General features: G+C 43.0%; 1 protein-coding gene and 1 long non-coding RNA gene across 14 annotated transcripts; one reads left to right on the forward strand and one right to left on the reverse strand.

The window, feature by feature from the left end:
- Nucleotides 1-16,355: 16,355 nt before the first annotated feature.
- ANKRD7 (ankyrin repeat domain 7) lies at nt 16,356-217,191 on the reverse strand. Of its 13 annotated transcripts, none has more exons than XM_030549080.1 (40): nt 216,334-217,191; nt 207,729-207,843; nt 207,316-207,489; nt 194,153-194,259; nt 186,207-186,344; nt 178,600-178,748; nt 164,534-164,584; nt 161,324-161,357; nt 161,160-161,232; nt 152,379-152,439; nt 152,051-152,250; nt 149,578-149,704; nt 147,822-147,883; nt 146,479-146,581; nt 142,319-142,347; nt 142,132-142,219; nt 141,995-142,039; nt 135,410-135,667; nt 128,275-128,354; nt 123,072-124,130; nt 121,939-122,189; nt 118,304-118,462; nt 108,728-108,761; nt 108,332-108,473; nt 105,913-106,129; nt 100,294-100,477; nt 96,319-96,465; nt 93,715-94,668; nt 90,800-90,952; nt 86,185-86,360; nt 85,856-85,949; nt 82,544-82,621; nt 77,018-77,152; nt 67,474-67,586; nt 66,872-67,013; nt 62,939-63,229; nt 61,668-61,903; nt 50,052-50,298; nt 18,525-18,570; nt 16,356-17,774 (listed from the first exon to the last, which is right to left on the reverse strand). In XM_030549080.1, the coding sequence occupies exons 1-40, from the start codon at nt 216,528-216,530 to the stop codon at nt 17,626-17,628; spliced, it is 7,098 nt and encodes a 2,365-aa protein (XP_030404940.1). In that variant the 5' UTR covers nt 216,531-217,191; the 3' UTR covers nt 16,356-17,625. The 13 variants fall into 13 exon arrangements, with proteins under 13 accessions (XP_030404940.1, XP_030404943.1, XP_030404941.1 ...); XM_030549083.1 differs by having other exon boundaries at nt 123,135-124,130; nt 152,051-152,253; XM_030549081.1 differs by having other exon boundaries at nt 105,913-106,126; nt 118,304-118,459; nt 152,051-152,253.
- Nucleotides 217,192-247,038: 29,847 nt separating this feature from the next.
- Nucleotides 247,039-253,026, forward strand: LOC115647431. Its single transcript, XR_003999318.1, has 4 exons — nt 247,039-247,049; nt 248,187-248,193; nt 252,684-252,777; nt 253,014-253,026. It is a non-coding gene; the product is annotated as an uncharacterized LOC115647431 (long non-coding RNA).
- Nucleotides 253,027-271,643: the final 18,617 nt, after the last annotated feature.

Consider the following 271,643-nt stretch of genomic DNA (forward strand, 5'->3'; position numbering starts at 1 on the left):
GCAAGGGAGCTGGGGAGCTCCAGCTTGGTAAAACCCCAGGCTGCAGACCTTGTTGAAGGCCTACAGAGGTACTGAGGCTGCAGAGATACAGCCTGTGAATAGGCAAAGGCAGCAGGTCCTAACTCCTTGCCAATGATGAGTGGCCATTATGGACTGCAGTCTGCCCCAGTGAGTGGGGGCTAGATGATGACTGGTAGTAGCCACTGAGGCAAGGTGGGTTTAGAGGGTTGGGGGTTGCCCGGGGAGGGGAGACACAGAGTGTTGGGGTACTGCGATGGAACTGGGGTCCAGGAGGGTCATGGGACATGAGGCAGCCGAGCCACCAGCCCCAGCAGAGGGTGTGCCGAAGCTGGAAAAGAGCTAATTCCCAAGATGACTAGCAGGAAGCGCTGCGCCGGTGAATCTCGACTTTGCTACAGGCATGTTGTGTCTTCATGCCTTGGACTTGAAAGGATAGACACATTTAGCTCCTGGCCTTCCTCATGACAAGCCGTACAAGCCAGCTCTTCAAATCCATCCACTGGTCAGGCCCCAGGCAAAAGAAACTTTAGAAGTCCCTAACGTGCCCATCACCATTATTGGGTTTTGAGTTAGAACACTAAGTCTAGTTTCACTTCCAGATCTTCTCCAGTGCGAAGGAGGCTGGTTCTGTCATCTGAACCTTTATCTCAGGGCATGTGTGGTACTCGGGAATTCAGTACCTTTTCTAGCCAAAAACTGGCTGGTGCTATCAGTGCAGGTTCTTCAGTGCCGAGTCTGTTTCATTGCTCTGGAAGTTTCCAGTTAAGTGCCTTTGTGTCAGTGCTAAGCTTTCCTCAGATCTTGGTTCTCCATCAGACCTAAAGTTTAGGAATGTCTGTGTTCCCTTCTCTGTGTTTGGAGTTGTGGTGGGCGTAGGGGAAATGTTGACCTATGTTAGGGACAGGTAAAGGACTTGATGTAATAAGGTCATCCTGGCATCCTTACAAGGGCAGGGTTACAGTTGTGTGGTTGTTTTGTGTGAGAAGTATTCCCTTAACTCTGCATTTCCTCATGCTCTAACCTTTGTTTTCATAGTGTCTAATGCTCTTTGAAGAGAGTGATGCTGAGACTGTAACTGAGCTTCCACAGGTTGGATTTTGCCTTATGCATTTCAAAATCTCTTGTTCCAGAAGGGTCAGAGGAGCAGAATACAATATTGTGCAGCAGCAACCTTTACACGGTTCCTTGTAAATGAATACATAATTATGGACAAAATATATACATCTGGAAAAGGCAGTTAATGTACCCATATTCATTGATGATATATCTGCCTAGATAACATATTGACAAGTAAGAACCTACTCTGGTGCTCTGTGCCTGTTCCAGAGAGCTGTGTCTAGAATTACAGAATAGGTTCTTCTTTGCTCACAGTGATGGCTGGAGAGCGTGCAGAGCACACCAGCAAAGTGGACACACTGAACTGCTTCAGCAGTAATAGACACACTTTTGTTATGCTGCTTAACCTTGAGTGGAACAATTTTTTTAGTCCCTCTGGAGCTATAGAATGCTACTTCTTAAAGGGAGTGATCCCAAAGCATCCACCCTTGATTTTTCACTTGTGCACAGGAACAAGATGAACTTTTGGAGGCAATGGATTGAATAGTTTTGTTATCCCTATGGCAACAGTAAACAGCAGCAGTCCCTAATGCTATGGCTGGTGCTAATGCTGACTCTCAATACCTCTGTTCCAGCAGCCAGTGTCTGGAAACTTCAGCTCCCTCTGCCAACAGGTAATAAAAAAGCAATGGCATTGTGTTTTTAAGCAAATATAACTTTTTACAACAGGCTATATATATATATATGTGTGTGTGTGTGTGTGTGTGTGTGACAACTAGAGAGGCTAAAGAGAAGAAGGGGATGGTCAGCTGGGAATTGGTCCTAGGTGTAAATATAGGCCAGATTCATATTCTTTGTGCAAAGCAGTGTAGAAGCAGTCATAGTTGTAAAGCCCTGTAATGAATTACAAGTGGCTGCCTGCAAATCTCAAGAGTCAGGATTGAGTTATCTGACTACTATCTCTACAGCAGCCCTACCTGAATGAGCTTTAACTGGTCCCTCAAGCAACAGTTCTGCCAATGAATAACAATGAAACAGCATGCTCGTTCTTTGGACAAAATTCAGTACATCTTGAATAAAGCAAAAAGCTGGATGGCCTTTTTTAAAATGTTTGCCCCTGGTTAAAAACTAATGGACATGATCAGATACAGTTTGTGAAAAGAAATTTTTCTGGTATGTTATTTGTATAGCTATGCCCATGAAAGTGCAACTTATTTTTGAAAAAGGAATTTGCCATGATGCAGTTTAAAAATCTAGAAGTTCATCCTAAAAGAATTCTTAGCAAGCTGCCTTTGTGACGCATTTTAGCAAAGAAATTAAGAGGTGTTTCTGACACTAACTATATAACAGCCAGTGTATAGATAAATCAGTAAAAAATTATACAACTCATTAGCACAAAATCCTAACAGCTTCTATGCCAAGTCACACAAGGGACTTTCACAATACCATGAACAGTTACCTAACATCAGAACAAAGGTTACAAAGTGGAAGATAAGTATATGGGCCCACACGATCCTCTCCTCTGGTAAAACCAGAAGGAGATGGCTTATTGGGATGAAATCTCTGTGAGCAGCCATTTACAGAGATCCCATGAGGCAGGTGGGGTTGCTTCCCTACCAGAATAGGCCATGGGACCTGGCCCAAAACTGAGAGTACTCAAAGTTCTATTGGAGGCCATCTGTGGAGAAGCTCAGTGCTCCCACAACAGCTCTGGCCCCCGCCAGCTGATACCACACCTGCTGTTAGTTACATTACCAGGGATGCCTGCTGCCTGAGGTTGTCCCTGGATCGCTGAGTGGGAGGTTCCATAACCTGAATTATTTTCTCTGGGGAAATCTCTGCAGAGCCAAAGGAGGCATAAGGTACATGCCCCTTACCACACCTCTCCCCTGCCCATTCACTCTCCAAGTCTTCCTGAGGGCTGATGCTAGGCCCCAGGAAAGGCCTCCCTGAGGGAGGGTGGAACAGTGTGGTATGGGGTAAATTCATACATGGATGGTCTCCTCTGTGCATGGATTTCAAAAGGGGAGGTATCATAACCTAGTCCCAGATTTGGACCTTAGCATCCAAAATATGGGGGTTAGCATGAAACCCTCCAAGCTTAGTTACCAGCTTGGACCTGGTAAAGCTGCCACCACCCAAAAAATTAGAGTGTTTTGGGGCACTCTGGTCCCCCCAAAACCTTCCCTGGGGATCCCAAGACCCAAATACCTTGAGTCTGACAACAAAGGGAAATAAACCTTTTCCCTTCCCCCCCCCCAAGTGTTCCTGGAGAGAGACACAGAAGCAAGCTCCGTGAATCTAAACAGAGGGACTCCACCCTCCCCGTTCCCAGTCCTGGAAAACAGAATTACTTCCCTCTTCACCCAGAGGGAATGCAAAGTCAGGCTAGTAAATCTAACACACACAGATTTCCCCCTGACTTCTTCCTCCCACCAATTCCCTGGTGAGCTGCAGGCTCAATTCCCTGGGGTTCCCCACTAAAGAAAAACTCCAACAGGTCTTAAAAGAAAGCTTTATATAAAAAGGAAAGAAAAATACATAAAAATGGTCTCTCTGTATTAAGGTGACAAATACAGGGTCAATTGCTTAAAAGAAATATGAATAAACAGTCTTATTAAAAAAGAATACAATTCAAAGCACTCCAGCAACTATACCTATGTAAATACAAAAGAAAATATAGAAATCACTATCTGATCTTTGTACTCACAACTTGGAAACAGAAGATTAGAAAGCAGGAAATAGAAATCACTCTTCATAGCCGAGAGAGCATACAGGCAGACAGACAACCCCAGAACAAAGGACTCACACACAAACTTCCCTCCACCCAGAGTTGAAAAAAATCCTGTTTCCTGATTGGTCCTCTGGTCAGGTGTTTCAGATACTTCTTTCCAGGTGAAAGAGACATTAACCCTCAGCTATCTATTTATGACAGCAGGCTAGGCAAAGAATGAGAAATTTCTTACTTGATAACTTTCTTTTAGCAGTTTCTCTTCTTGTTCATCTCTAATAGGTTAACCCCCCGCCCTTACCCCTCTAGAATTCTGAGGCAGTCCAGTGTTGTTTCTGGAGGCTCCAGGACTTAGCCGCACCCTTCCATACAGGCCACTGGAGGAGTTCTTCAACAACTGTAGAAATACTTCAGCAACTGATTATTAGCATTAAGCCAACATAAGAATGGCCATACTGGGTCAGACCAAAGGTCTGACTAGCCCAGTATCCTGTCTACCGACAGTGGCCAATGCCAGGTGCCCCAGGGGGAGTGAACCCAACAGGCAATGAGTTACAATGTGATACAATGTGTTAAATTAACCTTAAGACAATTATAAATACCGAATTTTCCCTCTAGTCATTTACCAGAATACCAGGGTGGGCTGAATGAGGAGAGAAGCTGCTAATGGAAAGAAAATTATCAGGTAAGAAATTTGGCATTCTCTTGCACAGCATCTCTCCTCATTCATCATTAGTGGGAAGCAGCAAGCAGTGAATCCAAGAAATGTGTGTGTGTGGGGGGGAGGAGAGAATGTTTTAATTAATTATTATTATAGTTGAATAATAGGCAAGAATGGAAGTTTCCCTCCATAAAGAGCCAAAGCTCTGTAATCTAAGGAATTATTTGAGAACCAACCCAGTAGCAGTTTCCTGTGGAGGATTAGAAACTGACTTTGAAAATCTTCCTCAGATGAGGCTCATACACTTTCCCTCCAGTGCCTCTAAAGACTTCAGTGATGCCTAGCATGTCAGCTGTGCAGGATTTTTGTGTTTTGCCTGGAGCAACTTTGATACCTTATATGACCTTGACATTTTGGATAGCATGAGATGAACAGGACACAACTGGTGCATGTACTCCATTTATGCCATAACCTTCCCAGGTTTAGAACAAAACAACAGGAGAAATGTTTCCCAGGAATTGTGGAAAGAGAAACTTATCTTGATCAGAAAGGTTTCTGGAGCTATAAGAGTAACCTTTTCCTCATGACAACAACAGTGTGGCTCTTGTACAGATAGGGGAACTAATTTCAAAAGTTGCATTTCAGAGGTAAGGGCAACTAGAAAGACCAGATACAAGCTTGTGTTATCTTGTTATTCTGAATAATCTTGGCACCTGTTACTCAGATGGAGAATCGAATGTGCCTGACTATGGAACATCGCTATGGCCAGTTCTTCAAGTGCTTATTCATGTTAATTCCAATCAGATGTGTATGCAGGCATGTGCACAGTAGCTGGAAGACTTTTCCACTAGCAGCATCCATGAGGTCAACCTGGGCACCCCCTGGAGTCATGCCTTCATGGTGCCCAATAAAGGGCCCTGCCAACCTGCCACCCCCTCAGTTCCTTCTTACTGCCAGTGACAGTAGCTGGAACTTCCCCTTGCTCTTGCTTCGGCAAGTGGCTTAGCAGTACTTTCACTTTTTGCTGCAGATAGTTCTAGTTGGTTAGGATAGCGCAGTTAGTTCATGTATAAGTTTCAGTTATGGGGGGGTTCCCTCCCCCTATTTTTATGCCCCCCCCAGTTATTTGTCATTGGAGCATGCTGCAATTCCTGGGCTTCAAGACTTGCCAGGACTGTGCGAAGCACATGCCTAAAAGTGACCCCCCCGACCTCCTGTTTATAGTGTCAGGGGAAGGGAAAAAGACTGCTGCAAGATCTGTCGGGAATTCCGACTGAGAACTCTTAAAGAGAGGGAGCAGCAGCTTAAAATGCTCCTCATGGAGGCATCTCTCTAACCTCAGTCGGACCCAGCTGCCAGGGATCCCACACCCAGTACATCTTCTTTGGCGTGGCGCACTCCAGTGCTTTTTTCGAGAGATCCGGCGTCAAAGAAAGACACTGCCAAGGAGACTCTGTACCATCATGGAGCCTCTCGGGGGCACTTCAGCCTTCGGCACTGGTCCCAATCACCAGCGCAGAAGAAGAAAAGGATGGAAAGAGGCCGATCCCCCTTAGGAAGATTAAGGGACCAGCCATCTGTGGCAACTCAGTCAGGTCATGGCTCTGAGGCTCAGAGTGGGGCTATGTCGACTCCTGCCAAAGTGAGGCAGTCGAGTCTGGGGCCATCATGCTTGCCAAACCCCTCGGAGGCTTTTGAGGTGGTGCAGGGCCTGCTGAGACTCATGTGCCGTTCTCGCCCGCAAGGCAGGAGGATGTGCCAGAACTGCAGGCTCCATCCTGGCACCCCGTTCAATCAAAGGGAAAGCCGGTGATGATATCATGCTGATCCGTCACCTCGGCACGCCCCACTGCCAGCACCTCCATCCATGGAGCGCAGTCGGTCCCCAGGCTCCCAATGCTCTATGTCAAGAGGTGCAGCACCACCCTGGTCCTCCTGTTCTGAAACATCAGAGTCAAAGTCAGACTTGTACCGCTCTGACTATAGCAGGAGCAGAAGGTCCAGCTCAAGGCACCATAGGAGGTCTCACTTGATGCATTTCAATTCTCTCCCTCAGGACAGAATGCAGAGATAAAAGTTTGAGACACCTTTAATGACTGCTTGAAACAACTAGTCCTGGCACATACCAGGGGAGAGACAATTCTTGATTGACTCAGGATTTGGTCCGAGAAGCAAATGTAGATGAACCACTTAGTAATAATGATCATAATGTAATTAAATTTAACATCCTTGTGGTGGGTCAGGGTTTTGATTCCAAAGAAACCCACCACAGTAGCATTTACCTTCAAAAAGAGGACCTACACAAAAAGTTAAAAGGAACAGTCACAAAAGTGAAATGACTGCAGGTTGCATGGAAACTTTTAAAAAACACCATAATAAAAGCTCAAATTAAATGTATATCCCAAATTAAAAACATTGTAAGAGGACCAAACAATGCCACCATGGCTTAACAGTGTAAAAGAGGTAGTTAGAGGCAAAAAGGCATCCTTTAAAAATTGGAAGTGAAATCCTACTGAAGAAAATAGAAAAGCGCATAAACTCTGGCAGGTCAAGTATAAGAGTATAATTAGGCAGGCCAAAAAGAGAATTTGAACAGCAACAAGCAAAAGATGCAAAAACTAACAGCAAAAAAACCAGCAAAACCCGCAACCAACCAAAAAACTTTTAAGTACGTCAGACGCAGGAAGCCTGATTTTTTATCAGTAGGGCCACTGGATGAGCAAAGTGCTAAAGAAGCACTCACAGAAGACAAGGCTATTGCAGAGAAGCTAAATGAATTCTTTGCATCCATCTTCACATCCTCTGCAGAGCGAGAGCTTCCCATACCTGTGCCAATCCTTTTAGGTGACAAATTTGAGGAACTGTCCCAGATTGAGGTGTCATTAGAGGAGGTTTTGGAAAAAATTGATAACGTAAACATTAATAAATCACCAGGACCAGATAGTATTCATCCAAGAGTTTGTAAGGAACTCAGATAAGAAAGTGCAGAACTACTATCTGAGGTATGTAACTTATTGCTGAAATCAGCCTCGGTACCAGATGACTGGAGGATAGCTAATGTGATGCTGAGTTAAAAAAAAAGATTCCAAAGGGGAACCTGGCAATTACAGCCCAATAAGCCTAACTTTAGTGCCAGCCAAGTTGATTGAATTATCAGAATACAGAGCTAAAGACAATTTATTAGGGAAGACTCAACATGGTTTTGTACAGGGAAATCATGTTTCATCAGTCTGTTAGAATTCTTTGAAGGGATCAACAAACACGTGGATATAGTGTGCTTGGACTTTCAGGTCCACTCATGGATCAGTAACTGGTTAAAAGATAAGAAATAAAGTGTAGGAATAGCCAGTCAGTTTTTCACACTTGAGAGAGGTAGCTAGTAGGGTCCCTCAAGAATCTGTACTGGGACAAGGGCTATACAAAGATTGAAACTAAAAACTTCAGTGGTGTGGTGTTCACTGGGGCAATGTTGTTGGCTCATTTCCTCAAACTACCCAGGCAAGCATTATTTGGCTGCATAGACACCTGCTCATATTTTTTTCTTTATTGGGGCATGTGCACAGTAATCCTTCTGGACTACATATGCAAAGAAACGAACACACATTCTTAAATATCATTCTCAATTTGGGTCCCCCTGTTGCCGGCAGATAACTGCCTGAGGCCAAGCAACAGTGGGGGGGGTCCGTCGCCTGGTGTGCCGCGCCAATAAACACACCAGGGTGGAGAAGCAAACCAAGTTTATTTGAGATCTCAAAGCGGAGCAGGGAGATTGACTCAGATCAAGCACACCTAAAACAAGCAGTCTTTTCCTTTATATCCATGAGAACTTTTTTCACTGACTAGCAATTCCCCATTTCCCCTCCCTCTTTCTCCTTCCTCCCCCTGTAGCAATTACGTAAGCCCAGGTGCATTAAGTAATCTTGGCCGCAGCAGCTCGTTAGTAAGTTTTCTTTCTGCAAGTTATTTTGTCCTTCTGTTAAAGGTGCACAGGCCTCATTATTTCTGCTTTAGACCAGTTAGAACTGTTGCAACTGATAACGGCTGTTACACCTGGCCTTTTAGGTTGATTAAAGTTCAAACATGGAGGGACTCTTGTCTGCTGAGGCCTAAAACCAGGAAGGCTCCATACTCTTGTGGCCTTCCATCTTCCCGAGTTACGTAGGGTTATGCTTAGTGACACCAACACCCCAAAGATTTAATGGGTATCATGCCCTACCTGGGCTAAAACTTGTCCGAGTGAGACCATTTTGACCCCCATCATAGCAATAGTTTGATCTCTAGAGCTGTGCAAAAATAAAACAAAACACCAAAAACTTTGAAAAAGTGGCTATTTTGGGGGCTTATATTTTTGCACCCCCTTGTACAAATAACCCCAATTTTGGTCTCTACCATAGGTTGATGTAGCCTCTCAATTCAATGGTGCACTGTCCCAACCCACCCACCAAAATGCCACAGGAGCACCATTTCAGATTTTGATGCGGGGTGCCCAGCAGGGGCCCAGGGAGGGCACATGGCCACTGGAAGCTTGTGGAGCTTTTGAAATGGCAGAGAACTTTATTATGCCAGAAATAATTTAGACAATCTTCTCCCCCATTTCTCTACTTGAGTTGCATGCAGGGCCGGCTCCAGGCACCAGTGCACCAAGTAGGTCCTTGGGGTGGCCAATGGGAAGGGGCAGCACGTCCTGCTCTTTGGGGGCAGTTTGGTGGGGCCGTGGCAGGTACCTCGGTCCCTCTCAGAGGGAAGGACCAGCCACCGAATTGTTGCCGAATAATGAAGCAGCGGTGGTAGAGCTGCCGCCTAAGTGCTGATCGCGGATTTTTTTTTTTGCCACTTGGGGTGGCAAAAATGCTGGAGCGGCCCTGATTGCATGGATCTAAGATATACTGGGAAACAAGGAGGAGAAGTTAGCTATGCAATCCTTCTGCCATGCGATGTAGGCAGCAGCAAGGGCTGGGTTCCATATCTAAGGGTTCCTCTTAACAATACAAACTAGAACTGGCTTGAGCCTGGTAACCTGGGAAAGCTGGACACTGCCCCAGGCCGCGGCTAAGAGGCAATAGGTCACCATGCGCAAGGCCTGTGTATAACAAAAGAAAACGTTTATTAAGGGCAGAAAACACAGCATTACTTTCAGAAAATACTGCAGCAATGGCTGAAGGGACTTGCATATTTGAACGTGACCAGCTCAGTCACAGGGTCGGGGCCCTCGCGTTCACTGCAGCTCTCTGTGGGGCTAGCTTGGTTCCAAGAGCCAGAGAAAAGGCCTCAAACCCGCAGCAGCCCCATCGCTTCAAAGGGTTCAGTTTGAACTGTCAATCACTCTATTTTTCTTCCTGATTGGTTAAGTCTGTTCCAATTTTGCTGGGCTTTAGCCGCTGAGTGACACGTTGCTGGGCAGGATAGTATGAGGGCGGGCTCTGCCTCCCATTGGCCGTGCGTTACGCCATGTTGCCGGGCAACCTGTCACTTTTTCTATGGTGCTGGGTTTGGCTGCGGAGGTTGAGCTTGGAGCTTTATGATTGGCTAGAGAAATGTGATTTGTTTTTCGATTGGGTGCCGTGCTGCCAGCCTTGATTTTTGATTGGCCGGAGAGAGCTGTTGCTAGGCAGAGTAACTAGTGCCGGGACTTTGCACAGCTAAGGCGGGAGCGCAAGAGAATCGGGGTGAGGTACGTTTGTGTCCTCCCCCGTGGTGGCGGTGGGTGCAGCTACACCCATGGGCCCCGGTCAGCCACCACTGACCCGGGCCCTGCGTCCTCTGAGGCCCCAGACTGAGCGTGTGGTGGGTGCCCAGACAGCAAGTGTGAAAAATGAGGACGGGGGTGGGGGGTTATAGGCGCCTATGTAAGAAAAAGCCCCAAATATGGGGACTGTCCCTAAAAAATCGGGACATCAGGTCACCCTGTGCGTGGCTTAGAGGGTCGAGCTTTAAAGAGAAGGTGTGAGGCAACCTTGGCTACAGTGGGCAGTGGTGTCAGTCGAGTCCCACCAAGCCGCAGAGAGCTCGCAGCATGAGGGTGGGTGGAGTGGGCGAGCCGAGGGTGCATTTGGATTGGGCAATGCGCTGCTGGAGCCGGGTGTGTGTGCACCAGCAGAGCTAGAGGATGCGGAGTATGTTGGGGTGCACTGGCAAAGCTGGCATGTGCCAAGCGTCCCTCACTTGAAACTCCTGTCAGCTCTATCACCCATCCCCATTTAGCCCTCTCCCTGTAACTCCCTGCCTGTTGCTACACCCTAAGCCCCTATTCCCCCAGTCCTCTACCTCATAATACCCCTCTCCGCAGGAAGCAGTCATATCTAATTTTCCCCCCAAAGACTTGGATTACATCCCCCTAAATAAAATTGCCACCCGTGACCCACAAATAGGGTGACCATGTGTCTGGTTTTTGTCTGGAACACCTGGTCGAAAAGGGACCCTGGCGACTGGTCAGCACCTCTGACTGGATTGCTAAAAGGCCGGTTGGCGGTGCTGCAGCGCTAAGGCAGGCTAGTCCCTACCTGTCTTGGCAGGCACCGCACTACACCCCAGAGGCAGCCAGCAGATCTGGCTCCTGGGAGGAGGGGGGGGCATGGACTCCATGCACTCTCCCCACCCCGAGCACCAGTTCCACACTCCTGGCCAATGAGAGCTGGGGAGGGGGCAGTGCCTGGGGGCAAAAGCAATGTGTGGAGCTGTCATGGTATAATTCCTCACTCTGAACCTTAGCATCCAAAAGATGGGGTACCAGCATGAATTCCTCTAAGCTCAATTACCAGCTTAGTACTTGTAGCACTGCCACCAACCAGGAATTCCAGTGCCTGGTACACTCTGGTCCCCCCAAAACCTTGCCTGGGGACCCCCAAGACCCAGTCCCTCTGGATCTTAACATAAGGAAAGTAAACCCTTTCCCTCACTGTTGCCTCTCCCAGACTTCCCCTCCCTGGGTTACCCTGGAAGATCACTGTGATTCAAACTCCTTGAATCTTAAAACAGAGAGAAAAATCCACCTTCCCCCCTCCTTCTCTCTCCCCCTCCCAGACTCTCCCTGACAGAGAAAGTGATCCTAACACAGAGAAAAAATTAACCTCTCTCTCCCCCTTCCCTCCTTTCTTCCCACCAATTTCCTGGTGAATCCACACCCAGTCCCCTGGGGTCTTACCAGAATAAAAAAACAATCAGGTTCTTAAACAAGAAAAGCTTTTAATTAAAGAAAGAAAAAACAGTAAAAATTATCTTTGTAAATTTAAGATGGAATATATTACAGGGTCTTTCCGCTATAGACACTGGGAATACCCTCCCAGCCTAAGCATACAAGTACAAAGTAAAATCCTTTCAGCAAAATACAAATTTGAACTCCTTCCAGCCAAATACACATTTGAACTCCTCCCAGCCAAATACACATTTGTAAATAATGAAAACAAACATAAGCCTAACTTTTGCCTTATCACCTAGTACTTACTATTTTGAATCTATAAGAACCTGTATCAGGGAGATTGGAGAGAAACCTGGTTGCATGTCTGGTCACTCTCAGAACCTAGAGAGAACAACCACCAAAATCTAACAGCACACACCAAAACTTCCCTCCCTCAAGATTTGAAAGTATCCTGTCCCCTGATTGGTCCTCTGGTCAGGTGACAGCGAGGCTCACTGATCTTGTTGACCCTTTACAGGCAAAAAAGATATGAAGTACTTCTATTAACTCTTACTTATCTGTTTATGACAGGAGCCTTGTGCCCCCCACCCCCACTCTGTCTAGGACCCAGACCTGCTGTCTGCTTCCAAGGCACATGCAGCACAGTGCCAGGACAGGCAGGCAGCCTGCCTTAACCTCCCTGCTGCACTACTTGACTGGGAGCTGCCCAAAGTAAGCCCATGCCCCAACCCCAAGCCACAACCTGCTGCCCCAGCCCTGAGCCCTGACTCCCCCAAGTCCCTCAAAGTGAGTAAGGGTGGGAGAGAGTGAGCCCCCTTCTTTAATTCTTTATTAATCGAATCCCTTATCAGCTGCTCCATTATCTTGGCTGGGGTTGATGTCAGGCTGATACGGGCCATTTACCTTTTTAAAAAATTGGTACAGCGTTAGCTTTCTCCAGTCTTCTGGAACTTTCTCAGTGCTCCACAACTTATTGAAAAATCAACTGTAACAGTCCAGAGAGCTCCTCAGACAGCTCTTTTAAAACTCTTGGATGTAAGTTACGTGGACCTGCTGATTTCAAAATGAAATAGAAAGAGTGTTCACACCAGCTGATGAGATATCATCTGTTCTTTCCCCAAATATAGAACAGAAATATTTATTGAACACTTCTGTCTTTTCTGCATTATTATTGATAATTCTCCTATTTCCATCTAGTAATGAACAATACCATTTTTAGGATTCCTTTTCTTCATAATATATTTTTAAAATCTCCTTAGTTTCCTTAATTCTGCTGGCCATAGATTTCTCCTTATATCCCTTGGCTTCCCTACTACTATTCCTCACTTTTGCTTCATAGTAATTACGATCAACTTCCCCTTTCTTCCATTTATTATTATTATTTTTTTTACTTTTTATAGCTGCCTTCATTTCCCCTCTTAGCAAAGTCAGTTTTTTAACCAGTGTGGCCTTCTTTGATTGTGGCTTCTGGGGCCACAAAGATTTAAGATGTTCTTAAATCATTCTTAATTATCGTTCATATTTTATCTGATTAAATTCTTCCTTACATCTGATTTAGTTCAGAACTGTTTTCAGCTTTATGAAGTGGGCCCTATTAAAGCACCAAGTATATATATACTGGTATGGATTTTATTCTGCTTGTACATTATAAATGTGATCAAGTTTCATTTAAGCTATCATTATCTTTTAAAGTTCTGTGATCAGTTCATTTTTATCTGGACACCTCCATGAGGCACACCAAATTTCAAAGCAGTCAGGAGTCACCATTCAGATTTAGTGGGAGCCATGCATGACCTTTGGTGAAACTCAACAGATTGAGACCAATGGATCACAGCAATGATTTGATCTCTAAATCTGGACAAAAAAACAAAAACCAAACACTTGGAAACTTTAAAAAAGGACTTCTTTTTCAGGGCTTATACCTCCACCACCTTAGTTGAAATCACCCCAACTTTGGGTAACTAACCCTACCTGTCACCTTCCTGAAGCATACGAAATTTCAAAAGGACACAGTGACTAAGAATGTTGATTTTAGAGCATCTAGGAAGGTCAAGCTTTAAACATAAGCTGTAATGCAACTTTACTGTAAGTGGTGCTGTTGCACCACTATAATGCTTGAAGGGGAATATTTTATTAACATTAATAGACACTATTGATCCTGGCCTGGCCACCACTCAACTGAGGTGAGGTGCTGGTACAAATACCTTGTGTATGGGACTAGCTTGCTAGATGGCTTCAGGAGCCTGGAAGGATGCCTGTCTTCTCCCCAGTTTATGTAGCACAATGGATGTACTGCAGGAGTCATTTAGTACCACTCCAGGCTTTATTCAATAAATCAAGAGTAATTCTGAACATGGGAAGAGATATCTCACTTATCTCTCTATAATCCCATGGTGGTGCAGCCGTATGGGGAATCGAGTCCTCATGTGGCCCTTGATCTGGTCATAGTCTGCCTGAAGTGCTACTTTCGTTTAGTGTGGGGCCTACCTGTAGAGAGAGGCCCCTTCTCCATCCTTAAGCCTGGAGCCTGTTTTCTCGTAGGGCATGGTTTTGTGGGCTGAGAGCTAGATAGGCACAATTTCCATTACGCTGCAGCCTGACACAGATACGAGTAGGTTGGTTTCCATACTATGATGTTTTCTCTTTACATAAGAGCAAAATATGAATGGATTTCCATTTGCATTTAATTCTGTTTGAAGAATGATGGTCAGTGTGGAACAGGAAGAGTTTTGGGTCACAGTAGATATTAAAGGATCCTGTGTATTGTGCTATTCAGCCCCTTGCCACAGAACTGGACTTCAGAATCTTAGCTTTCATTTAAAAAGCAAAACACCTTGTAGCCCTTGTGGTTGCAAAGAAAACTTCAGAACCCTTAATCAGGTGTAAATGGATGCAGTGTCATCTGCCAGTGTCTGAAGAGAGGCTGATTAATAGCTTGGAGAAGGGTCACTTCCCCCATTCATCTGAATCAGAGCCACATGGACTGCAATTCTGTAACTGGTAATTTGGCAGTTTCCTTAAGATGTCACAAAGTTAACTATTTCTGTTCTAGCATCACCTGCTGCTGCAGTCAGACACCCCGGGGCGGCTCTAGCTTTTTTGCTGCCCCAAGTACGGCAGGCAGGCTGCCTTCGACGGCTTGTCTGCGAGAGGTCCCTGGTCCCGCGGATTCGGCAGCTTGCCTGGGGGAGGTCCGCCGGTCCTGCGGCTTCCATGTACCCATCGCTGAATCCGCGGGACTGGCGGACCTCCCACAGGTAAGCTGCCGAAGGCAGCCTGACTGCCGCCCTTGCAGGGACCGCCCCCTCGCGGCTTGCCACCCCAGTCACACGCTTGGAGCACTAGTGCCTGGAGCCACCGGTGCAGACACCTGACATTTTGTTTTGTTACCCTGTACCTTGTCTGTACCTACCTCTCGCTCTGCCCCTTTCCATATCACAGGGAATTAATTGGATTACAGTGCATGCTCTTTGCAATATTCCTTGGACCTAGGCAGCAGGAGGTTGGGGAGTGAGAACTGGAGTATAGCCAGAGAGAGGGAGGGACAGAAGCAGAGACTAGCTAGCGCAGCAGCTGAGGTCTGAGGTTCTGGTGAGATAAATGCTTAAGGAGACTACAGTACAAGCGTCTCTCTTTGGTAGCACATATTGGGAGAAGAAGGTTGTGAGCTGTGTTGCCAAGGGAGCTGAAGCCCAACCACCAAAAGAGCATACCAGAACAAATGCTCTAGTCTAAACTAATCATGGTTGAAAAGTATAATGAAGTTTTATGCCAATGATTATTTTCTACTAGAAGCCACAGTGGTTTATGTTTTCATGATGGTGGAGATCATAACAATTGATGTTGATACATAATAAATTAACATTATAGTGGAATTTAGGAGTTGCTGCTGTGGAATTTTGTCCCATTGTGTCCTGGAATACAAATGGCTCTGATTAGCTGAAGGGTTTGCTGACTGATTGCTAACAGATTACCAATTTAGGATACTCAATTTCATATTAGGGGCATTTAGGAAAGACCCACAGCCAAAAATGATTTTGATTTTTGAGTTGTAGATTGAGTTCCTAGTGCTTTCCCCTAAAGATGTGGTGGTGGTGTGTGTGTAGGGGGGGGAATGTAATTTCAATGAGAGCTGCTGGGAGTGCTGAACACTTTGGAAAAAATTAGGTCACTATTTAGGAGTCTAACTTTAGGGGCATCCATTCTTGAGTCTTGGCTGGGGTATCTAGAGGTGACAGATAATGAGCTGGATCCTCAGCTGCTGTAAATCAGCATAGTTCCATTAAAGCCAATAGGACTATCCTGAACAAAACCAGCAAAGGATCTGCTGCAATACCTCCCCTAAACTGTATATGTATGAGGTTTTAAAAAGCAATGTGCTCAGGTGAGTGGAAGTTTTGTATAGGATGTTGAACTCAATAGGGGTCATTCTCCCTGGCCCACTGAGCTGCTGTTCTTTCAATCAGAAGGAAGGAGAAGACCAGAGAGAAAGGAGTATGTGGATAAGCATGTACATGGGTGTGTAGGAAAAAGAGAGGGGACTGACATTTTGTGGGGAGAAAGGAGACACAAAAGTATTAAGAGATGAGATCAGTTGTGAGGGTGGAGCAGAAGACAGGAAAGGGAGTAAAGGGATGGTAGGAGAAGGAAGGAAAGAAAGGAGAGACACTAGAAACAACACAGAAAATGATACACAAATATAGTCCGGAAGAGAAGCAATGTAAAACAGAAGTGAGACACGTTATATTAAAAAATTTATTGAACAGCTGAAATCTAGTATTTTACAAGTAAAGACAATACACCAACTGTACAAAACTGTTTTATTCCTTTAAAACTGTTAAGAGACATGGTGGCACAGGTCTTTCCCACCCTGGCTAGTTAGCTTAGCTCTTGGAGTAGTAGGTACAGGATATGTTTTTCATGTCCTGCTCATCTCAATATAATCACTGTTCATGTTTTCTCCAGTGGAGATTTCTTCCTCTGTTTCACCATCTTGAACCACAACATTAGTGACTTTTAAAGATATTTAATGGCAGAAATATGGGTCTTCAGTAACAACAGATGAATCACTGGAATAAGTAAAACTGTCTTGATCATTGAAACAGACTCGCTTTAAATCCAGTTTACTAGATTTATAATCAAGGGGTCTTCTAGCTTTTAGTAATAATGCAAAACTTAGCTTTTCCATGCACCAACTTTGGAAAATATCAAGAAAATTGGAGGTAGGCGCACAATATATATATATGTTTCACTCTATTTCATCTACAGAAGAGTTGTACTTACAATATAGCAGTGATCTACTAACAACTTAGAATGCCCCAAGTTGCTGTATTATTTAATTAAAAATTCAGTGCATTGTATTGGTAAGTTCTCCTACCATATAAAACACACACTACAAATCTCTTGGCACTATTACAGATATGTAGTATTTTTTAAACTCAAACACAATGGAATAAAAGCAAAAACAAATCAGGCAAGTGCCTAATTCTGCAAACCTAATATAGGTAAATCTTACAGTGAATCAACAGGAGTTTTCCCTGTGTCAGGACTACAGAACTGGACACAAAATAGATGCATGAGATCTGAACATGCTAATGGCTACTTAAAACAACATTTAAAAACATAAAATACATGTAAAAGAGAAAACACACAAAACAGAATTCAGGAAATGCTTTGGTTAAAATACATCAGAGAAAATGAATGGGACGAGACTCAGAAGAGCTGCTGTTAACAATTAACATTCAGGCAGTTCTGTCAAACTCAAGAACATTTCTCTGTATTTCCTTTGCTAGTTACAAATGAAAACAACGTATGGCTTATATATTTAATTTAAAAGGAGACTATATAACTATGTGGTGTTTCTCCAGAGACAAGTGCAATGTGCCTGATATTTATAAAATACAATTTATATATGAAATATAAAGGTAATTAAGATTTTTCACATCTGAACCCATTTAATGGGAAACCATTAAAATGTTATGTAAACAAAATCATTTCCACAAACTTGCTTTAATGTTTTGTTCAAATCATATAATTTTTCTTTAAAATATCTTGATACTGCCGTGTTGCCCTGGAAACCGGATCCTGATCCACATTTAGATTTTTTGAAGATCCATCAGTAGATCCTACAGGAGAGACTCTTACAGATCCAGTTTCAAGTTCAGCTGTGGCTAGAAAGAACAAGAAAAACAAATGACCATATATGTTCTGTGTTCTGTTGTGTGATAGTTTTATAATAGGCTTTGTCGTAAACCCACTGAATTTTTTCCATTGACAGCAGTGGGCATTGTATCAGGTCCAGAGACAGCAGATACACATTTTTAAATTAATACAAAGAAAACATTATGAAAATGATATAAAAGGGACATTCACAAAGGAAGAAACCATATTTTTTAATTATATAAGCAATACATTAGCCTTTTTGCTAATCAGTAAATAACCATTAGTATTTCAAGGGCTATTGAAAATAATAGGTCAAATCCACAGATGATGTAAGCACACTAAATTCCAGTGAAGACAACGGCATGACATTTGTTTATTCTAGTGATAAATTTGAATGAATATCAATTATATACAATAATACTGATTAAAATAAGTGTGAGAGAAGTGTTTTTTTGTGAAAAATCTTAAAAGAGGATTTATTGTATTTGTGTTAATCCTATGTGTGTGTTATTTGGGAATTTCTGCAAAATTGACTTCAGATTAAGACTTTTTTGCTGGGGGAAATTACATAATCTGTACAGCACTTTGGTAAGTGGGCAGTGCTTGCAAAAAGAACTTTACTAAATTTGAAAATCAGTAGAAACAGCAATGGTGTGTAACATAACAGCTTAATACTATTTTTGAATTATAACAAAACCATAAATACTGGGTAACATTCAGTTTTTGAGAAAAAATGTTAACATACTCTGACAAATTACCTTGATCAAGTTCTTTAGTGATACTTTTTTCTAGTTCCGCCTGCATCTGAAATTAAATATTAACAATATTTTACATATAAGCAGTTTAGGGTAGTTACTGTCACAAAATATTGCTATATATTTTAAAAAAATTACAGAGTGTAACTAAAAGAGAAACAAAAATCCTGAACAGAGATTTACTTTTGTTTTGGAGAAAATCTTGATTAGCTGAGTCTTCGTATTCTGATGGTTGAATAATATCAGCAGCATCGTAAAACAGTCTATACCTTCATAGACATCATAGAAATGTAGGGCTGGAAGGGACCTCAAGAGGTCATCAGGTCCAGGCTCCTGCACTGAGGCAGGACCAAATAAGCCAGACCATCCCAACTGACTAGACGGTTGCTAATTATCCTCTTCTGTTCCTATGAAGTATTTTTACAAACTATAATTAACTACTCTATAGCTCAGAGGAGTGTAGGACTTGTGGCTTTTACTCTCCTTCATGCACATGCTGCTTAATAAACCATCCTTACTAGTTGTTGGCTTATTAATGTATTTAACTAATGATAAATGATTCATAATTTAGTAGTTAAAAACATACAAACACAATCAATTAGTAATGGAGGGCTAAATTCTATCTTCAGATATGTGAATAAAATCAAAATTAAATTTAAGGGTGGATATATGCATCTAATTCCGACGTGGGCAAACGTCTGGCTGGGGAGCCTAGTCCCCGGCCCCTCCCCTGTGACACCTCACCTCCCCCCCGCAGCCTCATCTCGCTACGTGGGCTGCACTCTGGCCTGCTGCTCCCACTGGGCAGCATGGGGAGCGCAGCTGGCTCTGGCTGGGTATTGCGGCTGTGAGCTCCTGCTGCTGGTAAGGGAGCGGGGGGATTGGGTAAGGGAGCGAAGGGTCCTGGGGGGCAATCAGGGAGGAGGGGTCTGTTGGATGGGGCGGAGGTGCGGGAGGTGGTCAGGGGATAGGGAACAGGGAGGATTGGGAGTGGGAGTCCCGGGGAGCCTGTCGGGGCAGGGATGTGGACAGGGGTTGGGAGGGCAATCGGGACAGGGAGCAGGGGGCTGGATAAGGGGGTAGGATCCCGGGGGGGCAGTTTGAGGAAGGGGGGGTCCCGGGAGAGGGTGGTGAGGTGAGGAGGAGCAGAGGGTGGTTGGCTAGGTGTGGGAGTCCCGGGGGGGCTGTCAGGGGCGGCGTGTGTGTGGATAGGGGTTGGGGTGGTCAGGGGACAAGGAGCAGGGGGGTTGGAGGTTCTGAGGGAGGCAGTCAGCGAGCGGGAAGTGGGAGGGGTTAGATGGGGGCAGGGGCCATGCTGTTTGGGGAGGCACAACTTTCCCTACACGGCCCTCCATACAGCTGCGCAACCCTGATGTGGCCCTCAGGCCAAAAAGTTTGCCCATCCCGAACTAATTCTAAGTTTGGCCTGTTAAAAATATAAGACCCAGTCCGCAACCCAATGAAGCTACTGTTGCAAGAATAAGTTATGCAAGACTGAGTCCTTAAATTGTATATAAAAATAAAATATCAGTATTTAATTTAGCTGCTATAAAAATGTACAATATTAGTTTACTGCAAGGCCCTCAGATCACACTGAGAACCTTCTCGCTATCTTTGTGGAAAGATGGAATGCTCATCTCTTTTTGTCATCCTTCTCCTAAGGATGGTGAACGATGGTTATGGGATTGGAGAACAAGCTCTGCACCTTTGTATAAAGTGGCTTAAATTGACTAAGGGGAATGAAAAAGTGTGTTCCTCTCTCAAGAGAATTAGTTACTGTCACTTTTACAGTTTTGATTGCAAGCTCTTCCTAAGCATTTTGTTTATTCATACCCATGGTACTGTGCATTGATATTTATAACTTGTATTTCAGTAGTGTCCACAATAGACTTTCCATTAAGATAGTCAATGACCTGAAGAATTTAAAATCTAAAAAGACAAGACACAACAAGAGAGATTTACCCATTCAATATTCTGAGAAACAAATGGAAGAATGTAAATACCGGTTAATATCTTTTTTTTCCCCTTTACAAGGTTAATTTACTCACCAGTTCAGCATTTTGGGAAGAAGAAACTCCTTCAGTAAAGGAGTAAGACAGACACAATTCAGGAAAGAGTAAGAAGAGAAAGAACCCTCCAGAGAGCACAGAGTTTGACTGGTACTGAGTGGTAAGGCACTCTAAAGAGTGGAATATGCAGATAAGCTTTGGTCAGGTCTGCTGGAGAGATTGTAAAAAATAATGGAAGCTAGAAACCCATCCTGAATTTAATTCTTCTCTGTTGACCTGTTCAGCTCTTGAGGTCTAAGATGGCTTGGACTCTTCCTGATCTTTCCCTTACTATGAAGAGTATGGAATAGAACCCTGAAACCATTTGGTCTTGAGAGAGAGGCTCTACTACCCATAGCTCTGGGAGATGAGAGATCTACTTCAGGATGGTTTGCTGTGTCTTAAGGCTAGAGAACAGATAAAGATGTAGAAGAGCCTGGAACACCAGAGATTATCAGTGTTGTATTCTAATGTTGACTGGAATCATGTGCCTAAGTGCCTTCCAGGAGTATTTCTGGGTGGAATCAGGTATAGTTGCAGCCATACCGACTGTTTGGATCGGAAACAAGGGCTGAACATGTTCCCTGATCAGGACTTGCCTGTGAGTTACTGGTTTAGTGTTTACCCTGGAATAAGAAAAGTCCCTTATCTGGTTGCCTGTGTTGTGGGTAGCAATGAAAGGAGCTTTTGTACAAGGACTGTAGTCCTTTTATCTTTTCTGGTGTAGAGAATAAATACTTTCACTTCCACCTTATCCCAGTGTCTAACTAAACAGGATTCCCAACAAAGAAGTTGAGGCACAGGGGGATTTGCTTTGAATAGTTTTGCACAGCCTTTTGCTGCCAGCTTCCTGGAGTCCATCGATCCATCTGCTACAAATGTAGTTGCTACCGATAGTTTCCTCAGTGTTGACTTGAACTTGTCATGGGCTTCTGGTGGTCAAGGCTTTTCAACTCACTGCACCAGGACATCATGGCTCTAGTGAAGAATATGCTTGCCAATGAGTGTCTATGGGTTTATCTACACAGCAATTAAAAACCTGCCAGGTGGGAGGGTCTCAGAGCTTGGACTGCAGCCTGAGCCTGAAGGTCTATACTGTAATTAAACAGCCCCTCAGCCTAAGCCTTGTGAGCCTGAGTCAACTGGCACAGGCCAGCCTTGGGTGTCTAACTGCAGTATAGACAAACTCTATGGATCACTGAAGAAGTTTCAAAGTTCTATCTAAGGGTAGCTTCCTTCTTATCTGCAATGTCTTTTGGGAAGAAATAATTGTTGGTAAGATTAGCACAAATTTTTACTTGGGGAATTTCTATTAATCAGCTTAAGGGAGAATAAAGATCTTTGGCTTTTAAGATCCTATGAAACTCCAGGGCTTGTTGACAGCTTTTTTTCTGTCTTTGGTTGGGAGTTCTTATCCTTTCCCAGGAAAGAGGAGTGGAGGACGAAAAAGGAGTCAGAAAACTATTAACACCAAGAAAAATGAAAAACTAAACTATAAAAAATACAAACTTAAATGATTAAAGTACTGAACTCTAGACTGACAGGCAAAAAGAAAATGAAAGGGTCATCATATACAATATATACAGTACCGTAGCATGACACTAGTCCATACACAGTAAATGCATGACTGAAGGAATTTTCCAGGATTCAGTGGATTAGATAACTATATCGCAGTCCTCGTGAGAAACTCCAAGAGTGGATTTTACAAAAGAAAGACTAAGTTGGAAAACAATTTTTTACTTAAAAGACAAAAAATGATATCCACCAAGCCCTGCTGTTTAAAGACAGCCATGACTCAAATATAATAAATATGATTCTGTACATTCCATTCTTCAGTACTGATCAATGGTATCATATTAGATGTTGTCAGTGTTACATACAAATATATAAAACACAGCAGTACTGTCTTGCTAATTTAAATAATTATGCTATTCGCTTTTGTAAAGTGTAGCAAAAGTATAAACTGAGTTTTTAAATTAGCAATATTATGACAATCTAGACAAAATTTGTTCTTAATTGAAATTAAAATTTCAATAATACAAACAGAAAAACGTGCCCAGTTCAAAGAACTACATAATATTAAGCAATACTGGCTACACACCTTGCCATGTATCTGGTTGCAGAGAAGAGAAGGAAGAAACAGACTTTTGATCAAGGAGCTGAAGAAGTAAGAACAAAAGCCAATAAGTTTATAGGTCTTGGAAGTCAGAAATGAAAAATGACCCGTAAATACATGAAGAAAATAAAATTACTTAGAATTTTTGAATACTATACTACAGGAGAGTGCAGATGGAAAAAGACTGGAAACAGAATTGAAATTTAGAGATAAAATAAGGAGATTCCCCCTATTTTCACAGATAAAAAGATGTGCTTTATAACTATATTGACTCATGCTTAGTTTGGTTGGCAATAGAGACCACTACTGTTTTCCAGGGTAAACTGTTAAAGTTTATTTTTATTAACTATGTTTTAAAATATTAATCTATTAGTTTTATGCATAGCCCTTTGTTTAATGTTTACTAAGGCCTCAGTCCTGCAAGGAACTCCACATGGGCAGATCTCCCATAAAGTAATCAGAGCTCCCCGAAAGATTGGGGCCTATTGGCTAGAACCTATCCTAGTGAACAGTGTGCAGGTATAGCACACCATACACAAATCTCCCTCTGCTCCTGCACAGTGCATACTCCTCACTTCCTCCTGGCTACAGAGAAGCTCTGCTGTTGGGGATCCAGAGAGTTAGGAGGAGTTGAGAAGGGCTAGCAAGTTTAAACCTACCTCCCCCTCTAAAACTGTAGGTTATCGAAGTCACTACAGATGCAGTTTGCAGTGGATTTCCCAAATACTTATAGTTGCTGTTTCTTAAGAATAATGTTGTATTTTTAATATGAAAACTGTGTTATTTATCTGTAGTTTAGTATTTAAGGCCGACCAATGTGGGTCGTTAATGTGTACGTATTTTTTTTGTTTCCTTTTCAAAAGGGGTTTATATGCAGCATTTACATTTTGAGGTTACTGATGAATATTGTATTTATTCTGGGTCAGAGTTAAGGTGGTTGTGATGTGATTAAATATGCTTTTTAAAATATTTGATATGAATAATGAGTTTATGTTTTTTATATGCCCAGCATCAGATTTATGAGGTTCTTAACTAATAATTTCTTTGGTTTTAAGTGCTTTGGTTTTTAGATGATGTGCCAGATAACTACCTTGTTATCCTTTCTTTTGTGTAGGTAAATGAAAAGACCATTTACATTTTTTTTATTTAGTAGGATGGACAAGATCACCAAATTATTAAATCAAAGGAGTGGCTAGCACTGAACAAACTAATAATGGCTTCTGCAGAATAATGTCTCATTCAATTGCATCTGGCAGTATATTTCCATTCTGTATGTTGTTAAGACAGTCACGGATGCATGCACAGCATAGCCTACCTTTACTGAAAGTCGGTAAAAGGTGCCAAAAAGTTGACACACTAAGTGTCAATTTCAAGGCTGAAACCTAGGTATCTTCATTAAAGAATCAATGCCTAACACATTAGGAGACTCTTCTTCCCTGCCAAGTCACTGAATGTCTTTGTTATGCGTTAGTTGCTCCATCTTAAAAATGTGTTTAATAATACTATGCATGTACATAAAACACTTGTTCATCCATACATCTGAAAGCCTTTTACACATAGCTGAGTGAACATTATCATTAAGGCTATGTTTTAGTCATGGGTATTTTTAGTAAAGTCATGGACAGGTCATGGGCAGTAAACAAAAATTCACGGCCCGTGACCTGTCCATGACTTTTACTATATACCCCTGACTAAAACTTGGGGGGGCAGGTGACCCTGGGGGTGACGCAGGTGCGTGCTGCAGGTATGCAGGGGGGCGCAGTCTGGGGGACAGGGGTTGGCAGGGCTGGGGCAGGTTCCTTACCTGGCTCCTGGGAAGCGGCAACCTCCAGCTCCACATGCTGCCTCCACTCCGCCCCAAGCCCTGGTTATGCAGCTCCCATTGGCTGGGAACCGTGGGCGGAGGCAGTACGTGGAATTAGGAGCTGAGGGAGGGGAGTTCCTGTCGCCCTTCTGGGGAGCCTCCACCAGGTAAGCACCGCCCTGCACCCCAACCTCTAGCCCTGAGCCTCCCTACACCCAAACTCCTGCTTCTGCTGGGGGCGAGACTGCCCCAGCAGCAGCCAGTGCAACTGGCCCAGGGGCTGCCCAAGCTGCTCAAGGCAGCTCTCGGTCCAGCCACATGGGCTGCTGCAGAAGTCACGGATGTCATGGAAAGTCACAGAGCCTGTGACTTCCGTGACCTCCATGACAAACATGGAGCCTTAATCATCATCTCCAATTTACAGGTGACCTAAGCAAGCACTGTTGAAACAATGTGTATGAGAGGCATGCAACAATGTGTACTGTTTCTTTAAATCTGTGAAGGAACCTTGGAAAGTCAGAATTTGGGGGGGATTGTAGGAAGAAGCTCAATAACAAAGAAGACAAACACAGGGTCGCTGGATGATTAGTCCAATTTTCCTTATTTAGTGTTAGAAGAAACCAACTATTTTACCACATCCCAAAGTCTCTTTCCACTTTTGAAAAATCACCCAAGGATGTTGACAAAAAATATTTTCTATTGCCACTCACTGCTGCCTCAAATCAGCTCTGCTGATAGAGAATTCATATCTGATTTTCAAATAGCAACAATTTTTAAAACATTTTATCATTCTTGTTGTTGAATGCTATTTCTTGCATAAACCAATGTCAAAATCTACTTAAGTTTCATTTTTTGTGAGGTAATGTAGAAAAATACAAAGAAAAACACTTTTCGAAAGTTTCAGAAAGGTATTGTTAAGACATTTTAAAGTTCTCGAGATTAAAACAATTAAAACAGTCAGACAATGTTCTAGCTGAAAATGGAACTTAATCTTAAAAATCTCTAAGCATGGAAAATTCTCTTCTTTGCATTAGAAAAGGGATAAAAATCAATTAGAATGGGACTGTGGTTGTAATCTCTAAACTATTAAGAGGCTATCACTTCAAAATAATAATGAACACTTGTGGAGCTTAGACTGGAATTCTGCTTGGCTACAGAAACACAGGATCTCTACCACTTGAGCTAAGGAAAATATCAGTTTACTGCCATCTAGAGAAATATCATTATGTTTTAAGCTGTAATCAGAAAAAAAATGCAACATGCTTTACTCCATGGGACAGTGCCCAGGTCTGTTCCCTCTTTAGTCTACATGAAAGAACTCACACTGATAGTAGTAAAAGGATGATTGGGCCCATAATGCTTCACATGGGCGGGCAGGTGAACCTCTGCTTTGGAGAGGCTAGTCTGCTGGTGGCGCCCCCTTCCACCTGAGGCCCCGTCCCCTCTGCATGCTGTAGCTCCAACCTCCCCCCACAACAGGAGGAGCCCTCTTGAGGCCCCTCCCCACGACTGGAGGAGCCCTGTGGCCTGTCCACCCCAGCCATGCCAGGCCACTCACCCCCTGAGTGCCAGTCAAGCCCCAGCCATGCTGGACCAAGCCCCCACACTCCTGGACAGGCCGAACACTGGGCTGAGCCACCCCCCGGATGGGATGGGCCCTGGTTCCCCGCCCCAAGTCGGGATGCCAGGCCAAGAGGCCAGCTACGACCCCACTGAGCGCTGGGCCGGCCCCAGCCACACCAGCCGGGCTGAGCTGCTCTCCCTGCCCACCATGCCCAACCAAGTGAGCTGCCTCACTCCTCCACCAGACCCTCCCCCCGCTGGCTCACCCTGTTCCCTCCTCACTCTCCCACCCCTGAGGAGGAGGGACATGGTAAGTAGCAGCATGCAGGCAGTGGCAGAAGGTGGGGGCCTCAGGAAAGGCGAAGAGACAGGGCCACCGTAGCCCAGGTGTCCAGCAGCAGGTTGGTGGCAGCTACGCCAGGGAAGGCTTAGAAATCCCTGGTCTATTATACCTGCTCCCCATGATGCTCCACAATAAAAATTGTTAAGAACTTTGCCTTATCTCCAAACATAGGTAGTATATGACTTTTCACAGAGATTTATCCACTGGGAAAGTTTGAAGAGATAATAAGTGGTTTTTGATGTAGAGGGAGAAAAATGTTTTTGTTCTCTGTTAATCTGTAAATCAAGATTTCTGAATTACTTCAGACTGACTGTTGAAAATGCAAAACAAAACGGCTTCAAATAAGGCAGAGAATCTGAGAACTTGTGTCTCGTTTATTGTACACCACCCATTCTTTGTAGTGAATAAGGCAGGAGTCAGGCAGAAGAGAAGGTTACTCACCTTGTGCAGTAACTGAAGTTATTTGAGATCTATGTCCCTGTGGGTGCTCCACTTCAGGTGTCAGTGCATCACAGCTGTTGATTGGAGATTTTTGGTAGCAGTGTCTGGGCGGGGTCCGCATACACAGTAGCAGTCTCACGGTGCTGCAGGTGCCTGACCCCTTCAGTTCCTTCTCTACTGTGGAGTGTTTAGCTTGTACTCCAAAATAGAGCGGGGAGGATGGCTAGTGGAACACCCACAGAGACACACATATCGAAGAACTTCAGTTACTATACAAGGTGAGTAAACTTCTCTTTGAGTGCTGTCCCTGTGGATGCTCCACTTCAGGTAAATGTAGAACAGTGCCCTAATGAGGATGGAAAGGGCTTTGGAGTTGAGTTCGTTGCTGAAGCTAGTACTGTGAGACCTAGTCTTGTGTCTGAACTTGAACTGAGAGTAACTGTGTAGTGGTTCGTGAATGTGCCTTCAGAGGCCCAGGTGGCTGCCCTGCAGATGTCTAGAATGGGCACATTGTGTAGGAATGCTATGGAGGTAGATAAAGCTCTTGTTGAGTGGGTTCTGATGCCTGGTGGGCCTTGAGTGTTGTGTAGTGAATAGCACATATGGATACAGCTGGATATCCATTTAGATATTCTTTGCATAGATATGGCAGAGCCCTTCAATCGTTCTCCTATTGACATAAAAAGTCAAGGTGATTTTCGGAAGGGCTTCATTCTGTCCAGATAAAATGCTAAGGCATGGTGCACATCCAGTGTGTGCAGGACCACTTCTTGAGTGTTAATGTGTGGATTTGGATGAAATGTAAGTAAGTGAATTGGTTGACTGAGGTGGAACAAGGAAGACATTTTGGGCATAAACTTAGGATGTGTTCTTTATCCCTGAAGAATATTGTGTATGGGGGTGAGCCACGAGAGCCCCTATCTCGCTGACTCTTCGCACTGATGTAATGGCAACTGGAATGCCACTTTCATAGATAGTAATGAGCATATGGCTAAAGGTCTGAATGGGGTCCGGTTAGACTTCTGAGCACCAGATTTAAGTCTCAGGCTGGTGTGGGTGCTAGGATGTTCGGGTACATGTTCTGTATGCCCATTAAAAATTGCTTTGTAATCAGGTGAGCGAATATCAAAGTCCCATTTACCTGTTGATGGAAGGCTATGATGGCGGCGAGATGAACTCTAAGCGAGCTTGTAGCAAGCTCACCTAAACATCAGACGCATAATGAGTGGTCATGAGAAACTGGTATTGTGTCCTTACATGAAGTACATCTTTAAAAGCCTGGGGAGCCAGGCATATTTACGGCATCCATTTTTTTGGAAAAAAAAAAAAGGAGGATGAGAAAACAAACTTTTTTTTAAAATGGCTATCTAACTAAGGTTAGCTAATGCTAACTATAACTATACTAATTAAAGTAACAAAGGTAATAACTAGGCTAACAATCTAATTTTACTGAAGGTTTTTAGTGACACTGCTAACGACTCTGTCTCAAGCTGAGGATGGGGGCTGAGAAGGAACTGAAGGGGTCAGGGTGTGCGCATGCTAGATGAGGCAGCAGCGGTGCCACGAGACTGCTATGGCACATGCACACCCCGACCAGACACTGCTACTGAAGATCTCCGATCAGTGGCACCGGGACACACCAACACCTGCAGTGGAGCACCCATAGAAACAGCACTCGAAGAAAACCTAATAGTATGGGGGCCTAATTCCAGCCTAGTTTTGCCACCGACTTCAATGGAAGCAAGATCAAGTTCTATAGTATTATACAAACAGTAACAAACATATGCAGCCTTTTCTTTTGTATTTCCGACTTGAATCCTTTACTCTGAAACTTTAATCTCTTAACATCATTTTTTGTATGGAATAGATCTCTTGTACTTATACTTCTTCAGAAATGGGTGCAGAAGAAGCTGTCTTCTAATATGATGATGATGAAATACTGTGCTATGAATAGATACCCTCAGTCTGCACAGCTATGTGAAATACATATTTTATTCAACTGTTCTCCAGTAATGACTGAACTTATTGCTGAGAGTTCTGTTTATTTTTCTGAAGCATGTTTGAAAGAAGAAATTAAGAGGTATAACCCTTTGGAAACAAATCAACTATTCAGTGATCTGGGAAGATTAATGTTGACATTAAAGTGGGTCAGAGTTGTTCCCTAACCAGTGAACAGATGAAAAGAATATGGTTAAAAGTTCTGCAGCTTAATGAAAACACTAATGTAAAAAAAGACTGACAGACATTGAAAGTATAAGCTCCTGAGATCAGACTCCTGTTTTGTTAGAATACATGGCAGCTGGAAATCCAACAAAGAGGATCTACCTTAAAGGAGCTGAGTAAAATGGGAAAAGCTGGGAGGCAGCATCACTACAGAGAAGGATCAGCATATCAAAATGGAAGAACTGGATGACCTGGAGGACTAGAATAATAGAAATGGGATGAGATTTAGTAGTACAAAACTGCATGGTCGTGCACTTAGGGACAAATAACAAGAACTTCTCCTATAAACTAGGGATTCATTAGCTGGAAGTGACAAAGGAGGAGAAAGACTAGGGTCTATTAGTGAATCACTGGATGCCTGTGACCCACCAATGTAATGTGCTATAAAAAAGGCAAATGTGATTCTAGGATATATTGGGGAAAATATTTCCAATAGACACAGGGATGTATTAATATCATTGTACAAGGCACTGGTAAGACCTCATCTAGAATAATATGTACAATTCTGGTCGCCTATGTTCAAGAAAGATTAATTTAAATTGGAATAGGTGCAGAGAAGGGCTACTGAGATGATCAGGGAATGGACAGCCTATTTTATAAGAAGAGAGTAAAAAAGCATGGCTTGTTTAGCCTAACAAAAAAAAAAGGCTGAGAGGGAATCTGACTGCTCTCTATAAGTATATCAGAGGAGCAAACACCAGGGAGACAGAAGAGCTATTTAAGCTAAAGGACCATGTTGGCAAAAGAACAAATGGGTATAACTGAAATGAATAAATCTGGGCTAGAAATTAGAGGAAGGTTTCTAACAGTCAGAAGAGGAGTGAGGTTCTAGAACAGCCTTCTTATGTGTTCATATGGGAAGAGGGGAATGGTAAATTACCCATGAATCTAATAGTAGTTCTACTTCATCTAGGAAAGGAAATCATCTCTATTAGAATAAAAAGATAATCCTGCCCTGAAAGGTAAATTTACGATTTTACTATGGATATGTAGTATATAAAAGTGTGTGTGAACTATCTACAAATATTTGTAGGATGTAATCAATAAACAAGGCTAGAGAGCAACTCTTTAGGATGGTAAAAGGGAATTTAATTTGGAGTTATAGGATGAAATTAGGAGAGGGAAATTTAGGCTGAATAACTGGAAGACTTTCCTGACAGTAAGACTCTTTCTGATACTCACCTCAAAGCTTTTTCCTAATATGATTATTGAATTTTTTTTTCAAAAACATTTGAGATATTTCAAAAGTAAACCACATAAAAGCACTTGCAAATATATAGTGAAGAACAATCCTGCATTGCCAACTAGATACAAAAAGTGATCTAAGAGTAGGCATTTATCTTTTATTTTAAAGAAAAAATCCAAAATTAAGAATGAGAACATTTAGAAAACGTTTGAAATTATTAACTCAACAGAGGAATTAGTTACATTCATGCAACTCTAAGAGATGCCTGGAAAATACCAAACTGTTTTTAAAACTTAAAGGAAAGAATTGTTCAGATAATTTTGCTGTAATTAATGTGGTGTAAGGGCTCCAATCAAAGATGCTGGAACATGATTGCCACACAGTTATAGAACTGGTCTACTGTACTACTAATTAAACGTTAGACCTGGATTTAGCACCTGAAAATGAAAGGGACTGAATGTGACAGATTCTTTGGTTCTTTAAACAAATAGATGGTGTGGCTGAAGTAGAATGAAGAGAGATATTCAGGTATGTAAAGTGCCTATCACAAAAGTAACCAAGGGTATGTCTACACTACGGGATTATTCCGATTTTACATAAACCGGTTTTGTAAAACAGACTGAATAAAGTTGAGTGCACGCGACCACACTAAGCACATTAATTTGGTGGTGTGCGTCCATGTACTGAGGCTAGTGTCGATTTCTGGAGCGTTGCACTGTGGGTGGCTATCCCGTAGCTATCCCATAGTTCCCACAGTCTCCCCTGCCCACTGGAATTCTGGGTTGAGATCCCAATGCATGATGGTGCAAAAATAGTGTCGCAGGTGATTCTGGGTAAAGCGACGGCAGACAATCATTTCACGCCCTTTTTTGCTGGATTGCCCTGGCAGATGCCATAGCATGGCAGCCATGGAGCCCGTTTTGCCTTTTGTCACTGTCACCGTATGTATACTGGATGCCGCTGACAGAGGCGGTACTGCAGTGCTACACAGCAGCATTCATTTGCCTTTGCAAGATAACAGAGACAGTTATCAGTTGCTCTGTACCGTTTGCCATGCCGTTGTAAATTGGCGATGAGATGATGGTTATCAGGCGTTCTGTACCGTCTGCTGCTGTCATGGGTGGTCCTGGCTGGGGTCGGCTGGGGGCGCAAAGACAAAAATGGGAATGACTCCCTGGGTCATTTCCTTCTTTATGTTGTATCTAAAAATAGAGTCAGTCATGCCTAGAATATGGGGCAAGTGTGCTAGAGAACCAGTGTACCAAAGAGCACAGCCACTCCGTGTCAGATCCCACAGAAATGATGAGCTGCAAGCCATTCTAGGGGGTGCCCCTGCAACAATCCCATCTGTTGCTTCCCTGCTCCCCCAACCCTCCTGGGCTACCGTTGCAGTGCCCCCCCCCCATTTGTCTGATGAAGTAATAAAGAATGCAAGAATAAGAAACACTGACTTGTTAATGAGATAAAATGAGGGGGAGGCAGCCTCCAGCTGCTATGATAGTCCAGGCAGTACAGAATCTTTTCTTTAGACATGAAAGGGGGGGGGGGGGCTGATGGAGCTCAGCCCCAAGTTGCTATGATGAAGACGGTTACTAGCCGTTCTGTACCATCTACTGGGAATGACCGGGAGGGATTCCTATTCTTACCCAGGCGCCCCTGGCCAACCGCACCTGAGGCCAGCCAGGAGCACTCACGGGCTGATGATGACAGTGGATAGCAGTCATATTGTACCATTTGCCACCGGGGAGGGGAGGGGAGGGGAGAGGGTGCTGCTGTTCAGTGCCGCAGCATTGCGTCTACCAGCAGCATGCAGTAGACATAGGGTGACATATAAAAAAAGTCAAGAAACAATTTTTCCCCCCTTTTCTTTCCCGGGGGGGGGGGCGCGGTAAATTGACGAGCTATGCCCTGAACCACCTCGGACAATGTGTTTGACCCTACAGGCATTTGGAGCTCAGCCAATAATGCAAATGCTTTTCGGAGACTGCGGAGACTGTGGGATAGCTGGAGTCCTCAGTACCCCCTCCGTCCCTCCATGAGCATCCATTTGATTCTTTGGCTTTCCGTTACGCTTATCACGCAGCACTATGCTGAGTCCCTGCTGTGGCCTCTGTCTGGAAATTTTTTCAAATGCTTTGGCATTTCGTCTTCTGGAACAGAGCTCTGATAGAACAGATTTGCCTCCCCATACAGTGATCAGATCCAGTATCTCCATGCTGGAGCTCTTTTTGGATTTGGGACTGCATTGCCACCCGTGATGATCAGAGCTCCACGCTGGGCAAACAGGAAATGAAATTTAAAAGTTTGCGGGGCTTTTCCTGTCTACCTGGCCAGTGCATCCGAGTTCAGATTGCTGTCCAGAGAGGTCACAATGGTGCACTGTGGGATACCGCCCGGAGGCCAATACCGTCGATTTGCAGCCACACTAACCCTAATCCAATATGGTAATACCGATTTCAGCACTACTCCTCTTGTCGGGGAGGAGTACAGAAGCCGGTTTAAAGAGCCCTTTATATTGATATAAAGGGCCTCGTTGTGTGGACGGGTGCAGCGTTAAATCAGTTTAATGCTGCTAAAACCGGTTTAAACGCGTAGTGTAGACCAGGCCCAAGTGCCATGCAATAATTAAGCAGCACTGAGAATGCTCAAAAAAGGCTACAATCTGACATTTTTAGGAAGGCTGGCAATCGATGAATCTTATTGAAGAGGATTACCCATTAGAAAATGCTTTGGGAAGAAATCTCATGAACAGTTAAAATGCTGTGAATCTTCAAGACCTTTGCCATTTTGTGAAACACATACTGAAAGGACGTTAATCCTCAAAGAAGTTTGTATAAGGGATCTTCAAAACATGTTCCTTCTTGCCAAAAACTTTCCACCTAAAATCAGAGAGTATGCGATGACAAAAGCGTTAGTGCTGTATTATCATTTGTTCAGATAGGTCTGGAACATCATTCTTAATAGATAAAATTAATGGTACAAAGAAAGCCAATGACTGATATGTTTCTAGGCAAATATTTTATATTTCAGAATGCATGAACAAAAATACTCCAAAATACAGGTTAAGTCGATGAATCTGCCAGAAGTGATCATCTGCCAGAGTCAAAATTGGAGCTTGAAAGGAATAAATTTAAGTCCAGTGCAGAGGCTTAGATTGCTTTGTATTTAATCTCTGAGGGTTGGACAGCTTTCTGTGAAATAAAGGAGGCTTAATTACATTGGTACCAATGAGGTCCCTGAAAGGATCAACAGGGTTCCATGAGGGCATACCTCAGTGCTGTAATTGGCATCATGGCTAGTGCTAGCACCTTTTTCTGTGCCGATGCTGGCTTACTTAGTGCCATTCCCTTGGAAAAGAACTGAAGTGCCCTGCCCTTGATGGAATAATTTGTGTTTTCTGTGAGGCAGTGCCTCTATGCTTGCAGCCATGTCTAATCTCTCCTCGGCCCTTCCTTTCAGTGTCATCCTGGAGTTGGGACACTGGTGCTGGCTCTGATGAAGTCACTGTTGGTGCTGGAGGAGCTTGTGCTAAGGCCAGTGCCAAGTCTATTGATGATGATACAGAATTGGCAGTGGTGCCAAAATGTACTGGGCAATCGGCATCATTGTCACTGGTGTCTGTTTCAACAGTTTTATTCTCAGCAACAAGATCAATGTGAGAAGAGGGAGTTTATTTAAGACAGAGTTTGCCCTCCCTTTTTTGAAAACAAGTTCTTGAAGATGGAGAATCTGAAACAGGATGTTTTCCTAGAGGCCAAATCCACCAAGTAGCGGCATTTGTCTGGACAGATGGAGATGTCTGTGAGGTAAACTGTGGTAGCAGTAAAAAGACGAGGAGTACTTGTGGCACCTTAAAGACTAACAAATTTATTTGGGCATAAGCTTTTGTGGGCTAAAACCCACTTCATCGGATGCATGCAGTGGAAAATACAGTAGGAAGATACATATATACACAGAGAACATGAAAACATAGGTGGTGCCATACCAACCCTAACGAGACTAATCAATTAAGGTGGGCTATTATCAGCAGGAGAAAAAAACTGCTACCACTCTAAAACTTGTGGTAGCAGTCTCACCTTGGATCAAGTAAGCCTTGACAAAGCCTTTGGGCCCGCAGGATCACAGAAACGAGGAATATAATCTGACAGCCATATAGACAGCATTCTTTTGGTAACAACAACTCCCAGCGCAAACTGAGTACCCCCTCAAGAAGTGGTCTTCTCCCAGAAACTCAAGAAAACTGGTGTGCTGGTCCTTTACAGAAACTTTATTACCACATGGCACATACTGTTTAATGGTAGATATTTTATCTGGATCTGATATGAGATTAGTCATCTTTAAATCAGGAAACTGATTAGAACTAACCAATTTAAAACAGTATTAACACTACTTAAGGTTTTAAAAACTAAGGTTTTGAAACTACAGCTAATCTACAAACTGACCTGATATAATTAACCATACTGCAGTACAACTGAAGCAAGCAATCATTTTGAAAACTACTGACTATAGTGGAAGCAGCCCTGGGTCCCGAGTATATAGTAAGAAACAGATCAGTGAATTGCTATTCTTGTATTCTTGATGATTTTGGGGCTTGTAGCCCAAGAATGGAGATCTGTCAAGACAATTCTTGGCAGAGAAATTATTATATCTGTTGAGCTTATTAACTTCCTACTGTTAACAGTGTTCTCAGATCTCAGTACCCACTAAAAGGGAAAATAATAGAAACTTATTATTGATTTGTCACATGGCCTCATTTCAGGCAGTAATGAGTTAGTTAATTTCTATAATTCATTTCATTCAATTCTTTTAAAATAAGTTATGACCAAAGCATTTAAATACACTATTATAAAAACCCTTAAGGTACGGAGAGATTAAAGTAAACCAGCAGTGAGAAGCTCACCAATTCTGGTGGCTGTTGTCAAAGATCTCCTCATCTGCTGCTTTGAGACTGTATTATCTGGTGGTGATGTGATGCACCAGGAGGTAGGACAAGGAATTAATGTCCTCATGTGGGTCAAAGCAAGAAAGAAAGTAGGTATATTCTGAGCACACATTCACATGTATGCACTGTCCATAGCGGTGCAGAGGTATATCCCTGGTGCTCCCCTTTTCTGTAACTTATATATACGCACACTACAAAATCTAGTAAGACATAAAAAAATCACTAACCTAAAAGTTGCCTGTGTCTTCTTTTCCTGCTTACATTTCTTTATTCTGATTTTCTCTACTTCCATTTCCACTTTCTTTCCCTTCTCTCTCTCTCTTTTTCTGCTTCTTTAAAAAAACACAACTCTTATCCCTTGTTTAAACTGCAACAGCATTCTTTCTTTTATCTCGATAGAACTGATTCCTCTCTTCCCTTTGTTCTTCCTGTTATTTTCTCTGTTCCATTTTCTCCCCGCTGCTCTTCTGTCCCTCCACTCTATTTCTATCCCAACTCCTATTCTTCCTTGTTCAGCTGCTTCCTCCCCTTTGCCCTTCAACTTTTGTGTCTTCTACTTCTAATCTTTGCCTTCCTAAATCCTGTTTACATCCCCTTTCTTACTTCCTTCTTTCTGGATCTTGCCTATCCCCTGCTGCTTGCCTTTTTTGCTGTGGGTTAGTTCTTCAATAGTCAACATGTCCCCTATTCTGCCCTAAATATATGCTGGTAATTATCAAGAGAACATTGTCTTCTTTAGATTTGCCACTGCTATTCATTAATTCATATTGGTTTGTCCTGACGCCATTTTCTCAGGTTCAAGTAAGCAGACACATTTTTAACAGGATGTTGATTAAATGGATTCTGCTGTAGAACTAAAATGAAAAACTTGTCACTGAAGTGAAAAAAAATATTTCTCAGCTCCTACCAATGGTAGAGTGAATGGGGCAGGGGGGGCGAAGAAAGTAAGACTGAGCTGAAAGAAAAGTCTTATTCACAGAAGGGAACTGAGAGGTATTTGTGAAGAATCACGTACTCAAGTGATCTGAATATAGTTTGGTGGTTCCTGAGCCTCATAGTAGGAGGTCAATGCATTCTTCATAAGAGTGAAGATCATGCATTGAACATGTGATTCCTGTTAGGGTAAATGCTGAGCAGTTCAAGAAATTTGTGAACCCATTTAATGAAGAAAAGACAGTTAACTTTTCCATAACTGGTGTTCTTCAAGATGTGTTGCTCATGTCCATTCCATATTAGGTGTGTGTGCTTACCACATGCTTACCACCAGTGCCAGAAGTTTTTCCCTCAGCAGTATCCATAGGGGACTGGCTTTGGTGGCCTCTGGGGTGGCACCCGCATGGCACGGTATAAGGAGCACCGCCGGCTCCCTGCACACTCAGTTCTTTCTTGCTGGAAATCTGACAGTGGGGAAAGATGGCGAGATGTGGAATGGACACGAGGAACGCATCTTGAAGAACACCAGTTAGAGAAAAGGTAATTGTCTTTCTTCCTCAAGTGCTTGCTCACGTCCATTCCATATTAGGTGACTCTAAAGCAGTACCCCTGGAGGTGGGTAAGAGTTCATGGACATGTCGATTGCAACATAGCTCTGCCAAATCCAGCATCATCTCTAGCCTGCTAAGTGATGGCATAAGAAGCTGTGAACATGTGGACAGAGGACCATGTTGCAGCTCTACAGATGCCCTGGATAGGAAGGCCACCAAAGATGCCTGTGCTCTCGTCAAGTGGGCTCTGACAATCGGCAGTGGCGGAACCCCCACCAGGTCATAACAGGTCCTTATGGACGAGGTAATCCAACTGGAAATCCTTTGGGAGGACATGGGAAGGCCTTTCATTCTATCCACTGTAGTGATGAAGAGCAGAGCTGATTTATGGAAAGGCTTGGTACATTCTAAATAAAAAGCCAACGCCCTTCAGACATCCAGCATGTGAAGACACCTCTCTTCACTGGTCTTGTGTAGTTTGGGACAGAACACCAGAGGGAAGATGTCCTGGTTCATATGGATACCACCTGCGTCAGGAAGGCCTGGTGGGGCTGCAGCTGAGCCTTGTCTTCTGAAGTCAAGGCTTTAATTTCAGAGACCCATCTCACCGACATCACTAGGAATGCGACCTTCCACAACAGGTTGGAAAAGGAGCAAGAGCCCAGCGGCTCAAAGGGCATGCTAGTGAGCCTAGAGAGGACCAAGTTAAGATCCCACTGTGGGACAGGAGCCCACATCTGTGGGAAGAGCTTCTCGAACCCTCTCAAAAATCAGACCATCATGACATGAGAAAACTGTCTGTCTTTGGATCAGTGGGTGAAAAGCAAAGAGGCCCTGAGAACTGTAATGGAAGAGTGTGCCAGGCCCTGGTTCCTCAAATGGAGCAGGTAGTCCAGGACAGTCTGTATGAAAGAATACGAGGGAGAGATGCTACATTTGGATGCCCAGTGGGAAAACTTCCTCCACTTGGCCAGGTAAGTCAGTCTGGTTGAGGGCTTCCTACTCCCCAGAAGGACCTGTTGGACTATTTCCGAACAGGTCTGTTCCTCTGGGTTCTGCCACAGTATCCATGCCAAGAAGTGGAGGGACTTGAGGTTGGGATATAGGAGCCGACCATGGTCCTGTGACAGCAGGTCCAGGCAGTTGGGCAGGGGCCAGGGTGGGGCTGCTGACAAGTTCATGAGCATGCTGAACCAATGCTGGTGAGGCCACGCTGGGATGATCATGACAACCTGCACTTTGTCTCTCTTGATCTTTGCCAGGATCCTGCTGATGAGTGGAATCGGAGGGAATGCATACAGCAGGCTCCCTGATCACAACAGGAGGAAGGCATTGGAGAGGGAGCTCTTGCTCAGACCTTGCCGAGAACAAAACCGGGGGCATTTTCTGTTCTGTCTGGTAGTGAACAGGTCCACTTGGGGAATTCCTCACCTTTGGAAGATCATGCAGGCTATCTCTGGATGGAGCGACCCCTCGTGGTGAGAGAAGTCCCTGCTGAGCGGGTCCACCAGCATATTCTTGACACCGTGAACATGACAAGCTTCTAGGTGGATTTCGTGGCTGATGTAGAAGTCCCATAGATGGGGTGCCTTTTGACAGAGAGCCGATGAGCATGCTCCCCCTTGCCTGTTGATGTAGAACATCGAGGCCGTGTTGTCCGTCAGGACTTGTACCACCTTGCCCGACAGGTGGGGCAGGAAGACTGCCAGCCGGACTGCTTGGAGCTCTTTGACATGCAACCTTGCCTCCTTCGGGATTAGATCCCCTGTGTCTGGAGGTAGGCGAGGTGCGCACCCCGAGCCCGACTGGGCAGAGGGTGAAGATGGGTGGCTCAGATGGTGCTTGTAGCCCTTGGCACGTTTGTGGGGCTGGTCCTGCCGAGGTTGGCTTCCCTGGCCCAGAGGCTGCTGTGGTTTGAACCACTTATGCGCCAGGGTTGGGAATAAAGACCCAGGGTTTTCAGGGTGGCGTGGGAGTCCTTGGGCAAGTCCTTCATTGACTGCTGAGACTTAGAGGGCAACCCAGAGAGGAGCAGCAAGGAGGCTTGCTGCATTGAGATAGTGGAAGCCATGGTGCAGGCATCAGCAGTATCTGACGTTACTGAGGATTGCTTGGAACTCTTTCTTGGAAGCCTCGGGAAGCGACCCTTCGAACTTGGCCATGGCTTGCCACATATTAAAGTCATATCATCCCAGGAGGGCTTGGTAGTTGGTCACTCTCAACTGAAGGCTGGAAGATGAATAAATCTTATGCCCAAAGAGATCTAGTTCTCTAGGTCTTTATTTCTGGGGGTGGCCCTGGGCTCTCTTTGCTTCTCTTTGCCTCTCTTTGTGGTTAATTGCCTCTACCACAAGGGAACTGGGGACTGAGTAGGAGTATAAGTACTCATGCCCCTTGGTTGGCACAAAGTACTTGCATTCAGTCTTCTTAGAGATAGGGGCCAGGGAAGAGCGGGTTTACCACAGGGAGCTAGTGATTTTGGAAACCCCTTCATGAAAGGGTAGGGCCACCTTGGCAGGAATTGAGGAGCTGAGGACATCAAACAGGAAGTCCGAGGGTTCTTCCAGTTCCTCTGCCTGAAGCCCCAGGATGGATGTGACCATTTTCAAAAGTTTGTGGTGCACTTTGGTGTCATCTTGAGGAACTGGATGAGGGGGCCCCGTGATGTCCTCATTGTCGCCAGATGAGGCTAACACCAGTGCCGCAGGGACCTCTACTTCCACTGGTGGTCCAGTAGCTTGCTCCCCTGGGTCCTCCTGGATCTGTGGGGTCTTACCCCCCAAAGTTTCAAACACTGGAGGGGGATGGTATAATGAGGCCGCTGGCCTCTCCAAGGCTCCCAACACCAGGGAGGGCTGGGTGAACCCCCAAGGGTTACACAGGTACAATGGCACTGGCCACTGCATCTGGTGCCATGGTACAGGTTTCGGTGCTGATGATGTAGGCACCACTGCAGGTACCGGGGCTTGACCCATGGTCAGGGAACCTCGCTTCATGCCGGAGGTTTAAAGGGAGCGGTCAGTACCAGGCGACCAGGATTGGGTGAGCAGTGGCTGTTGTCTGACTGGTGCCAGTCACTGTATCCCGAAGGCAACCTGTCCGAACGAGACAGGTGTCTTGGTCGGGATCTCGGGGACTGATAGTGTTCGGTGGATCTGCATCGGAGACCCAGCGACCCACACCTCACGCTACTCGACCTGTACTGGGATGTCGAACAGGACCGGGAGCTGGGAGGCTCTTCCTGAGTAAGATGACCTACTGCTAGGAGATGGGCAATGATGGCCCAGTGAATAGCAATCTCTGATTGCCGGTCAGTCCCGTGATTGATACCGGGCCCTTGGAGATAGTCGGGGCCAGTCTGGGAGTTCTTGCTGGGTGGCGCGTGTCTCAGAGGGTCTGCGTCAATCTACCGGCAAGATACGCCTTGAGTCCCTTGATTGGTGCCCCCTGTGTGAAGACCAAAGAGGGCTCTGCTGAGCCTGCCTCTCTAGTCTTGAGGTGTGATGGCTTCTGGTGGGCAAGCGATGGCAGGATGTGCCGCTGAGGTGGGGACACCTGCATAGGTCCCAGCACGGGTTTTCCCTGAGACCGGGGTACCTCTGGAGCTGGTGTGGGCAGCACCGAGAGCATCAGGATCTCCTGAGCTGCTTGAAGGACGTCAGGCGTTGAAGGGAAGGGAACAGCCCTCCTGTGTACAATGCTATAAAATCCCTCCTGGCCAGAGGCACCAAAATCCTTTTACCTGTAAAGGGTTAAGAAGCTCAGGTAACTTGGCTGACACCTGACCCAAAGGACCAATAAGGGGACAAGATACTTTCAAATCTTGGTGGGGGGAAGGCTTTTGTTTGTGTGCTCTTTGTTTTGGGGTTGTTCGCTCTTGGGACTAAGAGGGACAGGACATCAATCCTTGCTCTCCAAATCTTTCTGAACAAGTCTCTCATATTTCGAACTTGTAAGTAACAGCCACGCAAGGCGTGTTAGTTTTATCTTTGTTTTCTCAACTTGTAAATGTTCCTTTTTGCTAAGAGGATTTACCTCTGTTTGCTGTAACTTTGAACCTAAGGCTAGAGGGGGTTCCTCTGGGCTCTATGAGTCTGATTACCCTCTAAAGTTATTTTCCATCCTAATTTTACAGAGATGATTTTTACCTTTCTTTCTTTAATTAAAAGCCTTCTTTTTAAGAACCTGATTGATTTTTCCCTGTTTTAAGATCCAAGGGCATTGGATCTGGACTCACCAGGAATTGGTGGGGGAAAGGAGGGGGGATGGTTAAATTCTCCTTGTGTTAAGATCCAAGGGGTTGGATTGGTGTTCACCAGGAACTTGGTGAAGAAGTCTCTGAAGACTATCCAGGGAAGGGAGCTAGTATTTGGGAGTGGTGGCAGCAAAACCAGATCTAAGCTGGTAATTCAGTTTAGGAGTTCACATGCAGGTCCTCATATCTGTACTCTAAAGTCCAGAGTGGGGAAGGAACCTTGACTGGCCTGCACCGCTATCTGGAGTTGCAGGCGAAGTATGGGATGGGCTGTATTGCTTGACTTGAGCTGGGCCTCGATTGAGCTGCCCAGCAAGGGTCATGGCTCACCCTCAGCTCTCTCCTTTCCCTTACGGGAGGTAGGAGATCATAGAATAGCAGGGTTGGAAAGGACCTCACGAGGTCATCTAGTCCAACCCCCTGCTCAAAGCAGGACCAATCCCTAACAATTCCCCTTCCAGTCTTTTTCGGCTTCTTGACTAGAGCCATGGACCGGGATCGGTGCCGGCTCGTAGACGGTGCCAGTGGAGCACTGTGCACAGAGTCCGCAGTGCTTGGTGCAGAGTCAGACTGCTGCTCCAGTGTCAGAGTAAGTGCCGACTCCATTAGGAGTGTTTTCAGACAGATATTGCGCTCCTTCTTCATCCTAGGTTTAAAGGACTTGCAGATACGGCACTTGTCACTTATGTGATCCTCGCCTAAGCACCTTAGGCAGCTGGTATGTGGATTGCTGGTGGGCATAGGTCCTTTGCAGCAATCACAGGGCTTAAAGCCTGGGAACAAGGGTATGCCCCATCCCCCAGCTGTCTCCTGTTTGGGACTAACGAAGAGTTTGAGTACTACTAAGAGTAACTAAGGGTAACTAAGAAACTACTAACTATATACAACTATATTACAGTTTTTCAAAGTTTGCAAGAAGTTCACATGAAACAACGCTAGCTGAAGCAGCAGATATTCCAGCACCGTCACTGGCGTCAAGAAGGAACTGAGGGTGGGGGCAGCTGGCAGTGCCCCTTATACAGTGCCACATGGGGCGCCAGAGCCAGTCCCTTACGGATACCACTGAGGGAAAAACTTCTGGCACTGCTGCATGTGGCGAGCGCACACACCTAATAAGGAATGGTCATGAGCAAGCACTTAACGAAGAAAGAGTAGTTACTTTCCTTACTGTAACTGTGGTTTTTTGTGATGTGCTGTTTGCACAAATTCCACCTTGAACATGCATGTGCCCCATGTGCACAATATCAGATGATATTTAAATATCAATATCCATTGGGGCTGTGCCTGAGTCCTGGGAGCTCTCAAAACGACTGTAGCCAAGGATATAAGGGATGGGACAGCCTCAGTTTTGTCCCTGATAAAGAATCCCATGTGACAGGACTTTGAATGAGCAAGGACAGAGGGCAGGTTCTGGAATCTGTGTGGACAATACATCTTGAAGAATCTCACTTATTGACTGTGAAGTTAAATAACCTTTCTTTTTTGAGTGACTGTCCACAAAGATTTCACTGTTGGTGCTAAGTAGGGTTGTTGATTAATTGCAGTTAACTCATGCGATTAACTCAAAAAAATTAATCGCGATTAATCAGAGTTTTTATCACAGTGTTACACTATAGAATGTCACTTGAAATTTATTAAATATTTGTGGATGTTTTTCTACATTTTCAAATATATTGTTTTCAATTACTAACAGAATACAAACTGTACAGTGCTCATTTTATATTATCATTTTTGAGGACAAATATTTGCACTGTAAAAATGATATATAAAATAAATAGTATTTTTCAGTTCAGCTCATACCAGTACTGTAGTGCAATCTCTATCGTCAGGACAACTTAAAAATGCAGATTTTTTTGCTTCATAACTGCACTCAAAAACAAAACAATGTAAAACTTTAGAGCCTGAGTTGACTTGTAGCCTCTGAAGTTTTATATTGTTTTATTTCTGAATGCAGGTTTTTTTGGTACGTAATTCTGTATGTGTAAGTTCAACTTTCATGATAAAGAGATTACACTACAAACTTGTATTAGGTGATTGAAAAATACTACTTCTTTTGATTTTTACAGTGCAAATATTTGTAATCAAAAATAAAGTGAGCGCTGTACACTTTGTACTCTGTGTTGTAACTGAAATCAATATATTTGAAAAGGTAGAAAGCATCCAAAATATTTAAATAAATGGTATTCTATTATTAACCGTGCAATTAATCACATGATTAATCGTGATTAGTTTTTTTTAATCGCTTGACAGTCCTAGTGATAAGCAAGCAGTATCCTGTGCCCAGATGTATGTAAAGGAATCCTATTTAAGTACTGATTGAAGAATCATCTGACCAAAACTTGCATCTGATCTAGAGGCCTGAGTGGTAAAAGCATGGACTGAACTCCATATAGCTCCACTACATATCTCAGTCAACGAGACCGTTAAAAGAGGCAGTGTAGGCCCAGTGGACTCAAATCACATGAGACCAGATGTGTCTGGGGTAATCGCATTCTTTAATAATACACACCAAGTATATATATTGTTCAAAATCCATTTAGACAATCTCTGCAAGGATATTTGTTGTCCCCTCATCTGTTCTACAAAAGCACCAAACAGTCTCAGTGAAGCTCTAATCAATCAATCAATCTAGTCCTGACCAGATAAAAAAGACTGCTCTAACTACATCCAGTGTGTAAAAGTTTGCTTCAGCAGGTGAAGAATGAGGTTTGGGGAAAAAGACTGGCAGATAAAGAGACTCATTAATGTGGAAGTCTAAGACTACCTTAGGCAGGAACTTGAGATGAGGCCTAAGAGTGACTTTGTCCATGTGAATGATGGTATAAAGAGGGTCTGCTATAAAGGCCTGAATCACCCATTGTGACGAAGTGGGACTGTTCTTAATGTTTCCTCTGAATACTGTGTGGGTGCCTCAGTTTCCCCTATGCATTTCTTAAGTCTCCAGAGTGCATAAATGGCTGACACTCTGTCTCCTGGCAACAAATGGCCGGGGCCCTTCCGCCCTGCAAGGAGATCACTAAAGGTGAACAAAGATCAGGTGACCTCCTGGCCCGGGAAAGAGACAAAGGCCAGAAAGGAGGGGCTGGAGGGGGTTTCAGTTTGGAGCTGGCTGGGGACGGGAAGTGAGGGCAGACAGAGTTGTCTGCTCCAGAATGGACCCGGCTAAGGGGTCCCGTTCTCTGTACCTACAAGCTCTGTTTTAGACAGTGTTCCTGTAATCTAATAAACTTCAGTTTTGCTGGCTGGCTAAGAGTCATGTCTGACTGCGAAGTGGGGGTGCATGCAGGATGCTTTGGCTTCCCCCAGGACCCCGCCTGGGCGGACTTGCTGTGGGAAGCGCACGGAGGGGCATATGCTGAATGCTCCAAGGTCAGACCCAGGAAGGTGAAGCCATGTGAGCTTCTTGCCCTGAAAACTGTCTGCTCCAAGGGAAAGGAGGCTCCCCAAAGTCCTGACCAGCTTTGTGGGGAGCAGTTCCAGAGCATCGCCCGGGGACTCCATGGCACCCATATCCTTCTGGAAGGGGCATGGGCACCGGGAAGACCACATCTTCACTGAGATGTGATGGAAGGAGCAAGTAATCATGGGCTTGAAGGAGAAATCCATTAAAACCAGACACTGCAATCAGATCGCAAGGGACAGGGACTGGTGGAAAAGCTTGGATCAGTCCTTTCAGAAATTTTTCAACAGTGGAGTGACAAAATATCATGTATCATATATTGGGGGACAATTTGTTGAGATTGCAGCCAACTGGACTCCAATTAAGTGCAGGGATAGTCCTGACTGCTTTAACAAGACCAAATAATCTATTATTGGAACTGTTGTCTATAGAGGTGAGCAGTGATTTTGTTCAGCCCAAACAAACAATTGTTTTCATTTAGACTAGTAAATTTTCCTTGCTAGAGGCTTTATGTTTCTGATGCAAGATGAGTAGGATTTCTGCAAAAACAGCTCCTCTTTGTAGGTGTCAGTCAACCAGACTCCAAACTGCCAGGTGAACGGACTATGGGTCTGGATGGAGGACCTGGGTATTGTTCTGAGACAATAGGTTGGGTAAAACCAGTTAGGTGATTGGCTTCTGAACAGACAGTTCAATCAGGTCCAAATAAAACTACTGCCTGGATTAAGTTGGGTTATCATAGTAATAGTTTTATCTCAGCTTCTTAGCATGCTGGGGATCATGTGTATCGGTGGAAAAGCATACATCACCTCTGGTGTCCAAAGAATGAGGAAGGTATCTGTGAGGATCCCAGACTCCTGCCTTCTCTGGAGCAAGGTCTTGGGCAGTTGTTGTGGCATATAGCAAATAGGTCTACTGTCAGAGACCCTCATCTGTGCAAGATAACCTAGAGAGTCAACACTTGAGGGACCACTCACAAATCTCCAAGAGTTCTCTGCTGAGGGAGACTACCAGCATGTTCTGATGCCCCAGAAGATGAACAGTTAGTTGGATGACATGATGCTGAATGCTCCAAATCCATATAAGTATGAATTCCTGGCACAGAGGGGATGACCTGGCTTCTCCTTGCCTGTTGATGTAACACTTTGCAAAGGTGTTGTTGGTAAGCACTTGAAAGGCCCTGAAAGAGAGGCAGAAAGGGCCTTGCATGCCAAACAAATTGCTCTGAGTTCTAGCATAGCAACGTGGAGGGAGGATTCAGGAGTTGACCATTTCTGTTGAATCTGCAGTTGGTTTAGGTGTGCTCCCTACCCTTATGTGGAGGTGTCCATGACTAATCTTTGATGGAAGGGATGTGGAAAATGGAACTTTCCAACATACTTATTTTGGTTGTGCCCACCAATCGAATGATCACAGGACTTCTGTGAGGCCCCCCTTCTTGTCCATGCTGCATTGAGCAGATACATTGATTTCAACCACACATCAAAAGTGAAGCGTGGCAAAATCTTTAGACAAGTTCTCACTTGTGTTATGAACTGCACCTGGAACTGCTATATTATGTCTGATCTCTGTTGAGGTTGGCATGTCTTTGCTAACCTGGAATCTAAACATTGCCCCCATGAATTCAATGCATTGTACTGGAGTTAGTGTGGATTTGTTTTTGTTCACCATTGAGTACCAGAGGGTTGAAGGGATCTAGAGTTTTTTAAATGGTGTAGGTGACTTGTTGAGAGGACTGATTAACGTGGAAGTCAGATGAAGCCGAAGGGTGATTAAGGTATTTTTTGTGATACTCCCAGCACAATATGAAAGGAGCTGTGAACCAGTCCATGGGATCCAAAGAGGGGATAACACAGGCTATGGTGACCATCCTGAATTTGAAACACTGAACAAAAGGACTGAGATGTTGAAGATCTAAGTGTGGTCTCCATGTCCCCTTCTTCTTTGGGATCAAGAAGTAGTGGGAGTAGAGCCCTTGTCCTCTGAATCCTTAAGGAACTTCCTCCACTATTCCCAGTGTTAAATTTCTTGTCTTAGAAGTGTCTTGTGATAGAGATCTCTGAGGAGGGATGGGAAGGGTGGGGAGGAGATTGTAACAGCTTGAAACTGGATGGGATACACCTTGTTCACCATCTTGAGGACCGACTGGTTTGAAGTAATCCCAGATCAACCTTCTCTGAAATAAAACAGGTGGTTGCCAACATGAATAGAAGGGAGTCGATACACAGGTGGTCCAGCTGGGCTCTTGACATTGCTTTCAGAGATGTTTTGTGACCAACTGTCCCTGTTGCAGGATGCCAAAGAAGAGCACAAGGAATGTCATTGGTGAAAACATTGCCTCTTCCTTGATGGCTATGAAGTGCGCTGTTGAGACTAGCATTGCTGCTGTATTTATACAAGGATCACTGACAACACTGTTGTTTACCTCTGGGAGCTGGAACACATAAGCCCCAGTGACTGGAGGGTTGTCCTCTGTATCTTTAAGAAAGTGCAATGCCCCATCAGTGTAACTGTTCAACAGTTAATTACCTGGGAAGGGTAGATCCTGTATGGTCACTTAGACTTCATGAGGGATACCAGCTGTCTATAGCCAGGATGACCTTCTCATTGACACAGCCATAGCTGTGGTTCTAGCTGCCATATCTGATGCATCAAGCACTGCTTACAGCAATGTTCTAGCAGTGAGCTGTCCATCTGTCATGGTTGACCTTAACCTTCCTGGTATTCACGGGGGAGCTTCTATGTTAAGGTGGAGAGCCTATCCTGTAACAGGGCATCATACTTAGAAAGAAGTGCTTGATAACTGGCAACTCCTAGTTGATGATTTGCTGAGAAGTATATTTTTTTGCCTGAAAAGATCTAATTTCTTTGTCTCTTTCTGGGAATGGATTTGGACTGTTTAGATTTCTCATGAACAGCCTGGACAATCACGGTACTGAGGGTGGGATTCTACAAAGTATTTGTGCCCATTAGCTGGCACCAGGTATCTCCAGTTTATGCACTTGGAAGTTGTGGGGGGAATGGATGCAGGGTGTCCCAGATGACCTGTGTTAGTTCCAAAAGCCCTAAATTAATAGGTAAAGTCATTTTGCCTAAAGATGATGGGTGGAAAAGGGGTAATAGCTTATGTTACTTTTCTTGGATTATCTCTAATAGGATATCTAATGTTTCTGCTAGTCTCAACAGTTCCTGAAAATCTTTTAACCACACTGAAGAGGATGTAGGAGGAGGGTTGGTCATTTCATCAGCTGGTGAGGAGGACATAGCTAGAGGTTGTGAGTGGTCAGAGGAGAGACCATCTCCACTGAGGTCTTGCTTTCCTTTCAACAACTGATGATGTCTGAGAGTGGGTACTAGGACTGACTCAATCTGCTGTGCAGGCAAGGGTGGTCTTGGTCTGAGGACCACTGAGGAAGCTGGTTTCCTGACATAAGGGTTGATACTGCATGGAGACCAATAAAGCCAGTGTTGGTAGGAGTGTTGAGAGGGAGGATGACACATGGGATGGGAGAGTACCAACTTAGAAGTTCCCTTATCAATTCAGAATACTTGTGGGGGCCTCTCAGGGGGTTTCTTCCTCGATTGTATGTCTGTGTTCCACTGGGTTATCTAAAGGAGGTATGGGTCACATTCAGATGAGGAAGGTCTGCTGTATTCCTTAGAGGAACTCAACTTTTCAGCCTCTTCCATCCATGGAGCACACTGGCCTGATCTGTGGATGGTACTGAGAGATCACCAGAGGACCCTGTTTGGTTTATCACCTCTCTTGGCCTGTCCAATATCAGAGATTCCAAAATTGGTCCCACAGCTAACTCAGCCAGCTCTGAGAAATGCATCAATTTCAAAGAGGCCTGTATTGGTACCAATGCATTTGTCAATGCCGTAGAAGCTGCTGGCGCCATCGTTACGGTACTGATGTATGCATCACCAGTTTTCTTGGTGCTGCTGCCATTGGTATGGACCTATCTGGTGCCAGAGAGGTATCTGCAGCCTGAGTGGTATCAGAAGCGACAAAATGCTTACTGTGTGAAGTGACTGGCTTTGATGTACTTGGGTGAGGCTCTGCCTGAAGGGAATAGAGTGTCAGAGCCTCAGATGAGGACTTGAGTTTTCTGACTGAGTAGGAAGATTTGTATGTTCCTTGGTGCAAGGAGCAGAGCTCCTTATGGTCACTCTCCTAGGTCAATGCCAGAGGAATGGGTATTCTGAGTGTTCTGTGAGCTTTGGATGACATCAATACTTGCTGGAGTGTGTGTGACTGACTGGATGAAGTAGGTCTCTCAGGTCACTTGCTAGGATCTGAAGATGCATGCCTAGACGTCTCCAGGTGATGCAGCTTCAGGGTACTCAGAGATATTTGTGTACCAAGTATCCCTCAGCTACGTCTCCTTCTCTTACACCTAAGAGGCATCCTGAATGTCCATCACTGATGGACACTGCTGTCTCACAGGACGAGCAAATCTTGAATCCTGGAGACTTGTCTTCAGCCATTCTGAGCCTGTGTATGTGGGGTGAGGGGAGAAGTGTCTAGCTCTTACACAGAGAGGTTGGGGAGGTGGGGGTGTTTGCAAGAAATCTGATATTAAGTAAATATGTTTTTTTCCCCAATAGCGTTAACTAAGCTTATGTAAGCTACCAACTAAATATCAAGACAACAATAGCTCCAAATACTCTCTGTAGATGAAGGGAAGTGGACACCATGGGGTTCAATTTTGTAGCCACAAGCAGTAAGAAGGAATTGAGAGGTGATTGAGGCTGCCCTGCCACTTTTATCCTCAGCTATGGTGGTTGCAAGGGCTCCCAGGCTGCAGGCACGGCCCCAATAGACACTACTATTGAAAAACAATCCAATCTTGCATGTATGGAATGCATACACATTCAAAGTAGAATTTGCGTTTACCTTTTAATTATTATTTACTATTCATATTGCAGTGGAAGAGGAAATCAGGCAATAATACAGTACATATATGGTATCATTTATCTTGCTATATTATACTACTCTTCAACCTGAGACAGCCCAAAGAGACTAAGATAAGGAGTTATTAAAAAGTAAATATTTACTGTGCATGGCATAAATTCCTCACCATGGGATGTATACTAAATACAGACAACCCCATTGTACAGCATTCTTTTTTAACGAGTCCCAATATACATGTGCCAAGTCAGTTTCCAAAGAGTGGATTCCTATGAAGCATGTATATGGCATAAACATTAGGAAGGTAACAGAGGAAAGCAAAAATACCGTTAATTAATACTTGTTCTTCAAAATTTTTGTACATCTCTTTTTAATTAAAGCTAGCAAGTTTGACAACATCATGAGCTTTCTATCTGCACCCTTTCATAATACAAATGATCTTTCTATGTAAATACATAATGTGCACCTGTGTTAGGAGTTTCCTGCAACCTAGGACAAATATTCTTAAGATTATTTTCTTCTTCTTGTTAGATGTTAATTGCCAGATACTCTATCTTGTATGCATGCTTATTTGCAAACAGGCCCATATGGCCCACTGTATGCAAGTACTACAGTCTCTCTTTTCCCTCTAAAATTATATATTTATTTCTTTTCATGATAAATGACTGTGGTTTTTACACTATTAGGTTACAAGCATTGGGATATATATTTTGCATTTAAAATAAATGCTCATTAATAAAACTAAGTCAGATTATGGTTTTAACCTAAATTATATAAAAATAATTTAGAATGATATCAACAATTGCTCACCTTAGCCAGATAAGCTTCCACTCTGTTTTTTGAAGATAATGCATTTCCAGTTGGGTTTATAAAACTTCCTCCAAGACCAAGACTTCTATGTAGTGTTAAATTATTGCCAAGATTGCCAAGCTGAGTTGTATCCAGGACTGGACTTGCAGAAAGACTTCCATTTACAATGCTGTTAGCAATTAAAGATTTGCTCCTGTGGCGCTCCTGAAGGAGTTTAGCATTGGCCTCTGCTATCTTTTCATTAGCTCTGTGAAAAATACAGATATAGTTTTTTACTCACACTTTTACAACTAAACGTTATCCAAATTTCAAGCTATTTTTATTATTTCTATAACTGTAAATGATTAAGAATATTAGAAATGAAGAACTGCTCAATTCCCTCTATCAGAAGGGTAGCCATGTTAGTCTGTATCCACAAAAACAATGAGGAGTCTGGTGGCACCTTAAAGACTAACAGATTTATTTGGGCATAAGATTTAGTGGGTAAAAAACCACTTCTTCAGATGCATGGAGTCCCACGAAAGTTTATGCCCAAATCAATCTGTTAGTCTTTAAGGTGGCACTGGATCCTTGCTGTTTTTGTCAATTCCCTCTGGAATTTTCTAAGAAACAAATCCTGAAAGATTCTGAATGCCTCTTGGGAATGAAGGGGAGTTAGAGATGCTCAGCACTTCTCAAAATTTGACCTCAAGACAATTTATCTTAGATAGTTATAAGTCCCAATTACCATAATCTTTAATGTATTTATATTATCTCACAACACCCTGTGAGAAAGGAAAGTAATATTATCTCCATATTACATAAGGGGGAACTGAGGCCCAGAGAGAGTAAGCAACTTGATCAAGATTACAGAGGAAATCTTTGGCAGAGCTGGGAACTGAACCCAGGTCTCCCAAATCCTAGGCTAGTACCCTAATAATTAGACTGTCCTTCCTCTCAGTGTAGTTCCAATCCTGAGAAATACTGTTATAATGGGAGCTGAACTGATCCTAAACGCACCACCAGATTAGGCCTTTCTTCTATGGATTGAGGCTGATACGGTAAGAAAAAAAGAGATTACTCATCCTGGGCAGTAACTGCAGTTCTTTGAGATGTGTTCTCCTGTGGGTGCTTCAGTTCAGATGTGCTTACACCCCACGCATCTTTAATCTGAGATTTTCATGAGCAGTGTGCATTTGGCCCATGTGTTCGCTGCTGATATCCTCATGCCTTGCAGTGAGGCTATATTAGGCTGCATGGGCAAACTTCCCTCAGTTCCTTCTTCACTGCTCCATCTCAGAAGGAAACTCTGAAGCAAAGGGGAAGGAGGACGGGTAGTGGAGCACTCAAAGAGGGAAACACTTGGAAGAACTACAGCTAATGCACAGGGTGAGTAACTTCTCTTTCTTCTTCAAGTAATGTCCCTGTGGGTGCCCCACTTCAGGTAAATCCCAAGCAGTATCCCCATAAGGAGAAGGAAGCTTCAGAATTGAGTCAAGCACAGAGGAAAGAACTGCATTGCCAATTGCTACATCAGCTCTAGAGGCACTGACTAAGGCATAGTGCCGGGAGAAGGTATGTACCAAAGACCATGCAGCAGCTCTGCAGATCTCAGATACTGGGAAATTTTTAGGTAAAGCTATAGATATAGATTATGACTCTGTTGAGAACCTTTAGATCTGTCCACAAGCAAAATGTGCAATCTAGGAGATTTATAAAACGATTTAATCCTGTCTAGGTAGAAGGATAACACCCTCTTGACATCTTCAGTATGGAAGGCAGTCTCTAGATTGGAATTATGTGGTTTGGGAAAGAACACTGGCAGGTAAATGACCTGACTCACATGAAACTCAGAAGACAGTTTAGGAAGTCACACCTGGTGTGTGGTCATAAGGTAACTTTGTCCTTGCAGAATACTATGAAAGGAGGGTCTACCATGAAGGCCCCATCTCTCTGACTCTGCGGGCTGAGGTAATAGCCACTAAGAAGGCTGTTTTCGTGGACAAATTCAGTAAGAAGCATGTCACCCTCGGTTCAAAAGGAGATTTCATGAGACTTTTAAGAGACAAATTAAGGTCCCAAACTGTGGTGGGGATTTTCACCGATGGAAAGGGATTACCCAGACTTTTCATGAACTTTATGGCTGTAGGGTGAACAAACAGTGAGAACCCCCCAGTAATGGTATGGAAAGCTGTTAAGGCAGCCAATTGAACCTTGAGAGAACTAAATGGTAGTCTCATTTGGTTTAGTTGTAGCAGGTATATCAGAACAAGAGGAAACAAGGCAGATTTGCGGACAGGATTCTGGAATTCACACCAGTGACTAAATCTTCTCCACTTTTTGAAGGTATTTCTGGTAGAATCTTTCCTATTTTATCTATCGTACTTCTGCAACGCAGACCAACTCTAATCCCACAAACCATCAAGGAGCCATACCTTCAGGTGGAGAATGCTCAGATTACAATGCAGCAGTTGACTGGCACCCTGGGAGAGGAGTGATTAGAAAATTTATCACTGAACAAAGGGCTTGGCAAAACAGGTTGGAAATCAGGCCTGGCTTGATCGTGTTGGGGCTATTAGGATAACTCTGCTCTTATCCTGTCTGATTTTGTTCACCACTTTGAGAATGAGGCGCGTTGGGGAAACACATAAAACAGTTTCTTTGTCCAAGTGAGGAGAAAGGTGTCCCCCAAACTGTGAACTAAGCCCCTCCTTGAATAGAATATATAGCATTTTTTGTTCATAGTTGTGGCAAAGAGATCCACTTCTGGAAATCCTGGAGTCTGAAATATGCTAACAAAAACCTGGGAATCCAACCCCCATTTGTAGTCTTGGGCAAAACACTTGCTGAGAGTGTCAGCTGTGACATTCATTACTGAAATTCTATGCAATGTTTTATACAGCAGTTCCATAACCTTATTGCTTCAGCGCAGAGGGAAGGGGATCTCGCTCTTTCTTGACGATTGATATATAACATACAGGCCACATTGCCTATCATAACTTTGACAGACCTGGGTCTGATGAGAGGCAGAAAATGAAGGGAGGCATTTCTGACCACTCTGAGCTCCAACAGGTTGATGGGGGGTAGATTCTTAGGGTGACCATCTGCACTGTAACATTAGTGCACTGAGGTGCGCCCTTCTCCATCCTAACAGAGATGCATCTGGGGTTATGGTTACCACTGGTGTCAGTTGGAGGAAGGGGATCTGTACCCCTACATTGTGATGAACATTCCACCATTCTAGGGAGCATCTGACTTGTTGAGGAACTGACACCTGTTTGTCTAGGCTGTGTCTGTTTGGTAAGTAAACTGGTGTGAGCCCCCACTGGAAACAGCAAAGGCACGGTCTTGCATGTTCTGTCACAAAAGTGCATGTGACCTAGAAGTTGAAGACGGTTTCTGACAGAAGTCTAGGGTTTCCTTTGAATATTTCTGACAAGGTTTGATAATGTTGTGGATCTCTCCAATTGAAGGAAGGCTCTGGATGCCAAGGAATATAGGGATACACCTATAAATTGTATGTTCTGAACAGGAGTCAGTGTGGATTGTCCCACTTTCAATTGAAGACCCAAGTCCAAGGACAAAAAGTGTTCTGTTTGGCAGACAACATTTCTTGGTATGACCAAACCTTGAGAAACCAATCGTCAAGGCATGGGAATACTGTGATCGCCTGACGACATAGGTAGGCAGCCACCACTGACAGAACCTTTAACAACACTCTTGGAACTGATCAGCGCTCTTGAGAACTGATGCCAATAAGCTGCCCAGGATTCCCAATATTGAGGACCATAAGGGGGAGGTGAGTGGTATCCAGGGTTTCCCCCATCAGGAGTTATGAGGTCCCAGGACATCTTGTCTCTTTGAGAAAGGGGGTTTATATATGGGTATGTAGGAGAACCCTAAACAGAGATTGAGGATACTGAAGAGAAGTGTCCATCATCATTCTCTTCCTCCTCTAATGGGGGAGCTCAGACCAAAAGGGAAGTGACTGTACTGGGGATATATAAAGATTCAGAGATTGGGAGGTTCTTGGTACCTAAAGATACTCGGTACTTGCCAGCAATAGGGACTTTGGTTCAGCAGTCACTGATAAGTTCTTCGGATACCTAATGTCTTGCAGCACTGAGTGGAGCTGTGTCACTGAATGTTGTTGCAGTGCCAGCAAACTGGAAAGCTTGTCCCTGCAGAATGGTGATGATGGTTTTGAGTGATTCACAGGCAGTGCTGATGCAGGCGGAGACTTAGTATTACATGATATTGAAAAGCTTGACATAGGTACCAGGAAAGGAATTAAGTCTGATGATACCTATATTCTTCTGTTTTCTCTGATCATCTCCAATAGATGGTACTGGAGCCTTCTCAGAGCCAGGTCTACTCTTCAAGCTGCTGGATTTTCCTGACTCGTACTGGAGGAGCCCTTCACCTTTATGGTATCAAACCTTGAGGATGAAGTCTCTGAGGCAGCTGACCTGGTTGAAGAGCAAGGCTTTTTGAGATGGATCTCTTCAGAGGGGAATTAGAGCTTCTTCTTCGAGTGATTGCTCATATGCATTCCAGTTAGGTGTGTGCGTGCCGCGTGCACGTTCGTCAGAGAAACTTTTACCCTAGCAACACTCGGCGGGTCGGGTGGGCGCCCCCTGGAGTGGCGCCGCTATGGCGCCGGATATATCCCCCAGCCGACCCGGCCACCCTTCAGTTCCTTCTTACCGCCCGTGTCGGTCGTTGGAACAGTGGAGTGCGGCTTAGCTGACCTCCACCTTCCCTAGCTACTGGTAGTCTCTTCTAGTTGTTATATCCATAGTGTAGTTAACTGTTATTGTATATATACAGTTCGTTAGATTTAGTTATAGTTCATAGTATAGTTGTTAGTTAGTAAGTGTTGCGGGGTTCAGGGAGTAGCCCCTTCCCCGCACCCGGTGCCGGAGCTCATGCCTGGCTCACTGGGTTTCAAGCAGTGCTCGGCCTGTCATAGGCCGATACCAACAGGAGATCCTCACGACTCCTGTTTGAAGTGCCTAGGGGAATCGCACTTATTGGCTAAGTGCCCAATTTGCAAGGCTTTTAAGTCGAGAACTAAAAAGGAGTGGGACATCAGGTTAAAGCAGTTCCTCAGGGAAGCGGCCCTGACACTGTCGCCCTCGGCACCGAGCATGAGCCAGTCGGTGAGCAGAGGCACCCCTACGGCACCGGGGGTCGCCGGTACACCTAAGGACTCCCAGCATCAGCCACCACCGGCACCGAAGTCGACTCCGCGCTGCTCCCTCTCCTCGAGGTCGAAGACGGCGAAAGGTCAGACGGCAACACCTGCGTTGCAGCCAGAGACTGCGCCGAGGTCTGACCGCCCGGCACCAATACCTGCCCGAAACCGGTACCGTCGATTCCAGCCCCACAAGGGCCATTGAGTCCGGCACCTGACAGCTCCCTGGCACCTGCCGTGATAGAGCTCACTTTGCTGTCTACCCCGGAGACTTTCTCCGTGGCGAGAGACTTGATCGCCATCACCGAGGCGGCACCGCCCCTACCCCCAGCACCGCTGGTGCGGGTATTACAGTCCATGGGCAAGCCGACCCTGACTAGACCGCCGTCTGTCAACGTAGCGGACCGGCACCGCTCAAGATCACGATCCCACAGGCGCTCTGGGTCGAGACGTCGCTCCCACTCTCGACGTCGCTCTCAGTCCCGGCACCGTCCCTCGCCATGGCACCGGTCGGACTCTCGGCACCAGTCGGACTCTCGCTCCCCAACCCGCTACTCGTGGTTACGCTCCAGTTCCCCGGCACCGCCCCAGGCACCGTATCTCCTGGAGCAGGTCAAGGCGTTAGAGACTCGAGATCCCGGTTCGACCTCCCGGCACCCGGTCCGGTCGCAGGTACCGGTCTCCACTCTCGGTACTGCCTGTGTACCGGCACGCTACCCCACGATCGAGGGATGCGAAATCCGTTGGGACTTCGGCTCCAGGCTTTTCTGCTCCACCATGGCCGTCCAGATACATGTCCGTATCCTCCCAGGTGGACAGTTATTATGACCGGGACCAGGATACGGAGGTACCTACGGGAGTTTTCCAGGACTCTCGGCCGCAGGACATAGGACCTCAGCAGTGGTCCTTCTGGACATCCTGGGCGTACCACCAAGCCCAGGGTGCTCCCCTAGTCCAGACTCGCTCTGCTGCCTCAGAGCATCGGGCACCAGAGGCCACGATTTCCCGCCCCCCCGCGGCTGAGTCGGAGGAGCACGCGACACATCCTCCGGACTCCCCAGGGCAGCTGGAGCAGGAACCGTCCCAGGAGCAGGAGGCCGTCCAGGACCCTCTCATTCCCAGGGTATCCTCCTCCTCCTCACCGGATGAGGCTGTGGCAGGGACCTCATCATCAGGGCCCCCGCCGATAGACCTCAGGGCCCATCAGGACCTCCTTCGCAGGGTGGCCCTCAATATCAACCTCCCAGTGAAGGTTGTCCCGGAAGTCGAAGACCCCGTAGTGAGCATCCTCACCGCTGATGCTTCCACCTGGGTCACACTGACATTCATTAAAACTATCCAGGCCACTGCCGACACCGGAGGGAGTTGAGAGAAAGTACATGGTACCCTCTCCGGGGTATGAGTACTTGTACGTTCATCCTCCTCCCTCCTCCTTAGTTGTCCAGTCAGTCAACGAAAGGGAACGACATGCCCAGCAGGCGCCTGCCCCAAAGTCCAAAGAGGCCAGGCGGATGGATCTCCTGGGTCGTAAGGTGTACTCAGCGGGGGCCCTACAGCTCCGAGTGGCCAACCAACAGGCTCTACTGAGCCGTTACAATTATAACACATGGGCAGAAGTGGGTAGGTTCACCGAGCTGCTACCCCCGGACTCATGCCAGGAATTTAATGCGTTCCTGGACGAAGGAAAGAAAGTGTCCAGGACCTCTCTCCAGGCCCCCCTAGACGCGGCCGACTCAGCGGCCAGAACTTTGGCCTCGGGCATCACCATGAGGCGTATCTCCTGGCTCCAGGTCTCTAACCTGCCTCCTGAGCTGCAGTATACCATCCAGGACCTACCCTTTGATGGCAAGGGTTTGCTCTTGGAGAAGACTGATCCCAGGCTGCAGAGCCTGAAGGATAATAGGGTCATCATGCGCTCGTTGGGAATGCATACCCCCGTAACCCAGCGTAGACCCTTCAGACCCCAAACACACCGCCCGTACTTTACGCCTCAGCAGAGGCAGGACCTCAGTAGAAGGCGCGGGTGGGGTGGCTGCAGACGCCAGTCCGGTCCCCAGGGGGGCCAAAACCACGGGCGCTCTCAGGCACCACCGGGCCCTAAGTCCAACTTTTGAAGGTGTGCCCGGGGACGGCGTACTAGTCTCAAGACAGGATCCTTTCCCTTCCTTCTCCAACCGTCCCTCCTACTTCCTCCCGGCGTGGTCCCAATTGACTTCAGATCTTTGGGTTCTATGCACGGTGAAGCAAGGATACCACCTCCAATTTGCTTCGTCCCCGCCCTCCCACCCCCCATCCCGGTCCCTCTTCAGCGACCCCTCTCACGAGCAAGTCCTCCTACAAGAGATCCAGTCTCTCCTCGCTGCGGGAACTATAGAGGAGGTACCTTTAGACGAGAGGGGGAAGGGGTTTTACTCCCGCTATTTTCTGATTTCCAAGTCCAAGGGAGGCCTCATACCTATCCTAGACCTGTGCGGACTCAACAAATGGATGCTCAAGTTAAAGTTTCGCATGGTCTCCCTGGGAACGATTATCCCGTCCCTGGATCCTGGCGACTAGTATGCCGCCCTAGACATGAAGGATGCGTACTTCCACATTGCCATCTTTCCACCACACAGGAAGTACCTTTGCTTTATGGCCAACCACCAGCACTTCCAATTCACAGTCCTCCCCTTCGGCCTCTCCACGGCCCCGAGGGTGTTCATGAAGTGCATGGCCGTCGTCGCCGCCCACCTCCGCCGGCAACAGAGTACATTGTTCCGTATCTGGACGACTGGCTCATCAAGGGGACCTCTCAAACTCAGGTCCGGCAGTATGTCGGCATAATCACGGACCTATTCTCCCGGTTGGGCCTACTCCTCAACACCGAGAAATCCACCCTGGTCCCCACACAAAGGCTGGACTTCATAGGGGCAATGCTGGACTCCACTCAAGCCAGGGCCTACTTGCCTCAGCCCCGCTTCCAAGTGATTGTATCGATTATACGAGGTTTACAGGCCTCCCCAATCACCTCAGCTCGCACCTGCCTCAGCCTCCTGGGGCATATGGCCGCATATGCTTATGTGATCAAGTATGCCAGACTCCGCATGCGACCCTTTCAAACGTGGCTCCATTCGGTCTTCCGCCCGGGTAGGGACCCTATAGACGTTTTGGTGACAGTTCCCCCCAGCCCCCTCCGCTCCCTCGATTGGTGGCTAACTCCATCCCTGGTATGTGCAGGGATGCCGTTTCATCCACAGCCGCCGTTGATGACCTTAACGACGGATGCGTCATCCCTCGGTTGGGGGGCCCATCTAGGTCACCTGCGTACCCAGGGCCTTTGGTCATCCCAGGAGCTGACACTCCACATAAACATCCGGGAGTTGGGAGCAGTCCGCCTTGCGTGCCAGGTGTTCCAGCAACATCTTCATGGCCATTGTGTTTCGGTATTCACGGACAACACAACGGCCATGTACTACATCAACAAACGGGGGGGACCCGCTCATCTCCCCTGTGTCAAGAGGCCATTCGACTCTGGGACTTCTGTATAGCCCATTCGATAGACCTGGTGGCGTCCTTTCTTCCGGGGGTCCGGAACGCTCTGGCAGATCGGCTCAGCTGGTCCTTCCTATGTCACGAATGGTCAATAAGACCGGACGTCATCCATTCGATCTTCCGGAGGTGGGGATTTCCCCTCATAGACCTGTTCGCCTCCCGCTCGAACAGGAAGTGCCAGGAGTTCTGCTCCTTTCAGGGTCTCTCTCCAGGGTCGATTACAGACACATTCCTCCTACCGTGGAGGCACCACCTGCTGTATGCCTTCCCTCTGTTTCCTCTGGTGCACAAGGTTCTGTTAAAGCTCCGCAGAGACAAAGCGCATCTGATCCTGATCGCGCCTGCTTGGCCCAGACAGCACTGGTACACCACCCTGCTAGATCTGTCCATGGACACCTCAGTTCCTCTCCCTCTCCTCCCAGACCTGATCACACAAGACCACGGCAGGCTTCGTCACCCAGACCTGTGAGCCCTCCACCTCACGGCGTGGCTCCTGCATGGCTAAACACAGCAGAGATGCGCTGTTCCGCTCCGGTTCAGCATATTCTCCTCAGCAGCAGGAAGCCTTCCACCCACTCTACGTATTTGGCGAAGTGGAAACACTTCTCTTGCTGGTGTGCAACTCAGGGCGTCGTTACTCCTTCGGAGGCCTCGATTCCCACGGTCCTAGACTACCTCTGGTACTGTAAGCAACAGGGCCTGGTGACATCCTCTCTGAAGGTGCACTTAGTGGCTATATCCACTTTCCGGCCAGGCGAGGGTGGTCACTCCGTGTTCTCCCACCCCTTGGTCTCTCGGTTCATTAAGGGCCTAGAGCGCCTCTAACCCCCTGTATGTTGCCCCACCCCATCCTGGGATCTCAATTTGGTCCTAAACAGACTAATGCACCCACCCTTTGAGTCACTAGCAACTTGCTCGCCCCTGTACCTATCGTGGAAAACAGTCTTCCTGGTGGCCATTACATCGGCCAGGCGGGTCTCCAAGCTGAGAGCGCTCACGGTGGACCTGCCCTACACTATTTTTCATAAAGACAAGGTACAACTGCGACCTCATCTGGCGTTCCTCCCTAAGGTTGTGTCTGCCTTCCATACCAACCAGGACATCTTCCTCTCGGTCTTCTTTCCGAAGCCCCACTCTTCTTGGCGGGAGCAGCAACTACACTCCTTAGATGTATGCAGGGCACTCGCTTTCTATGTTGAGCGGACGAAGCCGTTCCGGAAGTCTCCCCAACTGTTCGTGGCGGTCGCGGAACGAATGAAAGGTCTGCCAGTCTCCTCCCAGAGAATCTCCTCCTGGGTGACTGCATGCATCTGCACATGCTATGACCTAGCTCATGTCCATTCGGGCCACCTCACAGCGAACTCTACCAGAGCTCAAGCGTCATCAGCTGCCTTCCTGACGCGCGTGCCTATCCAGGAGATATGCCGTGCAGCAACCTGGTCATCGGTCCACACCTTCACCTCGCACTACGCGCTGGTCCAGCAATCTAGAGATGATGCGGCCTTTGGCGCAGCGGTTCTGCGTACTGCCACATCTCACTCCGACCCCTCTGCCTAGGTAAGGCTTGGGAATCACCTAACTGGAATGCATATGAGCAATCACTCGAAGAAGAAAAGACGGTTACTCACCTTTGTAACTGTTGTTCTTTGAGATGTGTTGCTCATATCCATTTCCAAACTCACCCTCCTTCCCACTGTCGGAGTAGCCGGCAAGAAGAACTGAAGGGTGGCCGGGTCGACTGGGGTATATATCCGGCGCCATAGCGGCGCCACTCCAGGGGGCGCCCAGCCAACTCGCCGAGTGTTGCTAGGATAAAAGTTTCTCCGACGAACGTGCACACACCTAACTGGAATGGATATGAGCAACACATCTCGAAGAACAACAGTTACAAAGGTGAGTAACCATCTTTTCTCTTTTTAGGATCTTTAGAGGAGGTCTCTGAGGCTTTTCCCTTTTCAGCAGAGTATTGCACCAAAGTCAAAGGGGCACTAGAGGGACTGATGGATGGGGTGCGGGAGTTCTCCTAACTTGGCTCTGAAGTGGGGAGAAGGGAGCACTCCTTCATTAACAGTCACGGTTCTTCTGTGCACTGGATTTGAGGGCTAACTGGAAGTTACACTTCTGTGGAGCATGCAACTCTCCTAGGCAGTGAACCCACTTAGAGTGTCCATCGCTGATCAGGATAGTTTCTGTCCATGTGAGGCAACATTTAAACCCTGGAGAACCAGGCAGGCCCCTCACAGGCAGGATTTTCCCAAAGGAAATAAAACAATCTTTCAATAACCAGTAACCAACTACTCTAGTACTACTAACAAATAAACTCAACTAAATAAACTCAGTAGAATGAACTCAGCAAAAACCCAAGGCAGGCACAATGTAGACATGCTAAGCTCCATCTCAGGCTGAGGCAATTGAGAAAGAACTGAGGGCAGTTTGCCTGCGCAGCCTCATATAGCCTCAGTGTGGAGCGTGAGGATAGCAGCAGCGCATGTGCTGGCTAAATGGACATTGCTGATGAAAATCTTTGATCAAAGACATGTGAGATGCAAACGCACCTGACATGAAGCACCCATAGGAACACTACTCAATGAACTGCAATTTCTCTTGCTTACCGTAAGTACAAGAGATTATTACAGACCAGCTAGAAGATATGCCTGTTAAAAATCAAAAGAATTTTATAATATACTCTATAAAAATGAATATTTCTGCTACTTATAAAATACTGAAAATAATACATATTACTCAGTCTTCCAGTTAGTTGTGAAAGTCTACTGCATCTACAGATACCTGCTCTTGGATTGATGCACATTATGGTGAGCAGGTCCAGGAGTGAGGCATTTTAGGAGGAAAGTTAATGAAGGGAAAAATAATATTTTACCATTTGTTTTAAAATAAAGATTTTGACTTACCTATCCAGTTTACTTGCTAGTGATTTTCTAATTTTTAATTCTTCCAAATAAAGATCTTTGTATCTTTCCAGTTCTGTCTGCGTAGACTGTTTTTGAAAGACACTGTCTTCTTGTGTGTTTTTTATTCTAGCCAGTTCAGATTCTAGATCTCTAATTCTGTGCTCCAGTTGGTTTCTCAGTGAAGCATTATTAGTAATTCTTATTTGTTCTAATGTCTCTTGGGAGGCTGCCTGCGTCTAAGGTAAATAATACAACTTTAATAAATTGGAAGAAAGAAGAATTTTTTTCCAACAGTTAATCATATTCAGTATAAATACACTATCTTATTCAGATAGGGAACTACTCTTCCTTAGTGCCATCAACCATACAGGGAGACATTTGAAGTCACTATGCAATAGAAAGATTTCGGGCTTAGAAAGAAACTGTCCCTTATTAAGGGCCTATTACATTAAAGTTAGCACGCACAACTTTCAGTCTTATAGGACAACAGTCTAATTGAAACTGATCCCCCTGCTGGAGCCAGAATTCCATGTGATCTATACATAGGTAGATAATACTTCCAGCATTGAAATAATAAATGTGGAGTCAAAAAGAGGAGGTTACTTTGTAACTTTTGTTCTCTCAACATATTGTGTTCAGAGCCACACTGTAGCGGTTAACATGCCTGGTCACTGACCATGGAACCAACAGTAATAATAGCCCGGAGGGGTGGAGGGAAGGGAAAGGGTGGCATAGGTGAGGTGGTAGACATGTATCTTTTGAGCCCAATAATCTACTGGCTGAGGATATAAATAATTCATTCCCTTCGTCTTCCCTCAGTTCTTCTCTATCTACAAACTGAACTCCAAAGAAGAGGGGAGGAGAGAAAATCAGTGTAGCTCTGCAAAATAAACACAAAGAACAAAAGCTACCTTGGTCAGTGGGATAGAATACTGTCCCTCTAAGAGTAAGGCAAGCTTAGCATCCCCTCCAGGGTAAAAAATGAGTCATGAGGGAAAATAAGTCTGGGGTAGGCTTTGGGATAGAATGACCCACAGGTGCTACTGTAAGGGATTGTACTCAATTTTACTTTTCTTTATATTTTTTTCTTCCTTCTATTGTATCTCTAGTTCCCTAACTACCAAACTGGAAACATATCGAAATATCATATATTTAGCTTTTATGATGAAAACAAAGCACCTAAAATATAAAGTTCAACTTGGAAATGAATATGGAATATAAAATTTAAAGTACCAAATACACAGCATATAGTAAGTAGCAAATAAATTAACCTGCAAAAATAGATTGACTTCTTCTAGTTTTTGTCTTATTTCTTGTCTAGCTCGTTCTTCAATCTCTCTTTTATACTGTTCTATTTGACTGTGGTCCATCATATTAGTCTCTACTTGATGTTTGAGATGAGCTACTTCTCCTTCCAGCTGCCATTTGCTCTTCTCCAGCTTTTCATGATTCTTATGCAGTATCTTCATAGAAGACAACTGTTCTCGCAGATCACGATTTGTAGACTCTAACTGCATATTTTTTTTTGACTCTATATCCAGCTTTTTGGAAAGGTCATCTGTCTGTACACATTGAAAAAGTTTAAACTCAATTATCAATACAGGAGTCAAAATTTCTCTAAATTCAATGGAAGTCAGTGAAAAAAAAATCATTCTAAACTTAGTAAAAGCAGATATTTTAAATTATTTTTCATAGAACAGCTTAAGTCCTCTTCTTTCTCAACCTATATACAATAGTTTGCAGAAATACTTTAAAAAATAAAATCATTTAGGCCCCAAACCTACAAGCATTTTACCCATATATGGGACTATTCAAATGCTCTAAAGTAAACAGGAGCATAAGAGATAGGGCCTTGTTATGTATCAAAAATGCTATGCAACCATTTAAAACTTGTAAAATTGGATTGTAGGAAGCTTTTTATGCTAGCAGAGAAATAATATACTTATGGTAAATCTAAAGGTAGTTTGAGTATAAGAATTTAGAAGACAATGTGAGATCTTTCAGTAGGATCTGAAACCTGAATAAAACTCATTGAAAAAAAACTTAATCTTATAGACTCATAGACTCATAGGAAGGGTGGAAATGTTTCTAAATATAAGCCAGATAGGGATAATAAAAGCTACTTCTAGGACACACTTTCAGGTGTTTAACAATAGGGCAGGATGGGCTGAGACAGCTATTAAGGGGAAATAAGTTCCACTCCCTACAGGCCTACCTCACTGCCTGTTGACCTAAAATATGATGGTGGAATCCCTAAAAGGCAGGTGACATCAGAGCCTTAACATGTGATAAGATTCAAGAAGATGGTCTGGAACAAAGCCAAGTATATTCAATGGCAAAAAATTACATTAATCTTTTCTGTCATTACTGCATATTTTATGGTTTCCTTGTCCTTTTTAATATGAAAAAGGAAAATAGGAAAATAAATACTGTGTAAAAATATGCAGACAGTATCAAACAGACCTTCTTATAACAACTGTACTAATATGTATAAACATAACTGCATGGAAGGGAATATACAAAAATCCCCTTCCTTGATGTCCAAATATAATTTTTACATTTTAACTGCAACAAAGTCATACAAATATTACTCATTTTATTTATAAAAATGCCCTGATGTGAAGGCACTCAAAGCACTACATACATAATTTAAAAAGTTACTTAATTTCTAAAATATAGTGCACTAGCAACAAAGCTACACTCATAAAATAAGGGGAACAGACTGTAATAAGTTTGGCCCTACGTAGGAAGGGTGGAAATGTTTCTAAATATAAGCCAGATAGGGATAATAAAAGCTACTTCTAGGACACACTTTCAGGTGTTTAACAATAGGGCAGGATGGGCTGAGACAGCTATTAAGGGGAAATAAGTTCCACTCCCTACAGGCCTACCTCATTGCCTGTTGACCTAAAATATGATGGTGGAATCCCTAAAAGGCAGGTGACATCAGAGCCTTAACATGTGATAAGATTCAAGAAGATGGTCTGGAACAAAGCCAAGTATATTCAATGGCAAAAAACTACATTAATGAAGGTTGCTTGGGGCATGTCATCCCCAAGCAGAACACTGAGTTGAGCAAAACTCAAAACCTCTGAAAAACAGGACATGCAGTTAAGGTTGTCCATGCAACCTTAACTCTGCTCTCTTTCAGAAACGCCCCAATATGCCCTGTTAACACACATACCTTTACCCTGGCACTCCCCAGTTGCTGAAATGTACAAGCTCTTCACCGCCTTTTACAACTCTCACCCACAGAATTCCATGCAACACTAAAGGTGGAGGGTGGGGAGGGGGAAGGTTGCTTACATCACCTTTGCTCTGTTCCCCTGGAGATGGCAGCAACCTATGGGAACTATTTGCATGCAGACAGTGTTAGGCATACTTATACTAAATGGTGGAAGGCACAGGGCATTTATTACAAAGGATATTGTCAGCAGTGAGGGGCAATAATGAGAGGATTCTAATGCTTTAATTATGTTTAAGTGAAAGCGATGGTTGAGATGATATCGTGTGAGTAAGCACAAGGGAGTTGTAAAAGGCTGTGAAATAGGCTATGTCTACACTATGGACCATACAGCTGTAGTGGTGTGTTTATGGGACATATTGGGCATTGCTGAATGAGACCAGAGAAATGTTGCATGGGCTTAACTATGCATTTCCTAGTTTTCAGAAGTTTGAGTTTTGCTCAACTCAACATTCTGAAAGGGGACAACATACCACCAGGAAAAGATACATTGTTGATAGGAGTTAGTAGTCATGTAAACAGTTGTTCATATCCCTTTCTGCAGTTTGCATACTGAGTCAAATCAGCATGTGTCAGGAATCCCTATACTGTGGTGTACTCTATACTTTGCCACATCCTTATGGATGAGGAATCACCCAGAATCCACATGTTGGCACCCTGGCAGAACACATATTTCTCTTCCCTTAGAGGTCAAGTCACCTGCGCTGTCAGTTCTGTACTTCTGCACTATGTGTTTTAGGAAACACCACATTAATCTACTTGAAGATCTGGAAGTAGTCCTTTGCCCTCACCTCCCCAGAGGCTAGTAAAATGAAAAATCTGTAAACAACGAATGCAAGGCTTGCCTATCATCCATCCTCACTGCTCACTCCTCCTGTAACTGCAATCCCTCTTCTTGTCCCTGTCCTTCTTGCCAATCCACAAGTCCTCTGTTGTCGACTCCTCCTCACGCAAAATAACAAACATTTTGCTTAAATCAGCTGACTATTCAGCTGTGTTCACAGTAAACCTCCCCATAAAATACAAACACATGATATTATAATAGACAACTTGCAGCAAGCAGTGTGAATTATTAGATCTTTATTGCACTGGTGTACAAAGATTAGGACTAGAAGCAACAGTGGAGGGCTGTTCACTGGCGCAGTGGCGTCAGCACATTTCCTCAAACTACCCAGACAAGCATAAAATGGTTGCATAGAAACCCTTTTACGGTTTCTTCTTTACTGGGACATGTACCCTGTAATCCTTCCAGACTGCACAACTATGCAATTGAAGAAATGAACACTTTCTTAAATTCCCTAAAGAGCTAGTGGATGCCGTCCACTATCATAGATAATAACTAATCAATTGAGAACATTTTGAGCTGCATCACAGCAGAAAAACTGCCATCTTTTTCAGAACTTGTATCTCTGGAACTACGGTCTCAAATGATCCCAAATGCGGTCAGTAACCCTACAATGTATTCCCACAAAGCAATGCAAATTTCAAAAAAATCTGTGCAAACATGCAGATTTTAGAGCACCATGAAACATAATCCTTTAAGCAGGAAGGATAGAGGGATGATGGAGGGAAAGGGCTTCTCTACACATCCTCCTTCAGCATGGGAGTCTTTAAAACGTCTGAGGCATGCCATTCATCTCAATGTGTTCTTATGAGCAGAATAAGAACATCCTATTGAGATGAATACAACCTGAAACAATAACTCACAGATGTGTGAACTAGTCCATTTATCTCAGTGGGTGTTCCCATCCCCTCCTGAGCGCTTTTTAGAGCCCGTGAGATGCATGAGGATCTCATGAGGCTCTTCGGGTGAGGAGCGGAGAACGGTTATTTCTTTACAATCTTTAATGAGAATAAAAACAACAAAAATCCCACTCAAAATGTAGCCACCACAATTATAGCAATTCTGAGAGGAATATATGAAGAATGAATGATGTGAGTTTCAAATATTAGAACCTACCTTTGTCCTTAATCTACTAACTTCATTGTCCATTTCAGAATATCTGTTTTTCAGTTCTCCCTGGAAACTAAACTGGGACACACCCTCTCCATTCTCATATTCCTTTAGTTTCTTCTTAACTGTTTTTAGAAGTTTCTTCATTCTGCATAGTAAGTACAGTAGAAAGAAAACAGACTTGTTTATATATTTTTAGAAACCATAGCCAAGCTCCTCAAACCCATTTTTAATATATTTGATAGACAAATCTGAGGAATCATCCTCTCAGTCTCAGAAATCATTTTTAGAGCAAACTTCTAGCTGCCCCTATCAGGATGTCTGTAGGTGTAAGTCCTTTTCTCTCCTTCCCTGCCTGAACAAGGACCCTTTTTCTCCTTCCCTGCCTGAAGAGTTGCAGGGAAGCCTGACTTACCATACCTGCTCACTGCACTTTGCAACAGGTGCTCAATTACAAAAGCAAACAACATTAAAAGTTTGGCATTATACAAGCAATTTGTGAGGTCAGTTGTACAATCATTTTTCAGTTAAAGTTTAATTTTGTAAACTGAACAAAGTCACGTTTTAGTTTATTTGATATTTTCTTGGAAGTGCTGAAAAAACTGTACCCATTACATTCTTTTTGCAATTCACTGTTTCTCTTCATTTCTTGATCCAGTCGGACGTCCACTGATCGTTTTAACTCTACTAGCTTCTTCACTTTTTTCCTTTCACTCTCGAACTTTCAAAATGAAAAAAAAAAATACATATACACGTTACTACATATAGCATTAATGGAAGTTTTCATTTGCTATGCATGATACATACCGGAAGCAGACCTTCACATTCCTTACAGAGAAGCTGGAATACATCTTTGTTTTAAAATTTTGATGTTTTAATAAAAAATTCTATTAAACATACATTCATGGCCAATTAGGAAGCAGATATAACTGATGTTAAGTCTTGTTAACCTTATTAATTCACTGTTCATTATTATTAAATTTATTTATTTCAGTGTTGCTCACATTGTGATAGGTGCTGTCCATGTAAATATAAAAGATACTCTTTTGAATCACCATTATCTCATATTGAAACTCTACAATTTTCATTAGCTGCTGTTCTTCCAGATGTAGAAACTATATTTCATCTCTTTATCTAAAAATTAGATTTTGTCTTGCATCCCTCCAGTATGGACTGAAATGAATAGGATACTTTCTTCTCTGTTCTCACTCAGGAAATGGGATCAAATTGCCACAATGGAATTTTGGCACCTCCTGCAGTAGCAAGAGATAAAGACTATCAGCCCCAAAACTTGATTAAAGAGTGGACTTTCCAGAGTAGGGAAGATCTTCACAGAAATCTGTATTTCAGAAAATACATGAGGAAAAGTTGCCATTTTATGTTTAACTTTGCCATGTCAGAGACTAATGGGTTTCATCTAATAGTAACCCAGTAGACTCAGAGAAGGCTCTATCATGTGAAAGAAACACATGTTTTTTGGGATTACCGCACTAAAATCTTCAAAATGTAGCAAGAGGAGTCCTTTCCATCAAAATGGTGATGCCCTAGTGGGCGAGTGGGACCTGAGCACTATGTTCTTTTTGGAAGATCTCTAGCACCACAGCAGGCTCCTGTTTGGATCAAGAAGCTACTATGACTCTCACTAAACATCCTTTGACCTGCAAAGACTTAAGCAATATAAGTCATAGTCACTTAGCTGGAATGGAACAAGAAATCTTGCGCCTGCCCTCTCCAAAAATTCACCCATACTTGTGGACTCAGTTTAGGATTTTGTACATTAATCTCACTCATGGCTGACATTTTCAGGGTCCTGGTAGGAGACATCTATTGGAGGAGGTCATGATCATGTAGATGGTGCTTAGATAACATGGGTCAATCCCATGGAGGCTTTTGAAGAAGAGGGCTGAAATTTTAAATTTGTCCCCAGTATTTAACAATGAGTTAGTGAGAGGGGAGCATTATGGTGATGTACTCTTGGAGGCCTGTGGCTCTGTAAGCAGGCTGCTATGTTCTGAACTAATCAAATTTTTTTAAAATAATTTCATTCCTAGTTAAGTATATTCCAGTAATCAAGCCTCGAGAGCTTCAATGTTTAGTCTGAATGTAACGGGTTTTGGCCAGCAGTAGGTGGGAAAAGGATTTTTCTTTGTAAAAATAAAATAAAATAAAAATTGTTGTGGCTAATGAGTTACCCAGTGCAATGAAGAGACCAGGTGAATATGTACACCATTTCCATGATCTGAGGCGAGACACCCTCAAAGAAGTGTGATGTTATGGAGATGGCAAGTTCTTGAAAGTTTGTGTCCCTCTCTGATATCAGCTTCATCTCTGTCCTTCTGGATTCAGTTTCAGTCAGCTGCTACTCTTCATCCATCCATCCCAGAGCTGGAAAACTGTACTGCTTGAATCTGATGTGGTACTTGTGACTTTCCTGATGGATGGAGGAAGGGAAAGCTTGACCTGAGGGAACTATAGATCACTTTTGTTTTCTTGGCATTAATGTGGTTAGCCTTAATTGTCTCCCTAATATGGTTTCCATCATGAGGCAACAGGCCCTTAAGCTTCTAGGCATCTGGTTCCAGAGGCAGTTGCTCTTACTGTGGTATCTGCAATATCGAGCAACCTTCCAACTACCTTGATAACATTTCTGAATTCTTTCTGGTCTCTTTCAAGAAAAGAATATATGATGTGGCAAGACTGCTCCACATTTTGTACTCATAGTAGCTCACATGAGACTGGTAGTTTCCTATGCAAGTAGCAAACTATGTTTCTGAAGGAAGCCAGCATCTGGAATTATGACAAGGCAACAGAAAGAATGGTTACCTGTGTTTTAACTGTTGTTCTTCCAGATGTGGTTGCACACATGTATTCCACTGACGTGTGCGCTTGCCCAACAAGCTGGAACCAGAGTTTTCTGAAGCAGTACCCATCAGGACAGTGCATGTGCCCTGAACCTCCCCATAACCCTTCCTGAAGCTACTTAAGTGCAGTGCCACCTCAATACCTCCTCAGTTCCTTTACAGTGGAATATGGTGGCTCAGGACTCCAATGCAGATGGGACAGAAGTCAGGCGCTGGCATACATGTGTGCAACAATACAGATATGTAACTGTTTTTTCTTTTTGGAGTGCTTGCGCATACATATTTCACTTAGATGACTCACAAGCAGTTCTGTTAGGAGGTGGAGTCTACTTAAATAGTGATTGCAATATTGCTTTCCTAAAGTTGCAGCAGATCTTGAAGCAGTTGTGATAGCATAATTATGAGTGAAGGTACGCTTCCACAGAGGACCAAGTAGCAGCCCTACAGATATCCAGTATAGAAGTGTTTCTCAGAAAAGCTACCGAGGAAGCTTGAGCTCTTGCTGAATGGGCCAATAGTCTCTGTGGAGGAGGTGTATTTGCTATCCTGTATGTCATTATGATACAGGAAGTAACCCTTCTAGAAGTGTCCATGCTGTAAACAGCTGGCCTCTCACTGTCAGAATACAAAACAAAGAGCCAAGCCAAGGGGACAACCTGACACATCAGAGCCCATTAAACATAAACATCATAGAACGGAAGGGCCCTCAAGCGATCATCTAGTCCAGTCCCCTGCACTCGTGGTAGGACTAATATCTAGACCACTCCTGACAGTCGTTATCTAGCCTGCTCTTAAAAATCTCTAATGATGGAGATTCCACAACCTCCCTAGCAATTTATTCCAGTGCTTAAACACCCATGACAGTTCGAAGGTTTTTCCTATGTCCAATCTAACCCTCCCTGCTGCAATTTAAGACAATTTCTTCTTGTCCTATCCTCGAGGTAAGAAAAACAATTTTTCTTCCTCCCCTCTTATAACAACCTTTTACATACTTTGAAAACGTATCATGTCCCTCAGTCTTCTCTTTTCAAATAAAAAACCAATTGTTTTTTCAATCTTCCCTCACAGACATGTTTTCTAGACCTTAATCATTTTGTTGCGCTTCGCTGGACTCTCTCCATTTGTCCACACCTTCCTGAAATGTGGCGCCAGAGAAGGGACAACAATACTCCAGCTGAGGTCTAATCAGAGGGAGTACCGCAGAAGTAATACCTTCTTGGGTTTTGCTTTAAAACACTCCTGCTAATACATCCAAAAGGATGTTTGCTTTTTTTTTTTTGCAACATCATTCCACTGGTTAACTCATATTTTGCTTGTGGTCAGCTATGACACCAGATCCCTTTTCCGAAGTACTCCTCCTAGACAGTCATTTCCCTTTTCGTATGTGTGCAACTGATTGTTCCTTCCAAAAGGAAGTACTTTGCATTGTCTTATGATTTTCATCCGATTTACTTCAGACTATTTCTCCAGTTTGTCCAGATCATTTTGAATTTTAATCCTATCCTGCAAAGCACTTGCAACCCCTCCCAGCTTGGTATTGTCCGCAAACTTTCTAAGTGTACTCTGTATGCCATTATCTAAATCGTTGATGATGATATTGAACAGAACTGGATCCAAAATTGATCCCTCATTATGCACTTCAAGCCTAACTGTGAACCACTGATAACTACTTTCAGGGAATGGTTTTCCAACCAGTTTTGCACCCATCTTATAGTAGCTCCACCTAGGTTGCATTTCCCTAGTTTATGAGAAGGTCATGTGAGACAGTATCAAAAGCTTTACTAAAGTCAAGCTATACCATGTCTACTGCTTCCCCCCATCTATAAGGGTTGTTACTGTGTCAAAGAAAGTATCAGGTTGGTTTTGTCATAATTTGTTTTTGACAAATCCATGTTGACTGTTACTTATCACCTTATCTTCTAGATGTTTGCAAACTGATTGCTTAATTATTTGCTTTCTGGGTACAGAAGTTAAGATGATTGGTCTGTAACTTCCTGGATTGTCCTCATTCCCTTCTTTATAGATGAGCGCTATATTGTCCTTTTCCAGCTCCCATCTTCCAGACTTTCAAAGATAAATTACTATGGCTCAGATCTCTTCTCAGTCAGCTCCTTGAGTATCTAGGATGCATTTAATCAGGCCCTGGTGACTTGAAGACATCTATTTGTCCAAGTAATTTTTAACATTGTTCTTTCTCTATTTTAGCCTCTTCTGATCCTACCTCATTTCAACTGCATTCACAAAGTGGTATGTTTTCTTTACTAGGATGAAAAAAACTAAACTATCCCTTTTTAAAAAATCTAGCAATCTTTACATCCTTCGCACACCAATGTTAGCACATAGTGTGGAAACAAGTCTTTTCCATTCCTCTCTGTCATTTGCTGCTGGTTCCATTTGCTCTGTGAATAGAGATCAACTATTTTACCCTCTCTGCAAAGAGTTCTTCTTAAGGTTTCTCTTGGATGCCTTTGTTTTCTCACACAAGATGGTTTCTATTTGACAGCTTCATGTGGATGTCTGTGTTGGCATCTGGAGTACATGCCCCAGATCTGTCCAGCACTTCCTTCTGATACTGATGGAAACAAGTTGCTTGTTGGTGATTTCTCAGATCTCTGCTGCTGATGAAGTCTTTCCAACTAATGTCCAGAATATTTCTCAGGTAGAGGAGGTACAGCTGGCTCCCAGGCTGGCTGACTCTCAGTCTGGCCGACTCTCAGTCTGGCCCAGTGAGCCCCCTCAAAACGGTTGCACTTACTGGAGTCACTGGTCTGCCACTTGAGCCTTGCGGCAGCTGCAACACAGCAGCTACTCAATGCATACTATGCTCACAGTTGCACTTGCCCTACTATGACTTTCACTTTCTGCTCCAAGCCCTGCTCCCACTCTAGCCTCAGTCTCCCGGTCCATTCTGGTTTCTGACTCCTTGCTCCGACTCTTGGTTATGTTCCTGATGACGACTCTGGCTTACTCTTCAGCTTAGGCTTTGACTTCTGACACCGGTTCTAACCTTTGGCGTGTCCCCTTGACCCTGATGCCAGCTTCACCTTTGGACTAGTGACTGATCCCTGGATCTTCACTTGCCATTACCCAAACTGTCACCACAACCACCAGGCAAAGTCCTGTTCCACTCACTAGGTTGGCCGCACAGGCCCGAAAGCTTACAGTTTGAGCAGCCCACAAAAGACCAGATGTAGGGAGGGCCTAGGCTTAATGACATAGAGGTCGCTTCTGAAACAATCACAGCGGGAGCCCCACTCAACCTCATGCACATAGTATGGGCCTTAAAGGAAAAACAAGCCCAGTTTGCTGCACTTCGAGAACAGAATGCAATCCTGTAGGCCCTGGTGCAGGCTCATGAAATCGAAGCCCAGGTGACTGCACTACAGAACTGGAATGCCAGCCTCCAGACCCAGGTGCAAACCCAGGCAGTGGCTAAAGTCCCTTTGACTCTCACACCTATTATCTGTGAGTCCAACGTTCCCCTACTGGACAAGTTCAATGGGGACTGGACCAAATTCCAGGGATTCTTGAATCAGTGTCACCTTGTTTGTGCTGCAACCACAATAATACCCCATGGATTACTCCCCGAGTAGGAATCATGATTAGTTGGCTTACTGGAAAGGCTCTGGGGTAGGCTTACACACTATGGGAGATGTTTGGCCCTCTTTTCAAACATTTTGAGACAATGGAAGATATTTTTGACAACCTTAACAGGGAGCACACTGAAGAGTCTGTGCTCCATGCCATCTAGCAGGGATCCTGGCCCATTGCCAGACACACTGCTGAGTTTTGATACCTGGCAGCCAATACCTGCTGGAACCAGGCTGCATAATGACACCACTTCTGGAAAGAACTCAGTGATTCTATTAAAGATGAATCAGGGCCACTGAGTGGCTCTGACTGATCTGTGCATCAATATTGATGGCCGACTAACAGAATGAGGCCAGGAAAAGCAGCACATCCCCTGAGACTTATTGAACCAGACCCGTCTGTCCTATGCAACTCCAGGTAGTCTATCATACCCCAAGCCTATGTAGATTGACCAAGTTCAACCCTGCCTCTCCATCAATGAAAATAACTGATCCTGGGCTCTAAGACTGTGCCTGTACTGCGTGGAACGTTCGCATTTTGTGGTGGGCTGCTGACCGAGAACTACCATTCCTCTGAGTCAGGAAATCCCAGAACCCAGCCCTAGTAGCAGGGCCACATCTGGGTCAGTACTTCACTCTATCAGCCTGTGAGCTGCTCTGCCACTGCACTGCTGGAATCCAGACAATCCCCAACAGCTATAAGCCCTCCAGGAATAGATGAGGTTTTATTCATCCCTCCACCTCTCCAGCTGGCACCTCTATATTCTTGATAGCCAAGAAGGATGGCTCTCTCCAACTCTGCGTTGATTACTGGGCACTAAATCAAATCATAGTGCACAATTGATATCCTCTTCCCTTTATTAATGAGCTTCTGAGAGATTCTACTTAACTCGGATCCTTACGAAATTAGACCTTCATGAAGCATATAACTTGCTCAGAATATGGTAAGGGGGTGAGAGAAAGACATCCATTTTGAATATTTGGCTATGCTGTTTGGTCTCTGTAATGCTCCTGCTACCTTCCAGAATTTTATGAATGAAGTCTTTAGGGATATTCCAGATCAGTTCATGGTCACCTATTTAGCTGACATTCTCATGTTCTCTGAAAATCAAGAGCTCTGTATCTGTATCATTCTAGACTGGCTTAGTCAGAACCAACTCTATGCCAAGTCAGAAAAATATGAATGTGACAAGAACACGGTGGAGTTTCTGGGTTATGTCATATCCCTGGCAGGACTCACTATGGACTCCTGCAAGGTAACGGTGATTACAGCCATGTCCTTCTTTGAATGGTTCCAGTCTGTCTTATGAGTCCTTATTTGGGGAAGACCTAGAGAGGAAGACCAACCCCACTTTCTCCCAGGAGAAGAGTCTAAGTCCAGGGGTCTGTCAAAAACTACTATAGCCTTGGTAGTGAATTGTGTACAAGTGGCAGGATAGTGAAATGAGGGCCCTGGGGCAGAGAAGAGTCTCATTGCCCGTTCCATGAAGTGTTGCTTGAGGCACAGATCTCTGGAAAACTGTGTTCTTCTTTTGAAAGAATGGCTGATACTGCACCTTTCTTTAACGTATCCCTCACAAAAACACAAAAGATAGCACATGTAGAGGGCACTACTTGAGACACACATCCCACGACAGGAAGTGCTTAAAGCTCAGTGAGTGCTGCATGCCATCGATGCCTAGCACTGAAAGCCAAGTCCTAAATACTTTAAAAACAAAAATAAAATCATGAGAAGCCTAACTACTGGGTACTAACTGCTAAGTAACTATTTACAAAAAAGGCAGAGATCTGCTCACTGACTATGCAGAGAAAAAAACATGAGGTAAACTACAAAGGGCACTCTGACTCAGGCCATGAGCAGTGAGAAGGAACTGATTACGGGTGTGGTGGCATACCTGCTCTTCCAACATAGCCTCAGGAGGGCCTAGGAGGAGGTGTAGGGCACATGCACCCCCTCAACAGGTACTGCTGCAGAAAACAGTCTGGCTCCTGTGCACCAGGTGCGCGCACACACAGACGACTGGATTTACACCTTAGGTGCCCCTAGGCACAGCATTTTCAGTGCCCCCTACTTACAGCGGACCTACGTGTAGGGGTCCTGGTCAATTTGAGGGCCTACATAAAAATGGGCACCCAAGCCTTAGATGGACTGCTGGGTGGAAGCCCTGAGCCTCGTGCCCCAAGCCCAGGCAGGAATGAGGTGGGAGGTGGAAGCTCTAAATCTGGGTGCTCAGAGCTCTGGCAGGATTGAGGGGAAGCAGAAGCCTCAAGCCTGGGTGCCGTAAGTCCCGGCTGCAGCCATGGGGGCTGAAGCCTTGAGCCACAGTGGCAGCAACTGGGTGGAAGCCCTGAGCCTGGGCACTCTGGCTGGAGTCATGGAGGGCTGAAGCCCTGAGCCTGGGCACCCCAGCTGAAGCCACAGAGGGCTTAAGCCTTGAGCCTGGGCACCCAAAGCCCCATGGCAGGAGCAGGAGGGACCGTGGAAGCCTCCACCCAGGCAGAAGCTAATCCTAATACCTGGCTACTGCAGCACATTGCCTGTCAACTCTGCAAAGAGACTCCTGAGGGCTTCCATAAAAATACACAGTGTTTCCATATAAAACACATTTGGAGGGAATTTGGCTATCAACCAATATTTCAGTGGTCTCATTTACAGATGAGCTATAGGTACTAAATATGTGGAAGAGGACATAAGTCTCATTAGTCTCAAGAAGAATCCCACTGAGGCAGAGGCTGTTCTAAGATCAGTAAAACAGACTGGTGAATGTCCTTGAATCTCTTTCCTGAAAGAAAGTTTTTGACCAGAGCCAAGTCCAGGATGACTCTGTGAAGGATAATCTTAGGTAGGAACAAAAATGGAATTGTCCCAATTTAGATGGACAGCTAAGGATTGGAACAGTGTGCGTGTCATGTTGAAGAAATGTTTTAATGCTTATTGAGAACAATAAAACCTCTAACAATTTTTATTGTTTCACAGGAAACTGGCAAGACAAAGGAGTCTGGAACAGGATATACAGAAAATACAGAAACCCAGTTGATAAAGGTACCTTCTGAGTTGTGGCCAGGATAAAGGTTGATGTTGTTCCAAGGACTTTTGGAAAATGAAAAATTTTTGTGCTAATTTTTAATAAATTTACCTGCACAGAAAGTACTAATAAGGGAAAACTTGTTTTTATTTCTTTTAAAGTAAGAAGTATAACTGAGACAGCCATCAAGATTTCCTGAGAGCTCCTCCAGTCTTACAGCATACAGTCAAACTGAAAGCTGATGATATATAAGGGACTGCTGTGGTTCCTCTCCAGAAGTGGTGCACAAAACACACTAGTAAAGTCAATGGTTGTAGAACTACAGACTATATATATGACTGTCTTGGCAATCTAGCACAAAGAGCATACACCCAAGAACGTGGCTCTATTATATGTTGTAGCTTTAGAGAATCTGACAGTTACTGACTATCATATCATCATATCTTATAAAATGCCATATCACCCCTCAAGAGAGACAAAATGTTCCAGATTTTTAAGAGGCTCTCCTCCACCTTCTGTTATAAACCTGTCAGTTGACTTCCCAGAATGTATATGCCACTGTAAAAATGAACTTCACAGGATACTAAGAAGGGTGACATAAAATGAAAATGTAACTATTTAAAATACAGATACAGCTTAAAACTGACAAATTATTTGGGTATTTTTTTGACTTACTTGTTCCAACATCTCAGCCTTTTCCCTGTCCAGTTGAGATAGACGAACTCCAAGTTTGGATCTGGATTTCAACTCCTCCTCCCACAGATTATGTGTATCTTTTGCAGTTATTGACAGCATGGTTTGTTTTTGGACCTACAGAGTAAGCATTTGCACAGAACAAAAAATGTAACAAACAAATGTCAAAATTATTGTCAGGCTGGAAGTTATAAAAATTGTAGTCACATATGAAGGCCCTAATTATCAGTACACTAACTCCTCACTTAACATTGTAGTTATGTCCCTGAAAAATTATGCTTTAAGTGAAACAATGTTAAGCAAATCCAATTTCCCCATAAGAATGAATGTAAATGGGGGGGTCAGGTTCCAGGAAAACGTTTTTGCCAGACAAAAGTGTATGTGTGTGTATATATCTATCTATATCTATACACACACACATATACATACACACACACACAGAGAATAAGTTTTAAACAAACATTTTAATACTGTACACAACAATGATGATTGTGAAGCTTCGTTGAGGTAGTGGAGTCAGAGGGTGGAAGAGCGTGGGATATTTCCCAGGGAATACCTTACTGCTAAATGATGAACTAGCACTTGGCTCAGCCTTCAAGTGTTAACACATAGTTGTTAATGTAGCTTCACACTCTACAAGGCAGGAGGAATGGAGGGAGGAGACACAGCATGGCAGAGAGAGAGAGAGAGAGAGAGAGAGAGAGAGAGAGAGAGAGAGAGAGACACACACACTGTGAGTGAGTGTGTGTGAGAGAGGGAGACAGACAGACTGACCGTGTGTGTGTGTGTGTGTGTAAGAGAGAGAGAGAGAGAGATAGAGAGAGAGATGCGCATTGCCCCTTTAAGTACACTGACCCCACTCTAAGGCACTGCAGAGCAGCTCCAAGGCAGAGGGCAGGAGCAGCACACAGCAATGCTGAGGGACACCTGAACTGCCCGGCAATTGATAGCCTGCTGGGCAGCTGTCGCACAGGGAACTTAGGGGAGATGACAGGGGGTCTGCTGCTCCACCCTGGTTCCAAGCCCCCACCAGCTAGCTCCAACAGGTTCTCTTCCTGCAAGCAGTGGATAAAGCAAGCATCTGTCAATAACGTTATAAGGGAGCACTGCGCAACTTTAAACAAGCATGTTCCCTAATTGATCAGCAACATAACAATGAAACAACGTTAACCAGGACGACATTAAGTGAGGAGCAGCAAAGAGTCCTGTGGCACCTTATAGACTAACAGACATTTTGGAGCATGAGCTTTCGTGGGTGAATACCCACTTCGTCGGATGCACATCATTAAGTGAGTTACTGTACCTGTCTTTTTATCTGCTAATTTCTCTCTTAAGAAGCCCACTCAATAATCTTTAACAAGAGAGCTGTCTTGTTACTTATGACCAGGAGGCAGCAAAAAAGAAATTAGAGGAACAAATCCATAGGGGCACACTCCAACTCAACTCTCCAGAATGAGGTCTTCCATAGCTGACGATCATATGAAGTATAAAGTTAATTCAAGAAAGAAAACTAAGAGCAACACTGGGAGAACTGATGGATAGAAATGGCATGCCGTATTATGTACCTAGAGAAAAATCAGCATGTGAAATTTCTCTATGTCTAATAGAAGGCAGACATTAATGATTAGAAGCAAAAATATATAAACACTCACTCCAACCACTCACACAAATTTTAATATTATGCACAGATTTCCTGTCAGCCCTACATCAACCTACAAGACTTCTGCTAAAGGCTGCATCAAAAGAAGTCAAACTTATACAGCTTGGTAAAACTGTGGATGCTTGATCATGATGTAAACTAGCAAATTTTTTGCTTGGGTCCCTTACACTTACGAAGTTGCTGTAGACTGACTGAATGGTAATAATGCCTCTGCTTTTTGGCAAGCAGAAACTCCTTATAGTGTAGGCTTCCCCAACAATTCCTGATCCACTTAGAGATAGAACAAAGACAGTTACCTTTTCCGTAACTGGTGTTCTTTGAGATGTGTTGCTCATGTCCATTCCATATTAGGTATGTGTGCTTGCCACATGCACTGGTGCTGGAAGTTTTTCTCTCAGTGGTATCCATAGGGGACCGGCTCTGGTGCCCCCGGAGCAGCTCCCACATGCCGTGGTACAAGTGGCGCCACCGGCTCCCCGCACCCTCAGTTTCTCCTTGCCAGAAACTCCGACAGTGGGGAAGGAGGGTGGATTATGGAATGGACATAAGCAACACACCTCGAAGAATACCAGTTACGGAAAAGGTAACTGTCTTTTCTTCTTCGAGTGCTTGCTCATGTCCATTCCATATTAAATGACTCTTAAGCAGTGTCAATGGAGGCAGGTAGGAGTTCACGGCTGTGTAGATTGCAACACAGCTCTGCCGAACCCAGCGTTGTCTGTGGCTTGCTGAGTGATGGCATAGTGCGCCATGAATGAGTGCACTGAAGACCACATCGCAGCTCTGCAAATGTCATGAATGGGAACATGCGCCAGGAAGTCTGCCGAGGATGCCTGAATTCTGGTCGAGTGGGCCCTCACAACTGGCAGTGGAGGGACCTCTGCCAGCTCATAACCGGTCTGGAAGCAGGAGGTGATCCAGTTAGAAATCCTCTGTGATGACACCAAAAGGCTCTTCATGTTGTCTGCTGTCATGATGAAGAGCTGGGTCAACCTGCGGAAGGGCTTGGTATGCTACAGGTAAAACGCCAAGGCACATCTGACGTCCAGGGCATGCAGCCTCCTTTGCTCCCCAGCGGCGTGCGGCTTCGGACAAAACACCGGGAGGAAGAAGTCCTGGTTAACATGGAAAGAAGACACCACCTTCGAGAGAAAGGTTGGATGGGGTCACAGTTCAACTTTGTCCCTGTAGAACACCGTATATGGCAGCTCCGATGTCAGGGCTTTAAGTTCCGACATTCATCTCATGGATGTTATCACCACAAGGAATGCGACCTTCAATGACAGGTGGGAGATGGAGTAGGAGCCCATAAGCTCCAAGGACTGGCCCGCGAGCCTAGAAGGAACCAAGTTAAGGTCCCACTATGGGACAGGTGCCCGGGCCAGTGGGAAGAGTCTCTCAAGGCCTCTCAGGAATCAGACCGACATGTTGTGTGAAAACACTGTCTGATCTTGGATTGGCGGGTGAAAAGTGGAGATAGCTGCAAGGTGTACTCTGATGGGGAGAGGGATAGCTCAGTGATTTGAGCATTGGCCTGCTAAACCCATGGTTGTGAGTTCAATCCTTGAGGAGGCCACTTAGGGATCTGGGGATTGATCCTGCTTTGAGCAGGAGGTTGGACTAGATGACCTCCTGAGGTCCCTTCCAATCCTGATATTCTATGATTCAGGTCCCTTCCAGTTCCATGAGATAGGTATATCTCCATATATAAGATGGAGCAGATAATCTAAGATAGACTTAAAGAGGAGTGCACTGGAGAGATGGTATGCCCAGTGGGAGAACCTTGTCCATTTAGCCAGGCAGGTTGCTCTAGTGGAAGGCTTCCTGCTTTCCAAAAGGATTTGCTGGACCTCATTAGAGCAGGCCTGCTCTTCCAAGTTCAACCACACAGCATCCGCACCATGAAGTGAAGGGGGGCAAGGCTGGGGTGTAGGAGACACCTATGATCCTGTGAGAGCAGATCCTGTCCATTGGGACAGGGACAGGGAGCGGCCACCACCAGGTCCATCAGCATGCCGAATCAATGCTGGTGCGGCCACACTTGGGGCAACCATGATGACTTGAGCCTTATCTCTCTTGACCTTTGACAAGACTCTAATGATGAGCAGGATTGTACTATCTATCCCCATTTAACATATGGAGAAAATGAATCACATTCTAACACAAGGGTAGGCAAACTTTTTGGCCAGAGAGGCACATCGGGTTTCCAAAATTGTATGGGGGGCTGGTTAGGGGAGGCTGTGCCTCCCCAAACAGCCAGGCATGGCCTGGCCCCTGCCCCCTATTCGACCCCCCCCCCGCTTCTCACCCCCAACAGCCCCCCGAGGACTCCTGCCACATCTAATCCCCCCCGTTCCCTCTCTCCTGAGGCTCCCCCCTCCCCTGGAACTCTTGCCCCATTGCCCCCTCCCTGTCCGCTCCCAGAACCCCTACCCGATTGCCGCCTGCCACCCTATCCAACCCCCCTCTCCTTCCTGAGTGCCTCCCCCGGGACTCCTGCCCCTATTCAAGCCCCCTTTTCCATGCCCTCTGACTGCCCCGATCCCCATCCACACCCCCCTCCCCTGACTACCACCCCAAACTCCCCTGCCTTCTATCCAACCCAACCCCCCCCCCCGTTCCCCGCCCCCTGACATGCTGTCTGGAGCACTAGTGGCTAGCGGTGCTACAGCCGCGCTGCCCAGAGCACCAGGACAGGCAGACGCACCACCCAGCTGGAGCCAGCCACGCCACCGCGTAGCACAGAGCACTTGGTCAGGCTGTGGCTCTGCAGCTGCACTGCCGACAAGAGCTCGCAGCCCCGCCACTCATAGCATTGCACCGGCGGCACAGTGAGCTGAGGTTGCAAGGGAGGGGGCTAGTCTCCCAGGCCAGGAGCTCAGGGGCCAGACAGGAGGAGCCCATGGGCCAGATGTGGCCTGCGGGCTGTAGTTTGTCCTCCTCTGTTCTAACATGTTCAAGATGACATGGCAACCCACAGCTGAGACAAGAACAGAAAGTTTCCCACATTCTACTCCTGTACCTTAACTACATAAGCATTTCTTCCCTATAGGCCACAAAACACATTATGCATGAAACTGTTCATGTTGATAAAAACATTACATGTTTACAGGGGGCCTCATAGACTTTAAGGTGAGAAGGGACCATTATGATCATCCAGTCTGACCACCCTCACATAACCTCACCCACCCACCTCAGAAAAAGGAATTGTTAAGACCACAATATGGCTCTTAGGAAACATATAAACAAGTCCTTACTAGGACACCTTGCTCTATAATAGGGTCTTGAATGCAGCTCCTCTGGGTATTGTGTAATTTCCCCCTTCATGCAAAGCTCCCAGACAAAAAACATGGTGGCCATACTGCAGCAAAAAACTTCAGGACTGGACTTCAAAGAGAAACTGCTGAGCTTCAGTTCATCTGCAAATTTGACACCATCAGCTCAGGATTAAACAAAGACTGAATGGCTTGCCAACTACAAAACCAGTTTTTCCTCCCTTGGTTTTCACACCTCAACTGCTAGAACAAGGCCTCATCCTCCCTGATTGAACTAACCTAGTTATCTCTAGCTTGCTTGCATATATAAACCTGCCCCTGGAAATTTCCACTACATGCATCCGATGAAGTGGGTATTCACCCATGAAAGCTCATGCTCCAAAACATCTGTTAGTCTATAAGGTGTCACAGGATTCCCTGCTGCTTTTATAGACCCAGACTAACACAGCTACCCCTCTGATACTTGAAACCAAAAACAGTTATTTCATTCCTGCCCCACAACCATGATCATCTATAACAGTTTGCAGAGGAGATAAAAAGTAATGGCCATGTGAATTACGTCTTTTAATTTACCTGCTGATTTAGCTGTTCTTCTAAATTGATTTTTGCTGTCTGTAAGCCTGTTATCAAGTCTTCAAGGCGATTATGAACCTGTACAAGCATTAAAAAAAGATATTACATTTGTAACTTTCCACAGTCAAGTCCATATATAATTACAGAACAAAAGTGATGCAAAGAAACAAACAAGTATTGTGAAAATGTCTAAGGACAGTCAGACACATTCAAAGAATATTTTCCTTTTTGTATTATTACATACCTGCCATATCTGTTTTGATGTCTATGTCAACTGATTATTTCCCCTAACATTCCAGACATTATGGGACAGATTTTCAAAGGGCTTCTGAAAATGTGCTAATAAAATTGAGAAGTTGTTCATTTGCTAAATGAAAATCCACATTCTTTTCTAAATTAAAAAACCACAAATATTATCTGTATTTGAGATCCTATTTGATTTTGGAAGCCACGTGCAACGTGTTGCAAAGCAAGAGGTGCAAGTTCAGGAACCACTGAGAGATTCCAATTACAATAGACTAGTGGAATTTGGAAACATCAGAAGCATTATGGCTCTCATCTTTATAAAGAAATGGTTTAGATTTTTCTCAGATGTTTGGGGAGAGGATGGACTGAAAGGGGAGAGTTATACGTTGTGGGCAGTTAGGGTTTTAAGCTATTATGGTAGATAAAAGGAATATAGAAGAAAATGTAAAAATAGCTTTGTATGTATGATAGTTTCAATGTTTATATTTTATTTTCTACTTTTTGTAAGGTGCTCAGAGCAATGAGTGTGTGCTTGAAATCAGTCAAAAGGTAGAAAAACTGTGTTTTATAGAAAGGATATCTTATGTGATGGCCCCACAAGATTAAAAAAGGACTGTCAATCCAGAGAGGATGACAAATTACCATATATACTCGTTCATAAGCAGAATTTATTTTTTAGTAAAAAAGGGAAGCACCAGAGAAGTGGTCTGCTTATGAATGGGTATAGAGAGGAAGAGGTGGGACACAGCCCCTCCCCACAACAGAGGGCGCAAGGAGAGGCAGCACAGCCAGCAGAGACGTAAGGGGAGAGACTCGCTGCTCTCCCCCCAGCCTCCAAAGCAGCTGCAGTTCCGAGGCTGGCAGGCTGCAGCCGTGCCGCTCAGCCCCGCCCCCCAGAGCAGGCTGTGGCTGCGCTGCCCAGCTGGCCGGAGCACACTGCGGCCATGCCGCCCGGCCCAGACCACTGGAACATGTTGCGGCCACACCGCCCGGTCTGGCCCACCGGAGCAGGCTGTGACCACACTGCCCAGCTTGCCGGAACAGCTCCAGCGAGGCCAGAAACATCCTCCCCAGATAAGGTGGGAGAGGATGGGATGCGGAGAGTGTGGGGGTCCTGGGCTAGGGGTGGAGTCATGTGGGGGGTGGTCACAGGGGTTACTCCCAGCTTTTCCCCCCAAAAAGCATTTCCCCACCAGTTGTTGTCCTGGCCCATCAGACTAAGCATTTGCTGCACCAGGACACTTTGTTTACTTAGGTTTACCTCCGTGCCTGCGGACGTTTGAGGTAAACAAACCATCTTGGCCCACAAGTGGCTCCTCTTGATGGCCCAGGAGCCAAAGTTTACTGACCCCTGAATTATAGGGTTGGTTTATGAATGGGTCATAATTTTTTTCCATTTTTACTTATCCATCTTGGGGCGTGGGGGAGGGGGGAAGAGGGTCGGCTTATAAACTAACCGGCTTCTGATAGAGTATATACAGTACCAATCATTTGCGTTCATAGAGTATTTTGACTCAACAATTCTACTTATCACAAGTCTATGAACTATGTAAAATGCAGTAACTGTTGTGAAAGCATGCATACCCTGTTCTCAGAACCAAATATTCTAGGCAAAAATTATATAAAGTTCACAGCCAATATAACCTCAGCTTTTTATTGTGGCTCTTCATCTAGAAGAGAACTCAGAAGAAGTGTGGATCTGCAGAGTCAACATACAAGTCTCTCTCCTATGTTATTTGCCATATATAGAGAGACACACAGAGGGGCCTCTGTTCAGAGTCATTCAATTAATCTCTAAATCCAGGCCTGTTATTACACTGCAGGTGTCTCAGTACCTGAGGGTATATGGTGGTACTTCATTATGTATAAAATCTCTTCCACAGCATGCCTAGAAAAAGCCTAATCTCTCTCTCCCCACCCCCAAAGGACTTCCCACTTACTCCAGTGATTGAAATAGACTGTGGATACTGAGAATAATTCCTCTCGGAACAGCTTGCTTCTGCTAGCATTTAAATTTTCACACAGTCAAACTCAGGGAGCTACAGGAGCATGTGACAAAAGGCCTATCTTTGAGGAAGAGGTGTATGGTAAGATGTGTCTATATTAGACCTGAAAACAATGGCCTTCATAGCTAATTGGGAAAACTAAAGGTGCTCCCCATATTGCTTTGCCAGTTTGGGTGGAGTGGACAGTTCAATCTCTATGCTCATTCATATTTGACTTCTCTATGACACTGCCTACAAAGGTGTCAATTAGTGACAACTGTCATGGTGATTTCTCTGATGTGGACTTTATTTAAATAAAAAGCTAGTCATCACAGAAGAAAAACGGATCTTAAACAAAAAGTCAACATCTCTCAGAAGGTACCACAGGGATCCAACTTTGTTGTTTATTGCACATCACTAAACACAATATTAGGAAGCAAAAGCAAAAATCAACTATACATAGCAAAACCAACCTCTGCTTATTGAAAAATCTTATCAGTTGACAACCTAAAAATGATTTTTTCCTTATATACGTGTTCTTCCCCTACTCATTGCATATTTAAATCTTTACAGTTCTTTCATTTATATTATGTTAAAAAAATTCTAGCCATGAAATCAGTTGTAAAAACTGAGAAGCCAACATATAATACAAGGGATATAATTCTATTCAGATGATGTCATTTAGCATCAGCAGACTAGTGCAGAAGTATTTTATCATCCGAATCCCAAGGGAATTTCTATTGATTAGCTTGTTACATATATGTTTTTAACAATATACATGTCTAATGAATGTTTGAAAACTTGTCTGATTTAAAGTTTTAAACATTCACATTAGTATTAATAATAAAATATATCATACTGAAACTAATTTAAAATATGTCAATTGAATAACAATAATACATATAATGCCATCTCAAAATTCTCAGAAACCAAGTATTTGGCTATATTAGACTGGTATTTTCACAAGAGCATAACTCCATCAGATTTGACAATCTACTTCCCTTAGGCTCCTTTGAAAATCCCCACTTTAATGCATAGATGCAATAAACTCACAAGAAAGTTAAGCCTGTGGCTGACTTACAGAAGCAGAATCCTGCAGGTCTTTCTGAAGTACCTCAATTCTGCTTGTTTGCTGTTTGGTTGTAGCTTCCAATCTGGCATTTTCAATTTCAAGTCTTAAAAGCAAATAAACTTTTTAATATGTAACAATATGATTTTTCTGGACAAGTCTGTAAATCCACAATAGCACAAAACTTGAAATAGTTTTGAAATAATAATTTACATATGAATTTCATAATCTAAAATTCATTTTAAAATTGTATTTAGTATTTAATTCTGTAATTTGTAAGTGTGTATTAGCAAAGTCCTTTTTTTTCCTGGACATATTTCAACATGTTGTAATTTTCTTACCTTTGTATATGTTCTTCCAGTTGTTTTATAGCATTATTTGTTCCAGATGATGCTATTAGAAGGTCTTGCAATTTCTGGGAAGAAGCATTCACTTCTCGTTCTTTACTATCCAGCGCATTCTTCAAATCATGAATACGTCGTTCAGACTGAATATATTGATCTTCTGATTCTTGCAGCTGTAAACAAATCAAATTTAAGGTAACTGACGTTTGAAGTGCAAGTATTTAAACCATTATTGAATTTCAGATGAAAATTCAGGTTCCTGTCCATAAACATTTGTTTTAAATAAATCCCTGGTCCATTTCCTTTCTTTTCTGTCCAGGAGTCTGAAAGCCTTGTCCATGCCTTATCTTTTTCCTCAATTATTACTTGTAACATCCTCCATACTGGCCTCACCAGCCCCATACTGCTCCTCTCTAATTGTCAAAACACAGCTGCAAAAATGATTTCTCCTCATCTTATAACACCACATCACTCTTTGAATGTCTTCATTTGTTCCTCCTTGCCCGCTGTATCTCATTTAAAATTTTCATCCTTACCTTAAAGTTGGTGCACAACTTTATAACTGATCTGATATTTTATTATTTGTATTCCAGTACTTCCCAGAGGGGATCGGGGCTCACTGTGCTAATTACTATACAACCACAGAAAGAGATGGCCCCTGTCCCAAAGAGTTTACAAGATTTTAGTTGAAACAAGATGGAGCATGTTGGTGTAATAAACAAACTGAGGGTATGAAGATGAGAGGATGGCAGCAATGAGAGAGAAAATAGGAGTTACATGAATTAACTTTAAAAAAAAAATGAAGTATACAGATTGATAGCTAAAATCTCAGTTGCAGAAAATACTACAAAAATAACTGTTGCACAAATAGATGTAATAATCCAATATTTCTACTTTTCTGGAGAAGTCAGAGACTGAAATGAGCTAAAGAATTTATCTACAAACTAGATCAGGGGTTCTCAAACTTCATTTCACCTTGACGCCCTTCTGACAACAAAAATTACTATGGTACCCCAAGAAGGTACTACAGTACTCCAAGAAGCCTGAGCCCAACCAAGCCCCACCTCCCCAGGAGGGGGAGCCAACCCCACCCTCCCCAGGCCAGGGGCCAAAGCTGAAGCCCAAGTGCTTCAGCCCCAGACAGGGGGTCTGTAACCTGAGTCCTGCCCTGGGCCCCAGCAAGTACAAGTCGGCCCCAGCGACCCCATTAAAATGGGGTCCCAACCCACTTTGGGGTCCCAAACCACAGTTTGAGAACCGCTGAACTAGATAATATGTTAAGTAAAAGACATACACATGCATCTTCTTTGTCCAAGTGAGGATTTAGTTACTCTAAGACAAATTGTTATCAGGTATGTACCACAGTTGTGAAAGAATGTAAATTACTTAAATGTCATTGTGTCTCAATAACAAGTTGCATCTTAGATGCCTAGAAATAATTTTAAGTCAATAAGTGTTTAAAGTGCTGAGACGATGAAAACTACTCATTGCGCTACTCTAAATATAAACTGTATGTAGGTGCTGTGAAATGATAGCTGAAAAAGAAATAATGAATACAGCAACTGGAGCTTATACATTTTTCAGAACACATGGTTTGCGATGTCACAAAATGGGCAACTCCTTAGATAATAGAGAAAAATGTGAATTGAAGAGTTTATTGTTTCCAATGTAAGAGGTAAACCATTATTAAAGTTACAAGTTACCTGTAGTTATATGTACTGGTAAATAATAAGAAAAATGAGAAGTGATTTTGAAGCATCAAGTGGAAGAGGAATAGGTTTAATTGGGTTCTAGTTTATAACATGAGTTCTGCTTCTCTAAGCATTCAAGAATAGGTTTAGCTTAGAATTATGTGGGAAGATGATTTTAAATTGAACTGCCATTTCAGTAGTTAAAGCAATTAAAATTTCTAACTTTAGAATTTTTTTGATTGAACTGTTTTGATAATTATATAGTATTTCATTTGCTATACAGCTGACTGGCAATTTGCAAAAGACTGTAGTAAGTTTGCCATAGTGGTACCAAAATTATTTCCACAAATAATACACAAGAAGTTTTATCACTGATAAAAATTTTGTACCTTTCAGTTACTGTGATTTGATGCATTACTTCAACAAGTGTAGCATCCCGTGTCAAGGCAATTCACTTCAACCTTGTAAACACTATCCTATAAATATGTTTAGTTTGCTTTCTGTAAACTTATTTTCTTTTTAAATTCTATTCTGATAACACAAAGTCTTCAGATATGTCAAATGCAGACAATAAAGTTTTCAGGCTCTATGGCAAAACCCCTCATTTGAATAGTTAACCACCTCTCCCTGGCTCCTGGGGGAAGGCTGCTAATCAGCGTTACAACATGTGCCTAAGGAATAGCCTACTATCTCAAAAAAAGCCAACCACCACTTGACTTGTCCCTCCTCGCTTGCAAAGAGGTCTTTGGAACTGGCTGGAGAGAAGCTAGATTTTCATACCAATATGCAACTCTTTCTGGCTTCCAGCTCTACCTACATTTCCAGGATCAGAAGGGTGACAAAAAGGATTGAAACTACATGTGAGACAAGCTTCCGCTCCTGCCCCATTCCACACCACCACAGCCTGAGGTGGAAGCAGAAAGTAAGGGAGCTTCTGCTCCTGCTCCCTGCCTCAGTCCTCAGTGGAGGGGTGAAGAGCTACGTGTTTTCCTAAAAATAAAGAGGGTGGAGAGAGAATAAAATGCTTGAAATAGCAGAAGAGGATGAAATGCTTTGTAGGAGGGGGCTGAAAATTTAATTGTTAGAGGAGAAATGGAACAAGAAGAGAGGACTGATAGGCCATGGCTATACTTATAGCTGTACAGCGCTGGGAGTTACAGCTGTCTTTGTACAGCTGTGTAGGGAAAGCGCTGCAGTGTGGCCACACTGACAGCTACCAGCGCTGCAGTGTGGCCACATTTGCAGCGCTGTTGGAAGTGGTGCATTGTGGGCAGCTAATCCCACGTTCAAGTGGGCTGCAATGTGCTTTCAAAAGGGGGGGGGAGTGGAGTGTGACAGGGAGAGTGGGGAGACAGAGAGAGAGTGGATTTTTGGAGTTGACACTATGTCAGCTCCCTGCCTTGCAAGTTCTAAGGACTGGAAGATACACAGCACCTACCTTCAATCATTTTAAAAGTTTCGACCCCTTCCCCACCCCTTCTTATTCACTAATGCAAATTAGCACTCCTAAATAGCCTTCAGACCACATAAGCAGCTGCTCCAACACGGACTCCCCCCCCCCGACGTGTGGCTTCTCTCCACTCAAGCAAAACAGCTGTGAACATTCCAAAGCAATTCTCTGCCTGCCTCTTCTCCAGCAAACAGGAGCTGTGTTTGTTTTTTAGATAAGCAGCTCCAGGAAGCCCGGAGTTCAGCCACTCTTCCGGTTTGTTGTGAACAGGCATTCTGGGATACCTCCTAATACCCTGGAGGCCAATTACAGTGCTTTTGGTGGCCACACTTGACGAGCAGCGCTGCGTCACAAGCGCTGCAATCGTTATACCCCAAAAGGTAGACCAGTAAGGTGTACAGCCAGCGCTGCAGCCATGGAGTTGCAGCACCTGGATGTGCCTTGCAGGTGTGGACAGTTACTAAGTTGCAGCGCTGTAAACCCACCACCAGTGCTGCAACTCTCCAGTGTAGCCAAGCCTTGATACATTGTAGGAGCAGGGAAGACAGAATCAGTTATTTGCAGGTATTCAAAACTGATTAGTTGGAGAACAGCTGCTGCTCCAAAATTCAATGAATTAATGAGAAATTAATGTATGTTTAATTGATTAGTTAAAATTATTTATCTTGTGTTTTGCACAGTATCTGTCCTAATAGTTTCACATTAAATGCCTTAGTCTTTCCAGTGCATGCTGCCACAGATCTTCCTGACTCTGCCAATAAAATATGTTGGTCTCAGTTCTGCCTAAAATAGGAGATTAGACTTTCTGCAATGTTTAGAAGAAAAATGTAGTAATGAGAAACAATTATTTTTACCTATAGCTAATGAGGGCTGACATCATGCAGAACATTTTTCTTGAATGCTTAGAGAAGCAAAACTCATGTTATAAACTAGAACCCAATTAAACTATTCAATTACTTTATATTTAAAGAAAAAACGAACATTTTAAAGGTCAATTTTGCATTCCCTCACCCTGCTTCAAGACCTTAGCATGACCATAATATTTAAGTAAAGCTACTATTGGAAGAAAAGGGACTCCCTCCCTTATAACTTTAAAGTCAAAGGTAAGTGTAGAAGTTTAACCACCAAGGTAACTGTTGTGACAAACCATCAGTAAAACAATAGCAACAGAAATCAGCTTCTACTTTTATGTGACAAAGTAAGACACTAGATATACTTGTATTTGAAATGCCATGCTATCAAAATCTTTAAAATAGACTATGTAGAAAGGATTCCACATTTAGTTTCATGAATTGAGACATTTCGTAATATCTTGCCATTTATAACAAAGTAAATTAAATTAATTCATGAATACAACTGTATTTGATATGATTCTCAAAATAAGCAGAACATTTCGTGTTTTTCACTATTTGTAAAATCAGTGAACCAACTACAGATTTACTACTATATGAAGTTAATAGACTTTGTATACCTTGGTTTTAATTTTGTCTATTTCCTTTTGCAAATGTAGTTTGTCGTCTTCCAGGTCGTTGCGATAACGTGTTGTTACTTCAAGTGAAGCTTCTGACATTGATTGCTTTTTAAGAGCATCAGCAAGTTCTTGCTGCAGTTGTCTTACTGTACCCTAATGAAATATTTTCAAGTTTGTATTAATAAAGACTACAAAAATTAGTATGAGTCCAGATTAGGACTTAAAATATATTTTTTGTTTTGTCAGGTAATATATCTCAACGAATCCATTCAGGAGAGCACTAAATGGTAAACAATCATGTCTCCCAGTGATGTGCCTAAATAGCTGCAGTCTCCCTCCCACCTGACCACTGTCAATCAAAGCCAGTTGGACAGCAGGTGCCAATGAATTCGGATTGCCATTTCTAGAGAGGTTAAATGTTTTAGCCTGTTCAGGATGTGTGCTATCTTCTCCTCATGGTCATTTAAAAAGAAAGGGTCTTGGTCATTCCAGTGATGTAGGAAAGGACTTTTACAGAGAGTTTTCATTTTTAAGTCTGGTTTTATTTTATTTTTTTAAGATATACCAGAATACAGATTTTTCCATTTAGGCATAAAAGCCACAGTCTGATTGAGTGTATAGTTTGGACATTTGGGATTTTATTTATTTTTTTAAACCAGATGCCAATCTTTATTATCTTCCATACCAGGAAACTGAGATTGTTCAAAAGTGTTCAGAGCAATCAGCGACCACTCTGGTTATAAAAAAAAAAAAGTCACTGCTTCATATTCACAACCCCTGTACTATCCTTTTTTCTAGGTTTCCCATTCCACTAAAGAAAAAAGCCCCAAATTTTCAAATCCTCTTGAGGTTCCCATAAAAAAGTATGTGGCATATCAAAATCCTCTCTGATTTTTCACCATCTTATTTTAGAACACCGCCCTCTCTCAGCTGACATATTGTACTTAAAATTTGGGTAGCTTCGGTTATTTTTAGCATCTCCTGACGGAATCTATTATTTTAACTTATTAGCAGTTAAGACCTACAAAAAAGACTCCAGGAAAAAGTGGCTGACAGCCCTGCTACAAATTATTTTTTTCTTCTTTAAAGTAACCTTGATAAATTAGTCATTAGGTAGGCCTTCAACACCTTAACATATCTGACCTTCTCAGAGTTTCTGGAATCATAATACATAAAGGTAAATGCAATTTCAGAGTATCAATAATTTCCCAGCAACACTAAACTTAAGGCAGAGATCTACCTAAGAATTGCTGACATTCAGGGTTTATTTTCAAAATGACAGGGGACAGCAGAAAATGTCTGAAATAACATTTCCAACTTAAAATTGTAGTTGTAGTACCTAAAACTAGCTCACTCTTGAAGGTGGTGACTAGATTTCAAATGGCCAGCTCTTCTCCATTTAGCTGTCTCCTACCAATTGTCCACTCTTCCCAAGGATTCTTCAATTGATTTCTACCCATGCCCAAATCTAGTTTACTCTCCCTTGTGTTCAGCATCCCTTTCTTAATCTGTTACTTTTCTTAGTTTTCTCCAATATTCTTCTTTGTCCTTGCCAAGGCTGATTCCCCACTCTGGCACTTTGAGTGCAGAAGGTGGGGCCCGAAAGACTCTAAAAATTAATACTTGCCACTCCAGGTTTCTATTAAACTCCCAAGGTTACAGCTTTTCTCTGATCTTGGATGGATAGATGCTGCCACCACCCAAGTGCAGAACCCCTTTGAGAGCCCAGGAAGGCACACTTGGGAACTCCTTATTGTGGGATACCCTCAAGCCCTTTCACTTTTAGCTGTTGCCAGCAGCTAATTAAACAACACGTGCACAAACCTCTTAGGACACAAAAATCCAATTCTGTCCTTGAAAAAGATACATTTTATTAATAAAAAAAGAAAAGAAAATACATCTGGGAATTTAGGCTTTTGCTAGATTAAAAAAAAAACAACTACAAGGATTAAGCATCAAGAATAGGTTTCCTGAAGTCCAGCTTAAAGGTTACAAGCAAAACAAAAGCATCTGGGGTTAGCACAGTGAAGTCCACAAGCCATAAAGAAATAAAAGGGATAAACTTAATCGCGTCTTCCTAGACATTTCCTGATCTGCTTACATATCTGGGGTTTTAAATGAGTAGTTTCTAGGTATGATACTGATGATTTTTATACCTGGCCCAAGCTTCTCACAGCATAACTGCCTCTCCTCAAGAACAACAACAGACAGACAAAAAGGAAGTCTTGTTTCAATTTTACAAAAGTTCTAGCTTTCCCACATTGGCTCTTTTGGCCAGGTGCCCACTCGCTTCCTTTTACCTGTGCATAGCAGAGAGACTTTTTAACCCTTTATAGGTAGAGCACTTAGAGAACAGCTACTAAGAGTGATTTTATAGCTACTGGCTGGCTGAGTGTCCGTAAAATGGAGCTATCTCCCATCCTGCCCCCTTCATTTATCACAGTCCTATTGTCTCACTTATTTCCCACTTCCTCTCTTCTAATCTTTTGCCTTTGTGGCTTTCTTTTGTTCCATGCCACTCCAGTCTAATGCTATCTGGAACTTCTTGCACTGTTTGTAAAGTTTTAATTTCCATTCCATGATGCACAAATACTACTAGGTAGAAACTGAAAGGAGATCACACTTGTAGACAAAGTGGTTTATCCTTTAACAGTCTGAATTTGGAAGTCATTGCTCAAATCTTCTGAGCAGAATACATAGGTGAGGGAAAGCAGAGATGGGATTTATTTGCCACAAGCTATTACTCTTCCAAGTACGAAACAGATAAGCGCATTCCCCTGTAAGTAAATTACACAATTATTTTTTCCAGCTGGTGTATTTCAAAATTTTACAAGGGAAAATGTTAAACTTTGTTATGGAACCTTCAGTGAATAAATGGTAAAACTCAAATCACTGTTTGAAATTTATACACTTACCTCTCTTTCTACTTTCTCTGTTTCGTATTTAAAGACTTGTTCCCTTAAATTATTACATTTTGTGATTAATTCCTTATTTCTCTCTTCCATCATATGAACTTGCTTTTCAGTATCAGCTCTAAGTTTACTGAATATATCACTAAATCTGTCTTGGACATCACTCACAACTTTTTCTTTGATGATCCCCTTGTTTTGCATATCTTCCAATTGCTGCCGGAGTAAGACGTTTTCACTTTGGAGCTGTGCCAATCGTTCTTGCATAGATTCCTGTTTTACAATATATTTGTTCATTTGATCCTTCTCAATTTGTCGGGCATGATCAAGTTCTTTTGCCTGACATTGTGCATGACTTAGATCTCTTTGAGTACTTTCTAAAAGCAAAGTTTTTTCTCTAAGTGTATGTGTTACATGGTGAAGTTCATTTTCTAGACTGTTAGCTTTAGTTTCGACTTTACTAAGCTGTTGAGACAAGATATTATTGGTGTCTCGCAGATTGGACAGGTCATGACTGAGCTTGTCTTGCAAACGAAGCCATTCATCACGCTCTCTTTGTAGTGTTCGCTCAACATCACTTTTTGATTTCCGACAGCATTCAAGTTCTTGAACAGCAGAGTTCAAACGGGAACGGAATGATTCCATTTCTGTCTCCAGTCTATCTTTATTTTCTTTTGCATGCTCTATTTTGGAAGTTAACATTGCAGATTCTGTCTTTAATACATTCAGCTGTCCATTGTACTGAAAAACTGTTTGTGTCAAAGCCTCCTCATTGAGTTTTAGCTCCTTCCTAAGATCTTCATTTTTTTCTTTCAAGACCTCATTTTCTTCTAAATATTTGGTTTCTTCCTCCTGGTGCCGAATTCTTATTTGATCAAGCTCTAGTCTTAGTATAGCAATTTCATCTTGCAGTATCTGATTTTTGTGTAACAGATCCTTTTCTCTCTGATTATCAGGTACCTGAGTAATTGAGAACATATAAACAGAGGTGAGGGGGGGAAGGAAAGGAGAGGAGTTAAATTTCAAAAAACTGAGAACAAACATGCATTTTGATGTTTTCTAATAATCAACCTTAACTTACTTAAAATAGCTTTATAAACTACAATCTAATTGGCTGAAAAGGCTCTGAACCCACATTATCTTTTAGTGGATGAACTCACTGGAACTGTAAGATACTATTCAGCAACCAAATCAGTAAGCCACATTCAAGTGTCTTTTTATATCAACAATAATATAAACAAACTCTTTAAATATTTTAAATCTAAAGCCTTTAAAATATATTACAGTGTTACTGAGTACATGTACGCTTTAGTGTATATGGGTGTGTCTTCATATTCCTTTAAAATTGTGGTTTAGGCTTGTTATCCCATTCGCAGAATCAGCAACAGAACCAAGCTCTCCTGATTCATTGTGTTATTACTTCCCAATTTATTATCTCCTTCTCTGACTTCTGTTTGAATATATATACTATATCTTTAAACTTTATGTATTATCTTGGCATTAAAGTGTGGTTTTTCCGTGTATACTTCGTTTTCCTTCCCTCTCTCTTCTTTCCCATATTAGTGAAGCTTAGGTACGTAGTCTTCCAATCATCCAAACAGCATAATGTACTCAGATAATAATCAAATAGGAGATGTATATGTAATCTCTTTTGCTCTGGAAAGGGATAATTCATCCACTGTACTGAGAATTTTGGGTAGTGTGGTGAGGAAGAATTATGACCAAAAGTTGGAGTGCTTCTGACAAACAGCTTCTCACTGTGTCAAGCTCAGGCATGTTAAATGTAATCACATTACTTTGAAGATGAAGTTACACTCTCAAAAGTGACTGTAAAAATGGTGTTCCTGGATTCCACGTTTGTCTCTCAGTGGCTTATTTACCAAATTTGCTCAGTTTACAAATAAACAGCTATTTTTAATAGATGCGTTCATTCTGCTTTGTCCCTCACTGCTAGTAGTAAGGAACTCAAATGGAAACTTTGTTATCTAGTATATGATTGTATCTGAGCCAGAAAAGGATCCAGATCAATCTCCCTCAACTTCATTGGCGCTGCACTGCTAGCAGAAGTTTAAAGTAATTAAAAAAAAACAACAGAAAACATTTCAGAATAATGTCAGAAAAATAAGCAGATGACTGAAGTTGAGAAAAGTCCTTTTTACTTTACAAATTTTCTAAGAGTATTTGGTGGATACTGCCATCCACAGCATACCAATTTTAAATCTGAAAGGGAAACAAAGATAGCAATGTTTACAAAACTATATTACTTTTATATATTGTAAATATTCTGGCAAAGGATGGCATTTTAAGTCAACACAATTAGAAAAACATCCTTTGTTTACACTTAATAATGAACACTATGTAAGCAGGGGCGGCTCTAGGCATTTTACTGCCCTAAGCACGGCAGGCAGGCTGCCTTCGGGAGGTCCGCTGAAGCCGCGGGATCAGCGGACCCTCCGCAGGCAGGCCGTCGAAGGCAGCCTGCCTGCCGCCCTCATGCGGACCAGCAGAGCACCCCCTGTGGCTTGCTGCCCCAAGCACGCGCTTGGCGTGCTGGGGCCTGGAGCCACCCCTGTGTGTAAGTTTACTTGAACTGGACAGAACACTGCTTACTTCTGAACTTTTAGCTACTGTTATTTTAGTCTCTTCTTCTATTTCTTTCTGTTTCCAAAGATGATTGTTCAAAATACCCTCTTGTAGAGCTCTGGCACTCTGTTCTTGAGAGAGCTGTCTCTGGGTTTCATTACGTTCTTCTTCAACCTAACACAAAAAAAATATATTTTAAACATTTTAATATTGGAAAAATATACTAGATATAGTAATAATTGTTCTTTTCATCATGGCTTCCTCACCTATACATGAAGAGGTTCTGTACATTTGCCTAAAGAACACTTCTTTCAGCTATGTCTGCTTCCTTAGGATGCATATAGGATGGAAGTCTATCTTGAAAAGACAGCATTTAATATTCTCTACCTGATCTACTTTTAACAGTCAACTGAAAAAAAGTCCAATATTTAGATCACCCCAAACATTAAAAAAAACCATTTTTGTAATAAATTTTTCTTTCAAAGATGAAAGTAGTCACAAGTAAACATAGCTCTGAACTTTCAAAAATATGTCCCCAAATTATGGGCTTAAAGTTGCAAATACAATTACTGCACCTGCAGTAATTACTGCAATTGCTGATTAAACTCCTGATTGCCACATAAAATACACAAGTAATTGCATTTGCAATCTCAACGCCTTAACTGAGACCTAGCTAAAAGTCAAGTTTTTAATATCATTGCACAGTAATGTACAGCAAAATTTAGTTAAGACATTAAACCTCAGAAATGTATAGCATCTTGACTTTAATAGAACTTAGGTATGTGCTTAAAGTTAAGCACATGCTTAAATGCTGTGCAGAACAGGACTTCAGTTCTTCGCCGAAACGGGATTTATATATTTGTGCTCAATCCAAGACTTTGTCAAATTGTTGTACAAACAGTTCAGTGTGTCCATACTAGCCATGCTTACTGGTGTCCTGAAATGTTGCAGTTTTCACAACATCCACAAAGTCTATTCTAAACCATTTCAGATGCCTTTTGTGTACTGATCATACAGTTCCTGGCACAGCTTCCAGAAGCAATTGATTCTGGGAGATTTCAAAATATTGATGATGCAATGTGGGACAGTAACAAAAAGACCACCTGAACCATTTTATTCTGAACCATACTAGTTCCATCCACATTTGCACTAAACCTGCAGAAGCTGAAATTGTTCAGACTAATCTAGTATTTATTCCTACTGAAAACAAGTCTAATCTAAATGGTAGTTGGCACCAATGAAAACAATTTGGATCTCGCAGGTGTAAGAATAGGATGTGATCTACAAGTGTAGTAGGAGGACCATGCTATTCTTACCATAGTAGGTTTCTCCAGAGAAGACAAGGCCTAAAAGTCACAATGGGAAATTGCTATTATGTTTTGAGGATAAGTTGGTATGCAGGCTGATTTTAAGAATGTTCAATGGTAAAGAAGCCTTAATGTTAAATACATTTCAACACTGAAGGTTATAAGTAGGTCAAGCCTAGTGAAAAGATCCATGAGATCATGTGCAGACAGTTGAATGGTACACATCTCATAAATACAGTATGAGTGTTTCAATAGCTTAATAATCATATTTGAAATACCCAATCCTTTACTATAGAAATCATTATTCTTATTTTATAAAGTCAGTGCCTCATTGAGTATCAACTAACTATACAAGCCCAATCAAAACTATTTCTCAGAAATAGAGACCACGAATTCATAGCTTTGACATTTTGCTTTTTTTAAAAAAAAAAATCTGTCAACATTAGGTGAAGACTGACACTGAAATGCAAGTCAGAAATGAACAAAAATTCTGTGCGTGTTTTCTGAAAATAAGAGAAAAAATAAATCAAATGATCTTTTCAACTTAAAGTGATATTCTCAATATTCTTTGTCACTTCTTAAGCTGAACTAATTGGACAATTTTAGATTATTTCTAAAGCTGTAACAAAAAACCTCCAGTCATCTCGGATGAGCAGGTTACTTTTCATGGAAAACTAATTTGGTACGCTAAATGTAATAATGAATCTACAATTAAACAATTTGATCACCTAGTATCACCTATCAGAGGGGTAGCCGTGTTAGCCTGGATCTGCAAAAGCAGCAAAGAGTCCTGTGGCACCTTATAGACTAACAGACGTATTGGAGCATGAGCTTTCGTGGGTGAATATCCAAATAAGGGTATTATCAAATAAGGGTAAATGAATTTTCTAGTGTTTGGTATTGAATAAAGAATTATTTTGCAAGAATGGACACCCTACTTCCATTTTAAAAGTCTAAATAACTAGAGCCCTGCCGAGATACAAAATTTGAGTCTGCATCCACCCATGATCTGCAAACATGGTCTGCAGATATAAAGTGGATATCTGCAGATTTGCAGGGCTCTATAAACGACAGATAGAGTTCTCACAGCTAGAACGTCACCAAAGGACACAAAATTCTTACCATTTTTCGAACAGTATTCACAAGGCCTCGTATTTCCTGAGGTGTTTTCCTCTTGAACCCCAGGTCTAATGTAGCTGAAGGAAAACTAATCCCTTTACGAGAGTTCTCTCTCACAGGAGGAATAGAAAATGATAGAAGAGGGGAAGGAAATCTGCTTTCAAATCTGCTGGGAACATGTGCTCTACATAAAGGAGTAGAGGCAACAGAGCCTCTAAGAGGAGGACTAGAGAAAGAAGAAATGGGCTCCTGATGAGGCTGAATTACTTTCTTCATTCTATTAATTCTAGATCTGCCAGATCACTTGCTATAATCCACACAGACAGAAGTCAAAAGGAAATTTCCTAGTACTCTAACCTCTGAGAATATCCACTTTCGAGCAACACAACTGCAGTCTTCACAAATATTTCTTAAATCCACATTTTTTTCAGCTTGTTAAAGATCTTCTCTTCCAAATTCCGAAACAAAATATTACGCTGGAGATAATGGAATCCCAGGAAAAAATTATAAAAGAAAATATAAGACCCGGGGAACTTAACAGAGTGTCCTGAAGTGAGACAAAAACCTTCCTTAATTTCTTGACGTTTGTTCATAAGCTCTATGTCTATCTCATAAGCTCTAAAAATAGGCAGGTATTTTAACTATTCTTAAAATTGAACTCAAACAGCAAATATGGCAAATTTAAAATAAAATCAGTAAGCTAACATGTTGTTCTACTTAATTTTACAAATTTGTAATCAATTTATTATGGAAAAATAAAAAAATGGAAATACTATAAATAACGATAGATCCATATCTGCATCTGTCTCTCTTGCTGTGTTCATCTGACATCACAAAACACTAGAGCTTTACTTTCATGGCTAATTATGATGTCATTAAAAATTTCTCCACACCTGCCTATCTTTATAACTCAATTTCTTGTTTGTTCTCAATGATAAGGTTACAAAGAAACAAGATACACATTTGTCATTCCTCTAAATTCAATGAAGCAGGGTGAAATGAGAAATATTGTTGTCAAGAACCAAAACAGAACAATTATCAGATATTTATCTTCTTCACTTTAGAGAGTCAATAAGAAGATTAAGAAGTTCTCCGAGTATACCACCCTGGCATATCCACATTTTTGAACATGCCTTAGTACCACAAGCTTAATAGCATCTGGAAAGCAGTGACCTTTAGGGGTCTGAATAAGCCTCCCCACAGATCAGGATTGTTGTCAGATAATAGAAACTGAGGGCTGCTGGGACTACAGTCCCTTTTATGCCTATATTCAATTAACAATATGGTCGGTCTGAGAAAAATTAAAAAAATAACATGGAGTAGATTTGTAGAAGCAGCATAGTAGCATATGCATTCTCAGAATGAGTGCTGGAATCTGCACAGCCAGCCCTTGAAAGAGAATCATAGTTTCATGAGCATGAATTATATACCGCCATTGTAAACGTTTGACTTTACATTTTAAAACTCATTTCTTAAAACATATTAGAAGAGCACATCTGAATTAAAACAAATGGGAAGTAACATATATAAGAAAATTGTGTTGAACTACATATCTTAAGATTTGATAAATAATAACCTGTTTCAAGTGATTTCTCAATGTTCTCAACTCCATTTCTAGACTCCTTTGGGTTAGCTCAAGCTGTTGTTTCTCCTCCAACTCTTTACAGTACTGATCTTCTTTCTTTCTAAGCAGTTCTCTGTTTTTTTCATATAGCATTTCTGTACTCATTCTCCTTTCTTCTTCTTGTTTCAAAGTAAATCTGGTATTTAACACAACATTATTTTAAAACCAAAACCCTGGAACATGCTTGCACCCATCATGAATTTCAACTGTTGATATTTCAGCCCACTTAAAAATTTGGTAAAGAGAAATATTCCACAGTATGTAGCTTGAAGAACAAACAAACAGAAGCAGCACATTTTTAAAATCCCAACCACCTTCAATTCTTATCTTGTGACTCTTAAACTGACTTTTAAAGCAAATTGTAACCTCATTCAGAGGTGCCAGCTATACAAAAGTTTTGATGAAGACACATAACACAGAAATTCACCAGTATGTAAGCTTTATAACAAACTAATCCTATATCTTATCCCAAATCACGGAGATGAGAAAGGAAGGGATTCTCCCTGGTCCCTTCCAAAAAGGTACTATCCAAAATGTTGAGTCATTCTACTAATAATATGGAACAAAGCATATTAAAACAGAGCAATTAACTTAGAAATAAAACATATGGCCAGATTCTCAAGCTAGTGTGAATCAGTGGAGCTATGACACTTTACTATAGTTGAAGATATGGCCAACAATCTAACTAAGGTAAAATTTGGCAGCTGCCTGAAATATCTTTACTCTGAACCTGTAATATTCACGAGGAGTTCCAAATAGTAAGTATAGTAATACTACCAGTAAACTAAGGATACGTCTATACTGCCCGTCACATCGGTGGATAGTGTTCAATGTATTGAGAATTGGTGGCCAGGACTCGGGCAGTATGAGTGCCACTGAAAATTAGCTCACGTGCCGCCTTTGGCGCACGTGCAATAGGTTGCCTACCCGATTTAATTTGTAGGTTAACAGAGAATGAAGGCCTTGAGGAGAGTTTAGCAATTTTATTTTTATTCTTTTCTGATAACTGAATCCAATTATCTATAAGTATAGAGACAGTGAACAATGACAAAAACAATGCATGGTATGTTTCCTTGTTCCATGACGTGACTAATAAAGCATTTGAATATTGGGTGACTTTTTAGATATTTTAACCAATATCACAAATTATTAGACAACAGGAGAAATCTTATTGTATATGAGGAAATGGTTGCTTTAAAATTGTGCTGAAGATTTTCCAAGTATTTGTAACTACTAATACATAAAAGCAGCAAAGAATCCTGTGGCACTTTATAGACTAACAGACGTTTTGGAGCATGAGCTTTCGTGGGTGAATACTCACTTCGTCAGATGCATGTAGTGGAAATTTCCAGGGGCAGGTATATATATGCAAGCAAGCTAGAGATAACGAGGTTAGTTGAATCAGGGAGGATGAGGCCCTGTTCTAGCAGTTGAGGTGTGAAAACGAAGGGAGGAGAAACTGGTTTTGTAGTTGGCAAGCCATTCACAGTCTTTGTTTAATCCTGAGCTGATGGTGTCAAATTTGCAGATGAACTGAAGCTCAGCAGTTTCTCTTTGAAGTCTAGTCCTGAAGTTTTTTTGCTGCAGGATGGCCACCTTAAGGTCTGCTATAGCATGGCCAGGGAGGTTGAAGTGTTCTCCTACAGGTTTTTGTATATTGCCATTCCTAATATCTGATTTGTGTCCATTTATCCTTTTCCATAGAGACTGTTCAGTTTGGCCGATGTACATAGCAGAGGGGCATTGCTGGCATATGATGGCGTATATTACATTGGTGGACGTGCAGGTGAATGAACCGGTGATGGTGTGGCTGATCTGGTTAGGTCCTGTGATGGTGTCACTGGTGTAGATATGTGGGCGGAGTTGGCATCGAGGTTTGTTGCATGGATTGGTTCCTGAGCTAGAGTTCCTAGGGTGTGGCGTGCATTTACTGGTGAGAATATGTTTCAGGTTGCCAGGTTGTCTGTGGGCGAGGACTGGCCTGCCACCCAAGGCCTGTGAAAGTCTGGGATCATTGTCGAGGATGGGTTGTAGATCCCTGATGATGCATTGGAGGGGTTTTAGCTGGGGACTGTATGTGATGGCCAGTGGAGTCCTGTTGGTTTCTTTCTTGGGTTTGTCTTGCAGTAGGAGGCTTCTGGGTACACGTCTGGCTCTGTTGATCTGTTTCCTTATTTCCTCATGAGGGTATTGTAGTTTTGAGAATGCTTGGTGATTTTGTAGGTGTTGGTCTCTGTCTGAGGGGTTAGAGCAGATGCGGTTGTACCTTAGTGCTTGGCTGTAGACAATGGATTGTGTGATGTGCCTGGGCTGGAAGCATGAAGGTAGGCATAGCAGTCCGTAGGTTTTCGGTATAGAGTGGTGTTAATATGACCATCACATATTTGCACCGTGGTGTCTGGGAACACTTCAACCTCCCTGGCCACTGTATCGCAGACCTTAAGGTGGCCATCCTGCAGCAAAAAAACTTCAGAACTAGACTTCAAAGAGAAACTGCTAAGCTTCAGTTCATCTGCAAATTTGACAACATCAGCTCAGGATTAAAAAAAGACTGTGAATGGCTGGCCAACTACAAAACCAGTTTCTCCTCCCTTGGTTTTCACACCTCAACTGCTAGAAGAGGGCCTCATCCTCCCTGATTGAACTAACCTCGTTATCTCTAGCTTGCTTGCATATATATACCTCCCCTGGAAATTTCCACTACATGCATCTGACGAAGTGGGTATTCACCCACGAAAGCACATGCTCCAAAACGTCTTTTAGTCTATAAGGTGCCACAGGATTCTTTGCTCCTTTTACAGATCCAGACTAACATGGCTACCCCTCTGATACTAATACATAAGTGATTCATATTTCAGAGTGTGAATTCCAAACTTTACAAATAGTAAGGAAGACAAAGTGTCCTGTGATAAAAAACATTGCCATGCAACATCTGAGATAAAGGGTTCAATGCCATACTTACTGTAACTGTGCTAGACTACAGCTGCTCATGAGTGTAGAGCTGGTATTCATTTACTTGTCATTTTATTTAAAAAAACAACATTCAAATATTTGTTACGAAAATAAAGCGTGTATAAGGATTTGGTAAATAGAAAAGAAAAACAAAAGTATGCCAAATTTGGGATCAACCTAAAGTGTCCTTTTAAATACTAATACTTATCTGTTACACAAAAATCAACTTCTAAAAACAGGCTATTTATGTGAACAGTAACAAAAACAAAATTACACCCACCCCCAATCCGTACTACTCAGATACTGTGCAGGTGGGAGCCCAAAGTTTGATCTTCCTTGACTGATCTGTCGCTGCTAATTGTGCTTGTCTTCACCCTTGCTTTCTTCCTTAGAACTGACATAGCCAGAGCAAACTTCCTGGCACCCTTAAGGTTCTTCAGTTTGCTGGAGAAAGTCACGGGAGCCAAAACTGGCCTCTTAGACCTTGGATCCAACATGTTTCTGCAACTGGATGGTTTGGCCTCAAGGGGCTCCTCAAGGAGCAGCAGCTGTAATCTGTTGTGCCTCTTATCAAGAGCTCTGGGTGTGAAAGTCCAGCAGATGGAACACCCAGATGGAAAGAGGTTGTCTCCCAAGCATTTCAGACACTGAATGTGGTCATCTGAAGCCGGGAAGACAGCTGGGCTTAAAACCCAGCTTCTTTTTCTTGGGTTCTACCATAACCCAGAACTGAACTAATAATTAACTTATACTTATCACCATAGGCATAGTTTGACTTCTATATAATTGGAGAGGGGACAAAGACTGGTGGAGTGAGGCTTGGTGGGAGGGCTGGGGCTTGGTGGGGGGGCTTTAGTTCTGGACAAGGCTGGGTGGGATAGGGATTCAAGTGCAAGGAAGGTGGCTCAATGAGACAGGGGGCTCAGTGGGGGAGGTTGTGTGTGTGTGTGTGTGTGTGGGTGGGTGGGTGGAGGGGGGTCCGACTGCAAGGGAGTTGTGTGGACATGGGGGGCAGCTTCCCATACAGTGACCCTTTCTCCCTGTGACTGAGGAGTGATGTGGACAGGAAGTGGGGGAGGGATACAGCGCTTCCTGGGGTGGGTCTGACCTGGCCCCAGCTGCTCAAGGGGAAGAGGAAGCCCCAGTCTCCCCCGTCTCCCCCAGCAACTGAGCTAGGTGCAGAATTCCAATTCTCCCGAGTAATCCACTCTGTCAGTCACCTGGGCTGCACACTGTGGAAGCAGCTGTGCTGCCTGGTTCTCCTGCGTCACTGCTTTCCTGCCCTCCCCTTACAAAGATCATGAAGGTGAAACTTACCTGCTAGCAGAGAACACCTGGCTGAAACCCCTCAACATTCCTCTGTGCCCCCTTAGGGGGATGAGGGAGAGGGGACAAGCAGCAATGCCAGGCCTCTGTGCCTGCTGGTCAGTTTCCCCACGTGGACTGTGCAGTGAATCAACAGAAGCTGATCTCTGTCCTTCCCTTATACAACCTACATGAGCAAACTGACTGGCAGGCACAGAGTGCCTTGTGTCGCTGCCCACCCCCTGCCCCCCAAAGTTTCTTCACAGGGAGGAAGCAGGGCAAAGGGAGAAATCTGGATGCTTGCCTCATACATCGCCTCTGTGACATATTCAGTTTGGGGGGGGGGGGGCAATGCTCCAGTAAGAACTGGAGAAAACCCAGACCTGAACAGACTGGAGTGGTTCATTTTTGTCTGGCACAGCGGCTGGAAGGAACTGAGGTGGTAGGGGGCACCTGTGCCCCCTTAGAAAGGCTCACCCTCAGAACGTTTGGAAACACTGAGGGGAAGGCTAGGAGACGGTGTGTGAGGACTAACAGACACTGCTTTGAGAAAGTTCTACTATTAGGCTCCACTAGGCAGTGCAATACTCATAAGTGGCAATAGCATAGCCACTCAAAGAACCCTCATTTTCCCATACTCTCTCCATCTCCTTTTTGTTTGCTGTCATTCTTTGGGGCAGAGATTGGTCACATTTGTCTGTAAAGCACTATGTGTACTCATGGTCCTATATAGAAAATGTCTAGGAAGTCCTAATTTTGTAAATAAGCAACTTGTTTCTGAAGATTGGAAAAACAACAGCCTGGAACAGACCTTACTGGGAAACTCTACCAGAAGCATATCACCACACAGTCTCTTTAATATACGGTGTACACTGGATTGTTTATGGTTAGTGTGACAGAGGTTACAGAGGTAGGTCTCACCATGGCAGCCAAGAAGGGGGAAACTGTATGGTGCGAGATTTAGCTGAGCAAGAGATAGCAGAGGGAGGCAAAAGGGCAGCTTCAGCCCCAAGGAAATCAATCCCTCCCTTTCCACATTACAACAATTAGCTGAACAAAATATTGCATGGAGAATATCTGGTAGACTTTCCAGACAGAACTACTACCAAACAGTAAGTTTTTGACCAAACAATTTTGAGCTTGAGGCTGTAAAATGCTGAGAACTAGTCCAATCTAGCAAAGTATTTAAGAATGTGCATAACACTGAAATGCATGTTGATCGTCTCATTGACTTTAATTCCAGCATCCCTTTTGTTATTTTCATTTGGACAAAGTAACCTGGTAAAATGCTTATTAGAATTTAAGATTCCATACTTGAGACTGCTGACATCGCTTTCCCATTCCATTTTTTGGTGATCCAGCATGGATTTTAATTCTCTGGTCTCGTCCAATACTGTTTGTAGCTCTTTCTTTTCATTCTCCAGCTTTCTTACTTTTCCCAAGAGCTGTGTATAGCGGCCCTTTTCACGGTCTATTAATCGTTCATATCCATGAAGTAAGTTCTGAATTTTCAAGAGACTAATAGAATCTGCTTTGTGAAGAAAATCAATAATGTAAAGATATGTGCCCATTTCAATTTGCAAAAAATCAAAAGCACTTCTGATTGCTTTCATTTTCTATACTGTATCTGGAAACAAATGTATATGTCTCTTTCAGTATTATTCAATATAACAAACATAACAAATGCTTACATAATACTTGCTTTTAGATTTCATTTACACCCCTGATGAAGAAGAAATACTTTCTAAAAAAACTTCTGTTCACTGTATAATTTATATAAAATATATAAACTATCATTTACATTAAAAGTGCAATGTTAAAATTTTATTTTCATTTTTATTTCATTATGCGAAGTACGAACCAGATTATACACATACATACTCGGTGTGCATGTGTGTACATAAAACATTTTACACCTCCAGTGACTGTGAATGCATGATTTAAGTCCAGTTCAATAACTTTTATATACGACAAAATGCATGCTTTTACAGTGAGAAGGAGATTTTCAAAGGCATAAAGGGCACCTAACTGTCTTTTATGCCTGGGTGAATCTCTCCTTGTAATACTCGATTACTTGATAGGGAAATTTTGTGGCATGTTAAGTGGTCATTGCTTGTTTTAAGTAAAGATACTGTAGAGCAGAGGTCCTTAAACTGTGGTCCACAGATAGTTCCCTCTGAGGTGCATGCCTTGGTGGCCACACACAAGAGAATGAAGGGCCACCCACCTGATTAGTGGAGCTGCACAGGCGTGGCTCCACTAATTAGGTGCCTGGACCCTGAGAAGATGCACATGTAAGATGAAGTGGTGGCCATGGGGGGAATAGGGGATAGGTGGGAGGGGACAGTGGGGTGAGAAGAGGGGAATTTGGGACGTGCAGAGCTGAGGCGGCCAAGAAAGAGGTGACTTTCCCCAGCTCCATGGCTGTGGCTCCTGGGGAGAGATGGCCCTCCTTCCCAGCCTCAGCTCTGTGGCTGCTGTGGCAGGGGAGAGCCCTCCCCTCCTTCCCAGCCTCAGCTCAGGGGCTGCTGTGGCGGGGGAGAGAGGGCACATCCATCGCATTAGAAAGGTAAGACTACTAATATTAAAATATGAGTTGTGTGCTTTTATTTGTAGAACAAAAAAAGTTAAATATTATTACTTTTTTATATATAGCTCTTTTATCCAAAGTGCTTTACAATAGTTAGCTAATGGTATAAACAACATTTGGAAAGATCATTAAGTGGTCCGCCGAGACCCTCAGCAATTTTCAAGCGGTCCGCAGAAAAAAAGTTTGAGAACCACTGCTATAAAAACTATACAGTAAAGCTATATGACTTCTGTGCAAACTGGAGACAGATATTAAGTTTGATCTCTACTTCCTCTGACAAAGGTATTACAGAGGCCACATACCCAGCTGTGGGGATGAGATAAAGCAGCCCTCTGCTGCTGCAATACTGGATACCATTGTCTCTTTAAGTGTCAACACTAATAGGTGACCCTTCTGTAGTGTCTGCTGCTTGTGGAAGCTAGACAAATAATGGGGAGAAAAGGAAAATATCTAGCTAAAGCTCAGCAAATATAGAGAATGGGGAGGAGATTCTGTGGCGTCTTTGTAGATATGTCTCCACTGCAATTAAAACCCTGTAGCTGGCCCATGGCAGCTGATTCAGGCTTGCAGAGCATGTGATAACAGGCAGTTTAACTGCGGTGTAGACATTCAGGCTTGGGCTGGAGCCCAGACTCTAGGGACAAGGTAGGAGGGTCCCAGAGCTCAGGTTGCAGCCTGAGCCCGAATGTTTAAACTGCAATTAAGAATCCCCTTAGCTTGAGTCCGGTGAGCCTGAGTTAGCCTCTTAGAGTACATCTACACGCAATTAAAAACCTGCAACTGGCCTATGCCAGCTATCTCCCTTAATACCTGTGCTGGGGATTTTCCCTTCCCCTGTTGTGTTTCTGGCTCTGGGGCTTTTAGAGACCGTTTAGAGGTGGAATAGGTTCTTTTACCCAGTCTATGAGGGTTATCCTGACTTACTACCCTGAATCAGTGCTTCAGACAGCCAGGGCTCTCAGGGAATGTATCCTCCTTTATGATCAAAGGAGACAATAAGTTTGGGAACAGATAGCTAGAAATACCTAGGATTTAAAAATTTGTGCTTGAATTTACAATAAGAATTCAAAGACACACAGGTGAAAAGCAGTAATGAATTGTAATCACTTGTCTTAAGTTGCTATTGAAACATAACTCTTCTACCTTTGCCATCCATACTAAGCTGTTCTATCAGCAACATAGCATCTCTGTAGGCTGAAGCAGGCAACTCTAAGTCCTCTGTAGCTGTATCAGAAGACTGTGTTAATTCATCAAAATCATCTGCAACATCCATCTGTTTGCCAATCTACATACAAGACATAATTTCATTAGTAAGCAATATTGTAAATTACCATACATTATAACAAAAACAATACTCATTTATTCAACTATTTCCCACACATTGTGGTCTCAAACATGATAGACTGTAAACTCGTCAGAGAAGGGATAGTGATTTACATATCTGGTGAAACACCATGCCCATTTATGAGTGCTTAAAGTGCTATATAAATGCTTAACATTTAAAGCAATATTTTTGTGTAGTAAGCTATTTTACAGTACCTTGTTCCTTTCATCTACTGTTTTGGTTCCAGGTCTAGAAAACAAAAATAAATTTTGATATTGGAAAACTGATGTTAAGATAGAAGTAAAATTGTATGTTTGTTCTCATAGACTCATAGACTCATAGACTCTAGGACTGGAAGGGACCTCGAGAGGTCATCGAGTCCAGTCCCCTGCCCTCATGGCAGGACCAAATACTGTCTAAACCATCCCTAATAGACATTTATCTAACCTACTCTTAAATATCTCCAGCGATGGAGATTCCACAACTTCCCTAGGCAATCTATTCCAGTGTTTAACTACCCTGACAGTTAGGAACTTTTTCCTAATGTCCAACCTAAATCTCCCTTGCTGCAGTTTAAGCCCATTGCTTCTTGTTCTATCATTGGAGGCTAAGGTGAACAAGTTTTCTCCCTCCTCCTGATGACACCCTTTTAGATACCTGAAAACTGATATCAGGTCCCCTCTCAGTCTTCTCTTTTCCAAACTAAATAAACCCAATTCCTTCAGCCTTCCTTCATAGGTCATGTTCTCAAGACCTTTAATCATTCTTGTTGCTCTTCTCTGGACCCTCTCCAATTTCTCCACATCTTTCTTGAAATGCGGTGCCCAGAACTGGACACAATACTCCAGTTGAGGCCTAACCAGCGCAGAGTAAAGCGGAAGAATGACTTCTCGTGTCTTGTTTACAACACACCTGTTAATGCATCCCAGAATCATGTTTGCTTTTTTTGCAACAGTATCACACTGTTGACTCATATTAAGCTTGTGGTCCACTATGACCCCTAGATCTCTTTCTGCCATACTCCTTCCTAGACAGTCTCTTCCCATTCTGTATGTGTGAAACTGATTGTTCCTTCCTAAGTGGAGCACTTTGCATTTATCTTTATTGAACTTCATCCTGTTTACCTCAGACCATTTCTCCAATTTGTCCAGATCATTTTGAATTTTGACCCTGTCCTCCAGAGCAGTTGCAATCCCTCCCAGTTTGGTATCGTCCGCAAACTTAATAAGCGTACTTTCTATGCCAACATCTAAATCGTTGATGAAGATATTGAACAGAACCGGTCCCAAAACAGACCCCTGCGGAACCCCACTTGTTATACCTTTCCAGCAGGATTGGGAGCCATTAACAACTACTCTCTGAGTACGGTTATCCAGCCAGTTATGCACCCACCTTATAGTAGCCCCATCTAAATTGTACTTTCCTAGCTTATCTATAAGAATATCATGCGAAACTGTATCAAATGCCTTACTAAAGTCTAGGTATATCACATCCACCGCTTCTCCCTTATCCACAAGGCTCGTTATCCTATCAAAGAACGTTATCAGATTAGTTTGACACGATTTGTTCTTTACAAATCCATGCTGGCTATTCCCTATCACCTTACCACCTTCCAAGTGTTTGCAGAAATATTGATTGAAAATATTTGAAATATTGAAAATATTGATTTATTTATTTAGTAAATGTGAATTCTTTTACGGTCAATCCTGCATGAGATGTGGACAAGGACTCAGAGTACACAGGTGAGTTACCATCAGAGCTGCTTAACACAGTGCTTTGTTACTCACAGTCCAACAAGATGAATAAACTGAGAGCAGTGGGTGGACTGGTAAGAACATTGCCCAGAATATGGTAAGTCATGAGGTACTAAGCAGCTGGCTGAGAAAGTAATACTATTTTCTTACATCTAGGCCTGGACACTGACACTTGCTCACATTGCTCAGAACCATGTACACTTCACTACACTCTGCAGTGGATGGCTCTCTGTATAGATGCTGAACACACATTGCATTCGTAACACTTGGGGTTTTGGTTCTTTCATTTCTTTTGGCATTAAGGAAAAAGCCTTTTATGGTCCAAGATCATTTTAAGCCACTTATTTTGGATTCCCCATTCTCCACTAACAACGTTTAATTTTAGTTATAGCTGTTGACAACCTAAAAAACCAATCTAAATGAGTCTTGCAAATATATTTCATAAATGCAGAAACATAATCTTTATAGTGTGCCATAAAATGTAAATATGGTCTCAATAAGAAACTACAGGAACATTTTTTCAATGAACTTTGGATGTTGCAGACTATTACACACACAAAAAATGTTTAATTTTCTTAAAAGACTAAAAATTAAAGTTTCTGACATGACTTTTTTTTAAGTAGTGATAAACTTAATTTTTAATTACTCAGAAATGTACCTGAACTGAGTCACCATGTGATCTTATTGATATAACTGTTCTTCCCCTCCTCATCCTGTTCTTTCCCTCAATGATTTTGTTATTTCTATATTTTAGATTAGAGGTTCTCTAACTGTGGTCCATGGGTGACTGCTAGTCTGAAATATGTGCTAGTGGTCTGTTACACGCTGCTAGCTCTTCCTTATTTCTAAAAATATACAGACAGCCAAAAATAGATTCTAATTCCCTAAATATATTTTTTTCATAAGCAGTTAAGCAAAGTGAGCAGTCATGAGGTAAGAGGGATGGTCCTCTCATAGATCAGTAAGATAGGAAACAAAGGGTAGGAATAAATGGCCAGTTTTCACAATGGAGAGAGGTGAATAGCAGGGTCCCCCAAGGATCTGTACTTGGACCTGTTCTGTTCAACACATCCATAAATGATATGGAAAAAAGGTAAACAGTGACGTAGCAAAGTTTGCAGACGATACTAACTTACTCAAGATAGTTAAGTCCAAAGCTGATTGTGAAGAGTTACAAAGGGATCTCACAAAATTGGGTGACTGGGCAAGAAATGACAGATGAAATTCAGTGTTGATAAATGCAAAAGAATGCACATGGGAAACCTAATCCCAAGAATGCATACAAAATGATGGGGTCTAAATTAGTTGCTACCACTCAAGAACGAGATCTTGAAGTCATATTGGATAGTTCTCTGAAAACATGTGCTCAAAGTGCAGCAGCAGTTAAAAAAAGCTAATGATGTTAGGAATCATTAGGAAAGGGATAAATAAGACAGAAAATATCATAAAGCCACTATATAAATCCATGCCACACCCACACCTTGAACACTGCATGTGATTCTGGTGGCCCCATCTCAAAAGAGATATATTAGAAATGCGAAAAGTAGAGAAATGGGCAACAAAAATGATTAGGGAGATTGAACAGCTTCCATATGAGGAGAGATTAAGAAGACTGGGACTGTTCAGCTTGGAAAAAAGATGACTAAGGGGGGATATTATAGAGGTATATAAAATCATGAATGGTGTGGAGAAAGTGAAAGTGTATTTACCCCTTCACATAACACACAAATCAGGAGTCACCCAATGAATTAACGGAAAGCAAGTTTAAAACAAACAAAAGGAAGTATTTCTCCACACAACATAGTCAAACTGTGGTACTCATTGACAGGGGATGCTGTGAAGGCCAAAAGTATAAATAGGTTCAAAAAAGAATTTGATAAATTCATGGAAGATATATCTATTAATGACTATTAGCCAAGATGGTCAGGGACGCAACCCCATGCTCTGAGAGTCTCTATACTTTTGATTGTCAGAAGCTGGGACTTTATGACAGGGGAGGGATCACTCAATAATTGCTTTGTTCTGCTCGTTCCCCCGAAACATCTGGCACTGGCCACTGTCGGAAGACAGGATACTGGGCTAAGATGGATCATTGGTCTCATGCAGTATGGCCATTTATTTGTTGCAATTACCACAGTGTGTTAGGCATCTGTACAAAGGAAGAGATGCTCTAAACATTTGTAAGTAGAACAGCAGATGGATCCTGAGAAGTTTCTGTATTAAAATGTATTCCACACTATGAAAAACACTGAGAACTGTAATTTTAGATTACAAATTCTTTGGATAGAGAGATTAATATTTGTTTTGCGAAGTCCCTCACAAAACAAATTCTAAGTTCCGTTGGTACTACAGTAGACACTCATTAGTAGCAACATATCAATGCCCTTTTGCTATCATAGAATCATAGGACTGGAAGGTACCTTGAGAGGTCATCTAGTCCAGTCCCCTGAACCCATGGCAGGGCTGAGTATTATCTAGAGCAACTCTGACAGGTGCTGGTCTAACCTGCTCTTAAAAATCTCTAACAATGGAGATTCTACAACGTCCCTGGGCAATTTAATCCAGTGATTAACTACCCTGACAGTTAGGAATTTTTTTCTAATGTCCAACCTAAACCTCCCTTGCTGCAATGTAAGCCCATTGCTTCTTATCCTACCCTAAGAGGTTAAGGACAACATTTTTTTCTCCCTCCTGCTTGTAATAACCTTTTATGTACTTCAAAACTGTTATATCCCCTCTCAGTCTTCTCTTCTCCAGATGACATAAACCCAATTTTTTCAACCTTCCCTCCTAGGTCATGTTTTCTAGATCTTTAATCATTTTTGTTGCTCTTCTCTGGACTTTCTCCAATTTGTCCATATCTTTCCTGAAATGTGGCACCCAGACTAGACACAATACTCCCAATCAGTGCACAGTAGAGTGGAAGAATTACTTCTTGTGTCTTGCTTACAACATTCCTGCTAATAAATCCCAGAATGATAACTGCTTTTTTTTGCAGCAGTGTTACACTGTGGATTCATATTTAGCTTGTGATCCACTCTGATCCCCAGATCCCTTTCTGCAGTATGCTTTCCCATTTTATTTGTGTGTGACAGATTGTTCCTTCCCTATTTACTTCAGGCCATTTCTCTAGTTTGTCCAGATCCTTTTGAATTTTAATCCTATCCTCCAAAGCACTTGCAACTCCTCCTAGCTTGGTATCATCCGAAAACTTTATAAGTGTACTCTCTATGCCATTATCTAAATTATTGATGAATATATTGACGAGAACCAGACCCAGAACTGCTTCCTGCAGTACTCCATTTGATATGCCTTTCCAGGTGGACTGTAAACCACTGATAACTACTCTCTGGGAATGATTTTCCAACCAGTTATGCACCCACTTTACAGTAGCTCCATTTAGGTTGTAGTCCCCTAGTTTGTTTATGAGAAGGTCATGCGAGACAGTATCAAAAGCCTTACTAAAGTCAAGATATACCACATCTACTGCTTTGCCCAAGCCACAACACTTGTAACCCTGTCAAAGCTCTTAGGTTGGTCTGACATGCGAACTGTTACTTATCATCTTATTATCTTCTAGATGTTTGCAAATTGATTGGTTAATTATTTGTTCCATTATCTTTCTGGGTACTGAAGTTAAGCTGATTTTTCTGTAATTCCCTGGATTGTCCTTATTTCCCTTTCCCTATGCTGCTCCTAAGTGGCGGTTGCTGTTATGGGGAGTGTTTGACCAAAGGCATATGAAGAGTTAAGAGGGTTTTGGAAGAGATGTGGCAGCCACATTGTGTGTGTGGGAGTTGGGGTGTGTGTATGTGTGGGGGGGACCCCAAGTTTGGGGGGAATTGGGCAAGGGAACACTGTGTTTGGCAGGGGCTGCCCCCAGCTGGCAAAATGGCTGAGCAAGCCTGGCTGCCAGGGCCAGGCTGAGGATGCTTCCATTGGGAGGTTTGTGCTCCACCCTGGCAAGAGATGGATGGCTGGGGAGGGCACTGTGTACAGCCTCCAATGAGGGAGGGGAGGAGGAGGTGACTCCTAGCATGGACAGCAGAGACAGCAGAGAAGGAGACAAGTCAGTGCCCTGACCCCTCACTGCAAAACAGCATACCCAAACCCTACTGTCAGCAACCGAGATGGAGGGAACAGCTCAGTGCCTGAGGAAGAGGGGGTGCATGGGTCTCCATGGCAAACTAGCAGACCCCCAACCCCACCAAGCCAGACGCTGAAGAAGGGAGAAAACATTCCAGATGTGCATCTGATGCTCTGTCAATCCCAGCTCCCTGCCCCTCAAAATCCCGCTCTTCCAGATCTTCTCCCCAAACTCTCCCCCACACATGTTCTCCATGCAGGCTCTGTCAGGCAGGGCAAGTGGACAGGGATGTGTGCTCTGGAGCTTCACTGAAGGAGCAGGATTGCAAGGGGAGTGCAAAGATGCAGTTTGGGGAGGCAATGCCCGTACATGGCCCCCCAAACTCCGCCACTGGATGTGATATCATGATGTTACATGTGTTGCTTTATGCGACGGCTACGTTCCTGTTATCAAATGGACACAGGTGGGAAAGTGTTCCCAGGGGAAACGTTGCTCATAAGAGGCAGTTGCTCTTACAAGGTGTTGCTGCAAACAAGTGTCTATTGTATTACTCATAGCTAAAGAATAACTTTGTCACTGAAGAGAATTACAGGGCAACCAAAAAAAAAAAAAAAAAAGCAAAGAATGAGTTTGACACCCTGTTAATTTTACCCACAAAAGCTTATGCCCAAATAAATCTGTTAGTCTTTAAGGTGCCACCGGACTCCTTGTTGTTTTTGTAGATACAGACTGCCACAGCTACCCTCTTATACTTGTATTGCAATAGGTAATATCACAATGAAACAATGGAAATCAGTGATCTTCTGATGTGGCGCTCTGCAAAGAGGCAAAAATATTTGTGAGATACTGTCACTTATCTATGGAAGTACCAATCTGTCTCCCCTTTTCACCAGTTAGACAGCAAAGTTGAGAGCAAAGGAAGAACAGGAGAGCAGCACCACCCTAACCCAGCAGGGAAATGGGTAAGATATAAGAAAGAACAAACAACTATCACAAACAAATGCCAGTGAGTAACTTTTCTTTTCTTCTAAGTCCTTCTTCTGTCCTCTTCTAATATGCATTCAGGATATGTACTGAATGTTGAAACAGAACCCAAAGTTTACTTAACAGTGACACTTGAAGGACCCAGGCCCAACGGGAGAGCACTGGGATGCAGAGAAGCTCAACTCATATTGTTATATGAAGGAATGAGGAGACAACAAGATTGTTATCTGGCAGTCAGATAAAGTGACAATCCCAATATCAGAATGGCACTGAACCTCCTGATGGTGAGTAATAGCCAGCCTTCTTGTAAGCTAGACAGTATTTCTCAATGACTGGTCCATGAACCAGCGCTGGTCCCTGAGATCTCCCTGACACAGTTTAGGCAGGTAGCAAGCTGATCCCTGCTCTCTAAAAGGATGAGAAATATCTGAGCTAGAAGATACAAGTGCATACCTTTCTAACAATGGTAGTCTTTATTATCAATTCATCTCCATTGCAGCTATCAAAAAAGGCTAATGTCCACATCCACAAACACCATGTGGAGTTCTTTAAATGGGGAAAAGTAGTACCCTAACCATGCTCCAATCCTCCATGAAGGTGTCAAAAATGAAGGCTAGGTGGGTTCAGAAGCAAAGTCTTCTTTCCTTTTTTATTTTGCTTTTCCTCCTATACTCCTATCTTTTTTCCCTAAAAGAAAAATACTAAGGGCTGATCTTCACCGTGGGGAGATCGATCTTACTGCCCATAGATTCCTTCTGCAGCAACAATTCCATGTGTAACCCCTCACCCACCAATTAAATTGTTGCATCAACCGTTCTATGTATGTGCTGCAGTGGGAGTATACCCGGTCTACTCACCATACTCTGGGGTGTATCCCCCATCCTTGCAGTGGGGATCAATTTAGCAGGTGAATACCCGCTAAATTGACGGCAGAGAGCTCTCTGGTCCACCCCGGTACTCCAGTTCCCCAAGAAAATTAAGGTAAGTTGACGGGAGAGCATCTCCCATCGATGCAGTACAGTGAAGACACTGCGGTAAGTCGACCTAAGCTACGTTGACTCCAGCTACGTTATTCACGTAGCTGGAGTAGCTTAACTTAGGTCGACTTACCCTGTAGTGAAGACAAGCCCTAAGCATTAAAAGAAGAGGAAAAGGGAAACATAACAGTACTAAAATGAGGGCTATACATTTCTGAATAAAAGGAAGCAAAAGAACCTGGAGGGGAGGAAAGTTTTTATAGATAAGAGAGAGAAAGCTCTCAATTCATTTGTCTCTTTATTTCCTGGCATACTGCACACTTTTTGAGAAAATTATTATGGAAGGAATGGTGTATGGTCATGGTACTAGTGGACAACCAGCAAGATGGATGGATGGGGCATGTCAGACTACTGGAAGGTCAGCTGCTAAGTGCTCAAGTTAGCAACAGATCATGAAGGCTACCAAAAATTCTGCTATGATGTCACTGATAGTCAGACATGAATAAATAGATTTACTTTACTTTTTAGATAGCTCACTAATACTAAATTATTCTGAATGTCTGTATACTTGAACAACAAACTTGAACAAACAAACAGTAGTATGCAGTGTAGTAGCCGTGTCAGTCCCAGGATATTAGAGAAACAAGGTGGGTGAAGTAATATCTTTTATTGGACCAACGTCTGTTGGTGAGAGAGAAGCTTCTGAGTTACAGAGCTCTTCCTCACGTCTGGGAAAGATACTCAGAGTGTCACAGCTAAATACAAGGATGAATAGATAATTTGGCATAAGGAATTAGAATATGTGCTAAGGGACCATTCAAGATGAAGTGGCCTATTAACACCCCTATAATCATAGGACAAAAAGCAGGGATAGTGGGTTACAGATTGTTGTAGTAAGTCGTGAGTCCAGTGTCTTTATTAATTTTTAGTGTCTAGCAAAGTTATGAATTTAAGCTGCCAGGCTCATCTGTCGAAAATGTTGTGCAGGTTTCCTTTGAGGATGACGACTGATCAATCACTCTCTAGCTAACCTCTTTGTTAAAAGTGTTCACCCACAGGTGATATAATGTTTTTGTCATTTATCATTTTCCTGTGAGAGTTTATTTGGGAGCATAGTGATTGTACGGCTTCACCCACATAGTTATTGGGGCATTTAGTGCACTGGATGAGGCACACTAAGCACATTATTACTGAAAAATTGTTTACTTTCCAATTTTTACTATATAATTATAAAATAAATAGACTGAAATATAAGTATTGTACTTAAATTTCAGTGTATAGTATATAGAGCTGAATAAACAAGTCATTGCCTGTATGAAATTTTAGTTTGTATTGACTTCAAGAACCACTGCCTTATAGTATGTGCTAACGACTTATGCTGAACTATCTGTCCTTGTACTTAGCTGTGACAGTGAGTATCTTTCCAAAACCTAAGGGAAAAAAAATCTCTCTCTCACCAACAGAAGTTGGTCCAATAAAAGATATTACCTCACCCAACTTGTTTCTCTAAAATAGAACCTCAGAGTTAGGAACATCAGAGTTATGAATTGACACCTCTTTTAGAAATGGAAGTACGCAATCAAGTATCAAAGGGAAAAAAATCAAATATTGTACAGTACTGTGTTAAATGTAAACTACAAAAAAAGGGGGAAGTTTAGAAAAAGATGTGACAAGGTAAGGAAACTGTTTCTATGCTTGTTTCAATTCAATTAAGATGGTTAAAACCAGCATTTTTCTACTGCATAGTAAAGTTTCAAAGCTGTATTCAGTCAATGTTCAGTTATAAACCTTTGGAAGAACAACCATAACATTTTGTTGAGTGATGAACATTTCAGAGTTATGAAACACCTCCATTCCCAAGGTGTTCGTAACGCCGAAGTTTTACTGTAGTACTTATTTTTAGTGTCAGTTCTCAAGCTAATTTCTACCTTAAATAAGTTATATTTCTAATAGTCTTAAATGAGAAATATAGTATTGTTATATCTGTACCTTCCTTCATCCTGAGATGTTTCACTCAAAGTGCTATCATCCAGTACTTGGAATTGATTTCCATTGGTAGAATTCATCTGCTGATTACCTCTCTGTTTTGAAATCCGCTTTTTGTTTTCATTTTTCTTTACATCCTTCACATTCAAGGCAGAATTACTACTTTCATCAGGAATAAAGAAAAAAAAATCCAGTACTTAAGTATCTTTAAATAAAATACTTTGTAACAGAGACAAATTAAAAAATAACATAGAAGACAATACCCAGGAACATTGAAGCACTTAAAAGAAAAATGTCTTTGTCATAAACAGATAGCTAAGGGTTAATGTCTCTTTCACCTATAAAAGGGTTAACAAACAGTGACCTAAAACACCTGACCAGAGGACCAATCAGAAAACAGGATTTTTCAAATCTGGGTGGAGGGAAGTTTTGGGTGTGAGTTCTTTGTCTTTGTCTTGGGTCTGACCCTCTCAGCTCTGAGAGTGATTTTTTCTATCTCCAGCTTTCTAATCTTCTGTTTCCAAGTTGTAAGTACAATAATAGTAAGACAATAGGTTTATATTGTTTTCTTTTGTATTTACATGTGTGTAGTTGCTGGAATGTGTTAAATTGTATTCTTTTTGGATAAGGCTGTTTATTCATTTTTTTTCTTTTAAGCAAATGACCCTGTATTTGTCACCTTAATACAGAGAGACCATTTTTATGTCCTTTTCTTTCTTTTTATATAAAGCTTTATTTTTAAGACCTGTTTGAGTTTTTTCACTGGTTAAAGCTAAGGGACGAAGGGAGAGGGAAATCTCTTTGTGTTAGATTTACTAGCCTGACTTTGCATACCCTCTGGGTGAAGGGAGAGATTAGACCTCTCGGTACTTGTGTTTCCAGGACTGGAAGCAGGGAATCTCCTAGGGTTGTCCAGGAAGGGGAGCCTGGGAGGAAGTAACAAGGAAACAAGGGGAGGCGGTTATTTCCCTTTGTTGTGAGACTCAAGGCATCTGAGTCTAGGGGTCCCCCAGGGAAGGTTTTGGGGAGACCACAGTGAGCTAGGCACTGTATAAATCCCTGGCTGGTGGCAACGTTATCAGGTCCAAGCTGGTAACTAAGCTTGGAGGTTTTCATGCTAACACCCATATTTTGGACGCTAAGGTCCAGATCTGGGAAAAAATGTTATGACAGTCTTCTACGATAAAGTCCTGAAACTGATTCCACCAAATAGTGAAGGACACACCAACAGTCTAAGCACAAATTTTCCTCCACACATAACATGTTGCCATATGCATTAGAATTCCTGGGTCAGATTCAGCCCAGCAGGAGCAAATGTCACTCTTCTGTGCCCATGGAAGCAGATGCTCTGGAATGGGGATTCACCTTGACAGGCAGGTGGCATTATTGCAGCTCTTCATCATGAAAAAAGCTGCTTTAAAAACCTGAAAGATTCACTGAATCAGTACATCACCCAGCTGATTTACCTCCACCTTTCCTTGACCAGCCAAATCTACTATGATGACTGTTCTTGATGGCTCTAGTTCTCCTACAGAACAGAGATTGTAGGTGTTTTGCACCATGATGTCCACCTACTCCACTGGTGAACTTTCTACTGCTGACAAGCAGCTCATGTTCCACCAATAAGTAAATCTAGTCCTTTCTAGTCAAAGTGAAACAAAGAGAACCACTGTATTATAACAGTGTCTGAAGGGAATGGTTAAAATATTTCTCTCGACAAAAATGAATTTTCAAATTTCATACATTTTCCTGTGTTTTAATGTTTTATAGTGTGTTTATAACACCCTTGAACTCTCTTCTAGACCTAAGGGGTTTAATATTGCCAGGTGCTGGGCACTCTGGCCCTGACTGCTTTAAGTTAAGTGCTTTAAGCAGTGCTTGAGTAGTCCCATTGGGACTACTCACATGCTTTAATTTAAGCATAGTTTGCTGGAAAAGACTCAGCAACTTGCAGGCTCAAACCCACAAAGTGCTCTTATTTACCGTTTGGGCAATTCCAAGAACTACTTATCTGCAATTTGATCAACTTGGTAACAATTTTCTGAGATATCTGTACAGGCAAGGAATAGTGATGGAATTCTTTATACAGACATAAATGTGACTCTTACTAATCTATTTCTTTAGCTAAAGTTAAGTTGAAATAGAATGGAAAACTGTAAATTTCCATCTATTTATAGAAAATAAATTCATGTCATAAATATTTTTTAGATTACTAAAATACACCTTTGTCTTCAAATATAAGCAGTGTTTAGTTTCTACAAATTACTCTTTTAATCAATCTACTATGTGGTTATTTTTAATTCTCTTATTAATTATATGTAATATAACAAAAATACTTTATATTTTCACTCTACATCCTGCCTTGTCTAAACCCTTACTCCAGAGATGGACAAATGTTTTGATAGATGGGATATAAGGTGGATAGCCTCTGATCCTTGTTAGTTGTCACTGTGGCCTGACTTTCATTGATGCACAAGTGCACAGAGAAGCATAAAAGCCCCTTATTCCCTTGCACCACCTACCAGGATCATAGGTAGCAGTAGAGAGAAGACAACACAGCCTCCACAGTGCTCATCCTTTGCATCCCAACATAAATGAAAGACAGTAGGAGATACAGAACAGAGAGCAGGCAGAGCACTGGCTTCACCCACAACAAACCAGCTAACATAGCTATCCTGGTGAAACCGGTGGAAATACACTGTGCTAGCACAAACTTGGTACAGGGTACTTATTAAAGCAAGGGGGAACCCAAAAAGCAGACTGTGTCTCACTGTGCCTCCCTGTCTGCTCCAGGGATCGTGCAACAACTGAGTTACAGTGTTCGTTCTGGTCTGCTCTACAGGCAAAACAACAACTTGCTACCTCTTGCTCAGGGCAAAAGAATCACTGTGCCTTAAAGGGGGAGAAAAGAAGAAAGGTGATTAGGACCAGTGTTTGCCTACACTGGTTAGGTTGCAGTTAAGAAAACCTTGCTGCCACTAAGCAGCAAAATTAAAAGGAACTGGTCATGCGTGATGACAAGCCAAGCTTTGTCCTTCTGCACACTATTCCAACTCTGGGTAACTCGTTAAAAGTATCATCTCTCCCCTTATTTCTGCAAAACACACATGAATAGAATGACAATGAAATCGATAAATTTACTGATCATAAAAGAGACAACTTCCACCCAACCAGAAAAGGAAAAAATTAAACTGTGAGCCACTGTCTCTCTATAACTAAATCTGCAACCAGTTTCCACAATCCCATCATATTTTTGCCCATCTAATTTTGGCTTTGAAAATGTATTTGGCCTGAATATTGATACTGAAGTCAATGAGAACTTTTAGATGGTTCAACATTTTTTAAAAACCAGATAATTTAGGGTCTTAAATCTATTTTAGGCACCTAACATTTGGCAACCTTTTTTTTTAAATCTTGGTCAATGTGTTCATTTGGTCAATGGGCTGTGCACAAATTATGTCCTTAACTATTTTTAGGAAGGAAGGTAAATTTAGTGTCACTTGTAAGCAAGCACAATGTATACCCCAAGTTTTCACAAGTGGAAGACTATTTCATTAAGCTACAGAATTAAAAATACTTAAGACAATTAGGTTTACATGCAAATAAATGAAGATTATTATTTATTTTTACTATCTTACCCCTTCAAAGGTATTTGAATGAACTTTGCTCTTTCCTTAGAAGAAATACTGTTCTTCATGTGTTTTTCTTCTTCTGTGGTTTCTCCACTTTCTACTGTAGAATATTGGTTCCCTTTTATAGTAAGTTTCTGTTTCATTTGCTGATTAATACCATTTCCAGCCAATATTTGCATATGTGACTTATAAGCATCTTCTCTTTTCTCCATTGCCAACATTTCCCCACATTTTTGCTTTCTCTTTTCCTCTTCTACCTAGGATAAGAAAGTTTGACACTCAACATTTTTGTCATCGTTTTCTTGAATTAATAAAGAGGTTCTCTCCCCCAGAAGGTACACTAAATTGTATTCCTATGATTCACATAAAGGAACTAAAAAGTGTTTTTAATTTTAAAGAACTACACTTGCACAATATTCCACTACACAGGGTAGCAATTGAGTGGGAATACCTTTCACTCTTGGAGGGAAAAAATGAATTCACTCACTACTAAGAAGTTTAATACAAACGTACACTTTAAAACTGAAATACAATTTACATCTCAAAACATGAAGTAATGAAGAGCGTAACTGTATTAATGACAGGAAGTTAGAACGAACGAATAGTGTTTGTTATGTAGACATAATAGATATGATTAACAGAAATGTGTAGACAATTCTTTTTGAATGAAAAACACCTAATCAAAGAATGGTTTCACTGCAAACTGAAGAGTTTCAGCAAAGGGCAATGAAAGATACACATGCACAGAATAGAGCAGATGAAAGATTAGTCAATACCCTGTTCAGAAGCTATTTTCATTCTTTGGTTCAAAGTGAGAACTGATGTAAATGTGTGCATTTCCTTTGAAGTCAATGGCAACTACTTACACTAGAACTGAATGTGGTCCTTTATGTTTGAATTGTAGACTACTATTAAGAACAACCAAATTTTAGATATTTTAAATCTTCTAAACCACATAATGGAAGAAACGAAGATTCTCTCCATCTGCCTCTCTCTAGAGATATGAAATATATTTGCATTGCACAAAAAGCCAATTTGCACAAGAAACCTTTCTGAAATGATGAATAGCTGAAGTGAACAGGATGGTTGATGTGGAGCAAAGATCAATGAAAATGAAGCAGCAGCAGGTGAACCTCTACCTCTTTTTGTAGTTGTACTTTCTCTTTCTCCAAAGCCAGGAATACTATCTGCAGCATTCCTACCTCATTCTTAAATCTTTCCATATCTTGTTCCAGTTCTTCATCCAACGGTCTTTTCAAAGTTTCATCATAAGATTGTCGAGAGTTTCCCAAATTACTTTCAATTTCAGTATTACTAGTTTTAGGATTGCAAACAAAGCAGTCTTTGGGAATATTATCATTAAAATAGCGTGAGTCTTTTCCACGTTTGGTTTTTGCTACAGCAAGAAGTGTGTTTTTATCATCTGTAGAAACAGGTCTCACAACATCTGGAATATTAGCTCTTTTCTCCAAAATGCTTTCTTTCAAACTATGTTTTAGTGAAGAGCCAGGACTATTCTCTAAATTTGAAATATTTCCATTCACATTTTCTTCTATTTCCATAGCAGCTATTTGGTCTTCCCTCCCTTTGTTTACAGCTTCTTTTTTGCTTTCTGCATTGTTAGTAAAACCCTCTTCATTTACATTCCATATATGTTCAATACACGGTTTGTTATTTTCACATAGCCTGACACTATACTGATTGCGATGCTCATGAGAACTGGAATTTAAAGCATAGGAAATTACGTTTTCATTGCTGGATTCCTTCTGTTCAGGCACAGAGCACAGGTCCATAAATTCACTTCTTCCTTCTATTCTACTGATGGGTTTTGTCAAATTATGTGGTGCTTCGTGAATGCTCTCCAATTCTTCACTGAAGCCATCTTGTAATGTCCCTTCCATGGGCATAGTTTTTTGAAATTCATTACCAGTAATTTCACCAAACATTTGCTTCAGCTCTGCTGTAATGCTTTTAAAATTTGTTTTCACTTCCCTTTTCTCATTTTCAACCCACATTCTCTCATATCTTTCTTCCCAAAGTTTTGGATTTAATTGCACAATATCATCATGTGAGTCCTCATTTTGTTTTAGTGGCTCAGTTTTCATTTCTGGACGTGGAAATGAAATTTCTGTTTTGTCAGTCTGATTATCAGATGCTGTTTTTTCTGTCAAGTTGGTTGTGTCTAATACGTGTTTATCCTTAAGAAGGCAGGTATGGAGAAGAAAAATTAGTAAAAGAATAGCAGTTACAATTAGTCTAGTAAGCTTATGTTGCCAACTTGTCCAAATTCTAAGGGATGTAGTGGGGGCAAAAGACATATCTGGCTTTAAGATTAAGCTTGATAAGTTTATGGAAGGGATGGTATGATGGGAGAGCCTAATTTTGGCAACTGATCTTTGATTATCGCCAGATAAGTATGCCCAGTGGTTGGTGATGGGATGTTGGATGGGATGGGATCTGAGTTACTGCAGAGAATTCTTTTCTGAGTGCTGGCTGGTGAGTCTTGCCCAAATGCTCAGGGTTTAGCTGATCGCCATATTTGGGGTCGGGAAGGAATTTTCCTCCAGGGCAGACTGGCAGAGGCCCTGGAGGTTTTTCGCCTTCCCCTGCAGCATGGGGCATGGGTCACTTGCTGGTGGATTCTCTGCAGCTTGAGGTCTTCAAACCACAATTTGAAGACTTCAATATCTCAGGTATAGGTTAGGGATTTGTTATAGAACTGGATGGGTAGGGTTCTGTGGCCTGCTTTGTGCAGGCGGTCGGACTAGATGATCACATTGGTCCCTTCTGACCCTAGAATCTATGAATCTATAAAATAGCACAAATTTGAGCCAAAGAAGTCTTGAAAATAACTGGTCTGTAACCAAATCTTGTAAAAAATCCCTAAACATTCAAAAGGTTTATTGAGTGTTGTTTATAGAAAAGGAGGCTTTTATTTTGGCTGGATTTGAATTTATCTGAGCAATTCGGTTTCTTAACTCATTTTAAATTTTCAACCCGTCTACTTTTTGTAATTTCTAATATATAAATTAAAGAAGGACACTGGAATGGATTGTGCCTCTGAAATTCATATGGAGAAAAGAGTTAACCCACATACAGATCACCATCTCTCTGTGAAGAAGGGCTTTCTACCTAGACCCCTCTCTCAATGGTCCAGAGACTGTACTATGGGAGATGGAAGAAAATAAACCAGGGGAAGAAGAGACAGACTAGAGCTCATGTTATTCCCTTGGGGGAGCCATCCTGGCCCAATGTCTCCTTTCAAGTATTTGAAATTAGAGAAAATTTCAACACAGAAGTCACCTGGAAAAGTTTGTACACAGATTGTGCTAACTATCTCCCCTCACCCTAAATTCCAGGATCTGCCCCAGCCAAGAGGAGGTCATAGTAACACAGATACAAAGATGTGGCAACTCTCACAGGGGCCATGCAGCTGCATGGATGGCCTGGTCTCTCACAGATCCCCTGAAATCCTCCAAGAGTGGGGGGGGCGGGGGGGGGGGGAATTTTCTGTGGTGATGAGGCAAACTCCAACTCCCACTGGGATGATTGGGATAATCTCTGTGAGGGAATCCTTGTGGAGATTTCTTCACAAGAAGTGCCCTCCCACAGATTCTAACAAAGAAGAGACTCAGATCTATTTCTAGTTATTTGCTGAAGACACCACATGGGGTGGAGGTTGATTCTGCTCCAATAATATGCATGTATCCTCCGCATTTGTAATTCACTATACCTTTGATTTTCAAGTTTTAAAAACTACAAAATTATTCAAATTAATGACAATACGCCCAAGGGGTTTAAACATTGACACAAGATTTCCATCCCATGCAAAATGAAGGGGGTATTAACTTTTGTGCAATATTCTGTTTCATTGGCTTCATTTCTGCTATACCAATAATTAATGTTTTGGCTATCATCACCTAGTTTAATGAATATAGTAATTATTACTACATCATTATTGAAAAGGTGTTTTCTTCCAGGTTTTTAAAAATAGTTTATATTGAATACCCATGTCCCTTCAACAAAAAGTTGTTGAAAAGGAAAGTAAGATCTTTTCTCCTAAGTAAAATCTTGTGCAATTTAAACAGGCAGGCTAAAGAAGAGAGCTCTCCTACTGAAGCCAATTGGGTTATACACATAGTAAAGCAGACAGAACTTGGCCCTTAATTTGTATGATTCTTTATTTTTCTTCTTCCATTCACCATATATGTTTTGCATGAATTGTCATTGGTTTGTCTCAAAATTACAATTTTGTAATTTACATTTTAATAAGGTTATTGCTGTAACAAATAACAAATTTACAGGTTTGTATTATGCTTTGTTTAATTAATCTTTGCTTCAGCCAATCAAAAAACAGCCTTGGAAAACAAATCTAAATATGCAAAGGAGAAAGAAACAACATTTAAAGGCTGTGTCATAATGCATACACACATGGGGGTCAGACTAGGCTACATACGCACCCTTAATTCTTGCATTTCCGAAATTCTGAGTGCTTGACTTTGCAACTGTAATAATTTTCTTTTAATCTCATTTTGTGTGTATCATTTCCTTGGTTTTTAAATAAGCAAACTAAAAAAAACCCTCCCATGTGGCATCATATTAGGCCATGGGTCATAAGTAGGGTTGAAACCTTTAGATCTATAGACCTCTGCCACTTGAGCTAATGGAGTAATTGATAGCAGTTGTAGCTTGTCAGCTTCTATTAGGAGAATAACAAAAAGGGGATAAGACACTTTGCCATCAGGTTTCATTAATATATGCTGACAGCTGAGAAACGGTGTCACTCAGGAATCTTGAGTTCCATTCCAGCCTCCATGGGGAGTGTGCACACAATTCACTTCCCCAAGAGAGGCCTTTTCTGCCACATTTTCTCCAAATGGTCTGTCTCAGTCCATCTTTTCCCTGCTTCTTGTTCCAGTTCCAGTCCCTACTCCTCAGGCTTCTTATCCCAGTCTTCTTGCCCAACCAGTTCTAGTCTCAACCCCCAAGTCCCCAGCTCCTTTTCCCCAGTCTCCTTCCCCACTGATCCCAATTCCTCTCTCGGCTCCTCATCCAATCTATCTCCTGCAACCTGGCCTCCAGTCACCTCTATCCTCTCCCATCCTCTCTGGCTCTAAAGCCCAATTTTCCATCCAAGACTCCTAGTTCCATCTGACAGACACATAGCAGGTCCTTGCAACAGTCTCTTTGACCAGCCAGTCCCAGTTCTCTCCCCACAATCTGACTGCTTGTTAGATCTGTCTCCTCTCCCTCATCATGTCATTCCTCCCAACCCATAGGCTCTCAGTCCCAGTTTCCCCTTGGCTCCTCATCTTATCTCATTTTCCCTGCCACCTACTAGCTCCCAGTCCCTCTCTCCTATTCACAGTTTTCAACCCTCCCCGTCCCAAGCCTCAGTCTGCCATCTGTCAAGGCTTCTTGTCCCAATCTACTACCCCACTATCCTCAGGCTCAGTTCTTGTCACCTCTGTATTCAAATCAGGCAGGTTCCTCCTCCACACTGCCTGGGCCCATGGTGGAGGGAGAAATGGGGGCAGCGGTGGATGAGTGATTGAAAGCACAGAAGACACAGTCTCCCTGTGCTCAGTTCAGGTGCCTAGTCCCAGAACAGACTGCAGTTGTCCAGCACTGCATTTGTAGAATAAGTTCTGCTCAGTCCCAAGCTAGAACATGCTCAGTACAGACATAATATTTGGGGAATTCATACAAAAATCTAAATTTTCTAGTGTGAATGTGTGAACTGCTAGTTTTCAAAAGCCTGTAACTTGGTCAAATTTGTAAAGATTTTTATGGGGACAGCAAAAATAATCTCCTCTACACCTCCTCTTCCCCTCACTTTTCATGCAAATTTATGTTCTTTCTCCAAAGCACAGAGCTTTTCAAAGAAAACATTGCCAGACTTTTTTAACATGAGCCAATCAAGGTTTTTCTCCCTAGCTTCACTCTGAAAAATGGCAGAACCTATTTGGCTGAAATTTTCCAAACAAACAAAAAAAATCAGCCTGAAGTAGATAACTAGCAAAGAAAATCTCAGCCTCTATGGCAAAGTTATAAGCAATTGAGAACAGGTTCTTTTATTGGGAAGTGCTGGGCACCCTTAATAAAATGTAGCACTACCAGCCCCACCTATAAAATGATTTTAATTTACAGGGCAGATTTGATTCATGATCTCTAAAGCTTATTTACAGTTTTTAAAAAGTACTTAGCAAGGGCTTTGTGACATTTATCATCCAGCAATTCAGCATGTGAACTGGCTAATGTCAATTTTATTTGGCATAACATTAGCATGAAACAATTTTCAAGATAGCCTTATCTAAATTAAAACAAATTTGCTTTACATACCTGCTTCTTGCAGTTTTCACCTGCATCTTCTCGTTCTTCATCTGGTGATGGCATATTAAAGGAAGGCTTGGATAGTTCATCTAAATTAATATTGAATAAAAATACTTGTAATTGTAACTTAAAGGCATTAGCCTGTAGCATTTACTTCTGCCTATATTACTTTGCAAAAGGTCAATTCTTACAGCTAATATATATACATTAAACAACAAGGAAGTTTTAAAACATCAATGGAAAATTCAAGTTTCTCATAAACTTATGCAATTTTGAAGCAGAAACTGACAGAAAAGTACAGATTTAAGATAGAGCTGGTTTAGTTTTGAATCTTTTCTTCTAATTAATTTCCTTTTTATATATATGAAAGAAATCTATTATTGATCATTATAATAATAGATGCCAAACACATATCACTCCTATCTCTCTTGGAAATAGATAATTAGACAGATAATTTCTCAGTCATATTGCTCATGCCACCTTGCTTCCACCTTGCTGCGTATCTGTATTATGACACAGTCTAATTACATGATCACATTTTTCCACAGGATGCCTGCCTCATTCAGTGCACAGGATGGACCTGCTTTGGGGATCAATCAAGGCTGTGTAGTAAAGGAGGCTGTTTACAGGACTCCTCCCTCATTTGTTGCAGAAATTGGGTGTAGGCTTACCAGAATTCAATTAATTTTTATAATTTCAGTGGATAACATCTACATTTATTTGTAAGCATTTTTTTTCAATTATTGATTTAAATTTTCACAGCTGCAAAAAAAAATATGGATTTTAAGCATCTTTTCCAATTTTTATCAATTTAAATTTCCCAGAGTTGGGTGAGATTATGGTGGGTGGGAGAGAGTCAAACACTTATTTAATGACAGACATTGAGATTCAACAAGTTAAAGCTTTATAATGATTAAAAAACTGTCAACATCATATGTCAAAATATACAAAGCAAATATCTTTGAAAACTTGTTAGAGTTTGATTTAAATGGCATTTTTCTTAGTTTGCCTCTCTGTACAATTTGATTATCATCGATGAAAATATTTTCATTGGTTTGCGTATGCATGGTGAAATTGAAATTTATTGACAAAAATCTAATCCTTCAAAATCTATGAATGAGGCAAAGGATTACAGAAAGAGAATAATTTCAGGGCTAAAATACCTGAGGGCTGCCCTGAAGAATTGAATTCTCTCCATGCCTCTGCTATAGACTTCCTCTGTGATGCTAGTCAAGTCACTTAAATCAAACTTTTCACAGGTGGCCATTAATTGTGTGTTCCTCATTTTCTGGGTCCTCGACTTGATGAGACCTTGTAGCCTGATTTGCAGAAGTGTTGTGCCCTCACAGCTGCAACTGAAAGAATCTGAAAAATCAGGTCCCAGGAATTTCAAATTGTGCATCCAAAAGTTAGTGCATACTTCTGACCTTAATTTCTCTGTGTCTCAGTTCCCTGTCTGTAAAATACGGACACTACTATCACTTTTCTCACCTCACAGGAGTATCATGAAGATCAATTAGTATGAGTGCTTCACAAATAATTATAGTGATGAGAGCCATTGAAAAGCCTATGAGGCAATTAATAATTTTGTCTTCAAAACAGGATTTGAATAGTGCACAATAAATAATGCCTGGGGCCACACAATGAACAGTGAAGAGAAAACAAAATATTGAATAGCTGCTCATTAAGTGAACACTGACCACTGTGTGCACTAAATGAGACTGGTGTCCTGTGGAAAAAAATAGGATGTCATCACATAATTCCAGAATGTATCATAATGCATATGTACAAGGAGTCCGAATTAGTGTTACTAGGACAATCTTAGTTCTGGCATTATCTAATTTTGCAACTTTACTGATCCTTTAACGGTGCATACGTGTGTGTGTGAGAACAACTGTATTAATAAAATGAATGCTATTTAAAATAAAAATTCATATGAAAATATGGGAGTAGAGGGAGAGCAGTGGAGAGAAATTTACCATACCAATTTTAAAAATTTCACTCTCACAAATGTTCACCACAACTAAGAGGTCTGGAATAAATAAGAAGTTGCCCCTGTAGACATGTTATAGACAAAGTGGATTTTAAAAAAATATTTTAAATTAAAAAATTAGTTTCTAAATTTAAAAAATAGTTATTTAAATAAAATGGTTTAAGTTAAATACATTTTTCTTTTTAAAAATAAACCTATTTAAAAATAAATTTGAAATCATGACAACCTACGTCAAGGCCTACATTTACTATAATCTATTAAAATAATTCAATTAAAAAATATTAAACAGTACATTTTTGCTCTGAAGTTTTTAAGAAAGCTAAACTATGGAACTGGTCAAACGCATGGAACAAGAGTTTGCTGAAGAGCTAAACTGGTGTCTGACAGCAGGGGCAAAGAGAATATTTTCTTCATTTTAGATTCTTCAAATAGTTCACTTCAATGACTAGGTCATTTAAAGTTAAGAAACCATTGGGAGTTGAAATACCAGGAAAGCTCGTTTTCTTCCAATGTACGAATAAAAATTAGGTGAGAGAGGATGAGCTCTACTAATACTAAAATCTTGAAGAATATGGTGACCAGAAACAATCAGTTCAATTCAGAAAGTACAGACAATAATAGTTGGTTTGATGTTTTAAATGCAAAATGTTTTGATTTTTTTTTAAATGTATCCAGCATACTGAAGGTAATTATTTAAATATTGTTTGTGCATTTTTAATTGAATTCTAATTCCCATCCAAATAGAGACTGAAACAAATTGCGAGTAAAAATATTAATCTAGTAAATAAGAAACACAATCACCATTTCCTACCATAATAAAAAAAAGGAAAGATTAAGCATTTAATAAATGTTAAGCAACGTAATTGCTTAAATGTGTATAGCCACAGTGCATCTGTGTGGTAAGCAAAAAGAGGTACCAAATTTAACTAAAAGACTCTAATTTAGTTGCAAATCAACATGTTTTAATGGTTACCAACTAATGAGAATAATTGCTCCTTAGAAAAAGAACTAAAAAGTAAAAATGCAAAACAAGATTTAAATCAAATATTTAAATTACTTTGATTAAAATTAATCCACTCTGTTTACAGAATAATTATACATTTTGGGAGTCTCCCAAGCATATGGTACTGGCCACATCTCATATGGCAATTCCAATGTTCCTAAGAACTTCAAAAAATTGGCCAATTCAAATAAGAGACAACTGAAAAGAAAAGATCTCTATAGGAATGCTTTGGAACCCTTTTCAAAAACAGGTTCTGAAGGCTGAAAGATGTACTCTGATTCCTCCCCTTAAACAGAATCTAAACCAGTTGTCCTCGACCATTCCAGACTACTGTATCCCTTGTAGGAATCTAATTTGCCTTGCATACCCCCAAGTTACACCTCACTTAACAAAACTACTTACTTACAAAATCAGACATAAAATATAAAAGTGTCACAGCACACTTACTGAAAAATTGCTTATGTTCTCATTTTTACCCTACAGATATAAAATAAACCAATTGGAATATAACTATTGTACTTACATTTCAGTATATAGTATATAGAACAGTATAAACAAGTCATTGTTGTATGAAATTTTAGTTTGTATGGGCTTCGCTAGTGCTTTTGATGTAGCCTGTTGTAAAACTAGACAATTATCTAGATGAGTTGATGTCCCCCCTGAAAGACCTCTAAGTACCCCCAGGAGTACATATACCCCTGGTTGAGAACCAGTGATCTAATCAACTGTGCTTTGCAGATGAACATGAGACTGCTATTACAACACATCTTAGGTTGGCAATCAGAACTATTCTGCATTAATGAGGGCCACGTTCATGATGTGACTGCAGGCCTGCTCAGTCACAGCAGTAATACAATACAATATTAGACAGGTATGTAGACATGATTGTTTTAGTAATGACTGTACCTACAGAGATGGTGTCAAAAACCACACCTACACCCAACATCCTCCAGGTTTACTCCTAGGCTCTTTCCCTCTCCCTCAGCTCCTCCGTTACCCCTGACTCCCCCAAGTCTTTGCACTCTCTGACCAGTGAAAGAAATACAGTTCTGTATTGCAATTTAAATGAATTACACAAAGTTCTGTATTAATATGCCTAATAAGGAATCTATTTGTCAAAAAAAAAAATAACCAGAATCTTTTTGTCTGTTTTGTTACAGACCTATTTGCTGACAGTTATTTTGAAATAAAGTACCAAATAATTCAAACTGTCATGATTTATTCTAACAAATAAAATATGCAGAATTTTCAAATACTGTGTTCAGAACTTTTAATTTTTTGGTGCAGAGTAACCAATCTGGTGCAACAACAGGCTGAAGCCTTGCCTTGTGAATGAGATAAATCTTTCCAAGACAAATGGTGAAGCACATTTGCTGAGCCTGAAAGGCTGTTAGGACTGAAACAATACAAAATCTCAGCATCCACTGGAGAGATACTAGTAAGGAAATTGCTTGAAGGAGAAATCCTTTAGAAAGATTCTGGGCTGGTATCTTATCAACCTTACAGGATTCTCTCAAGTGCCTCAAAGAATAACCGCATTTATTCCACATCAGGAAATAAAGCATGTTCTCTATTAGGTTGCTGTAAATACATTAGGCCCGTGTCCAAGTCCTCTCAGTCAGCCTCTTAATGACAGTTTATGGCTTTTGTCTCAATTCTCATAGTGATTAATGGATCAAAACCCGTTATGTTAAAGACCAAATTTCAATCAACTGCTGAGACGGCTATACTCCTGTGGGACAATGCAGATCACAAAACCCAGGACTAAGTATGCAAGTATTGGGGACAGAACATTCTCAGTTCAGGGAATCCAGCTATAGAGCAATCTTTCATCTGAAGCCAGTGGGGATATGGTCAGCATGGCTAAGCTGTGCTGCCACTGCCTATGCTACCACAACTACACTACTATTTATACTAGTGGTAGCTCGATGTGCTAGCGCAAGTATGTGTACGCTTGCTGGGAATCACAGCCCTACCTCATAATGCAGATGAGGTTTAAGAGTGCCCTCAGGCGGTTTAGCTTAGAACACTTTAAAGTGGACTAAGCTCAAGTGCACAAAGGTTTTTTCAAGTACACAATAAGAGGCCACATGGAGAATTAATATAGAGTAGCTAGTGTGATGTAAATCCACAACCCTACCTTGCTGTTTCCTAACTTCCCATATAAACAAGCACCAGGTATATCCGATGCCTTACTGTTTTTACGAAACACTGCAAACCCTCCTCCTCAAAAAGACTTTTCCATCATAATGGCACCCACAACTCTGAATCCTCCTTCTATGTGAAAAGAACCCAACAAAAACAGATCAACCATTTTTTTTTTAAAAGAACTCTACTCCAGGCAGAGGTTTTATCCTGAAAAGGGTGATGTACCAGACATATTGCAAAGACTTCGCTATTATCATCATTTTTAAGTGGAAATGTGACAGTGTATAGTCCTAAAATAGAAAAAAACAAGTTAAATGCTGCGTATCTTCAGTTAGAGGATAACTAGGAATACTATTACTATCTTTTGATGTTCATTGTCTTGCATGTTTCTTTTCAACATTTTTCTGTATTTCTACAGTTTGCATAATGAAGTTACTGGAAAACCAACTGCTTACCAGTGAGAAATCAGATCCTGTTGTTGGAAGAGTAAAGTTATTTTTATTGCAGTATTCTGATTTTGATGGTCTCAGTTTTTTCCATGCTCTTTGAAGCATTAATCATTTACAACTTAATAACAGCAATTTCAAAGCAAGGGTCATTATGTGCTTTCCATGAAGCTTCACAATTTGTACAACATCGCCAAGTAGACCTGATATGCAACTATACCATGCTCATCTCCTGGGCACTGCTTGAAGCAGCTGGGCTTCTTTCCTGAGCTGAATCAGGTGCTGATGCATCTCTGTGTCAGAGTTTACTCCCTCGCCACTCCCAACCCAGAATGTTATCCTCATCATCACCATCCTAGAAGAAAGGTTCATGTCCAAAGCCTCTCATTTATGAATGACTTGCACCATGGTTCACCTTTTCTTCAGCTATATTTTTGAGCTGGTGTCAAATTTCAGAATAATGTGACTCAAATATAAACTGAGAGACTCAGAGTCAAAAGACAATTTTTAAAACATATCAACAATGCAAAGGCAATCAGTGTGTGCAACAGGTTACCAAAACAATTGCAAGAATAACTGCAAAAATAAGACATATATATGGGAAAAACAATATAAAAAGGGTATAGTGATTAAGAGAAACATTTTCAAAAGAACCTATAAAAGAGTTAGGAGTTTTAGAGCTTGTCTTCACTACGCAGCTAAATCAGCACCGCTGCAATCAGTGCAGCGGCATTGATTTAGTGGGTCTAGTGAAGATATGCTAAATCAGTGGTGGTCAACCTGAAGCCCATGGGCCACAAGTGGCCCATCAGGATAATCTGATTGCACCCTACAAGACATTTTGGTGACATCGTCCATCCACAGGCCCCCCCCCACCCCCACATCTTACAGTGGCCACAGTTCGCCGTTCCTGGCCAATGGGAGCTGCGGGAAGCGGCGGGCCACAGAGATGTACTTGCCTCCACTTCCTGCAGCTCCCATTGGCTGGGAACGGTGAACTGTACCACTGGAAGCTGTGGGGGGGCTGTGGCTGCGGACGGTCAATGTCAGCAAAACGTCTCGCAGTCTGCAATCAGATTACCCTGATAGGCTTGAGGTTGCCCACCACTGCATTAAATCAATGGGAGAGCGCTCTCCCATTGATTTCTGTACTCCACCTCAACGAGAGGCAGAAGCAATGTTGGTGGGAAAACAGCTCCCATCAACACAGCGTATTGTGGACACCGCGGTAAGTAGACTTGAGTTAGGTCAACTTGATTTATGCTATTAATGTAACTCAAATTGCAAAGCTTAGATCGACCAGCAGCTGTAGTGAAGACAAGCCCTAAGTTCCATTGACTTGAAATGGGACTTCGTGATGTCTGAAAATTGGATGCAGGCACACTTTGTGCCAAATTAAGGTATAGACAGAGTGGAGAAGGACAAGATAGAAGGATCACAAAGGTCTTCCACTCCTCAAATTCCAATTTTCAAATAAGTTCTTCCATAGTAATTGTAACTATGAAAAATTGGGAAAAAAATTATAACAAATTATATCAACAAACAAATAAATACCTTTGCTTTTCAGTGTTACTGGCAGGAGTTGTTTTTGGAGAGAATATAAATAGGTATTTTCTGGTGCAGTCACAGTTTGAGCTTTTGACATTTCTTCTAATCTTGGAGGAATAACTCCAGAAGCCGTGGCTGCTGCATCATCCTTTGCTGTTAACGTTGGTAGCAAAGATGAAGGATTCCCAAATGTCAAAACTTTAGGGCTTTTAGTACCCGGTAAATTTTTAAGTGAAATGCTAGTAGAATCCCAGTCTGATACATCTGAAAAGAATATCAGATTTAAAAGAATTAAAATGCACACAGTAATGCTAAATTCTAGTAGCATACTCAGTCATCCATGACCACCATATAGTAGACTGCATCTTTCTACCCTCAGATGCACATGTAGTAGTCAGAGTTACACATATCCCAAGGCCACTTAGACACATCCCAAGGCAATCTGTGCACATCCGGAGACTGTTACTCTAACAGAGCATAGGTTGCATGTACCTTGGCAAGCCACAAAACATGTTTGATGCTATTTTATGATTAAGGGGAGAGATCTTTATTTTTTCCTTTCTGTCTTGAGATTTCCTTCATAAGAAATAAGGGTACTTTATAGAGGGATTCTTGCAGTGACCACAGAGTGAAGAAAGAACTGATTATTTCATTTGCGTAAAAACACTATGGGAAAGGGATATTTAGCTATGCTCTGAAAGCCCATATTCTAAAAACTGATATGATTTGAGAATCAGTATCTAGGAAAGCAATATGGAAAAGTAGTATTTGTGATGCTTTGGGGTTCATCCAAACCAGTAAACCAGGCAACACCTGCCTTGGAACTTTGGGTATCTTAAATGCTATGCTATTGTGGCTTGCAGCCCTGACACCAGCTAGCATACAAGCAGGCAGGTCACACCCTGGATTCTACTGCCAAATTACTCTTTACAGGGGGACATCGACAATCCTTTCCACCCTGAGTTCTGCCCCCAAAACATCTCTCTCTACAGTGCTCATCCCCTCTTACTATGGCATCCACAAACCTTATCAAGTTTGCTGCTCCTTTAAAGAGACAGCACACAGTAGCTTATTAACAGGGCAGTCAAGTGATTAAAAAGATTAATCGTGATTAATCATGAGATTAAAATAATTAATCACACTGTTAATAATAGAATACCATTTATTTAAATATTTTGGCTGTTTTCTACATTTTCAAATATATTGATTTCAATTACAGCATACAATACGAAGTATACAGTGCTCAGTTAGTATTTATTTTTATTATAAATACTTGCACTGTAAAAAACAAATAGTATTTTTCAATTTACCTAATACAAGTACTGTAGTGCAATCTTTTTATCATGAAAGTTGAGCTTATAAATGTAGCATTATGTGGGGGGAAAAAATGGCATTCAAAAATAAAACAATGTAAAACTTTAGAGCACACATGTCCACTCAGTCCTACTTCTTGTTCAGACAAACAAGTTTGTTTACATTTGCAGGAGATAAAAATGCTCGTTTCTTCTTTTCAAAAATGTCACCTGAAAGTGAGAACAGGCGTTCACATGGCACTATGATAGCCGGCGTCGCAAGATATTTATGTGCCAGGTGCGCTAAAGATTCATATATCCCTTCATGCTTCAAACACCATTCCAGAAGACATGCATCCAGGCTGACGATGGTTTCTGCTCGATAATGATCCAAAGCAGTGCGGACCAACACATGTTCATTTTCATTATCTGACTCAGATGCCACCAGCAGAAGGTTGATTTTCTTTTTTGGTGGTTCCGGTTCGGTAGTTTCTATATTGGAAGCGTTGCTCTTTTAAGACGTCTGAAAGCATGCTTCACACCTCCTCCGTCTCAGATATCGGAAGGCACTTCAGATTCTTAAACCTTGGGTTGAGTGCTGTAGCTATCTTTAGAAATCTCACATTGGTATCTCCTTTGCGTTTTGTGAAATCTGCAGTGAAAGTGTTCTTAAAAAGAACAACATGCTGGGTCATCATCCAAGACTGCTATGACATGAAATATACGGCAGAATGTGAGTAAAATAGAGCAGAAGACATACAATTCTCTCCCAACGAGTTAAGTCACAAATTTAGCGCACTAACATTTTTGTAATGAGCGCCATCAGCATGGAAGCACGTCCTCTGGCACGGTGCCCAAGGCATGAAGGAGCATCCAAATGTTTACCGTATCTGGCATGTAAATAACTTACAGTGCTGGCTACAAAAGTGCCATGTGAACATCTGTTCTTGCTTTCAGGTGACACTGTAAATTAGAAGTGGGCAGCATTATCGCCTGTAAATGTAAACAAACTTGTCTGTCTTAGCTGAACAAGAAGTAGGACTGAGTGGACTTGTAGGCTCTAAAGTTTTACATTGTTTTGTTTTTGAGTGCAGTTATGTAACCAAAAAACACTACACTTCTAAGTTGTACTTTCACGATAAAGACATCGCACTACATCAGGGGTAGGCAACCTATGGCACAAGCTGACTTTCAGTGGCACTCATACTGCCTGGGTCCTGGCCACCAGTCTGGAGGGCTCTGCATTTCAATTTAATTTTAAATGAAGCTTCTTAAACATTTTAAAAGCCTTTTTTACTTTATAATATATAACTAAACTGTTGTTGTATGTAGTCTTATAGAGAGAGACCTTCTAAAAACATTAAAATGTATTACTGGCATGCAAAATCTTAAATTAGAGTGAATAAATGAAGATTTGGCACACTACTTCTGAAAGGCTGCTGACCCCTGCACTACATGTATGAGGTGCATGAGGTGAACTGAAAAACACTATTCCCTTTTGTTTATCATGTTTACAGTACAAATATTTGTAATAAAAATAATAATATAAAGTGAGCAGAGTACACTTTATATTCTGTGTTGTAAGTGAAATCAATATATTTGAAGAGGTACAAAACATGCAAAAAATTTAATAAATTTCAATTGGTATTTTATTGTTTAACAGTCTGATTAAAACTGTGATTAATTGCTATTAATTTTTTTGATCACAATTAATGTTTTTGAGTTAATCACGTGAGTTAACTGTGATTAATCAACAGCCCTACTTATTAACTTAACTGGCGTTGACAAACCTTCCACTTCAAGCAAAGCACTGAGTTGCTTTATGGCTAAAGTAAAACAAGTTTATTAACAAAGCGACAGGTTTAAGTGATACCAAGTATAGGGAAAAAGGTTAGAAATGTTTACAAAAAATCAAAAGTAAAAATATGCATCTACAACTGAATTTTAACTTAAACTAGTCTTTTCTTCAAAGAAGTTTCTCACCAGTCATTCTTCCAGCATAGTTGGCCTGTCCTTTAGCCAGGACACAACACATGGACCTCAATGTGTCAGAGAGAAGACAAAGAGTTGGAGCAACAGAAGCTTGCTGACCAGGACAAGCACAGGTAGTTTGAACAGAAGAGGGGCGTAAATCACACAACCACGAGAGCTGGAGGAAGGACATCATGATGTGCCTGACCAGGTGCTAGCACACAGACAGGTGTATTGTGGACCCCGTTACTCTGCCTATAGCCTGAGTCACTATGGAAACTAAAGGTTATTCTGTAATTCTGACTGTGGGAATATTGGAAGTTTTTTTTTTTCCTTGATGTGCTATTTTCTGTAATGATATAACAAGGTTGAACCCAAGAGCCAAGGTACAAGCCTGCCATGACCACACTCAGTGGTTAAAGGTGTAATCATTCACTGGGGAAACCAAGTCAGTGTTATGTGTGTTTGTGGCACAGCTAAAAGGTGCTGTGGCCCACGATCTGCTAGAATTAGTAGCACTCCAGCACAGATAGGTAACACTATGAGCCAGCAATCCACTGAAAGCAGCGGAACTGATGCACAGCTGGAAGATGTTGTGGCCCAAAAACTGCTAGGCGTGGTGAGTCACTAGTACGGCTATGTAAATAGCTGTCGGCCAAGACTCGTCTGGGAGCAGGGCAGAGTCAGGGTGGTTAGAGATCTGGTTTCATGCCGTTGGAATCCTCTGGCCTGAGTGACTCAGATGGGTGTGCAGCAACTGCTGGGGAAATAGAGATGGTAAGGAGGGGAAAAGGTGACCCTTAACCTATGGGCTAAGGGGGATTTAGGACCAATGCCTAAACAATAGCTAATTGTAATGCGTCGATGTCAGGGGGAGGTGTGACAAAAATGCCCATTGGTGTTTCACAACTCTGTGTCAGCAACTTTTGTCAGGCCTGACATACTCACTACACCTCACACACTGTTGTCATAATTTGTCTCTAAAAGGGATCACATGTAAGGAATCATATATAACTAGTAACACCTGGCCCCCAAAATCATTGTGTAGTATATGTATAGTGTGTACAAAGAGTTAAAAATACATGTTAGAATTATGTTCTTAAAATGTGTTTGACAAACAATGCATAAGCCCAGCGTGTCTAGGACAAAAGAATATGTATTTGTTTGTCTGACCAGCCTGGTCGTCAGGAAGACACAATGAAGGTCCCAATACATATAAAGTAAATAAAGCTATTAAGCTAAAAAGTAGGAGAGAAGATAGCATAGAATTTATACCCCTGAAGGAGAAAGAAACTTTATCTGGGCTCATGTTTCAAAGAACACATTTCAAAAGTTTACTGGACCATGAAAAGAAAGGAAGAGAACCCCACAGTTATCCTTTACTCAAATAGTCAAAGAAAACAAACATTTTGAGCTCTGTGTGGTGGGTCCTGGTTAAAGAATGGGTCAGCCATGTTGGAAGAATGCCAGTGATGAGACAAACTACTCTAGTTTCTGAAATTGATTTTTAGTCTTAAAAACATATTTTTACTTTTGTTTGTAACCATTTCTACCTTATTCTTTATACTTGGTAAAACTTAAACCTATGTCTTTTTGTTAATACACTTGTGCTTCTTTTACCATAAGTCAGCTCAGTGCTTTGCTGGAAATGGAAGGACTGTCAACCGCTGTAAAGTTAATAAGCTGCTATGTACTGTCACTTTAAAGGAGCAGCGAACTTAATATGGTTTTGTGGATGCTACAATCAGAGGGGCTGTGCACTGCAGAGAAAGGTGATTTTGGGGCAGAAATCAGGGCTGGAAGGGTTGTGGAGTTCCACCTGCAAAGGGAAACCGGGTGGTGGAAGCCAGGGTACAACTTGCATGCTAGCAAGTTGGTGTCAGAGTTGAGAGTCACAACGGCATAGCATTTAAGGCACCCAGAGTTCCAAGGCAGATGTTGACTGAACACCATAACTGGCCTGGGTGAACCCCTAAGCGTCACACTAGCATAGGTAGCAGGATTCACATACAGCTTACTATTTGAAAATTACACTTCAAGCAACAGTGGGGGGCAGGTGGAGGGCTCTGTGTGTGCTGCCCATGCCGCGCCTCCAGGTACCTCCCCTAAAGTTCCCATTGGCTGCAGTTCCCTGTTCCCAGCCAACGGGAGCTGTGGGGAGCAGTGCCTGGAGGCAATGCATGGAGCCCTCTGCCTCTCCCACCCAGGGTCCGCAGGGACGAGGTGCCAGTGGAGCTGTGGGCCATATCCAAAGCCCTGAGGGGCCACAACCAGCCCGTGGGCCGTATCCAAAACCCTGAGGTGCTGTATCCAGTCTGTGGGCCATAGTTTGCCCACCCCTGATCTAGCCGTTAGTGACATGAGACCATCTCTATGCACATGAACTCTGCTTAAAGCCACTTTGAAAAAAGAAATATTTGTGAATATTTCTCTCAAGGCTGACTCTTGAGATAATGTGAAACTGGAGAGAATAAGGTGTCATGGAACTTACTGGAATACACTGAGCAGATGAACAGTAAGAGCCAACAAAACATGCTACTAACTGCCTGTCTGTTTGTTCTGCATTTGTAACACAATGGGATCCTGGTCTATTACTAGGGCTCTGTAGTACTACTGTAATACAAATAATAAAGTATCCAACTCTTTCAGCTTCTTCCAAAAGAGCACATACTTCAAAAAGAAGAGAAAAATGGAAGCTCATGCTTTTAACACATTTTCTGCTCTCAAACTACAAGCCTACATTTACAAATTTCTCTAAAAAGATGCTTAGCCTCCATTGAATTTGAAGTGGGGAGAACTGAAGTACCTTTTCTTTTTAAAAACAAAAAGAATTTGAGATCCTAAATCATAAACAGACTAGATGTATGCTATATATTTTATTTACAATGCATTTCAAAATACATGAAAGTTCTCTCTTTTACTTACCTGCCTAGAACTGAGTCCAAGGTTTTCTATTCCCCCCATTTCAATTAATACGCTTAACACCTAATTTTTGCAGCAAGAACACAGAACCCTGAATTCAGCTCTTGGCTGATTAATAAAAGAAAAAACACATTACAAATCAATGTAAATTAAACAAAATTAAAAATCCTTTAAGTCCACATTTTCTCTATACAAGATTTAGAATCTCAAACGATGGCTATATTTTTGGATCAGTTATTGCATGTTCTTCAAGAAAGAATTAGCAAATGTCATAACATACGTTGTTAAAAGCACAGAATACTAACAAATTAAATATGGAAGTTTCTTACATTGACTATAAATCATTTTTGTATAAACTACAATTAAAACATGTAAGTCAGAAAAAGGACAAAAACCATATAAATACCTTCAATATCATCTGCATCATCTAAACCAAGTTCTTCCATTAAATCTTCAAAAGAAAAAAATAAGCAATGTTTAAGATAAATATTTGTTAATGAAGATGCCCAGTCCCTCACCAAAATTTGATGTAGTGAATATTACCTGATTTTTGCCTTTTGCCAGTCTCGATTCCCTTTGCAGGACAAGAAGAGGTGTCATTTGTTTCTAAAATTGCTTGAGTGGTCTTTGGCTATTATAGACAATCCAACATACAAAAATTAAATAAAATTCAAAATAATGATATATTCTTTAGTTAGTAAGATAAATTCTTAGCATGAATGACACTTACCTGTGAATCAAGAGTTTTTTCACAAAAACCTAAAAAGAGGGGTCAAAAGTATTCACTATTACACTTCAGGATTTTCAAAGACACTAGGTATCAACTTCACGCAAAATTACTATCTTAAATTACTATGTATTGCCTATTTGCAACTATTGTTTTAATTCCACAAAACTTATTTTTAGTTAGGCTAAATATATCATAGCAACCAGCACGTTAGTATTATAGAAACATACGATTGTTCAAACATGCACCTCAGATTTCAAGAGAACAAGCTAGAGTAATTCATGTGAAGCAATAAGGCCATGCTGATTAACAGTACAAAAATAGGTTTCAGAGTAGGAGCTGTGTTAGTCTGTATCTGCAAAAGGAACAGGAGTACTTGTGGCACCATAGAGACTAAAATTTATTTCACATAAGCTTTCATGGCCTACAGCTCACTTCTTCAGATGCATATGCAAGTACTGCTGTTCTTAGTACAAAAATAAAATCTTTATTCTTTCTTAGAAGGCAATAATTAATTCCCTGAGAGGAAAGTTATAAAAGCCAAAATGGAGTGGAGTAGTTTAATGTGTCATAAAGCAGTGCAACAGTACTATTATTATGATTACCCCACAAGTGTTTGTGTGTTGAAGAATCTCTATTTTCTGTAGATAGGACGAGTTGGAGAAGAGTTATATGCAAGTACTGGCTTGACAAAGCCCTGGCTGGGATGATTTAGTTGGTACTGGTCCTCCTTTGAGTAGAGTTTGGACTAGATGACCTCCTGAGGTCTCTTCCAACCCTAATCTTCTATGATTCTATGTCATCTCAATTCAGTTATCTGGCAACAAATTCTCAACATAGAGACCACTAAATGATGTCATCTCAGTTCAGTGATCCACAGATCAGTGTGCTTAGCTTACCAGGAATTACTGGAAACAACTCTTCTGTTTGGCTGTATTGTCCACTTTTAATACAATTCTCAATAAGAGTTTCAACTTTTGTCTAGTGTAATATCATTTCTATACCCATCTGATCTACTGGCCTCTCTACACTTCTTGTAGCCTCTACCTTAGTCATCATATACTGTAGTTTCTTGACCCTCTTTTGCAAGGAGGACTATAAAATGTGTTAGAATGGAAGTATACCATAATTTTAATACTACCAAAATTCAAGTGTTCTTATAAGCAACTATTACTTCATCTCAACAAAATTGCTGTCCAGTGATATGTGAACCTTTCTAATGTATTTTCACAATTGTCTTTTGATCTTTTTAAAAAATATTTTATTTATTTTAGCAGAATCATACCAAAGTAAAGGGAATGCAAAGCAACAGACTTCTCAAGGCAACCCTGCAGTACAGGATTTCAAGCCTTCAAAAAGATGGAAAAGTTTTGGCTACAACCTAGTGACACGTGATATGAAATTTTCATTTAATTGTATCAATATGTTCATCATGTTCCAATGAGAGTGACAAAATCATAATTCTTTAAAGACAAAAATAAGAAGAAACATGCTGTCTTAGCAGTAGAACATTCTTGCCCTCCTCATAAGTAAATAGTCACAGAGCACCATGCAGAAAGTTTATTATTTTAAGTATTAAGGTTTATGAATTATTTTATCAAATAACATTTTATCCATTACTTTAGCTTCCAGGCAAAACAAAGAGAGAGATCAATATAAAAGTAGCTACCAAAGGAGGAAGTATTACCCTTTTTGTGCTCAAGTTTCACACACCAGGAAAAGTCAAGAAATTCAGAAGAGGACAGATATTATCAACAAAGTTTAGAATATCAGGCAGATGCTGGGTTGAAAACAGTCAGTCTTTGCTCTACAGGCTAACAGATTTGAACTCTGGTTAACCAGCGGAGGTAGCAAGTTCCATAGCCGAGAACTTTCAAATGAGAACAGTTTCGTCCAGTCCTCAAAAGAGCACTTCTGGGGACAGTAAACAAAAGCACATCAGGTATCTCAGACATTTTGCTGGTGCAAAGAGAACGAGAAGAGGTTTGATTCTTAATAGTGGATTGGCATAGCACAGGGGTTCTCAAACTGGGGTTCATGGCCCCTCAGGGGGTCATGAGGTAATTAAACGGGGGGTCACGAGCTGTCAGCCTCCACCAAAAACCCCGCTTTGCCTCCAACATTTATAATGGTGTTAAATATATAAAACATGTTTTTAATTTATAAGGGGGGTCTCAGAGGCTGTGTAAAAGTGTCACCAGTACAAAAGTTTGAGAACCCTTGGCACAGCAAATTAGAACCGTACATTAGATGGGGCAGGGAGAAAAGGCACAGACCCGGATCTGGCAAAGTTACACCCAACAAAGACTTTCTCCTATTGTCTCTCTGTTGAGAATTTGTGGCCAGATTACAGTACCTTTATGTGAGCAGTGCCAAAGAGCCATAGCACTCCAGAAAATCTGGTCTGATATGTCCAAAATTGTCCAGCCCTAAGCCATGCAGGGCTTTACAGACAGACAAATAATATTAATTGTAGCCAAAACCACTGGAATGAATGAAGAATAAGGATGATGAGTCCAGCTGGACCTGCTCCACTAACCAGGCAGACCAGCAAATTCCACACAAACTGAAACAGAGTGGCCACTAAGATAGCTCTAAGGATTGCACAATTATACTAATCAAGATATGAGGTGTCAAATGTCTTGAACAATCAAAAGGCATCTGTAACCATTACTGTTATTCTTTTTTAATATTGAATAGAGCAATAATCTTTTATGCTGCTTTACAGAAAGATTATTTGGCACACAAATGGGATACAACTATGGCCTTTTCGTTTGCCATTTGAACTGTTAAGAAAACTAGACTTCTCAGATGCCAAGTACTACCCTTTCCGGACTCATAAATAAGTTAGTATTCATAGATAAAATGTGAATTCCGAAAATGAAAAAAATCTTATTTCCAAGAAAATTATCTACTTCATTCACTCCTTTCTATCTAGAACCATCTGTTAAGCTCTGGAAAGTGGAATATTTGAAAATATAAATGCAACGGATCCAAAGTAGCTGGGCACAGAGTACCAATTATGAGATGCACAGTTGCTAAGCAAATAAAATAATTAACATCTATCTTTGCCTCTGGAATTCACACAAATCTTCCTTCCCCTTTAGGTTTCTCACTCTCAAGATGGAGATTATGAGGTCCTCAAGTAATAGACAATGGATGATCTCAGGTCATTTAGAGTCAGACATTTTATCAAGCCAAAAACTCCCATCTCTCAATAACTTTCATAGGCTAAACCTCCTGGGCTAATAAAACTACAGAGAGAAAAGAAATATAACAGCAGCAAATCATAACACTTTTTGACCATAAAAAAAATCTCATACCATCTTTTCTGTCAGAAAAAACTGTCTATAAAAATAAATACCCTGAACCATGTCAAGGTTTTGAAGAACATTTACAAGAATCTAGTGAAAATACAGTTTGAACTCCTAAGGAGAGTATAATTCCTTTTACACCTCTATCCCGATATAACGTGGTCCTTGGGTGCCAAAAAATCTCACCGCCTTATAGGTGAGACTGCGTTATATTGGGTTTGGTCTGCTACAGCAAGAGCTGATGCACTGTGCCGGCCTGGACCGGCTTCCCCGGTGGTGATTTAAGGGGCCCAGTGCTCCAGCCATGGCAGGGAGCCTCAGGCCCTTTAAATTACCACCAGATCTCTGCAGTGGCTGGAGCCTCTGGCCCTTTAAATCAACGCTGGAGCTCTGGCAGCGGGGCTTGGGCGGTGATTTCAAGGGTCCAGGGCTTCACATGAATTCGGATATAATGGTAAAGGCGCGAGGCTTGGGTGGTGCTTTAAAGGGCCCGAGGCTCCCCACTGCTTTACCACATTATATCCAAATTTGTTTTATATTGGGTTGTGTTCTATCGGGGTAGAGGTATACTATCCATTTTAGCTGCTAGTCAATGGCCAAGGACATGCAAACTACCACAGTTCCTCTGAAATGGATCATCTCCTGAATTAAAGTCAAAGTATTTTCTACTCTTATCAAGAATAAAAAAACCAAATCTATCAATAATGACAATTAACCAGCAGTTTTCTATTGCCACTGAGAGAACCACCCACTCCTTTTTTTTGAAGAATTCCTAAGGCGTACATATAAAATTAAGCTTATTTTATAAAAGCTCATGAAGTATGGATAATAATACAATGATAAAATTACCTTCATTTGGTTCCTCAAAAATACTCTGCATGTGTGTGTCAGTTCTGACAGCAGATGAAATTAATAGGTTGACTGGTAGTTTTCTTGGACTTTCAGAAGCACACTGGTTAATTAAAAACATGCATGATAACCTGGATAGAATTAATTTTTAATTGCTTTCCACAGAAAAAGTATAGATATTTTTAGTTGCTGGGTATCAGCAATGATTTACAACCAAACATTTTTGTGCGCTATCCAGTATACATAGTACTCATGTATCTCTGAAAAAGCTTTAGAAAAGGAATATCATAATATAGACTATTTTAAAAATCATAATACTTATGAATATTTTTCATTAAAGTGTTAATAAAATGCTAGTTAAAATTTCTGTCAATTAAGATGTCTGAACTAGCCTTGATAAACACAGAAGAAGTGGGGGGAGGTGTGTGTGTGGGGAGGAATTAAAAAAATTTAAAAAAAAAACCTGCTTGAATAATAACTGCAGTTCTTTACAACGATTGTTTGTATCTCTGTACTGTAAGTGCAGGTGATGTTCATGTCCTCAGCACACAAGTCTATGGGAGTTGTGCATGCACCCTACGATAATCAACAGCTGCACAGGGAATGCTATAAGGAGGACTGAAGAAACAAAGTTCAACAAGGCCAAAAAGTTGACAAAGACTAATACTAACTATCCTAAAACTTTAAGATTAAAATTTTAAAAGGATAAAAGTTAAACACTCTCAAAAGGAAACTAATGTGGTAAAACAACATTACATTCTCCTTGCTGCCTAAAGCAGTCCGCAAGAACTGAGTAGCAACTGGGGTTATTCTCTGGATATGGGAGAGGCAAGAGACCATAGCTAGGGTGTATGTGCAGCTCCAATGGTTACAGCTTTTTCATAATGTGCACCAGCTTAAGAGGGGATTCTACAGAGGCAATGCTTGCAGGCAGAGATAAAAGGTAAAAACCTGGCCCCAAATCCATTTAATGAGAGTTTTAATGTTGACTTAAATGGGGACAAGATTTCATTGTCTTTTTTTAAATTAAAAAAACCAACAACACAGATTTAAAAACCTAATATTTTTACCTTTCATAAACATTTAAAACAACTAAACTATTTAATAATTCAATATGATGCTAGAAATACTAATTGAATCTGCGGGGGTCCACTACCAGGAGACCTAGGTGATTAGCAGTTCTTAACTAGGCAGCCCCTAAGTAGTACTTTAAAACCACAGCATCAAGCCCTATGATCCATTCACCAACGAAGAAGTCAGAAATGCAATAAAAGTAAACTCTTGAGTGGTAGTGAATTGAATAAAATTGGTGGGATCATAATAGCCATATTAATGGAAAGTACCTCTGAATCCCAGGGTGATTCTGTATCCTCCTCCTCGTCCAATCCTAATACTGACATTGTATCTACAGAATAAAATAAATATGAAATTTTACTTTTCTCTTATAAACATTTCACATTAGTTGTACTCTGTCAGATAAGCCCTGTACTCATAAGATCGCCAATAGGCATACATAATTTATCTCAATCTGTATACAAATAATTCACATGTGCTGCTAAGGTTGCTGCAACACCACAGTGTGTCACACTGTTTTCTTCAGGTCCTCATCTTTCTTCTCTCCTGCTATACCCGCTGAAGAAAGAAACTGAAGGCTAAAGCCTGGTATACACTTAAAAATTACATTGACTTAAACTATGTCCTTCAGGGCTGTGAAGTATTTTGCAACTTAAGTGCAACACTTAAATTAACCTAACTCCAGGTGCAAATACAGCTAGATCAACAGAAGAATTCTTCCATCAATTTCACTACTGCCTCTCAAGGAAGTTGGTCACCTACACCGATGGAACAACTCCTATACTGATATAGGAAGCAAATATACTACAGTGCTACAGTGGATACAGAGGGATAGCTCAGTGGTTTGAACATTAGCCTACTAAACCCAGGGTTGACAGTTCAATCCTTGAGGGGCCCATTTAGAGATCTAGGGCAAAAATCTGTCTGGGGCTTAGTCCTGCTTTGAGCAGAGGGTTGGACTAGCTGAGGTCCCTTCCAATCCTGGTATTCTATGACATGCAGAGCTGTAGCTGAGCCGCTGTAGTGTAGAAATACCTAAATCCTTAACACCTCTACCCTGATATAACATGAATTCAGATATAATGCAGCAAAGCAGTGCTCCAGAGGTGTGGGACTGTGAACCCTGGTGGATCAAAGCAAGTTCAATATAACGCAGTAAGATTTTTTGGCTCCCGAGGACAGCATTATATTGGGGTAGAGGTGTATGTGAAGGCATGATGACGTTCTCAGAATTCAGTGTTCTGGCTGCATCTGCTGGTTGGGAGGAACTTTAACAAATATCTGGACTAGTATAGAAGATTCAATAGAATAAGGTTTTTTATAGAGCACTGGTGTTCCATGCTGCCACCGAGGAGCTCCACTTAAATGCATTCTGTACTAGCCACAGTTTCCAAATGGTTTTAAGGTGCAGCCCGATTTGGAGTGTGTTGTAGTACTCAAAAGTTACAAAGCCACGGCCATGGAAGCTATATCCTATCAAAAAATAGATTTGAACCCAACCTGCCAGACACAGAAGAAAAACATCATCAGTACTAGCCACTGCTACTATCTGATCATCTAAAAGCAACTGAAGGTTGTGAAATTAGATATTTGTGGAAATACAACCTCAGCTAAAGGGTTGGATATAACATTCACCCACTCTTCTGATTTTTGTCCTCAACTCACAACATCATTTTAGACATATCTGTGAGGTGACTTAATTTAAAAATATAGGCTATAAAAAATCCAAACAATTCCTATTTCTGTGCTTTACAATATGTCCAATCTACTTTATGCCTTTTTTAGATTGTAAGTGCTTCAAGACAGGGACTGTCTGTAATGTGTGTCTTGTACTCTTTGGAGTCCCTCAGAAACAAAGGAACCAAGTGATTTATCAGCTGAGACATTCCCTGACAGTGTACCAGGGCAAGTGAAAAACATCTCATGATTCACAATACCAGAGGCAGCAGATTATGATCTTTTCTTAGTACTCAGCACAGTAAACTAATCTAGGAAAAACATTTGGATTTCTATTTACTAATTTACCTTTCCTAATAGCAGTATCTTCTGAGGGATTCTGTGCTTCACGGTTTCCATTACAAATCAAACTTTTATCTATAACATTTGAAATTTGTGGTTGCTTTATGTCATCTTCCTCCTCTGATGATTCTTCCTAGTAGAAAGAGATTGAATGAAAAATATCTTCCCAACTAAAAATACTAAACAAGAACAAATTACTTTCTATCTATTTTAAGATGTTATACTCCCACTCATCATTGTAGTGTCTGAGTGCATACATCAAATCAACAGTAATAGCAAAGTCACTTTTTGAGGCAAACAACTCTGCTTGGGAATGGGGTTTGTTTAGTTGGGTGGATGATTCATTTGTTTTAGGTGGGTTTTGTTTGGTTTTTTGGATGGGGGCACATTTGTTTGGATGAAGATATCAATGTTGTGAATATCATTTTTGCTATGGTGAAAAGTTCTTGCAGCGTTTTCTAAAGATGATCAGATTCACCTAATCTCCTTTGGAATTTCATTCCTTAGTTGATCACCTCAACGAAGACTGCTTTTATTCCCAGATCTCACACACTTAGGGCTGGTCTACACTACGGGGGAAAATCGATCTGAGATACGCAACTTCAGCTACGTGAATAAGGTAGCTGAAGTCGAAGTATCTAAGATCGAATTACCGTCCTCACAGCGCGGGATCGATGTCCACGGCTCCCCCTGTCGATTCCGCAACTCCGTTCAGGTTGGTGGAGTTACGGAATCGATATAAGCGCGTTCGGGGATCGATACATCGCGTCTAGATGAGATACGATATATCGATCCCCGGGCAATCAATTGCTACCCGCCGATACGGCGAGTAGTGAAGACGTACCCTTAATCATGGGCTTTATCTGTATTGTCCCAGAGGAGCTCAACTGACCATCTGATTCTAAAAGCAATTTTATATTCCAACCACCTTTTTTTACTCATTTTTTGTAAATAAATAAATAAATACAATCAGTTTGTGCTGTTGCAGTTCAATTTATTTTTCGTAACACATTTGGATTTTTTCAGAGCCCACTTACTCTTGCAAACAATACCTAATTCATTTTATGCATCATTCTTTAAGACACAAATTATACTGACTTCAGAATAATGAGTCTAAAATTCATCCTTCTATAGCATCATAACCACATTTAGAATAAAAAAAAATGCTGCTCACTACTATCCTACCTAATGCATGAAAACTCTGCTTTATTAGAAACAAATTTATAGTCGGTCATTTCTTTATTCAATACTGAAGATCAGATTAAATTTGAGTTACATGATTCTTGTTAGCAATCATCTATTAAGGTTTTTCATTTAACTATATTCAAACCATTCAGCTACAATACAAGTACTTTGTGTCTTATCTTCTGCTTTACCTTTGTAAAAATCCTTGTTATTGGATTTGTCTCTTTTTACTTACTTTGATGCTTGGTTGAAACGTTTCTTTTAGATTTTCTTCACCGCTATTTACAGGCAAATTCTCACTTTCTGATTCCAATGTTTTGCAGACTGTATTACCCAATCCCTCGGAATTCTTGCTGTGCTCCTTTCCAGCATTTTGATCACCTAGAAATCTAAGATTCTCCGAGTCCTGTCTTCTGTTCTCATGCCTTGGATTTTCTGCCTCTGACCAAGGATCATCATCACTTTCAAAGATATCATTTACTAGGTTTGAGTTTTCCTCCTTAGTATAACAATTATTTAAGACAGATGGAGATGCATCATTTTTCCAGGCTGTCATTTCAGAGTCTTCAAAAGAACAGCGAGTCTTACATCTGATTTTTTCATTTCCATCTGTATATAACAATTCATTTGTATTCTGAAATTCATGAATTTCTTCATGTTCGCTACCATCTTTTTTTGATGAATCATAAAGTACTTCCTTATTTACCATCTTATATGATATGGCAGTTATATTTTCCTTTAAACCTTCATAATGTCCAGTTATAAAAGACACAGGAATATCAACAGATTCTTGCATTTCCTGATCTTTCTCTTCACATGTTTCGTGACTACCAGCATCGTGTATATTTTTGCTTCCACATTTAACTTCCCTTTCAGATTTAACAGCACCGTTGAAGATTTCTAATTCTTTATCATGCTCATGCTCCAATTTTCCAACATATTCTTCTTCTTCATCCTTTGTGTAATCATCTTGACTTCCTTCTTCATCTTCTGTATCTTCATCCTCCTTTTCTTCCTGACTAAATTCTTCTTCATCATTTTCCTTCTTTTCTTCTTCCTCTAATTCTTCTTTCTCCTGTTCGCTTGATTCTGAAATATCTTCATTTGTTAGTTCTTTACATTCTTTTTTATCCAAATTTGTGTGATTTCTGGTTACTTATTTGAGGTTTTGCCTTGATGACTGAAGACTTCCAATTCTAATATCCTCACCATCTTCATAAAATCATAGATGAATTTGAAAAAGAAAAAACATAACATAGGAACCAACAAATTAATTGCACAAACAAAAATTTACCTGTTTAAACCCCAGAAGAGGAGGAGTCATCTGGGAAGGTTTTGAACAGGAGCCAGGTGAGGGATGGAGAGGTTGAGGGTAGGACTTGACTTGGGAAAAAGGCTTAGGAGGGGTTTCAATGACATCTTCAGCTTCACAATCTGATTTATTTTGCTGTGAAATGGCTATATGTTCTGTTCTCATAATGCTACTTTTCTCACCTACTATAGTAAAAACACAAAGATCAAATATACTTAAAAGAGGAAGTATAATACATAATAAATCTACAATTTCATATCAACATATAATGTAGTAAAGGAGAATTCCCCCCCTCCCCACCATTGCTTACTGTTTTTCTTGAATTGATGGGAAGAGTTCATTAGCAGAGTCAAACTTGGCTTCTGTGGTTTCTGTAAATAAAGTTAACTTTAAGCACATTAAGTTTTTACATGACTAGTAAGTAACACCCTTCTGCTTTATCAAATACCGAAGACTAAATTCAATAACATTTTCTTACTGACAATGCCAGTTGAGGCTTCCATCCTGCAGTCCTGACTCAGCCAGCACTCTTATTGAAGTCAGTCAATGAGAGTTTTGCCCAAAAGATTTAGCCCATACATCATTAAATAATATATTTTGAAGTGTATTATATTCTACAAAATCTTTTCTTTAATCCAGTCGGCATCAGCAATACTGGCATTTAGGCTGTTTTGTTTCAATTTTATGTCTAAGAATCTTAAATACTTGATAGATTCTCTATGATTAGTCAACAGATTAGTCACTTAAAACGGCCCAGTCCACAGTCTGAGGACACCAAAATTCCTGCATCATGATGGGAAGATGTTACTGCTTCTATTTTAACACACAATGCACGTGAAATAAAGTAGAAATTCAGCAATTCATCCTCTGAGTGGAAGAGGAAACAGTCATTAATTTGATACAAAAAAATATGTACACAGAAGTTTGCAGCAATTTGGGTAAGAAGAGATTAGTGATCCAGACAGATATAATTTAACGACTGTATTTTAGGATAAGTTTTCAAAGAAGTTCATGAAGATTTAACCATGTGTCTCCTCACTGGTGTAACATAGGGAATTCCCTATGCAATGCTTTTAAAACATACTCCTAAATTTTCATGTACAACTTCTAAGGTTTCAGAAGATCTAAGGAAAACCACAGTTGAAAGACTGGACTTTCAGTAGGTAGTGCTTCCATTATTCATGTTCCATGCTTAATGAGAGTGGAAAAGGCCTAATAAATAATTCTAGTGTCTACCATGTTCAATCAAATTATTCAGTAGGTGGTAGTGCTTAAAAAAAAAAAAAAAAAAAAAAGACTTACTGCTCCTTAACAGCCTATTGTGTATTTTGGCAATGGTATGTTAATACTATAAGCAGGTGGAGAGGGATAGCTCAGTGGTTTGAGCATTGGCTTGCTAAAGCCAGGGTTGTGAGCTCAAACCTTGAGGGGGCCATTTAGGGAGCTGGGGCAAAAATCTGTCTGGGGATTGGTCCTGCTTTGAGCAGGGGGTTGGACTAGGTGACCTCCTGAGGTCCCTTCCAATCCTGACGTTCTGTGATTTGTATTTAAAAAGAGAAATCAAGATACAGAACAGTTACTTACATTTCAATGCCTGTTGCTTCAAGATGTTTTGTGCACATGGATCTCACAGGAGCATGCAAGATCAGATTCTTTTGACCAGCAATCTCCACTGGGTCTGCGGCTGCACCCTTCACATCCTTATGTCCCCCACCCAAGAGCATAAAGGGCAGAGTAAACTCAATCACTTCTCATTCCTTCCACCAATACAGAACCCCAAGCTAAAGAATTCTGCAATAGAGGGGAATGCATACATAAAAAATATGCAGTTTGCTGGTCAAAAGTCACAAACCAATCTTGAGGTTTTAGGGAGGGAATTATAGAAGCCAGAGCAACTGACTCACTTGTGGAAACCTACATTGATCAATCATGAACTCTAGATGAGGTCTGAGGTCTTTTGGTAGCTGTCATGCCCTGGGTGCTAGGGATATTGGCTGAGTTTACCAGAGAATTAGCTGAATGTGGTTTATGAGCAGTTGAACCACCTTTCAACTCACAATTCTCTGGGTCAGAGATGCTCTTCATTATTTCTATTGGAACAATCAATTTCAGGCAGCATCTCAGTCTTTCTGGATCCATTCGGAGAAAGATGTTCAGATGGAGCACTTGTGAAGTATGTGTCCTTCTCCAAGGCAAAAAAAGTCATTTAGAATGGCCATTATTTTGGGATTTGGCACCTAACAAGTGTCTGTTACAGCTGTCCTCCTGCTGCATTCCTTTTTCCCCTCTCCTTTCTGTTTGTCCTGTGTGGCCGCCCCTCCCGGCCATTATGCTAACTAAAGTCACAGCCCTATTCATAGGAATGGCTTGTACAGACTAACTGGAGCCATTGCTCTGCCTAGGGAGGGGACTTCTTGCTTCTTTGTTTGGCTCCTTTGTTCAGACCCGGGCTCGGTGTGGGGGGGGGGGCTGCCCAGAAATGCAAGACCTGAAGTGGCCAACTAATTAAGCATATGAGTCATACCTGTGGCTCAGAACATGCCCAGGCATGCCTACGCTTACCTGCAGCCTTTCCCTGCCTTCTCTCCTCCCCTGTATCAAGAGGAGCCAATCAAAAGTACTGGTGGGAAATTGCCTGAGTTTACCTTTAAAGCTGGATATTTTCTGATCAGACCTCGGAAAAGGTCCTTGCTTTGTCACCTGGTCTGATCAGCTAGGGGTCTCTGGGGGGCCCTCTCCCCGCTCTCGTTTGTTTTTGAGCATACCCCCATTTTTAAACTCCCCTCTTACGAACAACGAATTTGTGCCTGGAGATCTCCTGATTATTGTAAGCGAATCGAGTCCTCTCTCCATTGTCCGATGCTACTGCTGTTCCTGCCTCTGTGCTTGCTGCTGTACTGGGGATTGGTAAGAACTCCCTCTTGCAGACTTCCCCTGTCCTAGCTGCTGGCCTTGTTTCCCCAGCAGATAGACCCAAGCTAACTCCTTGGTCTGTATCTGTAATCTGTTTCTTGCTCCGCAGCGCCTTTGCTGCTAAAAATAAGCCTGTGCCGCTGCTAAGCTGTGCCTTCCTGGACTATATCCTGGGCCGCCGGCTTGCAGCCGCCCCACTGCTGCAGCCACCCCCACCCCCCCAGGGGCTGTACCCTGGGCACACACCACTCTGCCCTCTGGAACTGCTCCCCCTCCCGATCAAAGAATCGGCATAGTGTAAGGTGCACCTATTAGAATCAGGTTCTTAGTCTAGATAAGTTGTAATTTCATTTTGCATAGTTGTGGTTAAGTGAGGTTTAAAGAATTGTTTGTATTGTGCTCTGTAAGTTTAAAAAAGAATTGTTGCATTGTGTTCTGTTACTTGCTAATTTGTGTAGTCTTGGTTAAGTTAGATCATAAATAAGATTTTGCTGTGCCCTGTATAATTGTGGTTAAGTCTGTCTTCCCGCTGCGCTAACCCCCCCGCAAAGCTTGCCCATGTCTCCCCCCAAGCTCCCCAGTCACTCGTTGCAGTCTCTCTGCTGCTCTCTGTGTCTCCGTGAGTTTAAATCTCCCTCCGCTGCGCCTCTGCCTTTGGTCCCTGCTCCACCATGTGCTCCTCTTCCCCCATCCCCCAACCTCATTTCTCCACCACTGTCTCTCTCTCTCTCTCTCTGTCTCTTTTAATCCCTTCCCCCACGTGTTCACCTCGCTCCTACTGCTGCCAAACCTCAATTGTATTACTGAAGTCTAGCATAAAACCCCATTGGTTACCCTTTTTCTCTCTGACACACCTCACATTTTACATTTACACCACTGTGACATATTTTTACCTAGAGTTGTTGGTTATTTAACACATTTTACCCATAACTGTTAGTTGGTTATATGCTGCTGTGACACACCCTTTACATAGAAATTGTTAGCTACCTGTTACATTTATACTTCAGTGTTAATTGGTTACCAACTGTATTGTACCCCACTATTGAAACCCCCATACTATTTACTAAAAGAAACCCCTCCCAAATTGTCTACCTTAACAAACCCCATACCCCTCACTATTGAATTTTCCCTGTTTTTGCATTTTCTTAATAAAGTTTATTCTGCGCCCCACCAGTGCAGTAGTTGTCCCCCAAGATCCCCTACCTGCTGGCAGGGTCAACAAGAAGGGCAGGAGGGCAGGACTTAAAGTCTAGAGACTTTGCCTTGGCCATGGCATTAATGCTTTGGTACCAAGATCTTCATATTTTCTAACTTATTTTTTAGCCCAATGGGAAAATAAAATGATAAGCACTAAACTAATCCTAACATTAATTGAGGGTGTTACGGTTTGGCAGACCAACACTGCTGAATTCAGTCTTGCTGCCATGGGTGATAAGAGAAACTGGGAGATGGTTGGGCCTGCTTTACCCACTATGTCTTCACGTGGATTGGTGCGAGCATATGCAGGATGAAGGAACAGCCCCACTGAACGCTGCTGGCCAAAAAAACCTGATCGTCACACACACAGCACATGCCCACCCAGAGCAGGATCCATGTAGAAAAATACTCGAAGAACTTCTTCATGTTTCAGGAAACTGCTAGTAGGCATATGATCTGAGGAGAAGGAAAATGTATGCGGCTTCTTCATAAGTAGCTGATTTGTTTCATATGGTGTATAAACTCATGAAGATTTTTTTGAACTAGTCTGTAAACAAGCAATTTAAGAGGCAAATTCTGTGATAACTTTAAGGGAGAGGACGACTTGGTAGAATGTTGCTGCATGTATACCATTTTTTCTTTTGTTTTATTTTCAATTTCAAAGCACCCTGTCCCAGATTTTTAAAGGTATTTAGGCACTACTGCACTCGACATTGTAATAGCTAAGTTAGGAACCTAAGTCTCTGTAATGGGGTGCGACTCACCGTTGTGGTGCCTCTGGCTGGCTGTCCTGGAGATTAGCTCTGCTAGCCAGTGCGCCCTTTTCTGACGGCATCTTGCTGCCACCACTTCTCCTCCAGGACCCATGTCACTCCCAAAACTATGTTGTCATCTTCACGGCACAGCCCTCTGGCTGCGTCACGGTCTGTTCTCCCCCCTTCCATGGGAACTGCAGTCCACTGTCCAGCCATTTCCCTCAGTGGCAACTGCAGCCCATTGTCTGGCCAATTCCTCAGTGGTGGTGGTGGTGTGTGGGGGGGAACCTGGTCCCACCCACTATTCCTTGTCCCAGCACAGGAACCCTGTAAATAGACACCACTTGCTGTGTCCCCTCCAACTCTTCAGTTCCTTTTCCTGGGCAACTTCCCTGCAGCCTCAGCACGCTCTTTGTCCTTGCCTTAGGCTTCAGCCCCAGATCCCTGCAGCCTACCAGGAGCTATCTTAAGCTTTCCCGGTTCCTGCCTAAAGCACTGCTCTGTCCAGGGTGCTAGCTGTCTTCAGCCTGCAAGGCAGCCAGTTCTCCCCTCTTCCAGATCCAGGGAGCAACTGAAACTGCTCTCCCCTGCAGTCCTTTTTTTTTTGGACATGCCTGGCCTGATCGGCTGCTCCTTGCAGCCCCTCTCGAATTGGCTGCCTTCCTGAGCAGCCTCCATAGGGTTCAATTAATCCCTTTATAGGCTAGTGTGGGGTGCATGCCCATCACAGTTTCATTTTCAGAAGGAACTCAGGCACTTAGATGCCAACACCCAATTTACAGTCAACAGGATTTAGGCTTCTAAGTGTCTATATCACTTTTGAAAATGAGATTCAGATGATGCAACACTGAGTGCCGCAACCCCTAAATACCTTAAAAAATCTGGGCCTTTCATAGTGCAGCGTACATAGAAGGGGAGAACATTTAAATCTCATGGATTTAAACTAGTTAGTCATTCCCTATATCCCCTTTGCTCTTTCTGAAGACTCTGTGTTTTAAAAATAGTCCATCTCTATAAATGAATACTTAAGTCACACTTCATGACCTTTTAGATACTGGACAGAAAAAAAAGAGCATGACTAAAAAAATTCAGCATGTTGACTTCACAAAAGGATCCCAGATTGGCAGAGAGAGAACAGATTTTGTTCAAATATAAACTATTTTCTATAATATGGAAGAGTTATAAAAATGAATATTAAATATATTTCAAAATCTCTGGTGCAGTTTTTCCCAGTCCTCCTTTAGTGGAATATGAGGCCTGATCTTCACTTAAAATGTAGATTGACCTAGTTACTTTGTAACATTCACACTTCTGAACACCACTGGTAAGTCAACCCAAACCTCAGCATACATGTGACTTGGTCAACGGAAGAACTATTTCCTTTTACAACGTATTTCCTTTTTGTTTAACATGTACTGTAAAATTAAAATTCTCTAAGATCACAATTTTTGCTAAGTTTGGATATTTCTGGAAGTGCTTTCTTGCCTCATGAAAACTGATTATACGATCCATATAAGATTAATAAAGATTTCTGGACTGCTATAATCAGAATTTTTGCCTAGACTGAATGATTTCAGCCTAGGCAAATATCCCAGTGCTTATCAAAAAAACAGAAGAGTATATTTTCAGTTAAAACTAAGTAAAGTTTTTCTGCGTTTATAATTTCTTTTTTATAGCATACAGGGGTATGAAATGAAAGGGATCGTGAATGAGGCTGCAGGATATGGGAAACTTGTTCCACTTAGTGAGAACTGCAGAGAAAAAGACTCTTGTATCAACAGTAAGAAGGATGTAGGAAGAAACAGAAAAAGGAGTTCAGTACCAGTCTGGAAGGAATGGGGAGGGAGATGAGGTTAAGATTGTGTTCATAGAGTGTTTTCAAAACTTAAAAGAGAAAATGTGAACTACCGTGAAATTGAAGGGGAGTCAATGGAGTTATGTGAGGATAAAATTAGGTGACTGAATTGTTTTTTACACATCTAAATAGTGTGGAGCAGTATTATAAACATGTTATAGTCTGAAGAGCTGAGAAACCAGAGATACGAGAGTTACAAAATCAAGGTGAAAACAGAGATAAGCATTCCAGAGGAGGTGAAACTGAGGCAGTAGCACACATGGAGAATATTGCAGGGAAGGCAATGGGCAGATTTACAGAGGTGGGAAAAGAAAATATAGGGGAAAGTAGATGAGACTAAGGTTAAGGACAATGTCACCGGTCATGGAAACTTCCTAGTGAAAGCTATATGTTTTCATCTTGACGTCACAGCATCATGATTCTATGTCTTCTGTCAATGCTTCTATTTGAATTCCATATAACAAAAACACACTAACAAAGTTGACTACTATTTTCTGCAGTTTGAGATGTCATAAGGAAAAATTATATATGCATAATATTTTACAGACATAAGACAAAGTTTCTGCTTTGAAGAGCTAAAGTGGACAGATACCACATGGAAAAGTGACAGCAGACCACTGAGATGAGGAAAAAGGAGAGAGATAGGAAACAAGGGGGAAAAGAGTACTGCTTATGAATGAGTAACATTCTTCAAAGACAACTGACTAGTTCTTTCAGTTTCATATTTTCTCCATTTTAAAAACAAAATCACCAAGTATGAATGTGGTAATAGACCAGAGTGGGCAAACTTTCTGGCCCGAGGGCCACATCTGGGTATGGAAATTGTACAGTGGGCCACGAATGCTCACAAAATTGGGGTTAGGGTGCAGGAGGGAGTGAGGGCTCTGGGTTGGAGCCAGAAATGAAGAGTTCAGGGTGTAGGAGGGGGATTTGGCTGGGGTACGGGGGGGGCGCTAAGGGCTCTGGGATGGGGCTGGGGATAAGGTGTTTGGGGTGAAGGAGGGTGCTCTGGGCTGGGACTGAGGGGTTTGGAAGGCAGACCAGGGCTGCGGCAGGGGGAGGAGGTCAGGGGTGCAAGCTCCGGATGGCACTTACCTTAAGCAGCTCCTGAAAGCAGTGGCATGTTCCTCCTCCAGCTTCTACGTGGAGGCATGGCCAAGTGGGTCTGTGCGCTGCCCCGTCTGCAAACGCTTCCCCTGCAGCTTCCATTGGCTGTGGGAGTGGCACTTGGGCATTGGCAATGTGCTGGGCCCCATGGCTGCCTCTACGTGTAGGAGCCGGATGGGGGACATGTTGCATTGTCGCTGCTTCCCGGAGCCGCACAGAGCCAGCCCCTGACGCTCCCTGGCCGGACCTCGAGGGCTGGATTAAAACATCTCGGCCCCCGGGCCGCAGTTTTCCCACCCCTGTCATAGACAAAACCAATCTGAAGATTATAAATTAGAGGCTAATCAGAAGAAATTAGATTCAAGAAGGGACTGTAAATTTGAATGGGATTTGAAAATAGCTAGCTACGTAGAAAAGAAGCTACTCCAAGTTGGGGGACAATAAGAAAAATAGTGGGAGTCACAGAGGGAGAAACAAAGACAATATGGAAGCAGCAGGAGTGTGCAGAGAGTAGGGTGAAAAGTGGTGTGCAAATGCTTGAAGTTGAAGAATGGAGTTTGAAGTTGATAAATCACCAGAAAGCCAGTAAAAGTATTTTAGGAGTGGGGTGGAAGAACATGATCGGAGAACCAGGAAAGAGGGCATTTAAGTGCTCCGAGGTTATCATGAGCAATATAATAACAAAGTAGATGGTAGAATGACTTCAGTGACTAATCCACTGAGCCCACTTGAGCCCCATTTGTTGCTCAGGAAATGGTGAAGCATTTCAGTGTTACAAGAAATATCTGATGGAAAGAACAGGCAAACAAATAATTTCATTTTAATGCACCGTTACCTTGTCATAAAAGTACTACGGTTCAAGATCAAATTCTTAATTCTGGAATGGAGTAGAAGTAATTGTATGGTTTAAAGAACTACCTTTATTCTCTTGAAACCATGGTTCCAATGAGCAGAAATAAGTTCAATATATGATGAGATAAAGACCATCTCATCTACTGAATATTTATCCAAATCATAAAACCTTCATACACTCCGCCAAAACTAAGTCTTTTTAGAAGGGGCTCAAGGTGGGAACAGAAAGGGTGACGATCAGGTCAGCTGCAATTGTATTTTGGGAAAACTTGCACTATAACTGCTAGAAGTGAAGTCTCTCAATCATAGCAAAAAAAAATCTTTGCTAAAATCTCCCAAATGTTAAAAAGTAAAGTATATATGCTTCATCTTATAGCTAGCTATGAAATATTTTTCCATAAGAGCACTTTACCTTGGGGGTAAAATCTAGTTCTTCTTCCTCTGATGTAAGCCAGCTGTCATCCCCTTCATCTTTTTCAGAACTTCTTAAATAACAAAAACATAAGACAATAATAAGTCATGCTCTCTCTCTCTCTCTGATTTGCTAAAATATGTTATTTTTTTTTTAAATCTTACCTTAGTGAATCTCCTTGGGACAGGTCATCTATAACTGTTCAAATATTAAAATAAAAAAAAGAAATGAATAATTTTAGCATTAAAAGCGAAAGACTTAGAAACCGCCAAAGATAAGTAAAAATATTTAGCATGAGCAAATCTACAAGTAATTCAAGGCTGAAACTCAGTACAGACATCTTAATCAAGGGTAGCATGAATGTAAATATATTTTCTATTATCAGTTGAAAAAATCTGTATGTTCAAGGGATGAAACATATAAGGTCTTCAATTTAGTGAGCTCTGTTGTACTTATGTTCAAAATATCACATACAATTTAAAAATGAAACTAAGTTAAGGAAGTTAGTAAACAATTGCTACATAGTTCATCATTTTTGGTGGGCATGATGTGGTGAAAGGGAAATAAAACTGCTAAGATTATAACATTAGAAATTGTGGGCAATTCATATGCATATAAACATATTTGTCTTTTGTATTTACAGTCTGGGCTATAAATTGACATATGTTGGACTATGTCCGCAGCACCACTCTGTCTTCTCTGCATTACTCTGGTAATGCACAGGGAATGGAAAGCGGTACCCTTGCACAGGGAAATTGCCAGGTGGTGTAAAGCTGATTGGGCCTACTCTACATCACCCACTCTTGACTCCTCTGAATAAGGAGCATTACAGGGACAGAAGGGATGTAAGTAGAGCAGGTTGCTCTGAACCACCCTTCGCTAGTGGAATGGCAGTAACATATATCAGTGGCCAAACTAGATTCTTGTTTCCCCCAGGACTGGGGAGGCCAAAAGATGGTGGAAAACCACTTATGCATCCTCAATCCCAGCTATTCAGAGTGCAGCTCTAGCACACTCAAAGACTGGACCCATAAATTAGTCAGCAATAAAAACCTAGGTCATGACTCTCAGAAGATTAAGACACGCTTAACTTCACAGATTGCAAGCAGTCGAATAGAAATAAATGGAACTACGCACTGTTCACAAAGTTAAGAACACAGTTACATGTGTGCAGGATTTGGGCCTTTACCACAGGGATATCCAAGACATTGTAATTAGAATGCAAATAGTTGAGATTCCCCAACTTCCATTGACTTTAGTGAGATTTGAGGGAGCTCTAGAATTTCCAGGATCAGAAAATAAATACTGTTCTATGTTCAGAAGAATTAATATTTGAGATATCATTGTGCATTAACTCTTGTAATTCTTATTTTAAAAGACGTGATGAATATGCCTTTTGTGACTTTCCATGAAGAATTTTTTTTTAAACTCCTTAACATGGAAATCAAATAGCAAAGAGCTGTCTTAAATAAAAGACTGAAATAAACATAATAAAGTCAGGAAACTGAAAATTAACAGCAACATGTTAGTTACTTAAGCATAGACCAAGTTAATCTCAAGGCACACATGTCCTCTGTTCTACAAAGAACCAAACAAAATACAAATAAACTTATTTTAATATCAGAGGGGTAGTTGTGTTAGTCTGGATCTGTAAAAACAGAAAAGAATCCTGTGGCACCTTATAGACTAAAAGACATTTTGGAGCATGAGCTTTCGTGGGTGAATACTCACTTCCTCAGATGCATGTAGTGGAAATTTCCAGAGGCAGGTATATATATGCAGGCAAGCTAGAGATAATGAGGTAGTTCAATCGGGGAGGATGAGGCCCTGTTCTAGCAGTTGAGGTGTGAAAACCAAGGGAGGAGAAACTGGTTCTGTAATTGGCAAGCCATTCACAGTCTTTGTTTAATCCTGAGCTGATGGTGTCAAACAAAGACTGTGAATGGCTTGCCAATTACAGAACCAGTTTCTCCTCCCTTGGTTTTCACACCTCAGCTGCTAGAACAGGACCTCATCCTCCCTGATTGAACTACCTCATTATCTCCAGCTTGCCTGCATATATATATACCTGCCCTGGAAATTTCCACTACATGCATTTGAGGAAGTGGGTATTCACCCACGAAAGCTCATGCTCCAAAACGTCTGTTAGTCTATAAGGTGCCACAGGACTCTTTGCTTGTTTTAATATGGCAGTAATTATATTCTTCATAACTCCAGAATTAAAGTTGGTACACTGATGACTATTTTTTCATAATCTCAGAAGAATTTCCATATTTTGCCTTACTGTTTACAGCTACTGTGTTGTTTTTGCTAGACACGCCTAAATGGTTGCAACTTCAACTCTGGGCATAGGTGAAACACTGATTAAAAAATTCTGATGAGCAAGAATGGGGTTAAGTGCAAATATTTTTAATGAATTTTGTCCTTTTCTCAAAAAGAGTAACTCTCCTAAAAACCATCCTTTCCCCCAACATTTTTTTCCATTTTTAAAATATTTTTATTATAAATTTGATAATTTAGTTTGTTGTTTGTTCTTCAAAAATTTCTTTTTTGCACTGCAATTTTGATCAGTCTTTTAGTCACATTATGCCTTTTAAAAATAAACTGAAGTTTTATTACAAAAGTGACTTAAAATTTTTTTTTGAAATGACATAGAAAATTTAATTTTTGATTTTGTTTTTCCCAAAAGATTACAGTACACACACAACCCCAATCCCACCCCGATTTTGAAGGAATTCCGATAAATTATATATTTTTAACCAATTTGTCTCTTTTCTGAAGGAGATGGGGAAGCTATGAAGAAGAGAGTCTTGATTATTGTTATTATTGTTGCAATCCATTTATTTTAAATTGAAAATGTTCTCAGTTCTTGATGGTTACCTATAATTGTTACACATTTTACAGCAATAATGAATTACGATTTTCCTTTAGAAGACAAGAGACAAATTCATGCTGCAAGTTTTGGGTGTTTCAGAAACCTTTGGGTTTGGTTCAGAACAGACAAAGTGTTTTATCTAAATTCAAACTGTATTTGAGGGTTGCTCATATCAACAGTTTTGGCTCAGGCCCGTCTCAAGTTTGGAGCAATATCAAATTAATAGATTTAAATAAGAACACCCTATTACTTAATGACACACTACAACACACTAACACATTACATTCTGCAGTCTTACATGACAAATGCCAAGACTGACTAATTAGTTCTAAAAGATTTGCAAAACAACAAAAGCTATAACATCACCACCACAAAAAACAATTTAAAAAGTAAAATCAAGCTATTAAAGGACTTTTGAATTCACACTAAAATAAAAACCATCAAATATGTATAAACATTTGAATTTGGTATTCATTGGAAGTCTTATCATATGGAATACCTTTCCCTGAATCTCTTGTTCTTGATGTCTGGTTGGGAGACTGTTGCATTTCTATTTCCATTTAGGGAAAGGCATGGAAAGGACAGATGAAACAATGAAATCAGAAAATAAAGTTGTAAAGCAGAAACATGCATATATGAAGATGAAACAAAGAAATACATAACTACTGACTGTTATTAATCTACTGAGCAGTTATGATAGTGCTGAAAGCAAACAAGAAATGCTATCTGTATAGACTCTTTTAAGACCCTGCTAATAAGTTTAATTTTCATCTTATTCTCTATTATTTGAAATACCATCAATTCAATATTAAAATGAAAACATTTCTCTATCAGATTTGTACTTTACTACCTGCAATCTCTAATTCCTGCCTCCGTGAACTCATGTGGTTCTAGTCTGTAACATTTCCTCATACGTGTAGGTATACACCCACACATATGAAGAAATGTGACAGACTAGAACCACATGAGTTCAGGGAGGCAGGAATTTGAGATTGCCAGTAGTAAAATACAAATCTGATCAAGAAATATTTTATAAAATAAACATATCTGCAATACATGGAATGGGTGCTTATACAAACATTATATAAATGTTGTATAAGCACTCATTCCATATTATATAATGTTTGTATAAGCACCCATTTCATGCATTGCATCCATTCCATGTATTGCAGGTATTTGTATAAGCACCCATTTCATGTATTGCAGGTATGTTTATTTTCACCATATACATGGAATGCAGGGAAAACATCAGTGCAGTACAATAAAAAGTTTGCCTGCTGGAGGGCCTAAATTCTCTTCACAAATACTGTGCTCCAAAGCTGATGTTTTGTCTGTGCCAGCAAGCCAAATCTGTGAGCTCCATTGTCCAGAGTTAATGGAAAAGATTTTTGCACTGGGGATGCCATGAAATCACACTTCAGGTCAGGACACATTCTCCGGTTGTGACGTGGTTTGAGACCATTTCCCAATAGGCATGGTTAAGTATGTTTCTAATACTTGCTAATAAAGTTGTAGGTTTAAGGCAGCTCACCTTAAAATAGTGTCTCTTATTTGTGCACACCTGAAATAATAAAAAGACCTACCTATTGTCCCAAATCTCGGCCTGGAGGGGATCCTCTTTACATATATCGGTCCATAACCTTATGAAAGTGGTGAGAGAATTCCTCTTACCTAAGACCCAAAAGTCAGAAGAGTGTACAGTGTGCAGAGAGTGTAGTGGGAACAGGGGCAGGACACACATTTACCTCTAACTCCACAGGAAATACTCTGAAAAAAGTAATTCATACTGGAGCTATATTAGTTTTCTGAGAGTGCTCCATGCTGTGGAAAGAACTCCACAGGTAGCCATAAGCAGAAATCAGAATGAAGCAGCTATTCCAGAGCCAATGCAGGGGCTCTGCACTTCCACACAAAAGACCCTATGACTCTGCTACATCCCCAGATTATAGCAGGGGAACATGGACATGCTATTTGGCAAGCACTATAAACATGATGGCCTTTCAAAGTTATATTTTTTCTTTGACAGAGCAGTGAACTTAGAATTTGGTAATTATCTTTGACTAATCTATTTGACAGTCTTTTAAAGACTTTTTTAAAGAGACTAAACAGTTAAATAAGGAAAAATTAAGGCACATTAATAGGGCCCTATCAGATACACAACTCATTTGGTCAATTTCATTCATAGGATTTTAAAAATCATAAATTTCATGTTTTCTGATATTTAAATCTGAAATTTCACAGCGTTATAACTGTAGAGATCCTGACCCAACTCTGAAGGCAGCAGCACAGAAGTAAAGGGTAGCATGGTATGGCACTGCCACCCTTTACTTCTGCGCTGCTGCTGGCAGCGTGCTGCCTTCAGAGCTGGGTGCCTGGCCAGCAGCCACTGCTCTCCGGCCTCCCAGCTCTGAAGGCAGTGCAGAAGGAAGAGTGGCAATACTGCATTCCCACTATAACACTGCAACTCCCTCCCCCCCATGGCCCTCTTTTGAGTTGGGAACCCCAATTTGAGAAACGCTGGTCTTCCCCATGAAATCTGTAGAATAAAGACCAGATTTCACAGGGGAGACCAGATTTCACGGTTGTGACGCATTTTTCACAGCCGTGAACTTGGTACACATTAAGGATCCCCAAAATAAACAAAATAAATGATGTTTACAGGTTCTGAGATAAAGTAGTGCCTAATCAATCACAATTTGTAAAACATTAGCTTAATTTACATTACAAAGTGATACTAAAAATTAGCAGAATTTGTCATGACCTGTACACAGTTTGTATTCTAATCAAATGTTTTTCTGCCCAAATGGAGTTTTTACTGAATCTGGCAATGATCAATCAAAACAGTACATATAAGAATCGTTTTGATAAAAACTTAAAACATTAAAACAGACATGGTAAAATGCAAAAAGAATTTCAAGTTTTCTGAACATTTTTTCCAACAAGAAGTAAGGGCACAAGGCTAGAAGAATGTAAGAAAATAGTGACAAAGTGGCAAGGGTGGGCATTTTTTGGTCTTTGAACCTCATCAATTTGTTCTCTAATTCCTTATATGCTTTCTTCCACGCCCCCCCAAATCTTTTATTAAACTACAGCGACTCTACTTTCCACATATTTTACAGAGTATAGCTCTTAAAGAGAAATATTAAAATCTCATTGCATTTTATTTATTTTAAATTCAGGTTATCTGTCCAGGAAAATTAAAAGACAGTTTTCTGATCCTACAACTATTTGTACCAGTTTGCCAGTCTAGTGCAGTTTATGGACCTGAAAGCAGTTTAAAAATATGTGAGCTGGTTGGGGGAAAATGTAATCTTCAACTATTTTGTCCTATTTGTTTTTTGATGATCATTTCCCCTACCTTACAAATGAGAATGATCATGATATACAAAGGCCCAAGCTGTTTTAAGTGTCCACTAATTTGGGGTACTTCAGTTCTTAAATGCCCAACCTGAGATACACATAGTTGATTTTCAGGTATATTGTATCCCCACAGCTCTCATTGACTTAAGACTAATGATGTCAATGCAACAAAGCAGGCACTAAAAAAAGTAGTTGTTGAAACACCACCTGGACATCTGACCAGACGCAACTGGAAGGCAGGGTGTGAATAAGAAAGGATACATTAATGAGGCATCATTGGGATCCAGAGAGGAGACAGAACAACTGCTGATGAAGCAAACTCCTATGGGGAGCTCCTCTGACAATCTTGGTCAAAAAAGACCTACATGGCTGTTTTTATAACAGTATTTAAAGTAGGTAGAGGATGGCGCTCAACAGCTAGTAAGGACCTAGCTCCTGATCCATCTTACAAAGGCCAAAAAAACCTTAAGAGAAAGGGGAGGTCTATCAGCCTTGGGATAAGGAATCCTGCAAAGTGTTTCTTTAAAGAAACTTATTTTATTCACTACTAACAACAGTTTGCAAACAGAGAAAGGCAAAGAAAGAAGAAACAAGGAATAGATAATCACATCCCTTCACAATAACGACTTGGTGCTTGAAATGCAGCAGCATCAGACTGGCTAAAGAGGGAGGGGGCGGAGCTGGGACGGGGATTTGGGAAGGGGTTCGATGGGGAGGGGAGGGAGCAGAGTCGGGGGGGGGCCAGGCCAGGTGGAAACAAAATAGCAATCTGGTAGGAAAGAACACTTAATATTAGAAACATAAAGCCTTTTAAAAATCCATTTCATCTGTCACTATTTATGTTGTTTGATTTTTGCATTTCTCTCGATGCCGACAAGGGAAAATCAATAAAGTCAGTTCCACCTTTGTTTACAGTCGAATTCACAGGGCTGTGAAGTTTGGGTTGCAAACACTGCAGGGGAACCTTTATTTGTTTGAAAACCCAAACTGTTTCAATTAGAATGCTCAGAAAAATTCATTCCAAATCTCTCTGCTGGCCTTGTTTTTACAAATCTAATCATGGGTCAAAATTTTAGTTGTGTGGTGGATCACCGTCCAACATTTTCCATGCACTCAGAACTCCCAAACGTTTCAACAGGAGTCTTGGTTCCACAAAAAATACAGGATCAGGCCTCTGATTTTCTTCTCGAGATGGAAACCAAGAGAATTTGATTTTCTCGTATTATTACAAGCTGAGAAAGTCTCTTAAAACTAGCAGAGACAGCTAAAAAATGCAACAACAAAAATATCCTGAGACTCTGTATAGTCTGGACACTGAAATGCAGAAATATGACTTGACATGCAAAACTACCACAAGTGGCAAATGAATTCTGGATTATACCCCATCTGACCCCTTCTTGTTCCACATATTCAGGTCACCTTTATGGAAGGGTGCCTATATGGTCTGAAAAAACCCTTCTGGTATTAGGAAGGTAGCTCCTGGAGGCTCCAGCTAGATGAGGGCCCATTGTGCTAGTAAGAGACAGTTCCCTCACTCCAAACAGACAGAGGATGGAGTATTATCCCCATTTTACAGACAGGGAACTGAGGCCCAGGGAGATTAAGTGACTCATCCAAGGTCCCCCAGAGAGTCTGTGGCAGAGGCAGGAACTGAACCTACATCTCCCAAGACCCAGTCTGTTCCCTTATCTAGAAGCCCATCCCCTAAGCTGCAGATGCCCCCTAAAGAATGGCAAATGCTCCAGAGATCATGTCTGCACCCCATGCTTTCCAAGATGGCAGCTGAATTTTCTCTAGCAGCAGCAAAACTGGCTGCTTTAAATGCTATATTTCCAATACCCCTGTCCCAGAGATTGTACCCTGGACCTGTAGCCAAAGGAACTACCTCATTGGCTGTGAGTAAGTGAAACCAGCCATTAGGGGGCACTGCACTCTCACAGCCTACCCAATAGTTACACCCATAGATGAGTGAATCTGATTCCCCCCCGCTTTCATTAAAAATACATCCAGGATCAGCCCCCTCTCCCACACCGGCACAGAAGATGGCCTGGTCGCCAGTGAATCCCTTTCACATATCATGCAGTCTCCCTGCATATCTGGGTTGGTGGGGTGCTCCCCAGCACCCCTTACCACAGGTTCTTTTATGCACAATGTAGGCTCCAGCAATAAAACCCAGAGACCTAATCTGAGCTCTCAGGCATCTCTCTTGCCTCTCTGCACTAAGCCTTCAGCCACTTGGAATTGCTCACTGCCTTCCCAAATGCGTTAGTAGTTGATATTCTGTGCACATCACTGGTAATACCTTTGTCTGATCTTTTGAAGACATTTTGCTGCAGTAAATGGAACTTGGGAGGTTTTTTTGTTTTTGTTTTTTTTTGGACTGAATTGTACACTCTGAGAGAGGTGATGGATTGATGGCTCTGGTACCTAGAGTCACCTCTGTTCCTGCAGAACAGGAGAGTAGCAGGGCCCGCTAGCCCTGCCTCTCCCCCCCCGCCCATGATTCCCCAATGATGTGCTTCGGTAGATAAATCTCTGATAATTTTCATATGACTTTACATTGTGCCTCTTCATATAACCTTTAGTGGGTCTACCCACGTGGGACCTCTGTTTTCATGAAACTCTGTATCAAAGCCTCACGTAGAAACTTTGCATTGAATCTCAGTATAAATGTTATAGCCCCTAAGGATTGAATAAAAGAAAAGAAAAATGTATTTTTGCTAGCAGTAGAACAAGATCTTCCCCTAACTCTTAATCAATTGCACTGTTGAATGAATGAGGTGTAAATGAGGAAGGCGTGGAAGGCAAACACCTCCAGACAGCTGCAACAGTTGGAGAGGGGATGGAAGCTAGACCCAAGGACAATAAAATTTGTCATGTGGGCTCACGTACTTGTAAAACAGTATCATTCTTCTGTTTTTATTTTAAGTAGAAAATAAATATGTATAATGAATTTAAAAGCATGTAATTAGTAATTTGATATGTTGGGTGGCGCCTTTTTTATGTTTTTGCTCCCCCTGATGTTAGAACTTGGCTCCACCACTGACTGAGGCACCAGCTCTGCAGGCAGCAGCGCAGAACTAAGGCATGCCATGCCATCCATACTTCTGCACTGCTGCTGCTGGCAGCAACTCTACCTTCATAGCTGGGATCCCGGCCAGCAACCACCATTCTCCAGCTGCTCAGCTCTGAAGGTAGCGCCACCACCAGTGCAGGATATCACTTTAATAACCACCACCACCACCACCACCCCTGCATATATATACCTGCCCCTGGAAATTTCCACTACAAGCATCTGATGAAGTGGGTATTCACCCACGAAAGCTCATGCTCCAAAACATCTGTTAGTCTATAAGGTGCCACAGGATTCTTTCCTGCTTATTCAGGTATGTACAGTATGTGGGTACTAAGATAAGTCTTCATTCATGTTCTGTTTATCTGTAATAGCAATACGAGGTGGTTCCACAGACAACAGTAATTATCCAGGAGATAGAGGTGTTATTTGGCCCAAAGGTTCATCCTTCCCTCCCTGCTAGTAGCTCCATTTTGGAACTATAAGATAGCATTGTTCTTTGAGCCAAACAAACTCCATGTGTGACTGTAAGTCATGAAACCTCTCACTACAGGATCAGTAGGCATGTGCACTGCTTTTAGCCATCAAACCTTCAAGGCCAGGAGCCGCATCACAGTCTTCTGGAAGGGAACTACAATTTGATTTGTGTGTGGGTGGCGTGTGCAGTCCCAAACACAAGATTTAATTCTTCAAATTACCAGCACATATAGCACTCCACATACAGAATCAGGCAGGACAAAGGAGTACAGCTCCATGCCATTAAGCAGGGCTGGAACAGGATTTGGCCCTAAATTTGGTTTAGTCTTTTGGGGAAGGAAAAAGGAGAGTAAGGGTGAGCTTGCTGTGTTTTGCTTTGCTCACATACTTCCTCAAATTTTTCAAAAATTGTGTGATTTGCTGCATTTGAATGAGCAACTGTGTCCACTCACCACACTGTTACATTTAATGATTATGTATTAGTATCATAAACAATATGAAATCTTAATTTAAAATAATAAACCTGAGTGATTTATATTGCTTGTACTTTACATGGTAACGGGGGATTTCAAGGTGGGAAAATACGTTTTGTTTATGGAATCTATTTTTAGTGCTTCAGAGGCTTGTAGTTGTAGAATAGATATTGTAAGTTCCTTAATGGCTTCTTTTGCCATATGAAGATATTAAATATAATTTCCTAATCATGTCACTATTCATAAAAGACGGTTACTCACCTTTGTAACTGTTGTTCTTCGAGATGTGTTGCTCATATCCATTCCAGGTAGGTGTACGCGCCGCGCGTGCACGTCTGCCGGAAACTTTTTTTACCCTAGCAACTCCAGTGGGCCGGCAGGTCGCCCCCTAGAGTGGCGCCACTATGGTACTTGATATATACCCCTGCCGGCCCGCCCGCTCCTCAGTTCCTTCTTGCCGGCTACTCCGACAGTGGGGAAGGAGGGCGGGTGTGGAATGGATATGAGCAACACATCTTGAAGAACAACAGTTACAAAGGTGAGTAACCATCTTTTCTTCTTCGAGTGATTGCTCATATCCATTCCAGGTAGGTGATTCCCAAGCCTTACCTAGGCGGTGGGTTCGGAGTGAGAGGTCGCGGCCTGGAGTACTGCAGAGCCAAAGGCCGCATCATCTCTGGACTGCTGTACCAGGGCGTAATGGGAAGCGAATGTATGGATCGATGACCAGGTCGCCGCCCTACAAATCTCTTGTATTGGCATGCGGGCGAGGAAAGCCAGCGATGACGCCTGCGCTCTGGTGGAGTGAGCAGTCACACGGCCCGTCGGAACTTGGGCCAGGTCATAGCAGGTCCCGATACAGGACGTAACCCATGAAGATAACCTCTGGGAGGAAATTGGTAGCCCCTTGACCCAGTCCGCAACTGCCACAAATAACTGAGGGGACTTGCGGAAGGGTTTGGTTCTCTCCACATAAAATGCTAGAGCCCGTCGGACATCCAGCGAATGTAGCTGCTGCTCCCTGCGGGACGAATGGGGCTTGGGGAAGACGACGGGGAGGAAAATCTCTTGGTTGACATGGAAAGCTGAGACCACCTTGGGAAGAAAGGCAGGGTGAGGCCTCAGCTGTACCTTGTCTCTGTGGAAGACGGTATACGGTGGGTCCACCGTGAGGGCCCTCAGCTCTGACACTCGTCTAGCTGAGGTAATGGCCACCAGGAAGGCGGTCTTCCACGAGAGGTAGAGCAGGGAGCAGGAAGCTAATGGCTCGAATGGAGGACCCATGAGTCGAGTTAGGACCAGGTTGAGGTCCCATGAAGGGGCCGGAGGGCGAATTTGCGGATAAAGCCGCTCCAGCCCCTTCAGGAATCTCGCCACCATAGGGTGAGAGAAGACGGAACATCCGTCTACTCCGGGATGAAACGCAGAGATGGCGGTTAGGTGGACTCGGAGGGATGACAATGCCAGACCCTGGGCCTTAAGGGACCAGATATAGTCCAAGAGAGTGGTGACGGAAGTCTCCATAGGGCGAAAAGCTTTCTCTGAACACCAGCAGCAGAAACGCTTCCACTTAGCTGTGTAAGTTGCTCTAGTGGAAGGCTTTCTGCTGCTCAAGAGAACCTCGCGAACCGGGGTGGAACATCGCAACTCGGCGTCTGTCAACCACGCAGGAGCCATGCTGTAAGGTGCAGAGACTGAAGGTCCGGGTGACAGAGCCTGCCGTGATCCTGAGTGATCAGGTCCCGATGCAGGGGCAGGGTAACTGGGTTGGTCACCGAGAGGTCCAGCAGCATGGGGTACCAGTGCTGCCTGGCCCATGCTGGAGCTATGAGAATCACCCAGGCTCTGTCCCTGCGGACCTTGATGAGAACTCTGTGAATCAGCGAAATGGGCGGGAAAGCATAACACAGGTGGGCTGTCCATGGGATCAGGAATGCATCCGCTAGAGACCCCGGCTCCCGACCCTGGAAGGAGCAGAATGTTCGACACTTCCTGTTCACCCTGGACGCGAAGAGGTCCATCCGTGGACGACCCCGCCTCTGGAAGAGTGAGAGGGCGACATCCGGACAGAGGAACCACTCATGTGAACGGAAGGATCTGCTCAGCCGATCCTCTAGGGTGTTCCGCGCTCCCGGGAGATAGGAGGCGGAAAGGTGAATAGAATGGGCTATGCAAAACTCCCAGAGACTTATTGCCTCGAGACAGAGGGGAGAGGACCTGGTGCCGCCCTGCTTGTTGATGTAAAACAGTCGTCGTGTTGTCGGTGAACACCGCGACACAACGACCTTAAAGGAGGTGGACGAATGCTTGACAAGCAAGGCGGACCGCTCTCAGCTCTTGCACATTGATGTGGAGGTTGATCTCCTCTGGAGTCCATAAGCCCTGAGTTCTTTGGGTGCCGCTGTGAGACCCCCCGCCCAGATCGGAGGCGTCCGAGGTCAGGGATGCCGAAGGTTGGGGCGGATGGAACGGGAGCCCCGCACAGATGACAGATTGGTCCAGCCACCAGCGAAGAGAGTCTAGTACCCTCTGAGGGACGGTGACGACTGTGTCCAACGACTGTCTGGCCGGCCGATACTGTACAAGGAGCCAGGATTGAAGAGGCCTCATGCGGAGTCGGGCATGTGCCGTTACAAACGTGCAGGCTGCCATGTGGCCTAGGAGGGCCAGACATGTCCGTATTGAGGTCAGCGGGGCCGCTCGCAACCGTAGAATGATGCCCGACAACGACTGGAACCTGGGCAAGGGCAACAAGGCCCTGGCTAGGGCAGAGTCTAGAACGGCCCCGATAAACTCTATCCATTGCGTGGGGAGTAGAGTAGACTTGTCCATGTTGATTACGAGGCCCAAGGCCGCAAAGAGGGTGCTGATCCTGTCTACATGATCGCGGACCTGCAAGTCCGACATGCCTCGGATCAGCCAGTCGTCCAAGTAGGGGAAGACGTGAATGTGGCAACGCCGAAGGTGTGCGACGACGACTGCCATGCATTTTGTAAATACTCTTGGGGCCGTGGAGAGGCCAAACGGAAGGACCGCAAATTGGAAATGTCGGCGGTCGGCTACAAAGCGGAGGAAACGCCTGTGTTGGGGGGCAATAGAGATGTGAAAGTAGGCGTCCTGCATATCGAGGGTGGCGTACCAGTCTCCGGGATCCACAGATGGGATAATGGTTCCAAGGGATACCATGCGGAACTTCAACTTCACGATATACTTGTTGAGTTCCCGCAGGTCGAGGATGGGCCTGAGGCCGCCCTTGGATTTAGGGATTAGAAAGTAGCGGGAATAAAACCCCTTGCCCTTCTCGTTGTCCGGCACCGCCTCTATGGCTCCCTTGGCAAGGAGCACGTGCACTTCCTGATGGAGGAATTGCTCGTGAGAGGGGTCCCTGAAGAGGGACGGGGATGGTGGATGGGAGGGAGGGGGCAAAGAAAACTGCAGGCGATAACCGGCCTGCACCGTACACAAGACCCAACGGTCCGACGTTATACGGGTCCACGCCGGGAGGAAAAAGGAAAGGCGGTTGGAAAACTGCGGGGAGGGATCCAGAGGGGAAACTGGTACTGCGCCCTTGGGCGCACCTTCAAAATGAAGGCGTAGGCCCTGGAGGGGCCTTGGTGGAGCCTTGGTTCTGCCCCGTTTGTCCACCGGACTGTCTGCGGCAGTTGTTCCTGCCACGGCGCCTCGAAGGGTCCTGTCGCAGGCGGAACGGAGGATACGGCCGCCATTGCTGATGATGATTTTGCTGCCTGAATGGCCTGCGTTGCGTCGCCGGCGTTTGCATGCCCAGCGACCTTATGATGACTCTATTATCCTTCAGATTTTTGAGTCTAGGGTCTGTTTTATCTGAGAACAGCCCCTGGCCTTCGAAGGGGAGGTCCTGGATCGTGTGCTGGAGCTCCGACGGAAGGCCAGAAACCTGCAGCCAAGAGATCCGGTGCATCGTGAGCCCCGAAGCTAGGGTCTGAGCGGCCGAGTCAGCAGCATCAAGGGAGGCCTGTAGCGATGTTCTAGCTACTTTCTTGCCCTCGACCAGGATGGTGGAAAATTCCTGGCGTGCCTCCTGGGGCAAGAGCTCCGTAAACTTCTCAGCCGCTACCCAGGTATTGAAGGAGTATCGGCTGAGGAGGGCCTGCTGGTTGGATACCCAGAGCTGCAGCGCCCCAGCTGAATAGACTTTTCTGCCCAGGAGGTCCATCCGCCTCGCCTCCTTTGTCTTGGGCGCTGGGGCCTCTTGCCCGTGGCGCTCCCTATCGTTCACTGACTGGACCACCAACAAGCAGGGGGTCGGGTGAACGTACAATTATTCGTATCCCTTAGAGGGGGCCATGTACTTATGCTCCACTCCTCGAGCGGTCGGAGGGATGGAGGCCGGTGACTGCCAGATGTTAGTGGCATTAGTCTGGATGGTTTTAATGAAAGGCAGGGCCACTCTGGTGGGTGCATCTGCTGAAAGGATGCTCACCACCGGGTCCTCAACTTCCGACACCTCCTCCGCCGAGTGGCACAGAACCTAAACTTACAGGCGGAGGAGGTCTTGGTGCGCCCTCAAATCCAGTGGAGGGGGACTGGAGGACGAGGTACCCGCCACTGCCTCATCCGGAGACGAGGACGAGGACACCCCCGGCACCAAAGCATCCACGGGGGGATCCGTGAGGGACTGCTCCTCTACTTCCGGAGGGAGCTCTGAGTCCCGGTGATTCCCCTCTGTTTCTGGGGAGGGAGGAGGTCGAGACACCGTCGCCTCCGGAGGTCTGCGCTCCGCTACAGGGCGGGAGGTAACCTGTTGCGGACCTTGGGTCTGGGAGTATGCCCATGGGGTCCAGAACCCCCACTGTGGAGGCCCCCGTTCTTGTGATGGATCTTGGAACAGGGCCTCGTGTCTGCCCTGTGCCAGGGCATAGGCACTATCCGTGTGGGACGAGACTGACGGCTCCCTAGAAGGCCAGGGAGGCGCTGAGCTTGGATAGTATACAGCTCCATGCGCCGTGACTGACGTTCCCCTCGGTGCCGAGGCTTGGTGCCATGACTGACCTCGGTACCGGGATCGGGACCGAGAACGGTGTGATGCTCTGTGCCTCGAGCCCGACCGGGATCAGGAGCGATGTCGGTGTCGGGAGCGGGACCGTGATCTTCGTAGAGTACGGTGCCGGGACGGCAGCGGAGACTGGGACCTACCACCAGCGCGGTGCCGGGAGGTCGACCAGGTTCGGGACCTGCCACCGGTTCGGTGCCGGGAGGTTGACCGTGGAGCCGAACGCCGAGGCGATCGGCTCCTGGAATCTCGGTGCCCGTGGTGAGATGAGCCCGACAGGGACCGTGTGGATGGTGATCAGTGCCGCGAGTACGACCGATACCGTCTGGGCGACCGGTGCCGGGACTCCGAGCGGCGCACCGAGCGAGAGCGTTCACGTCTCCGGGGTGATCGGTGCCGGGACTCAGGAGACGGCGCTCGGAGCATCGGCTTGCCCCTGGAAGTTAAGCGTCCCAGGGGTGCTGGCTGAGGCTGAGCTGGCTCCGTCAGCGCGATTAAGTCCCAAGCCGAAGCGAAAGTCTCCGGCGTCGATGGGACCCTGAGCTCAACCACCGATCTCATGGGGGAGCTAGGTGGGGCTGGACTCGATGGACCTTCCGGGCCCGGAGTCGACAGCGGTCCTGCAGGTGGTGCCGCGGCTAAGGTAGGAGCCGGGCGGTCCCATTGGGCCTGCCTTGATGGTGTCGCAGACGCCGAGGGACGTAGATCTGCTCCCGGTGCCGGAGATGGTCGGTGCCGGGGAGTCTTGCCGGTGCCGGCGCGGTCCGGTGCCGGTGTAGAGCCGGCCGACTGCGCCGCCGGTGCCGGAGACAGAGCCGCTTCCATCAGGAGAGCGTGGAGTCTTTGGTCTCTCTCCTTTTTAGTGCGAGGCTTAAAGGCCTTGCAAATGTGGCACTTGTCGCTAATATGCGATTCCCCTAGGCATTTGAGGCACGCGTCGTGGGGATCGCTCGTGGGCATCGGCTTCTTGCACGCTGAGCACTGCTTGAAACCCAGCGAGCCAGGCATGGGCCCGGCCGGGTGCCGGGGAGGGCAACAGCCCCCCGCTGGACTATCTACACTTAACTATTAACAACACTTAACTAAGAACTATCTACAAGTTAAACGACGATCAGGAGAGCTAGGGACGTGGAGGTCAGCAAGCCGCACTCCACAGTTCCAGCAACTGACACGGCGGTAAGAAGGAACTGAGGAGCGGGCGGGCCGGCAGGGGTATATATCAAGTGCCATAGTGGTGCCACTCTAGGGGGCGACCTGCCGGCCCACTGGAGTTGCTAGGGTAAAAAAAGTTTCCAGCAGACGTGCACGCGCGGCGCGTACACCTACCTGGAATGGATATGAGCAATCACTCGAAGAAGAATTTGTGTTTCTACTCAGTGCATTACTTAACTGAATTAAACATTCGTTTACAAAATGATATTATGTAAGAACCAAAAACAAAGCAAAGCTTTGTCCAACAATGCACCTAATTATTTTAAAGGACATAATGTATACACAAAACCTGTTTATGAGTTTGTTTACACAAAGCCATAATACTTTGTAATATCATAAAAAATTTCACAACAGCTTAGTTATGACAAACAGAAAACTGTGACTGAAGGTGACAAATAAAAGTTAACCCACTCCTTCTATTTTAAACAGCCTAATTAATGTTGCACATGTATTATATACCCAGGAAAATTTAGTGGAACCCAAATATAGAGTCATGTGTTCTTATACTGAATTTCTCTACCACTTCCTTACTGCAGAACGAAGAAATCTCCTGACTTAATGTATGGATTAATCTGGAGTTTTCTGTAAGCAGATTCACCATATCAGAAGTGAATAGGCAGCAGGAAAAATTGCTTGCCTGAACAAATAAAATATTTCAGTTCCCATACTTTTAAACAGCAGAATTTTTTTGTATATATCTTAGTGAGAGCTAGTGGGGAGGCTGCAATCCTTTGGAAAGTCAGGTCACAACCAGCCACAGGCGGTGCAACAAGAATCTGCTCAGATCCATAGCCAACTAATGAGAGATGGGAGCATGTACAAAACTTCCTAGGTTGGTCACTCTCTTTCCTTTGCTAGATGACTAAAAACAGTTTTAACAAGATGTGAATAAAGTAGCTATTGACTCTTCTTTAATTGAATTTTTTGAACAATCCTACCTTCTTTATCTGTAGCAGGTGCTCCCAAAGCAAAACCAACGTCTCCAACCCTGTCTGGACTGCTAAACACCGACATGCCTTTTGTATTGTTTGGAGAAGGTTTTTCTACATTATTCCAGTTGGCATACTCAGAAAGTTGTTTACTAAGACTACCCATAGACAGAAAGAAAACACAGAACAATAACATCCATTATTCATGGTGGGGTCTAAAAGGATTATGTACAATATTTCACTGTATTAGAGGCTATTTGTTAAAATTTTAACTATAAACTGTAACATTTTAAATATATATTTTAATAATTTAGATACCTAACCTGAAATCTGATCTGCATCAGCAGACCCTTAAACATGCATGGAGTTCCACTGATGCCCATGCAGCTCCTCAAATACAGATCAAACTGCAGAATCATAATCTTGGTGTGATGGTATTTTCTTGGTGTGAGTTAATGCAGAATGTGGATAAAATTTTCCAGAGCATGTAACTGACTTTTATTGGGATTTAGGCACTTTTGAAACCTTTAGGCAATTAAAACACAGACTTTCTAATGTTAAAAAAAATAAAAAAAAAAAGTCAACAAACAAACCTAAACTATTTATTTAGGAAGTATTAACAGGTTTGCAAGTCTTTTCCATGTAAATATCAAACAAAATAATAATGAGCTTTCGTTTAAAGAGACATTATACAGGAATATAGTTATCGGATGTCTCTATTTAACAGGATATTATTGTATTTATAGAGTATCATTACAACACCTATGACATGCTGTTCCTGGTGACTATTAAATTGAGTGAAATCTCTGATGACATATATTTAAACAGGCCAGGCATGTCTATCAAATCTTAATATTTGAAAAAAATTACAGGTGTGCTGGGGTGTTATGCAGCTGAATGTACTTAGATATTTGTATACCTTTTTATTCAATACTCAAAGTATCTATTTGTTCTCAATTTTGCTGGCTACAAAATTGGTGTTAATTTTTCATAACAAACACCTCTCATTTTTTAAACCATTCCTCTATGGTTGGACTATTTTTGTTTTTCCAAGGAATGGCTATCAGTAGCCAAGCAGCTACTAGCAGATGAGAGATTAATTCTTCATTTCCTCCAGTGTGATCATTTCTGCAAGAATCTCCAGGAGGCCTACCAAAGTATCATTTTGTAATAAATATCCAACAATATGTGATATTTACTTACATTTGCATTCCAATACTCTCTAATGACTGGACATGTCCACAATATATACATAAAATCTCCTCTTTCACCACAATTTATCCAACATTATCCCAATTCCATCTCTCTATATTTTTTACCTAACTGGTGTGAGGTACCACTGAAACAGTAATTCAAAGGAAATTTCTTTTATTGTGCTTCAGACTGAGGTTTCTGGTCCTCTTTTGCAGATCAAACCCCATTCCTCTGGGATAATTTGCCTACCCAGGTCCTTTTTCGAATGAGTTATATATAGACTTTTTCCTCTCTCTCTTTTTTTTTTTTTTTTTTTTAAAAGGAAAGCTCTGTGCAAAGATATAAATTAGGGCTGTTAATTAATTGCAGTTAACTCATGCGATTAACTGAAAAAATTAATCACGATTTAAAAAATTAATTGCGATTAATCACATTTAATTGCACTTAATTGCATTGTTAAACAATACAATACCAACTGAAATTTTTTTTTGGATGTTTTTCTACATTTTCAAATATATTCCTTTAAATTACAACACAAAGTGTACACTGCTTACTTTATATTATTTTTTATTACAAATATTTGCACTGTAAAAATGATAAACAAAAGAAACAGTATTTTTCAATTCACCTCATACGAGTACCGTAGTCCAATCTCTATCATGAAAGTGCAACGTACAAATGTAGAATTATTTTTTGTTACATAACTGCACTCAAAAACAAAACAATGTAAAACTTTAGAGCCTACAAATCCACTCAGTCCTACTTAGCGATTCAGCCAATCGCTAAGACAAACAAGTTTAATTACATTTACAGGAGATAATGCTGCCCACTTTTTATTTATATTGTCACCAGAAAATGAGAACAGGTGTTCACACGGGACTTTTGTAGCAGGCATCGCAAGGCAATTACGTGCCAGATATGCTAAACATTCGTAGGCCCCTCCATGCTTCGGCCACCATTCCAGAGGACATGTGGCTGACACTCATTAAAAAAAATAATGCGTTAATTAAATTTGTGACTGAACTCTTCGTGGAAGAATTGCAGATCTCCGGCTCTATTTTACCCTAATTCTGCCATATATTTCATGTTACAGTAGTTTCAGATGATGACTCAGCACATGTTGGTCATTTTAAGAACACTTTCACTGCAGATTTGACAAAACGCAAAGAAGGTATGTGAGATTTCTAAAGATAGCTACAGCACTCGACCCAAGGTTTAAGAAACTGAAGTGCCTTTCGATATCTGAGAGGGAGGAGGTGTGGAGCATGCTTTCAGAAGTCTTAAAAGAGCAACACTCCGATGTGGAAACTACAGAACCAAACAAATAAAAAAGAAAATCAACCTACTGCTGGTGGCATCTGACTCAGATGATGAAAATGAACATGCATTGGTCCGCACTGCTTTTGATTGTTATCGAACAGAACCCATCATCAGCATGGACACATGTCCTCTGGAATTGTGATTGAAGCATGAAGGGACATATGAATCTTTAGCACATCTGGCATGTAAATATCTTGTGACGCCAGCTACAACACCTGTTCTCACTTTCAGGTGACATTGTGAACAAGAAGCAGGCAGCATTATCTCCTGAAAATGTAAACAAATTTGTTTGTCTGAATGATTGGCTGAACAAGAAATAGGACTGAGTGGAGTTTGTTACAGTTTGCCCCCCCCTCAAATGCCACCAGATGTGTTAGGATGCCACTAAGTCGGTCTGTTCTGCCAGCCTGGGTCCCCTTAACCTGGTCTTGCTGGACTAGGCTCACAAGCTTCTTCCAGCCAATCACACAGGCAGAGCCATGCCCAGCTGCACAGAGAGACAGAGATCTGCTCTGGAAAGACTCAGGCTTAGGGGCTTGCCCCAGCACTCTGGTGCCCACTCCCTTAACAGGGTACAAACCCAAAGGTTTTATGAAATTCACCCCTACCCTCAATGTGGAGGGAGACATACACAACTTCTCCCCCCCCCCCCGTTAGAAATTACATAAACTGGGTTATATTATAAACAAGAAATGAGTTTATTAACTACAAAAGGTGAATTTTAAGTGGTACAGAGGTAGCAAACAGAACAAAGCAGATTACCAAGCAAACAAAACAAAGCACAACACTAAGCTTGATTCACTAAAGAAATTGGTTATAAAGAGTAATTCCTCACCCTAGATATTGTCTTAGGTAGATTTCTTCACAGGCCAGCTATCTTTCCAGCCTGGGACAAGCAGTTCTCCACCTACCTCTCCTTCTTCCAGTCCTTTTGTTTCCAGGCATTTTCAAGTATTTCTTTGGGTCGGGAGGAGGAGGAGGAGGAGGAGAAATGAACTGAAGACCTTGATTGTTTTCCTCCCCCATTTCATACAGGAGTTCCATAATCCTTTGTTTGATTCCTCCACCTCCCAGTGGAAGAGTTCAGCAGTCCAAGACGGAGTTTAGTATCAGGTGACCAGGTCACCTAACTATGTTGTATCACAGAATCCATGAGTCAGTGGCAGCATGGAGCATCCACAGGAAGGTCAATCCTTTTCACAGTCCATTGTCCTCACTGATGGGCCATCAGCCTCGTCTGGGCTTTTCCATTGGTGTATCTGAAGAGTTAGCAGTGGGCGTCACCCAAAGTAGCATAGTTGATATAGAGATACATAGTCAAAATTCCTAACTTCAGATACAGAAATGATACAGGCATAAAACTGGATAATTACATTCAGTAAATTATAATCTTTATAGTGATATCTTACAAGACCCATCTAGCATAAAGTACATCTCAGTTATATCATATTCACAGCATAAGCATATTTTCATAAAGAATACGGAATGCAATGTCATAGACTTGTAGGCTCTAAAGTTTTACATTGTTTTACTTTTGAATGCAGTTTTTTTAGTACAGAATTTTACATTTCTAAGTTCAAATTACATTATAAAGAGATTGCACTACAGTACTTATATTAGGTGATTTGAACAATACTATTTCTTTTGTTTTTTTACAGTGCAAATAGTAATAATAAAAATATAAACTGAGCACTGTACACTTTGTATTCTGTGTTATAATCGAAATCAATATATTTGAAAATGTAGAAAACATCCAAAAATATTTCAATGGTATTCCATTATTGTTTCATCGTGCAATTAATCTTTTTAATCGTGTGATTAATCACAATTAATTTTTGGAAGCACATACAGCCCTAATATAAATTAGCTATAATTTTGTTTTTAATTGACCAGATGCCACTCCGTCTATTAAATTTAGCTTTCTATACAAAATAGCTCTTCTAAATGTTGAGAAACATAATGCCTAATTTGAAAGTATTGGTACCATAGGAGAGCAGGCCAGTTAAAGTTAGTTTTGATCTCTAAATAAGTTAGAAAAGTTTCTTCATTGAATAGCAGGCCAACTTTATATATTTCATGGCTCTCCCAATCTTTCAAGCTCTCTCATTCATGATTTTGGTTAAGATCCGGATTATTTGCAATGGGTGTCATCAGTGAAGGAAAATAATTTATCTACTTCTATCATAAATCCATAGAGTAGCCTTTGCTAAAGGATGTGTATAAATTTCTGGAAGGCATAATTTTTTATTTATCAATCAATGGTAGCCTAAATAATGTTTACATGGCCAAAATTTTCTTATTCAATAAAGATCCAGTGTTTGGCTGAGTTAGAGAGCCCTCAATACACTATTTCTTTGAGCTAGTTGGCTTGACATTACCACAGAATATTTGGAAAGGGTAATGTCACACCCCAAGGAGTCCCCTGGGAAGGCAGATCAGCACTGTATATTGCTAACGCTGTTGCTAACATCGCAAAGCATTTTGGGGAGGGTCAAAGGTGTGTGAGTGGGGAATGGAAGTTTCCTTTGTAGGTTACAGGAGGCCGAAAAAGGGGAAAGCAGAAGAAAAGAGCAGAGAACGAATTAACTCAACACTGCAGCTAGCAAGCTCAGTCTGAAGATAAGACGCTGGCCCCAGCCCAAGGTTATGGGCTCAAATAAATCAGCAACTGCCCAGCCGTGAAAAGAGAAGAACTAAGTTAAGCAGAGCTGGAGAGATAACAACGAGAACAGTGAGAGTGAATGAGCCCAGGACTTAAAATTCCTCCTGAGAGATGAAGCAACTCGGAGAGCACAGCAGATTATTGGACAACCTGGGTCATGCGTGTGTGAGTATGAAAGTGGGTTAGGGCTTAAGGCATTAACGTTTTCTTTCTTCCCCTGAGTGATGTGAGAGCGTTCCCAGCACACTCTGCTGTTATTTTATTATTTTATCAATAAAGCTTTAAAAACTTAGACCCTTGGTGTGCTTCATCATCTCCTCCCTGAAAAGATCCTGAGGCATCAGCCTGATCAACTAACGCCTTCAGACAGATTGGTAACAAAAGTCTGTCACAATAGCACAGCCTTTTTAATGGGTCTGTACAAAGTACACCTCTACCCGGATATAACGCTGTCCTCGGGAGAAAAAAAAACAAACATACTGCACTATGGGTGAAACAGCGTTATATCGAAATTGCTTTGATCCGCCAGAGTGTGCAGCCCTGCGCCCTGTCCCCCTCCCACCTCCAGAGCGCTGCTTTACTGCGTTATCTCCAAATTCATGTTATATCGAGTCGCATTATATTGGGGTAGAGTTGTATCTGCATTCACTCTTGGTCTTTTCTTATTCCACATAAATTCTAACAACCCCATGACAAAGCCCTGGCTGGGATGATTTAGTTGGTGTTGGTCCTGCTTTGAGCAGGGGATTGGACTATATGACCTCCCGAGGTCTCTTCCAACCCTAATATTCTATGATTCTATGAAAATCCGGCTGGGGTCTAACCTGGGATGATCACAGAAAGATTTGGAAACAAGTTATCCTTGGCAAAAATGTTCATTTTGACTGGGTTGTTCTTCCAAAAAAAGAAATTGCATGCTTCCACTAGCACTCCAGATCTTTTTTCATTTGCTGAAGTAGTGGTTTGACATTTAAATCTTGGAGTTCCTCTAGGCTATTTGAGATCTAAATTTCCAGGTATCTTATATAACTTGTTGCTCATGTGTACCAAAAATGTTTTCTAAAGGAATTACTTATCAGAAGCTGGCAAATTTTTAGCTAGCATTTCAGATTTAGCATAATTTACTTTAAATCCAGATGCTTTCTCAAACTCATAGATTTCTTTAAAAACTAATTGTAGGGAAATGTTTAGTTTAGATAAAAAAAATATTACATCAACTGCATATGAAGCTATTTTCTGATGAGTTACTGCAAGTTTAATTCTTATGATAGATTTATTTGTCCTTATTCTCTGTGCAAAAGGATTTATAGCTAGTGCAAAAGTAAAGGAGAAAACAGACATCCCTGCCTAGTCCCTCTGTGCAACTGAAACAAGATTTAACCCTATTCTGTTGACATTTTGTAACAAATGTACGATCAGGAGGCTTAAAATTTAGTAATAATTTAGTCTCTGATATTTACCCAGCAAGGCTTTCTAAACCTGTTAAAACTTCAACCATTTTTTTTTTTACTTCATTAAAAAAAAAAACAACCTAAGTATTATTGTCTCAATGCTATGAGGAATTCCTAATTCTGAAATGGCAAGAAACCCTATGAGACACTGGGAACTGAGGGGATCAGTAAGGGTAGTAAATGCTACTTGGAGCAGCCAGATACCCCAGAGACCTTAGGAAGCCTGCAAGAGTCTCTGATAGGAGTAGATGATTAAAACTTTATGGATATATTTATTCTTTTCTAGAAAAATAGGAATTGCCATAGTAGATCAGATCAGTGTTTCAGTGCCCTGTCTCTGACAGTGGCCAGTTCTTGCAGACAATCATGGAATTGCCATCCTTAAGGGAATTTTATTTCTAATACCCATCAGCTACTAGTTGGCTTACGTCCTGAAATATGACAATACAACATTTTCAAAAATTTATCTTATCTAGTCTGTGCATGGTCTCATTCACATCTAATCTTTTTTAACCTTACTAAGCTAGTGGCCTCAATGATCTATTGTAGCAATGAGTTCTACAGGTTAATTATATTAGTTGTTGAGGTTGAGATAGAGAACTGACAGATGAAATCTAGATGCAATGCTGAATGATTTAACTGCTTATTTCCTTGCTTTTTAGGTTTTGTATTGCACAATATGCAGTCTAGCAACTTAAATTCCAACTTAACAAAGTTTTTTTGTGGAGGAATATCTCAAGATTTTAAGTAGCTACATATAAATATTGTATGGTTTATCAACATGAAACTTTCAACTGTCTTTTGACAAGTTATCATGCCAAATTTGAAGACTAAATTCAATCACTGAGGTGTAAAACAGAGGAATTATTTTTCAAACTTGAAATTAAAATTTCAGTACAGTATTAGAACTATAGAATTGCTACCAAATGACTCCATTATCAAATCTGCAGCTCTGACTTTACAGTTTTGAAAGAGGTGTAAAGACTTACCCAGAGTATCCACCAATAAGAGCATAGTCCTCAGATGTCCATCCATTTATATCTTTATGGGAAACGTCAGCACCGTACTGAAGGAGAACTTTTATTAAACTAAGCTCTCCTCCAGAGGCAGCAATCATGAGGGGTGTTCTAAAACAACCACAAGACGACATTTAACATCAATTTATATGATCTTTCATCTTCATTTTTTTAATCCCTATTTGTTCTCAAAAATAATTAATCTCTTTCTTCCTAGCACAAGTTAAACAAAATCAAAACAAGACACCCAAAAAATTCAGACTTAAGCGTAAACAGAAGAGAAAATAAACTACTGCACTCAGTTGTCTTACAAGTTACTATAACACTAACAATATAGAAGATATGTTTGAATTAGGAATATTTCAAAACATTCTTACCTCTACTAACACTAATTCAACTCATCACTAGGTCTCCCACCAGTCTGGTACTACCAGTGTGAATTCTTTCCTAAAAAAGTCTCTTTATAGAAAAAGAATGGCGGCAGAAGTCAGTGGAAGAGGACTTATTAGATTATGAGCCCAAGATAAAAACGGTAGTTCAGTTTCCAGAAGTCAATATGAGAGGAGTTTGCATACTTAACATTTATAGTGCTCTCCCATACCCATAATCAAAGAGATTGTAAGAATATTAAGGGGACATGTTATAGCCAAACCATTTTTGAATGTGCAATGAAACAGATATAGGATAAGACGGTTACTCACCTTTGTAACTGTTGTTCTTCGAGATGTGTTGCTCACATCCATTCCAGTTAGGTGTACGCACCGCGCGTGCACGTTCGTCGGAAACCTTTTTACCCTAGCAACTCCAGCGGGCTGGCAGGTCGCCCCCTGGAGTGGCCCCGCCATGGCGCTCTATATATACCCCTGCCGGCCCGCCCGCTCCTCAGTTCCTTCTTGCCGGCTACTCCGACAGTGGGGAAGGAGGGCGGGTGCGGAATGGATGTGAGCAACACATCTCGAAGAACAACAGTTACAAAGGTGAGTAACCGTCTTTTCTTCTTCGAGTGATTGCTCACATCCATTCCAGTTAGGTGACTCCCAAGCCATACCTAGGCGGTGGGGTCGGAGTGAGAAGTCGCGGCATGGAGCACTGCAGTTCCGAAGGCCGCATCCTCTCTCGACTGCTGGACCAGGGCGTAGTGGGCAGCAAAGGTGTGGACCGATGACCAGGTCGCTGCCCGACAGATTTCCTGGATGGGCACACGGGCGAGGAAAGCCAGCGACGACGCCTGCGCTCTGGTAGAATGCGCAGTCACACGGCCCGTAGGGATATGGGCCAAGTCATAACAGGTCCTGATGCAGGACGTTACCCAAGAGGATAACCTCTGGGAGGAGATAGGAAGCCCTTTCATGCGGTCCGCTACTGCTACGAAAAGCTGGGGGGATTTGCGGAAGGGCTTAGTCCTCTCCACGTAGAACGCGAGAGCCCTACGGACATCAAGCGAGTGGAGCTGCTGCTCCCTGCCTGAGGAGTGAGGTTTCGGGAAAAAAAACGGGAGGAATATCTCTTGGTTGACATGGAAGGCTGAGACCACCTTGGGGAGAAGGCAGGGTGTGGTCTCAGCTGCACCTTGTCCGTGTGGAAGACCGTATATGGGGGTCTACCACAAGAGCCCGGAGTTCCGACACCCGTCTAGCTGAGGTGATAGCTACTAGAAAGGCAGTCTTCCAAGAGAGGTAAAGCAGGGAGCAAGTAGCTAACGGCTCAAAGGGGGGGCCCCATGAGCCGGGACAACACCAGGTTAAGATCCCAGGTTGGAGCAGGGGGACGGACGTTAGGGAATAAATGTTCCAGCCCCTTAAGGAATCTAGACACCGTTGGGTGAGAAAAAACAGAGCGACCATCCGCACCCGGGTGAAAGGTGGAGATAGCTGCTAGGTGGACTCGCAATGAAGATATGGCCAGACCTTGCCCTTTGAGGGACCAAATGTAGTCTAAGATGTCGGTTACCAAAACTTCCATAGGGCGGAGATTTCTCTCCACGCACCAACAGGAGAAGCGCTTCCACTTGGCCGAATATGTCGCTCTTGTGGACGGTTTCCTGCTGCTCAAGAGCACCTGCCTCACCGGCGTGGAGCAGCGCAGCTCAGAGCCCGTCAGCCACGCAGGAGCCACGCCGCTAGGTGCAGCGACTGCAGGTCTGGGTGACAGAGGGTCCCGTGTTCCTGGGTAATCAGGTCCGGATGAAGGGCAGGGGAACTGGGTCGGCTACGGACAGGTCCAGCATCATGGTGTACCAGTGCTGCCTGGGCCATGCCGGGGCCACCATGATCACGTGAGCCCTGTCCCTGCGCACCTTCAGCAGGACCCTGTGGACCAGAGGGAACGGGGGGAAACGCATAGTACAGGTGGGTCGACCACTGGATGAGGAAGGCATCCGCTATCGACCCGGGCTCCCTGCCCTGAAAGGAGCAGAACGCTTGGCACTTCCTGTTCCCCTTGGACGCGAAGAGGTCCACCCGGGGATAATCCCACCTCCGGAAAATGGAGAGGGCGACGTCCGGGCGAAGGGACCACTCATGTGACAGGAAGGATCTGCTCAATCGATCCGCCAGCGTGTTCCGTACTCCGGGGAGGAAGGAAGCCGTGAGGTGAATGGAGTGGGCTACACAAAAGTCCCAGAGTCGTATCGCCTCGTGGCACAGGGAGGAGGATCTGGTGCCGCCCTGCTTGTTGATATAGTACATGGTCGTCGTGTTGTCGGTAAACACCGCGACACAACGACCCTGAAGCTGATGACAGAACATTTGACAAGCAAGGCGGACCGCTCTCAACTCCCGCATGTTGATGTGTAGTCCCGCCTCCTCCTGGGACCACAGGCCCTGCGTCCTCAGGGTCCCTAGGTGGGCCCCCCAGCCTAGATCTGAGGCATCCGTTGTTAGGGACACCGAGGGCTGAGGGGGGTGGAAAGGGAGACCCGCACATAACACGGACTGGTCTAGCCACCAGCCAAGAGAATCTAATACCCTCTGGGGGATTGTGACTAACATGTCTAGCGGCTGCCTTGTCGGCCTGTAATGATTGATGAGCCACAACTGGAGGGGCCTCATGCGGAGCCGCGCGTAATCGGCCACAAAGGTGCAAGCCGCCATGTGGCCTAACAGGGTTAGACATGTCCGCACTGACGTCAATGGGGCCGTCCGCAAACGCTGAACGATCGCCGACATGGTCTGGAACCGCTGCAGAGGCAGCAAGGCCCTGCCTACAGTGGCGTCCAGGACGGCCCCGATGAACTCCACCCTCTGTGTGGGAATCAGGGTGGACTTGTCTGCGTTTACCAAGAGGCCCAGACTTGCGAACATGCCGGTGATCACGCGGACATGGCTGTAGACTTGTTGTTCCGACGTGCCCCGAATCAACCAATCGTCCAGATAAGGAAACACGTGGACACGATTGCGCCGAAGATGCGCCACAACAACTGCCATGCATTTTGTAAACACTCTCGCGGCCGTGGACAGGCCAAATGGGAGGACTGCAAATTGATAATGAAGAGGCCCCACAACGAAGCGGAGGAAGCGTCTGTGGCGTGGCCAAATGGCAATGTGAAAATACGCGTCCTTCATGTCGAGGGCGGCGTACCAGTCTCCCGGATCCAGGGATGGGATAATGGTCCCCAGGGATACCATGCGGAACTTCAACTTCACCAGGTATTTGTTGAGCTCTCGCAGGTCGAGGATAGGCCTGAGGCCTCCCTTGGCCTTGGGGATCAGAAAGTAGCGGGAATAAAACCCCTTGCCTTTCTCGTTTTCCGGAACCGCCTCTATAGCTCCTTTGCTGAGGAGCGTCTGCACCTCCTGCTGAAGGAATTGCTCATGAGAGGGGTCCCTGAAGAGGGACGAGGAAGGGGGGCGGGAAGGAGGAAATGAAACAAACTGCAGGCGGTATCCCGTCCGCACCGTGCTTAAGACCCAGCGGTCCGATGTTATTTGGGACCACGCCGGGAAGAAAAACGAAAGGCGGTTGAAAAACGGGGGGGGAAGGATCCATTAGGGAAACTGTTACTGCGCCCTCGGGCGCACCTTCAAAATGAAGGCTTAGGTCCAGGCGGGGGCTTAGAGGAGCCTTGGTTCTGCCCCCCTTGGTTCCCCGAATGCCTGCGCCTTCCATTCCTGCCGCGGCGCCTGTTAAGGTCCTGCCGCTGGCGGAACTGGGAATACGGCCTGCGCTGTTGTTGATGCTGTGGCCGGAAGGGTCTACGCTGCGTCACGGGAGTGTGCATCCCGAGGGACCGCATAATGACTCGGTTATCTTTCAGACTCTTGAGTCTGGGGTCTGTCTTTTCAGAGAACAAGCCCTGGCCCTCGAAAGGAAGGTCCTGTAAAGTATGCTGGAGCTCCGGCGGAAGGCCGGAAACCTGCAGCCAGGAGATGCGACGCATCGTTACTCCCGACGCGAGGGTGCGGGCAGCCGAGTCTGCAGCGTCCAAAGAGGCTTGCAAGGCCGTGCGTGCGACCTTCTTGCCTTCATCCGAGATGGCCGCCCACTCTTGGCGAGCATCTTGTGGCAGCAGCTCCTTAAATTTGTCTGCTGCCACCCAGGAATTGAAGGCGTATCTGCTCAGCAGGGCTTGCTGGTTGGAGACCCTGAGCTGCAGCGCCCCAGCCGAGTACACCTTACGGCCGAGGAGGTCCATCCGCCTGGCTTCTCTGGATTTGGGGGCTGGAGCCTCCTGGCCATGACGCTCTCTATCATTCACGGATTGAACCACCAGGGAACCCGGTGTCGGGTGCACATGGAGGTACTCATAGCCTTTAGAAGGGGCCATGTACTTCCTCTTCGCAGTAGGGGGGATGGAGGCCGGAGACTGCCAGATGGTGTTGGCGTTGGCCTGGATGGTTCGTATGAAGGGCAGGGCGACCCTGGTGGGAGCATCAGATGAGAGGATGGTAACAATTGGATCCTCTATCTCCGAGACCTCCTCGGCTTGCAGACTCAGATTTTGAGCTAATTGCCTGAGGAGGTCTTGGTGCGCCCTGAGATCCAGCGGGGGGGGGGGGGCTGTTGGAGGAGGTACCAGCCACCGCTTCATCCGGGGAGGAGGATGAGGAGACCCCAGGCAAGAGAGTGTCTAACTGTGGGTCTTCCTCAGCCCTCGCCTCTGCCTCAGGAGCCAAAGCGGAGTCTTGTTGCTTGGACCCTTCCTCCCCATCCGGGGAGGGAGGGGGGCGAGACAACGAGGCTTCAGGAGCCCTACGCTCCGCAGTCGCCGGCCTAGCAGGGAGCTGTTGGGGGCCTTGGGCCTGATGGTATGCCCAGGGTGTCCAGAATCCCCATTGTTGCGGGCCTTGGTCCTGCTGCGGCGGATCACTGAACAGCGCCGCCTGCCGGTCGGTGCCCAGCGCATATCCGCTGTTCGTTTGCGAGGATACGGACGGCTGTCTAGAGGGCCATGGTGGGGCCGACCCTGGATGGTAAGGGTCTGCGCGGGTCGGCACGGAGGATCGTCTCGGTGCCGGGGACCGGTGCCGGGAGTCATATTGGTGCCGGGATCGGGACCGGGTTCTGTCACGGTGCCGGGATCTGGATCGGTACCGGGCGCCGCTTCGGTGCCGGGATCGGGACCTGCCACCAGCTCGGTGCCGGGAGGTCGACCGGGACCGGACCTGCCACCAGCTCGGTGCCGGGAGGTCGACCGGTGCGGCGAAGTAACGTCGGGACCTGCTCCTGGAATCGCGGTGCCGGTATTGGCGGCTGGAGTCTGAACGCGATCGTCTTGATGTCGACCGGTGCCGCGAGTGCGACCGTACCGCTGAGGGGAGCGGTGCCGGGATTGCGAGCGGCGGTGGGATCTGGAGCGACCATGACGTCGGGACCTGGAACGTGAACGAGAGTCCCGAGACGGTGCCGACATCATGGGCTTGCCTCTGGACACGACCCGCACCGGAGGTACCAGGGGTGGCAGCCGAGTGGGCTCAGTCAGGGCTATTAGGTCCCGAGCCGAGGCGAAGGTCTCCGGTGTGGATGGGACCACTATCGCAACCCCAGATCTCATGGGGGAGCTCGGCGGCACCGGACTCGACGGGCCCGGAGTCGACGGTGCCGGTGGCGCCGCGGCCGATGTCGAGGCCGGGCGCTCTAGCCGGGTCTGCCTGGCCGGAGTAGTGGACTTCGACGGCCTTGGCTCTGTCTCCGGTGCGGAGAAGGTCGGTGCCGGGGAGTCTTCTCTGTGCCGGTGCGACCCGGTGCCGGCGCCGAGATCACGGCCTGCGAAGCCGTCGGGTCAAGTGCCGCCTCCATAAGGAGAGTTCGGAGTCTTTGATCCCTCTCCTTCTTTGTCCTTGGCTTAAAAGCCTTGCAGATGCGGCACTTGTCGGATCTGTGCGATTCCCCCAGGCACTTCAGGCACGCTTCGTGGGGATCGCTGGTGGGCATGGGCTTCTTGCAGGCCGTACACTGCTTGAAGCCCGGCGAAACAGGCATGAGCCTGGCGCCGGGTGCCGGGAAGGGCTAAGCCCCGGCGAAGAAACTATTTACAAACTACTTAACTTAACTACTATTTAACAATCTAATTAACAACTACGATAGTGCTAGAGATAAACGATAGATAACTAGGAGAGCTAGGGACGTGGAGGACAGCTATGCCGCGCTCCACAGTTCCAACGACCGACACGGCGGTAAGAAGGAACTGAGGAGCGGGCGGGCCGGCAGGGGTATATATAGAGCGCCATGGCGGCGCCACTCCAGGGGGCGACCTGCCGGCCCGCTGGAGTTGCTAGGGTAAAAAGGTTTCCGACGAACGTGCACGCGCGGCGCGTACACCTAACTGGAATGGATGTGAGCAATCACTCGAAGAAGAACTGAAATTTCACCAAGGAAAAATCTTTCTTCACTCATACTGAATATGGCTTCCAAGTAGACTACTTTCTGACAAGGAACCAAAAAGCTCTTCTTTTCATCACATAGACAATACACTTCTTACATGGCATGTATTCTGCAAACTCCAGACTCCTTCTGCACTTATTACTTGGCAGACACAAATAATATGGCAGCCAACCCACAGAAATATATTTTCATAGAGAAGATTTTATTTTATTTTGCACTTGAAGTGAGATATAGTCAATCACAAGTCTGATTTAGGGAGACCTGCAAGCAGCAAAATATATATGATTTTGCACTAGCAAACTAAATCCACATTGGGAAGATGATCACTTGTGAGCTGCATGTGCTAGGATCTTTCCTTCTACTAAGTCTTCATTGTAGTATCCTAATGTGTATCAAGGGCACACACAACAAGCTATTAAAGAACTGAAGATGCTGCAAGAATGAAGTCTGCCTCTCCTAGGCTTTACTATGCAGTAAAATAATTCCTAACCATCCAGAATTGGAAGAAACCCCTTGCTGGAAAAGGGACGCATCTAAGATAAGTGTCAATTAATCTTCTGATCAGAATTTGATATAATCTGAATTCCTTATTCATGCAATCATCTTCTGCTAAAAATAAACCTTGTTGGGTTAATTAATACAAAATTGGAGGATTATATATTTTAAAATGTATTTGTAATGGTTATTCATTACCATGGTTATTCTTAAAAGCAGACATCTAGCAAGAAAGAAGCTAAGGGACAGATTCTTTTCCGCTTTGTGCCACACCACCAGTGGAATCTAGTATAGCCAGAGTAGTCCAGATTTTTGCTCAGATGGCATAGGTTTCTTACAAGATAGCACTTCCCTCATGCAGATCTAGCAAGGAAGATAGTCAAGACCCGAGGAAAGTGAGTGGATTCAGATCACTCCACATCACACTGATCATTGGGCTGTCTGCAGCTTTAACATACCTTTTTACACACATCTTTGATCTGTGCTTTGTGAAGATCAGCTACACCAGAGGACCTGCCTCCGTATTACTTTTGTAATATCCATAATTTTGGGCTACTGCTTATTCTGTAGATTAGTCAATAATAGTTTGACCGATACTTTACCTTTTAGACTTGTCTCTAGCATGTACATCAGCTCCTTTTCTAAGAAGAAACTCTACCATCTCCTGGTGATTTTCAGTTATAGCAACAGTTAGCGGTGTATACCCCTCCTATGGAATAAAGATACATTTTTTTTCCAATCGATGTATTGTGCACATGCACACACTCCTACTTTCTATTTAAAATAGAAGTTAGATTTAATGTGATTAATAACTAAAGAGAGACAATGTGGGTGAGGTAATATCTTTTCTTGGTGAAAGAAACAAGCTTTTGAGTACAAAGAGTTCTTCAGAAGAGATCGGTGTAGCTCAAAAGCCTGTCTCTTTCACCAACAGAAGTTGATCCAATAAAAGATATTATCTCACCCACCTTGTCTCCTAATATCCTGGGACCAACATTAAAGTTCCTCACCCTTGATAGTAGGGTAAAGGTAGCAGGACAGGTTCACTTTCCAAGATCATCTAATTCATATAATCTGTAATGAGACTGCCAACAAATAATAACGGTAGGTTTTGTGATGTGTATACTTTCTACTTAAAGCTTGACAGAGACCAAAATTAAAATTCCATATGCCATTGTACAGTATTAACGTAACACATTTGATCATTAAAATCTCATTCACACTAGTGAAAAACTTCATAATTTAAAAATTTTTAATTCTGAGGAACTTTAGACAACACAGAAGCTGCAAATCCTAAATTTCTGTAGTACTTTGGAATGTACTGAGATCAGACTATCAAGACGCTAATCTTTACATAATTTGATTCTTTAGACAAGCATCCCTGTCTCAGCTCCAATCACCTATCGCTAACTTTGACCAAGTAGTATATGATAGAATAATTAGTTTGCAAATTGCTGCATATAAAATGTCTGAGCATGAGGTTATTTTTTTTTAGTCCCAAATTCAGTTTACAGTATCTTGTTGAAACTTGTATGTTCCTTGATGACACTACAGACACAGAACTGAGGGAGAGATTCAGTTCTTATTTTTCAATTTCAAGATTTTATAGATGCCCTCTTTTATTCAGAAGAGTAGTCAGCTTGCTTCCTTATTTACACTGCTATTACAGTATAACTCCATCAGTTTCAATGGAGTTACTCCATATTTACAACTGTTTAAATTAGACCAGACAGATCATTCATGTTTAGGAGTCCGTCGGTCTATTTGAAAGATGTATATATTCATTTTGTTCCTTTTCATTGGATAGTAATAAAAACTATAAAAATATTAAAATATTAAATATTAAAATATTAAAAATACCAATAGTACCCAAATGCCCCAACACTGGATGTTTTATAAATACAATGGTAGACATAGTCTATGCTTCTAAAAATTACAACCTAGGATAAAACAAGACACAGCCAGAAATGAACAACAGGAGGAAAAAAAAGTAACTGTATTACTGTATAGCAGTATGAAAATTAACAAGGCCCCAGCTTGATAGTTCCATATAAATTAACTTTTTTTGTTTTTGATTTTATTTAAAATAATCATTTAAAATATTCTACCAAATTATAACACCTGGCGCTCACTTACATTTCTCATTTCTATTCCCATAAACGTGACCCAGACTTGCTTATTATGTTAATACTATTTGTTGGTTTAGCTAGAACGCGGAAAAATGATCTGCAACTGCCTCTCTACCAAACATACTTGTTTCCTTTCATGAAAAGGACTAACAAACCCTCCCCACAACTCTTTTAGACAATGTACATAAAGCCCTATTTCCTCTGGGATGCTTTGTACACTGAGGCTTGAGAGTTCTCCATTCCCTCTACAACAGTTCAGGACTAGGGATGGGTCCTTGCAGCTATCACATACCAGTGGAGGAAAAGGTTATTATATTAATATGGAGCATATACTTTGATAACTCAGCAATTCAGAATGGCAAAAGTGCTACTGATGACAGTCCATAAATTACACCCTCTCCAACTGTAACATCACCCTCAGGAGCCAGGCAATCTTCCAACCTCATAAAGCAGATTACGGTCTGGAACTGCTGATATCATCAAGTTCCTGAGGTTGTAAAGACACCACGTTTTAGCTGCTAGAAGGGGAAGGATGCTGCTGGGGCCATATGCCCCCAAGGATATGGTTCTGTGGAAGGACCATAAAAGCAGAGGTCTCGGTTATTAGGCCAGGTGTATACTGCCAACTTTCACCTGCATATTTATATCAGTTAGCGTGTGATCCCAGACTGACGTAGCTTTGCAGGCAAAAGCTTCAAGCGTAGATACAATATACCAACAGAACTGTGCTTTTGCCAGTACAGTTTATTTTGCTCGAGGACAGAAAGGACGCACAACTTTGCTGGTATAATCTGTGTCCACACTAGCAGCCCTTTGCCAGTATAATGTACCAGCAAAGCTTTCCTAGCATAGACCTAGTGTTAATTCTTTACCCTGTTCCCTGGTGCTGCTGGCAGCTCTGTTGCTGAATTTCCCTTTTTTGTGGGATTCTGCAACTTCTTAAAAGGGCACCTCCAAAAGACGCTGAAGATTATTTTTTTTTTGTGATACCAGCAGATTATTTATGGTTCCTTATTTGAAGACCAAAATTGTTTAAAAATATATCCATGTAAGTTTAAATTTTTAAAAAAGTTCATCAGATTAATCTGCATCAATGTGATAAAAATTTAAATTACTAATTACTTAATTTTGTATTAATTAAGTAATCTCAAACTTGGATTTAAGTGGCTGTACATGATAAATAAATTCTATGTCACACCAAATGATACATCCCTATTACTGTCGACTATTCTGAAGGAGATAGGACAGGTTTCTTGTTGACCTGAAGCTCATTCTTGAACAGCCTGCTGCCACATCTCACAATCCTACTCCACTTGCATTTTGCATATGGAGTTTGAACAAGGAGCTGGATTTTGACTGACTGACATGACCAAATAACTCTTGGGTTACCCCAAGTGATATGTAGCCACAACATTTAACTGTTCTGTGTAGCTGAGACACGGAACTCCCTTACTTGAAACTTTTCTTTGTGAAAAATTGTGGCCCATATCACCAGCCTCCTCCACTGACCCCAAACCATACACACCCTTTAGCAGGGTAACAGGAAGGGCAAACAGGGCTGTTTCAGAGGGAGAAGTTGTAGATCCTAGGCTTGTTGGCAGAAGGACGTGCTAAGTGCTGTATTTGTTCCATCTGTTTGTTCTTCATGAGGGTTCTGTGGCTGGGCTATATGCTCCTGAACTGGCCCAAGTGAGACAAGTTATGTATCAAGGAGGGCCTTGTCACTACGACTGTTGGGCTTTGAACAGAACAAGTGTTTGCAGTCCTCTGAGTGGTTATTCCATCCTTGTTGTGAGGGAGGAAGCTCAGCATTGTATCTTAGTATGTAAGTCAGTTACCAGGTGAACTGGAGTGGAAAACCAGATGAGTTTTGGTGGGAGTTTGGAAAAGGAGTATGATTGCTGTTTTAGGGATGGCTGCACCAGTTAGCAGATATGGATTATGAGAGAACTGCTGTGACCTGCCTTGGATGTGCTATATTTCCTTTCTGCTGGAAGACAGAACAGATTTCTGATGCACGCAATGCAAGCTGGTGCCCATACTGGAGGGAAAAATACATGTTCTGGAAGCGTAAATTGAAACATTGTGCAGCATCCAAGAAACAAAGGCTTCTTAGACAACCAGATTTGGAAATCATTGTCACATGTGGAAGGGAACTGGAGAGAGTAGAAACCAGCAGGGGCAAACAGGCAATCGGTGACCTAGAAAGGAAAAGAGCCAGGAGGCATTCAGTTCGACTAAAAGGGTGACCTGATAAAGAGGCTCTGTGTAACTCGAAAGTCTGTCTCTCTCACCAACAGAATCTCATCCAATTAAAAGATATTACCTTACTCACCTTGTGTCTAGAAATATCAAAACATTTTCAGATACTTAGCCAGTCAACCATAAAAGAACTTCTTTGGAGGAATGGAACAGAAAGCTACAGGGATCACACTTGACGGGTGGTATCCTTGCAGTATAAATAAACAGTAACCGAGAGAGTTTCTTCAAGCATTCTAAGAATTCAAACAATCATAACTGATTATTCCACATTAAGAAGAATGGACAGAAAATTCAGCAAGGGATACAAGGACAACAGGACAGCGTGCTATCTCCATGGAGGTGATGATATGAGAGGATTAGACGGATTATGAGGTTGTCTGCCAAGTCTCCACTGATGGTGATACATGCTGGAAACCAATAAACTCAGCATCCATGGAATTACTGAGATATAGAAGACCTCAAGCATCTTGGAAGGGAGTAGAAGAAAAGAAAGCAATTTTTGTGGAGGATCTACCAATCCAGTAAGTGAGAAAAGGGGGAAAATACTGGAAGAGAACTATTGGGCTACACAATTGGTGTGAGGGGCTGAAGGTTTCATTTTGTGAAACACTAGGCCACACTCCAGTGGGAGGGGGGCTTACATATAGGATGGCCTGCATCTCACAAGTAGGGTGCTAGTCTTGGTTGGAAACTAGCTGGAGCAGCTGCAAGGGCATTAACAACTAACACAAGTGGAAGGTGCTAAGAAGGAAAACAATGGTACAAAAGTTAAACCTCAAGATGGCACAAACAGACTAAATTGATGTGGCAACACAACAAGATGATATTTTTAATTGCTTCTATAACATGCTACCAACAGGAATCAGAAAACTCTCATTGATGAGAAAAAATTATATAATTGGCATTACTGAAACTTGGAGGGAATGGTGGGATTGGGTATAACCTATTTAGGAAGACTAGAATGGGTAAAAGAGGGGGAGAGCAGGCACTCTATATTAAAGACACAGTTACCTGTGTTTTAGAGTTACTGATAACTCCAAACCACCAGATCTTGAATCCATATGGATCAATGTGCTAACTAATAAAGTCCGTGATGGAGTCTGATGAGAGTCGGTTACATGGCACTGAATGAAATCCCAGAACAGGATGAGTTACTCCTTACAGGTGCTTAATGCATTGACATAAATGGTGTGGTTATAGGGGAGTTCAGTTTGGAGACATATGCGGGAGGTTCATGCAGCTAGTAATAAAACTCATTCCAGCTATTCAAAGTTTAGGAAATTATGATCTATAATTAACACAGAAGGGTGTTGCACCCAACATGAAGTAACTATTTATGTCCTCATTATAACAGATAAAGATGAATTAGTCACTGGGCTGGATGTTAGTGGTTGCGTAGAGACCAGTGATCATGACCTGATTACATTCATATGGATAAACAGAAGATTGTTTCAACTACCAAAGTAGTTGAAACAATCTTCTGTTTATCCATATTGAATGTCATATTAGATAACACACCTACATACATACACACACACATCACACACACACACACCTGATGTTTCAAAGGGCTAATCTCTCAAAGCTGAGGAAAATTATGAATGAAACTGATTGGGAGAAAAAAAATTGTTCATGAAAATTGGGAGATCTTTAAGAAGAGTTATAGATGGACAAAATGTCATGCTTAGAAGGAGGACAACTTGGTTAAAAGCCATCCTGGTTCACTGTCGAAGTGGAGCAGCAATTAGAAATAAAAGCCGCACATGACTTATAGAAAATAGGGAAATTAGAAGTTATGAAGTGTAGAAAATTGAGAGGGAAGCTTCAGACAACAGGGAAAAATCTATGGCTGGCAGGGCTAAAGACAATAAGGAGTTTATAAAAGAATATTAAGAGCTTAAAAAAAATCTAGCAATGGTACTGGGGTAAAGGCTACTCCTGGGGAAATTCTGTGTCACTGAACATGCGCCGAATTCATGGCCCCCAAAGATGTCTATGCTTCCCAGCAGAAAAATGACATCTGACAGGGAAGCAAAGGGAAGCTGCAAGAGCCGTCATGTGCTCCCTCCCAGCAGCACAGGCAGGTTGGTTTGTGCACCCAGAGCAGCCAATAGAGACATAAATCACCACGCGAGCGGGAGAGCTGGGCAGTCATGCATGTAAGAGAGAGAGACACTCTATCCTTCTTGTTCGCTATTGCGGCACACTTGGCGTGGAAGGGCAGGGCTTTGGGGTGTTTCTGAAGAGGTAGGCATGGGGCAGGCTCTGTTCCCTCAGGTGGAGCAGAATGTAGCAGCCTGCCTGTTTAGTGAATTGTTCCCATTGTTCTAGTGAATTCCCCCAGAGTAAAAAACGTGTAAAAATTTAAGGCTCCTTTACTTTGCCAGAGTAGTATAAAGGACCCTTATTGTAAAGGACAATATGGCCTTATAAATGCTCATGTGCTTTAGTGATTAGAACTGGTCTAAATTTTTGGAGTGAAAAAATTTCCTATCAAAATGTGCTCCTTTTGGAGATGGTCAAGTAGCCCAATATAAATTGTGAGTTTTGAGTCCCCAGCCCTCATTTGCTCTTCAGTTGCCTATGATTTAACACTGAGCATATGGCTGCATAATTTGTTGATTAATAACTAGAAGTAAAGGGTCAATACCAGCTACATTTCTAATAGACAGAGGGGGTTTGGTGATTTCCTCAAACGCTCCCCACTCCCATTCTCCATCCACTGTATGTAGTTTAAATAAATTCCCCAAAATATTGAAACCAGCTGATTATATTGCATTATATTGATAAAAATATGCAGAATTTTAAAATATTGTGCATGGATTTTTAATTTTTTGGTGCAGAATTCCCCAGGACCTAAAAGGCATATTATTAGATGGAGATAGTAAATTGTTAATGAGGCAGAAAATATTCAGTACTGTACATATTTCTGTTCCATGTTTGAAAAGAAGCAGGATGATATATTTGTATCACGAGGCTGATGAACTACTTTCGAGTCCATCAGCATGCCCTAATAACTCGCACCCAAGAATCCTAGAAGAGTTGACTCAGGAAATCTATGTCCTAAGGAAATTCCTGAGTACTAATCTTGTGCCAATATTCACACAGTGCAAGTAGTATGACCTGAGTAACTATAAGCCAGTAAGCCTGACATCAATCCCAGACCAAAAACATAAAAATAAAAATGGAAATGCTTATATGGGATTCAGTTGCTAAGGAATTAAAGAACAGGAATATAATTAATTCCAATCAATATGTTTTATGTAAAATAAGTCTTGTCAAACAAATCCGATTTCATTCTTTGATGACATTATAAGTGTGATTGATTAAGACAAAGGGTTTGCAGCCACAGTGCAGTCTCCTTCGGTTGAAGCTGCACACCCACAGTTAGTCTATTAGATCCATAGTTTAGGAATACTCCTGGATTCCTCACTGTTGCTAAGTTCTCACATAGCAGCAACTTTGAGTAATGCTTTCTACCCTCTCCACATGACTAGGAGACTCCATCCCACCCTAGAAGACTATGACTTGGCCTTGATTATTCATACCTTTGTCACCACTCAGCTAGACTATAGCAATGTGATATACCAAGACATGAAGACTTCAGCATTTTGAAAAATCCATCTAGTACAGAATGCTGAAGTACATCTCCTCAGCAACAAAGGCTATCATGAAGACATCACAGCTGTTCTCCACTCTTGATGCTGGCTTCCCATAGAATTTCAAATCAAATTTAAGGTCTCAGTCCTTATTTTCAAGGAGCTCAGTGGCCTAGACTCAGGATTTCTAAATCATTTCCTACACTCCAAAACAAAGACATTGGTCAACAACTCTGCTCCTCAGGCACAATGAAACTCTCTACAATAAGGGTAGAGCTTGTCTGTGTAGTAGACAGAACTCTCTCTGGGGCTGGTCCCACACTGTGGAATGAATTCCCTCAGGAACTAACCACCATCACAAGCCTCACCACTTTCTGCTCAAATTGCAAGGCTCATTTCTTTGACCTTGCCTTCTCTAACATAAACATACCTGTTGATATGTGTTTAATAAAAAAAATCAAAAAAAACTTAAAACACTGCCAAAACAAAAGACACTGTGCTACACAAGCTGCTATGCCTGGGGAGGATGAGAGACCGAACACCATATGACAGACGTGTAATCGCATTGCTTAATGCACTAATAGAAGATGCTGGTGATGAGTGCGGTATAAGAACCTCGGTGGAAGAATATGTAATATACTTTGACTTATTTCCACACAACATTCTGATTAAAGAGTTAGAACTATAACATATCAATGAAGCATTCATTAAATGGATTAAGAAATGGTTAATTGACAGGTCTCAAATTGTAGTTGTCAGTGGAGAGTCATCAATGAATATGAGAGTTTTTAGTGAGGTTCTGCAAGGATGCCGACTATGCCCAATGCTACTCAACATTTTCACCAACAATAAGTAAACATCAAGACACTGCAGATAAAATTTGTGGATGACAAAGACTGGCAGAGAGGTAAATAGTGATGAGAAGAGAGCAATCCTACAAAGCAATCTGGATTCAAACAAAATAGGTTTTAATGCATCTAAAAATAAAGAATGAAGATAACCTACCGAATGGGGGACTGGATCCTGGAAAGCAATGATTCTGAAAAGGATTTAGTGGTCACAGAATCAGAGAAATGTACAGTCTGAAGGGGTCTTAAGAGGTCATCTAGTCCAATCCCCAGTGCAGGACCAAGTATATCTAAACCAGAGGTTCTCAAACTGGGGATCAGGACCCCTCAGGGGCTCACAAGCTGTCAGCCTCCACCTCAAACCCCGCTTTTCCTCCAACATTTATAATGGTGTTAAATATACAAAAATGTTTTTAATTTATAAGAGGGGTCGGACTCAAAGGCTTGCTATGTGAAAGGAGTCACCAGTACAAAAGTTTGAGAACCACTGATCTAAACCATCCCTGACGTGCTTTTCTAACTCACTCTTACAAACCTCCAATGACAGAGATTCCATAAATCTCCCTTGATAACATATTCTAGTGCTTAGCTATCCTTATATTTAGAAAGTTTTTCATAATCTTACCTGAATCTCCTCTGCCATAGATTAAGCCCATTATATCTTGTCCTACAATAAGTGGATGTGGAGAACAATTGATCACCATCCTCTTTATTACCTTCCTTAACATATCTGAAGACTTTTCAGGTCCCTCTCCAGTCTTCTTTTCTCAAAGACTAAACATACTCAGTGTTTTTAAACCTTTCCTCAGAGATTAGGTTTCTTAAAATTTTATCATTTTTGTTCCTCTCCTCTGGACTCTCTCCAATTTCTACACATCTTTTTAAAAGTGTGGTGCCCCGAACTGGCCACATCACACCAGCTGAGGCCTCACCAACGCTGAGTAGACCTGAATAATTACCTCCCATATCTTGCATACAACACTCTTGTGAATAAACCCCAAAATTATGTTGGCTTTTTTCGCCACTGAATGACACTACTGGATCACATTCAATTTGTGATCTGCTGTAACCTGCACATCCTTTTCTGTAGTACTGTCACTTACAAAATGAGGAATAACTGGGTATTTGTGCATTTGATCTTTTCTTCCTAAATGTAGTACTTTTGACTTTACTGAATTTCATCTTGCTGATTTCAGACCAATTCTCCAGATTGTCAAGGTCATCTTGAATTCTAACTCTGCCACCAAAAGCTTGCAATCCTTCCCAGGGTGGTGTCATCCAAAAATGTTATAAATATATTCTATATTTCATTATCCAAATCATTAATGATGTAGACAAGCAACCGAAAATGAGCTCCTAGTGTGATCCTGTGGGGAAAATGGCCAATGTCATCCTTGTACGTACAAATGGAAGTACTGAATAGGAGCATGGAGGTGATTTTTATCGCTGTTTATGGCATTGGTGAGATTGATACTAGAATACTGCATACAGTTCTGCTGTCCACATTTTAAAACAAACGTTGAATTAGTGGACAGGGCACAGAAGAAAGCCACAAAAACGATTCGAGGGCTGGAGAAAATGCCTTGGGATGAGAGTCAAAGAGCTCCATCTGTTTAGCTTATCAAAAACAAGACTGAGACATGAATTGATTATGAAATGTAAGTACCTTCATGTGTACAAAAAACAGTACTAAAGACAAAAGGCAGAATAAGAAATAATGGCTGGAAGCTGAAGCTAGACAAATTCAAATGAGAAATTAGGCACAAATTTTTAATAGAGAGGATGATGAATCATTAGAACAAACTATCACCAGAAGTAATGAATTCTCCATCTCTTGATATCTGTAAATCAAGAGTGGATGTCATTCTAGACAATATATTTAATCAACACAAATTGGTACAGGGCTGAATACAAAGGTAACTGGATAAAATGTTATGGTGATATACAAGAAGTCAGATTCCGATGAGCTAGTGATCCCCCCTCCTATCCAAACATTTTTCAATCTATCAAACTCTGTTACTAAACCTTCTGCACACATATCTTTATCAGAGCTTCCCACTCCATTTGGATGTTTGGTGCAGGAGTTGGCTGTGTCAGGATTAAAGACCATAAGAACTTCCCTATGGAGGGCAGACAGCACCAAATTATGCAGAAATTCATGCAGAAATTTCCTTTCTGGGTAATCAGTGTCTTATCACACAAATCCTTGGGAATGCTTAAATATAGGTGTCGCCACTGATCAGCACTAACAACAACAGCAACAACTGCTCACTTAAAATACTGTATTACAATAAAGTAAATAGCAAATTATTTACTTATTTCATAATTTCAGAATTAATGTGAACAAGTGCAATGGATTACGTTAATTGGAGTACGTCATTTCATTAATAGTGAAACATGCATCTTACTCATTACACTTGCAGATAAGTCTGATCACAAGAAAGATTTAAAAATTTAACCCTTGCCTACTCCCTTCAAAGATTTCTGTGTATGACAGCAAGTAAGCTGAAAGAAAACACGATGCATTTTGGAGGATCTCTCTCAAAGTAGTGACCTACATGTTTTCAAATACCAATCGCTGATTATTTAGACAAAAACAAAACGTCCCTAGTCCAGAAAAATACCCTCATCTGCCGTCGCTGCAGAACTATACAAAGTAGCTTGCATATAGCATTAATATTTAAAATAATGTTTCAAATATTGATTAATTCAACAGAAGTCATCAACATTATTTGTGTAAACAGTAAAGTTCATTAAACAAAGGTGTTATCACAGGTTGTTGGGATAACATACAGCGCTGAGAAACATTTTGTATGTTCCCACAAACTTGCTCAACCTCAGGGCTGGCATTTCTATGACAGAATTTTAGAATTAGAAAGGAAAGGGGGTGGAGATATTCGAGCCACAGGTAAAGTTCTCCAAATTCCAGTGAAGTGTACCAAATCACGTGGCAGTTGTAAGAGTCTTATAGCAACACTAAAGACACTAGCTGGTTCAATTAATTGTAGTATTCAGGAATAAAGTAGTATTCCTTGAAATAGTTTGCGAGCATTCTAGTGGTGTTCACTGTTTTCTATATTTTAGACACCATTCAGGACAGCAGTATGCATTAATCTAGGCATGGTATGTTTGCATATAGTTAATAAACAAGATTATTTGGGAGCCAACTGTGCCCATGCAGGGTCTTCATGTTATTTTTGTTAGTAAAGATCAAAACAACTCTAATTTTGTTAAAGATATAAAAACATTTATTAAACAAATTTCAATAAAATTTAGCCATTTTTCCTATTCTTAAATTTGTCTAACAATAAACCAAAGTTCCTACTGGCACTTTCACGTGCAACTATCATGTAATTTCTGTGAAAACATTACAGCTGGATTTGCAACAAATTGATTAAATATAGCTTTTTGTTGTTTTTCACATGCATATGTTATGTTAACTAAGAAAGAAAATACACAATAAAAATTGGGATAATCTATTTGTCAGATATCAGAGGGGTAGCCATGTTAGTCTGGATCTGTAAAAGCAACAAAGAGTCCTGTGGCACCTTACAGACTAAGATGTTTTGGAGCATGAGCTTTCGTGGGTGAAAACTCCAAAACGTCTGTTAGTCTATAAGGGGTCACAGGACTCTTTGTTGCTATTTGTCAGACCAGAAATAAAGGATCACATCTAAAAGTGACATATCTTTATCTCTTCCTAACAAAGTAACAGTCTCAGGAACTGTCATTTTGATGACTCAATACATGTTTCGCCAGACAGCCAGTCAAAACCCAGCTCCTTGTTCAAAATCTATTTACAATCTGGAAGCAGGGTGGGAATGCAACATGCAGGAGCATACGTCTAATGAACTTCGTGTCAGCAAATGGCATGTCCCTGTTACTTCAGAAGTGTATAACACTTATAGAAACATGTCATTTGGGATGACCTGAGACTCATTTTATCTCATACAGCCAGTTAAAATCCAGCTCCTTATTCAAGCACTTTTTTTATAATATGGAAGTGGGATGGGGTGGGATATTGCATATTGCAAAAGAATAAAAACTTCAGACCTGGGAGTGGCATGTCACAGATCCCTCAAAAACAGTCTGACAATCACAGGAATGGGTCACTTGGGACGATCAAAACGAATTTTGTTAGATACTGTGTCAAAATCCAGTTCTTTATTCAAGCCCTATGTACAATATGGAAGTGGGGTGGGAGCATGAATTTAGCAGCAAATTGCTCAGGAACAAAGTTTTGGGTCAGTGAGTGGCATGTCTCAAGTCCTTCAGAACTGTCTGACTGTCAGAGGGATGTGTCACTTAGGGTGACCTGAAACTTATTTCGTCACAAAAAAACGAGGAGTCCAGTGTCACCTTACAAACTAAAAGATTTATTTCCTAGCTCCTTGATTAATTAATAAACAATTAGGTAAATAGGAATTTAATTTTTTATCACAATCACATTAATTTGATGACATTTCTAAAAATTTAATAAATTTCTCAGTAATTTTTTGGCCTTGGAATAAGGAACTGGGAATCACATGAGGAGCTGGTAGCACAAATAAGAAACTTGGAAAATGTAACCAGGAATAAGGAACCAACTTCAGCCTCTTCACTGGCCTCAGGAAAATTATGAGTATGGCTCCAGGCCACACAGTACTCCCGAGAGGGATCACAGAGACCGCTGAGGCCATGTCCCCCAAAGTCCTGGCTCTGCAGGAGGCCTGGGGGAGGAACATTTGGCTAGTCACCCCCACCCAGAAGTGCTACTTTACCTATAATTTATATACCAAGATTCTGATTAAAACAGATTTTAAAAGAAATTTTAAAATACCATTTTAAGACAAAAATGAGGGTTATTCTTTCTTTAAAAACATACACCAAACTAGAAGTTGAAATCTACAATTTTTCTTGCTCTCTTTTTCTAAAAATAAGGAATTACCTTATTCTGTGAATCAATATGGGCATTGTACTCAAGCAATTGTACTACTAGAGATATATTAGCAGTCTGGGCAGCCAGGTGAAGGGCAGTGTTGCTCTTAACATCCACAAGGTTAGGGTCTGCACCATGTTCTAGCAGCATAGTTGCACATTTTTCCTGCTGGCATTGTACTGCCTGTGAACATAACAGAAAAAGAGAGAATAAATTCTGCAAGTTAAATTCCATCTTATTAGAATTGCCACAACTTAATGAAATTAATAAATAAAAAACAGCATTAACATTCTGTTTATATACTATATTACATACCCACTGACAGTAATGTAACTTTATACATTCCATAATACAGAGTTTGTAATTACTTTTCCACTTAACATCAGTACATCTTACATAACTGCATTAAATAATGTGCATACCTTCATCAATGGAGATCTGTTATCATTGTCACACAGATTTAGTTTGCACTTGTTGTCCACTAAGTAATTAACAATATCTGAATGTCCATTAGCACAGGCAAGATGCAAAGGTGTCCTAAAAATAAGTTGATACATCAAATTAACAGACAACCAAATAAAAGTTTGATGTTTATGTTACAAGAATAATATCAATTTAAATTTGGTCCAAATTTTACATTTTGTAAAAATAAGATTAAAAAGAAACCATATTACCAATGGAAAACATTTGTGTACTTTAAAACATTACAAAACTAAGAATCTGAAAATGATAATAGCTATTTTAAAAAAAACACAATAACCTTGAAATAATACACTTATTAGATGCTGATCCCACAACTGGACCTGTACAGGTGAACTCCTGTGCCCAAATAAGGTGCTTTAATGGGACCCCAGAGCAATGCAGAACAGATTGCAGGATTGGAATCTTAGGGTATGTCTACACTACGGGATTATTCCAATTTTACATAAATCGGTTTTGTAAAACAGATTGTATAAAGTCAAGTGCATGCGGCCACACTGAGCACATTAATTCGGCAGTGTGCATCCATGTACCGAGGCTAGCGTTGATTTCCGGAGCGTTGCACTGTGGGTAGCTATCCCACAGTTCCTGCAGTCTCCCTCGCCCCTTGGAATTCTGGGTTGAGATCCCAGTGCCTGATGGGGCAAAAAACACTGTCGCGGGTGGTTCTGGATACCGCCTCACCCCTCCCTCCGTGAAAGCAGCAGACAACCGTTTCGCGCCTTTTTTCCTGGGTGAACTGTGCAAACGCCATAGCACAGCAAGCATGGACCCTGCTCAGATCAAGACCGCAATCGTGGATGTTGTAAACACCTCGCACATTGTTGTGCAGTCTGCGCTGAACCGGGACCTGCAAAGCCAGACGAGGAGGCAGCGGCTATGGCAGAGCAGCGACGAGAGTGATGAGGACATGGACACAGAATTCTCTCAAACCGCGGGCTCCTGCGCTCTGGAGATCCTGCTGGTAATGGGGCAGGATCTAGCTATTGAACACCGATTTTGGGCCCGGGAAACAAGCACAGACTGGTGGGACCACATAGTTTTGCAGGTTTGGGACAATTTGCAATGGTTGCGAAACTTTCGCATGCGAAAAAGCACTTTCATGGAACTTTGTGACTTGCTTTCCCCTGCCCTGAAACGCCATACCAAGATGAGAGCAGCCCTCACAGTTGAGAAGCGAGTGGCAATAGCCCTGTGGAAGCTTGCAAAGCCAGACAGCTACCGGTCAGTTGGGAATCAGTTTGGAGTGGGAAAATCTACTGTGGGGGCTGCTGTGATGCAAGCAGCCAAAGCAATCATTAAGCTGCTGCTACGAAAGGTTGCGACTCTGAGAAACGTGCAGGTCACAGTGGATAGCTTTGCTGCAATGGGATTCCCTAACTGTAGGGGGGCGATAGATGGAACCCATATCCCTATCTTGGCACCGTAGCACCAGGGCACCCAGTACGTAAATCGCAAGGGGTACTTTTAAATGGTGCTGTAAGCACTGGTGGATCACAAAGGACGTTTCACCAACATCCACGTGGGATGGCCAGGAAGAGTTCATGATGCTCGCATCTTCAGGAACACTACTCTCTTTAAATGGCTCCAGCAAGGGAATTACTTCCCAGACCAAAAAAACAACAGTTGGGGATGCTGAAATACCTGTAGTTATCCTGGGTGACCGAGCCTACCCTTTGATGCCATGGCTCATGAAGCCATACACAGGCAGCCTAGACAGTACTCAGGAGCTGTTCAACTACAGGCTGAGCAAGTGCAGAATGGTGGTAGAATGTGCATTTGGCCGTTTAAAGGCGCACATTACTGCCTCGCTCAGACCTCAGCCAAACCAATTTCCCCATTTTTATTGCTGCTTGCTGTGTGCTCCATAATCTCTGCGAGAGTAAGGGGGAGACCTTAAGGCGGGGTGGGAGGCTGAGGCAAATCAGCTGGCCGCTGATTACGCACAGCCAGACACCAGGGTGATTAGAAGAGCACACCATGAAGCGGTGCGCATCAGAGAAGCTTTGAAAACGAGTTTCATCACAGACCAGGATACGGTGCGACTGTTGTGTTTGTCTCCCCTTGATGAACCCCACCCCCTTGATTGACTTATTCCCTGTAAGCAACCCACCCTCCCCCTTCGATTACAGCTTGCTTAAGGAAATAAAGTCACTATGGTTTAAAAATCATGTATTCTTTATTAAAAAGTCATTATAAAAAGAGGGAGAGAACTGACAAGGTAGCCCGGGTGTGGTTTGGGAGGAGACTAGGAGGGAAGGAAAAGGCCACTAAAAAAATTTCAAAGTAATGACAGCCTTTTGGTTGGGCTGTCCACGGGGGTGGAGTGGGCAGGTGCACGAAGCCTTCCCCCACACGTTCTTACACGTTTGGGTGAGGAAGATATGGAACATGGTGAGGGGTGAAGGTGGTTACACAGGGGCTGCAGCGGCACTCTTTGACCCTGCTGCTGTTCCTGAAGCTCCACCAGACGTCGGAGGATGTCAGTTTGATCACGCAGCAGCCTCAGTGTTGCATCCCGCCACCGCTGATCTTCCTGCCGCCATCTCTCATCTCAAGCGTCCCTCCTATCCTCACGTTCATCCCTCCTATCCTCACGTTGGTCCCTCCTACCCGCATGTTCACTGGCATCTTTCCTGTAATTTGCTACCACGTCCTCCCACTCCTTCAGATGAGCTCTTTCATTGAGGGTCACTTCCATGATTTCCGAGAACATTTCGCCTCACGTCTTTTTTTTCCCCACCACCTTGTCTGAGATAGCCTTCGGGATGGAGCAGGGAGGCTTGAAAAATTTGCAGCTACATGAGGGAGGGAAAAAAGGGAGACAAGTATTTAAAAAGATACATTTTACAGGACAATGCTTATACTCTTTCACGGTGAACAACACTATTCCCCTTACATAGCACATGTGATTTCACTACCAGGTTGCATTTTGCATCTTAATATTGAGTGCCTGCGGCTCTGGTGTTAGAGATCTCACAGACACAGGTCCGGGCAGCAGAATTCAGCTTGCATGCGGCCATGGTAAGCCACTGTCTTTCGGCTTCTGCAGCCTTCATATACACAGTGCCCTCCTTTCCCAAATACCAAGCAAAGCCCGTTCAGTGCTGCTTCTTTCCTGTTAACATGCAGCAGCAGAAACCACCCCCTCAATCCAATTCTCTGGGATGATTGCTTTACCCCTCCCCCCACCGCGTGGCTGGTATCATGGAAGATCGCTGCTAATCACCCCCCTTCCCCCCCACCGCGTAGCTTGTAGCAGGGAAGATCCCTGCTAGCCAAACACGAAAAAGCTCAGCGCCATTACCGCCCCTCCCCCCGCTTGGTTACCTGCAAGGAAGGATTTCTTTTAAGCAAAAGGCAAACAGCCCAGTAGGAATGGCCATCTCTGTCCCCTTAATTAAATTCCTGAATTTCAACCAGGTTACCATGAACGATATCACTCTCCTGAGGATAACACAGTGAGATAAAGAATGGATGTTGCTTGAATGCCAGCAATCACCGGGACCATACGCAGCTAGGCTTTGTCATGCAATGATACCAGACTACTTGCTACATGCATGGCATGGTCAAGTGTCCTACCATGGTGGACGGAATAAGGCTGCCTTGCCCAGAAACCTTCGGCAAAGGCTTTTGGAGTACCCCCAGCAGAGCTTCATGGAGATGTCCCTGGAGGATTTCCGCTCCATCCCCAGACACGTTAAACTTTTCCCATAACTGTACTGGCCGCAAATGCATCCCAAGTCCTCAGAGCAAATTAATCATTAAAAAACGCTTGCTTTTAAACCACGTTTTAATATTTACAAAAGGTGCACTCACCAGAGGTCGCTTCCATGGCTTCATTGTCTGGGCTAGTGGCTTGGGAGGGCTGGGTGAGAAAAAGCTCCTGGCTGTTGGGGAGAACGGAGTGCTGTGTGCTCTCTGCAAGCTCGTCCTCCTCTTCCTCCTCCTTATCTTCCCCATCCGCAGAATCCTCAGCCATGGCTGAGATTACCACCCCCACCTCAGAATCCATGGACAGGGGTGGGGTAGTGGTGGCGGACCCCCTAGAATTGCATGCAGCTCAGTGTAGAAGCGACATGTTTTCAGCCCTGCCCCGGACCTTCCATTTGCTTCTTTGGTTTTCTGGTAGGCTTGTCTGAGCTCCTTAACTTTCACTCTGCACTGCACTGAGTCCCTGGTGTGGACTTTCTCCATCATGGCCTTGGAAATTTTTTCAAATGCTTTTTCGTTTCATCTTTTGGAACAGAGTTCTGTTAGCACAGAATCCTCTCCCTATATAGCAATCAGATCCAGTATCTCCCGTGCGGTCCATGCTGGAGCTCTTTTTCGATTCTCAGGAGATTGCATTGTTACCTGTGCTGATGAGCTCTGCGTGGTCACCTGGGCTGGTGAACTCTCCACGCTGGCCAAACAGGAAATGAAATTCAAAAGTTCGCAGGGCTTTTCCTGTTTACCTGGCCACTGCATCCGAGTTGAGATTGCAGTCCAGAGCAGTCACAGTGGTGCACTGTGGGATACCGCCTGGAGGCCAATACCGTCGATTTGCGGCCACACTAACCCTAATCCGATATGGTAATACCGATTTCAGCGCTACTCCTCTTGTCAGGGAGGAGTACAGAAACCGGTTTTAAGAGCCCTTTATATCGATATAAAGGGCCTCATTGTGAGGACGGGTGCGATAAATCGGTTTAACACTGCTAAAATCAGTATAAACGCACAGTGTAGACCAGGCCTACAACTATAACAACCAAATTTGCAATTTCTCCTTATAATTCAAATGCCAAAACTGTCCAAAGTGTTAGGATATTGGCTTTTGTAACAAAATTTCAAGACAGTTCTGAATTTTGTAAAGATAAAATATATATTACATTTTCTAGCAACTGCAGCAAATGTAAGCCTACGCTCACTGGAGTGGGTTTATAAAAATTCTGATTGGCAGAGTAAAATAAGGAAATTATCACTTTTAATTCTTTAATCACTAAAAAACAAAGCAGAAAACACAAGCAGTGTCCTGTCTTTGTGCTAATCTCAACTCTAATAGTCCTAACACTGAATCCTGCTATAAGAGTCCTCTATAAGGTAGAGCTCCTTGCAGGATCAGGGCCTAACTGGCAAAGTAATTTTCATAATAGCTGACCCTTTTAACAAAACAAAACATTTTTCTTGAAAAGAAGGCCAAAACTAAATTGTGATATGAATATTCAAGGATGTGTAACTAAATGTATTTGTTTATAAAAATCTACCAGAATATTATATAAATCCCCCTAGGTTCAACTGTGCAACACTTTATCCACGGCCTCAACTCTCATTGATTCTAACGAAAATAGCATGGCACAAGCCTTCATGCGAAGCTTGAAAGGTTCAGCGTAGATTTTGTCATGATGGGACAATAGAGTCATTTTTGGATTTGTACTTTCTGCTTGAAAATTAATGGCTGCATAATTTATACTTCTCTTCTGTATCTGATTGCAAGAAATATCATTCAAAAGCATTACCTCTCATATTAATTGCTGTGTGAATCCAAAAATTCCAATATCAGTTGATCACTTGTTCCAAAACATGAACTATGATTGGCTAATTACCAGCTTAGAGAGAGTAGTTATTTTTATTTCCTTACAACAATTTCACCAAACAGAAAACCCAGTCAACTTTGCAGTGTGTCAATAAATAAAATATATTTAATTTATTACAGCCTGTAATTCTTCTATTGTCTACATTGCACATATGCTCCTTGAATCTTTTGCATTTGAAATATTGTAGATTCTTTTCTTTTGCTACTAAACATTTCAACTTTCTGAATCTTTTAAGTATTAATATATCTAATTCAATGGATCATCAATAGTACTTCTACTCCACAAAATAAAGGCAGAAAATGTGCCTTTTGGTTCCATCAATTATAGTTGTCAGGGTGCTATAAGAAAGCTACCTTCCTGATTGTTGGAGCTGTTAGCACCACAGGTGGCCTTACAATTTTCCTTCCATTCCAACTTCTTCCAAGACAGAGGAGAAAAATAAGCAGCCAATGGAAAGTTGGGACAGGAGTTTGAATGGATACAAAAGGCAAAGAACAGTCTTAAAATAATTTGTACCAAGCAACCATGGCCATACTACGGTGGGGTAAGCAGGGCAGCCACCCAAAATTGGGGTGGCATGCAAGATTGGGCCCAGTAGCATTAGCCCCCACCCACTTGCAAGATTGGGCCCAGCTGCATTGGCCAGAGCCCAGGTTAGTAAATTGTGATGGATGGTTGATCTCCTGTCACAATTTGCTACTCCTGGACCAGAGAGGATGGGAAAGTTCAGCAGTAGCAAACTGTGACATGTGACTCCTATCTGTCAGAATTTGCTAATCCTGGGCCAGAGGATTACAAAGGAGAAAGGTAGCAAATTGTGACAATGCAGGCAAAGAGAACATCCTTAGATGTCAGTAACTGCTGCTGATAGCAAAATCTGTCAGTAGCGGTTTTTGACATAGCACCCTGGCTCCTGGTTGGGAGGTGACAGTTTTCAAACTATGGGGTGCAGCCCTCTAGGATGGTGTACCCAACAGTTTGAAAACCTCTGTGCTAAATGGGAGGCAGAAATCGAGCAGACACCACAGGTCACATCTAGGGATGCAAACATGCTTGCTCGCCACAGGCGCTAAAAAGCATCATTACAGCTCTGCAAGCAACTTGTGTTTTTTAAAACTGCCAAACTGTCTAAAAGTGTGCATACATTTGGTAACATTTAAGGATATTACAGAGTCGTTCTGGCTCCTGAACTTCTGTTTCAAGGGGGTAAACAGTTTTGCCATAAGTGAGGTGACCATATTTCCCTATGCTGAATACAAAATACCTGGTAAAATTTCTCATATTCAAGCGAGTTCAATGGCAATCAATCAGAACTAATGTTCAAAATAGCATCAAGTTGACTGAGCCCGTTACAAAGAAATACTGAGCAGTTGCATTATTTTTATTTATCTTCTTATTTTTAAGGATTTAAGGTTCACAAAGCAAGAGGTGACACACACTCCCATACACCTGGGAGGTGGGGGGGAGGGGCTCCTATGGAGCCTGCACGGTCGGGGCACAGACAGGCTGGAAACCCCTTCCCCCCTACCCTGCCACTCCAGAGCTTAGTTGAGGGGCGGAGCGGCTTCCCTATGTCAGTGCTGTGCAGGGCTTTGGCACATGCCTGGCTCAGCTCCTCCTGGCCAGCACCCCGAGCCGGAGCGTCTTGGGCTTTCCTGGAGTGCCAGACCAGCCAGAGGCAGTGGAGGAAGGAAGAAGCCCGTTGGCCAGGCTGTTCGTGAACCAAGCACTCTGACCAGGGGTTGAGGGCATATGAAGGAGCAGCAGAATTGGAGGGGGAGTAAGGGGCAAAGGAGGGAGAGGACAGCAAGAGGGGGAGCACATAAGGAGTAGATGGGTGGACAACACTTAACTGGCTGCTGCCTAGCGCCTGCCTGCACTCACCATCCACTGCAGCTCGCAGCCAGTGCCAGCCTGAAAATGGGACAGGGGATAGTGCCCTGCTGACCGAGAGCCATAACCCAATGGGGGCTGTGCTGATGGACCAGCAAGAGGAGTGGCCAGCCCCATGCGTTGCAGCTTTGCCTCGCCACCAGCCTTACACATCCATCCCCATCATCAGCCACTGGACCCCCACACTCACCACTGGTGGGCGACTGGCTGGCAAACAAGGATCCAGCCTGCAGCAGAAACTACCAGTACTGATGTGGGGGGGGGGGCAAGAGGAGACAGAAAATACAGGACAATTTGCCCATTTTTAAGAAAAAGTCAGGACACTTGCAGGGGGGCTTAAATATGGGACTGTCCCTTTAAAAGTGGGATGTCTGGTCACTCTAGCCATAAGACTCATAGACTTTCAGGTCAGAAGGGACTACTGTGATCATCTAATGTCTGATCTCCTTTGCAGCCACAGAACCTCACCCACCAACTCCTATAACAGACTCCCTCATCTCTGGCTGAGTTACTGAAGTCCTTAACTCATGGTTTAAAGACTTCAAAAGTTACAGAGAATCCATCATTTACATAAATTTAAATTGCAACTGACCCGTGCCCATGCTGCACAGGAAGGCTACAGCATCATTAGGGTACAGCAGTTCTCAATCTATTTACCATTGGGGACCCCATATTCTGCTATCAGTTATGTGAGCCACAGCCACATAACCTGTGGCATCCTTGAGGCTGTCACATGGGCCATCGCTGTGTGCGGATTAAGCCACAAACAGCCCGCGGGTGGACACCCGCTGGTCTGGAGTAGCTGATGGTTTGGTTTACAATAAAACAAAAACAACGAGGAGTCTTTGTGGCACCTTAGAGGCTAACAAAGTTATTTGGGCAGAAGCTTTCGTGGGCTACAGCCCACTTCACTGGCGCCTATGTAAGTGCTGCTTCTCTGGAGCTACGGAAGAGGGTCTTTGGCCCCACCTGGCGAGCCCTGCCACAGGGAGGTGAAGGGGCTGCTCCGAGTCGCGGTGCCCGGCCGCGGCTGCGCTGGGGAAGGCCACAGCCACTGCGCCCCGCCCGCCCCCGTTACCTGTTCTCTTTATCCAGCTGGTTGATGTCGTGTTTCTTCAGCAGCTGCTGGAGCCTGCCCAGGTCCCCGCCGGCGGCCGCTCGGTGCAGCTTGCCCAGCTCCTTCTCCCGCAGCTCGTAGCCGACCCCGGGCAGCGAGGCGCGGCCAGATGGCGACTGACCCTTCTTCTTCTTCCCGAAGCCGAATATCTTCTTCATCCTCCGGCGGGACGGCCCGGCCCGGCCTGGCCAGCTCAGCGGGCGCAGCAGCAGAAGGGGGCAGGGCCGCGGGGAGTCCCCTCGCCCATCACAGGCCCCGGCCCCAGGGGCGTCCGGGCCCGCAACGTCGGGAACTTTCCGCCCACTGCCGCGGCCAAACCCGGATTAGCCGCGCGCTCAGGCGGCGCCGGGCCGGGCGCTCACTGCGGGGCTCCCGCGAAGCGTTGGCTGAGGACGCCAGGGGCTGAAGGGCCGCGACCCCTCGCTGTGGGGCGGGGGACCCCTAAGGCCTGGGGCTCCGTCCGTCACTCTGCAGCCACGGCAACGGCGTCCCAATCCTGATCGCGCATGCGCAGGAGACAGGGCGGCTGCCACTATGGGCGGCTCGACGCGCAAGCGCGAACTCTGCGGCCCCGCCTAGTTGTTCTCACTGCGGTCCGTACGAATATCTACCCAATAGGCTGAGACGAGGCCCGCGGCTCAGGAAAGTTGCTTGTTCTCCCGAGACGAGCCAAGACTGGAGGCCGCGTCCCCTCGCTGTCACCTCCGGCCTCCTCACTCCGCGCTTCATACCCCTTTCCCCTCCCCACGATAGACCTTGGGCGCGCTTGTTCCCCGGGCCAGCCCAGCTCTGCCCTTGTATCCCTCCGCCGTTCTCCTGCACGCGGCCAGGGGTACATTGCCTCTCTTCCTTCTCCCGGCGGCTGCTTGAACCGCCCTGCCTTTGTATCCCTCCGCCGTTCTCCTGCACGCGGCCAGAAGTGCCTTCCCTCTCTTCCTTCTCCCGGCGGCTGCTTGCGCCGCCCTGCCTTTGTATCCCTCCGCCGTTCTCCTGCACGCCGCCGGGGGCGCGCCGCCTCTTTGCCTTCGCAGGGCGGCTGCTTGGCAGTCCTAGTCCCTGATCCGAGGGGCTCCCGGGGGCCTTACTCATGATACTGGTAAGTCTCCCCTGGGACACACAGCGTAAGACTGGTCACCCTGCTTGACACCACTCTTGCATTGGGCCAGACCACTGAGGCAACGTTTGCAAAGCGAGTTCCGAAACTGAAAGACCATCTCTATTGCCCGTGGTAAGGGGTCATTTAAGTATCCCCAAGGTTTACAGAACACTTCTTTCCACACCTGTAAATCCTCTCTAGTAGCTACCCAGGTTTTGTTGTTTCTTTGTGTTCACTTAAACGATCTCATTATAGACAACCATTAATTCATTTAGCTCTTAGGGTCTTCTAAGACTCTGAAAGTACATTTCATTACATATTTGTAATTATACAAAAACAACATTAAAAGATTATTAAAATTGCACAGTCAAGCACTCAGAAGTTAGGAAGTGCCACATTTAAGGTTGCATTGTGATATAGTCTCTATGTGATCAAATACTGTTGTTCCGCAGGACCCTTGCCTCATTCAGTGCACATCTCTCACATTAGAGGAGAAACTCCCACACATAGGCGTGTTGCCAGCACACAGGGTGCCCGAGGACAGGAACAGAGGGGGTGTTCGTTGCCCGGTGTGCTTCACGCCAAAGAACACACCAAGGTGGAGAAGCAGACTAAGTTTATTTGAGATCTCAAACAGAACCAGATGCACGGAGACAGGCACGTCTCAGATCATGCACACTGATACAAACAGTTTCTCTCTTTTTATACATAACTTAGCCAAGCCGTTTCTATTCCCCCCATGCCCCCCTCTCCCCCCTCCCGTCTTTCCCTGTGACTGTTACAAAAGCAATTATCCCAAGTAGATAAATCACTCCTGGCACCTACTAATCTATCTTGTTAGTGACTCTTCTCTAAACTACTATCTCATCCTAGTTTGTTATTCTACTCCCCTAGCCAGGTGCCTACAGGCCTCATTAGTGCCTCTTGGTACCAGCACTGTAGCTGATAGTCAGCCCCTCTTACATTCCATTCTTTAAGCTAGCTTGTCAGGTCGCTGAGAGTTCAAACATGGAAGGACTTTGGTTCACTGAGGCCTTAACAAGGGGGCTTTATTAAGACACAGTGGCTTTCTACCCTCCCGAGTGGGCCAATGACACCAACAGGCGCTAACTGTTACTGGCACTGGTGGGTGCTTGACCCCTCTCTGCTCCCGGCCCCATTCCAACCCCTTCCCCAAAGTCCCCACCCCTACTCTGCCCCCTTCCTGCCCCTATTTCTACTCCTTCCCCAAATCCCTGCCCCCACCTCTTCCCTGCCTTCTCCCCTGAGCGTGCTCCGTTCCTGCTCCTCCCCCTCACTCCTGGAGCTTGCTACAGCAGTTTGGCAGTGACAAGTACTGGGAGGTAGGCGGAGGAATGGGGATGTGGCATGCTCAGAGAAGGAGGCGAGGTGGGGCGGGGAGCTAGGCTGCTGGTGGATGCAGAGCACCCACTAATCTTACCTCATGGGTGCTCCAGCCCCGAAGTGCCCACAGAATCGGCGCCTATGCTCCCACATATATCAATTTCAAGTCCCTGCTCCAAAACACAAGGAATTAAAGCATCCCAACAAAATGGATGTAAGGATTTTTTTTTAATCTGGACAAAATAACATATTTGTCCCTAATCTTTGTCTCAGAAGCACGTGAACTGTTTGGTTGGTTGGTTGGTTTTTGTTTCATTGGGTTTTTTTTGTTTTGTTTTTGTGAGATGTTTAAAAATAAATTTAGCTCAAAGCAGACATCCAACATGGAAAATTTAAGTCCAAAGGGTTAAAATTTGGTAAAGCTATAAGCAACTGAAAACAGGGTTTTATAATGGAAAATGTAACCAAATATAGTCTTTGCTACTTATACTTACTTACACATACGTTCACTACCGCTTATAATGACAATAAGCACAGAGGCTTCAGTCAGAATCAGGGCCCCGTTTTACTGGTTATGGTCCCTTCCTCAAAGACAAATATTAACAAATCAAACCAATAATCTTGTTAGGTATGTAACTACTTATTCCCATTTTTGAAGGGAGAACTAAGGCACAGAGCAGTTAGGTGCCATTCCCAAATCAGTGTCAAAAATTCCCATAAACTTCAGTAGAATTAGGATTGGGCCTCAAATGAAGCATAGTTGATCTGTCTTAACTATATAATTATTCTGAATATGTCATTTCTCTGTCTTTTGCACTGCTAAATTCAAATTTCTGTCCTCATGCCCTCCTCACTCCTTACACTAGCTCAGGGGTCAGCAACTTCTGCCACGCGGCTCACCAGGGTAAGCACCCTGGCAGGCCGGGCCAGTCTGTTTATCTGCCGCGTCAGCAGGTTTGGCCGATCACGGCTCCCACTGGCCGCAGTCGCCTTCCCAGGCCAATGGGGGTGGCGGGAAGCCGCGGCCAATACGTCCCTCAGCCTGCGGCACTTCCTGCCGCCCCATTGGCCTGAGATGGTGAACCGCAGATAAATAAACTGGCCCGGTCCGCCAGGGTGCTTACCCTGGCGAGCCGCATGCCAGAGGTTGAGGACCCCTGCACTAGCTGCTCTTAATTGAATCTTTTCATGTTACACAGTATTGTTTTTAAGGTGAATTAACCAAAAATGTGATGTAATAATGTGTCTGTATCAGTGATTTACATGAACTTGTCCTAATGCTTTCTGTTTAGTTTTTATCTCAAGTGTTTTTTGCCATTGTACAACCTAGTTTACCATTCACCCCTGACTACAGCTACTATACTTGATCATACATGATTATCGACAGTAGAGCGGTGCCAGGGCTCGACCCTCCTTGAGGGGGAAGGGGAGCCACACCGGCTCGCCTCACTCCTTCTGCCTCGGGCCCGTCCCTTGCTGCAGGGTTGAGCACGAGAGAACAGTATATAAGTATGCCCCGGCCCTTGGGTGGGGCAACACACATAGTCTAGGCTCAGGCCTTTCAGCAGGGGCTGGGCAACAAGAGAGCGGAGATGGCCTCCTCAGGTCAGGAGAGGGGGAGTCTGCCACCCTTGGAGGGGTGGCAGGGGGAACGCAGGCCCTCCCACTCCACTGCGTTCCAGCCCAGGGCCCTAGCAGCGGTTAACGCTGCTGACGGTCAGTGGGGAATCCTGACCAAAACACACTGCCATTGGCTCAGGCGAGCCTGCAGCCTGACTGGGGTTGGCTGCCCCTGGGCCACTTCCAACCTCCCCCTCACTGGGTACTTGCCCTCTGCCAGCGTCGTCCGGAGCATCCCAGACCATGGGTTCCTCAGGGTGTCCGCCATCAGGAGGTCCAGTCCACTCCTTGGGGTACCAGGCATCGGGAGGTCCGATCCACTCCTCGGGGTACTGGGCGTCGGGGAGGTCCAGGCAGCTTTCAGGCAGCTCCTCCACAGGCCGAGCGTCGGACCACTCAGCCAGCTCCTCTGAGTGCTGGCCCCAGGGGAGGTCAGGCCAGTACCCCTCCGGGTACCGGACACGGGGTGGGGTGGGGTGGGGTGGGGTGGGGTAGGGTAGGGTAGGCCAGGCCCAGCGGGAGCTCAGGCCCTAGCATCTACTCTCTCTGGCCGCCTCCCTCTAACTGAGCCCTGGGGCCGGGCTTTTGTACTTCCTGTCCCGCCCCTTGACTTCCGGGGGGCGGGGACAGGCGGCGGTGGCCTTGGACTTCCTGTCCCGCCCCTTGACTTCCGGGGGGCGGGGACAGGCGGCGAGGGCTTCGCCCACAGCCGCGCCCTTTCTGGCCTGTTCTCCTCAGGAGGCGGGGGAATGGGGCGCCCTCACTACATCGACCTATTCACAGTGGTCCCAGACATTTTCTGTATTGGGTTACTTTGTTACAGGCTATCTGCAGCTACTGTAATTTCAAATTAGTTCTCCCTACGTACACTACCAGTTAAAACCATGTAAGACTTCATTTGCATTCATTTAGTTGTCTACTTGCTCACTTTGCTTAGAATGTTCTTTTAGTTAAAGCACTCTACCTGGATGCCAGAGACTTAAGTTCAGTTTCCATCCCTCTCACAGCCTTCTTTTCTGACCTTGGGCAAGTCACTTAATCTCTGTGCCTCAATTCCCCACCTGTAAAATGAGGATCGTAATGGCCCTCCTCCCACCTTTTGTCTCTTGTATATTTATATTATAATCTCTTTGGGGCAAAGATTGTCTCTGTGTATTTGTACAGAAGTTAGTATAACCTAACTTTACTTTGGCTTTCTAGATGCTACTGTAATATCAATAGTAATCACTTACCTCTTCTATTGTTTTAAAAATAAATATTTGGGTGCCAGCCTGCAGATCTAGCCACTCCACTGCCCCAAAAGTTTTCCAAGTCATTCTTGGACAGCCTGTATAAATTATTTGACAACTGCATATGAAACACTGTACACCATCTCATTCTAGCTAAAAATCAGGTATATGGAATGGTTTCCGGGAATGAATAGGGCCTTGGTGGTTCTCAAACCCAACAGGTAGAACGTTGTTCTGTAACAAGAACATTAAGACTTCCAGAGCAAATTTGTCAATAGGTAACAGCCTATGTTTCATTTTCAGAAGTGACTTAGGGCATGGCTACACTTGTGAGTTAAGTATCAGAGAGGTAGCCGTGTTAGTCTAGATCTGTAAAAGCAGCAAAGAGTCCTGTGGCACCTTATAGACTAACAGACGTATTGGAGCATGAGCTTTAGTGGGTGAATACCCACTTTGTCGGATGCATGTCATATGATGCATGTGAGTTAGAGTGCATTAAAGCAGCCCAGTGTGCTCTAATTCATGAGCCGTCCACACTGGCAAGGCACATAGAGCGCTCTGACCCCACGGCTAAAGCACTCCTGGTACTCCACCTCGGCGAGTGGAATAACATTTGCTGCACCCCCTGCTGGAGAGCTTCGGAGCCAGTGTGAACGCCCTGGTCTGTTAATGTGCTCTGATCGGCCTCCAGAAGTGTCCCACAATGCCTGTTCTAGTTACTCTGGTCATCAGTTTGAATTCTACTGCCCTGCCTTCAGGTGACCAACTGTCAAAATTCTCTGGAAATTTTAAAAATCCCCTTCCTGTTTGCTCAGCCAGGCATGGAGTGCTGTCAGCTAATCTTTCCAGGTGACCATGCCTCCATGCACCAGACAATCCTCAGTATGGAGCAGTGTGGGGTGCTGGACCTCATCAGTGTTTGGGGGGAGGAAGCTGTCCAGTCCCAGCTGCACTCCAGCCATAGGAATTACGATACCTTCAGGCAGCTATCAAGAGACATGATGGAAAGAGGCCATGACCAGGACACTCTGCAGTGCAGGGTTAAAGTGAAGGAGCTGTGGAATGCCTTCTGCAAAGCCTGTGAGGCAAACAGCAGCTCCAGTACTGCCCTTGCGACCTGATGTTTTTACAAAGAGCTGGACGCAGTACTTGGCGGGGGACCTGACCTCCACTCCAAGTACCACCATGGACACTTCAGAGCCCTTGTCCCAAAACTCTTTCCCTGGTGCCCCATGTCACCTCCAACCCACTTTCCCCAACATGCGGGTACTTATCGCTACCAGCTGCCTGCAACACCTGTAGCTTCACCACCAACCCCTGAAAATTATGACCCTTACCCACAGCACTCAATCCCCATCACCATGCAGCATAGCCATTCCGAAGTGCAGCTCTTATTGTACAGCACTCCAAACTGGAAGGCTGAGTAGGATAACAGGACATACACAAATCTGTGATTGTACCGTTCCCCACCGCACCCTCTTGCCCTTTCTGTTTCCCAAGCAGTTGTATTTCTTTTCAATAAATAAATGCATTTTTTTGCTTTAAAAACATTCTTTATTATTGCATAAAGTAAAAGATACCTTAACCCAGGAAAGCAACAGTCACTGCAAGTCAGTGTATCATACGTAGCAAACACAGATTCCTACTAACATTAGAACCACTGCACTTCACTCCTGTGCAGGGCACCGAACATTAATGGTGACTTTCAGCCTCAAATTGCTCCCTCAAGGCATCCCTAATCCTTGCAGCCCCACCCTGGGCCCCTCTAATAGCCCTGCTCTCTGGCTGTTCAAATTCAGCCTCCAGGTGTTGAACCTCTGAGTTCCGTGCCTGAGTGAATCTTTCACCTTTCCCTTCACAAATGTTATGAAGGGTACAGCACAGGGATATAACTGTGGGGATGCTGTTATTGGCCAGGTCCAGCTTCCCATACAGAGAGCGCCAGCAGCCCTTTAAAAGCACACTCCACAGTCATTTGGCACTGACTCCGCCAATTGTTGAACTGCTCCTTGCTGCTGTCAAGGCTCACTGTGTAGGGTTTCATGAGCCACAGCATTAAAGGGTAAGGGGGGTCTCCAAGGATCACGATGGACATTTCAACTTCCCCTATGGTGATCTTCTGGTCTGGGAAAAAAGTCCTGGCCTGCAGCTTCCTGAGCAGGCCAGTGTTCTGAAGGATGCGTGCGTCATGCACCTTTCCAGGCCAGCCTGCTTTAATGTCAATGAAACACCCACGGTGATCCACAAGCGCCCAGAGAACCATAGAGAAATAGCCCTTCTGATTAACATACTCGGAGACTAGGTGGACTAGTGCCAGAATTGGAATATGTGTCCCATCTATCGCCCCTCCACAGTTAGGGAAACCCATTTGTGCAAAGCCAGCCACAATGTCATGCACGTAACCCAGAGTCACGGTTTTCTGAGCAGGATGCGATTAATGGCCCTGCAAACTTACATCAACATGATTCCAACGGTTGACTTCTCCAGTCCAAACTGGTTCCTGACTGATCGGTAGCTGTCTGGAGTTGCCAGCTTCCAGACTGCAATAGCCACCCGCTTCTCCACCGGCAGGGCAGCTCTCAATCTCGTGTCCTTGCATCGCAGGGTGGGGGCAAGCTCAGCACACAGTCCCATGAAAGTGGCTTTTCTCATCCAAAAGTTCTGCAGCCACTGCTCGTCATACCAGACTTGCATGACGACGTGATCCCACCACTCAGTGCTTGTTTCCCAAGCCCAAAAGTGCCATTCCATGGTGGTGAGCATGTCCATGAATGCCACGAGCAATCTCGTGTCATGTGCGTTACTCGAGTCGCTATCGGAGTCCTCACCGTCACTTTGGATCTTAAGGAATAACTTGACTGCCAAACGTGATGTGCTGGCGAGACTCATCAGCATATTCCTCAGCAGTTTGGGCTCCATTTCTGCAGACCGAGAGGGAACAGAGAGCTCGCAGTACAAAAAACGTTGAAAGATGGCACCAATTGTAGACGGAAGCAGAGGGATTGCTGGGATGCGAACCGATGCAACGGGGCGTGGGGACAGGACCTGTGCCCCTGCACTCTTCCCACAAGCTATAGCACCAGAATGGGAAGAGGTGCTCTGTGGGATAGCTGCCCACAATGCACCACTTCCAATGCCATTGCAAGTGCTGCAAATGTGGCCACGCCAATGCACTTGCAGCTGTCAGTGTGGACAGACTGCAGCGCTTTCCCTACTGTGCTCTGTGAAGGCTGATTTAACTCAAAGCGCTCTACATTTGCAAGTGTAGCCATGCCCTTAGGGTGCTCAAGTCAGTGCTAAACACTGCAGTGACGGAAAGAGTTTTTACATCACTATAAGTAATCCACTTTCCCAAGAGGTGATAGCTAGATTGATAGAATAATTATTCTTTCAACCTAGTGCTGTCTACACCAGGGGTTAGGTCAGCTTAACTTGCATCTCCCAGGAGTGTGGATTTTTCGTAGCTATGTCAGTGTAACTTTTCAGTGTAGACCATCCCTTGACATTATTTCGAGTTGTCTCAGGGCTGGTCTACACTGGGAATTTACATCTGCATGAAGAGGTAGTGTCTACACTCAAGTGCTGCAGCATTGCTGGTCTAGCAGTTTAAGCATAAACACACTCTCAAGGTTTTCCCACTAACTCTAATGGTCCACTATCTTCTTGTCCTGGGCTAGACAATGGATAATTACTTGAAGTCAGTTTTGTGTAAACAACTGGTTTAGGAGATGCCCTTGGCTGCTCACACCTCCCTGCTGAGAGGTGGAATTGAAGTTGCACCACAGGTTATGAGCACAGTTTTCTAAATATACAAATACAGAAATTCATAACCACAGCCTGTATTCATATCTCATAATGATTAGTAAGTTTAGAACATTACAAGCTTTCATAAAAGATCTTGTTTGATATATTTAACTGTACAATATAGTAATTTCTTATTTTGGGGGTTAAAACCCTTTATTCTCCCCTTGGGGAGTCTGGACCCTGGTTCTAACCATGATCATTTAACACCCCCTCCCCGACACACACCCTCCTCACTAAATTAGTTGTCACAATTATATCCAGCAGCAGTGAGCTCCAAAAGTTAATTACACATTACAAATATCTCCTTTCTTTGAGGGCCCTCTTGTTCTAGTATTAAGACACAAGGTAAAAATGACCTCCTTATTTTATGTACCTCTGTCAGATCTCATATTCTTCCAAATTATTTGTCCTTCCAAACTAAGGGCTCAAGCCTGCATGGTACTGAGCACTCTGAATCCAATCCAGCAAAACCCTTGAATAACTTTAAGCACGTGAGTAATTCTCTTGATGTCAATGGGATTAGTCACATTCTTAAGTGTTGGTTCAGAGCTAGATACATCAGAACATTGCAGGATTGAGCCCTAAGCTTTTAATTGTGCCCAGTTTTAGCAGATGTGTAAGGAGAGGGAGGATACACAAGGAGCATTTCTGCAAGAGCTGGGCACACATGTTCCCTAAATCCAAGGCTTCTCTAGTTTAGCACCTATTTTAGCCCTAGACTATCTTGAAGGTGATGCCATGGTCTGATTCCCTCCCCAGGAGTGTCAGGGAGCTCTAAGCATGGTGCAGCTTCTGAAGGTATTATATCTGCTGAAGACACAATGTGTCCATCAACTCCTGCTGGGGTGCTGTGCCTCAGTATTACTGTTGTGGGCTGTGGCTTAATACCACAGCTGAGCCATAAATCATCCTCGTTGTTCAGACCAGTGAACCCGACAACATCATAGCTACAATTGTGTCTGAAAACAGTTGTGAAGCATAGTTCTGTTCAACATGGTTTGGTGGATCCACATTGTTGATGTGTGTTAGGCATTGGGTATCCCTACTCAACAGTGTTCAATCAGAACTATGGTCATATCTGTTCAGGAACTCGTAGATGTGGGGCCTCAAACATTAAACCATGTTGACAGAACAGAGTACCTATTCACTAATGCACAACAATATTGCAAACAATTTTGTTGGCAAAAGTGGTACTCTATATTATACATGTATCTGGGTTCTGGCATGGTCTGTAATTTGCTAAGTGTGAATGCCAACTGTTCTAAAAAGCACTTGGTTGCAGTTGTGTTTCAAACAGGTTTTAAACAAGATTTGCAAATATTAATGTGGACAGAGCCTTAAAATGCTCGTGCTGGAAGCTCTGCCCCCCCCCCCCCCCCCCAAGCTTCAGCCGGCAAATGTTTCTCCTTTTGATGCAAACATACAATTTTAAATAGCTTTTTTTTTTTAAAGTCAGAATTGGTTAATTAATGCCCTTTGGATTTTAAGCTACTTTAGAGCTTGAGTATTTAAAATCCCAAGACCATTGCATAAAAGTACTGCCAAATTTATATGCATATGCAAATAGTGTAGCTCTTGCATTGCATAATCTTTGATTACACTGCAAAGCAATCAGATTTCATCTAATTACAGATCATTACACAGCTTTCTCCTAGTGCATATGTAATTGATCATTGTTGCAAGTTTACTGTACTTTCATTACCTCGTTAGGGTCTCTTTGGTAATGTGGCATAATAGACACTAATAATTGTTCCAGTGTATGAAATCTACTCCAAATGCAGTTTTAGCTTTACAGCCCATGCATTCATTAACTATAATAAACCAGAATTGATGATCAGCATGGCAGAGAGAAGGGGTATTATTGCAATTGTTTTCACTATATATGCAGTTGTGTATATGGCCAGAATGTTTGTCAAAGTTGTAACGCTCAGTCAGGTTCCTTGCACTTAAAGAAAAAGAGAAGCATTGTGGACACAAAATTCATAACCTTCTGAAAATGTGGATGCATTTCAAATAGTGCCAGGCTGAAGCAAATATAATTGAAACAGGAGCAGTAGGGCTATTAACAGATAAAAGAAGAAAGATGGTACAAGGCCTCCAAGTCAATAAAAGTGTAAACATTATAGTGCGTATGGTACAGCCACCTTCCCTGCCCAGGAACCAGGGTCCCGGTTACGGAGCCTTTTGCACCTCTGTCCTGGTCCTGGTCTCTCTGATGGCACATTCTCAGGTGTTGGGCCTCATGCATTTAATTCTCCTGGGTGGAATTCCACAATTTCTCTCACTGTTATACTGGGCCCTGAGCTACAGTAACTTGTGTATCAACCATGCTTACCCGGTAAGTCCGACTGAGTTTGTAAGCCTGCGATTCTTCCCTTTGGGAGTTTGTGATCACTGGTGTATAGAGCTTCCAGTGTACTTAAAGTACTGTTTGTTTCAACAGTGTGAACAAAGCATTTAGACTAAGAGAGAGAATTTTACAACAAAGTACACAAACATCTGTTTTATGTAAAGGCGTTATCCTCCTCTGATGGTAATCAAGGCAGGCCTGAATTCTTCAGGCACCCCAGTGATGTCAGGTGTGTCAGTTCCCCTGAAGAGCACTTGCTCCACCCCTTGAGAGAGTGTTTCTTTTTGAACTACAAGAGTCCTTTTGATCTTCTGGTTCCCAAGGCTTGGCCCTGCTCACCAAACCACTTCTGTAAATCAGCTGAAGCCAGGAGATAGGATCTCCAGAGCTAACAACTCAGGCATTGTCTCTTACTAACCCTTACCAATGGGTGGTTTCTCTTGAGCCATTGTTTCCCTTCCTGCTTATCTCCTCATTAAACTAAACCTATATGTTCATACAGTAAACATCTCAATAACCAGAATAACATACAGTATGCATAAATTATTACAAAGCAGCTCCAGTTCTGTCACAACAAATCTAGAAATGATTCACATGGGGCCTCCCAACAATATATAAAAAAGATATTTGATTGACAGCTTGTCTCTCTACTGTAGAGACAAATTGCTTGAGATTTCTGAGGTGTGGTACTGCCTCCCAGACCCAGTTGCATATCTTACCCAGTCCTGAATTTACAAAGATACATTTTATTTATATTTCTCTTCATGGCTTTCCCCAGGGAGTAAATATTACTGCAGTGCAGACAGCCTGTGCAAGTCTCTACTGGCCATAAGCCCGGCATGAAAGGGACATTATCAATTTGAAATTTTATCACTTTAGAAAACTGCTTAGAAGTAATTTCAGGTATTGCACTTCTCGAGTTCCTCTGCCAAAATTTTTAGTTTGACAATGACATTTTCATACTTTAAAAATTGTTTTTTTCTTGTCTGTTGCTGTGTGAACAGCCCTAGCAAACAACACGGGACATTGACTAAGTAGCTGACTCTACAGAAGAAACAGTAAACCGGATTATATAAAGAGTGCTATCAAATGCACAAGGTGAAAAACAGAGAACATTGTTTTTGTCCAATCTCATATGTTGTTACAATAGGAGATAAATGTTTTTTTAGAAAAGTGCAATTTTTAGGTTGGCAGCCTTTCATCAAAGGTGAGATACACTTCAGGGCACAGCAATTAATGCATTACTTAATCTTCACTTAAGATGTTAATGCAGGGTTTAAGTACAACTTAAATGAAGGGGGCCTCTGCACAAGGTTATGAAGTTCACCTTGGGTGAGGGCCAATGAACATCCCTGCTGGAGCTGTATCTGGATGAAGCACTGGTAAAGCGGCTACCCAGAACTGCTTCTACGCGCTATGGGCTGGATTCTCCAGTGCACCAAGCTGTCATCTCAGCCCTTGCATAAGGCGCTATTGAGGGGGCAGGTTGGGACATGGAGTTGCACTGCAGTACACCTTATACTCTGCTGGTGTAAGCTCCATTACAGAGTTTCTGCCTCTGGCAAAAGTTAGTCCACCTGCCATGCTAACGTCTGCAGGGCTTGGCGACTGAGGATCAGGGATCTACTGTCATGGTATTCCGATTTAGTGGAGAATTGAAGCCTATGTACCTGCATAATGGGTCACTTTCTTGGACAACCATAGACCAGTGAGAGTTAGAGGTTGGTGGCTGGCAAGCTAGGGACCACAGGATCTATGTTTACAGGTGGTGCAGAACAGTTGCAGTCACCTTTCCAGCCCAAAGGTCAGAGTAACACACACACAGGAAAGAAGAGCTCCATGGCAGTCTTGGGCCCTGGTTTTAACTTCTCAGTGACATTCTTTCACATGTTGTAAAGCCCAGTTTATTGGCTTTTATGCAGGTGAAACAAATTTCGCTTTTAATATGAGGCTTAAATGGTACATAAGACCTGTGTGAGCTCATTGCACCAGCATGAATTTTGCCTATGGAATCAAAGTGGAACTTTATACTTTGTATTGGGGTGACATTCACCCCAAAAGAGGATGCAATTCTTTTTTCTAAACATTAATTCTCGTGCAGATTTTGACCACAACCTATATGAACCACAGCTCCATTTTCGAAGATTTTAACACTATGCTGTAAATGTTTTCTTGTTAATCTATATGTCAAAAATGGCCAAGGCAGTTCAGTTTCTTTTGCTAGTATGGAAAAATATCACATGGCCAAAATGTCTATCAATATTACTGTTAAGTTCATAATGGTTCATAAACAACAGTACTTGACAGTATCCCCATCAACAAACTTGCTCCCTGACCTGCTTCAACATGATTAAAATACCTGGGATGGACAGTATCTCGCTGGGGACATCAGTGTTCTAATTGAGTCCCGTGAGCCAGTTGTTTCAGTAGCTTAGATGGGTTCTGAGTTCAAACAGTATTTGCCTCTTGTCTCCACTCTTCATTGTCAGTGATAAGTCTACCAATCATGTACTTGATCAGACATCAGGGTATTTAGTAAGCCTGTGTGAGAGATGTTTGTCTCCAAATGTCCTGGAAAGGGATAGATCTTCTTGACATACTGTTATTTTATCCAGACAGCATCCAGAGCAATACTTTCTGCTTGGCATGTGTTAGTTTCATCCAAATGTCACTATGGGAAAGAAGCTTGCTTGGCACTTGTCTCTTTTCTATATCCTCTGAGCATTCTTGGCAGGTTGTCCTGAAGGAATAATCTCACCAACCTGTTCTTTCCCTCCCCAGTAGCATTCTTTGCTACAGCACATGCCATCTAGTGGGCTACATGATGATATACATTTAAAAAATAAATCAGTACTATAGCAATAGCACTAATTGCAATTGGGTTACCAACTCAAAACACATGTAGATTGTAAGAGTCTTGGGGCAGTTCTGTCTTTTCTATTATGTTTGTACAGTAGTCTGCATAATGAGGGCCTGATACTGATTAGGACCTTTGAATGCTACTGAATCACAAATAAATATTAATCATCATTGTCATAGGCAGATACTTAGATATGTAGAGTAATCCTCATTTACACCATAGCCCCTTAACACCTCCCCTCCCCATGCTTCCTGCACCCATCACTCTTCATCTGCAGGGGGAAGGATCAATGTACAGGGAGCTGCTCTCTCATCCACCCAACCCCTGTGCATTCAGATCCCCCCTCATACCCAGAGCCTCCTACATAGTCTCACCCCCACCCTGCACTCAGAATCCCACTCCCCCTGCCCCTGGACCACCCCAGCAAGACACCCACACCAGGATCCTCAGCCTACTGAGCCCCAACCAGCTGCACCTGGAGCCTCATCCCACTGAGCCCTACTCCCCCAGCATCTGGACCTCCCACTGAGCTTCCCACACCTGGACCCTCCCGCTGAGCTCTATCTCCCTCCCTATACCCAGACATCCCCCCTGCTGAGCTCTGTCTCCCTCCCCATACCCATACCCCCTGCTGATCCCAACCACCTTCACCTGGACCCCCCCTACAGAGTCCCATTATTGTTGCACCTGGAACCCCCCAACAAACCCTTTTGCATTCAGATCTCCCCTGCACCCAGATCCCCCACTGAGCTTCCGGCACCCAGATTGCCCCACACAGAACCCTCTCAGCCCACCCCTGGACCCCACAAACTAAGCCCTTCCACACTTAGATCATGCCTTGCTGAGCCTGCCTGCCCACACCTGGTGCACCTGGCATGTAGGGGAAGGGCCCTGGGGTGTTTCTGGTCCTTGCTCTGTGTCAAGGTTAGGTGCATCTGGGCGTGGGGAGTGGGGAGCTGCACAGCGATCTCCCACCTCTGTGCATCCAGTGGCCTGTGCTCCCCAATGCCATGCTGGAGCATCCACATTTATTTGACAAATAACATTTGCAGAATTTTAAAATATTGTGTGCAGTATTTTTAATTTTTTTTTGGTGCTGAATTTTTAAGTTTTTGATGCAGAATACCTTCAGGAGCATTTTGCTGACTGCAGCATATGTGCAGGATACAGAGGGTCTCATTTTAGGGTTTATAGAGAGCCAATAGAATTGTTAGCTATTTTCCAGTATAGTGCTGAAAAGAGTACATGTGGTGTGATACTATCTGAGTGTATTTTGGGGGGAAAGAAGCTCCGTGACATCATTCCCTTATTAGATGGGTCTCTGTGCCTCCGTTTTCCTGTTCTTGGAGGAGCCAAATGCCTCAATATTATTTAGCTCTGTGGCCAAATCATGCAGTGCACTCCATCCACCTACCCTTCCAGAGGTAAGAAAAAAATTAAACAAAGCAAACTCTTCAGTTCTTAACCTTCAGCACACGGCTCCCCATATCCCTTTATCCATCCTCCAGGCCTCCCCCATTTCTTGTATCATGACTTCTTAAGTCCAACTGAGCCCTTTCTCAAAGCTGCCCTATTACCCTGATATCACAGTTTCAGTTGCAGACTTTCTGACTTACTCTAGAAAAACACCCACCTGTCTTTACTACAGCAGCAACTTCCTGCTCTCTGCAGGTCTCTCTCTATCTTTTTTCTTTTTCTTTATTTTAAATGTCAGAGAAGACTTTTGCCCATCTGAATGCCCAGAATTCATTTTATAGGAAGCACTGACTCCAGATTGATGCTTGGTCACTTGATCCAACCATGGGGCCCAAAACCAATACCCATCTCTTAAGGCACAAGTAGGACTGAGCATAGGCACTGACTTCATGGGTGCTCCGGGGCTGGAGCACCCATGGGAAAAAAATTAGTGAATATTCTGCAGCCGGCACCAGCTGCCCCACTGATCAGCTCCTCCCCTTGACAGCACCTGCCATGATCATCTGTTCAGTGGCATCAGGAGGTGCTGGGGGGAGGGGGCAGAACTGGCAGGAAGAGGTGGGCTGGGGTGGAGCCTTGGAGAAAGAGTGGAGTGGAGTAGGGGCAGGGGCAGGGGCAGGGGCTGAGCATGGCTGAATAAATGAGGAAGCCAGCGCCTGTGGAGCTAAGCCCAGTTCTTGTAAAGGGCCAGCCCAACCTCTGACAAAATCTCTATACTTTTTCACTTTCTTCACACTCATGCAACTCAGGGCAGGATTTAGTACATAATACGTCTCATTTTGAAGTCTGAACTATATGTTACTGCATTTATTTTAGAGTGTGTACTTCTTGCCATCTAGTGGCAGTAACATATTGTTTCACTACCCTGAAGTGTTATGCAATGAACTTCTCTGCAGTGTTAATACATAGCTCTGGAGAGCTTAGCACATCCAATCTTACTATTTCTAAAAGCAGTAAAGTAAAATGTTGAGCAGTTGAAGTTATGACTTCCTAGAATACTGTAACTATAAATGCTTCCTTTCCTTGACTGATTTCCATAGGTAATAATTCCAGTTCAGTTTGGGCATGTTGTCTCTTTTTTTTCTGTAAATAATTAGTAAGGCTACATTTTAGTCACTGGTATTTTTGGTAAAAGTCATGGACAGGTCATGGGCATTAAGCAAAAATTCACAGCCCGTGACCTGTCTATGACTTGTACTATATCCCCAGGACCCTTGCTGATGCTGGCGGGGGGAGGGTTGGTGGGGCTGGCAGGATCCTTACCCAGCTCCGCGTGTCCCTGCAGCTCCTGTGGGAGGGAAGACCAAGAGGGCTCCATGCCCCTATGCAGTTCCCATTGGTTGGGAACCACAGCCAATGGGAGCTGCAGGGATGGCGCCTCCAGGCAGGGGCAGCACACAGAGCCCCTGACCCCTCCGCCTAGGAGCTAGGGGGACTAAACTGCCCAGCAATGGCCGGTGTGACTGGCCCAGGGGCTGCCTGATCTGCTTGGGCAGCCCAGAGCCAGCCGCACCAGCCACTGAAGAAGTCATGGAAAATCACAAAATCCATGATTTCCGTGACCTCTGTGCCAGACATGGAGCCTTAATAATTAGTAAAGCTGGTTGGGAATTTTCCATCAATTTTTTTCAACAGAAAATGTAATTTCTTCAAAATCATCATTTTCTAGGGGAAATTTTTGATTTTTCTGGAATATTTAGAATTTTCATTGGGAAAATCAAAACAAAATATTTCATTTTCAGGTTGACTCAAAATGAAATACTTCATTTTATTGAACAGGGTATGGATCACTCAAAAACTGAATTGAGAACTGGTTCTACAAATACATTAGAAGTAAGAGAATGATGAAGGGTAGCTGCAGATCCACTACTTAATGGGAAAGGAGAGCAAATAATGGATAACGCACAGAAGGCTGACATGGTTAAAATCTTTTTTACTCCAGGCTTCACTAAAAAAATTAAATTATGACCACTGAACACAATTATTTAACACAATACTTAACGCAATTAATATTAAAATGAAAGAAAGATATTGGGTCAGGAAAGGGAAAGAGCAGGTTAAAAATATTTGGATAGGTTAGATGTATTCAAACTGACATGGCCTGATAAAATTCACCCTATACTATTTAAGGAACTAGCCAAAGCAGTCTCTTAAAATTTAGTGCATACCTTGGAGAACTCTTGGAGGGCAGGTGAGGTCTCAGAGGACTGGAGAAGGGCAAACAAAGGGGAAGGAGAGAGACCACGGAATTATAGACCAGCCAGCCTAACTCACAGGCACAGGGGAGATGTTGATTACAGGACAAAACCACGCCTATGGAAAGTTTGACATGTCAGCTTCCTTAGTAAATGGTCTGGGTGGATAAGGATTGGTGCTGTAGTGAATGCCCTCTTCACTTGATCAATGGCAGACTGAACTTCCAAGGACCCAGAAGAACCGTGCTCCTTTTCACAGAAGTGTCTGCATAGGGGTGATCAGGCTAGAAAACCTCTTGATGAAATACCAGTAGAAACTGGCAAAACTCAAGAACCACTATCCCCCTTGTATGTTCTTCAATGGCCTCTAGCTGGATATGGCTACCACTTTGCATGGGTCCATAGTCTGTCCGTAGGGGAGAAACTATACCCTAGGAATTCAACCATGTCTTGGTCAAAACTGTAATTCTCAAGATTTGTATATAGGTGGTTTTGCCAGAGTCTTTCTAAGACATGGTACACATAGAGATCCTGCTCCTCCAAAAAAATGAGAATATTATCAAGATAATTGACCACAAATTGGTCCAACATGTCTCAAAAGATACCATTAATGAAGTGCTGAAAGGTCACTGGAGTGTTGGTCATGCCTTTCAGGCTGTGCAGTTATTCAAAATTCTCATTCCTGATATGGAAAGTGATCTTCCACTCTTCTTCTGAAGTCTGAACTAGATTATAGGCTCCATGAAGGTCCAGCTTGGTGAAGTCCCAGGCAGAGAGCTCACTAATAAAGGATGTGGAGTACCAGTTCCAGATCATAATCTTATTTAATGTCCAATAATCCACACACATGGATGCAGGGAGCCATCCTTCTTAGTCACAAAGAAGATTGGAGCCCCAGCCAGGGATGTGGAGGGGGTGGATTAACTCTTTTGTAGGTTTTCCTTGAGATAGCTCTGGAGAGCCTGTAGCTCTGGCTCTGAGAGAGAATAGATTTGTCTGAAAGGTACCTCCACTCCAGACTGGAGGTCAATGAGGCCATCATATCTGCCATGCAGTGGCAAGATGCCAGCCTTTTTTTTTTTTTTCAGTTGAATACATCTGTGAAAGCTTGTTACTTGGAAGGTATTCCCAAAGCAGTTGGGAAAGTAACAGAGGCTGCTGGGGTGCCTTCCCGACTAACTTCTTTGGTCTTGGGGTCCATTGGGGGGCGACTGGAGCTGCAGAGGATCTCTGACAAACATGGAGCCTTAATGATGAGCCATGGGATGCTGAGAATGTTTGGAGAGTGCAGTGAGCAAATCAACCACATCTGGAGGACCAGGGTAACCTTGAAGGGTGACAACTTCTAAGGGGGCTATGTGGTGGATGACCAGGCCTGAAGAGAACAGTGATCTGTCAATGGCCTCTGTGAAATCAGGAGGAATTTTGCACTGGGTCAGGATATTATGAGCTTGGGCAAACTCCAAATCCATGAAATTGCCTGAAGCTCCAGAGTTCACTGTGGCTTTTAGGTTAACCTCCAACAGAACAGAGTGCCGGAGAAAAAGCAAGTGTTGGAGGGATGTCAGACTATGATTAGCTGCTGCTGAACTTCTGCTGGACCATGCTAGCATGAGGTATTGAAGCAAGGGAGTGCAGGCCTGGCTGAGCATAAATAACTTGTATAAGTAAGCATAAGTAAGATCTCATTTCTTACTGGACATGAATGGGAAGGTGAATGGCAGGTTAAGTTGTAAATAGGGGTTTAACAAGCAGCATGCTGGAATCAGGATATCCGTGCTAGCTAAAATAAGCAGGAACACCCTGGTTCTAGGGACTACAGACAAGATAAACCAGGTTTTACCCGAATAACACATGGACAGGTGTTGGTTCCTGGAAAGTAACCATGCCAATCATAAAGCATGTGAGGCAATGTACAGGTAAGAATGCATGTGTTGTTAGAGTTAGTAAAAATGTATATAAAGTAAAGTTTTGCTGTATAACTTTGAATGTGTGTTATGTGTTATGCCTTATGCCCACTCCCTATGCTTGAGTCTGATCAACTCAGCATAGGTTTGATGGATGCCAAATAATGGAACCTGAGTGATGAGACTGGAGTCGAGCTGAGTTTTGAGGAACCGAGGGAAAGAGGTTTTGGGAGAACCTCAACAGGGGAAGATGCCAGCCGAGCCTGGACCTCTGTATTGGGGCTGGAGTTTCCCATTTCCTGACTGGAAATACAGACAGGGCTTTCGCAAGGCAGTTTGACATGAAATGTCCCAGTACAGGATAGGCCTCTTGTTCAATACTGTTTTTTCTCTGTGACAGAGAATCAGGGCTGGCCTTGGTTGAGCTGCATGGCTTCGGGCTGGGACAAGAGTGCCAGGCATTGGCAGACTGGACCTGGTGAGACAGGTGGGGATCAGGACCTCAACCTTCTTTTTAGTCAGCATTCCATCAGGCAGTTTTTAACGCTTAGCTCGTTCAAGATGTCCAGACCAGCCAGTGGGTCTGCTCATGCCAGCTCATCTTTAATCTCATCTTTGAGGCTGAGCCGGAGGCAGTAGCACTGCACAGCCTCATTCCATGCAGTGTTAGCTACCAAGTACCAAATTAGTATACTTAGCATAATTAGCAGCATGATTAGCAACTGGCCAGCAAGCCTGCTGTGTGCACATGGCTCAGGTCATCAAAAATTACTGTCATGGCTTGAACAAAGTTCTCAGACTGGTTCAAGAGAGGGCTAGACTTTTCCAGGAGCGGGGAGGCCCAAGCCAGTACCTCCCTGGTCAGTGGGTTAACGATAAGTCTCAGCCAAGATGACTGATTAGTGGGTAAAGACTGGGAGCAGCAGGAATAGGAACCGGCACAGGTTCATAAACTGGCAGGAGGATTTTAGGTTCCCGAGGGGGAGGAGTTGTGGGTAACATGGCCTTTGCCTGCAGTGTAGCATTCTATGCCTGTAGGAGGTGTGCCTGAGTACATAGCTTCTGTAGGGTGCCCACTACCACCAACAGGGAGATGCTGGCCTTAATGGGATCCATTCCAGTGACAAACTTGTTTCTACTCCCCTTTTTTACCTCCCTTTTTTGTTAGGCAGCTAAAACTGTCACGGACAAGTGGTGGTCATGCCTAACAGTCAGAGCAGTGGCAGTCAGGAGCCAAGGTTCAGAGCCAGAAACAGGAATGATCACAGCTGTGGGCATAAGTGTTGAGCAACCACCGGCCAAATGCTAATGCTGGGCATAAAAGCAGTCCTGGCAAAGCTGCTCAGCCAGTCAGGCAATCTGGCCGCTTAAAGGTTTCAGCTGCAGTTAGCTAGCTGATCACAGGCCAAGCTTCAGGCCCTCATTTCTGACACTCCCATATGGCTCCTTGGCTGAACTACAGTCCCACCTCCAGTTGAACTGCCCTGAGAGAACCGTGACCATGGTGTATCATGGAAAATGTATTCCAGAGAATAATGGGAGGATGAGGCTGTAATGCTGTCTAGAATGGCTCACAACTGTGAGTGCCTACTTCAGGGCAAATAGGGCAGACATCCCAAACTGATGGTGTGTTCTATAATTAGATTTCACCAAACCAGTAACAAAGGTGAACTCCTGAATCACTATACCAGACTTACCTGAGTTGCAGAGAGTCCCCTTGAACACTCTACTCTATCTTTGTCACCCAGACAAACTGGATTTTGTGATAAAATGGCTATTTACACCAAAATCACATCACATATAGGTTGTTTACAGACTCAAAAGACCAGTTGTTTACCCCAGATCAATTGGTACTCTAGATCTTACACCAAAGACAATGCTGGTAGCCAATTCTATAGTAAACTAACTAAAGGTTTATCAGTTAAGAAAAGGAAGTGAGAATTATTGAGAGGTTAAACCAGATAAAATATATGCACAGATGAGTCACAGTTTGTAACTCCAAATGGTGGCAGTGATGTAATAAACTGCCAGTTTCTCAAAAGTCTTTTCAGAGTACCCAGATTGTCTCTGGGGATCTCTGCTTTGCATCTGGTACACTGTTAGAATTCTTCATTTGCATTCCATAAGGCTTCTTTCTCCTTTGATGGATTATTTAGTTATCAGGTTGTAGCGGGGTGATCACCCCGCTCCTGCCCTGAGCAAGTTAAAGCAGCCCTGGAGAGGGCTGTGGCAGACAAAAGCTAGGCTGATTGGGAGAAAGCAGCCACTGATGGGGCCACACCCCAGTCAGGCCATAGCTGGCTCTATAAGAGGGCTGAGGGCCAGAGAAGGACCTGGCTGTCTGGGAAGCTGAGGAGGGTATCTAGGGTGGAGTAGTGCTGGAGAGCTTCAGCCTAGAAAAGCCCTAGGCTGCAGGCTGAGTTAAGGGCCCACAAAAGAGTACCAGGGCTGCAGAGGGGCAGCCTATGACTAGGCAGAGGCAGCTGGTTCACCCTCCACCCCCTTGCTGATAATGAGTGGTTTATAGACTGCAGTCTCCCCCAAGGAGTGGGGACTAAATGATGACTGACAGTAGCCACTGAAGCAAGGTGGGGATAGGGGGTGGGAAGACCGAGATTGTGGGTTGCTGTGGGGGGCAGAACCCCTGGGTAAGGGGCACCTGGGTTTGGGAGGGACATGGGGGGCCAGCGACAGGTGAGACACTGGCCTGTAGAGGGCGCTCTGGGCTGGAAAGAACTAATTCCATGGATGACCAGCAGGAGGCGCTGCACCAGTGAGTTGTCACCCTGTCACAGATGTGTACACAATGTAAATGTTTGCTACTACATTACAATAGGACACAGATAAGTGAAAACATTGTAAGTGATATCCCACTAGTTTTCTTTGTTTAAACACCAAATACACTCGTATACATTTAACAATCACTTTGATCTAATTGGCCTGGGGCTCTGGCATGAGCTGGAACCTGGTCTGCCAGCATAACAGAGGCATCTAAACTACCACTCCTGTAAGGCACCACAGCAGCTCAGTTGGATGCAGTTCAATGTCAGACTGAGCCAAAATGAAATGGTTTGACATTTCCGAATGAACATTTTTTGGAACTTTCTGTTCTAAGAAAAATTTTGATATTCTGATTTTTCATCCTAATTCAGGAATTAGGCATAGGAGTATCAAATTTTACCAAGCGATGGAGATTCTGATTTTCTACCAGCTCTAATAATTAAGTTTTCCAGCTAAAACTGAAAATATTCAGTACTTTGCCAAAATATAGCTTTAAATTCTGAAGTACTATTACACTATAACCATTTCAAAATGCAGCTCCAAATTAGCAGCAGGGCATTTATTTGATCAAAATAGCTTGTTTGAATAAAGCAACATAAAAAAATAAGTCTCATAAAAGCACACATTATGAGCATTCCTGCAGTTTTAATTTCTGCTCATATTGAGATACTATGCCTAATTTCTGACAAAAAATGCAAACATATCCTAGTATCTTTTAGCTCTTGGTGAATATTCTGCAATAGAATGTGAAACTTCCATAAGCAGGTGCCTTTTTGTTAACATGTTTCTTTTCGTTCCAAGGTGCATATATTTTTACAGCTGTTGTGTAATTCATCTGGAGTAACTTGTCCCTTGGATCTGAGCATGTATCTTAACCATTGGATTTGGCATGTCTGTATTTTGTTCTGAGTCATTACTATCAGTAATTAAAATATCTAAATCATAATACGTTGTTGTAATATGGAGAAATTAAGTATGCGCTTGTGTAACAGGGTAGAGGAGTGCTGAGGTAATATGTGAATAATACTTATCTTTCCTGTGCCTCAGTCTGCATCTCTGCTGATGCACCAGAGCTCAGCCTTCTTCAAAACTGAGGTGGAGGGAATGATAGAGTTAAACCCCAGAATAAAATTTCACACATACAAGCAGTTACAATCGGGCATTTGGAAATCAGGAAATTTTTTAAACAAAACTATTATGCACTAAGTCTCTTGGTAGTTACACACAGAATCTGCCACTTTATTGCTGTTATAAATGTTTCTGTTTCAGATGTACCTTAGTACCTGCATACATACTACTCTCCAGTCATCTCACGCAGATGACTTCTTATCTCTGCAGTGTGGTATCAAAGGTGTCTGCATATCACCTGGATTTCTCAAAGCCAGAGGAAAATGGTACCCCCGTATTCCCCTCTAAACTCCTCAGAATTTCCTCGCTAAAAACTGTCAGAAGATCCTTACAGCCAGCAGCAATTTTCAGTCCCCAAGTCAATCATGGGACATCTCCGCAGTGTCCTGTGAGAGAGGGAGACTCTAGCCTGGATCCAAAGTGGTGCAGGCTTTGGGATGCAGCCCTAACAGCAGACTCATCTTAGGGCTTGTCTTCAGTGCAACATTTAGCTCACATGAGAGCAACCACACTGGGAAACATAAAGTGATTGGGTTAGCAGCTCCGAGTGACTGGATTAGCATCTGATGAGTTGTGCTAACTGGAGCTGTACCATGTAGTTGCATCCTCACTGGAACTTCAACCCATACACAGATGGTCCAACTAATTCAAGTTAAAAGCACAACTTAACTGGAGCTAGAGATTTGAGGTGTGGACGAAAATCAGGTTGTGGCAACATTTAAGTTATACCTTGGAGCTAACGCAGCAGTGACGACAAGCCATTAGTCCTGTGTTGTTTAACTGCTGAATCCACAGGGCTTTCTCCACTCCCCCTCTCCATTTATAACATTTGGCTCAGCTGTGAGATGGTGGATGAAGCATGGAACCTGCTAGACAGCTTTGCCTTAATAGAAACCCTCTGCACACTTCAGAGGCAGCTACTGAGCAAGCCCAGAAACTATCAGATCCCCTCTCCTCTAGATGCCTTTGAGCCCTTCTAAATGCTCTACTATGCTTTCTGCAGAGACACACATGGCAAAAAAATTCATTTCTCCTCCACACCTCTGCTCTCCCCTTGGAGAAGGGGTGGCTGGTGGTTGGGAATTAATTGCTTCAGTACCTGCATGTGGGGTACATTGGAGAAAACTTTAAAAAGCTAGCAAAAAAACCCCACACTCAAATCACATCATCTTGGAGCCAAGGATGTATATATGTAATCAGCATACTGTATCTTGAAAATGAAATCTGAGCCCAACAAACTATTACAACAGATAGTGGGTACCAAGGCTACATAAATATCCTAAGGAAGATGGCTACCCAATCAGAAAGCCACACACTAGGCCAGATTTTCAGCCCCTCTTCTGTCCCCTTTGTACTGTCTTACATGGTTAAATGCTGTTCTGAGCAGAAAATTCAGCCTTTTGTGTACCTTTGAGATTATGTATACAGGGAATACAGTGTTTTTTTTGTTTTTTTCCCCGTTTCTGGGCATTAGGGCTTATCTATGCTGGCACTTTGCAGTGCTGCAACTTTCTGGCTCGGGTGTGAAAAAACACCCCCTGAGCGTGGCAAGTTTCAGCGCGGTAAAGCACCAGTGTAGACAGTGCCTCAGTGCTGGGAGCAGGGGCGGCTCCAGGCACCAGCACGCCAGGCGCATGCCTGGGGCGGCAAGCCACGGGGGGTGATCTGCCGGTCGCTGCGCAGGCGATAGGCAGGTTGCCTTCGGCGGCATGCCTGCGGATGGTCCGCTGGTCCCGTGGCTTCAGCGGATCTCCCGCAGGCTGCCGCTGAATCTGTGGGACCGAGGATCTCCCACAGGCTGCCACCGAGGGCAGCCTGCCTGCCATGCTTGGGGCGGCAAAATGCCTAGAGCCGCCCCTGGCTGGGAGCCACACCCTTCATGGAGGTGTTTTTTTTTAAGAGTGCTGGGAGAGCCCAGCACTGCGCCGCGACACACAAGGCATGTTAAAGTGCTGCTGCGGCAGCACTTTAGCGTTGCCAGTGTAGACTAGCCCTAATAAGTCTTATTCCAATGAAACTACTCATGGTCTTAAAGATAAGCACTTGCTTAAATATTTTGCTGGGTCAAGGCCTTAGTATTTATGGAAATTGGTGCTTTTGTTCCTCATCCTCTTTTCCCCTTTTGGTTTGCACCAGCTGTAACAGAGAGATGAACTTTCCCAGCAAATAACCTCAAAACCCTTAATTTAATTAAAAAAACACTACAGAATAAAACTTAAAGCCTTGATTAAAGTGTAAAGCAGGGGTCGGCAACCTTTCATTGGTTTGCACCAGTTGTAACAGAGGGATGAACTTTCCCAGCAAATAACCCTCAAAACCCTTAATTTAATTAAAAAACACTACAGAATAATACTTAAAGCCTTGATTAAAGTGTAAAACAGGGGTCGGCAACCTATCAGAAGTGGTGTGCCGAGTCTTCATTTATTCATTTTAATTTAAGGTTTCGTGTGTCGGTAATACATTTTAATGTTTTTTAGAAGGTCTCTCTCTACAAGTCTATATATTATATAACTAAACTATTGTATGTAAAATAAACAAGGTTTTCAAAATGTTTAAGAAGCTTCATTTAAAATTAAATTAAAATGCTGATCTTATGCCGCCAGCCTGCTTAGCCCACTGCTGGTCTGGGGTTCTGTTCACCTAGGCCGGCAGCGGGCTGAGCAGGACCTGCAGCCGGGACCCCGGCTGGCAAGGGTCCAGCAGCCAGAACCCCAGACCGGCAGCAGGCTGCGCAGGGCCAGCGGCCGGGACCCCAGACCAGCAGTGGGCTGAGCGGCTCAGCTCACTGCCGCTCAGGGGTTCCATCTGCCGGCTCCTGCCAGCCGGGATCCCGGCTGCGGGACCCGCTCAGCCCGCTGCCAGTCTGGCGTCCCGGCCCTGCCCACATACAGTAGGTACCTACCTTCTCCCTGGTTCTGACCCATTCTCTTCCTTTCTCTGCACTGATCTGAGGGTGGGAGTGCACTGAGCAGAGGGCTGTGGGTGAAGGCTCTGGCCAGGAGCTAGAATGAGAGAGGGGTCTCAGGGTTGGGGCAGGAGGTTTGGGTGTGGGGCACTTACTTGGGCAGCTCCCGTTTGGTGCTCAGTGTGGGGGTGGGGATGCTGGGGGTGCAAGAGTCAGGATGTGGGGGTGCATAGGATGTGGGGGGCTTGGGTATGTGGGAGTGCAAGAGTGAGGGCTGGGGGCCTGGGGTGTGTGTGGGGCACAGGGCTCAGGGCACGGGCGGGGTGTGCAGGGCTCAGGGTAGAAGGCTGGGGTGTGGGGGGGGGTTCAGGGCAGGGGGCTGGAGGGGATATGCCCCTATTCCACCACCCTCCTTCCCCAAGGCCCCACCCCCGCTTCTTTGCTGGGACTCCGGCAGGCAGCAGCGTGCTGTCTTTGGCACACTTGCCATAGATTGCCGACCCCTGGTGTATAGCTTTTATAGGCTTGCATCTGGGTTCTTTTCAGCCAGTGACATGATTGTAAGTGGTACTGGTTCTCAGGCTGACTGGAAAAGCTCACAAGTGTGAGTGCCAACCGCAGGACAGACTGTCAAGGAACAGGGCACAAACCCCAAACTGGTTGTATGTTCTATAATTTCACCAACCGTATCGAGTGTGAACTCCTAAAGCACTGTAACACCCTAACAAGTCAGTGCCCTTGGGCACTCTGGTCTGTATTGCAATGCAGGCACACCGGCCTTTGTGATAGATGGTCACTTACATCAAAAATCACAACAATATTCAGGTTACATCCAGTCCCAAAAGACCAGTCACTTACCCCAGGTCACTTGTACCTTACATCTCTCACCATCCTATAGTAAACTAACTAAAGATTTATTAACTGAGAAAATAAATGAGTTATTTACAAAGTTAATGCCAGTAAACATACATACCCAAATGAGTTAGTCTTAGGTTTTAAAAGGAAATAGATGCGTCTGTAATATGCAAGCTGTGTGTGTCCTTTAGGGCTAACTCAAGCTAAGCAGGTTGGGGGTCCCTTGTTCATGCTTAGAAATCTCCAAATTCCAAGCAGCATAGTGATAACAATTCCTTCTAGATGGATTTTTATGCACTCCCCTCAGCCTTCAAGCTGCGATGGGATGACAGCTTGTGCACATGCCATGTTCACAGGTGTTGGGGAAGCAATCAACAAAGTTTTTTGCCCATTGATGTCCCATAGTGGTTTGTCTTGTGTGTTTCGACCTTCTTTTGTTGTGGAGGAGTTGGCACCTGTTGTTGTAAACTAGTATTGCACACTTGGTAATGCTTCTTTTCTGACTGGGGGATCTTGCAGTTTTGCAAACACTTCTATAGTTACAGAGCAAATACTTAAATATTACCTTATAACATGGGATATAGATCTTATAAGTGAGATTAATGCATGCAGCAACTTACAAGCATTTCATGAAGTCTAAACACTAAACACATTCTTATAACATCTATTTTAACAATGCGAACACACAGGTGTGTCTGACTGGTTTCCAGCTATGCATTTGTCACTGTTCAGTGAGACAAACTGAGAAATTGTCATGTAAAAGAAGGACGGATTAAAATGAATTGGAAATACCCTACTAGTCCTCCATGAGTGGATGGTGTTCAAATAGCAATATCTGGTATACTCACAGAGAAGCAGTTATGTTTTTGTGTCATTGCTTATTATGCTGCTCATAGTTGTCTCTTTGCTACTTTTGCTTACTCACCCCAGCTAGTTGTTGCATTCACCTGTCATTTCACCTCTCATATTTAGCTTCGGGCTGAACTGTCTTTTTATGTTTGTACAACATCTGAATCAATGAAGTGGAGGTACTGCAGCAGTATAAATAACTACAATAATAATTCCCCATATGTGCGCTGCTTTTAAATTTTCAAATGAATTTGATCTTTAAATGTGTAAAACAAACAACCCCCATCCCCAAAATACCCATAATTTTGCATACCAAGCAATATTTGCTGCAAGAAAAACTATCACTGAAATAACCAGAGTAAAAGGAGAATAAATACTAAGTTACATGGACAAATGTTGTGCAGCATCTTCCAAAATTGTAGTGGTGCTATTAGCATCTGCATTTCATCCACAAAATTGAAAGGCAGCTAAGAAAAATACACCCACATGCACACTGGAAAATGTAGGTTAAATGTTTCTTCAGCATCAGGGTTTTAAAAACATTGATTTATATATTTATAGATACCCCAGTATAATGTTATGCCAGTGGGGAGGTGGGGAATACAGAGTATGCAATTTACTTGGGTTAATGGAAAGGCTTCTTTTAAGGATGAACATATGAAGTGTTTTAAGAAAAGTATAATTTTTAAAATGGTATATGAAATCACTAAGTGCACTTCTTTGTTCTGTCTGTGGGTCCCACTGTTTTGCCATGCATTTGCTTCTATGTCTGGTTAGTTTCTACTAGCATGGATTTACAAAAGGGCTATCATACTTGAATCAATTTCTCACTACCAACTGGGAAACTGGAGCCTGGGTTGTCTTTTGCTATAAATTTCAAATCACAAATAACCGACTTCATGGTCTTTTGTTATGTATGCAGTGAACTGGTTGAGGATTTATCCATGTATTTAAAACAAAGTGGTTTAGGCTGGGATTGTCAAAAGCACCTCAGTGCTTTAGGAGCACAAGTCCCATTTATTTCCAGTGGGAGTTATGCTCCTCACTTACATGGTTTTTGAAATCCCTCACTTCTTTGTTCATATAGAAAAGAAATCAAATTTGCTATTGTGGTTACTACAATTAATTGACCGGGGCCTGATCCTGTATACAATAGTCTCAGTTTTGCTCTATTTCAAGAGGGTGCTTCCCCCCTACATAAAACCCACAAAATGTCAGTTCACTCAGAACATTCCCATCTTAGGGTAAAGTCACATCTGACAAGCCCTCTCTCTCCATACCTGCCATGTCAAGCTGACAGAGAATGAACAGTCATTGAATCCTGAGGCCATTCACATGAGCCTGACTCCAGTCAGCATGTAACCCTCACCATAAAGTTCACAAGGGTGCTTCTCTGACTGTTACCTAGGGAATATTTTTAAGGGTATTATTTTTTTAAACTGAAGCAACTGGTCCTTAGGACAAACCTAGGAGCTATCTGTCTCTCACACCTTGGGGCCAGGTTGTAGGGGAGTTACTCCAGCCCTAGCATCTGTAGGAACTTCCATAAATTCCAGCATAAGGGAGTATCAGAGGGGTAGCCGTGTTAGTCTGGATCTGTAAAAGCAGCAAAGAATCCTGTGGCACCTTATAGACTAACAGACGTTTTGGAGCATGAGCTTTCGTGGATGAATACCCACTTCGTCAGATGCATGTCAGAGCATAAGGGAGCTCTTCTTTCCTTACAGCTCTGCAATTCTTGCAGAAGAACTTTGCACTCTGCTAATCTGCATACATTGTCATTTGTACAGAGGAGAGGTTTCTTCAAGTGACTGCCTAGGAAGTAGTACTGTGGAAAGGGATCTGGGGATCATAGCGGATCACAAGCGAAATATGAGTGAACAGTGTAACACCATTGCAAAAAAAAAAAAAGCAAACATCATTCTAGGATGTATTGGCAGGAGTGTTGTAAGCAAGACGTGAGAAGTAATTCTTCCGCTCTACTCTGTGCTGATTAGGTCTCAACTGGAGTATTGTGTTCAGTTCTGGGTGCCACATTTCAGGACAGATGAGGACAAATTGGAGAAAGTCCAGAGAAGAGCAACGAAAATGATTAAAGGTATAGGAAACATGACCTATGAGGTAAGATAGAAATATTGGATTTGTTTAGTCTGAAGACGAGAAGACTGAGAGGGGACATGATAACAGTTTTCAGGTACATAAAAGGTTGTTACAAGGAGGAGAGAGAAAAATTATTCTTCTTAACCTCTGAGAATAGAACAAGAAGCAATGGGTTTAGGTTGCACATTAGGAAAACTTCCTGTCAGGTGTTTAAACACTGGAATAAATTGCTTAGCGGGGTTGTGGAACCTCCATCACTGGGTATTTTAAGAGCAGGTTAGACAAACACCTGTCAGGGATGGTCTAGATTATTGGTTCTCAATTTTATTTTTTTTTGAAGTCCACTTGAAAATTGCTGAGGGTCTCGGCAGACCACTTAATGAACTTTCCAAATGTTATTTGTATCTTTACTAACGTAAAGTGCTTTGGATAAACCCACTACATTAAAAAAAAAGTAATAATTAACTTTTTTTGTTCTACAAATAAAAGCACACAACTCATATTTTAATATCAGTAGTCTTACCTTTCTAATGCGATGGATGTGCCCTCTCTCCCCTGCTGCGGCAGCCCCCGACCTGGGACTGGGAAGGATGGGGAGTCTCTCACCTGACACAGCAGCCGCAGAGCTGAGGCTGGGAAGGAGGGCCATCTCTCCCGAGCAGCCAGAGCCCTGGAGCTGGGGAAAGTGGCCTCTTTCTTTGGCCCCTGCAGCCCTGCATGTCTCAAATTCCCCCTATGATGTTGCACTCCATATGTTTATGGAAATATGCTTATGAGTGTAAATATAATGCAACGGGAATATGCTTTATGCAAAAGGTTTATTGTAAGGTATCATTACAAAGCTTATGATCTACTGTGTGTATTCATCCTATTTGTATGAATGTATCATTTTTGTATCTAAAACTAGAAATATGAAGTTAACTCTGAGGTCCTATTGTAATTATGCAAAGTGTGGACCATTAATGGTGGTTTAGAATCTTGATGGCACCTATTGACTAGGACAGTTGGCTGTAGATGGTTTATTTACCTGCAAGCCTTCTTGTGGACATGGGGGCCAGCCTGTGCAGGAATGAGGTCTTACGGTGACGTGACCATGTCACCTGATACTGGAATCCATTTTAAAGCTGGTGCTTTTCCATTTAAAGGGAAGGATGGGAACACAGAGAGACAAAGGATTCCCCTCTTGGGCCAGAGCTATAAAAGGTGGTGGAACAGAACAAAAGGGGCTACAGTCACGAGAAATCCCCTAGTTACCACCTGAGCTGTAAATAACTAGAACTGTACCAGGGGAAAGGATTGGTCCTAGACTCAGGAGGAGTCTAGTCTGTGAAAGAAGCTTATTGGGACATCTTTGAGGGTAAGATTTACCTGCATTCAGTTTCCTACTGTATTAGGCTTAGACTTGCATGTTTTGTTTTATTTGGCTTGGTAACTTACTTTGTTCTGTCTCTTATTACTTGGAACCACTTAAATCCTACTTTTTTTATACTTAATAAAATCACTTGCTTATTATTGAACCCAAAGTAAGTGACTAATACCTGGGGGAGCAAACAGCTATGCATCTCTCTCTATCAGTATTATAGAAGGCAGACGATTTATGAGTTTAACCTGTATAAGACTAATACAGAGTAAAATGGATTAATTTGGGGTTTGGATCCCATTGGGAGCTAGGTGTCTGGGTGCTAGAGACAGGAGCTAGAGACTGAACCTGTCACAGCCCCACCCCGTTATCTGACCTCACTGCCCCCTCCCACTTATTTCCAACGCCACCACCTCATCTTACACGTGCATCTGCTATACCTGCGCGGCTCCACTAATTAGGTGAGTGGCCTTTTCTCTTGGGTGCAGCCACCCAGGCATGCACCTTAGAGGGAACTATCCATGGACCTGAATGGAGCTCGCAGACCACTGGTGGTCCATGGCCTATAGTTTGAGAACCTCTGGTCTAGATAATACTTAGTCCTTCCATGAGTGCAGGGAACTGGACTGGATGACCTTTCGAAGCCCCTTCCTGTCCTATGATTCTGTGATTCCAACAACCTTAACCTATTCAAATATCTCTTGAAAAACCACTTGTGCCATTTCACCTACATTGAATCTACACCCTGTTCATACCTTTTGTTTTAGGTGAGTTTTAGGCTTCCAGTTATGTTAATTGAAGGGTGAGTTCACACATCAGTCTCAATCCCATAATAAGGTTTCATCTAGCTTATAATAATCTTTACTACCAAACTGTACTTATCAAATCAATGAACAAAACACTTTAGGTGATTCACTATCCTTGCTTTTTTAATGTGTTTGTTCAGTTACTCACTAATTTGAATCTTCCAGTCATTAGTGCAAATTAGATAGGTTCAGCTGTACTTTCAGGAATGTCTGATACATTTTCAATATTTAGTTTAGTTTGTTGGCTAACAACTACGGTACATTTTTAGCAGTGCTGAAAATCCACTTTTAATACATAATGCAGCATTCTTTATAAAGATAGAATATACATTTTCCTTTATATACCAAAGCAAAATGACACCAGTTGCGTAGGCTTTTACCACAGAAGCAGCATATGGGAGTTGACTCAACAGCCAGCAAAAAAATTCATTAGGAAGAGCAATTTCATAACTCAAGCACAGTTTATAGATGGGTTTTGAGAAATGGAAGAAAACAGAGAACAAGAAAGAGGTTGTCCTATATTGGCTGACAGATGTCACTCAATCTCTTGTTTTACTTAGACTGCTGGAATACTGCTATAAGTGCATTTTATACTTTTTCTCACAATGATCCATGTAACTCTTAAAAGGTATTCTTATCCTTTGGATAATGAAAAGGAGCTAAGATGAAAATTAGGACTTTTTTATGTTAGTGTTTCTGATGCTATTGGCAAACTGGGTGCCCAGGTCAGGCATAGAACCAATTTAACAGCAAACATGAGAACACTTTTTCCAAAGTTCCATTTTTTAAATTTTTGGGATCATTTTCAGATGTGAATAAAGGGAAATTCTGGTACTATCAGGCTGTTTTCAATAACATCACAAATGCCCCCTGAAGTTCTTTTAATATGTGATAACTACTTCATCCTTCTCCTAGTCTGTCTTACTTTTTTGCCTAGTTCACATGCAGTCTCTGTTACTATGCATTTGTCTATCAATTTTCCCAGCATGTTTGAAGGGGAAATTCTATAGCTTTTCCTTTAGTGATGCACAATTAGAATATTTACATTGTTACTTGCTTGGGGCCATGTCATTCCTTTCACTTATTGCGGGATCATACCCACTTTCCTCCCACCTCATGAAAGCCACCCACCAGGCCAAATCCTCGCATGGTATAAAGTGATATAGATCTAAGAATAAGGGGCAGCAGGTCTAGAACCTAGTTCCGAAGATTCCCTAGACAGACAAGGCCTTCATATTATTGTCTTACAACTCTGGCAGTAGAAAGACTGACCAGATATGAGCGTTGGGGGCCCACACATCAAATGCTGTGCCATTCACAGAGGGCCTGAGTGACAGGATCTTCCTGCCTGGCCCAGTGTGACCATAAGAGTACCCCAATGATAGAAGGCCAAGGGGCTTCCGGTATGTATCAATGAATCTTGATCAGCTCAGTGCACGCCACACATTGTTGTCATGATATTTATTTAAAAGGTGTCTTTCATTTTAAGCTCTGAGTTGGATCTTGGCTAAGAAGTAGCCAGCCATGCTGGAAGAATGACCAGGGTGAGAAAATCACTTTGAAAAGAAGACTGTAGTTTGTTAAGTTTGGTTTTAGTCTTAGAACTTGGAAGCATATTTTTATGTTTGTTTATTTGTAACCATTTCTATCCCAATTTCTTCTATTAAATATCAGTTCTCTGTTAATTAATTAAGCTTGTTTCATTATACAACTGTATCAGTGCAGTGTTTCAGACTGAAGAGTAAACTCTTCAACCAAACGAATAGCTGGTGCTATGTACAGTCTCTTTAAAGGAGCAGCAAACTTGATATGGTTTTGTGAGTGCTACAGTCAACAGGGCTGAGCACAGCAGAGATGGTTTTGGGGAAACTCAGGATTGGAAGTGCTGTAGGTGTTATCGTTCAAGGAGTAAACAGACTGGTGGAAGCCAGGGGGAGTCACTATGCTGTAAGCAGACTGCTGGGGTCAGGTCTCTGAGCCAGGGTACACAGTCTTTTGGTCTAACTGAATCTCCAAAGCATCATACCTGGACATACTATTCAAGCCTGGAGAGAAATCATCTATAAAAATTGGCGAACCTTAGAAAGCACTGGACATCCCAGATGCTCTTGGGTGTAGCCCAGGTCAAAATTGATGGGACTTTTCCTAGATCTATGCTTATTCCATTGGGAGAGATGACATGACACAAGTGTCGACAGGGGTTTGATCAAATTTGCATTTCTCAGGTTTCCATTCAGGTTGACCATTTACTCGAAATTGTTCGTGCTGGTCATGCAGAGTATGATTCTCTGGGGGAAAAAAACAACAAAAAAACAAAAGAACATCATCTAGGCAGATTAAAACAAACTGGTCCAGAACATATCTAAAGATATCATTAATTAAGTGCTGGAATGTGCTGGGGGCATTACAGAAATCAAAAGACATAACTGGGTACTCAAAATGTCCATACAGAGTGTGAAAGGCTGTTTTCCATTCATTGCCTTCTCAGATGTGGACCAGGTTCTCGGTGCTGCATAGGTCAAGATTAGTGAAAATGTTATCCAAGTCTACCCTCTTCAGTAGTTCATTGATCAATGGCAAGGGATAGTATTCTTGATGGTGATGTTGTTCAGAGGTCGATAGGCTATGCAAAGGCTCAGGGTACCATCCTTTTTCTTGACAAAGAGGACTGAGATCTAAGGAGAACATATAGAAGGATGGATAAAATTCTTCGCTACATTTTCATTGAGGTATTCCCATAAGGCCCCGAGTTCAGGTGCTGGCAAAGAATACATTCACCCAAAGCAGATTTTGGCCCTTGACCAGAGATTGATGGGGCAGCCGTACGGCCTATGTGAGAGCAGGGCATTGGCATTTCTTTTACTGACTATGGCTGCAAATACTCAAAGCTGCTTTCATTGAGATTCCCATCCTGGTACACCCAGATCCAACCCAAGCATTTGTAGTAGAAGCCGATGTATCCAGTGAGGCTATTGGGGCCATAGTTTTGCAGAGACACAGACCTGAACAATTACTGCATCAGTGTGCCTAACGCTCAGAACAAAACTACAAGATTTCCGACAAAGAATGCTTTTAGCTCAAAGGGGTGCAATACCCAATGCAGGTATACACAGACCACAAGAACCTTGAGTATTTATGCAAGGCCAAAGCCCTGAACTAAAGACAGTTTCATTTGGCACTATTCTTTTCCCCCTTTTGATTTTGCATTATATATTGACCTGAAACCAAGAATGGTAAAGCTGTGTCACATAAAGGGGAATACTACAACAACTAAGAAAACCATAATTGAAAAAAGCCCCTTCTTCTCCTCAAATCTTGCAAATTCCTTGATGCTGCAGTGGAATGGGATCTCCTTTCTCTGATCTGGTCAGCTTCACAAGGTGCCAAGGAAGTTGCAGCTTCCCCAGAGCAACCTGGTAGTTGTTCCAAGAGATCACATTCTGTGATAGAATAGCATATATGAATGGTTACATCTACGTCCTACCAGGGGACCCCCAGATAGAGATACTCTTTATATGTCATGATGCCCCCCAGGTCTGGCCACCTGCTTCTTTTGATGTCCCAGGATGCAGACAGAGATTTAGACCTATGTCAATTCCTGTGATATATATGCTCACACCAAATTTTTGTGCACAAAACTGCTTAGCACAGAGGTGGGCAAACTTTTTGGCCCAAGGGCCACATCTGGGTGGCGACATTGCCTGCAGGGCCATGACTGTAGGGCTGGGGCAGAGGTTGGGGTGCAGGAAGAAGTGTGGGGTGTACGAGGGGGCTCAGGACGGGGTTGGGGTGCAGGGAGGGGTGCGGAGTGCGGGAAGGGGCTCAAGGCAGGGAGTTGGGTGCAGGATGGGTACAGGGTGCGGCAGAAGGCTCAGGGCAGGGGGTTGGGGTGCAGGAGGGGTGTAGGGTGCCGCAGGGGGCTCAGGCCAGGGGGTTGAGGTCCAGGAGGGGTATGGCAGGGGGATCAGGGCAGCAGATTGGGGTGTGGGGAACAGGAGGTGTTTGGGGTGCGGGCTCCGGCTCGATGCCGCTTACCTGGAGTGGCTCCAAGGTGGCAGCAGTGCACAGCAGGGCTAAGGCAGGCTCCCTGCCTGCCCTGGTCCCATGCTGCCCTATGCTGCTCCTCGAAGCGGCTGGCACCATGTCTCTGCGCCCCAGGAGGGGGCTGGGGCAGAGAGCTCTGCATGCCCTCGTCTGCGGGTACCTCCCCCCGAAGCTCGCATTGGCCACGGTTCCCCGTTCCTGGCCAATGGGAGCTGCAGGGGGTGGTGCCTGCAGGCGAGGGCAATGTATGGAGCCCTCTGCCTCCCCTCTCCCACCCCGTTCATCTCCCGATTTGTTCATCCCCAATTTTGGCATGAGATTTGCCAGCTATTGAAACATCGGTACCGGCGTATCATCCATGGACCATCCCCAGACAAATGGCAAACAGAAAGAGTAAAATAAGTACTAGAACAATACCAGTGGTGTTTCACTAATTACTGTACCATAAAGATAACTGGTCCACTCTTCTCTCATACGCTTAGTTCACATATAACAACAGTGGCAATGTCACCACGGGCCAAATCCCCTTTTTCACCAAATATGGATTTCATCCCTGTTTTCATCTCATGTTCCCAATCATCTTCAAGAAACCAGCAGCTTGTGACATGGTCCAGTAAATCCACTATATCCAGGAAGAGCTCAAGGAACACCTGGCAGAGGCAAAGCAGGCCCATAAGCAATATGCAGCTCGCTGGATACAAGAGGACCCAAAAATCAAGGTTTGGCTATCAATCACACTTTTTGAAATCAGTTAACTGTTCCATAAACTAGATCACAGTATCTCAGACCATTTCAGATTTGCCAGCTTGTTAATTCCATCAGCATTAAAATTGACCCACCAAGGTTGCTCAAAATATACCGTTTTCCATATCTCCCTTTTGAAGTCATTTACAGAAAACCTGTGGTTGAATGAAACCACCTCCACTACCCATCCAGGTAAAGTGCTATGAAGAATACCTAGTTTGGCCATACTGGATCAAGCAGAGTCAAGTATGGTATCTTATGGACTCAAAGAGGTGTGGTCCTAGGAACTGGCCCAGCACATAAACACCCCAATCTCATAGAGACTTTCAACAAAAAGTGTCCCAAGAAGCCAAATGATGTTGCAGGATCACCCTTTTCAGGTGTATGTGGAACAGCAGGTCTAGAACCTAGATCAGCCAACTCCCTGGTTAATAACCACCTTCACCTAACAGTTCTGCCACTGGAAACACTTCACAGGGTATGAGTATCAGGGATGCACACACCAGAGGATATGCCAGCCACAGAATGCCTAACTGACAGGACATTCCCGTTCCTGATTGGCCCAGATGTACTTTTTAATTCCAGGGAGGCTACAGGAAGTTTGTTTGTGTAACTAGATGAAACCTCAGCTAGCTAGTGCTACAAACTCTGCTTCCACGTGCTGCTCCTGATCCCCCATTCCTGACTTTGGCTTTACCTCTTGACTCCAGTATCTGGTTTCTCCTGCTTCTAACTTCAGCTTCCTGACCTCGGTCTTTCCTCCCAGCACCAACGTGGCCTTGATGCCTGACTCTGGCCCTAGTGTCTGACCTCAGAGAGACCCATGACTCAGATTCTTGGCATCTGACTGTGGCTCTAGCCACTAGGCCAGCTGTCCACAACTTCACCTTGACACACTATGTCAGTTTATACCAGCTGAGGACCTAGCTCTACATGTGTAGAGTTTCATGTTTTAAAGGTACGTATGGCTAGGTGAGGAGGGCAGGAGTTGGGTATGAATCATTTTCTGTGACATCATACTCCTTCAAGCTTGCAGAGATTTCCCTGTGTAAGATAACATTGTCCCTCTCTGGTGTTGCTCATGCTATGAGCTGTCAAACTTCCAAAAATTAAAAAGAGGCTGGAATACTGCACAAATCCCCTAACCCACAGTGAATGCTTTGAGATCTGCAGATTTCCCCAGGTACCTCTATGTGGTTGAAAGACAATGTTCTCTGTCCCCACTCCTAGAAGTTTTCCCCATATTTTTACCTTTCCTCTAGATCTTTACATGGAAGGACATGATTAAGTCCTTTCATTAGTACTGTAGCTAGAGGCCCCAATCCAGCAAAATAATTATGCATGTGTTTAAAATAATAAGTGGTCTCGCGGGTCCAAGTCAAATATGTGCTTAAATGCTTTGCTAGTTCAGGACCAAAATGAGTACAAATTTTGTGTGTCTCTGCTTAGGATATGAGATAATCACAGATATCTATGAGAATCCTGTTTGGTTACTAAATTGTACACTAACATACAAAAGGATAATTTTATGTACTGTATCTAAAAGATGTGTGGGTATTAAACCACCTCACACAGGAGCAGCAATCAGTATTATTATAGTGCCACCAGCCTGCCAAGTGTGATCACCCTACTGCTCCAGGCAGTCAACATTGCTGGTCCTGCCTGACTGGAGCCAAAGTGTAATTATGCTAGAGATATGTAGACTTAGCATTTGTCTTTTCCAAAGTTATAAATCTCATCACAACTTCATAGTCATTTTAAATAAAGGCAATTTGTTTTAAAAAAGGAGTTTGGGGATATATTGTCTTTCAGTGGTGGAAAGCAAGAAGCGTTCTATAGCAACACATCAAAGGATACACAAAAGGACAAGTATCAGAATAGCTACAGGTCAGAGGTTATCTCCCCTTGTGCACCATGCAATATCTCTAAAGCTCAAATGCCATTTGTAACAATACTGAGGTTATTCTGTAACTCCACAGCATTACACCCAAGTATAACACATTTGCTTATTAGTTACAGTAAGTAAGCAAATTAGTAGCAGAGAACTTTTGCTGAACAGACAATGGAAAAACTGCCCAAGATTGCCCACTAGTGAGAAGATATATAGGTAGATGTAGGGGCCAGATTCTGGAAAGGACGTGAGATGCTTGAGTCTCTAAATTCTAACTGTATATGTACAAAAAGGAACCTACATGTCCACAACATTTTCAGATCCGCCTATTTAGGCATGCCTAAGTAGATGCATTAGCTTTTGTTTGTACACAGTGGGCATTCCAGGGTCATGCTTACACGAGTCAGACACGCTTCGTTTAAGAGCAATGTGTCTAAAGGGTAACTGGAGTAGGCATGCTATTTGTGTGCAGAAAGCAACAGTAGGAGCAATCACAAAGCTACTATCACAGCTGACAGAAAATGCCCTTCAACACAGAAGTCATGGAGACTGATTCAAGTGGCACTGTAGTTACTTCACACAGCAGTAAATATGGTGACCAGATATTCATAATATAAAACGGGGACAGCTAACACCAGATGTAGCAAGAATAGAGCACAGGAGATGGCTTTGGAAAAGGTTACAGATGTGCATGCAGGTACACATTGGCAACTAGGAATTAGGGAGAAACAAACTTTTGGCATTCAGGTTTCTGGTTGGTTGATTGGTTTTCTCCAGAAGATCATATCATTTCAAGGTGACAAACTAATTTGATTGCAAACTAGAAACATTATAAGTCTTGTCAATATCAGCTATGATACAGAACATTCATTCAGACACAAAATTCCTACATTCAAACTGCTTCTTGCATGAAGGCAATTAAATATTGCAAGTCTTATTGAATGGAAGTGTACAATATAACCAGTTCCTTTTATTTAAAGCTACAGGAGTGTAACATGGACATGGGCACTGTAATTACTGACAGTAAATAAAACACAATAACGATTACCCAAGACAGTGAACAAGAGCTAAATCACAAGCTGCTCAAAAACAGGGAAATTACGAGGAAAAGACATATGATACAAAATTAGATTATTTGTGTAATTCTAATTATTCATATCCTGCTCTAGTCAGTGTCTTGATTAATTTTATCTGGTTCAGCAGAGGCCCAAATAAGACTATTTTCTTTTGCAGAGAATTTGTGTATTTTAGGAGGTGGATCACTCAACATTGCTCTGTTCTGTTAATTTCCTCTAAAGCATCTGGCACTGGCTATGGTCAGAAACAAGATACTAGGGTAGATGGAACATTGGTCTGACCCACTATGGCCATTCTTATGTTCTTAAGATCTCATCTTTATCAATACATAAATGCAGATTTTTGCATATAATTATTACCTAATCTACAATGCTAGAGAAAATATTAATAAAAAGGAATATGATTCCATTTCCTTCCTAATATATGTTTTCTGTCCAGTACTCTGTAGAGGACAGCATAATTTGTGAAGATTTTCACTTTGGTGAACCGTAGTTTTGCAATGAGGTTATCCATATTTCACAGGGACTTTGACGCCACAGTGTGAGAAGCAATCAATGTGAAAAAAGCATTTGGAAAGGAAGATAAGCTGGTTTGTAGGTGTGGTTTGTAGGTGTGCAATCTTGGAAACTATATGGATGGAGGTTTCAGTAAAAGCACCTGAAGCAGGGTTCTGTTAAATAATCAATAGATATGAACAGGAATATACAGAAAGGACAGGGCACCATATATTGCACAGTTATTAAAACAGTTGCAGAATTATGTCTCTGGCATGGGTCACTGCAGAAAGCCACTTCACGGCTCTGCTCAGCTGTGTGAGAAACTCCTCTTAAGATCCCTGAATCCATAATTTACACAAATCCAAAGCAGACTTTGCTTTCCAATATTTAAGAATAGGTTCCAACTGAATCTCACCTTACCTTTTCCAAAAATAATAATGGGCACAAGTCAGTGGGAGTTTTGCCTAATGAAGAAGTGCAGGATTTGACCCAATGAGAATAACAGATTTTTTTTTCAGACATTGCATCCAGAATTCTCTCCCTACTCTGGCAAAATTCCCATTGACTCTGTACTGAAACCAGGATTTTCCTATGTGCTGAACCCATTGAAGGAATAAGGGGCTAAATTTTGCCCATGGATTGTATGTGTGTAAGCAAGGATAAAATTTCACCCCTTACTCCTACATTGGGCCCAGAACATAACAGGATCTTGGTTTCAGTACTGCATCTTCCCTGACATCATGATGCATTTCAAGACATTACTTAGCACCAGTTTAATGACTAAGGCGCCAAACTGCAAACTCACACATTCTTAGCCTTAGATTATGTTTGCAGGATAATTTGGTTATTTATCAGACTTCCCAAATCTGCACTTGGGAGAACACATTTTCTGATACTCCTTTGGCAGAAGGATACATGCAAATAAAATTGTATTGCTGATTAGTCATTTTCCTGAATTAGAGAGCACATAAGAACAAATGGATATGAACTGGATATCAAGAACTTTAGGCTTGAAATTAGACAAAGGTTTCTAACCACCAGAGGAGTGAAGTTCTGGAACAGCCTTCCAAGGGGAGCAGTGGTGGCTAAAGCATAACTGGCTTCAAGACTGAGCTTGATAAGTTTATGGAGGGGATGGTATGATGAGACTGGCTACAATGGCATGTAGCTGATCTGTGCCTGCTAGCAGCACATATTTCCAGTGGCTGGTGATGGGATACTAAATGGGGGAGGGCTCTGAGTTACTACAGAGAATTCTTTCCTAAGTGTCTGGCTGGTGGGTCTTGCCCACATACTCAGCGTCCAACTGATTGCCATATTTGGGACCAGGAAGGAATTTCCCCCTGGGCCAGATTGGCAGAAATCCTGGAGGGTGGGGGTTGGGAGAGGAAGGAGTTGCCTTCCTCTGCTGCATGGGGCACTGGTCACTTGCAGGTTTAAACTAGTGTAACCGGTGGATTCGCTGTAATTTTAAGTATAAATCATGATTTGAGGTTCAGGGCTATTACAAGAATGGGTGGGTGAGGTTCTGTGGCCTGCATTGTGCAGGAGGTCAGACTACATGATCATGATGGTCCCTTCTGACCTTAAAGTCTATGAGAGAAGATGAATGTTTTATTTTCTCACTCCTGTCCCATTTGCCTAGAATCTTAAAGCCATCTCATAAAAACACCCTTGATGCACATTACTGCACATCAAAGCTTTCATTGTTTTTATGCTTGAATCTTAAAATGCAACTTTCAAGCTTCTTTATTTCTAATGAGCATATTATTCAGGACTAAGGGATAGAGAGAGCTTTACTTAAGTGCACCCTAGGGGTGTGTTTTTCCCCCAAGTTTCCTGAGTAATATGTCACCATTGGTTGCTCGGTCATAAGTTCCATTATTTGGAGTTATGCATGGTGACTATGACAGTCGGCTGTGACATGTCCCTAAAGGAGACACAACCTGGGAAAATGGAAACAAGAGTCATTATTCTGAAACCCATGACATTCTTCAGAAATAAAGTTAAGAAAAAGGTTGTTTTTTTTAAATAACTCCTCCTCCTTGTGGAAAGATTTGAGCTGATTTTCCCAGGAAAGATTGTAATGGGAGCAGATGCTAGCACACAATTAATCCATTCATCTAATCAAGTTTTAATGAGAACAGAAAATGGATCAGAATTCCATTCTTCTGACAAAAACTGTAATGAGAATAAAAGAAGAAAATCCAGCATTAAGATTACCACGTGAACAAAAATTACACAAACTCTATCCATTTGACCAAGATTATAATGAGAATTTTGTAACAAGTGAATGGTATACATTTAATCAGTTCTCTTGGCAGTATGAACATGGCATTTTCATTGTTCACTGCAGATGTTTTGCCGCCCTTGTGAGAGGTATAATATACTCAAAGGTAGGCTGAAAAAACCAGCCTAGTAAGGAAGATACAGACAACAAAGGAATGGTAGAAACTATACATGTAACAGCTGATGAGAGGAAAGCAGAATACATACAGGTACTTATGAGGGGGAGAAAGTAGCCAGTAAGATTAAGGAAGAGAGAAAATATTATTCACTGGGGGCTACTGCCAAGAGATTTTTATGATTTATTGAGGGGAGCTGTCAAGGGAAAACTGTTAACAGTTTGTTCACATTACTGTACCTGGTAAACAAACAAATGGAAAAAGAGATAGTTCCATAAATAGCTGATGGTGGAACACAAGTAACACCAACTGTTGTGCCTTGATAGGGTGAGATACTTCTATTTCAGCTGTGCTACCCTAATGGAAAAACAGATATAAATTATTTGTTGATGTATTTGAAAGTAACATCTCAAGATTCAATCTGGAACAAAGCAGAGGGCTGATACTACACTTAAATTAAGGGCCCTAATTATATCTAGAACAGAAGAAAGGACTCATTGCCTCCCTGGACTGCTCTTTTTATTAAAAAACACAGCATTTAGATACCACACTGAAAATCTGATTATTAATGCCAATAAGTTAGATCAAATTTAATGTAATGATGAGTTCCTGGAAGCACCCACTGTAACTGAATAGACATTATCAACTAGTTACCTAGTCATTTTCAAACTTGATTCAAAATAGTCTAAGGTACCCATACCGACTGCCAATTTCTGTAGTTATTCAAGCACATTTCACTCTAAATAATGTTTTTCTCTCCTCTGCTGGTATATGAAAAGTCCACCTAAAGAGGAGAAACTAAGTCATCCCCCGCAAATCCTGAATTTATGCATGCTCATTCATAGCTTTATATAATACTAATCCCACTGTTGATGGACTTGAACTGATAACTGACTCTGCCTATCCTCCCCTAAACTGCTTCCTGCAAGTCTAAATGCATCTCACTTACCAAAGGACTATACAAGGCTAGGCAAGCTGAGGGTTACCCCTGATCACCAAGTGAGCATAAGTGCCTCGATTTAATTTTTGTAGCACCTATTCTCGCTTTCTTGCAGTTTCTTAAGAAAGAGTCATCACCAAATAGATCTCTCTCCTCTTTCTATTATCCACAATGTTTGTCTAGTGGTAGGCATCTTGGTTTTATTGGGTTTTTCTATATCCCCTTCTGGTAATGCTGAGCAAAAATGTATCTTTTTCATTTTTGTGATGCTCCCAGGTCTTTGCTAATAAATTTGAAATCTGTAGTCAAATTTTCATCCATGCACATAATTCTTCTTATTGTATTTATAGTCTAAGCATAAAGTGCTACTTTAATCATGCTGCAAGTTCAAGAAAAATTACCCATCAACTTATATTAAATAGGTTTATTTTCATTTTGGAAGCAAAAGGCAGCCATTATTTTTGTTCTGAAATTATATCTGAACCCATCCTACCCTGCCAAAAAGAACAGTAGTTTAAAACCTCCAACATTTAGAATACAAAAAAACCACCATAAATGAGGAAAAGTTTTTGTCTTCACAATGTGGCTGTTTTATTCTTCTCATGCCTATGATCACTGAAGAATTTTCTGGTTATATTTTTATAGAATACGAACTATGCATGTTAATCTACCACCCATACACATGTTGAGTAGTCCTTACTTTTCCTATTGTCCAATTTATTTCAGTTGAACCACTTGAAAAGTAAAGTGCCACTCGAACTGATTAAGGGGCCAGTGACAGCAAATCGGTGCATTGAAAGTGTGAAGAGTAAATGGGTTCAGATAAGCTACAAATTTCTGGGGAATTCAGTTTTATTGTTCAAATAGTTATTTCGGTTTTTCTCATATCATGTAGATGAGTCAGTAAAATATAATAAAGGACTATTTTCTTTAGCACTGCTTCAGTTGGGGCAAATCTCAAAGTCCTCATCAGATAAAACTCCTATTGTCTCCAAAGGGAGTTTTGATTGTGTAAGAATTGAATAAGGACTGTAGGATGTTGCCCTTCATTTTTAAAGGAAAAATAGAAAATAGAAATTGTTATGAAACTTACAAGAATAAAAAGAACAAAGCCTGGTTGTGCTTTTCTTTGGAGTTTTTGTCTGATAGTCAATTGGAGCAGGATCAAGTCCTCTGTAGACTACATTGAACATATACTTTTGCTAAACTCAACAGACCTGGGACTGCAACTCATACTTATGCAAACAGACTCATCGAAGCTCAAGGTTTACTCATCTGAGAATGGTTGCAGACCGTACTCATAGGAGTATATTTGCTCATATGAAGAAATATATTTCTAATATTTGACCAAATATAATTTGTATGTTACACATAACTACAAAACAGACTGAGTTCAAATAATTAAAAATAAAGCATGTGAAGTAAATCTGTAAAATGTCTAAACACCAACTTCAAAATAAGAGCAATTATTTAATAATTTCAAATACATCAAATTCCAGCAGCTTTGCATGTAGGGTCAACACTTCTCAGTCATGACATCTATGATATGATATGCCATGATATGTAGTTAACATAACATGCTGTATGTTAACTACAACTTAGACAAGTTAACTGCATTGTTTTACCACAAAATGCAGTAATGCTAATACAGCTGGGTATGAAGTAAGTATGCTGCAAACCACCACGTCCTATACTGCAGGTACCTACACCCTAACCTTAGGTCTGAGGAATAGCCCATGATCTTGCTAGGGACATATTTAACATGGATTTAATTTATGATTCAAGTATTTTCCATACATGTGTTCAACTGACTAGGAAATGTGTTGGTTTTGCTACATAGTGCCAATCCTGCAATAAATTCCACAGAGGCACAGAGCTCTGCGCATGCATAATCCATTACAAGATCGGGGACTAAAATAATAGCCTGGTTTGAAGATGTTGTAAAGATCTGTGAAAAGGCATTAGTCATTTGGGTCTATGAGCCATAAATGGGACAAATTTGACAAGATAGTAGATCAACAACTTGGTTCTGAAATGTGCTTCCTGGAACTGACAAAAAAGAAAAAAAAAAAAGGAGAGAGAGGGAAAGAAAAAAAGAAACAGTAAATTGAAATTAGTTAGAGAATATCAGTGTTATTAATGGAGTATATTCAAGCTGGTAGACAGTCATTAGTGAGGGACCCATAGGGAGCAGTTTTAAGGCTATTAGAGTGCTGTATCTATCATAAATGACAGAAATAAGGGAATGAAGAATAAGATATCTAAATGTGCTGATGACAATAACAGAATGGAAGATCAAATATTAGTGACAATCGCTGGATTCAGCAAAATTTTTGTCCATTAACAAAATGGGCTGTTAAGAAACGAACATCATTCATCAAATTATGTGAAGAGGAAATGGACTGAATGAGTTCCCCTAAAATGATTTTTTTTGTTGATTGTACACTGAGCAGTGGCATCAACTGATATATTTTTTGTTGGGCGGGGCAAATCTGGTCCCCACACCCCCCTGAAAGGACCCCATTCTGATCCCCATTTGTCCCCCTTTCTTTGTCTTGTAGGGAACCCTGGGTTTCCCTCAGCTAGGGAATCTCCCCTCTCTATTACCTACACAGTACATGAGCCAGTGCCACCCTGAGTCAAGTTCTTGGCAGCCTTTGCCTTTGCCGCCACCTTGCCATCTGGCCCCATCCCCATCCCTGTTCAGTCTCCTGTGGAGCTTTGAGCAAGTGGAAAAACCTTGGAGAGTGGTGAAGCATTCCCCCGCCACCCGCTAAGCAAACTGGAGTGAATTAGATCAGCAAGGTATAGCAGAGGCTGGAAAGTTAAGAATTGCTAGTTTTATAACAAACATTAGTTTTAAAGAACATTATTTTAGTTTTTTCCAGTAACAAAAATTGGCAGATATTTTTTATCATTGTGGTAGGGCATGCATCCATGCAGTGGGAGAAAAACTTCACAGGAGGGGCAGGCTAAGCAAAATAATAGGAACCCTCCTTGGAGTTTCAGGTTTATTTTTGCAAAAGCATTGTGTACCTAAAGACACATACACAAATCAGAGCAAGAGACCACATTCCCTTCATGCAGCTTAAATCCTTGAATACAAAAAACAAACAAAAAAAGCAAAAAAATAACCAAACCCAGAACCATCTATCGGCACAAAACAACACACAAGACAGTCTTGTTAACTAAAGCTCTCTGTCCTGATTTCTAAACAGCAAATCCTTTCTCTCCCATGAACACCTGGCCATCATTTTAAGGTTCTGATACTAGGGTAACAAGGCTCAGCTGAGCCCAATTACCTCCCAGCTGACTCTGAAAACCCCTGCTGGGATTTAACTCAAAGCCATGTTTTATACTGTTTGTGTTTATAGAAGTGCTGGTGGTTTAGAATTTAAACTGCACATAGGGATCCCACTGGGATGGCATGCATTATGGGTAAGGCTAAGATTTTGTCATGGTTATTTTTAGTAAAAGTCACAGACAGGTCACAGGCAATAAACAAAAATTAATGGAAGCTGTGACTTGTCTGTGACTTTTGCTGCTGCAGCTGCATTGTTTCCCCTGCCGCCGTGGTGGCTGGGAGTTGTGGGGTTCCCCCTCTGCCCATGGCAGCTGGAAGCTGCAGGGGGGCTTCCCTCCACCCACAGCAGCTGGGAGCTTCAGGGTGACCATATTTCCCAAAGAGAAAATAGGACACCCCCAGCTGCTGTTCCAAGGCACCTCCCTCCCCACCTTTCCATGTGAGGCTGTTGCTCTGGCTGGAACACTCCCGGGGCCCTGCTGGCGGCTAGCTCCAGTCCCTCGGGCCCTGGGGCTGAAGCAGAAAATGTCACAGAAGTCCCTGGAAGTCACAGATTACATGACTTCCGTGACATAAATGTAGCCTTAATTATGGGTGAGGAAAATCCCCTCTAGGGGGCGCCAAAAGGTTTGTAAAATCTATCACTGTCATCTTGCTAATCAAAGTCTTTTGAGGGCTTGGAGAGAATCAGAAAGAGGGCATTTAGTTAAGAATGAACTGTTTCTTTTTGCTCAACAAAAACAGAACCAGGTTAGTGCTGTATAAGCACATTCCAGAATACAGAAAAACCTCACTAATCAAACACATACAAACCACTGACCTCTCCTCACTTCTCAGCGAGGGGTAATGAGGCCTTACATTACCAAGTTTTCATTATTTTTACAAGTCATACTGTAGACTATTTTTTATTAGTGCACTGTAAAATATTAACAATAAAACAAAACACTTGTCAAGTAAGGGGCATATTCTTATTCTCTTATGCTTATTGAATAAAAAAATACCTTGCTTCAGTGGGACTACACATGGTCTGAGGTGCTACTCATTGTGAGTAAGGGTGTCAGAATCTGATCCTATGTGAACAAAGCACATTTTATGATGCAACATCATTGCTTTATACTATGGCTCATTTGCTTATTCCCTCAGGGTTCAGCCATGCAGACTCCCTGCACCATCTTCATCATGATGAATGGGACACAGAGAGGCAAAATTCTAGTGCTGACTACTCAGATTTCACTCAGCCTCTGCTTAGAGAGGCTTCTGCATAGCACCAAGAAATGTGTGCAGTGCTCAGCAAAGTGAGCAAGGCTTTAGATTGATTCTCCACTGCATTCTGGTTCTATACCTGTGTAGCTATCCTGATTTCAATAGTTACATGAGCTTTAATCTGTTGTTTCACAGTGTGAGCATGTCTGCACTACAAAATTAGGTCGACCTAAGTTATGTTGACTTACAGCCACCGGAGTAATTAAATTGCTTTTGCATGTCTGCACTATGCTCTTTGTGTCCTTACCAGGAGCGCTTGCACTGATTTAACTGTCAGTGTGGGGCATTGTGGGACAGCTTCTGAAGGACAGCAACAGTCAATGTAAGCAATGCAGTGTCTACTCTGGCACTGTGTCAACCTAACTACATTGACCTAAGCGCTACTCCTTTTCTGGAGGTGGAGTTATTCAGGGTACATCTACACTACGGGATTACTCCGATTTTACATAAACTGGTTTTATAAAACAGATTGTATAAAGTCGAGTGCACGCAGCCACACTAAGCACATTAATTCGGCGGTGTGCGTCCATTGTCCGAGGCTAGCGTCGATTTCCGGAGTGTTGCACTGTGGGTAGCTATCCCGTAGCTATCCCATAGTTCCCGCAGTCTCCCCCACCCCTTAGAATTCTGGGTTGAGAGCCCAGTGGCTGATGAGGCAAAAATCATTATCGCGGGTGGTTCTGAGTAAATGTCGTTACTCATTCCTTCCTCCGGGAAAGCAACGGCAGACAATCATTTTGCACCCTTTTTCCCTGGATTGCCCTGGCAGACGCCATAGCATGGCAACCATGGAGCCCAGTCAGCTTTTTTTTCAGTCACCGTATGTGTACTGGATGCCGCGGACAGAGGCGATACTCCAGCGCTACACAGCAGCATTCATTTACTTTTGCATGATAACAGAGACGGTTACCAGTTGTTCTGTATCGTCTGCTGCTGCTGGTGTAAATTGGCAATGAGATGACGGTTATCTGTCCTTCTGTGCTGTCTGCTGCTATCATGGGTGCCCCTGGCTGAGATCGGCCGGGGGCGCAAAGGCAAAACTGGGAATGACTCCCCGAGTCAATCCCTCCTTTATGGTTTCTAAAAATAGAGTCAGTCCTGCCTAGAATATGGGGCAAGTGTACTAGAGAAGCAGTGTATCAGAGAGCACAGCTGCTCTGTGTCAGATCCCGCAGAAATGATGAGCTACATGCCATTCACCGGGGGGTACCCCTGCAACAACCCCACCCGTTGCTTCCCTCCTCCTCCAAACTTCCTGGGCTACCATGGCAGTGTCCCCCCCATTTGTGTCATGAAGTTAGAAAGAATGCAGGAATAACAAACAGTGACTTGTTAGTGAGATAAAATGAGGGGGAGGCAGCCTTCCAGTGCTATGACAGTCCAGGCAGGACATTAAGCGGTGCAGAGGAGAGGAGCTCAGCATGCTGCTGCTATGATAGTCCAGGCAGTACAGAATCTTTTCTTTACACAGGAAAGGGAGGGGGCTGATGGAGCTCAGCCCCCAGTTGCTATGATGAGGACGGTTACCAGCCGTTCTGTCCCATCTACTAGGAATGAGCAGGAATCATTCCTATTTTTACCTAGGCACCCCTGAGGCCAGCCAGGGGTATTCAGCAGTTATCAAGCATGTACCATCTACCACCGGGGAGGGAAGAGGAGCAGATACTGCTCTTTACTGCTGCAGCATTGCGTCTACCAGCAGCATTCATAGGGTGACATTAAAAAAAGTCAAGAAATGATTTTTTTCCCTTTTCTTTCACATGGTGAGGGGGACGGGGTACATTGACGAGCTATTCCCTGAACCACGCCAGACAATGTGTTTGAACCTACAGGCATTAGGAGCTCAGCCAAGAATGCAAATACTTTTCGGAGACTGCTGGGGACTGTGGGATAGCTGGAGTCCTCAGTACCCTCTCCCTCCCTCCATGAGCATCCATTTGAGTCTCCGGCTTCCCGTTACGCTTGTCACGCAGCACTGTGTAGCCTGTAGATTATTTTTTCAAATGCTTTGGCATATTGTCTGTTGTAACGGAGCTCTGATAGAACAGATTTCTCTCCCCATATAGCAATCAGATCCAGTATCTCCCGTACAGTCCATGCTGGAGCTCTTTTTGGATTTGGTACTGCATTACCCCCGTGCTGATCAGAGCTCCACGCTGGGCAAACAGGAAATGAAAATCAAAATTTCGCGGGGCTTTTCCTGTTTACTTGGCCACTGCATCCGAGTTGAGATTGCTGTCCAGAGTGGTCACAGTGGTGCACTGTGGGATACCGCCCAGAGGCCAATACCGTCGATTTGCGGCCACACTAACCCTAATCCAATATGGTAATACCGATTTTAGCGCTACTCCTCTCGTCGGGGAGGAGTACAGAAACCAATTTAAAGAGCCCTTTATATCGATATAAAGGGCCTCGTAGTGTGGATGGGTATAGCGTTAAATCGGTTTAACACTGCTAAAATCGGTTTAAATGCATAGTGTAGACCAGGCCTAAGTCAGTGAAGTTACATTGGGTGAGTTACATTTTAGTGTAGACACTTACTGAGTTAAATATGTCAGCCTAACTCTGTAGTGTAGATCAGGCTTGAGAATTTATATCCGTATTGAAATAAACTTTGATGAGTAGGGGGGAAGTGGGAGTGCTGAGAAGCAGAGAAAAGGTGTCATTAGCACACAGTGCTTTTAGCATAACGTCAGTCCTGTGCATACAAGTGATGTGTGTGGTCATTGTTTATACTTCTCCTGCCATCCTGCAGTACTGCTTTGCCTGTATATTCATTAGAGTTAACTATGGAGTACTGAATTCTGTGTTAAAATTACAAGCTATCACTTTAAATTCTGAGGGATTTTTTTGGTCCTGCTTTCAGGCTTGGGGGCTTTGAAGGAAGTGTGCAATTTGGGGAGAGTTGCCAACTCTGACTGAAGATATTCTGGCAGATTTTTTTTTCCCAACATGACATACTGTTATTTTCTTAAAATATCCTATTAAAATCTCCTGAATTGCTTCCAGTAGTCACCATGAGATCGATGCAAATTCTAGAAGACTCCAGGCCAATCCTAGAGGGATGGCAATCCTAAATTTGGGGCTTCAGCAGTCAGTCTGCTAGTCTGGAGCAAAGTGGGCTGAGCTGTGCCTCTCTGCCTTAGGGAGCAGCCTGCTATGTGTCTCAGCACTTGGTGGTTGTATACTGGAGTTTTGAATTCTCATAAATAAAGTAGTGTTGCATTGCCGCCTTTCAGGAAGAGTATTTATGTTTTGTTTCTAACTCTTTGTGTATATATAGGGCCCTACCAAATTCATGGTCCATTTTGGTTAATTTCAAGGTCATAGGATTTTCAAAATAGTAAATTTCATGATTTCAGCTATTTAAATCTGAAATTTGATGGTGTTGTAATTGTTGGGGTCCTGACCTAAAAAGGAGTTGTGTTTGTGTGTTGGGGGGAGAGGGCTGTTGCAGTACTGCTACCCTTATTTCTGCACTGCTGCAGGCTGTAGCTGCCTTCAGAGCTGGACAGCTGGAGAGTGGCGGCTGCTGGCTGGGAGCCCAGCTCTGAAGGCAGAGCTGCTGCCAGCAGCAGCACAGAAATAAGGATGGCATGGTATGGCATTGCCACCCTTACTTCTGTGCTGCTACCTGCAGAGCTGGACCCTCAATCATCAGCCACTACTCTCCAGCTATCCAGATCTGAAGGCAGCAGCACAGAAGTAAGGATGGCATGGTATGGTATTGCTAACCTTACTTCTGTGTTGCTGCTGGCAGGATGCTGCCTTTGGAGCTGGGTGTCTGGCCAACAGCTGCCACTCTGGCTACCCAGCTCTGAAGGCAGTGCAGAAATAAGGGTGGCAATATCACAATCCCCCATCAAATAAACTTGGGACCCCCCCTGCAACTCCCATTGGGGTCAGGACCCCCAATTTGAGAAATTATTTATAGTATAGGGTAAAAGAATACAAAAGACAAGAGTTCATCAGGGGAGACTGGATTTCACAGTGCGTGAAGCATTTTTCATGGCTGTGAATTTGGTAGGACTCTATGTATATACTATAAACATAACATTAACCTCAGGAGAGGGTAAAAGCAGAGATTGTCACTAGAATTGGCTGCTGAAGTGTTTCCATTGGTTTCCAGGGAGCAGTGTTTCTTCCTGTCTGTTCCTCAATGTATACGTTGGGCCTAGGGTTCTGGCAGCTCAAGCTCCCATCAATTCACTGGTGAGGGGAAGAATGGTCCAGTGATTAGGGTTCTAGCCTTTCACTTCCGAGACTTCCTGTGTGTGACCTTGGGAAAGTCCCTTAGTTTTTCTCTGCCTCCATTTCCTATCTGTGAAATGGGGCTAATAGCATTTGCTGATCTCACAAGGGCGTTGTGAGCAGAAACAACTTATACCTGGCAGACTGTGAGCTTCTCAATTACTAACAAGGGCTAGATAAATACCTTAGAAAGATACATCAGGGTATTGCATTGTGAGTAGTACTGCATCATGCTCAGCAGCCATGCTGGTGGCTCAGCACTGTTCTGTCACATATCTTGTCTCCCTCCCCCCACAGGAGCCTTAATTCCTAACATTCAGTAATGCTCAGTGGGTGATGGATCAAGCAGCTAAAGGATGGGCCAATAGTGGAAAGCACAGCTATCATCAACCATAGTGTGATATATTCACCCTAACACTCTTTTTCATGTATTATGACTAATTTTTTACTAGCCAAAAAACCAAAAACAACAACAACAACAGTCAGGTATATATAAATAATTACTCTATGAAGACGTAGCCAGTCATGGAACAAGATTAATTATGCTGCTTAGCTCTGCATAATTGGGCCCAAATCTCAAGAGTAACATGCACCAAGCAATCCACAACATTTGAAATGGCTAATACATCTGAGCTGCCTAGCACCAAAGAAACGTGCTTCAATAATTATGACGCTGAGTCTTTTGTATCATAAAGTCTTTTGTACAGCATTGCATTATCCAGGACATTAGTAACAAGAAAGCCCAGTACTGCAAGGGCTGTTGTAGTGCAGATTTCATCTATGTATACTTACAATAGATTTAAAAAACAGAGAATAAATATTTATCTTGGTGAATGGAGTATTGACATAGGTGACTGTGCTGCAACCAGTGAAAATGTAACTATTTCCATTGTAAACCTAACTAACTTTCTACTGAGTCTCCAGCATGCCCAGGCTCCATGATGGGCTGGAGCCCCATCCCCATCTCCCAGAGGCAGAGCCAGATACTCAACAGCCAGGAAGGGTTGCTATTGGAGGTTGAGATTAAGGGGCCAACTAGTATTTCCTCCACCCCAAACACAAAAGAGCACAAATAGGCCTCCAGAAGCTCCACTTGAAGACATGACATAGGGTTGAGCCTCAAATTGTCCACCTGGGGCAGAACCAGCCCTCTGAAAGGCAGAGACTTCTCAGTCAGAAGAAAGAGCTGAGATCTAGGCAGATCTCCATCTTTACTGCTCAGCTGACGTTGGACACAGCAGTGATTGATTAAGGACACCGAGAATCCAGTGGCCCTTCTCCAAAGATACCACATGGGACTCACTCAGTATCAGTACTACCTTGCCAAAGGAGAGCCAGACCCTCAGAGGCAGTGACTCTTCACTCAGGAAAAAGTTACTAAAGGGGCTCACCATAACTACTTTAGAAGACCCTATGTTGGCATCAACATCAGCTGTCTGTTTATGTAGGAGAAGGACTGTCTGCTGAGGAGAGGTAGGGAGAGGAGGCTGAGAGAGGATCTGAGGTTATAGTGTGGAAGGACAGGGCAAGGGAAAAGGAATGTTTAACTGGAAGAAATTAACAGCCTGTTTAATGGGGAAGAGGGAGGCTTAGGTGCTGAGTGAGAGTGAGATCAGGAGCGGCGCCAGGGTTTTTGGAGCCCTAGGCAGGGGTCCTTCCGCACCTCCAGTCGGTGCCAATTCTGCGGGGGGGGGGGGTTTCTTCCGCTCTGCCAGTCTTCGGGGCACTTCAGTGGCGGGTCCTGGAGCAAGTGAAGGACCTGCCGCAGAATTGCCGCTGAAGACCTGGAGCGCAGAAGGACCCCCTGCCGCCGAATTGCTGCCGAGGGTGGCAAAATGCTACCCCCCCGCAAATCCTGGTGCCCTAGGCGACCGCCTAGGTTGCCTAAATAGAAGCGCCGGCCCTGAGTGAGATATATAGGTAGAGGAAATGATTATATTGACAAAGCTGTGGAAAACATTAAATAAATAAGGAAAGGTTGATTTAAGTGATAAAATAGGAAAATCAGAGTGAAAATAAATACAAATTCTACACCAAATAAATATTTTGTTTTCATTCTGTTCCCTACTTCTTTCTCTGTGCATTGTTTACTCAGATCCTGATCCAACAATGATCTCTGTGCAGACAGAACCTTGCACCAGCACAGAGCACATTTGGGATGCTATGTATAAATATTTTAATAATCTTGCT

Source organism: Gopherus evgoodei, chromosome 1 (genome assembly GCF_007399415.2).
Source record: "Gopherus evgoodei ecotype Sinaloan lineage chromosome 1, rGopEvg1_v1.p, whole genome shotgun sequence".
Taxonomy (NCBI): Eukaryota; Metazoa; Chordata; order Testudines; family Testudinidae; genus Gopherus; species Gopherus evgoodei.

Excerpts from the sequence above, each read along its gene's own strand:
- ANKRD7 (XM_030549077.1), bottom strand. The coding sequence starts at position 216,530 with ATGAAGAAGATATTCGGCTTCGGGAAGAAGAAGAAGGGTCAGTCGCCA. Across the intron at positions 194,260-207,315 it reads ATATTGATTCACAGAATAAG|GAGGGGTATACACCGCTAAC; the intron begins GTAATTCCTTAT and ends TTTATTCCATAG. Across the intron at positions 152,440-161,159 it reads AACTAGATTTTACCCCCAAG|AAACCACAGAAGCCAAGTTT; the intron begins GTAAAGTGCTCT and ends CTTTATTTACAG.